General features: G+C 39.2%; 3 protein-coding genes across 8 annotated transcripts; 2 read left to right on the top strand and 1 right to left on the bottom strand.

Moving 5' to 3' along the window:
• The first annotated feature begins 68,273 nt into the window (after positions 1-68,273).
• On the top strand, positions 68,274-147,674 carry RAB30 (RAB30, member RAS oncogene family). 2 transcript variants are annotated; one of them, XM_019752547.3, is made up of 5 exons: positions 68,274-68,493; positions 124,145-124,245; positions 127,259-127,342; positions 132,652-132,835; positions 137,948-147,674. In XM_019752547.3, the coding sequence occupies exons 2-5, from the start codon at positions 124,153-124,155 to the stop codon at positions 138,196-138,198; spliced, it is 612 nt and encodes a 203-aa protein (XP_019608106.1). In that variant the 5' UTR covers positions 68,274-68,493; positions 124,145-124,152; the 3' UTR covers positions 138,199-147,674. The 2 variants fall into 2 exon arrangements, with proteins under 2 accessions (XP_019608106.1, XP_074191790.1); XM_074335689.2 differs by lacking the exon at positions 68,274-68,493 and adding an exon at positions 68,815-68,838.
• Positions 147,675-157,972: 10,298 nt separating this feature from the next.
• DDIAS (DNA damage induced apoptosis suppressor) lies at positions 157,973-174,885 on the bottom strand. The gene is made up of 6 exons (XM_074335690.2): positions 174,759-174,885; positions 174,479-174,646; positions 168,094-168,222; positions 163,166-163,327; positions 161,968-162,085; positions 157,973-160,861 (listed from the first exon to the last, which is right to left on the bottom strand). The coding sequence occupies exons 3-6, from the start codon at positions 168,204-168,206 to the stop codon at positions 158,273-158,275; spliced, it is 2,982 nt and encodes a 993-aa protein (XP_074191791.2). The 5' UTR covers positions 168,207-168,222; positions 174,479-174,646; positions 174,759-174,885; the 3' UTR covers positions 157,973-158,272.
• A 27-nt stretch (positions 174,886-174,912) lies between these two features.
• On the top strand, positions 174,913-236,090 carry PRCP (prolylcarboxypeptidase). Of its 5 annotated transcripts, none has more exons than XM_019752556.3 (10): positions 174,913-174,997; positions 176,097-176,278; positions 207,853-207,993; positions 211,802-211,903; positions 214,679-214,860; positions 215,096-215,253; positions 215,971-216,143; positions 225,785-225,949; positions 226,673-226,860; positions 235,347-236,090. In XM_019752556.3, exons 2-10 carry the CDS (start codon positions 176,117-176,119, stop codon positions 235,561-235,563), a joined length of 1,488 nt encoding a protein of 495 aa, XP_019608115.2. In that variant the 5' UTR covers positions 174,913-174,997; positions 176,097-176,116; the 3' UTR covers positions 235,564-236,090. The 5 variants fall into 5 exon arrangements, with proteins under 5 accessions (XP_019608115.2, XP_019608114.2, XP_074191792.1 ...); XM_019752555.3 differs by having other exon boundaries at positions 174,919-175,048; XM_074335691.2 differs by having other exon boundaries at positions 174,961-175,048; positions 176,102-176,278.
• The last annotated feature ends 52,268 nt before the right edge of the window (positions 236,091-288,358 follow it).

The following is a 288,358-nucleotide window of genomic DNA, read 5'->3' on the forward strand; positions in this document are numbered from 1 at the left end:
GGGCTCTCAACCACAAGTTTGCGGGTTCAAGTCCAGTCCAGGTGGGCTCCGCCCCCTGCAACTAAGATTGAACAGGGCACCTTGAGCTGAGCTGCCTCTGGGATGGTTCAGTGGGGGCGTGGGCTCTCAACCACAAAGTTGCCAGTTCAACCATCCAAGTAATGGTGGGCTGCACCCCCTGCAACTAACAATGGCAACTGGACCTGGAGCTGAGCTGCACCCTCCACAACTACAATTGAAAGAAAAACAACTTGACTTGGAAAAAAATCTTGGAAGTACACACTGTTCCCCAAAAAAGTCCTATTTCCCCCCTTCCCCAATAAAATAAAATAAACTTCTCCCAGGATAGTTTCAGAGCCAGTTCTTTCGTCAGAATATGCAACTAATGCATTCTGTACCAACATCAAGCCCCAGTTATCCATCCGTCCATCTCTATATCATTTGCAGTGTGAACCTGGTAGGCCCTTGGCCTGGCCTTCATGAAATTTAAAGCCCAATTATAATCTCATGGAGTAATATGAAAGTGTACTACATCTGACTAGGAAACAAGGGGTATTCCAGAGCTATTTTCAGAACTGAAACCGATTAGATACTGTTTCTGAAGAACATGAAACCTTTCCAAATTTTTTGAGGAAATAACTACACTCCTCCCTTGGTTCACAGTGTTTACAAGAGCAGTTAATTCCTCCTGAAAAAAAAAACCTTTGTTCTAGGCAATCAATTACCCTTCTGATATAAATTTTTAATATGATCAGAAAGACTGAAATGTGTATTCTAAACATAGAAAGGAAAAAGGAAATAAGGGAACAAGAATTAAAGAGCAATCCCTTTGAAAACAGATAGTTAACTAGCACTGCCTGCAGGTAGAATTTTCCATTAACATGGGAATACAGTGTGTGTAAATAACATACAGGAATAATATTTACACCATATATATACTATATGTATATATAATATTTACATCATATATAGTACATGTATATATAAGATTGATACATTGTATATAATATATTATGTATGATACATAATATAATATATATTCTTGCTAAAAACATTAACACTATTATCTAAACATTCTTTATTGTTTACACATTTTATAATTAGAAAAGTGGTTATACATCATGCTATTTTGACATATGGGTTTTGTTATAAAGTTCACTCTGAGAATTATGTGAATTAGCTTCACTGCATGCATCACGTTCTAAAATTCATTTCCCAGATTATTTGATGCTTGAAATTCTTGTGAGTCAAAATAAAAGCTCTTTTCTTCCTATCACTTCAGTCATTTTCTAGTATTGACTTTTGCTTTGGGAGTCCCAGTTCATCTAATACCAGAACTACTCTGTGCCAAGAAATAACTTAGGCCAAGGCAAAAATAGAGCCTGTTATCAGATAAGTGAATTAAACTGAAGAAATGTGTATATATACAGCTTGGAAAAACAATAACTCAGAATAGTGATTCAAAGCGGGAGTCTGATAAAATGATTTTACTCCTGTCTCTGTAGCAGCTTCTTAGCCCGGTGACCCCAAGAAACTTATCTAACTTATTTAAGCTTCCGGGTTCTCATATGTAAAAAGGAATTTATGACAATTCTTACCTCATAAGGTTATTATAAGAATGGAGTGAGATGATATGTACTATTGTGGGACTTTAGCATGATGTATTTGACACAGCAATTTCACTTCTAAGAATACAAGACAGATTTACTCACACAAATGTGAAATGAAGTGTGTAGATTATTCATTTCAGCATGGCTTATAGTAGCAACAAATTGAAAAGAATTGAAATGTCTGTCAGTAGGAAGCAGGTCAAATTATGGTACATCTGTGCAATAGAACAGAAGATGTCATGCGGGAGACCCTGCTCGCTGTGCCATGTGTCGCCGGAGCAGCCTGTGGGGTCTTTGTTCCCACTCCCCACATAACAACGCAGGATGTGGCTAGGCCAAAAAGGGACACCCACAGAGCCATAGGTAGGGGAGTCAGACCACTATAGTCTCGCTGGAGGCTGGATTCACACGACGTGCAACCTGCTGTCCGCTTTTCTGCCAACTGACCAACTCCCCTCAACTCACCAACCAGCCCAGCCATGGCAGTTATATCAGTGGCCAATTGGCTAACCAGCTACAGCTGACGGCCAACTAGCCACAGCCGACAGCCATCTACTACCCAAGCCAGCACCTTTCCACATGAGGCCGAGAGCCTGGAAACTGCTCCCCAGAGCTCTGTCCCCACAGAAGTTCTCAAACTTTTTAGTCTCAGGACCATGTCACACTCTTAAAAATTATTGAGGACCCCCAAATAGCTTTAGTTTATATGTATTACATTTGGCAATGTTTATCATTTTAGAAATTAAAACTTAGAAATTATTAAAATATTTATTCATTTAAAAATAACAGTAAACCCTTTACATGTTCATATAAATAACATTTGTTTAAAAAAATAACTGTCTTCCAAAACCAAAAAAAAAAAAAAAATCAGTAAGAAAGGTGGCATGGTTTATATTTTTGCAAAACTCTTTAATGTCTGGCTCAATAGAAGACAGCTGAATGTTTAGGTCTCCTCCTGCATTCATTCTGTTGCAATAACACGGGACATGTTGACTCTGGAAAACTATTATACTCTAGTAAAAGAAAGTGAAAAAGGAAAATAACATATTAGTGTTATTATGAAAATAATTTTACTTTAAAACCCCATGTCACTTTGAGAACCACCGCATTAGAATGCTATGTGGCTTTTTAAAAAAAAATGAGAAAGCTCTTTATGTGTTGTTATAGAACAATCTCTAAGATACACTGTTAAGTGAAAATAACTAAATAAAAGCAAAATACAGACCCTGTAATAGTATACTAATACTGCATTCATTTAAAAAAAAATTAGGGAAACAATAGATACATGTAAATATGTATACATTTGTATGTGTGGGTAATATCACTGAAAAATATACAAAAAAACTGGTAATATTACTTGCCTCTGGACAGGGCATCCTGGGAAACTGAGTAGGAGAAATCTTTTCACTTCATTCCTTATTTTGCATTTTGAACTTTCTGCCTTATGAAAATATTAACTAATCAAAAAACTTAAATTAGTTTTTAAAGAAAGAGATGACCTACAGTGCCTTATAGATGTCAGTAAATTATATATAATGCCTTTTTATTCGGAGATAAAACCATTCTTTTAAAAGCTTTTTTAACAATAGGCAAAATATAAAACAATTGAAAATCTTTTATTCTGAATGCACCTACTCCTATCAAAATGCCTCAGAATTAAATTCACAAAGTCTAAATATGCTGATAATTGCAGTTATTTTAAATCTGTTATTATAATGATTATAACAGTTGTAGAGATAGGCAAACAGGAATCTGAAAATAATGTCCAATTCAATCAGCAAATAGATGAGCTACCTGATCAATCAAATGAAGAAACCTAAGACAAATTAGAAAATTGTATAGAGCCAAATTAGCATGAACTTTGAAAGAAATGTTTAATACTAACTATTGGTTTGAAACGGTTTTTGCTGCATGTCAATCAACTTTAAACTTTCAGGGACTTTTAGCAACAAATATTTATTTCCTCTCTCACAGCTCTGTAGGTTGGAGGTGGCTCTGCTAGGTTTGATTGGGATCAGTTAGGCTTGACTCCAGGCGGCTGGTTAGGTTCGAGCCTACTCCATATATTTCCTCATTGTCCTTGGACCAAAGCCCCCTACCTATCTGGGATGCGTTCTGTTCATGGAGGGTCCCTGGAAACCAAGAGAGTAAGCAGAAATGTAAGATGCCTCTTGGGGTTTTCTTGGCCTGAAACTGGCACACTTGTCACCTTGGCCCATATCTCATTGACCAAAACAAGTTATAAAGCCAAGCAAGTCATTACTTGAGATGAGAGATGTTCTCTGCCTCCTCTAATGGGAGAAATGAAAAAGTCATATGATAAGGACATGTATTTAGAATTCCAATACAGGAAATTCATGAAGCATTGGGGACAATGATCCAATCTATCATACCGTTTTAAAAGAGCTCAATGTGCTCCTAAGAATCAAGAATAATGATTGAGTATCTGCAGCCCAAGATACAAAATCTCTGGTTCATGTATAACCACATCCTGCTGAAGTGGTAACCCCAGTGTCCTTGGGTTGGTAAACAAAGAGACAATGAAATAAATCAAACCCTTATTGGAATAATCTGCATACTTGGCATTTATTTGGGGGAGAGGGCAGCAAAATAGTGGCAGCAGTAGGGGTCTGCAGGCAGTATGAGCTGTCACCTTGCTCTAGTGCCAGGTTGGATCTTCAGCTTCCAACCATGATGAATATAGAAGTTCAAGGTGACTTTGCCATCACACATTGGCTCATCATGAAAGAGGAAAAACTACAGAAGCAGCATTTTTGCTGAGTGTGTGGCAGAGTTTGAAATTGAAGGCTGGGCTAGATGGCAAACACAGGGTGGTACTTACATCACAACGTGCTACTAAAAGAGAGTTTTCTAATACACACTGATCTATCTTCCCCTCAAGACATTTGAAACCAGAGATGAAATGAAACTAATTCAAAATGTAACCCACCCCTGACCACCTTCACCATTGATTGAATCAAAGGGATAGGCTCTTCTTCCTAAACGCCTAACAGAGGAAAAGGAGCATCCATTGGGGGAGGGGAGATAATATGTAATACAGTCTTTATGTTTTTTTAAAACAATGTCTGATTGACATCAATTAAAAATTAAAAGACTTGCGAAGAAACAAGACAATGTGACCCAAAATCAAAAGAAAAAAGTCAATAGAATCAGATCCACAGATGATGCATGTGTTGAATTAAAATAGACTTTAATATAACTATTATAAATATGTTAAAGAAATTTGAGGAAAACATGAAAAAATGAATGAAAATATAAAGAATTTCAACATAAAAAAAGAACCAAATGGAAATTACGGAACTAGAGGAAAAAATAGGAAGTTAAAAATGTAGCTCAGTAAATAAACATCTGGCTATTATTTCCGAGTCACTTTGATTTAATAAGTGAGATATTTTGGTACAGTAGCTCCCCCCCTTATTCTGTGGGGGATACATTCCAAGACCCCAGTAGATGCCTAAAACTGTGGATAGTACCAAACCCTATATATACTATGTTTTCTCCTATACAGACACACCTATGATAAAGTTTAACCTATGAATTAGGCACAGTGAGAGGTTAACAATAATAACTAATAATAAAATAATTACAAAAATATACTGTAATCAAAGTTATGTGAATGTGGTCTCTCTCTTTCTCTCTCTTTCTCCCTCTCTCCCTGTCTCTCTCTCTCTCTCTAATAATTTTTATATTTTTCAGCCTAAACCTATTCCTAAATCTGTGTAACCATCTCTTACTGGCAGTAAATGACTTGGTGTCCCTTGTTTCAGGGGAATCCCTTGCTAAAATCTTCAAACAGGTTCAATGCTTTCTGGTGCAACACACTGCTGTGAGTTGCAACACATTTTCTGTTCATGTCTTTTACCCACAAATTTAATGCCTTCTCCATCTTAAGTAAGCACTTATCATGCACTGTGGCTATAACTTTTGCAGTCTGAGGTGTAACGGCAAAACTAGCAGGAATTTATTTTTCCTTCTTCGTAATTTCATTGATAGAAGGTTCATTCTTATCATAGAGCTTAGCAACCTCAGAATACAATTTCTTTTCTTTCCTTAACAATTCCAGAACTTTCACGTTTTCACTTAAAAGAAGCACTTTACAACTTCTCTTTGGTATATCTGATTGCCAGCACAACTACTCTTATGCTTTGGGGCCATTATTATATAAAAAGGGGTTAATTGAATACAGCCACTGCGATATCACAACAAACTGATAACAGACAGCTGCTAAGTGACTAATTGGTGGGTAGCATATGCGAGTGGACACACTGGACAAAGGTATGATTCACATCCCGCGCAGAATGGCACTAGATTTCATCAAGCTACTCAGAACAGTGTGGAATATAAAACTTATGAATTATTTATTTCTGGAATTTTCCATTTAATATTTTTCAGACCGTAGTTGACTATGGGTAACAAACTGTGGAAAGTGAAACTTAGGATAAGGGGGGACTACTGTCTGTAGTAGATAGATAGAGACTTGAGAAACACCTTACTCTTATGACCAACATATTAACATTCTACCTCTTAAGTAAATCATTTCCTCAGAGGAATTGTTTCATTTTCTTTATGTCAATGAATATTTTACCTTTTGCCAGAAGTCTGCAAATGCACGCTATTTTTGACTCATGACCTTCTGTATAACTTCACCATCTAGAACATTTCAGAGTATTCTATTACAAACAAATAACTGAATTTATTTTTAAAATTGTTTTGATGTTCACAGATCATTCCAGAAAAAATCAGCTGCCCTGTAATTTCAGAGAAGCCAGGATTTTCATATACTTTTGTTTATTCACTTCGTTTTATAATAAATCAAAGAAAAAGACTGGTTGTAAGACCTTTTACATGGTGTTATTTTGACTGTCCTTGAAATGTTTTTACTCCCCTGCTACAAATCAAAGGCCTCAACAACAAAAGCCTTCTCTAAAAACATCTGCCTCGGAAGCAGAATTGTAACACTATACCTCAGATAATCTACTTTAAACATTTTTGAGATGCTCAAAGAACTCTCATTGTTTTGAGATGAGCCGTATTTAAATAAACTGAGTATTACATCAATTTAAGTAAGTCACTTTTTAAAAGTCCTATTTGTAATTTTAGAGAATCTGACACACAACCTTATAATTTCCAAACAAAAATTTGTAATTGAGTAATTGATGTTAGACTTATATTATCATATCTAAAAGAACTCAAGAACTTGAAAAGATTTTGCTTATGAGGTCAAGCATTTAAAGTACTTAAAAGAAAACACAATGTATTAAATTTATAAATTCAGTTTAAAGGTTTAAAGAAATGCAATTAACTAAGTTGCAAATAGGGTTACTTGTTTGATGAAGATTGTTTATTCAAGTGGAGTTGATTGAATATTAATCAGGCAATTTTTAACATTTTCTAGATGTATAAATAAAATAATTGAATTTATTATTGTAACTCAAAGATATAATGAAAACTAAGTTTCTTCAATTGTCATTTTAATATATTGAATATTAATTTTTAAAAAGTCCAATACTGATTAAAAGTCTTTTCTTTGTACAAAGCCAGTCTTGGACAGTTTAAAATTCATGTTAACAAAGTCGTTTGATGAATTGGGTTAGGTAATACTGTGTATCCTCAAAAATAAGACTAGCTGGACCATCAGCTCTAATGCATCGTTTGGAGAAAAAAATTAATATAAGACCCGTCTTATATTATATTATATTACATTATATTATATTATACCCAGTCTTATATTAAAATAAAACCGGGTCTTATATTAATTTTTGCTCCAAAAGACACATCAGCGGTGATGGTATGGCTAGGTCTTATTTTCGGGGAAACATGGTAACAATTTAAAGTATCTCGGATAATTTGAAATGAACATACAATTCTTTTGTTGAAATACAACAATAATCATCAGCCTGTTAGAAACCTTGGAATACCTTCTTGACAACCTGACATTCATTTCACCAAAGGACTTAGAGGCCATGCAGGGTAGCGTAGGTTCCTATTCTCTCTATTCTGCAGCTAGAGCCGTCATTCTAAACATGTGCTGCAAAAACTTAAACGCTTCCATGGCTTCCCATTGCCCCTAGGATCAAACCTTAATTTTTCAAGGTCCACTTAGGCTGGGCCTTGCCTTCTCCTAAGCCTCAGGAAGCCAGTTTGGTTCTCTATATTCCAGCCTCATCAGCAAAGCTCCCAGACTCTTCCTTCCTCAGGGCTTTGGCAATGCCATCCCTTCTGCTTGGATTGTTCCCCTCAGTGTTCCCACCCAACATATACATGTCTACTGTCACTTTCCTAAAGATGACTTCTCTGACCCTCCAGACTAGGTTAAGGACTCCTGGCTTTAGTTTTTGAAAAAGCTTAAGAGAAATCATATCTTTTTGTCATAAGGACATTCAGGCAACCTTAGCTAATCCTCTCTAAAGTATATTTAGGTTGTGTATTATATTTAGTTATTATACACAATGACTCAACTAACACCTTTGTATATTATTAATATACTACAACATATGCTGTCGGTGTCCCACAGGTATTCCCCTGACCTTCACTGTTTCCTTACTCTTGGGATCTCTTTCTACTTCAAGCACCTGTGACTTGGTCTCAGGCTTTCTCAGTGGGAGGAGAGGGCTTGGTCCAACCAACGGCAAGGTGTTAGCAAGTCATCAGCCCACCATCCAATGACAGATGGGAATTTGAGAATAACAACCTCAACTTTTTTGAGCAAGACACATCTGAGGCAAATTCTGTATAATTCCCCTGAGAAGAATTGAGCCCGAGTTGCCCATAGTTGTAACCTGTTAATTAATCTTGCATGCTTTATTGGCTTCCTTCCCTTACCTCTCCCATTTCCCCACTCCCTTACCAGTGATTCTGGGGGCACTGTTCCAATAAGCCACTTATTCTAAAATCCTTGTCTCCGGGACTATTTCAGGAACAACCCAACTGTCGGGTAGATGTTGAGGAAAATTTGCCTTCATTGGTTGATGTGAGCTTTTGTCTATTAGCTTTTGTCTGTTCCTGCATGTGAGGTGATTTCTGTGCTGTGATGAGGTTGCTTTTCTGTCCCCCTTTGGTCTCATCCTCCCGAGTAGGGAAGATATGAGATGATGTTGCTTTCTGTCTGTTCCGCCCACATCAGCAGATGAAGTGAAGAAGTAGCTAAGTTATACCAAGATGACGTGACAGGCACATGCCAGGCCTTGTTGCTTATCTGGATGAATTGGCCCTTCAGCCAAATGGGCAGCATTCATATCAGTAACTACCGGACCCACCCGGAACTGGCCATTCTCGGAGGGGGAGGCAGGAACAAGAAACTTGGCTCTAGGTTACCTCTGCGAGAACATTTAAGACAGACCTCAGTTGGCAGTGTAATTATTATTTCGTCATTTGATCATTTGTCGTTGGTGATTTTTCATCATTCCAACATTTTGAAGAGTTCCAGCAACATGCAGGTTACAACACCGGGGGATGTCCTGTCCTGACTTCCAGCCGCGAACCTTGTGAGGTCTGGCTGGTTCCCGGCCTCTCCAGGGTTGTTCCCCGCGGTTAGCCTTCTTGGGAACTTGTTAACATCTAGAAAACTTGTGTGCAGCTTGCACCTTACAGCATCAGAAGTCGTCTTGACTTCTAGCAACAACAACAGCCAACAGCAACGGCAACAGCAACAACATTCTTGGGAATTAGCAAGCAGCAATGTGGGAGATGCCTGAGTTTCTCTCAGCTACAGACCTGGCAAGGTTTTGATTTATGAGTTTTCCAATGCCATTCCCCACCCCAGTTTGGTGAGCTTTTGGCATCTACTGTAATAGTTACTATCCTATAAAGCTTATCACTGCTTTTGGATACTCCTTACTGATGTTATTTGTGTATTTAGCCCAGTAATATTGGATCAATAGTAAACATGTGCTGGGATCTCTTAAACTTATATGTATGTGTACTCCTTTGACATGACATTGTTATCAATGTATATAGTTTAGTCTTAACCACTTATACTTTCTGACATTAGCATATTCTATTAATTGCCTTTGTCTTGTGCTATTGCATATTGCTAAATACATTGATTAGATATTAAATAAATAATTAGCCCCATTCTAACATGTGTCCCTCCCCTTTCTTTTCCCCACTCGTCATTACACCAACCCAAAACATTACCATATATTTGCTTACTTAGATTCATTTGATAATTACTAAAGTAGAATTCCTGGCTTAAGGGTTAAGCATTTTAAATTTTGATCTACAATGCCAAATAGCTCTCCAAAAAAGCTGGTGTAAGGAATGACTATTTAGCAAAGACCATTTAAATGTAAAAAATTGTAAACATATAATCTATTTAATTTCATATAGGATTTGAGACATATTTCTAGCAGTGAGCAATGGTTCACCAAATTATTTACTAGGATCTTTTGGTAGCTTCTTAAAAGACTAGGGGCTTTGGAATCAGGTAAACCCAGGTTAGAGTCCCACATCTTACTGATTAACTTATTTGTTCCTCTTACTTGTTAACTATGTTATCTTAATAAGTTATTAACAACTCTAAACATTATTTTCTTTATGTGTAAAACAAGCAATAATAATAATACCAATTTCACAGATTATTTGAGGATTAAATGAGATGACAAATTAAAAAAACAGTATAGTACTTGTCAAGTAGTTAAGACCCAATAAATGGTCATTGTTATTATTATTATAAAGAAAGAACAATGGCATTCATATTTATGTCCCATGGTACTAAGCACAGTACCAGGGATCTAGAAAATGCTCAAATGTTTATTGAATTACTGAATCTATACAGTTGTTGGAGAAATCAAATGACAGAATGTGTATAAAAGTGTTTCGAAAACTAGAAAATACTCTAGAAATGTGGTGCTACCTATCTACCACCAAACCCTGATGGGTCAAAAGCCTCCCTTTTTTTCGGAGAATAGTTGGCTAGATTGGTGTCACTCTTCCTGTTCTTCTCAAAATCAATATTTTGAGGCATTTTTTAGACCTTACTCTGACCTTACTTCCATTTCTGTGCCTATTCTGCTTGTAGGTGCCCCACTGAGCTGTCAGGAGCAACTGCTTCAGCATGGAATCCTACCGCCAACCATCCTGAATCAAACTCCATTAGGCCTGGGGGTTTGTGCCACAGGCAGGCAGATTAGGGTCAGAAGTATAGAGTTTTGATCTCACTTTTTTGAGACAGTCCAAATTTCAAATATCCAGAAAATCTAAACTGATTTTTGGGAATTGTATTTCTTTTTATATCAACTTATCAATTTATTTATTCCTTTAGATTTTTCTTGAATATCTGTTATGAAATAAGCAAGTTACAATATTGAACATGACAGCCATGGCCCTTGTCCTCGTGGAGCTTACAATCTTGTAACTTCTTGAATCACTAGATGTGGTTTAATTTGTATGCTTTTGCAAGGCTTTTTTTTTTTTTTTTTTCTGTTTATAGACAACAAACATTTATTTCTTACAGTTCTGGAGGCTGAGAAGTCCAAGATCAAGGTGCAGACAGATTCAGTGTCTGGTGAGAGCTCACTTCCTGGCTCATAGAAAGCCGTCTCCTGGCTGCAACCTCACATGGGAAGTTGCAAGGCTTTTTATACGAATAAATTCACCAGTTCGAAGAAAAAGCTTTCAAAGCTTGTGTCTGTATTTTTCATTTTTAAAAATATGATCACTTTAGCTGTGAAGTTGTGAAGTGGTACTAAGGATCATATCTTTCCCATATCCCTCTCAGAAAGAGGAGGAGGAAGAAGAAAGAAAATTTTACTTTAAAACCAGGCACTTCACTTGTTCCCTAATTAAATCATAGCAACTTCAGAGGAAGATGTTCTCATCTCCATTTTAAGAAGAACTGAGACTAGGGGAGACTAGAGTTCTTGCTAGTCTACCACTAACACATGCCGTTGTTAAAATTAGAACCTAGTGCTGCCTGATTCATCAACCTAAGCTCTTTCTCAACCTCATTCCACCTCAAATCAAGCAGCCAACTATTAAGCCAAATAAGTAATACTAAGTATTATTGAATGTTATGTTCAATAATATGTGATGTGCCATGGGTGGGATACAAAAGAATATGGTTCTTAAACTCAAGGGTCTTAAATCTGGTTGTGACACAAAAAATAACATGGACTAAACTAGGTGACTCCAAGTATAATAAGAGTTCCCTGAAAATTTACTTCAATGTGGGCTTCAGTGGTTCAAAACAGTTTCATAGAAAATACATAAGTTGCCCTAAACTCTTCCAGGCAAATGTATTTCCTATGCCACTAAGTCATATCCTGAGAACATGAGCTTTCTCACCTTCCTTCCCTCCGAGAATGTGAGCTCCATGAGGTCAGAAGCCACGTTCTCATGAAACGTTGTGTCCCCACAATCTAACACAATGCCTACTACATAATACTTACTTGGAGTGTGAAAAAAGTTGAATTAAATTGGGATGGCTCTTGAGAACTGGATATGGAAGGATGATTTAAGATGAATAGGGTAGGGGTGATAGTGGGAGCAAAAGTAAGGAAGTAAGATTGAATTTGGCAAGTGTGGTAGAAATAGTCTGAATGGAGCAGAAGTCTGAAAAACTGAATGCCATAGCTGTTCCTAGTGTTCATCGGGGCACTTATGACCTGGAAAGGAAGACTTTTCAATCCAAAGAGCTAACCTGAGATTGTGGACACTATAAGGGAAAATGGCAAAAGGTAGTTGTAACCATCATGAAAACAGAAGCAGTAGGAGCGCTGGAGAAACTTACGAAATACTCATCCTGTACCTTCTGTGAGCAGTCAATCCAGAGGAATCAGACTATAGCAATCACCTCTTCAGTGTTGTTAGACGGCATTCCAGGGCTGAGTTAATGATCCCATCTTTTCATTCTAGGTGAGGCCCATGAAAACATCCCTGAGCATTAAGGGTAGCCAATAAAAGGCACTTGTGTTATTGTAACCTTCCCCTGCCCCTTCTTCCCTCCTTCCCACTAGATCATAATGACTCCTTCTCATTAGCTGAGTTGCTAAGTTCTTTCGCCTGCTAGAGCAAATCAAGGTGAGACTCAAAAGACAAGGGGAAAAAAATGAGTGTTATCCTGTCTTTTACTGAGAAGGCCCAATTTTGAGAGGCTGAGGGGAGGGGTCTTCCACGTGCTGGAGCCATTTAGCTCAGGTTTCAAGCACAAGGAGGCCTGAAATTCTGGCTGCTCTTTAGTGTTGGATCTGCAGGGGCCAGGGAAAGGCCTTGTCATAAATATTAATCCTAAATGAAACATATGCATCCCTAGGACTAACTACATCAGAAGGAGAAGACCGATTCAAGACGAGTGGCCTCAAAATGTGAAAGCTGCCCCAGCTCATGGAGGCTCTTCTAGGTCTAAGAATAAAGAGAAGAGACATAAACTACAATATAGATATGTCTTCGTGCCTAGAGGACTGGGAGGAGAATATTCTAGGGATTACTGTTGTCTTTAAAAGGATAAACTCCATACTTAGGTAATTTGAGTTTGTTGTTGTCTGAAGCTTACCGGTTTGTTTACAAAGACCTTTCACACACAATCATTGACTTAATCTCACAACAACCCTGTGGGGTCTTTATGTCCCAGTTTATAGATGAGGGTTTAGATGTTCAAAGAGGTTAAAAATATTTAAAGTCACCTGTAAGAAGTTCCAGGATTGGGACCAGAATCCAGGTTGTCCTTCACCTGGTCCAGTACAGTACTTTTTTTTTTCAACTAAACAAGTAATCCCAAAGTATCATTATGGTTTTTATTCCCACTAGAATAATTAAATCACAGCCTCAGCTCTGTTATCTTGCTAATAACTCAGAAAACATATGCTGAGTCTGACTGTGAGACAGGCTTAGGCTAGATGCTGGGAATATAGAGATAAATGAGTTACAGACTTTACCCTCAGGGCCCCCGGGTGGGAAGTGCTATAATTCAACTAAGAATTGGAAATAGAGAGAAATAAAGAAAGATTAAGAACATTTCAGATCTTGCTCCCCAGCACATGTCATTAGTTGGGCTCAAATAAACACTTATAAGCCAAAAAAAAAAAAAAAAGAAAAAAGAAAAAAAGAAAGAAAAGAGAAAGAAAAGAAAGATCAACTCTACTTGCAGTGACTGGAGGATGGTCCCAGAAAAAGTGATGATTAAGTTGAAACTTGACATATAAGTAGGAGAGTATCTTGTGGACAAGGGGAAAAAGCATTCCTGGCCAAATGAACAGCTGGTCTAAAGGCATGGAGATGTGAAACAGCAAGACTTCAGTGTAATCATTATATGCTAATGAGTACAAGAGTTACACTTCCTAGAGTAGCTCCTTCCATCAGTAGCGCCCACCTCAGCAGTTTGCACCAGATTCCATTCATTCATTTCTCTTCATTCATTTAGCAAATATTTGTTGAGTCCCTACTATACAGTCAACTCTGTTCTAGGGGCTGGAGATATAACAAAATAAGCAAAATCCCTGCCCCTAATGAGCCTACATTCTAGTGAGAAGAAACAGGCAATAAAAAAAATAATGTGTTAGGAGGTGATAAGTGTTATGTAAACTGGTAGCTACCATAGCATAAAATCTCAGTTTCAAAAATACATTATTTAGGACTTGTTTGGTTACACATAACAGAAAAAAACAACAACAGCAATATAACAGAGACTTGCACAATATAAAGTTTATTTCTCATGTAAAAGAGATAGGTGGTCTAGGGCTATTATAGCAAGTTATCAAGTTGTCAGAGACCCAAGCCTCTTCTAACATTCTATTCCACTATTCCTAGGGTGTGGCTCTAATCCTCATGCTCTAGGACAGATGTTTCGCCCAAAATAAGACCTACCCTGAAAATAAACCCTAGTTAAGATCGTCAGCCAGATGGACGCATTTAGTATGTTACAACAATGTTCTAGAAGAAGACGACATGACTGTATTTGAATAAATGTAAATTGTTGTACATGAAAAAATAAGACATCCCCTGAAAATATGACCAAATGCGTCGTTTGGAGCAAAAAGTCATATAAGACCTGGTCTTATTTTTGGGGAAACACGGTAGACAGCAGGAGGAATAGAGAAGGGTGGGCCCTCTTCCTTCTAGAGAGATATATCAAGTACCATACATCACGTCTACTGCTGTGGCCCTGCCTAGCTATAAGAGGAACTTGCAAAATAGTTTTTTAGCTATGTAGTATTCAGGCAAAAATGAGCACTCTGCTTCCAAAAGGGGGAAAGTAAATATTAGGAAGTATAATAGTCAAGATCCCAATGGGAAACAAACAGTTGGTACTTTCAAAACTAAGGAAGGCTTATTTACAAAGGGACTATTATAAAAGTAAAGATCAGGGTCCCAAAAGGCACAGTGCAGTAACCTGGGGGTTAGCAGTGCTATGTTGTTACCAACCCAAGGTCCAAACGGACAAGGGGAGTGATAGGTTTCAGAACCCAGAATGAAAGAGGAATGTGTAGATTTGGTGCCCTCAAGAGGAACTGTGACTTTGGTTGAGGGACTCAGCCAGCCAGAAATGGCCCTGCAAGGAGGAAGCCAAGAGAATACACACCCTGTCCTCCCTCCACCCTCAGGCCAGGGCTTTCCTTTATCCTAAGCTAACCGAAAGCTGGAAGGCACTGAAGCCCTACGCATGGAGTGGGGAAGGAAAGTGAAAGTGGATCTAAGAGGCAAACAGGAAATATTAAGCACAAGAGGTGGTGGCACTCTTAGTCACAGGGACAAATCTGGAAACACCAGACTCCCTTTCCACCTTGAGTTTTGTGTCCAGTCCTAATTCTCCCAGGTCTTTTTTTTCTCTATTCTCTCTCTCATGATCCTTAGGCCTCCTCCCTGCCTGCACCTAATCATGCTATTTTGACTTTTTCTGATTATGGTTCTACCATTCCAACCTTTGATTAGGTCACTTCCAACTTCTTGATCCAGAACTTGTGAAAATTAATAAAGGAAACCTCAACTAACACTGGAGTCAGGAAGGCCTGTAGAGGGAACTGTCAGGTTCTACCACTCCCAGTGTCAATTACCCCAAACAGGAAGACCACGTCAATTACAGCCTCAGTTAATTCAGTTTCGGACTCCAAAAGTAAGAGACTACCTTGCACTCCCAAACAGGAAGTGCAGATACTTACTGGTACAGGAGGGAAGAAGATTTTTCTGTAGCCCAGCAACAAGCCCAGCCAATGGAAACGCTGTAGCTTAGCCAATAAGACGTCATTGTCACCTGAACTCTTACTTTGCTCCAATGAACTTTTATTTTTCTCTTACTGATGACTTCCTTGTCCCACCCTCTTTTCTATAAAAGCGTTCCATCTTGTATAACCCCCTCAGAGTATTTCTTCTACTTGCTAGATGAGATGCTTCCTGGTTCATGAATCATTTAATAAATCCAATTATTATAGATCTTCAAGTTTACTCAGTTAAATTTTGTTTATTGACACACTAAATACTCTCTTTTCAGGTATTATTCTCATAGGGTGTGCTCCCACTTCAATCAATGCCTATCCCAAGAATAAGAATAGTCCAAGCTTCTTAAGATTTTCCAAAATCTGAAATACAGAGAGTTCATGAACAATGATGCAAATTCATTTTATGGATCAGCACTCCAAAAACATGAATAATTCAGAATTTTAGTCATCCATTTTGCACCTGCCATTTTATTCCTAATCTATCAACTGGAATGTTCAGCTGGTCTCTTTCTTTGTGCTAGTTTAATTCCGGGGTCTGCTAATAATAGAAAACATAAATACCTCCTCAAACTTAACGATTACTATCTTGATGTTCTCTGTGGAAGATACTGATAATATATTTAATAAATAAACCCTGGGAACAGGGCAGTCAACCAAGGCATAATATCTTATTATCAGATGAATGTTCAGGCAAATTGGGTAACCACAAATCCTGGGAGGAAAAACTTGGAGGTTAAGCAAGGATTGAACATTTCTGAGAGTTTCCTTTTTCATGGTGTTTTGTTTTGTTTTGTTTTGTTTTGTGTGTGTGTGTTTTTTTGGTGTGTTTTTTGTGGGCAGTCTATGCATTAGTAACTACAGCCTCCACCACCAAAGTTGTTTCTTTTTCCTAAAAACAACAAACTGAGTTTTAAAATGTTTCAGCAAACTCTGAGATCATAACTATTCTGTTCCTATAAGGAAACCACTATTAAAACTTCTGTATTAATTTACTCACAACAGAATTAGTAGAATTGGTTTCAATACAGTCCCAACCACTTTGTGTGTGACTTCAGTTCCTAAGCCTCAGAGTCATCATCCGTAAATGAGAGATAAAAGCACCCACCTTCCTGAAGGTTGTAAGGATTAAGTGAGATAAAGTTTTTAAACCTTGAATCACAATGCTTAGCATTTAGTAGGCACTCAAAAAAAATCTGTTTTTTCCCTGTGTCTTTCATTAAATTATCATTTGATGTAAATTCTGTAATTACAACGCATCCCCTTCCAAACGGGTCTGGACAGATAGACTTTGAAGTCCTGGAACAAACTATTGGCAAACAATAATATGAAATTTAAATGTTCCATTATTATGTGTCAATTATACCTCAATAAAAAAAGATTCTCCCGGACATTCTTTCTCTTTATTAGCATAGTGCCTAGCAATAATAGGTGCTCAAAAAATGTCTGTTGAATGAAAGAATGCATGATTAATCAAATTCTCTCTCTCCTTTTTATTTTGGGGCCGGGGTGTAAGGTTGAGTGTTACCTTCCATTTTTATTTATTTATTTTTGATAGTCAATATTATTTTATATTAATTTCAGGTGTACAGCATAGTGGTTAGACGTTTATATAATTTAAGATCCCCCTGACCAGTCTAGTACTCACCTGGCACTATACATAGTTATTACCATATTATTGACTATATTCCCTGTGCTGTACTTTACCTGGCCTTGACTATTTTGTAACTACCAATTTGCACTTCTCAATCCCTTCACCTTTTTCATCCTGCCCCCAAACCCCTCCCATCTATCACCTGATACATCTAGTACCCATCTGACACCATACATAGTTATCACAATATTACTGACTAAATTTCTTATGCTATACCCTACACGCCCATGACTACTTTGTTAAACAAATTTGTACTTCTTAATCCCTTCCCCTTTTTTGCCCACGCCCGCAACCCCTCTCTCGTCTGGCAATCATCAAAATGTTCTCTGTATCTATAAATTTGTTTCTGTTTTGTTTTTTGTTTGTTTTGGTCTTTAGATTCCACGTAGAAGCAAAATCACATTGCATCTGTCTTTCTCTGTCTGATGTACTCCACTCAGCAAAATACCCTTCAGGTCCATCCATGCTGCTGCAGATGGCAAGAACGCATTCCCTTCCATGCTTGAGCAATATTCCATTGTATATATGTACTACCTACTGTATCCATGCATCCATCAACAAACACCCAGGCTGCCTCCACATCTTGGCCATTGTAATCAATGCTGCAATGAACAGAGATGCACAGGTACCCTCTAGGTAGCATTTTCAGTTTCTTCAAATAAGTACCCAGAAGTGGGATTACTGGGTCCTTCTTCTCTCTTGTTATAGCCTTTGTTTTAAAGTCTATTTTGTCTGGTATAAGAACTGCTACCACAGCTTTTTGTTGTTGCTGTTTCTATTTCCATGAAACATCTTTTTCCATCCCTGTACTTTCACTCAGTATGTGTCTTTCAATTTGAAGGGAGTCCCCTGTAGACAGCATATATAAGGGTCTTGTTTTCTTATCCATTCAGCCACCCTATCTTTTGATAGGAGCATTTAATCCATTTACATTTAAAGTAATTGCTGATAGATATGTAGTTATTGCCACTTTATTATTCATATTTTTGGTCTTTTTTCTTCTTCTCCTCCTCCTCTTCCTCCTCTTTCTCCTCCTTCTCTTTCTACTTCTTCTTTGAGAAGTCCCTCTAAGATTCCTTGTAATACTGGTTTGGTGGTGATGAACTCCTTTTAGTTTTTTCTTGTCTGGGAAGCTCTTTATCTGTCCTTCAATTCTAAATGACAGCCTTGCTGGGCAGAGTAATCTTGGTTGTAAGTCTTTGCCTTTCATCACTTTGAATACTTCCTGCCAAACGTTTCTGGCCTTCAAAGTTTCTATTGAGAAACCACCTGACAGTCTTATGGGGGTTCCCTTGTAGGTAACTAACTACTTTTCTCTTGCTGCTTTAAAGATTCTCTCTTTGTCTTTAATCTTTGCCATTTTAATTTTGATGTGTCTTCCTGTGGGCCTCTTTGGGTCCATCTTGTTCTGGACTCTCTGTGCTTTCCAGGCTTGTATGTCTATTTCCTTCACCAGGTTAGGGAAGTTTTCAGTCATTGTTTCTTCAAATAGTTTCTCAATTCCTTGTTCTCTCTCTTCTCCTTCTGATACCCATATGATGTGAATGTTGGTATGTTTGATGTTAGCTCCTTATATTCTCATTTTTTTGGATCCTTTTTTCTTTCTGCTGTTCTGATTGGGTGTTTTCTGCTACCTTGTCTTCTAAATCACTGATTCAATCCTCTGCTTCATCTAATCTGTTGATTCCCTGTAATGTATTCTTCATGTCAGTTATTATGTACTTTATCGCTGACTGGTTCTTTTTTATGTTTTCTGTCTCCATTTTTTATGTTTCCTATCTCTTTGTTGAAGTTCTTGAGATCATAGAGCACCCTTATGACCAGTGTTTGGAACTCTGCATCTGGTAGATTACTTGTCTCCATTTTGTTTAGTTCTTTTTCTGGAGCTTTGTTCTGTTCTTTTATTTGGGATAGGTTTCTTTGTCTCCACAGTTTGGCTGCCTCCCTGTGTTTGTTGCTATGTTTCGGCAGGGCTGCTATGCCTCCTGGTCTTAGTAGAGAGGCCTTATGTAGTAGATGTCTTGTGGGGTCAGTGCCCAGTAGTTCAGTCTCCCTGGTCACCTCAACCAGGTGCTCTAGGTGTCCCTTTTGTGGGTTGTGTGTGCTCTCTTATTGTAGTTGAGCCTTGGTTGCTGTTTGCACATCAATGGGAGGGACTTACCCTCAGGTTAACTGGTTGTGAGGACTGGCGGTGACTATACTGGAGGAGCGGCTGTGCAGGTGCTCTGGTGCCTGCCCAGTCTGCCGTTTGGGTGTGTCATCCTTGGAGGCAGCCAGGTGATGCTCCCGCTTGGTCCAAAGCTGGCCACCAGGTGTGCCAGCACTGGGGCCTCCTGGGAAAGGCCCCATGGCAGGCCTACTTCAGCTGCAGCTTGTGTTCTGCCCAGGGTCACCTGGTATGAGCCACATAGCAATCTGCAGATGGTTGCCACCCACACTGGGCTTGGAGGTGCCTCAAGAGGCCAAGGGGCCAACTGAGGCTGGCTGCCAGGGTTGAGGCTGCTCAGTCAGAGGTATGGGACATGCTGAAGCCAGATACTGCTTGTTTGGGTTTTGTGAACCGTTGAGATATTTTAGGCATGAGCCAAGACAGGCTTGTTGAATAGAAAAGCCACTGGAAGCAACTTGGGTGGGCCACAAGTTGGGTAGGGTGGGGCCTCAGGGAATCACCTCAGTGGGGCAAAAAAGGGAGTTAGATTGATGGAAACACAGCTAAGGTGGCCACCTGCATCTGCACACCAGGAAGGGGGGGGGGAGCTCTACAAAGGAACAATGGCATCTGCCAGCTCCTCATCCAGCAGAAAGCTGCCCCTCCAGCCTTCATCCCAAAGACAATGCAGTTCCCCACCATATGTCCCTGCAGCCTCTCCAGCTGCTGCCCCAGCACTGGAGCTCAGAGCAATTGAGTCTGTCAGAAAGTATGTCCATGCACAGGTCCTTTAAGAGAAGTGCTTGGGAGTGCAGCTGCCCCCCAATATCACTCAGCCCCAATCTCTGCTGGTTTTCACAGCCAGAAATTATGGGGACTTTTCTCCCCAGCACTGAAACCTTGGACTAGGATTCCTGGTGTGGGGCTGGGACCCTTCACTTCTCCAGGAGGACCTCCACAGCCGAGATATTCCTCCCGATTTTTAATAGCCACATACAGGTGTGGGAATAGTCCGTTCGTCATCTCTGCCCCTCCTACCAGTCTCAGGGTGGCTTCTTCGGCATGTCCTTAGTTGTAGGGCTTTGGTTCAGCTAGACTTCAGGTGATTCTCAATGATGGTTGTTTTGTAGTTTAGTTGTAATTTTGATGTGGTCATGAGAGGAGGGAAGCACAGCATTTTCCTGCTAGGCCATCTTGACCAGAAAATTTCCAGAATTATCTCTTCTTTGAAGCTCTACATAATGTTATTTGTGTTGCTTTCTCATTTTTAAAAATAGACTTCATTTTTCAGAGCAATTTTATGTTCACAAAAAAATTGAGAGGAGGGTGCCGAGATTTCCCACATAGTCATGGCCCCCACACATGCACAGCCTCCCCAGTATCAATATTCTCCACCAGAGGGGTACATTTGTTACAGTGGTGAACCTACATTGATACAAAATTATCACCCAAAGTCCATAGTTTACATTAGGGTTCACTCTTGGTGTTGTACATACTATCGGTTTGGACAAATACATAATGACATATATCCACCATTACAGTATCATACGAAGTAATTTCATTGTCTTAAAAGTCCTCTGTGTTCTTCCTACTCATCCTCATTTCTCCTTAACCCCTAGAAACAACTTTTTTTCATGTATCCATTGTTTTGCCTTTTCCAGAATCATATAGTTGAAATCATACAGTATGTAACCTTTCCAAAATGGTTTCTTTCACTTAGTAATATGCATTTAGGACTCCTCCATGTCTTGATAGCTCTTTCTTTTTAGTGATGAATAATATTTCATTGTCTAGATGTACTACAGTTTATTTATCCATTCACCTACTGAGGGACATCTTGGTTGTTTCCAAGCTTTAGCAATTATAAATAAAATTGCTATTAACATAGGTGTGCAGGTTTTTGTGAGGACACATTTTTTGAAGTCCTTTGAGTAAATACCAAGAAGCATGATTGCTGGATTGTATGGTAAAATTATGTTAAGAAACTGCTAAAGTGTTTTCCAATGTGGCTGTACCATTTTGCATTCCCACCAGCAATAGAGCCGCTGTTACTCCACATCCGCACCAGCATTTAGTATTGTCAGTGTTCTGGGTTTTGGCCATTCTAGTAGGTGGGTAGTGGAATCTCATTGTTGTTATAATTTGCATTTTCCTGATGACATACGATGTGGAGTATCTTTTCATATACTTTGTGTTTCTCTTTTGACACATTGTTTTACATTTTATTTTAATGATATTTATGTATTTCCTTTATCCTTGCTATTAACTTCACCCCCTGTGACCTATCCCCTGAAGTTAAGGATACTTCAACTTAATATATAGTGTTAGAAATTATTTGTACAAAATCTGCCAAGATTATTTCAGTTTTATTCTTTTTCATAAAAGTAACATGTTATTTTTCTACTACTATAATACTTTTTACATACATTCCCAAGTCTAAAGAATAGTAATAATAATAGTAACAGTATCCTGTATCAGATGTATTTCAATTTTTTATGCAGATGACTTCCATAGTTATACTGAACCAAAATATGTTTATTTTTTTAAAGCTAATAAATCCAAATGACAAAAAACAATAAAGGAGTGTAAAGCCAAATTACCTTAGCAAGATAACTCAGCAAGAACCACAGTGTATGTTTTACAATCAATTTATCTTTAATTAAACACTACACCCATGCTTTGCCCATGTTAACTAGAGTCTTCACTGGGACAGTGGTTCATCTGGCATGCTGGTTAAAGATACACATTTCTAGGTTTAATCCGAGATAGTGTCATTCAGTTGGTTGAGGATAAAACCCTGAAATCTATTTTTTTAAAAAGTATCCCAAACAGGAATAAAACTCTTCTGGGGTGCCTTTTAAAAATGATTTTGCTTTATAGCTTTGTTTTGTTTTCTAATTTTTCTACATTGATTGTGTATTGCTTTTTTAAAAAGGAAAATAAAATAATACTTTACTTTTATTAAAAATAAATCTTCCGGGCTATGTCCTGGGAGAATAGCTTTGGGTTATGTCCCAACATAGAGTTTGGAGGTTTAACTGACTCATTCCCTTGAATGCTGAGGCAGACTTAGAGTTAATTCTTGAAAAGAATCTGTAGTCCTGTCTTGGGGTATACTTGTGGCCTACTCCCTTTTTAGATTACTCACAATAAATTTACAGGTTTCACATTATTTTATGAAATTTGCAAGCCAATATCAAGACTCAGGCCCTAATAGGCAATTCCACAATTAACCTAAAAGCATTAATTGAAGGAGGTAGGTCTGAACTAGATGAAATAGGGAAAAGGCAGTGGTGTTAAGGACCTTGACTAAATGAAACAGGAAGAATAATATAGAAATGTGTATAGATTGGTATTTTCTAAAATACTTGTTTAGAAATCATGATCTAACTTTTTAATTTTAAAGATTTTATGTAGTTACAATGATAAATTAATGCATACTCATTAAATACAATTTTGAAAATACATAAAAGGATAAAATGATTAATTGCCCATAGATTACAAATGAAAAACAGACACTGTTTTATTTCAGTTATTTCTATCCAGGTTCTTTTTTTGTAGTACACATGAACTATACTGTATTTTAAATATCCCTCTGTGGTTTTACTGATTTTATTAATTTATACACTAGGACAGTAATGCTAAAACTTTTTATCATCAAGGATTTTTTTGTTGTTGTTGTTTGTACACAGACTCCACCTCCCTGCCATCATGAATTCCACATTTTGAAAAATGTTGTTAACCACACTGTGTTGGTTTATGTTGGTTTCCCCATCATAAAATTGCAGTTATAATTGTACTGTCATGAGGGTTAAATGAAGTAATGTTTGCAAAGCGCTTATAGTCAATTAACTCATAATAAAGTAACTCATAATAATTATTTGTTTCATTATTTTTAAATAGTCAAAATCATCTGTGACTGCCCATCAGAGCTGATCTGTCACACTGAGTTGATCATTACGACCCAATATTTAACATGTGAGTTAGTCTAACAGGTCTCACTTGAGGCTGAAAGCTGTTCTGGAACCTCTATTACCACTTTCATAGACTCTTTAAGTATCCAGAAACCCCACATTATGAGTTAGCCTTATGAAGAAAGTGTTTGTTAAGCTAAGGTAAATTTACCCTAATGCCAGTCAAAATATTATCACCAAGTCTAAATAGGTGGTATCTAGATTAATGGGAGTTCAGAATCCATTTGTTTTATGTTAAGACCTTGGAACTAGAATAATTTTCTCATTAAAAACTTTCCTTGAGATGGAGATTCATTTTGGATTTTTTTAAAATAGAGAGTAGGTTCTGCTTAAAAATATAAACCTATGGAACTTCTAGTAGTTAGAGTTATATTGTTTACTTCAAGAAAAGTCAGTGTCCATAATGAATTCAATAAGAAATATTACATCAGAGGTGTCAACCATATTCTTAGCCACATCCTTGAATGTCTTATTCAGCTACTCATAGCAAAACCTACCAAGCAAGATGAAATGATAACGTTACTGAGTCAGAGTTAAACGCAATTGAAGTCCAGGGCTTTTACAATGACTCTTTCTGTATAGTGAGTCTTCACCTTCAGAGTATTTTGGTACCATTAGTTTAATGGATAGAACCAGAGAATGTCTAGGACAAAATGCTGTCTGCCCCTTATCATGGCTTTAAATCAGAGCTACCAACTTGGTGTTCTGAAGACTTATTCTAAATGTTCTGTTTTAAGAGGAAATGTTATTGCCAAAGATACCCCTTTATTGTTGACAGAGAACACAGAGTGCTTTCAAATGTTCCTAAAGGTAGATTCATACTCCTTCACAGTACACCTGGGTTCACACAAGTTGTCAGAACTCAGTGTACAGCTGAGGTGTGTAGGCCCAGTGGTGACAAGGGAAAGATTTCCAGCCCAGCCTTATACATCTCACCATCTCTAAGAGTAGGATAATGGAAACGTCAGTGACTTTGGATAGTCCAAAGTTCACAGTCCTATGTCACTTCCTGGGTAGGACGACCTTGGGGAACTGAACATTGAGGAGCCCCAGTTTCTCAGTATAAATTAGGTCTATAAATGATACTTCATAAAGTAGTTGCAAGAATTAAACAAATGTAAAAGAAAACAAATATAAAAGGGGTTTGCCAAGTGATGTCTCTAGGAAAGAGACTATCGAGTCCAAAGGGACCTTTAAAAAATGTCATCCTCTTCACACACAGGGGTGTTTGTTATTACAGAGTCACTAGTCCTGAGGGAACCAGACCCTTGGCAGTAAAAGATGCCTCAGTTTTCCCCTGGCTCCTTTGCATCATATTAGGTTGAAATTTTAGCCTATGTGCAAAACAGCCAACTGTTTTGATCAAAGAATAGGTAAGGGATGCTTTTCTGGGGAAGTGTGGTGGTTTTTTTCTGCTTTGATAAAAGGGGTTAGAAAGAGAGACTTGAAGATATTTCTTCAGTTCCTGCTGTGTGCCAGGTATGGGTGAGGACAGTATGATGCAGCAGATATGAGCATGGACACTGGTACCAGATTACCTGGGCTCTACCTTTTACTGTGAGACCTGTAAGGATGTTGGTTTCCTCCTCATAACATTGCAGTTATAATAATACTGTCATGAGGGTTAAATGAAGTAGTGTTTGCAAAGCGCTTATAGTCAGTGCTACGTGTTTGATAAGTTCATTTTGATTGTGTTTAGTGTTCATTTCATCTATGTAGGTCTTGTTTTTTTCCACTTGATTATAAATCCCCATAGAGTAAATGAATCTTGAAGAGGGAAGGGGAAATTCACATTTCCCCTTGTGTTAGGAAGTGTCCCTATACCCACTCTGAGTTAGATTGTGTTTTATATGCTTTACACACATTTCATTCTTGCCTTTTGAGATAGATGTTATTATCTTTTTACAGTCAAAGGTGTACAGTTCAGCAAATACAATATTGGAGACAGAATTCAAATCTGGTCTAATGGCAAACTCCATACTCATATACTTTAATAGCTATGAGGATATACAGGGGAGAATCCAGTGCTTATTGCATGATCACATTCTGCTATTACTACATCTCTTTTTCTTAATTTAAAAAAAAAATTTTATTGGGGAACAATATGTGTTTTTCCAGCTCCAAGTCAAGTCGTTATTTTCACTCTAGTTGTGGAGGGTGCAGCTCACTGGTCCATGTGAGAATTGATCTGACGACCTGGGTGTTATGGACACTGCACTCTAACCAACTGAGCCAACCAGTTGCCCCTATTACTATCTCTTATCAGTCACCCTAAAATGTTTAGTGTATGTTTCTGAAGTAATATGAGGACATATACTCAATACTGTACCTATGGATCATAGGCATAGAAGCATTCATTCTACTTCTCAAAGTAAATACATATTTATGTCAGAGAAAAAGAAAAGAATAATTAACAATTATATTCCCAGGTGGAGGGTAAAGGAATGGAAGAGATGAAAAGGAGGAAGAAGAGGAAGCAAAGGGAAGATATTGTGCTGACTAGTAAATGTTATAAATTTAATTTACAAGACTGATTAACACAAACACGAAAATGCTATAAACTAATTTACAAGACTGATGAACACAAATATACAAGAAGCAGCCTAAGAAACATAGAATTAACTTTTGCCTGGAGGAAAGAAATGGCCAGCCGACAAACATGTCATGGGTCATCAGGAAGCACCCATGTGGACAGACTCAGGTGCACCCCTAGGACAGAAGAGTTTCAAGCCATGTATTAATAAAATGAGTGAGGAGAAGACGGGGACCCATTGTTATTGCTTCTGAGCTTCGGGTAAGGTTGACAAAGCAGTGGCTTTTGGAGTTGATTTTTGAAAAATGCTGTTCAGAATACTTGTGAAAGATTGTTCCATAAGACAATAAGTAATGAGAAGGAGAAATGGGATGGATAGGACAGATGTTGAATAAGCAGGAGAAAATGAAAAGGGGAAGCGACAATAGGTCAGTAGAGAAGAATATTAAAGGCACAGGTTTTAAAAAATCACACCATCAGTCAGATATTTTAATTTAGCACCTACTATATGCAGAACACTGAAACAATATGCTGAGAATACAACAGAATAATAATAGATACTATCATTTTTTTGAGTGTTTAGAAAGTGTCAGGTAGTATGATAACAGGTTACATACTTTTTTTCTGTTTTAATCTTAACAATAGCTCTCAGAAGTGCGGATTCTAGCCTTCGAAGTTTAATCACAACTAGTTAGTGGCAATCAGGGATTTCTAAACCAGGTCAATCTAAATTAAGATAATGTACTTTCCATCTATGAGATACAACAAAAGCAGTCATAAGAGGAAAATTCATAGCAATGTAGACCTACCTTAAGAAACAAACAAACATCTCAAATAAACAATCTAATTTTACACTTAAAGGAACTAGAAAGAGAAGAGCAAACAAAGCCCAAAGTGGGTAGAAGGAAACAAAGAATAAAAATCAGAGTGGAAATAAACAAAATAGAGTCTAAAAAACAATACAAAACATCAATGAAACCAAGAGATGGCTTTTTGAAAAGATAAACAAAATTGATAAACCTTTAACCTGATTCACTAAGAAAAGACAGAGAGCACCCAAACAATAAAATCAGAAATGAAAGAGGAGAAGTGACAACTGACATCACAGAAATACAAAGAATTATAAGAAAATACTAGGAACAATTATATGCTGACAAATTCAACCATGTGGAAAAAATGGATAAATTCCTAGAAACATACAATCTCCCAAGACTGAATCCACAAGAAACAGGAAATCTGAACAGACCAATTACTAGTAATGAAATCAAATCAATAATCAAAAAACTCCCCACAAACTAAAGTCCTGGACCAGATGACTTCATAGGTGAATTTTACCGAACAGTCAAAGAAGAATTAACACCTATCCCTCTCAAGCTATTCCAAAAAATTCAAGAGGATGGAAGGCTCCCAGCCTCATTTTACGAGGTCACCATTACCCTGATTCCAAAGCCAGACAAAGACATTACAAAAGAAAATAAAATTATAGGCGGATATCACTGATTAACATAGACGCAAAAGTCCTCAACAAAATATTTGCAAACCAAATTCAACAACACATTAAAAATATACACCATGATCAAATGGGATTTATTTCTGGGATGCAAGTTTGGTTCAAAATCCATAAATCAATCAATGTGATACATCACACAAACAAAATGAAGGATAAAAATCATATGATCACAGCAATAAATGCAGAAAAAGCATCGGACAAAATCCAGCATTCATTTATGACAAAAACTCTCAGCGAAGTGGGAATAGAGGGAACATACCACGACATAATAAAGATCATATATGACAAACCCACAGTTAACATCATATTCAATGGTGACAAGCTAGAATTGTTTTCCTTAAGATCAAGAAGAAGACAAGGATGTCCACTTTCACCTTTTTTATTCAACATAGTATTGGTGTTCCTAGCCACAGCAATCAGACAAGAAAAAGAAATAAAAGGCATCCAAATTGGAAAGGAAGAAATAAAACTGTCATTATTTGCTGATGACATGATACTATACATAGAGAACCCCAAAGTTTCCACCAAAAAAGTATTAGAACTGATAAATGAATTTAGTAAAGTAGCAGGATACAAAATTAATATTCAGAAATTGGTTGCATTTTTATTCACCAATAACAAACTACCAGAAAGAGAAATTAAGAAAACAAACCCATTTAAAATTGCACCAAAAATAAATTTATAAAATACCTAGGAAGAAATTTAACCAAGGAAGTAAAAGAACTGTACTCAGAAAATTATAAGACATTGAAGAAAGAAATGGAAGATGATACAAATAAATGGAAGCATATACCATGTTCATGGATAGGAAGAATTAACATCATTAAAATGTCCATAATACTCAAAGCCCTCTATAGATTCAATGCCACCCCTATCAAAATACCAATAGCATTTTTCACAGAACTAGAACAAATAATCCTAAAATTTATATAGAACCATAAAAGACCCCAAATAGCCACAGCTGGAGTTGGCGATATCACAATACTTGATATCAAACTATATTACAAGGCTACAGTAATCAAAATAGCATGGTACTGGCATAGAAACAGACACATAGATCAATGGAACAGAATAGAGAGCCCAGAAATAAACCCATGCCTTTATGGTTAATTAATCTATGACAAATGAGGCAATGGGGTAAAGACAGTCTAGTCAATAAATGGCATTGGGAAAAGTGGACAGATACATGCAAAAAAAAATGAAACCTGGACCTCATATACAAGAATAAACTCATAATGGATTAAAGACTTAAATGTAAGACCCGAAACCATAAAACTCCTGGAAGAAAACATAGGCAGTAAACTCTTTAACATTGCTCATAGTAATATTTTTTTCTGATATGTCACCTCAGGCAAGGGAAACAATAGAAAAAAATAAACAAATTGGGCAACATGGAACTAAAAAGTTTTTTCACAGCAAAGGAAACCATCAATAAAATGGAAAGACAATCTACTGAATGGGGGAAGATACTCACCAATGTACATCTAATAAGGGGTTAATATTCAAAATTTATAAAGAATTCATGCAACTTAACATCAAAAAAACTAAAAATCCCCAGCATGGATACTCCTCACGTTGGCAGTCTCAGAGCTGAAGCCAGCAACTGGAAACACCATCAACTACAGACAAAAATAAGCCTCAACAAACAAACACCAGCCAGTCTGCTGTCCTGCCCTGTGCAATGTGAGCTCAAGACTGAAACATCAACTCATGCCTGAACTTCTAGTCTGCCGCGGCCTGCCCTGCAAATGTTGGGCTTGTGAGCCACTACAATGTCACTGAAGTAAATTGCTCTGTCTTTATGCAACAAAACAAAACAAAAATCTAACAATCCAATTGAAAAATGGGCACAGGACCTGAATAGACATTTCTCCAAAGAGGACATACCAATAGACAAGATGGCCAATAGACATATGAAAAGATACTCAACATCACTAATAATCCAAGAAATGCAAATTAAAATCACAATGAGATATTGTCTCACACCTGTCAGGATGGATATCATCAATAAATCATAAAACAACAAGTGTTGGTGAGCATGTTGAGAAAAGGGAACCCTCGTGTACTGTTGATGGGATTGCAAATTGGTGCAACCACTATGGAAAATGATTTTGGAGGTTCTTCAAAAAATTAAGAATAGAACTACTTTATGACCCAGCGAGTCCACTTTTGAGTATTTATTCAAAGAAATCCAAAACACTAATTCGAAAAGATATATGCACCCCTATGTTTAATGCAGTGCTATTTACAATAGCCAGGATATGGAAGCAACCTACGTGTCCATCAATAGATGAATCGTATAAAGAAGAGGTGGTACATACAGAGAGTACCAAAAAAAAGTATACACATTTTAAGGAAGGAAAAAGCTGTATTAAAATTGTAATACTCAATATATACTGATAACAAAAGATGAATACAATTCATATGTATACCTGTTTTTGGCACCCCTGTATATACAATGAAATATTACTCGACCATAAAACAGAATGAAATTTTACCATCTGCAATAACATGGATGGTCCTGGAGGTATGACAGTAAGTGAAATAAGTCAGACAGAGAAAGACAAATACCATATGATCTCACTTACATATAGAATCTTAACAAAATAAATGAACAAACAAAACAGAAACAGACTCATAGATGCAGGGAATAAGTTGATGGTTGCCAGATGGGAAGCAGGGTGAAGTGAAAGAGGCGAAGAGATTAAGAAGTACAAATTGGTAGTTACCAAATAGTCATGGGCACATAAAGTAAAGCATAGGGAATATAGTCAATTATATGGTCATAACTATGTATAGTGCCAGGTGGGATCTAGACTAGTCAGGGGGATCACTTCTTAAATTATATAAATATCTAACCATATGGTATATACCTGAAACTAATATAAAACAATATTGAATGTCAACTGTAATTGAAAAATTTAAAAAGGGGGTGGGGAAGGGTGAAGGGGAATAAAAGGTTAAAATTTCTAGGTATAAAACAAATAAGTCATGGGGATGTAATGTACAGCATGGGGAATATAGTCAATAATATTGTGATCGTGTGGTACAGTGTCAGACGGTTGCTGGACTTACCATGGTGTTCACTTCTTTAGGTATATAAATGTTGAATAACTATGGTGCATACCTGAAACTAATATAGTATTGTATGTTAGCTATATACTAATAAAAATCTTAAAAAAATAATAATGTATTTTCCTTCTCATCCCTCCTCATCTTCCCTTTAATTTTTAAAGGATTTTAAACAATACATTTACGCCTATTGTTAGTTATAAAAAGATTACATATTTATTGTAGAAAAATTGGAAAACCCTGTTAATAAGGTAAAAAAGTAATAAGATTTTCCAAATCTATACTATTTTAAAGAAGTACAAGAAAGAACATCCTGAAACTGATACAGAACATGTTTGAACGATCCTGTTCTTGCTCTCACGTCAACATTGTCATCCTTTTAAAAAAATGCCAATTTGATAAAGGGAAAGGGAAGCTTTGTTATTTTAATTTGCATTTCTCTAACACTATTGAGGTTTCGTGGTCTTTCATGTTTTTGGCCTCTTCTACTTTGTGTGTCAGACACTAATATCTTTTCTTCAGTTTCTTTGGAATGTCTGTTTCTTACTGATTTGTCAGATTATATTTAGAATATTAACTTTGTCTACTATATATAGTAAACATTTTTTCTAGTTCCTCTTTTGTTTATAGTACGTTTTGACATAAAGAAGCTTTTCATTCTTATGCAGTCAAATCCTTTATGTTAAGCAATTCCTTTATGTTTTCCTCTTTTGCTTTCTTCCCTTTGGAAAGACCTTCTCCACCCGAAGACTGGCTTTATCTTCCGATGGGCTGGGTTTTGAAGGAGGCAAGGGGTGTGGATTGACTCAGAGGAGGAGGAATGATTTAGGGACTCAAGGTGAACGCAGGGATGAGGCTGCTGCAGCCGCAAGTACAGATGAGGCCCAGGGATTTGCATGAAATTGGATTGCATGAGTCCCTAGAAGGCAGACACAGACAGGACACATATAGGCTTGAGGCCCTGAAGCCTGGACTGTAGAGCCTGGTATTGATTTGTTGATTTGTTAAACAGGAAATAGAGACTCATGCTTACTTTTCCCAGGGGGAATCCCAGGTGGGAAAAGGACATTGGGTCAGGAACAATTTGGTAGAAATTGCACAGATACAGGGAGCCAGAGGGCTGGGATGCTATTGCTGTAATCCAGGCCCCAGGTGATGACATACTAAATTGACAGGACTGGCTGGCTGCAGAAGGAGAATGGAAGAAGCAGGTCCAAGAAATGTTTTTTTGTGACTTGGCACACTAGGAGACATACAAAAAATAGAGGTTAAAATGTCTCTGGTGTTTGGAGAAGGAGGTGAAGTTTCTGTTTCAATGACAGCAGCAGGGAGATTTGTAAGGATAAACTGGTCTCAGGTACAATGCAGGTGAAACCTAATCATAGTGTTTGGCTGTTCTAATTTCTGGGCGCTGGTGGAATATCCGCCATCACCTATGCCATGGCAAAGTTGAGAGAGCAGATCACAGGTAGACTGAAGAAAGCTTAAGATAAGGCAGGAAACTGGGGGGCTTGGTTCTCTTCCCCAACACATGACTCTGAGCAAGGCCTGTGCTTGAAGGAAGATAAAGCAGCTTGCTGTCTCCTTAGGGATGTTTGGAAACTGACTAATTAATGAGCCAGAGCCTAAAGGGTATAATTTTAAGAAATGACAACTTCCATGTTGGTGTCCGTGCTTGGGGTGAGACCCTCTAAGTAGGGTTGCCAGATAAAACACAGATCTCAGTTACACTGGATTTCAGATAAACAGTGAAAAATAATTTAGTATAAGTACGAACCAATTGTGGTATGGGAGATATTTATAGTAAAAAATTATTCATTGTTTACCTGAAATTCAAATTTACGGTGTCCTGTATTTTTATTTCCTAAATCCAGAAGCCCTGCCTATAAGGGGAGATACCAGAAGTCTCCAAGAATATGGCAGTTTGAACTAGCAATTTGTGACCATTGGAAAATGGAAAACATGGCAGGAAATTTCAACTTCCCAAATAAGAGAAGATGTAAATCAAGCAGCAGGAAGAGGTGACCAATGCATAATAGATGAATTAATCAATATGTGTTTCTTGAGCACCTGCTTTGTACTTTGCTGGGTACTTTGGGGGCTTCATCAGGAGTTTTAAATTAATTCCTTTAGTCATTCATTTAACAAGTATGTATTGAGAAACTACTATGTGCTGGTCCAGGCGTTGACACTAAATGCCCAAATGAAGACGATAATGTTGGAGCTCACAACAGTAGGGAAGACAAGAGTAACTCGGTCTAGTCTCCAAAAAACATTTGGAGACCAATTCAAGATGGAATCGAATTGGGAATTAAAACTGGTTTGTAAAAGCAACAGGGTGAACTATCTTTATGGTTTAGTTAGCTTCAAGAAGCGGCCGTAGTGCAAAGGAAGTAGTGATCAGCCGAAGGTCACACATTAATTAAAGGATAGGTGCTTTGAGCCAAGCCTTGAGTCACTCTAGAGCTCTTTCTATAATACCACACTGCTGCTATAAGGAAGAGCTCATAAAATATGCCAATTGTTTTCATTGATATGAAGACGAAAAAGTCTGTACTCACTGAATGAATATTTTCTGAAAAGAAAGTGCTGAGTGGGAGCTTTCTTCCTGCAGCCTCCCCCTTTCCTCCAAGTTCCTGAACCCTTTGGAAGAGGGATTTCTTCTGTGAGAAAGTTGAAAGTGCAGGTGAGTTTTCCTGATGAGTATAAAATATGGTGAAGTGTTTCTTGCTTGACGGGTCTGGGAAAGCTGACCTAGAACTTCCATTGTCAGGGCTCTCCCTTACGTCTCCTTCTACCCTGCAGGGTTGGTGGCTCAGCATCTGATATAAGATTGGCTGTGAGGTCATGAGATCTCTGCAGCCCAACTGATGGGAAACCTAGCACCTCACTAACAGCATTGTATGTCTTTTCTTAGGGCACAGGTAGTACAAGGCCAGAGACAAAGGGACTCACTAGTATTTTTAAGAGTACTTCACAATTTATAAAGAGCTATAATCCACCTATTTCTCTTGTTGTTCAGAAAAATCCTGGGAATTATTTTTCGATGGAGAACCCAAATCTCAGAGATGATAGGTGATTAGTCCAAGGTCACATTGCCTAAAAATGTTAGGGTCAGGAACTGGGGCCACGGTTCTTCTCATCTCATATCTCACACTCTGTTCATATCATTCATAGTCATTGTCTTCTAGGAAATTCCTTGGAAACATATGAATAAAACCCTGCTTCTGGGGACCATCTTCTGAGGACTTGAGCACTTGGATAAGAGAACTTAATTATAAAGGGATTTGGCCTCTAACTCTAGCCCTTCTTATTCTCATAATAAAAACTACCATTTACTGAGCACATCCTGTGTACCATACATCATTGTGCCAAGCAGTTGACAGTCCCATCTATTTCATCTTCTCTACAGTCATATGTATGTGTGTATATATATATGTGTGTGTGTATATATATATGGCTTATTCAGCCCCATGTGCTAGTAATCGATTGGGCCAGAACTCTAGCATTCGAGCCTAGGAGATAAGCTGCTATTATCTACTTTAATGTTCCCCTTTCTAGACTGTTGTTCCTATCTTTGAAATGCACAAAGTGACATGCTTTCATTTTTAAAATTTCAAAGTTCTTTCCTACATGTTTGTTGTGTCACAGACATAAGAAGAAGAAAACAAACTATGATCCCCAAAAGGAGTCTCAAATTTGGAATTAATTTTACTAGTTGACCAAGAACAATCATTTGTGGATCATGTTTATGTTTCTGTTGTACGTTAAACTAAGCTCTCCAAAGCTTTAATTATTGACTTATTTAGGCTTTAAACATCTTCCTTTTCAAAACAACAGGAGTCCTGTTCATCCCGAACAATGTTACAGCCTTTCTATTGCCTCCCTTTAATAAAGACTCTACCATACGTCAATGAGGTGTGAATAGCCCCGTTTTTGATCTTTGGATGAAATGTGCAGGGTTGACATCTCAAGAAAGGCTCAGTTATTTTGCTTAAGGCATACATCCTCTGACCTTTCAGGGAGAAGTGCCCGGGGTTGATTTTCCTGAAGCTTTGAGATGAGAAAAGAAGTCACAGTGAAAATGGGGACCTGGGGCAGGAATGTGAGCTGGCATAGCTCCTGCTAGGGAAGATCCAGTACAGAGTCCATATTTATTAAGCACCTACAATGCCTACGTGCTAGCTGCATGGGACTTGGGCACATGGGAGAAGACAGGCAAGTGAATAGGTTATTCAGTTTCCTCTTTCTATACAAAATGCCTGCAGAGTATAAAGGGTCAGTGCCCAGCGTGAAGTTCTAATCTCAGGTTCTAATCTGCAGGTTGGGGATCATTGATTTTGTTTTTCTTTTTTTAAGCTCACATCTTTTGAGTGAACCTTTTTTTTAAGTTCTGCTTTTTTAAGTTCACATACCATTTGCCTGCTGATATGCTAAATATTTTTTATATTCATCATCCAAGGCTCTGATTCCTTGTCTCTGAAATAGAGGCAATAATGGTAGCTACCTGGTGGGGTGATGAGGATAAAATGGCTACAATTTGTGAAGAGTGAACCCTGTGCCAAGGGCCATAACAAGCATAGTAATTATTTCATTGAACACTTACAAAAACCATGAGGTGGGTTCTCTTATTAGCCACCTTTCACAAATAAGCACATTGAGGCGCTGACTAGTTAATCGCCAAACTCACAAAGAAAAATTAGTAACAGAGTTTGGACTCTAATCTAGGTTGGTCAAAGGTTAAAGCTATGTGCTCAACTACTGATCTATGGTGTCTTCATAATCGAAGTAGAAGAAGATTCTGATGCACCGTTTGGCAATGGTTGCCCTCTGTTGGTTGTTTCTAATCCATCTTGCAACACTGTAGATAAACAGTTCTAAAAATTAAAAATTTTCTCTGCTAAACCACACTGGACAGATTTATTTTTGACCAAATAAATAGAAACACAAGGTCATCCCTTGGGGGCTTAGAAGCTAAAATGAATACATTTCTACTGTATGCTCTCTTTTTGCCTTAATTATTATTTTTCTTTCTTGTTAAAAACAGGCTTTGGTGACATTTGGGAGCAATCTTGAAGGGCAAAATTTACCAAAGGGAACACATAGCCTGAACTAAAAGTGAGAGGGTGGAGAGTGGAAAGGAAATTAATATTTATTAAATTCCTCTATATGCCAGTCATCTTAAGTGTGATTCACTTATTTTGCTCAAAGAAATTTTTGAGCACCTACTGTGTGCCTGAAAATATGCTGATGATGATCTATCAAGTTCCTACCATACAATTGCAAAATGGGGACACAAAGCCTCAAAGAAATTAAGTGATTTGACCAGGGTCACACATCCGGTTGTTGACAAAACCTAGTTTTAAACTGTGGTCAGCCTGCATTCATTATATTCTATTGAATGTAATTCAATAGAATTATATTCATTACATTCTATTGAATATGTGCTATTTTCATTATACTTTTCTGCTTTTTCCAGGTGAAACTGGAAAAGGAATGATCTGGGATTCTAAGCTGACAGGTCCAAGGTTTAAGTCTCAGTTGATAGACTCAAACTCTACTCTGTTCTCCATTGTTTGACTCACATTCCAGAGAAGCTGTGAAAGTAGCAGAGACCCATCAAATATTTCTACAGGAAATCTTTCTTATAGATTCAGGAAACTAAGCATTGCTTTAAGCACTATTTTGGAAAATCCCTGGTAACGTTGAGTTTGATTTCGAAGAAATGCCTTTTCGGGCTGCCTGTTGCTCTAGAAATTCTCTAAATATTACAGTATTTGCACATCTCAGAGGCAGGTCACTAGCGTTGGTGGGGACACATGCTTCTTTACTGATGTGTGATAAAAGTCCAAAGGGAGCTAGAAACAAGAGGCATCTAGTAAAATGTTTCATAGGCTAAACCACAGGGTCAGTCTCACGTTGGCCCCTGTCAGCTGTGTGGAGAGGCACATGTTTGAGAACGTCGTGAACTATGAACTATTCTCCTGTGCATTGGAAAACCAAACATCAAAGAAAACAGCTCGCTCTTGAATTCTGTGGCTGCCATGTTTACCATCACTATCCTGCTTTTCCTTCTTAAATTGTTGGTATGATGAAGACACAAATCAAAGTAATTTACATTTTAGAAAAAAAAAAAAAAACCCGGCAGGTTCTATCTAGCATTTACATTTCATAAATACCTGATTGCTTAAAGAAAATCATCTAATTCTTTACGTCAATAAATTTTCATTGATGACTTATCATGTGCCAGTCATTGTGATAATAGTTAATTGATAAAGTGATGAATGGCTCCTGTTTTCAAGAAGCTCCCAGGCTAGTGGGGAGACAACACAGATATGCAGAATCACACTCAGAATACAATGGGGTATTTTTCACAATTTAGGTACTTTCACGGCAGGCTTTGGGGAGTCGGTGCAGGTATATCCAGGCTCATATCCCTTCTGCTTCTTAACGACACAGGGACCTTAGCCAGATAGTCAGTCTCATCAGTCATCAGTTTATTAATAGCTATTTGTTAGAAATAGACATTGCAACTCATAGCACTGTTTTGAGATGTAGCCCAGGGCCAGTCTCAAACATCATCAAGGTGATTGGCCATAACTTGCTTACCCATTGTTCTGTTAGTTTTGAAAAATAATACATGTGCCTGGTGGGAAAAAAAAGTTCAAATAATACTGAAGAGTATCAAGGACACTCTACCAAATGTCCCTTGTCCTTAGTTAGTCTCCTCAGAGGGGACCACCTCCTTCAATCCTTTGTTTACCACTCCAGAGATAAACTATGCTGAATACATATGCATATATATCTTTTAAATTTTTATGCAAATGATAGCATCCTACATGTACTGCTCTGCACTTTGCTTTTATTTTAGAGATCTCTCTGTATCAGTATACATAGATTGCAGCATTCTTTTTAATGGCTCTGTAGAATGACATTTTATTTATACACTGCAATTTACATAACAATCATCCTGTTGATAGACATTTTGGTTATTCTTCACATTTGCTGTTACAATGCTGCAATGAATAGTCTTCACATATAACTGTAGGGTAAATGGGGTGCTTGGTCAAAGTTATGGCCACTTTTGATAGATATTGTCAAATTGTTCTCCAAAGAGATTGTACCAATTTGTATTCCCATCAACAATGTATGAGAATGTTTCCCCGCATCCCAGCCAAAAAATGTAATGTCAACTTTTTTGATCTTTGCCAAACTGATGAAAATATCTTACTTAGTTTTGTTTTTCAGATCTTATTTTAAATCAAGTTGAACATCTTGATCATATGTTTAAAAGCCACTTATAGATTTTTTTGTTCAGAAAGTTTGCCATAACCTAATCCAATCACAGAAAATTAAAGAAGCTAATAGAAGAGGGTGGATAACATAGAATACCCTATGTGACATTGAGACAAAAGATGAAGACAAGATCTGTGCAATAAAGATTGGTCATTAGGGGCAGCCAGATGGCTCAGTGGTTACAGCATGGCGCTCATAACACCAAGGTCGCCAGTTGGATTCCCACATGCACCAGTGAGAGGCAAAGGATTGAGCTTGGAGCTCGGCGGCTGGTTTTATCAGTGGTTGGAGTATGATGCTCATAACACCAAGGTCACCAGTTCGAGTCCTACATGGGCCAGTGACCTGCACCCTCCACAACCAGAGTGAAAAACAACGACTTGACTTGGAGCTGAGCTGCACTTCCCACAAACAACAACCTGACATCCTGGAAAAACACACTATTCCCCAATTGAAAAAAAAGAAAACAGAGATAAAAGGAATATTCCCCCAAGAAGTAAGAAAATTAAACTTTATTAAAAAAAAAAAAAAAAAAAAGATTGGTCATTAAAAATATTTAGGCAGGAGAAGTTGAGTCATAATCAGAACTGTGTTTTGAGAAGTGTTTAGACAGCGTGGCACATGGCTTGGAAATGGCAAGACTGGAGGGAGGGAAATAAATCTGTTAAAAAGTTGTTGCAATAATCTAGTCAAGAGACAAAGTATTCTGAACTAAGCCATTGCCAGAAACAATGGTGATGATGAATACAATTTGGAAAGTATTTTAGAAACAGAATCAACATAACTTGATGACCCAAGAAATGTCTGATAGGAAAGAAAGAAGTACTTTAGGCAAATGAATGGATTGAAAAGAAAGGGAACACATGGTAGGGAATTGACCTCTAACATTACTATACATCTGCTAAAAGTAAGGGTTTTTGTTACATATATATATAACCTATATATATATTAGGTTGGTGCAAAAGTAATTGCAGTTTAAAAGGTTAAAAAAAGGTGAAAATTGAATAAATGAAAATAACACATATACACAGGTTGCATTCATTCAATTTCATAGTAACCTTAATAGGGGAATATTATAATCTATTTAAATATTAATGAATCAAATTAGAAAAGTTAAGTAACATGTACAAAATTGAAAAAGCTATTGAATTGTCCCGATTCATATCAGAATTCAAAGTTAGACATATCTGACTGCAAAACCAATGCTCTTTATACTATTCCAAGTTACCCAGGATTAAAGAGAAGGTTTAGGGAGAAAAAAAAATTATCTTACATCATGCAGGAAAGCAAACTGCCCACAACACTTGCAAAGCACCAGGAATTATTCCCTGAGCTACCGTATCATCAGTGTAGTTGAAATATGACAATTCTCAGAGGAACCCATTATAATTCACAGCTGTCTCCATTCTGAATTGACCAGGGTCACCCTCTTTACAGCATAAAACCTCTTCCTTTCCCCTCTGTCATTTCTCTGCAATTCATTTGGGAAAACATGTCAAATTGTATTAAGACTTTTAACACTGCAAATATAGTCATATTCAAATGTTACACAAAAATGCCTCACCAAGAAGATAACATCTTCATTAACCATATTGACTGTTAAATTGGATTGGGATTGCGAACACATAATTAACATAACTACTTTGGAAGAGTAATGGGCTGCTGTGAAAAAAATAAAAAGTCTGCTTATTTAAAACTGGATGTTATGTAGTATTTGCCGAAGGAGACTGTATCATTGCTTATCTTGGAGAAATCATGTATTTATATTTCACTCAACACTAATCAACTTGCTAGCTTCTTTCCACATGCATTATTATTTTATTTTCAGTCTTTTCATTGAATAAATGCTTTTATTACTGTAACCAGGTAGTGTTTGCTAAGCCTAGCAAGGTAATTGATTGCATGGCTGTTTAGTCTTTTGTTCCCAGAGCTAATTATACACTTCCTGTACTAAGTCCTTAATGAAGTGAGTAAAAAAGTAAGAACTAAGCCAAAATCAAAAATATGAACAATAATATCTACCTATAAATAAATGAACATTAATTCCCCAGGTATTAAATTATGGAGTAAAGGTAGAGAATTGACATAATAACTCTTCAGAAAATAACACAAAAAATACAAGTTTCAAGTTTCTCAAATTTGGACCTGGATTAAGAGGGAGCTTGGTGTCAGATCAGGCGAAAACAAAACAATACAAAACAAAGGACAAGAAGGTAGTGGAGATTAGAAACCCCAAAGGCTATGATCGCCTTGGCAAATATCTGAAGAGTGAGCAGCATAAGAAGGGAGATCAGCCTTGTTCTATATGAGAACACAGACAAGAAACTAGAGGGCGTATCTGCCAGGAACGAGACTTTCTAAGAGCTTTCCCTTTGTTTAAGCTTCCCAAGGGAGGGGAGTGAATCTTGATTATCCATGTTTCTTAGGGCCCTACCCAGTACTTGACAAAGAGCAGGGTTCGTGGATTGAATTGAAGATACGGAATGGAGGGCTAGTGGAGATAGTGAGTTCATTATCACTGGATGTGGTTAGAAAGTTGGAGTGAACCTGATAAAAGATAGCTTTAGAGTAACACTTGATCATATTTGTGGTCCTTACTAACCATGATTCTTATATTCTAAGATTTCCAAGAAGTTTGCAAATCTTTAACGTAATATGGTCAACCTGTTCTCTGCCACATATTTTACCTTCAAAATATATTTCCCGTATATCCACTTCTGTCCATGTCTTCTGCCATTCTCTTAGCCGAAGACACCATCTTTTGGAATCTGGACTATTGTACTGAACTCCTAAAAAGTTTCTTTTGTTCTACTTTTGCAGCCAATGGAATCTTTAAGATCATAATCAGATTAGATAGCCCTCCTGCTTATAACTCCTTATTGGAAAAACATAAGAGAAATAAAAAGTAGAAAGGAGAAAGGTATTAAATTTTTTAAAGTTTCAAATACTTAGAAACAAATTCACTCCAAAAAAAAAAAAAATGTGCAAGATCTCTACACAGAAAACTATAAGATTTATTGAGAGAAATTAAAGAATTAAATAAAGAGAAGTTTATACTATGTTCATAGATTGGAAGACTCAATGATTTTAAAGATGTCAATTCACCCCTATTATCTGTAGATTCAATGCAATTTCAATCCAAATCCCAAAAAGACTTGTTTTGTTTCATTTATGAAACTCCATGCTGATTCTAAACTTTATAGGGACATGGAAAGAACAAGTAAATACTAGCCAACATACTTTTGAAAAATAAGTTAAAAAATATAAAGAAAAAGAACAAGGTAGGAGTAATTGCTCTCCCAAATATCAGGACTTTTTATGAAGCCATAGTAATTAAGTCAGTACGGTAATGCTGTGAGGAAAGACAAAGGACCACTGGAATAGGACACAAAATCCAGAAACAAACTGCTACAATCACACTTGATTTATAACAAAGGTGGCACTTCGAAACAGTGGGGAAAGGACAGTTTTTCAATAAGTGATGCTGGGTCATTAGATATCCATTCGCTATTAAAAAGAAAGACAACATTCAAAACTCAACACCAGGTAGATTGTAGCTGTAAATATGAAAAGCAGAACAATACAACTTGTAGGCGATACATAGGAGAGTATGTACTTTGAGGTAGATGAATAGTTCCTAAGCAGAACCCCCAAAAAAGCACAATACAGGAAAAGACTGAACAGTTGACTACATTATAATGAAGAACTTATGTTTATCCAGAGATAGCATTTGAAAAATGAAAAGACAAAACACAGATTGAGAGAAGATATGTGCAACACATATAATTTACTAGGACTTTTATCTAGTTATTTAGGGCTAACACTTCCAAATCAGTAACAAAAAGTCAAACAATCCAATTTTATAAATGGACAAAAGTCTTCAACAGGCACTTCATACAAAAGGATATCTAAATGGCCAATAAACATCAGTATTCAGGGAAATGTTAATTAAAACCGCAACGATCTACCACAATATACCCACTGAAATTTTAAGTATTAAAAAAGAAAAAGAGGAAAATGATGTGGACAATAGCTCTCATACATTGTTGAAGAGAGTGTAAATTGGTTCAACCAATGAGGAAAACTCTTTGGTATTAGCTATAGAAGTAAGGGGCCCATACACATACCTATGACCCAGCAATTCCACTCCTAGGAATGTACCCAATAGAAACGCATGCATACCTGTGCAAACATGTTCATAGCAGCATTCATTATTATTCATAAGAGCAAAAAACTGGAAACAATATGACCATAAACAGTGCAATGAATAAATGGCATATTTTACAGAATACTGTACAATGAAGAAATAAACACATAACCTATTGAGCTAAAGAAGTCAGATATAAAAGAATGTCACTGTATCATTCCATCCTCGAAGCTCAAAAACAAGCACAAACTATAGTGTTTAGGAATTCATTACTACACAGTAAAACTATAAAAGAAAGCAGGAAGTCATACTATGAAAATTCAGGATGGTAGTTACTTTTGATGGGAGGGAGGAGGCCAAGGGGCTTTGGAGATGCCCGCAGGCTCTATTTCTTGGTATTGGTGGTGGTTACGTGAGTGTTTCCTTTGTGATCATTCACTAAATGACACATTTTGTTTCGTGGACTTTTCTGTGTGTCATGCAGGGTGGCATGTGGGGTCTCTAGTCCCACTCCCCTTCTAAGAACGCAGGACATGGTGAGGCCAAAAAGGAACACCCACGGAGCCATAGATAGGGGAGTCATACCAGAATATTCTCGCTGGTGGCTGGGATGGAGACACAGGAAGCAGGAGCCGCACTATCCGCAATCCACTGTCTGCTTCTCTGCCAACCAAGCTCATTTGCTAAGTGTAATCCGCCGTGCTAACTGCAATCCGAGCTTGCTAGCTCAGCCACCATCTTCTTGCTAGCCCCCCATTTTCTGCTAGCGTAGCCATGGCAGTTATATTAGTGTCCAATGGCTCACTGGTTACAGCTGACGGCCAACTAGCCACAGCTGATGGCCATCCAATCACAGTTGATGGCCATTTACTACCCGAGTGAGCACCTTTCCACGTGAGGGTGAGAGCCTGGAAACTGCACTCCTGGCTCTGTCCCCACACTGTGTATGCATTATATTTCACATTTTGAAGAAAAGGTTTAGAAAAAAAACCCCTCTGCTCTGGAGGGAAAAAATGTGGCAAAATGTCAATAATTGTTGCAATCAAGTGAAGGATGTGTGGGTATCATGCTATTCTTTCAACTTTTCTGTAAGTTTGAACATTTAAAACAAGTTACAGGAAAAACTGTTTTTGCTCTAACTTCCCCTGTGTCCATTGCCCCATGTCATCCCCTTACCTTATGTCAAAACTTCTTGAAAGTGGTGTCTACTTTCAGGGTCTCCAGTTCCCTTCCTCCAACTCTCTCCTGAACAAACTCCCACCAGGGTTTTGCTTCCACTACAGCAGTGAAACTATTCTTCTGAAGGTGACTAATGATCTCTATGTTACAAAGTCCAATCATCCTGCCTCGGTCCTCATCTTTACTTACCATTTGTAGCATTTCACACTTTTGGGCTCTCTTCTCCCTGACACATTTCCCAGTTTTCTCTTGCTTTTCCAGATGCTTCTTGTCATTCTCCTTTCCTGGTGCTTTTCATCTTCCCTGACCTCTAAACATTGAAGTGGCCCAGGGCTCTGTCCCTGGAGAGCACATGGACACTTCAAATCTTTACTTCAATGTAGTTTTTTTCAGGGAGGCCTTATTCAGCCACTCTTATCTAAAACAGCAACCCAACACTTCTTAACTCCTTTTTCAGTTTGTTAAAATATGCTCCTTAGCACTATCTAAAAATGCTATTTTACATATTTATTTTATCTACTGCCTGTCTCCCTGCTACAATGTAACTTTGTCCAGAGCTCAGAATAGTGCCTGGCACACATTAGGCACTCAATCAGTGTTTGTTGAATACTTAATGAATTGCACTTAAAGTAAAATCTATAGTCCAACTTTACGAAACTCTGCTTAATTTGTCTTCTGTCAGCCTCTCCTCTCATTTCATACCCCTTTAATTTCTCTAAACATACCAAGCCCTTCCCCCACTTGGAGGCCTCTGCTGAAGAAGATTTTTCCTGGCTCTTTGCATAATTGGTATCTCAGGCTCAATTTAAACATAACCTCCTCAAAAATGCCCACTCTGACCACTCATCTTGCCTTCCATCCTACCCAATTACTTTTTTATCAATAGCCAAGACATGGAAACAACCAAAATGCCCATTGGTAGACGACTGGATTGGTAGAAACAGTGGTACATTTATACAATGGCGTATTACACAGCCATAAGGAAGAATGAAATCTTACCATTTGCAACAACATGGATGGACCTAGAGAACATTATGTTAAGTGAAATAAGTCAGACGGAGAAAGACAAATACCATATGATCTCACTTATATGTGGAATCTAAAGAAAAGAATAAATGAATGAACTAACCTTGTTGTTCTTATACATCACAATTTTCTTGTTCATTTATTTGATGACATTTATTTATTTATTTATCTATTATTTATTTATTTATTTATTTATTCATTCATTTATTATTTATTCATTTATTCATTTATTTGATGACATTCATTTATTTATTATATGTGTTTATATACAGAGGGTACCAAAAAAATGTATACACATTTTACGAAAGAAAAACTATTAAAATTGTAATACTCAATATACAGTGGTACCTCGGTTTTCGAACGTAATCTATTCCGGAAGACTATTCAAATTCTGAAATGTTCGAAAACTGAGGCACAGTTTCCCATAGAAAATAATGCAAAATGGATTCATCCGTTTCAGTCCTATACAATCAACCCCTAAAGCTGCAATTTAGCATGAGTTTTACTATCTAACGATACCATAGATCCTTGTGCTCGCTTCCGCAGCACATATTCTAAAATGATACCATAGATCCATAAAATGATACACAATGAAAGCAATAAACACCACATAGTGTACTGTAAAGGCAATAGTAAATAAACAAAATGTAAAAACAGTACTGTCGATGATAAAAATGAAAATGTAATCCTGCCATTCCTCCCCTTGATTTTTTTTACACCACTGACACCTGGTTTAAACTCACTGGATCTTTTCCTCACTAAAAATTTTTCAGTTGACATTTGCTTTGTCCGATGTTTTAAAATTTGCTAAAGTGAGACACAGCATAATCATTGAAAGTGTTAGCGGCATGAATTACAGCAGCCTTGTCAGGGTGATATTTTTCAACAAAAATTTGCACTTCAACCCATTTTGCACACATTTCTTTGATCAGTGCAGTAGAAACTCTTTCTCTTCCCTCCTCCTCCGAAGACAGTTCCTCAGTTGCCGCCTGTTGCTGCTCCGTCAGAATGCGCTGAAGTTCTCCTGTGGTGAGTTCAGTCCTGTGATCCTCCACTAACTCCTCCATATCATCACTACTCACGTCTAAGCCCATGGACTTTTCCAGAGACACAATTTCCTTCTTCACCTCTATTGTTGTTCTGTTAATGATTCTCTTGGCTTTGCAGATTTTATCCATTCCTCACAGCAAGGGGTGATTGGCAGAGGGCTCTTGAGATGACATGAACACAGATTGATTGCACACAGTCACAAAAACAAATTTGCAAAAGGGATACATAGATTAGATGAACACAGATTGATGCACTGGGTTCCACACAGTCACAAAAACAAATTGGTTGCAAGAGTGCTCCTGAGATGAGCTGAGCACAGATTGATTACACACAGTCACCAAATAAGCCCAAATATCATCTCTGTGTTGCGCGGGTGCTCAGGACTCAACAGCCGACAGCTAGGCCTCAGCATCTTGCACTCAGCGGAAGCCACGTGACATGTTCAACTTTGAAAACCAAAGCATTTACTTCCAGGTTTACAGCATTCGTAAACCAAAGTGTTCGTCAACAGAGACGTTCGAAAACTGGGGTACTACTGTATAGTGATAAGAAAAGATGAATACAAATCACATTTGACTTCTGCAATTACGAGAGGTGCTCAAAGTGGTTACCATCAGCGTCCAGACACTTCTGATTACAGTGAACTGCTGCCTGAGTAATGTTGACCAAAGTGTCCACTTGTATACATTGTTTTGCACCTTGGTATGTATATTGTTGAGGGGTGGTGTCTACCTACCCTGGTGGGATGTAAGCTTCATGAGGATAGGGACCTAGTCTGTCTGTCTTTCTCACTGATATTTCCCCAAGATCTAGCACAGTCCTGAAACATAGCTGCTGGTCAAATGAATGTCTACAGAATGATGAATGAATAAACAATTAAGTAAATAAATGAAGAAGACAAATTTCTTAGTGTTTAGAGCAGGATTCAAATAGAAGCAATGCCATCACTATCCAGGAGAGGACAAAGGACATTTGTTTTGATGCATCAGGAGCCCAAGAATGACATACTCAACATTCCTTCAGAGTCAACTTCCTTATGACATCCTTTTTCCCTCGGAAGAGTCTGACCACTTACTGAGAGATAAAGAGCAAAAGTGGAAATAGTCTACCTGCACCAAATGTGCTCCTTTTGATGTGCTAAGAGATGGCCTGAAATGCTTGGTTACGGACAGTTAAGGATGACTGGCCTTTGAGATCTAGTGCCGTGGTCTGTGCTTGAAACAATGACGCTGTGTGGGAAGAGGAGGGAGAGGGTGGCTTCCTGGCTGGGGGCAAAGTACACTGTGTGTCCTACCCACTTCTCCATTTATTTTATTACCATTATATGTTTGAGAGCAGATTTTACAGCAAATTAAGGTCAGGTTTAAAGGGAAAAAGAAAACACAAGAGAGAAAAAAATGCACCTTTTCATGGAGAAGTTAGAGGGGCAGAGGGCCAGATCATTTTTCTGAGAAGGATGAGCCACTAAGGGCCAGGCATTTCACATAAACGACACCACTGAGTTTTCATAATAACTCTTCATGGTAAGTATATCATTCCCACTTAACAGGAGGTTTAGAGACATGAAGGATTTGGTCAAGCGCATGTAGAAGGTAAGCAGCATCCTGATTGAAACTTCAGTCCCTCTGATGCCAAAGCTCATACGTTTCCCACCATACCTGGTAGTCGGCCCCCTCTTCCTCCAAATGAATATCCTGGATCCCCAGAGCTGTGAGGCCTCACACGATCACCACAGAGTCCGTATGATGTACGAGGTCTGACAATTAAGTTTGCGAACTTGTTGCAATGATGTTGCTAACCTTTTTTGCTATCTGAGGGATTATTCATTATGAATTTGTACCAACTGGACAGTTAACCAAGTTTACTATTTGGAAGTGCTGAAAACACTGCGTGAAAAAGTTAAGAAATCTCAACTTTTCACCAACAATTCATGGTTCTTACAACAATGCACCAGCTCACACGGCACTGTCTGTGAGGGAGTTTTTAGCCAGTAAACAAATAACTGTATTGGAACACCCTCCCTACTCACCTGATCAGGCCCCCAGTGACTTCTTTCTTTACCGGAAGATCAAGAAAATATCGAAAAGGAGACATTTTGATGACATTTAGGATGTCAAAGGTAATACGATGTCAAAGGTAATACGATGACAGCTCTGATGGCTGTTCCAGAAAAAGAGTTCCAAAATTGCTTTGAAGGGTGGACTAGGTGCTGGTGTTGGTGCATAGCTTCCCAAGGGGAGTACTTCGAAGGTGACCATAGTGATATTCAGCAATGAGGTATGGAGCACTTTTTCTAGGATGAGTTCGCAAACTTAATTGTCAGACCTCATATTTCTCTCCATTTTTGGTGACTAGTATAGTGCCAGGCACATAGCTGGCTCTTCAGTGAAGGTGTATTGGATAAAAAAGAATGAACAAAGGAGATGTCTGAAACAACATAGCTTCCCTTGTGAATTACATGCTGAGAACCAAAAACACTTAGAGCGCTCCTGAGGGTCTTCTTCCCCACTGCAGTTCTCCAGGGAAAGGATGTCTCTTCAAGAACAACGCAAAAGACCTCACAAAAAGAGGCTACCATCAGTCTGGTGTTGTGCTTCCTCTGCCCTGATCTGGGAGATACGCTGTTTCGTTGTAAAGCCCCTAGGATTATCCTCTGCTGGTGTAGTAGTTGCCAATAACGATAGCTAGCATTTATTGAGCAAATAGATACTCTGCACTAGACACGGTGCTAAGCCCCTTTCATATTTTACTTTAGTTAATCCTCAAAAGCCTGGGAGAGAGAAATCTGTCATCTCACTTTACAGGTAAGGGAATGGAGGTTTAGGCTGGTCTACAAAAATCAACTAACAATTGTGTGGCAAATACTGTAAAGTCCCTTCTTTTCTCTCTTCTTTCTTCTGACCTTCTCTTTCCTTGGTAAGATGTAAAAATATAATGCTGACAGACACAGTTGTTAGAGGTATCAGGAAAAGATTTGCCTAGTCAAAAGACTCAAGAATCCATGACAATGCATGTGTCCTGATGAATGTGGTAAGACAGGGCTGCTCTCAAAAATATACAGTTTTTATGGAAGAGAATGTTTTAAGTTTGATGTCAAAAGCCCTGGGTTTGAGTCCCGTCTCCATGACTGTCATTAACCTTGAAGAGCCTCAGCTTTCTCACATGTTATGAGTGACTGCTTGGCTCACAGTCTGTGCTGCAGTCTCTTTCTGCAAGTCAGGGGGACTAACCCCCAAGAGACTCTCAGACCCCCAGGATCTACCTGGCACTGACTGAAGCCTCTGCGGTAGCCATCACATGGGGGGAGAAGAGAGCACGTAAGATCTTAAATGCCTTTCAATATGCTCCTTACTCAAACATCAACCATTGACACACCAAACAGTGAAGCACACATCGTAATACAATAATTGGGTAAAACAGAGTATGAACCAGTCCCAAAGTCAGACTCCTGGTGGAGCGAGGAAGGGTGGCTGGTCCGGGAGGTCGGTCCAGCAGAGAGAGGTTCAGTCCAAACGGAGCAGAGCAGAGTGGCAGCATTGTCACCTCTCAGTTGAGACCAACTTTCTGAGCTGCAAAAGTCCTCAGTTTTTATGCAGCTCTGAGTGCCTTCCTGACGTCACCTTATTGGGGCAGCCAGCAGGGGACCCTGACATCATCATATCTTCAGTAGCAGACCTTCGGGGTGTAGCAGGTTACACCCAATTACCAGGGCAACCAGGTGGCTCCCTGGGTATTGTCTGCTAAGTTCTTTGTGCATGTCCAAAATGGAATTACTCTTGCTCACACAAAACTCATTCTAAGAGCTTCCAGGGGCACTGTACAAATGTACCATGTTTCCCCAAAAATAAGACCTACCCCATAAATAAGCCCCAGTTAAGATCATCAGCCAGACGGACACATTTAGTACGTTATGACAATGTTTCGGAAGAAGATGACCTGACTGTATTTGAATAAATGTAGCTTGTTGTACATGAAAAAATAAGACATCCCCTGAAAATAAGCCCTAATGGAGCAAAAATTAATATAAGATCTGGTCTTATTTTCGGGGAAACATGGTATGAAATGGGGTAATACAAACCTTTTCTGGATGGCCTTATAGTAAGGGTCAAAAAAAGGAATGTGATTTGAATACAGTGACCTTTCTATAAATGCTTACTATTCTTCGTTTTGGAGATGAGCTGGGCTTCCCCAGAGCACGCAAAGATCAGAGTCCACCACGCAGCCCCAGCAGAGTGTTCCTTGCCATCAGAGCTGGTGACAGTGAGCTTGTGTCCCAGATTGGACACGACAGTGTTGAGACTATCTGGACTATTCCTATGCAGAGTTTCAGTTCTTCCTTTGTACACAGACATTTGTTTACAGTAACAAAGAACTGGAGGCCAGCGGGTTTCTGAGGCACCGAGATTTGGGTTCCAGAGCAGTAAGAAGCGGGGTGAAGGAGACAGTCTGAACATGGAATATTTCTCCATTTATTTATGTCTTCTTTGATATCTCTGAACAGAGTTTTAGTCTTCTTCCTGGAGATAGTCTCATCCTTTGTTACAGTTTTCCTAGGTACTTGATATTTTCAATGCTATTATAAGTTATCTATTTCAGATACCTTAAGACACTACTTATGGCTGGTATATAAAAATGCAATTGCTTTTGTACATTAGTCTTGTACTCGATAAACTTTCTAAGCTCTTATTATGTCTAAGAATTTATATGTAGTTGTTTTGGGATTTTCTTTCTTCCTTTCGAATCCTTAATACTTTTTATTTGGATATTTTTCTTGCTTTACTGAGCTGGCAAGGACCTCCAGGACAATGGTGAATAATATAAGTCTTATTCTCGATCTCAAAGAGATATTTTTCATCTTTTAACCATTTAGTATACTTTTAAGTTATCCTTTACCAACTTAAGTTTTTGTTTCCATAAGTATAAGTTTTTAAATAGGTATCCTATATCAGTTTAAGAAGTTCTCTTCTATTCCCAATTTTTCAAGAGTATTCTTTTTATGAATGGATGTTGAATTTTATAAAAATATTTCTGCATGTGTTGAAATAACTATATGTGTTTCATCAATCAGTTAAGGTATAAATTACATTTTTGATTTTTTAAAATATTAAATCAATCTTGTATTCCTGATATAAATACATGGTTATGATGTATATTTTAGATTTGGTTTCCTAGTATTTTATTTAAGATTTTTGTATCCATATTCAAAAATGAAATCGGCCTATACATCCCATTTACCTTTGTTAAGTGGGTTTTCTCATCAATCTTACAAAGTGGGTTTTACTATCTCCATGTTGCGGTACTTGTGACTCCTAACAAGTTGAACAGCTGACCAATGTCACATAGAGCTAGTTGGTGGCCATGCCAGGGCTGGAAATCAGGTCTGTCTGAACACAAAGCTTGTTTGTTTCCTCTAAGCCACATAGCTTCTGTGAACATATTTTCAAGGCTTCAAAACCAATTGCCCCATTCCTGAATGTTTCAAAAACATAAGATTGAGGGGAGGAGCATGACAAGGGTAATAGCAGCTAGTTTTGAGAGGCTGTGCTAATATCCTGATTCACCAAAGTGAACAAGAAATAATTCATCTGCATTTGAGGAGAAAATGTGAAGCCAAGAGCCTAAGTAGCTATTCATGCAATTCCACAGGGAATCAATTTTGCAAATAAGCATGAAAGAGAAAGAGAGGAAAACACGGTAATAGTTGCTAGATAAAAAACATGGCATGAGATCATTCAGAGACCAAGAGTAATCCAAATGACAGGAATTCAATTTCTCAAGATAAAAATATGGCTGCAGCCCAGTACTGTAATGTCCAGAAAATGTGTTAGAGTGAAGGGAACTCTTGATTATATAGAGACTGACTTGAGAGAGAAATCTAAAGTACACATTTCAGTTCTTAGATTTAAATAAACAACAGAAACACCTCATCAGGATGGAGGACGGATTCCCAATGCAGTATAAAAAAAATGTATTCGTACTTGTTAGGTATTTTTATAAAACTTAGAGAAATGTGTTGACCTGATTTTTGGGGGTGGTATCGCCATTCCTTGAGGTATTCCCAGGGTGTCTATGAAAAGTTTTGGAAACTGGAGTGTATATCAGTGATTCCTGACATTGTCTCAGACTTTACCCAAAAAACTTTTACAGATATTTGCTTATAAGCTGTCTCATAAAGTAATCTTTTTCTTAAGTCAATGAGGTTAGTCACCCTTTTTATTGTACATCATGTGTCAGACACTGTAAACAATTTATCTCTCCCTTCTCTAGATTCTTGTCAAACTTTGTTAGATTAGTCAGGGTACACTTACTGCTAAACAAACAACCCCTATATCTCAATGACAATAAGGGTTTATTTCTAGCTCACATCACAGTCCAATGCAGGTAGGAGGTGCAGGGAGGAAGGGAGAGGCCCTTGCACCTAATGGATCTGCTGGATCCTCTGACAGATGAGGAAAGAGAACATGGAGAATTTCAAGGGAAAGTTTCATGGGTCAGGTATGGACATGGTGTGGACCACTTCTGCGCGTATTTCATTGGCCAGAACATAGAAATGTGGCTGCAAGGGAGGCCAGGAAATGATCTTTTGTGTGCCCAAGAGGAAAAAGAAAATGTTTTGGTGAACAACTAGTTAGCCTGCACCACACTAGTATATAATGAGAATTAAATAGATTTTTGTAAAGAGTTTAGTTCAGCATCTCTGTGCACATAGTGAGGGTTCAATAGTATCACGTTAAACTCTTCTTCTCGGTGGGGTGGGTACTGGTATCAATCATACTTATTTCAGAGATGAGAAACAGACTCCAAGAGGTTTTTGCTTTCCCAAAATTGCATCTTAATAAATAGCTGACCTGGGATTAAATCTAAGTACGTCTGACAAGGTCCACTGTCTTAAAAACTAGAATGTGTTTGTTGGAGGCATTCAAAAAATGTAGGTTCTATCTTTGTACAGACAGGCCACACTCTCAAAGGTTCAGCTGCACTCAGCTCTTCTGATTTCCTTGGAAGTCAATTGTACTCTTTCCATTTGTCATTGATAAATGAATCTCGACCAATCATTGCTAAATATGGGATTGGTTATTACCATTCCATCACTACAGGTTCTGTTGCTTAAGCTACAGATCTCCAAAGTGGAGTGTGCTCACACTAGAGGTATGCAAGACATCCACTGAGGTGTGGTAAGAATTTTTGTAATTTCAATATAGAAAGAAAGAAAATTAACCTCTATTAATATGGATTAAACTTGGCATGCCCACACTGTCCTTATTTGATGATTACTTGTCATGTGAGGTATGAATAAAGGTTTTTTCACTTTCAGTATTTAGTGACATACGGCAGTTCAAAAAAGGATTTATGGATTTTTTTAAAATCTAATTTTCATTAAGCTACGTCTCACAAAAGGAGCAACTGGTTTAAAAAGATTGCTGAAAAAACAACAACCTGTGAATTGAAGGACAAAAAAAAAAAGGCAGAACTGATACTTCTACTTAGTATCAGTCACTTTATGAGATTAAATACAATTATGATCTAACCAAATCAGACAAGCTGAACAACAACAAAAATTCCAAACTATTAAGTAGCCTATTTGAAATATTAATTTATGTCCACTATTTATAACAAATACAGAATCCTAAGTATGTATTTTGCCTTGAGGTGAAATAGTTTATTTCAACTTCATTTCATTCCTTAGAATTCTTGATTTTACCTACATTTCATAATGGACATCATATATTAGTACAGTAATATCTCTCTGGCATATATATATATATATGCCAGATATATATATATATATATATATATATATATATATATATATATATATATATACACACACACACACACACATACATATACACACATATATATAGTTGTCCACAGGAGATGTAGCCCAAGACCCCAGCTGATGACTGAAACTGCAGACGGTACTGAATCCTATATATATTATGTTTCTTTCCTACACATACATAAAGTATAAAGTTTAATTTATAAATTAGGCAAAGTAAGAGATTAACAATAACCAATAATCAAATAGAATAATTATAAGAATATACTGTAATAGTTATGTGAATGTGGTCTATCTCAGAATATCTTATTGTACTGTAGTTATCCTTTTTGTGATGATGTGAGCTGATACAATCAATGCCTTGTGATGAGATGAAGTGAAGCAAATGATGTAGGCATTGTGACATAGCGTTAGGTTACTACAAGGGTTACTTGAACAGAAGCACTGCGATACTGGGACAGTAGATCTGATAACAAAGCCGGCTACTACCCAGCTAATGAGGGTGTGGTGTGTACAGCAGGGATACGCTGGACAGCAGGATGATTCACAGCCCCAGCAGGATGGAGTGGAAAGGAGCGAGATTTTATCATACGACTCAGAGTGGTGCACAGTTTAAAACTTATGAATTGTTTAGTTCTGGAATTTTCCATTTAATATTTTCAGACCACGGTTAACAGCAAGTAATTGAAACCATGGAAAGTGAAACCACGAATAAGGGGGTTACTGCTGTACTGACTTAGACAAAGCCTTTCCTCTATCTCCAGCTAAGGGTTCTGGCCTCTGAACACAGTTGTGACTAGTACTTAATGACCCTGCAATGAGTTAGTTGCTATTACTATATTAGGTTCAGTCCCAAAGCCCAAGAAGGTACAGATGATTCTGATGTAGAGAGACATTATTTATATAATAACCCCCACCATCTCACCTTAAGTAAACAACATAATCTGGTCTCTGTGGAGACAGTTTCTTTGCTACTATAACATTTGCTGCAATTATAATGCTAGATCTAAAAGACAGTCATATCGACTTGAGGAATTCCAGAAAGCCCTTCTTCTAACCCCTGTCTTTCAGTGTGACTTGAGGAAACCCAGGAAGACCTCTTTTAACTCCTCTACCAGCAAAAGCCCCTACCTCATTCCCGCCTGCAGCCCCACTATTAGCATTCATTTCTGGGAAGGGGACTACATTTACCACCTCACCCCACCCCGAGTTTACCTTCCCTGCTCTGTGCTCTCAAGCACCTAGTGTAAACCTCAATAACAGTATTTTGAATGTAGATTCGTGTTTACGTGTCTGCTTGCCTGATGAATAACATGCTCTGGTGGGGATAAAGGCTATCTTATTCACAGGCTTTGGAATTAGTGCTGACTATATGATTGTAGGCATGTAACTAAATCTCTCTCAACCTAGGGTCTCATCTATAAAGTGGGAAAATACTTCATAGGGTTTCTGTGAACAGTAAATGAAACAACATACTTTTTAAAATATTTGGCTCACCACTATTGTGCCCCGATTCCAAACCCACACTCCTTAGCTTAAGCCATTTCTCTAATAGTTCTTAGGAATGACAGAGCAAAATGCTATTCACAAAGACATCTGCCCCTGAGTTCCTGGCTATACTACATGTAAGTTTGGTGTTTGAAGAATAAAAATCAATTTCCTGAAAGAACTCAGTGGGGAAAAAAAAAAAGTATATATATATATATATATATATATATATATATATATATATATATATATATACCAAAAAATTGTATACACATTTTAACAGATGTTATCTATGCTCAAGCAGTAGTTCGCTGTAATTAGACATGTCAGGACGCTATGGTAACTACTTTGAGCACCTCTTGTAATTGCAGAAGTCAAATGTGACTTGTACTCATCTTTTGTTATAAGTATACATTATTACAAGTAATTCAGTTTTTTCCTTTCTTAAAATGTCTATACATTTTTTTGGCACCCTCTGTACATACCGGGAGTGCCAAAAATATATATATATATACAAATGGACACTTTGGTCAACGTTGCTCAAGCAGTAGTTCGCTGTAATCAGAAGTGTCTGGATGTTGATATATATACAGAGGGTGCAAAAAAATGTGCACACATTTTAAGAAAGAAAAAATTGTATTAAAATTGTAATACTCAATATACACTGGTAACAAAAGATGAATACGTCACGTTTGACTTCTGCAATTACAAGAGGTGCTCAAAGTGGTTACCATCAGCGTAATTTTAATAGTTTTTTCCTTTCCTAAAATGTGTATACATTTTTTTGGCACCCTCTGTATATATACATATATATATGGCTCATTTTAGGTATTCAATGGAAGTTATACTGTTTTCTCCCCCCCCCTCCCACCCAGCACAATAATAAATACCTTTCAGTGTATATTAACTGAAAGAATGATGAACCAATTAATTTATTTTGTTTAAGCCCTGGGATTTTCTTATAAAATATGAGTTTTCTTAGAATAATAATAACTTTTCAAGTGTTTACTATGTCTCAGGTAGTATGGTATATATGCTTTATATATGTTTAATCTTCACAATAATATGAAGTAGGTACTACCTTAATTCCCATTTCACACTTGAGAAAACTGAGGCCTAGTTATCCACAGTTGAGTGGTAGAGCCAAGATTAGAATCTGACTCTCAGGCCTATATTCTTAACCGCCATGTTTACTGCAGAGGAATACTAGAGTATAGGACTAGATTTTCAGCCATGCTTAGGACTAGAACAAAGCTGTATGTATTTGGATTTAGAGCAAACACTGCCTTGCCTAGGCCTTTCGCAAACACTTCATGGAGACCATCCTGTTCCCTCACCTGGAAGACTGCACCCTCTGAAAAGCAATGTGCATAGCAGTGCCAGGAATCAGATTCTTTGAAGTATACAACCCATGAAATCAACCTGCCTGGGCTCTGGCCCATCTGCCCACTCTGAGTCAGCTGGCAGGCAAAAGGGCCAGAGGCTCAGATGTAATCAGTTCCTGAACAGGCTCAACCACGCCACCTCCACCTTCCTCAGCTTTCTTTATCCTTCCAACCTGATTTCACAGAAAACTTGTTTGCAGGGAAAGGCACCACTTTTCTCAAAAATGGCCCAGTAACTCCCCTTAATCTCTCCCTTAGTAACTCCTCTCCAGGGACAGCCACACTTACTGTGCAGAAAACAATGATTAATGATAATTAATGCTAGAAGCTTTGGTAGCATATTGGAATGGAGTAGACTTTGGAGTCAAATCAGCCAGAGTTGGACAAATCGTCTAATCTTTTTACATTTCAATTTTCTTATTGATAAATTAGGGATGACAGTATTAACAGTATTTTATGGAGTTGTTATAAATATTGAGAAACTTCTGAATAAAACTTTGCTTCTAGGAAGAGATCAAATGTTAGCTATAACTGTGTAGCCTGGGGTAAGTGAAAAATGGAGACTCTCACTCGCCAACCAGAAAGCTTTTGTGTAAATTAAAAAGCCCCTGGCCCAGAGGAAATGCTCAAAACATTACTCCATTTGATCAACAACTCCGTTTTCCAGTTTAATAACAATAGTAAACAACTGGAGTTTCTTCCATCACAAGCCTGGTGAGATGCAGTCTTGCTGTCATGTATAAAAGGGACAACACTATTGGAAAAGAGGGAAGTTTTCAGTTGGATTATATAAGGTCCTAAGGATTTTATATCAAGGTAAAGGTAGAGTTTTCACATTTACTTTTCCTTTAACCAGTCTGACCCTCAAAACTTCATGGGGGTAGTTCTCATATCGTATTTGGAATTATTTAAAATACAGTTGAAACTTGAACAATGCGGGTCCACGTTATATGCAGATTTTTTCCAACTGACCTGCACAGTTCAAACCCGTGTTTTTCAAGGGTCAACTCCCCGGTTGGGAATCCCTCTGTGTAGAGAGCCAACTGTAGTTATACTTGGATTTTACAGCATGCAGGAAGTCGACACCCCTGCCCAGCATTGTTCAAGCGTCAACTGTATTTGTTTTACATGTCATTCTCCTCCACTCTGAGACGAGAACAATTTTTCATCATGTCTACTCAGAAAAAATTTCACTGATGAGGACACTGGCCTAACAGTGTTTTAAGCGGGTTTCTGAATGGGGAGAGGTAAAAATAGAAATAAAAATCATTCCATCTAGAAAGCTAGAGATATATTACATAAGGTAAGCTTTGGGACAAACCTTAATTTCTTCATCTGTAAAACTGCATAATTCCTCCTTCAAAAACCTTAAAAAGATAAAGTATGTGATATTGATCCTTTGGTTGTAGCATGTTAATGAACCTAAAACATGTTGAATACAATCTCTGCTCATAAAAAGAAAACTGAACATGACCATTAGTAAATACTCAGGAGGCATAGTGTGATTTTCCGTAATCTATAAAGGACCAAAAAAGCATGGTAGCATTGTAAGTTAGTGGAACAATTCTTCTAGGCTGATTAGATACTCAGAAATGTTTCCAGGGCTGAGCTCTTAACCTGGGGGCACATGAAGGGATTGCAGAGGGGCTGAAAATATTCCAAATACAGATGTGGAGATGGTTAGGGTGATGAGAGGGACTTGGCTGTTTCTTTTCTGTGTATAATGGAGGAGGTGACATCCTAGATGGGTCCATAGCTTTTCTAACATTCTAAGTGGTCCCTGGACCCAAAGAACCACTACTTTAGGGCGTGAGAAAAATCCCTATTAATTCGACAAACATCTGCCAAATACTACAGAGAGGCACTAAGTTGTCTGTGCCCTCAGTGGAGAATATTAAAAATAAATATTCTGAATTATTCCAATGATTTATGACATTGACATAATTTTTCTCCTTTTTGCTTTCAAAACCAGCAGGTTCCCTTTGTGATGTCTGTACATATCTGCTTATCTCAATGACCTGAAGAAGACAGACATATATAAAATGCCTAGCACATAGCAAGCTCTCAAACTTTAGTTCATTTTTCTTTACTTTTCAATTTAACACCACATGTATCTTCTTTCTTCCCCTCTTTAGTGATACTTTTAACATGCACTGAAATGGGATCTTGCTGTAGGAATATGTATGCTATGCAGGATGGGAGTAGGAGGCATGGTGTGATTTTCCCTTCTCTACATCCATTATGACAGCACTATAAAAGTCCTTAAATAATGTAGGTCAAGTACCCTATGTTAAAAGTTCTGGCACATAGAAGGTACTAAATGAAAAGTAGTTAATAAATAACAACAAATAAAATCAAAATCAGAACAAGTGCAGACCCAGAGGAAGTGAGAATAGACGTAACACTGGTAAGTTTTAATAGGTTTCAGTCATAAAATGTGAAAACTACAAGGAACATTAGCATATATATAGTCATTCTACAAATGAGAAGGCTGCTCATCAGAGATCTGTATCACTGGAGCCCAGTTCAGATCAGCCTTAACTTTGCAACTTCTCACATCAAATTACATGAAATTTTAAGAGCTCATAATGCTAGCTAGAGTTTGGTTATTGTTATCTACATGTATGTATGTCCAGTGAAAGCGAGAGGGCAGAAAGGACACACACACAGACACACACACAGGTTTCACCTCTAGTTGGAGAACACTGAAGTGGACTTTAGAATATACTCAATCCAAACTTATTTTTTATAAGTGATGAAATTAAGGCCCAGAAAGGGGAAGTGACTTTTCAAGACAAGTTACTGGCAGAGTCAGTACTAGAATCCCAGTTATGTAGCACCAGATAAAGACAGATCAAATTTTACATGAAGGGCATCCCTCTTCAGGGCTTATATACTTTCTTTGGTGCTCCCTATCTTTGAGAACTCAGGGCCCTTAATACTACTTAAAACACAACACACTACCCATACCTATCCTTGTATCTCCATCTGCTGACCCCATCCTCTTTCTAAACACACACACACACACACACACACACACACACACACACACACACACACACACAGAGCCTACATACACCACAGGCACACTTTACTTTTCAACAGCCCGATCTATAAACTAAGGTACAGATGACTGACGATGGTGTAATGATTTAGTCCCTCTTTGGATATCAGTATTTCTAGAGGCTTATTAGAAAAGGTACTGTCCCAAATACCTTTTTTGGATAAAGAAGTTATACATGGAACATTCAAACATGACTTTCTGAAAAATAAAATTATTTACCACACACACAAAAAAAGAGGACAGCACAAGGACATTTTTGAGGTGATGGAACTGTTCTATATCGATTGTGCTGATGATTACCTGACTCTATGCATTTGTCAAAACTCATAGAATTATGTACCAGAGAGTGAATCTTGCTGTGTGAAAACTTTAAAATTAACAACAAAAAAAATTTAAAGGGGGGAAAAAGTAATTTCATTGCCCATTAATACCCCTTAGCTTTCCTGCACAGAAGCATCCACAGCACAAGTGGTCCTATAGAGAATGACTTTCTAATGGTGAAAATTTAGTCGCTGAGGTAGACTTCATTGGGGAGATATTTTTGGAAATGATGGTTTGTAGTCTTCTTAAACCAGGAAATTTCCTATCCACTCCAATATATTATACTGAAGCTTTTCTGGCTTACAGATCTATTTTCCACCTTTCCCCCACAAGATTGTTATGGGAGAGTCTGTGTTTAGTTATCTTGGTGTCTCCAGAATCTAATCTCTGACATCTAGTGGATACTCAGTGAATATTTGCTGAAGAAATGAAAGTCCTGTTTTAAGCACAGAAGATGTGAAAATAAACGTTCTAGTTCCTGCTCTCAAAGGAACTTAACAACTAAGTGGTCATGTACTCGCAATGTAGGTAGTAGTACAGGAACATAACAGAAGTAAAAGGGGGCAGAAGGGAGGGCAAAGATTGAGTGTAGGCTGGTCATGGAAGCCTGGAAGCCTTCAACCTACCTTATTACGAACATCAGTGGTGTAGTGGCAACAGGAGACCCTTTAACGTCCCTTCATAGAACTGTGGCTGACGATGAGAAACCTTACTGGGTGACAGGAAAATAGGCGGATGGAGGTAGTCTATCTGAAAACGTGTTACCTAATCGCAGTTTTTTTGAAAAAACAAATTGAGGATGGAACAGCTTTTGATACACTTGCATCATTTTAGAATCTGTTACATAATCAAGTTCCTTCAGAAACTGGTTAAGATGTTAAATTTTATGTCACGTATATTTTACAATAAAAAAATTTAAAAAAAAGAAAAAAAAATCAGGTCCCAAAGGAAAACAGTAATTAATGTCACCAAAAACAAAGTCATTCTGGAGTCATTTGACAGGCTTCCTTTAGAAGATACACCTAAGTGTTACAGTAATGGTTTTACAGTCATGGCATTAAACACATGACATAAGAGCCCAGCTATCAATAAATATTTTATTCTCAAATATCATGGTCCTCTCTGCACTGGCAATCAAGGATTCCTATTCAGTCTCCTGTCCAGGCCTTACAGGGTTTCTTCAAGCAATGTTCTATTTTCTTCATTGTCTGGGAACAGTCCACTTCATTAGCCCAATATATCACAAAAGAATCATGTGCTGAGGGGTGGGATAAGCCTATTATTACTTAAGACTAAGCAATCCATTCAAGTTTTATAATAATTTAACATGCATGCTTACTGTGTATATGCCAGGCAGAAGAGTGTATGACCTACAGGTAATAACATTTGGCTGCCAAAGGCAGCTTACTCAATCCTGAGCCAGTTATTTTGCAGCTTTGTGCTAAAGGGAATGGAGAATTAGAAGGTAGAATCAAGTTGTTCCCCAGACATCTGAAAGCAGCTTTTGGGGAGCATTGTTTTCAAGGTGACTTTCTAAGTGTCTTCATTGTTCCACAATGTCACTGGTTCTACTTTTTCGGGTCAAGTACTAAATGATGCAGTAGACCCATAATTATTTTCAAAATATAAAATTGTCATGTGACATGCACAAGAACTGCAAATTAAAAAATACTGGAAATGAAAATTGTTCTGTCAAGTCTGGGACACACTGTCACTGTGTTTGTTTCTAAGTATCAAATTACCTAGATGACTATTGTGGAAAGAACTACAGGTTGACCATCCCTGACCTAAGCCCCTGGGGCTAGGGATGATTCAGCATTCAGTGATCCCTGGTTTACAATGGCAATAAGGTCCATATACCGTGTGTTACGGATCATCCCCAGCAGGGTCTAGGGCAGCACACTGTAAACAGGATTTCTGCAGTGAACTGAATGAATCCTCATACCTAGCAGCACGGGTAAAGTCTATAAATGGCTTCAAATCAGCACAGGTCAGGCCACGTTAACTTCCCAAGTACCCCATTTTCTCACCTGTAAAATGAAGTGCTATTTAACTTTTTTATGAATTAACCAATGTGAGTGCTTCTGAGTCAGAACTGAAATATTCTGTATATGTATCATGCACTAATTTAGACATATTGGTCTGGGGCTGCCCATGTGGATCAAAATGGGCTTGAAAATACAATTCACTGTAATTTTCTTAGTCCAATGTTTTTGACTAAACAAGCTACCGTGTTTCCTAGCTGGACAATCCGCTCTAACGCATCTTTTGGAGCAAAAATTAATGTAAGACCCGGTCTTATATTACCCGGTCTAATGTCAGATAAGACCAAGTCTTATAGTAAAATAAGATCGAGTCAATTTATATTAATTATTGCTCCAAAAGATGTATTACAACGGATTGTCCAGCTAGGTCTTATTTTCAGGGAAACATGGTATGTGAAAACATACCCACTCGTATTGCTGGGGGGTGTAGAAGGGGAACTTAAAAAATCCTTTTAGCTGTAAATTACCACTGCAAACCCCAGAAACCTTGAAATGTTTTTCTTAGAAAGATACCAAGTATGAGCACATTGTGGAGCAGAGAAAATTGCAATATAAACTTCAGCTTATTTAAAGTGTTAAAAAGTATTTTCAAGCGTTTTTTTAAAATGTGCTTTAAATAATTATGGAACTTTCATTTCACCATACTGCCTTAATTTCACATGGTTGTTTTATCTCTTTGGGAAATATGGGGCAAAGACCATATTTATAGTTGGCCAAATCAGTACTTAGGTTTGGGACATTTACTTCGTTTCCCCTAAAATAGACTAGTAGTGGTTCTTGTGTAGATTTTGAGTCAAACAAACCTGAGCTCTATTTTTAATTCTTCCACTTAATGGGTGACCCTAAGCAGACTTGTGCCTTAATTTAAAAATGGAAGTGATTCCTACCTTAAGTGCTGCTGAATGCAAATGGTAGGTAAAATGTTATTAGTGAATCTATTACAGACGATGTTCTTTCCTTCATTCAGTTATCGAGCTCTTACTGTATACCAAGTGTAGTGGATATAGACAAGCTTGGGTACTAAACACTTTCAGACAATAAATAGTAAAGCAGTCTTTCCCTACCTGCCCCTAACAAGATAATTTATTACTTCCTAAAAGTATGAGTCTCCATGAGAAATATGAGCCTTAAATCTACTTTGATAAATTTGACTTTGAATTGAGGCCACACACCACAAGTTTTTCAGTGCTTAGGTCTCTAAGGACCTTAATCAGGCCATCGATACAACAGTGAAAAAGATAAAGCTCCTATCATTAAAAACTTAACCAGGGTTCTTTATCAGTTCATAGATAGAATTCAGGGGTTCCGTGAACTTAGAATGGGGAAAATTACATCTCCATTTTCAGTAACTTGTGATATAATTTGAACGTAGACAACAGATCATAGTTAGCAGTAAATATGGCTCACAGTTGAAGTTCTCATGACTGTTGCACATGACTTGAAATATTTGTTCACCACTGTTGAAATTAGGGTCAGTGCTAGATCTTGTTAACCGAGTTAATAAAGCTATACAGTGGTACCTCGGTTTTCGAACGTAATCCATTCCGGAAGACTGGTCGAGTTCTGAAACGTTCGAAAACAGCCAACAGCTAGGCCTCAGGATCTTGCACTCAGTGAAAGCCCCGTGACATGTTTGATTTCCAAGGCGTGTTTGAAAACCGAAATGTTTGCCAACAGAGACGTTTGAAAACCGAGGTACTACTGTATATTTCTGTATCAAAAGTTTTAAATTTTAAAAGTAATTTTATTATTGGCTCCCTTTGCAATATACTGTACTTTAAGCATTAAAAGTTTCTTTTGAAAAGTGATCCGTAGGCTTCACTAGATTGACAAAGGGGTCTACGACACTAAAAAGGTTGAGTTGACTGGTGTCCATAGTTATAGTCACGGGTCCTAGTCACCATTGGTACCACCAGGGCCTTGTACTTGGAACTCAATACAAACTTACAGAATGAAATGACTTAAACTGGTTGAAACTGTGCCCCCCAAGTATTGACACCTTGGATATCCATGTCTAGAATACTGTAGTTTTTTTTAAAAATATTTTTTTAATCAAATGCTTTAGATGAAGACATGGATCATGTAACTTCCCTAAGAAAACTTTATTATACCTTACTTAAGCAATACTTGTTCATGTGGTTGAATTATATTATTCTTCACTGAATATACGTACACAGAAACACTAAAAAATTTTGGCATCAATCTTAGAACTGTATCGAGATACTGTGCACAATGGAAAGACTGGAGTAGGAACACAAAATAGAGGGGGCTTGTATTTACAGGTATAACTTTGGCAAATTATTTCACCTTGGTACTTCCAAGTAAAATTAGCTGGAGAGGAATCACCCAGTGAGCTTATTAAACGGCTATATTCACAAACATATTTATTAGATTGGTGCAAAATTAACTGCAGCTTAAAAGGTTAAAAACTGCAAAAACTGCAATTACTTTTGCACCAACCTAATATTAATATATTTGATTAAGTTCATCTTCATGTAGTTATTCTTGTAAAGAAATATTTTCTAGTGAGACTTTATCCAAACCTATAAAAATTGAAAAATAAAAATCAAAGGATAAAGAGGGCAGACTTTTCTAGTTAATCATTAACTATGACACCTGTATTTCAAATCTTGACCTTGGGATATTTACTGCATTCATCTTTAGTAGCATACTAAAGCCAGCAGCTAAAAGTATGCCAATTTGTTACAAACACAACAGTGGTTAAGTAAACAGGACCCAAAACATGTTTTTGTTGCCTGAATATTAACTCAAATTTTTAAAATATGAAATATTAAGTTTCCAGAATAAGTTAAAGATGTTCCTTAGGGCAACTACGACTGCTGAGCCTTGTATGGCACGCTCTTCTATGTCCAAGTACAGACATGTACATTGTAGAAAACTAAATGTTATTTAACTCAATCTAAGGTGAGGCTCGAAACATCTGTTGCTAAAATGTTTTTCTTTTTCCCTAAGTTTGCTTGTCTCAACTCTGTGATGAGGTTAGAATAATTTTTAATGTAACTGCTGGATCTATATCACCTTTGGGTTGCTGGCATTTCATTTCTGAGACAGGTAACAAAATTGATTCTATTTTTGGAAGAGATATAGAAAGGCAGACAGAGTTGTTCTCTCAAATTTCATAGCTTGGAATATAAAAGCATTACGTTAGAACTTTGTAAGGCATAAAACAATGCTAAGTTTTTTCATAATTTATATCATTTTTTTTAAAGGATTAACTAGTGACCCTGAATTAAGACAAGGCCTGATTTTCATAATCAACTGTGAGGCTTTTCCAAGCTCCACAGGTACACAAGCAAAATTATTACATTTGTATTTTTTAACTTCTACCACTCCAGGCACTATCATAATCTTAGTAACATAACAGGAATTTTATGTTCCTTAGGTGGTAAGGGCTGAAAACATCGGTTGCCGCCCTATATCAAACTATATTTTGGTAAGAACTTAGTCATACAAGTTTGACTTAACAAAGTGTTGAAAGAGAACATCTGAGGTAATCTGTGCTTGGGGTCCTAACTATTCTTGGGCTACTTTCTAAAAACTTAAATAAAAACTCCACAACAAACTTACCTCTTCCAAAGCCCTCTGCTAGGTGCTTTACATAGTTTGTTTAATCCTCTCCCACACCCCTATGAGGCTATTATCACTGAGGTTTAGAATGTTACTAATTTCTGTGATACTGCCCAAGAAACTCAAAATAGATTTCAAACTAAAACAGCAGGAATTCAGAAGCCACTGATATTCTGCAAAACACTTGATAAAGCCAGTCTTCATCAACAATCTCTAAGAGGACCTCACTCCTTTAAAATTTTCAAATGCTTCTTTTGGGTTGTCTTTATTCTTAAGCAGATATAGATGAAAGCATGTTAGAATTTTGACTAAAAACCCCCAATTTAGTAACCACATCAAATTTGGAGCTAAAAAAGATACTCTACTACATGTCATATATCCAAATATCCAATACCAAGATCTATCAATACTTTTAAAAATTCAGAATTTAGGAAAAGGAGTTATTAAACTTATTCTCAGAAAATTCTAGTATCTGGTTGCCTCTGTCTAGAGACTTTTTTTTAACTATCTGAATAGCTTTACCGTAATTTTGTCATAGCATTGAGCTCTTACTGGTAAGTCTCCTATCATCACTTTCTTAGTATTAGACTAAGACCTCACTGTAAGAACTATCCAGCTAAGTCATTGTGGTATTCCTAAGGCTAAAATGGATCTTTTTTCCCCTAACCACTCTGTATAAATTGATCTCTAGGTGATTTCCTCATCTACACATTTTCAGAACACATTTATGAGTATAATTAGTAATAAACCTAAAATCTTTGCCAAAACTTAGTACTAGTGTTACACACCACAAAAAAACACAAATACAGGATGTGAAGGACTACTCTACCCTACCCATGCAGTCACCAATAATTTTAAAAATATACAACAGCTGGTTCAATTCAGCAAGGATGTGTGGGCAATAGCTATATATATTTACAGTTCTATAGGTGATCCTGACACTTAACCCTGTTGGCATTCCTAATTCCACTTTTCAGTTTTCCTAATCCAGTGTTTTCTCTGGGATACTGAGGTTATTCTTTCAGAAGCTGACACCATCAACTCCTGAAATATTAATTTTGTAAATGAAACTTCTAAAGCACAGAATTTTTTTTCTAAAAGGGTTAAATCATAGAGTCTTTTTGTAGATATTAGCTAGATCTGTTTCATTTCTGTATTGTAAGATATCCGTTAGGTATAAGGCTGGAAAAACTTCAAACTACCCAAACAGATGACAAATTACAGAAATCACTGCATTACACAGCTCACTTCTCACAAGATTTCTGAGAAATCTGTTGGGATCTCCCTCACCCCACACACAAATCTGTCTTCCATAGTAACTCAAACAAAGGAGGTTACTGCTTATATAAAGAAATATCTTATAAAATGAACAAGATTCACTCTAATTTTGTGTAAGACACAAGAACACCCTGAATAACCAACCCCTAAAAATAAGAGTTTGAAACTAAGCCTAAATGTAAAGCTGTCTATTCTACTAAGCTTAAAACACTTCTATAGTTATATTAATAGTCAGAATGAAAATAGTAAACATTTTGTTCCTTTTCCCATACTTACCATTACTTCCAAAGGTGTTTTTGAATAACAGATTTGCATGAGCCCTTCCCATTGTTGTGTTCATGAATAAATGAGACCAATCCGATTAGCTTTGTTTAAAAATGAAACAAACCTATTCACCTTGTGATTTGTTCACAGAAACATGATATACAAGATCATTCTTCATAAAACTGTTTTTTGCAGTTATCATCTGCATACATCAGAGACTGTTTCTACCATGTTTTTATCATTTGAAATCATTGTGCCTAGCCTTTCTTTCATAGGAGAATCCATTTATCAGCTATAAGTTTATTAACTCCTAACAGGTGAAGTGCATACTTACTGACCCAAAGTAACTAGTTAATTTTGTTTTCAGAATAGGTGCAAAAGGGAGGAAGAAAAACAGCACAAAATATATCAGCATTTTTAACCCTTCAGGCACTCTCAGGAGAAAAAGAAATCCCCCATCTTTCCAGTGTAGACAGACTCTGAAAAACAACAAAGACACAGCATTGTTTTAGTTACATAATTGGGAAAAAAAATACAGTTCATTTGCAATACTAGGCCAAATAACATAAAGACCAATGATTTCAGTTTTAGTTAGTAAAAAAACATTATTTCTTAAAGTAGTCGTAAATATAGAGTACCACAAATTAAAACATTAAATATATTTTTTAAATAAGTTGGTGATCCATCCCAATGAACATCCTGTCTCTGCAGTCTTTTAGCACACACGCTAGGTGTATCCAAGAACCCCTGCTACTCCAGAACCGATCGCTAGCCATCAACAGGCCTATTATCAGTAATATCCCCCTTCAACATCTCCCTGCTTTCGCTGGCAGGTATGAAGATGTCGTTTCAAACCAGGTGTGTTACTCCTTTAGGCCTCTCCTTAACTGCGGGGCCAAAGCACCGTCCGTCCCTTTTGAGGCTTGGCTACCTTCCAACACCGATTTCTTTGGCTCCTTTTGCAAATCATTCTGCATGAAAAACGAGTGAAGGTCCAAAACCTTGGGGAGGGGTAAGGTAGGATGGAAAATAAATTCAGTTAAAAATAAATTTGGGAGAGACAGCACAACTCCGTGGGTGAAAAACATCTCCGACCAAAGGCGAGAACTCGGTCGCTGCCCGGGGTCCCTGCACCTTTACAAAGTGGCCAATCAACCCGACCGCCCTGTTAGAGGGTCTGAATGTGCTCAGAGCCCAGATGTAAATCGACTCCCTCAAAACCTTACTTAAAAAATGGAGCAAGAAGTGTAGGGGACCAAGCCAATCCCTGCAGGATCGTAAGGCCGAGGCCCACTCGGCCTCTTGCTGCCGCCTCCAGCCAGACCCGCCCTACATCTGTCCCCAAATGCCGCCTCCACCCTCCGGTTCCCAGGTTCGGGCCGTCGGCTCCCCGAAGGGCTTGTCCTCCACCTCACCGTCCCCAATGCACCACCACTCGGCTCCCGTGCACCCTAAAAACCTCAGCCGGCTCCGCGGAATCGTCCCGGCACTCCTAACATGGCGGCCGAGCTTCCCTCACTCCTTTTGCTCGTTCCAGGCGCGTCCGATCTCGGCGCATTTTGGGCATTGTAGTTCCGGCAATAGACTCAGGGTCCCGCCAGGCTCTAAGAAGACTACAATTCCCAGAATGCAGAGCTCCTGAGCATGGCTATTGGGGCCTTTTGGACAGAGGAATGATGTCATTGCAAAAACCCCACTGCATTCATTGTGCTACGGTTTATCCACCCCCCTGCTGCTGCTGGGCTTGCGATTGCCGCTCGCTCCAGCTGAGCTAAGAGTAGCAGCGGCACCAGGGCAGGGACTGATTCCAGCCCTTGGACTTAGGACATCGCAACACCTTCCGTTACGTGCGTGACTCATTCGCACATCATTTCTGTTTATGCCTGGGGTGGGGAGAAAAATCCCAAACCAGGTGAGTTGAAGTGATTTATTCAAATGATTCTACCAAGTTATTCCTCCCGCTTAATTCTCAAGGCTTTCTTTTGGGAAGATGGGGGGCGGGAGGATTGGGGGGTGCTCGCAAGCGCTGCTAAGCGAAAGCTCTGTGCAATTTGGGTCACTGCAAAGAACAACTCGAGCAACCTTCCCCCGCCAGAGGACCGATTCCTGCCAATTCTCCAGTCGCAACTCCCCTCAACCTTTCGGAGGCTGAGAGAGGGGGCTGGGCTGGGGAGGATGTTGGGAAGTGCTTTTGGAAAATCAGAAGAAGGCAGAGGTGGGGAACTGCAGTCCTGTCACGGACGGCCCGAGTGCTGAGGTTTGAGTGGGAAAGGGTGATGCGTGGGGAGAAATGGAGACAGTGATTTGATGTGGTCACACTACTTTAGAACATTTCTGTGTCTCTTGGGAGAACACTCACTATTCATTTTTCAGATGAGCGTGCTTCTGAGTAGGTTAAGTTTTGTGGAGCCCTATTTTGTGTGTGTGTGTGTGTGTGTGTGTGTCTGTGTGTGTGTCGTTTGTCTCGCCTTTTCTGCTGATTTGAGGTGACAGTGTCCTTTAATGGTGCACTCCGTGCCAGTCAGAAACATTTCACGTGTCTAGAGAAGCTTCTCTTAGGCTGCTGGAGGCAGCATTTTCGTTTAGTGTTCTCCCGACTGCAGGATTTCAGGATTGTTTGGAAGTGGAGCCGACAGATTTGTGCTTGTGTGAGTGTTTTAAATTACATTGCAATAGGCTCCTTGCCACTGGCAGTGGTACCATAATGAGCTGCTGTTTCCTGAGGCACAGTCACCAGTCACAAATAACGGTTTGGAGAAGGGATCATTAAGGAAACCTGGGTTCATTTTTCCCTGCATTAGGGAAAGTTAGAAGCACTGTTAACCTTCATTTGCCATTACTGACAGGTACCCATGGAAGAGTGATCCTGGCTGGGGAAATCAAGGAGCATCGCAGTGGTTTTTTGGTTTTTGTTTTTAAACAAAGTGACACGTTTAACCGGACAGAAAGCATTCTGACTTGTATGATGTTGGCTCTTCTTGCAAGTTATTAGGATGATAGTGCAATGAATATGTTACTTTGAGATAAACAGCTGGCTGATTCAAGAACAGATGGGGCCAGTCTTAGCTGAGATCTACAACCTTGGAAATGAATGGACCTGGGGTCAACCACACCCCCTCTTGGAACGTCAATAGAAGGAAAAATGCCGTGTACTTTACCCTTAAATTTAAAATACCAAAACATTTGATAGCCAAGTTAGACATTGGGGGAAAGTCATCACTGGTTGTCTTCTGCTGCTGAACAAATTTTGTTCATTTTTAATTCAGACAGTTAGATCTCCAAAGTTGCAGCTGGGTGATGCTTGGTTTAATGCTGCTTGTTCCTGAATGCAAAGGACCGTCCATTGTAGGGCTTTGTAGTAGAGTGATTTATTGGAAAGCGATGAGCAGCTTTTGGATTTGGGGGGAAATGGACTGCCTGGCTTTGCCTCTCCCTATATCTCTCTGTTGCTTACTGTCTGCTCTTTGGGGCACCTTACCTTTTCCTCTGTACCTTCCTTTCCCCAATCTTTATGTCTCTTGAAGTTCTTTCAGTTTATTTCCGTGTTTCTCCATTTACAATTCTCATTTTTTCCTCTGTGTTTCAAAATCTTCCTCTCATTACCAATAGCTCACATCTCTTTTTCTAAGCCTCTTCCCTATCTCTGAATGTCCTCCTCACTCCTTCTTTGCCTCACCTAGAAACTCCAGGCTGTGTGTAGACTGTGTGAATATTTATTTGTCAGAGTCCTCTTTGAAGAGGCTTTGTTTTCTTTTTCTTGCAAGGGGTTTTTGGCAGGATGGGCAGCAATGAGCCTGACCCCTTGGCCTGGTTTGTGGCTTGTGTGACAGACAAAACTTGGCCCTGGAAACATATGGACAATGAAATGTTACAGCTGAGCTCATGCCAACCATATTGTTACCTGTATTAAGAACTGCCAGTGGGATAGCAGGGTTTTTAAGTGCTTTACATGAAATGATGATTCCCAAAGAATAAGTAGACTTCCAATGGTTTCTGCCTCATTTAATACTTTATTTTTCTTATCCCTGCTCCAGTAGGCGGGAAGGCTCTTTCCCCCTCCCTTTTCTGTTGATTTGCAGAGGAACAACCCAGGTGGCCCAACTGCCCATTTGGTTTTTTTTTAGAGAGACTTGGAGTGACAACATCTTTCCCTTCTGTGGTTTCTTCTCCTTCGTGGATAAAAGAAGTTTGTTATTTTATACCCTCCTCTTAAGGAGAAGGGAGTGGTGGTAGTTATGTTTGTTTGTTTAACATCAGTGCTTCTCTAGGCATGGAAAGTCTAACTGTTGTCCATCTGGAGGCAACGAGTGTGACAGGCAGATTCAGAAGCTGTCATCCTAAAACCTCTCTCACCACCTTCTCATTCCTAATTTTCTTCTTCTAAGATGCTCCCTCTCCCACCCATGCCTGGTAGTGTTTTAGGGAGGAGAAATGATCTGAGCTGTTAGATTTGGGCCCATCACTGCTGTCTCTGTGACCTTGAATAACTATGCACATCTTACTGCCTCAGTTTACATATTTGCAAAAGGATAATGCTCCTTGCCCCTTGGTTTACTTGGCCTGCTACCATCTGGCCCCAGCCTATCATTCTGACAACAAATGTTAATTGAGCAGCTACTGTGTCCTAAGGACTGTGGCTATGTCAATGAAAAGAGAAGCTTCTCTTGCCCTCATGGAGTTTATATTCTAATAGAGGAGACAATCATTGGACAAGTCAATGCAAGTGTGATGAATGCTACTGGCAAAGGGGGATCTATTACAAGGTGGAACAGGAGTTCCTAACTGGAGCTCTCCCCTTGTCTGGGTGAATCATGCAAGGTTTCCTGTAGGAAGTGACATTTCAAGAGACTTGAAGAGTGAGTGGATGTAATTTAGGATGGCAATGGGAGGAGCTAAGAGGGGGCACAAAGGGGGCTTCTGACAGAGAGAACTGCATGTTCAAAGTACAAAGGAAAAAGTGGTGACTATGAGGATTTGAAAGGAGGTCAGTCAGTATACGGGGTGGGAGAGAGACCAGAATGAAGAAGAATGAGGCTGGAGAGGTAAGCAGAGGCTAGAGAGGGGGCAGTTTTCTGAGCCACAGGTGAATTTTGGCCTTTATCTTAAGGGCAATAGGAACCTAACAAAGGGCTTTAATTAGCTAGATCAATTACATATGCGAAAGAAATTTAAAAATCACTATGGCTGTTAAGTGGAGAAGAGTTCAAGTGGAAAAACCAGGTCTCCACTTAATTTTTAAAGACATTGAAAAAGTATCTTTACTATAGGAAAATAACTGTTGTCAACAGCTCACCCCCATTTTATCTTTTTTTCTAATTTTGCTTATCTTTCAAGTTCAAAAGTCTGAAACATTGATTTAGGGAACGCTATACAGTTAAAATTATTTTTGAGGAACTAGAATCAAGGAAGTACAGATAAAGAAACAAGATCTGATATACTTCTAAATTTCCCTACAAGTCAATTTCCCTTAAATGGAGAGGATTGGCCAAAGTGAAAGTGTGAAGACCAAACAGCAATTCATTTTTGTTGTCCAGGTGAGCGATGATGGTGGCTTGAATCTAGGGTGGTGGCAGGCAGCTTGGAGACAAGGGAAGAGACTGGAGAGACACTAAGTTTGAAGATTATAATTGATAAGGTTGTTGATTGATTAGTTGTGGGGATAGGGAGAAGAGAGAGTCGAGAAGACTTGAGTTTTCCCTTGAGCCATTGGGGATACCATTACAGAGAAAGAGAACACTGGACGGGGACTAGATTTTCGCTTGTGTGTGTGTGGTTTTTTTTGTTTTGTTGTTGTTTTGTTTTTTAAGAAGGAAGGAATTTTGGACATGTTGAGTTTGAGTTTCCTGGAAGACATCTAAGATCTTTTTCTCACCCTGTCTGCATGGATGCAGCATGGTGGAATAGAGAGATCTCTGGTGTGGCTTTCTGAGACTGGATACGACTTATTAGCCGTTTGATGTTGGACATATCACATTCTTCTTCTAACCTTCAGTTTCCTCCCCTGCAAAATATATTTATTTCATGAATTTATACTGATCACCAGCTATATGTGCACTGCACTAGGAAGATAGCATTGAATAAGATAGTGTTTGCTTTGGAATAATTTGCTTCGGAGAGGGAGGAAAACATAATCAAATGATCACATACTGAGAGGTATATAGGTCTTGCTAGGAGAGCACTGCCCCAAAGGAGGGTTTCATTCCTCTTTCCTGCGGGGGAGGGGTAGTATCTACAAAGTGGCTGGTGACTTTTGACCTGAGACATGAAGGCAAAAAAACCTCTCCAGACTGTGTTCCCAGGCACCTAGTAGAGTATCTAGCATAAATTAGGGACTCTGAATATTTGTTGATTGAGTGAACTAACCTAAGTCACTAAGGGCCCATTCAAAAGCAGGAATTATCAACACTTTGGAAGAGGGCAATTAGTAATGCAAATGTCAAGTGTAAAATCCTTTAAACACATCCATTAACATGTATTCCTGAGACCTGAAGCCTTTGAGATGTTTTCTGGGTGATTTTTAGGGAAATTCAGAAATAGATCTGGTTTCTTTTTGGTCTGGACTTCCTTTATTTAAGTTAGTTTCTCAAAAAGAATTTTAATTGTATAGAGTTCCCTAAATCAATGGGTCTCAGACTTTTGAATGTCATAGATAAGTAAAATTACAAAAATAAAATAAAATAAAACGGGGAGGAGAACTGTTGATAATGATTGTTTTCCTATAGTAAAGATATTTTTTACATGTACCCCTTCACTTTTATCTCATAAAATAAAGAACATTTACTATCAAAACTTGTAGGAAGAGCACAATTTAAAAATTAAAATATATTTAGCTTTATAAAAAATTCTCTACATTGTCTTTATTTTTCTCAGTTTGTTGCAGAATAGTTAAAAACAAAAAGGACAAACAATAAAAACACCACAATATTATAATCACTTATGGAACCATTATCCTGTTTTCTTGGTTGTGGTGAAAATGTGGCCCATTTCCAAATAAAAACATTTCCAAGTATGGAAGAATTTTATATGGACCATAGATAATTTAATTTCAGTATTTTTCTTTTGGAGTCCAACTATTGAAAACTAGATAGGCCCCTTCAAGGTTAGTCTCAGGTAGGGGTTCTATCCCTGGAGGATCCTCAGGATGACCATGAACCTGAGATTATATGATAAAGTGTGTGTGTGAGAGTTCACATGTTCGTGCACATGTTTTTATATCACTGCATGTGTGTCCTTGGACAAGTTAGTTAACCTCTTTGAAGATTGTTTCTTTGCCAGATTGTGGTGAGGTTTAAACGAAATAATACATTTGAAATATCTGGCACTATGCCTGGTATAGCTGGTGCTCATGGTAGCTGTTTTTATGTATTGTTTTAAATATTTTATTTACTGGCTGATGCTTGCTTAGTACCCATAGCTACAAAATGAATAAAAAGATAACAATGTAACTAGATAACTGATGGAATGGAAAGCGCACGACATCACCAATGTAGAATATTTGCCAGAAATGTTTAACCTCAATTCAATCAGGAGGAAGTAATCAGGCAAATCCACACTGTGGGACATACTGCAAAACAGCTGGCCTGTGATCTTTGAAAATGTCAATGTCATGAAAGACAAACAAAATGTATGGGTGATTGGTCTAGATTAAAGAAAAGTAAAGAACTGTGATAACCAAATGCAACATGTAACCCTTGATTGGATCCTGGACTTTAAAAAAAGCAATAAAGGACATCTTGGGGACAATTGGGGAAATTGTAATGGGAGCTGCGTATTAGAGCATCAGTAACAATGTTAGTTTTCTTGAATGTGATAAGTATTCCGACTGCTGAACCTGACGTATCGTGGATATTAGTGTCTAGATCAGTTGCTGTTTCTGAATGTCATCTGTAGAGATGTCACCTTTAGGAATGTCACAGCAAAGCTAGAAGACATGAAGGGCTGCTGCAGAAGGTAGTGATTTTCTTGGTCACTGCAAGTATTGAATCAGCCTGTGGGCTGGAATAGCCTTTGTTGGGGATATTGTGAGTGTTCTTTGTGTCCTTTCTAAACATGATCCTGTGTATTCCATACAGGGGCAAACTCCTACAGCTGGCACTCTAGCTTTGGTATCACTAGAGGTAGTGATGCAGGCGGAGCTGTGACCTCGCTGAAGTGAAGAGGAAAGGGCACATAAATATATACCTTAAATTTGTTTTTTGATTCTAGACTTAAGATTCATCAAGACTTATTACAGAAACATACAATGTACTATGTAGGAAAAATTCCCCTTAATTCCACCCCACAAAGATAATCAGCTGTTGAGATTTTGATGTGTATTCCTTGTCATTTCCCCCCCCCCCGCATATATACTAATGATATGATTATGCTACACATCGTTTTGCTTGCTTTCTTTAACTTAATATATTTTGGGCATTTGTCCCATGTATTTGCATGTTGCTCTAACTTACCCAATTTAATGGCTATTGGGCAGTGCTGCAGTGAGCATTTGAAAGGATGATAGATTTGTGGGAATATTTCTGTAGGATACATTATAGGGGTAGAAATGCTGGCTCAAATGGCACGAACAGTTTTCCTTTAATTGCCCCCAGATTTAAATTCTTATCAACAGTCATTTCTACACACCTTTGCCAAGTCCATTAGCCACTTGAGCTAAACTCACTAAGGGAAGGAAGTTGTGATGGGTGGATAGAAAGTGGACAAAAATGGAATTGCAGAGTTCCCGCTGGTTTTTGTGATTGCTGAAATAAAGGTTGTTATGTACATAACATGGAGACCTCTGGAAGAGAGATATAAAATGCATTATCCATGCCTGCAACACAGCATGATGTTTAAAAAGCTAACTGAAACGATAAAGCAGCCAAGAGTTTTCCCCAGAAAATTCTGCAGAAAAATTTTATTTTTGAGTTATGGTTAACTTCACTAAAATGCGGACACCATCAACCTGGAGATGAAAATAACCTCTTCTGTTCACTTCCTCTCCATCTCAGTCACACAACCACAGTAGAAAGGGTAATTTAAATTCCACTTTTTAGATATGTGAAGCAGGTAGTTAAAAGGCCTGATTGTTCGTCTTTCTGAATATCACTAGAAGCAATCCCAGGGCAGAGTTTTGGCATTTTTCTACAGAAAAAGTGTGAGTTTAGGAGTGGTCATTAGTGACTCATTCTGCCCCAGCAGAGACTCCCCCAGGAAGAAATTGTAAAGGATCATGAGCTGTGAATTATTTCCATTCTTTTAGCCAATTATTTCCATTCTTTTCTGACCGGGTGGAGCAAACACAGATTTGAATTGTGCTAAGTGGGTAATTTATCTTTTCAAGCTGCCGTTTCATCATCTATGAAATGGGGATTATTATGAGTCTCAATTGAGATTTTATATATATATGTGTGTGTGTGTGTATATATATATGCATATATATATATATATATATATATGCATATATATATGCAAATTTCGCTGCGCATGAGTATGTGCTGTTGTGAAGGTGCTGCTGCTTCTGACAGAGCCAACTCACATTAATCTTTCCTTTAATTCCAATGGCATTTGTAGCCCAAAAGACATTCTGTCTCGTCATGCCTTATTGTTACTTCTTCAGCCCAATATTTGTGAGCATAAACTAAATGCAAGATCCTGTGCTGGGTGTTCCGATAGGGAAACAAAGGTGGAACCTTCCAGGAGTTTTCCTTCTTCCCCGCTTTTGTTCTAGGAGACAAATATCTTTTAAAGAGCCTCTTCAATACAAGATGCCTCACAAAGGTGTTTTATGTGTGCTGCCTTATTCTCTCAGTCTACCTAGGTGGTAGATTTTAGCTCAGTTTTTCCGTATAAATAAGGAAACAGTTCTTCCTGAGGTTAAGTAACTTGTTTTGTTTCTAATAGTTACCTAGCTTACATTTTTTTTTTTTGCAGATGGAGGCCCTAGGTAGATTTTGTGGAACCAAACCACACTGCTTCTCCAGCTGCTTCCTGTTTTTGCCTTGTCTTCTGATCAAAAGTATAAGCTTCATGAGGGCAGGACTGGCTGGTAGCCTTTACTTCCATGTGGTACATTTTACCCACAGGCATAGGGGAAGAGCTTTCTGTAGATGTACTGAGTTAGCTGAAGCTCTGATGTGAAATGTCATGCACCTATGGGCGCCAGGTGGTTTACATATTTTATTTGATCTTTTTCCCCCAACTTATTTTTAAAAATTTCAAACATGTAGAAAAATTGTAGAAATGTTGCAGTGAACATGCCATATACCTTCCATCTAGATTCATTTGCTTTTTCTACACAGAAACACACACACACACACACACACACACACACACACACACACACACTTTTCCTCCCTAAACTACTTGAAACTCAGTTGCAGACATTGCAACATTTTATCTCTAAGCACTAGAGCATGTATCTCTTAATAACAAGGACATGCTCCAGTGTAACCACAATACCATTACATTAAAACAATAATATTTTCAGATTTTTCCAGATTGTTCCAATGTTGTTTATAACTCTGTTTTTTAGGACCCAAGATCTAATCAAGGACTACACAAGGTTAGTTGTGTCTCTTTAGTTTCCTTTAATGTAGCACAGTGCCTTTCTTGTTTTTCTTTTTATGACATTGGAATTTTGAAGATTCCAAGTTTGTTGCCTCGTAGACTGTAAAATGGATTTGTCTGATTGTGATCTCATTATTAGACTCAGGTTAAATATTTGTATTAAGAATTCTCCATAGGCAATGTTATTTCCCTCCCCTTGTATCATATTATGATACCTAATGTCAATTTCTTATATCACTGGTGATGTGAGGTTTGATCTTTTGGATGAGGTGGTATTGCCAGATCTCTGCATTGTAAAGGTACTCTTTTCTCTTTGTAATTAATGAAATCTGTGGGGTGATCTTCTGAGATTGTTTGGATATCCTGTTCCTCAACAATTTATATCCAATTGTTTTAATATCTATTGATAATCCTAGTCTAGGTCAATTGATATCTATAAAAGGATGATTTTCTATTTCTTTCCTTCCTTTTGTATTTATTACCTGGCGTTTTTTTTTCTTTGTTTTTTGTTTTTAATTTTTATTGGGGAATATTGTGGAACAGTGTGTTTTTCCAGGACCCATCAGCTCCAAGTCAAATCGTCATTCTCAATCCAGTTGTGGAGGGCGCAGCTCACTGGCCCATGTGGGAATCGAACCGGCGACCCTGGTGCTATGAGCACCCTGCTCCAACCAACTGAGCCAACTGGCCGCCCCTACCTGGCGTTTTTCTGATAGATTAGCTTTTAGTACCCCTTCTTGGTTTTGTGGTTGTGTGTGTGTGTGTGTGTGTGTGTGTGTGTGTGTGTGTGTTGGTATCACTTGGACTCCTGAGTTCTTCTTTTCCACCCAGTGTGTTATAATCCATTAGCAAACTTCTGCCTTTTTTTTCAACCTTATGCTTTATGATATATAAATTGTCCCAAATTTGGCCACAGGGTTTCTGTCTTATGTTCCTTAACTCTTGCAGCATCCTGATAAAGTAGCTGGGATTTTACCCACTTTATAATTGAGGAAATTAAGTCCCAGAAAATACAAGTAACTTTCCCAGAGTCACATAGCTAGTTAGCAGATGAGGTCAGAGACAAACCCAGTTCTGACTAAGTCTAAAGTTGTTCCTGGTCCTCGTGCTGCTTCCTGGCAGTCCAGGAGCAGAATGTCATCGGATGAAACCAAGTTAAAAACATTGCATCATTCTTGGTAATGATAGCAAATGATTGGAAACAACCCTAAGTATGCAACAGTGGGTTAAATAAATGGGCATATTTACAAAAGGGAAAACTATTAAACTACAAACAAGAATTATGGTGTTCTTCAAGTAATGGTATGGAAAAATTTCCAAGGATATGTTAAGTGAAAGAAGGAAGGTGGCAGAATAGTGCATATTTATGAAAGAAGTGGGGCTAAACATATTTCAGTTTGCACAAAGAATCCCTGGAAGGATATAAAATAACAAAGTGGTTACTGGTACAGGGTAGTAGGAGTGAGCGGGGTGTGTGTGTGTGTGTGTGTGTGTGTGTGTGTGATTTCTTAAGATTTACTATTTTATGTAAGGCTGACTTTTAAAATACCTTTATTGAGATATAATTCACATGTCACATAACTCACCCATTAAAATGTGCAATCCAGTGGTTTTCAGTATGTACACAGAATTGTGCAACCCTCCCCGGAATGAATTTAGAACATTTTCGTCATCCCCAAAAAAAACCCTGTACTCATTAACAGTCATTGGCTGTCTCCCTTACCCCAGCACCATGCCTCAGGCAACTAACTACTAATCTATTTTCTGTCTATATATTTGCCTATTACAACATTTAATATATTAATAAATGGTCCTTTGTGATTGGTTTCTTTCATTCATATAATCGTTTCAAGATGCATCCATGTTGTAGTATGTATCAGTACTCCATTCCTGTTTTATTACCAAATAATATTTCATTGTATGGATAAAGCATATTTTATTTATTCATTCATCAATTGATGAACATTTGGGTTTTTCTACTTTGTGGCCATTATGAACAATGCTGCTATACACATTTGCATACAAGTTTTCAGTGGACATTTGTTTTTATTTAATTTGCATCTATAGCTAGAAGTTCAATTGCTGGGTCACTTGGTCAATCACTGTTTGAAGTTTTGAAGAACTGCCAAATTGTTTTCCAAAGCAACTACACCATTTTACACCCAGTCCGACAATTTCTCCACATCCTTACCAACACTTGTTATTATCTATCTTTTTTAATGTAACCTTTCTAATGGGTATATCACATTGAATTTTGAACCCCATGAGTGTATTACCAAAGTATTATCTATTCCCAAAATAAAATTAAATTAAAACAAACATTAGAAAGAAATGACAGCTCAGAAAGAAGTTTCAGATTGTCAGCTGAAAGGTCAGGGTGTGGCAAGATGGCCTTGGGTTTGGGTTGACAAGGTTTTCCTTGTTCAGCCTGGTGTCCTGATGCATATACGAGTACATTTCCATCTTCTGCTTTTTTGAACCATCTAACTTTTCCTCCTCCAGTGCTCTCCCAGGTTCATTGCAGAGTGAGTATGTGGGAGAGGCTTGAGTATAAAGTGCTGGCTTGAGGATTTCCTGTACATTTTTTTTAATGAAAGTGTATTGGGGTGACAATTGTTAATAAAGTTGCAAGGTTTCAGGTGTACTTAGGAGCGGCTCTAGAGAGAGTGGCTAGGACCACGTTACTTCTTAAGACCAGGGAGGTACCATGATTCTATGGGCCCTGATAGCCTCACGTTGGTTTGCCTAATACACTTGGTGAGGGCATTAGCAAGGCTGCGTTAGCCATTGGTGACTGGTCTAGAAGGCATCAGATGCTTTAGAAAAATCCTAAGAATGGGAGCCTACAAACTGGAGTTTGAATTTGTGTTGTCATTTTTAAGCTGTGTGATCTTGGGCAAGCCACCACTTCTCTGAGCCTCAGATTCCTCATCTGTAATGGAGGAGCCTAGTCTAAAGAATCTCCTCAAAAGATACATATTAATTACAAAAGAGGAGAGAGTAACTTTACAGTGGACAAAGGTAGCAGACACCATTTTTACTGAATGATCAAAGTTAATTCCAGTGATGAAACAAATTAACATCTGAGAAGGACACATCACTTGTGTGACATTCCTGCCAAAAATGCATAACCTGAATCTAATCATGAGGAAATATCAGATAAACCCAAATTGAGAAACATTCTACGAAATAAATGGGCTGTACAGATATTTCTCAAAACGTCAAGGTCATGAAAGAAAAAGACTGAGGAATTAGTTCTAGATTAAAGGAGACTAAAGACACAGAAACTAAATACATCACGTGATCCTGAATTGGATTGGACCAGAGAAAATTTTTTTCTTTTGCCATAAAGAACATTACCGTGTTTCCCCGAAAATAAGATCTAGCTGGACAATCAGCTCTAATGCGTCTTTTGGAGCAAAAATTTATATAAGACCCAGTCTTATTTTACTATAATATAATATAATAAATATAATAAATATAATAAATATAATATAATATAATATAATATAATATAATATAATATAATATAATATAATACTGTGTCTATAATATTAAGACCAGGTCTCATGTTAATTTTTGCTCCAAAAGACACATTAGAGCTGTTTGTCTGGCTAGGTCTTATTTTCAGGGAAACAAGGTATTTGGTCGACTGGCAAAATTTAAATAAGGGTTGAGAGAAGGATATAGTGTAATACCAATATTAATTTTCTGATTTTGATCCTCATGCTGTGAAAATATAAGAGGATGTCCTTATTTTAAAGGAACTACTAAGTATTTAGTATTATTTATTTACAGAGAGAGACTACTTACAGAGAGAGAGAGAGAGAGGAGAGAGGAGAGAGAGAGAGAGACTGATAAAGCTAATGTGGTAAAATATTAACATTTAGGAATCTGGGTGAAGGGTATATGTAAATTCCTAGTAATTTTCTTACATTCTTTTTGGTAAGTCTGAAGTTAATTCAAAACAAAAAGGTGAGAAAGGAGGGTGGGGAGAGGACAATTCCTGGGACGCAGTGTTGTTGTGAGGATGAAACAGGCCCCGTGTGTCCAGTCTCAGCATGGCGTCTGCACCTGGCGAGCTCCGGGGTGCACGGGAGCATCCTGGTGGGCCGGGCAGCGGGCGCTCTTAGCCGTTATTTGGGAGCCAATTACAGCGGATGCATGGTGTATGGTAACAGTGTTATTCTGAATCCGAAATTGGGAATCATGGTCTGACAAAGAATTTATTCCTTTATTTGTAAATTCATTTAATTCTAAAGTCTTACAAATACACACACACACACACACACACACACACACACACCTCAAATCACATTTAGATATCCATGTAACAAATCATCTTAGTAGAGCATTAAATTTACACGAAGTCATGATTGTCCTGGGAAAATTAGGGGTTATGGTCACTTAGGGCCATATTTGGGTCAGTATTAGCATTCAGGCAACTTCTTTTTACCTTTTTTTCCTTCCCTTCCCTCGCCTCTACCACACAACCAAGTGTCTGATTTTTGTTTCAGCGTACCATTTTAATTAGCCATGTCAAATGTTAGTTGTTCTGGCAGACAACAGACACTTGAATAAGCTTTTTCTTCTGATACTTAAGAATTCTACTTCTTAAGAGTTAACTTTGGGAGGAATGTTTCTGGTCTGGAAAATTTGGATAGCAACCTCAAAAGGAATTCATGTCCTAGAGGGGAACTGAGAATGGGGTGGGGAGCTCAATTTCCTTTGAGACAGATTGAAATAAATATTTCTGTCTGAAATAGTAATAAGGATCTATTTATTTCTTTCATCTTTCTGCTAAGAGCTTTAAAACATGAATGATCAAATTCAAAATAAATTTAGCCCAGGCATTAAAAAAACTTCAAGTAATCCTGATTAAAAAACATTTATGGGATCTTGAACAGGCTGCTTTGCTGAGTGAGATGATCCTTAGTATAACATTGAGGTCTGTCCTTTTGAAGTGACATTGCCAGTTACTGGAGCTGCAACTCTATAGCTCAAGATTCCACGTTCGGTTGATACCAAGGTGGAGTCATTATTCCTGCTCTGGTAGTATCTGTTTTGACGTTACTTGTCCTAAATTGTTTGGTCCCAGAACACTGCATGCTCTTGGCTTTTGAAGGTATCATGGCCAGGAAGCTAAATGGCCTGTTTACATGTGCAATTAGTTACTTTTGTTAACATAACTTCATAATACTAATATTGGCAGACAGGTTTTGAGTTTATGATGTGCCAAGAGCTGTGCTAACTGCTTTACGTAAGTTATACCACTTACCTGTGGCAAAAAAAAAAAAAAAAAACAAACCATGAGAAAACTGAAACTCTGAGAGCTTAAATACCATGTGTGAGATCCTATGATTAGTAAGAGGCGGATCTAGGGCTGGAAATCAAGATGGTCTTACTGCAAAACCTGTGCTTTTCTGCCATTTTTCAATTTGTGTGGAAGATGATTACTTTTTCACCTCATGTCTTATTTACTTGATAGGTATTTATTGGGTGTCCATCACCTGTCAGGCACCTTGAGAACTACAGAGATGATTGAGACCTAGTCTCTGTCATGAAGAAATTCACAGTCAAGTAGAGGAGATAAAACAGATATACCCCTGTATACCCATGTTCACAGCAGCATTAGTCACAATAGCTAAAAGGTGGAAGCAACCCAAGTGTCCATCAACAGATAAATGGGTAAGCAAAATGTGGTATGTATATGAAGTGGAATGTTATTCCGTCTTGAAAAGGAAGGAAATTCTGATACACACTACAGCATGGATGAACCTTGAAGACATTATGGTAGTAAATCAGATACAAATGGACAGATATTGTATAATTCCTCTTACTGAAGTACCTAGGGTAGTCAAACTCATAGAAACAGGAAGTGAAATGGTGGTTGCCAGGGGCTGGGGGGAAGGAGCAATTGAGGAGTTGTTAATGGGTAGAGAGTTTCAGTTTCACTAAATGTAAAAGTTCTGGAGATTGGTTACATAACAATGTGAATATATTTAATGTTATTGAACTGTGCACCTAAAAATAGTTATGTGTATTTTACCACAATTAAAAAACAAAACAAAACCCAAACAGATACGCCCCTCTACTATGTGATGGAAAGTAATTAGTGAGACAGGAAGAATGGATGAAGTCATAGGGATTAGAGATGGCTTCCTAGACTGGGTAGATCTGGCTGGGCAATACGGTAGAAGATGGGTAAGATTTGTGTGGCAATAAGAAGGTGGGAAGGGCAACCCAGGTGAAGGGAACAGTGAGCAAAGTGTAGAGGCTACTTGGTGCTGCTTTAAGATCCATTTCTGGCAAGGAACATATCTCCAAGTACATGGTTCTATAATTAATGGGTGTCCCAGCCACCTTCCACGTGGGCAGACTTAAATGCAAAGTCTGAGCCAAGTTCTTGAGGTCGCGGTATGCTGGACAGGGACTCATTCATGATTCATTCAGTAAATATTTATTTAGCACATAGTGCTAGCGCTATGCCAGGCACTTTATGTATGTTGGCAGATGTAATACCCACAACTCTGAAGTTGTTAATAGTCCCAATTAGCAGATGTATAAACTGTGACTCAGAGAAGTAACTTGCCCAAAGTCTCATGACTGATATAGGTCGCAGGAGCAAGACTTCGCTGTGGAGCCACAGTGTGTCCTCCATGCTACACTGCCTCCCCTTGGAGGTGAGTGAGAAGTGATGTCTGCCTTTGAACTCATAGTCAAAATGGCATGTAACTGCCACCACTTGTTGTCTTCTTGCTGCTTTTGAGGCTACCTTGGTTGAGTTATCTGACAGCTCTGAGGCTTCTCCCTTATCTGTGAAATGAAGACCTTGTATTAGAGCAGATTATAATGTTTCCCCCAGATCTAAAAACCCTGTTCATCTATCCACCCTTCCATCCATCCACCCAACACTAATTTAGTGTCTATTATATACCAAGTACTGTGTTGGTGGGTACTGCTAACTGAGATTTTGCAGAACACAGTTCTTGCCTGGAAGGAGATGGTAGGCTAGAGAAGGAGACATAACATAGGTATTATTGTACAATATGGTTCTGGTGCTGGTAGCGGTATGTACAGAAGACTAGAGCATCGAGGACGGACACCTGACCCTGTCTTGGATAAGAGGATGTCAAGAGGAAATGATCCCAAAGCCCAGGAAGAAGAGAAGGTCACAAAAGCCTCATCCTTCCTGTTGTCCCTGTGGTGATAAGCACACTACATATTTATTAGATTTAGTAAAGCTTTGGTGAACTCAAAACTTTTTTATTTTAAGTCTTATGGAAAGTTTGCTTGAATTTGACCATTGTCAAGCACAGCTATTTGCAAAATACCTATTAGGTTTGGATTCTCTTTTAGATGGAGAAAGCTTGTAAGGTCAAAGAGAGACCTGAGAATTTCTTCCTTCCCTCCCTCCCTTCCTCCCTGCCTCCCTCCTTCGCCTTCTTTCTATCTCTTTCTCCCTTTCTTTCTCTCTTTCTTTCTCCCTTCCTTCCTTCCTTCCTTCCTTCCTTCCTTCCTTCCTTCCTCCCTTCCTCCCTTCCTCCCTTCCTCCCTTCCTCTCTCTCTCTCTCTCTCTCAGAGAGAATTTAAGAATCATGAAGTAGACTATTAAGAGGCCCAAGAGCCAAGAGTTATCTGAGATATTCACAACAAAAGTCACAAATGCTTATATTTCTAACAGGCAAGTGAAATGGTCAAGATATTGGATAATATATGTGATTTTCCCGAGATTACTAAGGACCGGTGAATTACTAAGAATTAGAATGTATAAGTGTTAGAATTCCAATACTAAGGAATTAAAATGAGGGTTGAGGGGGAAAAGTTAGGAGCTAACATTTATTGAGAAGCTACTATGTATCAGGAACCTTTACATTCATAATTTTGTTTTATCCTTTGCACAGTCCTATAAAATAGGTGTTATCCTTTACATAGAAACTGAAGCCCAAGGAGGTCATAACTTGCTTAAGGTCACAGCTAACCAGAGACTGAGCAGTGGTTCAAGCACAGGTCTTTGAAATCAAGGTCTTTGTCTCTTACACTACCCCGGGCTTCCTCAGGATCCTGGATTTTCTATTTCTGGAGGAACTGCACTGGGATACAGGGCCTCCCTCTCATCCTTGGAACCCAGGAAGTAGTCGGAGAGGCTAGCTCTTCATGTTTTCCACTATGTTAAAGGGCAGCTCCCGCAATTTCCTGTGTCTTCCTTCTGATTTGGTGGATCACCAGCTACCAGGGTTAAATGGCTCTTACCAAAATGTTCTCCCCCGCCCCCTTTTTGCCTTTCGCAGGTAGTGTACAAGTGTTTGATTTTGGCAATTTGTCTCCTAGAAATGGCTCATGAAAATCATCTGAGAATGCTCATTGAGACCAGCTAAGTTTATGTAGTTGATCCCCTCTCCCTCCCCAACAAAGGGTAACTTCAGCTCATTTGTCCTAGCGTCTATCTCTGGGTCCTGAGAGACCTTATTTTCTGGCTCTTAGAAGCCTCCAACTATAAGATTCTGACAAAATCATGTGGAGTCTCAGCATTTTTAACCGGTGCCTCAGGCTCCCTCCTCTTTCAAGGCCTTACTGTGGGCATAAGCTATGGTGTCTTGTCAGGAAGTATTCTCCCAGCTGGTTTTGGAGGCAGGCCAGGCATCTATCCCAGGCCCTTTAACCCCCAGGAGAGTTCCCACATATGGCTGCATGAAACAGAAAAAACTAACCTCCAACATGGGTTGAGGAATTATGGTACTGGGAAAAAGTCTCCTCCAGTCAGGCCCCTTCTCTGCTCTGGTATTGCATAGTTCAGGCTACAGCAACATGAACAGAGGAGCTGGAGTTAGGAGATTGGAGCTCAAGCCTTGGCACAAGTCACATATCCTGGGGCCGTGAGCACTTGACCTGTCTGAGCCTGTTCTTCTCTGTAAATAAAGGACCAGTGACAATCCCAGCTTCATACTGTTGTTCTGAGGGTCAAATAATAACTCTGTGTTATTACTTACTCAATGTATAGTATAACAGTGTTTTATACGAAGCCTGTAGAATGTATTACAGATGTCAGTGCTTGTTATAAAACCATTTTGGCTCAATGAGAGACATTTCCGGAAACTGAGCAGGATGTGTGTTCTGTCATCACCGGCCTCCAGTTCCTGGCCGGGTTTTTCATTGCTCAAGTAGGCACTGATGGCATCATTCTCCTGTTTATTTTTGTAATCTTTTTATTTATCGTCTTATAAATACTCCCAGGAGCATTGGTGATTCTTTAATATTTATCTTCAAAAACTCTGGTCAGGATTGTACACTTAATACCCAGAGCTATTTACCCCAGAGTAATTATTTGAATTCTTGGAGCTGTTTGTCGATCCATTTCCCAATAAATCCTGAGACAGCAGAGCTGGGGACGTATGAAATTTATCTTGCTTGGTAGGATTCTGTATGTTTGAGAACTCCTGAGGGTACCTGATAGTAGGTAAACCCTAAGGCAAGGCTACTGCAACTTAGTACATGCTTCTGGTAATGAAATGAGAATGAGAAGAGCTGTGAGTGGTTTATGAGTTTAGAGCCAGTAGCCCTTGGAAACTGAAAAGAGTCTTTTGTGTGTTGTCATTTGTTTGTTGAAATTATTACTCTGTTCTGAGAAATTTTCTAGGTGTTCCCTTGGGGATTGTTGCTTACTTCTGTCTCTTGCCACTTCATATGCTTGCAGTTCATTCTTCTTAATTGTGTTCCTCAGAACTCTTTAAGTTGTAAATGAAAGAACCTCAATTCAAACTAAGTTGGGCAAAGAGGGAATTTATGGGAAGAATACTAGGGTATCTCATGGAACCATAGGAAGGATGGGTGCAGCTGGAACCAGGAGATATTAGAACAGGTAATTGCCCTAACAACCCCCAAATTTCAATGCTTACCACAAAGTTTATTTCTTGTTTGTACAGCAATTCAACATGGTGTTTCCTGCTTAGGCCCCCTTCTATGTTTCAGGGAGTCAGGCTCCTTCTGTCTTGTGGATTCCTTCTCCTCTGGGTTTCTGAAAGTTCTCTCTTTCCAATTTGCAAATGGAGAAGGAGATTGAAGGGTCTCATGTGGGAGGTTCTCATGGGCCAGGTCTGGAAGCGGCTTATATCACTTCTATGCTCATTCCATCAATTACTACTCAGTACATGACTCCACATAACAGTAAAGGAGGCTGAGATAATATGACCTGTTTGCCCAGGAAGAAGAAGAAATAGGTTTGGTAAGCAGGTAGATAATTCAAGCCACACAGAGACTCAAATTATGTCAAGATTCTGTCTTTTGCCTTTGCTGCTCTCCTACATGGCAGGGAGAATGGCCACAGATGGTCTCTGAGCTCTAACCATCACTGTTAGCAGAGAGGAATTGATGTACACTCTCACTGGTTGCAGGTAAAAATTCTCAAAGAGTAATGATTGGCTCAGTTTGAGTCATGTGACCACTCTTGAACCAATCAGTGGTGGGCAGAAGGGCAGGGTCATTTAGCATAGACTTGGCCACTGAAAGTTCCACTTGGGCTGCTCTTAGAGGAGGCGGAATCATTGTGAGACAAATAGCCATTCCATTTACCAACCACTAAAAAGGCCTGACCTCTCTTTGTGTTTCTACTCCTGTGGCAAATTCAGTGCAATTGTACCATCATCTTTCCAACCCTTCTTACCACAGCTACATCAAACAATTGTATTTCACTGAATTGATGATATCATCATTTCTAACGTGTATAGCTATTCCATACAACACTGAGGAAGAAAGAGAAAATAAGGTTCCAAATAAACTATGACACAATGCCAAGATGCCATCCATTTTAAATGCATCCTAATTTCCAAGCTGTCAAAATATAAGAGAAAATGTTTTTAGAATTGATAAAAGATGATATTTATTAGTCCACAATCAAGCTCTGTACTTGCATGCCTTAGTACCACTGCTCTTTTGTTTCTTTAATCCACCCGTCAATTCAGAAAATGTTTATAGGCCAGGTAACAATGAATAAGACGGATGCAGGTTCTATCCTCTTGATGCTTACTGCCTCTCCCCCTTTGCCATTCTGGTGTTATGACGTACCTGCTGTGTGCCAGGAAGTCTATTGGGCGCTGAGGACTCAAGAAGGAATATGATGGTTCCTGTCCTCAAGGGACTTATAGCCTCGGGTAGTAGAAGCAGTGGGGTGTGGGGAGATAATCATCTAAACAAATGAGTAAATAGTGCATCTCAGGTTCTGTTATTAAAGTCCTTATATGGCCCCCAAACTAGAGGAAATGGTCCGTTCTGCTTTAAGGAGTGAGAAAGTTTGTGCTGTGTTTACTAAGATGATTGTACACTTAAAAAAATAAACAGTAGTCTGTATTGAGTATTAATATACAATTTTCCTACACTCGATAGTAATAAGTAGGTCAGCACGTTCTCCAACGCCTATTTGAATCACCTCAAACTTCCTATTAAACTTCACGTTCAAAAGGCATATGTGGGGCTCTTCTTTGTGCAAATATTAATGAACAGTCTGTGAAGCCTTTTATAGAGACAAAGTCACTGGATGGCAGTTTTATCTTATGGTGGAGGCAGTCAGCATTTCTGTCATTAGTCACCTAGACTCCTTCTAGAAATTCTTTTTCGCCGTTTGATGACGTTTTGGGCCCCAGTAGGTGCTCTGGTCACATGCTCCGGCAGGAGAGGAGCAGGAGCAGCCAAGAAGGGCTGCTGCAGGCATTCAGGGCCATGCTGGGTCCCCGAAGCAGGTGGGATTTGGAGAAAATGTGGGTGAGGCTGTTTGGACCAGGGATCAGAGAAGAGCCAGCAGAGAATCCCGTAATCCAACTATGTATCTCGAAGTGCTAGATCCTTATCTTGCAAGCAAGGATGCTAGCTAAGATTAAACCCATTTGTATTCATTGAAAAACACACGAAAACAAGACTCTGGGAAATAAAGGGGTTTTTTGTTGTTGTTGTTGTTTTGAGGCTCATACAGAGGTCAGCAAAGGGCCTGTCTCTTCTGGCTATTAGAAAAAGCTTACCTAATGAATCAGGAAGGCAATCCAAACTTTATTCTTCTCTGCTTTATGAAAAGCCTGGAAGTGAGCGTGGAGATAGACACTATTTTTTTTTTTAACTTTCCAGGTCAGTGTGTCTGGAGCATGGTGATTGGGGTGGGGGTGGGGAGTGAGATGTGTGAATCCACCTCATCATTGGGTATGGGGGGCCTTCGGACCTCTCTGGTCAGCTGAGAGGAAAGAGAGCTCCACGTAGCTTCTTTCAAGGAGAGTGGAGAGGGCAGAATCTCTAGATCGACTTTGCAATTTGCAAGGACAGTCTGATGGGGTATGAGGTTGGGGTGTGCTGTAGTTGTACTGGAGATATTCAATTGAGGGACGGCAGAAAAGCAACCGCAACCCCCTTGAGGAGAACTCTTTGTAGGCATACAGAAAGAGGTAGAGCACAGGGAAGAAAAAAAAGGAAAGAAACCCATCCCTCGAAATCAGCCAAAGGTATATCCCCAGGAATGATTTATGGGTGTACAGAGAAGGAGCATTACAAGAATAATTGCAGGCTGTTTATTTTGGGAAAGTATGTGTAGTGAGAGTGGAGGCAGGGAGCTTTATGCTCTCTTTTACCTTGTTCCAACTTCCATTAGCGTTAATAGGATCATATATTCTAGGCTTTCGTTGGCTTGCTGCCCTGACATAAATGTTTGAATTCCTTGTTTTGGTATTATATATTCTTAACAACAGAGGGAAAGAGAAACAGAATGTTGCATGCTAAATTATTCTATATGCCTTGTTGTGGATGGGATTTATTCCCTTGGGTCTATGGCTATTAAGATGATCTGTTCAGATGATCTGTGTTTCTGATAGCTCCTTCTAGATAGCTTTATAATTTGCCCTAGGGATTTGTTCAGGGGATGGCCAAATGCATTTTTTATTTTGTGGAACAAGGTAAGTCTTAATCCTGGTTATCTGAGCTCTGGGCTGGTACAGGGGCCCCTGTCATCCACAGGAGCCAATAGAGCTGTGTGTTCCTCTTGTTGTGGCAAGTTGATCCTGGGGGCATTTATTAGGCGGTCATTTGATACGCGGTGACCCAATTTACCCTCTTCATGGGGGATTTAATTCTTAGGGTTACTGCTGCAGAATCCATTTATTCAATTAAACAAATAACAATTGAGCTTCTACTGTGTCTTGAGTATTGTTTCAGACTTAGGAATATTCTGTGCGAAGAGCCAGAATCAGACCGTTCATGGAAACCCAGCAGAATTAGAATGCTAAAATTTCCGAGTTTGAAGGGAATTTAGAGATAATCTCACCCAGGGCCAGCAAGCTTGTTCTGTAAAGGGCCAGAGAATAAATATATTCATTTTAGGGGAACACAAACAATTTCTGATGCATATTATTCTTTGTTTACTTTTACAACCATTTAAAAATGTGAAAATTATTCTAAGCTGGAAAAAATTATTCTAGGCTGGATTTTGGCCCATGAGCCATAGTTTGCCAACCCCTGATCTAAGCCATTCCCTTCCTTTTTTTCTTTAACTTAAGGGGAAACTGAGAGCCAGAGGGTGAAATGATCCCTCCCCCACAAGGTCACACAGCTTATTCTTGACACTGCTGGATTGGTGACTTAGTAAAGGATCCCCAAATGGCCTAGTCACTTTGCAAATGTATGGTTATGGTCCTAGTTTTGGGGGAAGTATGCATTTTAATTAATTATTAAATTATTGTGTGCCTGCCACATTCCAGGCACTGTACGTGGAGTTGAGGATGCAAAGTTAACCTGGCAAAGTCCCAGCCCTCAATCAGCTTAGTTGCTGGTGCAGGCAGATAAGATGGCACTGTGGAAAGTGGCACATGGAGACAAGTAGGGGTTGCTATGGAGCACAGGAAAGCATTCCGCCCTCAGTATGTGCGTTGCTTCTGTGGGTGAATGAATGAATCCATTCATTCATTGCGTCTCCCCCACTTGTGTTTTGGAATCCACTACCGAACCTAAAGGAAGGGGACAGTGGCCTGGCTTCCTCCACACTTGTTCGTTTTTCTCTCTAGGGACTCATACCTCATTATACATCCTACATATGCATGGGTAGATTATGAGATTAAAGGAACTAAAGTGAAAAAATATTCAGACAGCCACCTGAGAAAGATGGTTTATTTGGCAGTTGCTTTGTTGTATCACTTTAAGCAGTGCAATTGAGACACATATGAAATTATAGAAGATCAATCATAGAGCCTTTTAATATTCCAGAGTTGGAAGGGATTTTAGAGATCACTTAGCTGTACCCTTTTGTTTAGCAGATAAAGAGCATGAGGCCCAGAGATGTTAAATTTCTTATTCTGGGTCACACAACTAATTAATAAAATCTCAGGGTTAAAAGGATTTTAAAAGATAATCTAGTAGAACCACCCAGATAATAATAAAGAATAATAATCATAGCCAACATTTATTGAAAGCTTATTGACATGTATAGTAATTATGTATTTCCTCATTTAATTCTGACAGTAACCCAATGTAATAGGCACAATTGCCATCCCCAGCTAAGGAAACTAAGCTTGAACAAATTAGGTAAAATTTGCCTAAAGTCACGGAGCCAGTAAGTGGTAGAGCCAGGAGTCAAGTCCACGCTCAAGTGCTTAACTTGTTCAGAACTCTTTACTCCAACTTGCCTATGTGTTTGGACTCTGCTTCTCTATTAGTTTATGGGCTCCTTGTGGGCAGGGGCCATATCGTCTTCATGTGTGTTTCCCCATTCTGGGGAATTTGCTCAACGGATGTTTGCACAATGAATGAACTGATGAGTCAATCAATCCACCCGTGCTTTAATCAGTTGACACTTTTAGTGATAAATGATTGGGAACTCAGTGGCTGTGCTAGATCCATGCCCAGGTCTGCTGGTGTCTTGTCCTATCGCCAGCTTCATGTAGTAATGCTATGCAGATGTGGGCCAGGAAAGCCTATTGCTCTGCAGCTGTCTTTATGGTGTCACTGAACAGTTTTGAGAATTAATGTGCATAGTAGAATTCTCTTTGAACATCAAAGTTTCCTCGAAGACGTGACAGCCTGATTGGTTTCTCTGAATCTGATGAAGTTTGTGGAGGCAACTGGAAGATTCTCTCTGCATGTGGTACCTTCTTTTTTTTTTTTCCCTCAACCATTTTAATTTAAAATTGTAGTTTCAAACTATAGTCTGAGGCATCCTGAAGTTTGTGAACTAGAGAATTGAGATATTCTGTAAAGAAGAGAGGGCACGGATTTGGCTTTGAGCAAAATAATGCCTAAAACAAGTATCTTTGCTGCATTATTTTTTGGTTCTGACAGATGAGAACAACTGATGCATGAGATGTACAGTACCTTGTGAAGTTTCCTTTCTTATACAAGTTGAATGTTTTTCTTACCTGATAATATTAACACATGGGCTCATTTGATGGCAGTTTTTTGACATCAAATAGATTTTGACAGATTTGTAGGAATTGTTCTTTAAAAAAATCCCCTCTCTACCTAGATTGCTGTGTTTTTTTGTTTTGTTTTTTTCCTTTTTAATATAAAGAACAGCACAGGCATTGTTTGCCCTTCACTGTAAGCAGAGTTTCTCTGTGTGGCATAGAAAAGCTGAGGGTCTTGGATTTTAGCTCAGAAAGCTACCTCCTTTGAATCTAGGCCCCTGGGTTGGTTCATATAAGTCAATACACAGCATTAATAATTGCTGCATATCACTTGGAGAAAAATCCAAATTAAATAACGGAGGCTTTCATTCGATTGTGAAAAAAACAGATTTAGGCTCTATTGGTAAGAATCTTGAGAGATTTTGAAGGGGAAGAGATGTAATACAAGATATTCTTCTCATTTGTAGGCGTTTGAGAAATCCCTTAAAATAGAAAACACATGAAGATTTGTTTTCTAACACAAAATAATTCAAAGATCTGCCCTTGTTTCTTGCCAAAGCTTTTCCTTTTCAACTTTCAATCAACCCACCCCTAATTTTTTTCTTTCTGATTTTATCAGGGAGAAAAACTCAGTGAATACTTACTATTAATACCAACTTTTAAACATTTCTTATCTATTAATGAATCTTTCTTTTAACTCATGTCTACCCCGGGTTTGCTGCGGTTTATATCTGCTTCACCTCCCCCTTCAGCAATAGTAGTTGTTTCTGGTAAAAATGGGTAGGAAGTGGAGGATGGCAAAAAAGGGTAAGAAAGATCTGTTCATCACACGTGGCTGCTGTGTTACCAGATAAGTAGTCGGTGTCACTGTGTTCTGGAGATAGGTATGCACTTATTCTTTTTGTTTTGAAAACTTTCAAACGAATAGATTAGTGCAAAGGACACTCAAAAGCTCTTAGATTTCCTAATTCTTAATATTTTGCCACATTTGCTTTATCTTTATGCAGATTTATATTTTGTGTGGGGGGGGGGCAGACATCATGATATTTTATCTCAAAATATGTCGGTATTTATCTCCTCAGTATAAGGACGTTCTTCTACGTAACTACAATAGCATTATCATGCCCTGGAAGTTTAACATTGATTTCATAATATACAGTGTATGTTTACTTCTTGTCTTCAATCACTTACCTTTTGCTGCATAACAAATCATGCCAAAACTTTGTGGTTTAAAAAACAAAACAAAAAACAACCATGATTTTGTGGGTTAACTGGATGGTTCTTCTAATGTGCATGAGCCTCAGCTGAGCTTGACTGGGCCCCCTCAACATCAGCAGTCAGCTGCTGGCTCCACCAGGGGCTGGCTGTTCTAAGTTGCCCTTAGTTTGGATGGCTTATCTCTGCTCCAGTGGGTCTCTCATCCTCCAGCAGAATAGGCCAGGCTTGTTCCCATGGCATATAGGCAGATGCAAAGAGAGAATGAAAGTGTGCAAAGCCTTTGAGGCCTAGGCTTGGAGCTCACACAGCATAACTTCTGTTGCAGTCTAGTGGTCAAAGCCCTTCACAAGCTCCTATGATGAGAGAAGCTGTAAAGTTATATTGCTCAGGAGCATGGAGACAGTGGCCTGAACAATTGCAACATTTTTGCAAACAATCTATCATACCTCTATTGTTCAAAGAATATTATAATAATGTTACTTTTATAATGTTAATAATGTAATTGTTGGTTTGTTTTTAATTCAAGATCCAATCAAGGATTAAACATTAAATTTAGTTGTTATGTATCTTTAGTCTCTTTTTTAGTCTCTTGTAATCCATGTTTCCCACTTTTATTTTTGTATTTTATGATATTCATATTTTTAGGAGTCCAGGTTGGTTTTCTTAATAATGTCTCACAACCTGAATCTGTCTAGTTATTTCTCCACGATGATGTGTGGGTGAGACATTTTGGGCAAGAATTTTAAACAGCGGATGTTGTATACTTCCCATTGTTTCACAAGGAGAGGCACATCATATTAGTTTATTCCATTACTGGTGATGCTCAGTGCAATCACTTGGCTCAGGTGGGGTCTGACAGATTTCACAGTCATAAGGTGCCAGTTCCTGGAGATAGTTTTGTATTAAGTCTGGACATTTGGTGCTAAAGTTCTTCAAATCACATCAATATATATTTATTGGATATCTACTGTGTATCTAGTCTTGAATTTAGTACTATTGGAGGCTCTACAAGAATGGTAAGGAATGTTGCCGGTCTGAAGGAATATATAGTTTTCTTGAGGTTGAGTTACTCTTTTGAAAACTGAACAAAGAGTATAGGAATGGTGATTCTAAGTTAATGATTGGTTTATAAACATTTTTTATTGAAGGGTAATATACATAAGAGAAGTGTACATATAAGCATATAGCTTGCTGAAGTTTTCAAACTGAACACACCAATGGAAACCTGCACCCAGATTAAGAGACAGAACATAAGCACATCCCAATAAGCCTGATTGTTAACTGGATAGAATTTATATCCAAATGATGGTTGTCCTTTTCAATACAAGTTTATGAGTGGCCCAAGAAAATCAATATTCTTTTAAGCTCAAATGGTGTTATCCAACAATCCCTCTCTGTATTCATCAAGCTTGAGTCAGGATACCATTCGCTGTGCCCGTACATCACAGTCTCCTGCTGTCACAGTGCAGAAGGTGACTTCTCTTTTCCCAAGGGTAGCCTTTCCCTATGTATTCCGTCCTGCCCCTCTGGACTTACTTCCGTGGGTCTGGTTCTCCTAGTTCTTTCTTGTACCTCCTCTGTCTATCTTCTGTCGTTAACTTCTTCTCTTCATTTGGCCACTGCTCCTCACCTTCTGCACTTAGTAGCAATCCTTCTGCTCCTCATCAGGCTGCTGTTCTCCCCCTCGCCTTTGTATCGCGAAATGTCTTAAAACAGTGAGTCCTCTTCGCCTTTACCCCATTCACTCAAATGCCCTTAGAGACTTGGTGTCCTTTCCCGCAATTCTAGTGAATTTCATCAGCAAGCTCCTAGCTATTACATCGGCCGTTGCCCTCTTAGGTTCTGCTCCCTTTGGAAGTCTTCTCATCTTTTCTTTGAGACTGTCTTGTCCCTAGGCTTCCATTTGTGGTGCGCTCTGAGTCTTCTGTCAACTGCTCCGTGCACCGCTCTCACAGTTTGACGTCCCACAGGAAGAACAACAGTAATTCTGACTTCTTTTTCTCTGTCTGCATGAGAAGGACATTTCTTAGGACCTTTTTGCATGGACAGTGGGTCATTATGTTGGCACTTTATCTGCAGTTTGAAGATTGTGGTTTTAATGGCTAAATCTCAATTAAATTGAAGTAAATCCTCTGCAACCTTAGTTTTTTTATGCTGTACCTGGTAGGCACTCAATAAATGTTTGTTGGAATCATTTATTCATTTGATTATTCATTTATATGTTCAATAAATATTACTAAATGTCTAGTCAGTGAATTGAATTGTTTATTCAATTTAACAGTAGGTTGCATCTTTTTTCAAATTATGTAAATCTGATTTTCCTTGTCTTTTTCTTTCAACCTTTGTTGAAGTTTGTTTATTTGCTTGTGTTTTTCTAATTTGAACAATGACTGGCTATATGACTCTTGGATAAGTTATACTTAACCTCCAGGAATGTTTCCTAATTTTCACCGTAGAGATAGTGATAGTGCCTCCTTTCTGGGTTTTTGTAAGGATTAGATAAAGAAATACACATAGATCACGTAGCCCAGGCTAGTACATAGTAATGGCTCAATACATGTTACTTATTATTATTCTTATTATAAGGTGTCATACACTGGAGTCTGGTCCTCAAAGCAATCATCCTGAGCTAGGCGTTATTTTTCTCATTTTTCAAAGAAAGAAACCTAGACCCAAAGGATTTACATACGTAACTTGCCAGATATCACAGAACTAATAAATTGCAGGTCTGGGATATCTGATTCCATAGCTTGTGCCTTTTACCTACTCCAAAAGCCTCACAGCGTCTTGCATGACACTTAGAAGGCGACTAGGAGTCACTTGATAGTGACTAAAATAAGCGAATTTTCTCATTTGCCTTTTAAAAGGTAGGATTTACCAAGGAAGTTGTGCCCTGTTGTGGAAACTCCAGTCCTGAAAGTTAGAGTAATAAAGATTTTATCTTAAAACCAGAGTTCTAGGGTTCAGAAGGATTTTAGGTTTGGAAGGATTTGCTCACCCTACTACTGAATTCTCTAACCATTTAGCCAAGGGGTCGTCTGGTTTAGTCTTTAACTCTTCCAACGACAAGGAAGTCATTAGCACCGGGGGCAGCTCATTCCACTTTCCACAGCTCTGACCAGGAGGCAGGGCTTCCTTACATCAGCTGAAGTCTGCTGTGTCTGCCCTGATGCCTAACTCTTGTGCCCTCCCCACATGCACCCCCTCTGCCACACGGTAACCAGAATTATCTCTTTAAAGTGCGAATCAGATTATGTCACTCCCCTAATTAAAACTCTTCTTTGGTTTCCCATTGCCCTTATGACAAAATCGGAAGTCTTCTATGGTCAACAAGGCCCTGCCTCATCCCAAACGTTCCTTCGTCCTCGTTGCTCACTTATTCTTGGTCCTTGGTGGCCTTTCTGCTCTTCAGATGTTCCAAGCCTTTTCCTGCAGACAGCCCTTGCGCTTCTTGTTCCTTCTGCCTGTGCTCTCCTTTTCCCAGCTTTGCAAATGGCGGGCTCCTTCTCATCGTTCAGGTGTCAGTTCAAATGCCACTTCCTCTGAGAGGCCTTCCCTGATCGCTCATCTAAGGTCCTGATCTCATCACCCTGGACCCATCTCTCAGATCCCCTTGTCTTCTCTCTGGACGTAGGCTACCATGTTAGCTGTAGTCTCCTCTGCAAGTGGCACAGTAGCTGCCCATAGAAGGTGCTCAGTAACTGTCTGAGGAGTAATGAATGGCCTCATGATTGACTGAATGTAAGGGTGTTGGAGTCATTAAAAATGGATTTGAGTCTGAGTTTTGCCACTTCCTGTGTGACTTTGGGCAGATTACGTTACCTCTCCGGGCTTCAGTTGCATCATCTGTACAATAGCAATCTTATCTAGCCCACAGAATGTTGTGAAGGTTAATTAATAATTGGATATATATGTACCTGCTGTAGTACCTGGCACATATGATGTGTTCGGTCCATCTCAAAGTCTGGTGCTTAATTCCGAACATGTATAGAAGAGTTCTGATTAATGGAACTGTTTATGTAGAGTGCCTGTGTGTGCAGGACCCGTAGCCTGGGGGTAAGACACCTGTGACTCCCCTCAGGTAACGCTTGCCTGGCTGGGAAGACAGTGCCAACCCTGGATATCCGTCGTTGCACCGAGTGGTGCTCAGTGTGATAACCCAGCGGGGCTGAGCCTTTACGGGGCCGCTGAACATTCACTCCAAAAAAAATACATGATCAGACGTGACTTTGTGTGGCCCATCTCTTGTCAAGATGGATTGGGATGCTCTGTCTAGACAGTTGTCTCCCTTGGGAAATCACAGTTGCTCTAAGAGGAGGCACGTGGTCTCCTGTTAAGAATACCAAACGGACCTGTGAGCTGTTTTGTGGAGGGGGGTGCGCTGTGAGGTGTGTGGGCCTGTGGAGCGGAGCCTGCAGGAAGGAGCTGTCAGCTTCTGTACACACACGCATCTCGGGATCATGGTGGGAGACTCCTCCTTCACACAGGCAGTGTCAACGCAGCTCACGGTCCATGGGAAGGAGGACATGTTGCTGTCAGCCTTCCCAGAGCCAGTGATTCTGTGCCTGCCGCTGAGGAGGGCTCAGAGGGATTGAAAGGTAATACTGAAACACGAATTACCCACTGGGAAGGGAGGCAGAAGTCTCTATTCCGCTTGCTTGCTTGGCATGATGGCCTGGGGGCGTTCCCCCATGGGCTGTTAGGGTGAGTGTTTTAACATAGGGGCTGTAGGATGAGATAGACTTGGGTTCAAATCCTTGCTATGTCATATCCTTGGCCAAGTTATTTAACATCTAGTCTTAGTTTCCTCATTGAAAATGGGGATAATAATGATCCTTCTCTTATCTGGTGGCTGTGAGGATTAGATGATATAGTGCATGCAAAAATCTTAGCTTTGTTCCAGGCCCATAGCTGATGTTCAGTAAGTGATGCTTCATTTTATTAGGCCGGACAGGTCAGGATTCTGATGCGCCTCACCCATACTGAACTTTGAGTCTTGGTTCCCCTCTTGCCAGTTGTTTGCCTTGGATAAGTTATCTAACCTCTCTGAGTCAGGGTTCTTATCTGTTACATGCAGTTGATAATTGCTACCTCCTAGTGAATGTAGAATGAGATCAGAGCGCCTGACTCGTAGTAAGTGCTCAAAGTATTCATTTCCTCCACCTTTGGTTGTGGAGTATCAGAAACACGGCCTCTTTAAGCTTGTTAAGATTCCTCACTAGCCTTGTATACAGCTGTGTTCAGACAGCTTTGGCAGAAGGAAAGAGGCTTTTTTATTTCCTTTTTTTTAAATGACTGTTTCATAATCTGCTGGCTCAGATCTGCTGCTACCACACCCTGTGTGCCTCTCAGGGTCCCTGGGTCCTATTGCAATTAGCATGTGCCTTGCCTCTCACCTAAATGACCCTGGAAAGTGGCTGCTGTGGAAGGCTACTGCATGCAAAATGGATTCTCCTCCCTCCTCTTTGGGGTGAAGCTGGCTCAGGGATTCTTAGCTGCAGGAGGAGGGGCTGGCAGGCCTGAAATGCAGTTGGACTTAGCAGCCAGGAGTTTTCTGGTTTTCATTAAAATTCTCTGGCTGTCTTTCGGGATTGCTCCATTGGCTATGACTCCGCTGGAGCTGGTTGTGCTGTTCTCTCAGCTACACACACCCATCAAATCACAGTGGCCCTGAAGATGAGAGAAAATTGAAAATGGGAAACAGTCTGGCTAAGGGATCTCACTCAGTAGTCTTTGTGTAAGGGACCTCCATCCACAGCCACCTAGATTGAATTCTGTGAAGTCTTAAATACGGATGGGGAGGCAGACAGAGCTGAGCTGGGAATGGGGAGCAGAGAGAATCCTCTTACAGCTTGCTCTTGATGACAGACTTGTTCTTGAGGTCAGACAGGTTTCCTGGCAGCTGTCAGGGGGTCCCCGAATGTCACATTCATGAGTGAAATCAGTCTGATCTAATCCTTTTCTGAGGTGCTGATCCCCTTATATGCCCAAGGGCATCGGGGTTAGGTGGCAGTTCTCTGAAGGTGACGGACCGAATTCAAGTAATGAGGATTCAGTTTTTAAATGTTAGTTTCTGGTACCTGAAGAAATCTTACTTGAGATTAAAACTTGAATCTGAAGATCTAGGTTCAAATTATGCCTCTGCTATTGACATGCTTTGTGACCTTGAGCAAGTTACCTCCCTAGGTCCCAGCTTCCCAGCCACATTGTGACGATTAATGAGTCTAAATGATGTAAAGCTTTTGGCGTATCATCTGTTCTCAGTAAATGGAGGGATTGATAGAAATTGGGCTAGATTTGACCTATTACTCCAGCTCACCAAAATATATCCCAATTCTGTCATCCAGAACATTTGTTCTGCCTCCCTCCTAGCTTTGAGTCATTTAAGAATTTGAGGCAGATGTGTTCTGTAGGGCAAGGTGAATCTCCTCTCTTTGGAAAAATACACCAAAACCATATTATTACGTTTCCTATAAAAGGCTTACAATGTCAGATATTCCATCTCTGCGTAACTTAGCAGGCAACAAAAAGGATTTTTGATATCATTCTTGATGGATAGATTGTGAGAAAGCCATTTTAGTTGATCTTGGGTATAAATATCTCCTGATGATACTCCCCAGAGAGCATTACTGAGGCTTCCATTTGCTTTGAGTAAACTCTATTTTCAGTCTTTTCTCTTTTCACTCTACTCTTCAGACCCCATGTTCTAGCCACAATGGACTACTCATGTAAAAATAAATTAATATGAAACACATCGTGCATACCAAAAAGTATTTGAAATATATATTTACAGCTTAAAGAAGAATAATAAAATCAAAATTGTGCATTGACCATCCAATTTATGAGATTGAATATTATTGGTACCTTAGAAGCTGCTTCTGTATTCTCTTCCTCCAAATCACGTCTCCTTACTTCCTCACCAGAGGCAATGATATCCTGATTTGGGTTCATCATTCCCTCATTTTTCTTTACAGTTTAGTTACCCATGTTTATATTACTACACTATATATTGTTTAGTTTTTTAGAAACAAAGATGCAAGCATAAATCTAGCAAGCTATGTGAGAAAAGGGTAACATGGCCACTCTCAGATCTGAAAATAAGCTAAACTGACTTGGGATCATAGTCTGGCTTTAGCATCCCTGGAAGTTACAAAAGGTCCTAATGGGAAGTCAGTGTGCAAGGTGTGAGAGAATCCTAGGACATATAGGGCTCACCACTACTGGGGCATCTGACAGGGCTATAGGATGGGCCAGGCACGGGACATCTGGTAGGATATGGTCACAGAGAGTGGACTGCTCTGCCTTTTCTGCTCCTAGTCTCTCTATGGCCTATCTCCAGCTCTCAGGGAGTAGGTCAAAGCAAGAATCATCTATAGGATGAAGTTAATGCCATCAGCTAACCCAGACAGACAGCGGGGACAAGCAGATCCTTCATCAGCACGTGGTCAAGGCAAACAGAATCAGAAGAGTCTGGACTAAGATTACCTGTCATTGTCAGGTTAAAAAGAGAGTATGTAGTACCACCTATGGAATATTCTTACCCAAAAGTCAACCCCTAAATCCTCTAGAGCTAACTTTGATTTATTTGATTTATTGGGAATATGGGGGAAAGTTAAATTATACTCTAAGGAAGCAAACAAATTCATTGTTGGGCAACGGATTTGGTTTCTGCAAGAAGTCAATGGCATGACAAAAATAATAATGTGGCTTAAGAATGATAACCCAATGTAATGTATGAACCTTGTTTTGATTTGAGTAATCTATGTATTAGTTTGCTGCAGCTGCCATAATAAAATATCACAGACTGGGTGGCTTAAACAACAGAAATTTATTTTCTTATAGTTCTGGAGGCAGAAGTCTAAGATCAAGGTTGCTGGCAACGTTGATTTCCTCTGAGGCCTCTCTCCTTGGATTTCAAATGGCTATAATCTTCCTACCTCTGTGCACGGTGGTCATATGGTGGTATACATGCAACCCTAGTGTCTCTCTCTGTGTGTCCTAATCTCCTCTTCTTATAAGGACACCGGTAGGGTTGGATTACAGCCCACACTAATGGCCTCATTTTAAGTTAATTACATCTTTAAAGGCCCTGTCTTCAATTGCGGTCACATTCTGAGGTATTGCAGGTTAGGGTTTTTTTGTGCTTTAGCTTATAACAGTCTAATTGTAAAAAAGCATTTTTTCGAGATGATGGGAGAATTTTATTATGGACTGATATCAAGGGATTATTGTTATTTTCTAGGTGTGATAGTAATACTGTGATGTTAGAAAATGGGTGATGTATAGAGATGGGTTCTGAAGCGCATGGGGGTGAAACGATATGATGTGGAATTTGTTTTAAAATATTTAAACAAAGAAAAAAATAGAAAAGAAAAGGATAGATCAAGTAGTTAACAGGCCAAAATGTTTATAGTTGTTGAATCTGGGTGATGGGTATTGGGGTTCTAATTTTGAGTATATTAGAAAATTTTATAATCACATGTTTAAAATATCTAGAATAACATCACCAAAGAGGGTTTTGGCAGTGGGGTTGTTGGTGATGAGCATCTTCAACATGTCTGTTCCTGGAGTTATGCTTCTCTGGTCTGGTTGGCTTCTTCATGTGGAAGTCATCATGGGGTCCTCCATTGCCTGTCTCTACTCCATCGTCTGATTCCTGGATATCACTTGGTGAAAGACATCCTCCAGGAGCTTCTTAAGAAAATGTTCATGGAATGTGAATATCTGAGATCCTATATAGCTGAAAATATCTTTGTTCCATTCTCATACTCGGTTGATAGTTTGACTGGGTATTACATTCTAAGTTGGAAATCATTTTCCTTCAGAATTTTAAAGGAGTTGCTCCATTATCTTGTTTTCCTTGATGCTGTTGAGAAATGGGAAGCATTCTGATTTCTTTGTATATAGCCTGGTTGTTTGATTTCCCCCTCTCTGACAGCTTGTAGAATCATCTCTTTGCAGTTTCTGAAATTCCGCAGTAATTTCATACTGTGCTTGGTGTGCTGAGCCCTTCAACCTGGCAACCTGCACCCCTCAGTTCTTCAAAGGTTTATCAAATTATATTGTTATGATTTTTCTTTTTCTGTTATCCCTTTCTTGGGAATATCTCTTATTCAGGTATTGGATCCCTTGTACTGCTCCTCTGAAATATTAACTTCTTTCTCCTGTTTTCCATATTTTTGTCTTTTGATTTTACACTCTAGATTTCCTCAACCTTGTGTTTTAATCCTTTTATTGCATTTTTATTGTTTTTTCTATTATGTTGTCAGGTCCTAAGAGCTATTTTTTGTTCTCTGAGTATTTCGTTTACAGTATCCTATTTTCGCTGCATGGATACAGTTTTATTTCATTTTTGGTGAGAATATTAATGGTACTACTCCCCTACTCAGTGTGGTATCTGTTTCCTTCAAGTCGCTTTTTTTGTCTTTACTGTGGTCTGTATCTTTATTAGAGGCTTTCCCAACATGTCACTCTGAATGTGATCCTTGGCTGTGTTGTTCCCGATTAAGGGGGTGGGTAAAAAAAGCTGTCAAGACCTTGATATTATGGTAAGTGAAAGAAGCCACTCACACAAGACCACATAGTGTATGATTTCATTTATGTGAAATGTCCAAATACTCATAGACAAATCTATAGGGACAGAAAATAGATTAGTAGTTGCCTGAGGCTGGAGAGTGAGGGAAATACAGCGGGACTGCTAATGGGTATAGGGTTTTCTTTGACGGGTGATGAGAATGTTCTAAAATTGATTTTGGTGATGGTTGTACAACTCTGAATATACTGAACACCACTGAATTGTACACTTTACAAGAGAGAATTGAGTATGTGAATTATGTCTTAATAAAGTTTAATATTATATCTTTATAAACCATCCCAGTGGTGATAGTTATATAACTCTGTGCACATACTAAACACCATTGGATTGTACACTTTAAAAAGGTGAATTGATTATGTGAGTTATAGCTTAATAAAGTTGTCAAAAACCCAAAAGGAAACTGAATATGGGGTGGAGATCATTAACTCTGAGCCTCATTGTTGCGTGATGGCGGTGGGCTGTTTGGGGGAGCCCCCCAGGCAGCATCTTCAGGCTCTGTCTAGATTGCATTCACCTGAGAAGAGTCTTACACTCCTCTTTGCAAAGTGCAGTCTACCTGACAGCGTTCTGGTCGTCAGGAGGAGAGCGGGTATGGGGATGTGTGCCACTCCACCTCAGGAGACACAGTGCCCTGTCTCTGTTATGTTCCCCTTTAAATGTGCTGGGTCCTTCTGGGCCAGAGACACACTTACTTTTTATTATAAAAAAATACAGAGATTTACAAAAGTAGAAAGGACAGTACAGTGAACCCCCTTGTTCCCATCACCCAGGTTCACCAGTGATCACTTCATGGACCTTTTTATTTCATCTGTATCCTCCAACTCCTACCCCAGATTATTTTAAAAGTAATACTAGACATTTCTGTTTTATGCTCTCCAGACAATAAGCCTCTAGAATTCTGCCAGTGGGGAGGGGATCTAGGGATCCCCCAAATTCTTTTTGAGCAGCTTTCGCTTGTGTCTTCTTCACTGTAGCATCCTGTACCCCGCCCTGTTCTAGGGACACAGTTCTGCCAGTCCTGGGCCCGGTAAGGATTCTGTGGTTTAAATTGGCTGAATTCTCAGCTTTCCCTGCATCTGGCTTAGGATTCAAATTCCTTGAGTTGACTAAGTCAGTCTCCTCTTCCCCTGCATTTGTATGGTTTTGTTATTAAGAAAAAAAGGCCTCTGTGGACTTCCTGTGGGGTTTCAGGAGTAAGTGAAAGTAGATGTAGCTGTTCAATGTGCCACCGTCCCAGGAAGATCCATTGCTCTCTCTCTCTTTTTTTTTTTTCAGTCTTGCTTTATCCTCCCCTGTTCTACTCAACCCTAAAACCCTTTTTTATTTCTTTATATATGTTATTTGCCTTCAGAACGCTTTTCCAGTCCTCTGAGAACTAAGGGGAATCTCCTATTTTAGTATGCCTTTCTTCCGCCCTTGGGCCTGGCAGAGTTTTAAAGAGTCCGTGTTTGTGCCTTGCTGGCATTTTGTACCCACCTCTTATTATAGAATTGTTTGCTTGCACTTCACATGCTGCACTGCAGTTTGTTTACCTGTCTAGTTTCCCTGTGAGGCAGGACTTGTGAGTAGGACTATGTCTTATTTTTCTCTGAATCGTGAGCACGATGCCTCCCTCCCAGTACACATTTGTTAACTCACAGACTGAAACATCTAGCACTGTGCTTCCAGAGTGGGGACAGACAAGCATACAATGCCCCTTTCCTTCTCGCCTTTTACTGGCACCACTGTTTAGTAAATGCTAAGGAGCAAAACATGCCTTGTCCGCTGGCTGGTTGTTATGCAACGTTGTTCCCTTTGCTTTCAAGTCTGGTGTTTTTTACCCAGTCAGCAGGTTGGAGAGGGAGGGAGGGTGGCTATTGGAGTGTAAACATCCTACCAAAGAAGGAATGGACTCAGTCAAAGATGCGTTGTTTCCCTCCTTTGACAGAAAGGCTTGTGGTCTACACTCTGCTTCACAGTAGAGAAGGAGAGAATTTGTTGTTTCAACAGCTACTGTGTTTCCCCAAAAATAAGACCTAGCAGGACCATCAGCTCTAATGCGTCTTTTGGAGCAAAAATTAATATCAGATCCGGTCTTATTTTACTATTATATTATATTATATTATATTATATTAATTATATTATTATTATATTATATTGTATTATACTATATAAGACCTGGTCTTATTTTGCGTCTTTTGGAGCAAAAATTAATATCAGACCCGGTCTTATTTCACTTACTTTATTATAGTAAAATAAGACCGGATCTGATTTCACTTATTTTATTATAGTAAAATAAGACCGGGTTTGATATTAATTTTTGCTCCAAAAGACGCATTCGAGATGATGGTCCAGCTAGGTCTTATTTTTGGTGCTTAGTTCTGCATGATCTTTCATTGCTTTTTCCCTTTGGACAAAATGCCAGGAGAATTTTTTAAATCGCTGATTACATTATTTAAAAATCTGTTGTTGAGGTATTATCTTTGAGGGGTCCTGTTGCAAATATATATCTTTGCAAGGGTAACATTTAACCTGTTGTTTCTTAAAGTATGTTCCTCAAGGTGCTATAATCCTCCAGGGGTAAAGAAATAGAGAACTAGCAGTCAAGCAAATTTGAGGTACTGGATTAAACAAAGTTAAACAGGATTCCTTACTTCAAGACTTCTCAGAGCCTTGCTACTGGGATTATGGATCTCCTAGAGGGGTATGTAGTAGGCAGCATTTCCTAAATTTAGTTTTCCTCCGAGGCACAGGAGATTTTAGTGTTGTGTTTTGTGGAAAACACACAACTCTGGAAACAGCCCCTCAGCTTAAAGTCATCATTTGAGTTCCAGTTCAAATGCCACTTCCTCCAAGGCTTTCCCGCCTTCTCCCAGAGATATATAACCGTTTTCTTCTTCTTTGAATTGCACTGCCTTCATTTGTCAAATTGTCTCCTACCTCTTCCCTACCCCCTAGCAAGGCCTTGTACGAGTTGTATCACTTCCACTGTTTCTGGGGCAGTGTCTTGCACAAAAGTGCTCAAGAAATGTTTGCAGTACTGCATTGATACCTTAGTTGAGTCATCCTCACAGTCCAGAGGGAGCCAGCAGGGGTGGGAGCCCAAGACACATCTGGAGCTTGGGAGGGTCACTGCTCAGGGATATGCATGGGGGAGAGGGCTTACCGCAGGACACAGGGCCAGTGTAAGAGCCTGGTCCTGAAGGACACAATAAGAAAGCAAAATCAAGAGATGCTGAGAATATAATGTAAATGTACTGAAGGCTGGTTGTGCCAGACACCCTGTAGTCAGCTTTGACTACTTAACCTGAATCCCAACCTTTCCAGTAGGTAATATTCTTCCCATTTCATACATGAGGACATGGAGCATCAGAAAGGTGAAGTAGAAGTAGATACCTATATGTACCAGGCACTGTGCTGGAAATACAAAGATGAATAAAATCCAGTCCTTTCCCCTAAGGAACCCTAGTTTTATGGAGGAGATAGTCCTGTAAATAAATCATTATAAACAGTGGGGCAACTGCAATGAATAACCTGTGGTCAGGGTATCATGAGAGAACCTAACCTGTGTATGTGGTGAAGGTGACAAACCGGGAAAGCTTCCAGGAGGAGAGTGATGCCTGAGCGAGGTGGAATAAGAGTGCAGGGTTTGAAGGGACCAAAATATTGTTACTGGAGTATGAAATGTGAGTTAGGTGAGAAGTGAGGCTGGAGAAGTTGAGGGGATGTTGCAAATAGGTTGAAGAGTTTTGATTTTGATTTTAAAAACCATGAGAAGCCATTGTAGGGTTTTCAGCAGAACGAGCTGTCCAGCACATTTTGGCTACATACCCAGGTGGTGGGTGATAAGTCATATTATTCCCATTTTCTAGATGGGGGAACTAAGGGTCAGAAAGTGACTTCCCTAAGATTACTCAGCTTGTCAGAGGTGGAACAGAGCCACAATTTCAACTCAAATCCGTTTGAATCTTTCCAGTACTAAGCAACTTCTCAAAGTAACAATGGCCAACGATTGTATTGAATTTCTTACTGAAAAGTACTCTTACTCTCATTTGATATTTGAATGACAGAATAGTTTTAAGACTTAATATGATGAAGAGCTAATACTTAGTGATATAAAGGTTCAAAGAAGAAAAAATCAGGAAGTACTTCCTGGAAGGGATGGCATCTATGTTGTCCTGAAGGAAGAAGGAAACTAGAACAGATACTGGGAAACCAGGTGAGAGAAAAATGGGGCTGGAGGGGTGAGGTTGTGCCCCCATGGGGTAGAGCAGGAGTGGGCTTGGGAAAGATGACAAGGGGCCACTTCCTAGCACAACCCTGGTCACTTGCTTCCTAAGGTAGCCACGTAAAGAGGAAGGAAACAAAATGACCATGTTCCTTAATTTCCATCTTCACTTTTGCTGAATATAAATCCACAACTGGCATTTAAAAGTCTCTTTACTGCCCTGTTGTAGTCATTGAAAAGTTTACTCTTACAGGGTTCTCCCTTACACTGCACCGGTTAGTGCCCCGTGCTCTCCTCAAACCCACTCTGAATGTAAAAGGGCAACAGTGGAGGGTCCTACAGCGAGTAGGACCACAGCCAGATGTGCACTAAGTGATATTTGAGTGAAGAAAAGGCAATAATAAAAGTCTGTATGAGGAACAGGACTTGCTTACATGGAAGAAGGGAGTGTGTGTTTGTGTTGTCTCTCACAAGTTCTCTAACTATTCAGCTATCTCTCTTATTAGTCACTGCAGAGACTGGAGTTGGGTTTTTTTTTTTTGCATATACATACTACTGTATTACCGTGTTTCCCTGAAAATAAGACCTAGCTGGACAATCAACTCTAATGTGTCTTTTGGAGCAAAAATTAATATAAGACCTGGTCCTATATTATATTGTATTATATTATATAAGACCCGGTCTTATATTATAGTAAAATAAGACCGGGTCTTATATTAATTTTTGCTCCAAAAGATGCATTAGAGCTGGTTGTCCGGTTAGGCCTTATTTTCAGGGAAACACGGTATATATATTATAGTCAGTGGTATGGTGGAAAGAGATGCACCTTTGAGTCAAAACAGACCTGGATTAGTATCCCAGTTTCTCCGCCTACCAATTCTTTTACCTAGAGCATATTATTAACTTCATTAAGACTAGTCTTATAGATCTTTGTCCTTATAATTATGTCCCTTCTCTTTGCCGTTATTAAATTTACCCTCATACCGGAAAATTCTCTGTAGCAAATAAGCATACTCCAATATTTTTTATCTGAAAACAAACAGATCCCAAAACATTTTCTAATTTTATCTATTAAATATTGCAAAATAAATTTATTATTTAACTTTAAACTCGACATTATATCCTCCTCTAGCTGTCTTCTAGTTTCTTTGTTCCTTTTCTCAGTAAAACTTCAAAGTTGTCCTAGTTTTGGTTTTGACTTCTTCCCCTCTAACTCTCCCTATCATTCCACCAGGACTGTTCTCGTGTCTGTGTCAACTAATGACCTTCATGTAGCTAAATCTAAGGCCAGCGCTTTGTTTTAATCTTACTTATTGCCTCAGCAGCATTTGACAAGGCCGATCACTGCTTTCATGGAAACTACTTTTCTGGGTCTCTTCCTGTCTGTCTGTGCTCTTCTCCTCACGTCTCCTTCTCTCCTCTGATCTCTAAGTGGTGATGTGCCCCATGTTCTGAAGTGGCCCCCTTCTCTTTTTTATTTACTCACTTCCGTAGATATCCTTGTCTAATCCATTGGCTTCGATAATATCCATTTGCCCTTAACTTTGCATCTTTATCCTCAAACTTCCTCTGGAACTCCACGTCCAGTTAGGTGTCTAACAGGCATTGCAAATTTCACAGGGCTGAGAGAGAACTCTTGATTTTGTCTCCACTCCAAACTTTCTCTTCCCTCAATCTTCCCCACCTCAGTAAGTGGGGCTACTATCCCCCCAAGTGCTCAAGCCAACGTATCGAGGCATTACTTTTGTTTTTGTTCTTGCTTCCCCATCATCGCCCAATCCTTCAGCAAGTCCTATCTTTATCTTCAAAACCATTCCCAAATGTACCTGCTTTCCCCCATCTTTACTACCAGCACCCTAATCCAATCCGCATCATCTCTCACCTACACTACGTGCAGTAGCCTCCTCACCTGGCTCCTTTATCCACCACAATACCCTCTATTATAAGGACCAGAGAAATCTTTAAACAAAGTTAATCAGTTTGCATCACATTTCTTAACTGCGCCCCTCTGCCCCCCAGGTGGCCTCCCATTGCGCTGAGAATCAAACCCAGACTCTGCCCTGGCTGATCAAGCTCTGTGTGACCTGCTCTACGTCAGTCTCTCAGCCTCTTCTCATTGACCATGCACCTAGCCTCACGGCTCTATTTTTGGTTCCTTGAACATGCCAAGTTCATTCTCACTTGAGGGGCTTCGCACTAGCTATTCCTTTAGTCTGAAATGCTCTTTTTTCAATCTTCATGTGCTTGGTCTCGTTCTTATTCAAATCTCATCTTAAATATAGCCACCTCAGAGAGTCCTTCTCTGATAACCCAGCCTAAAATAGCTGTCTAGTCAACCTCTTTCCCTTCCTCTTGTTTTAGTTCTCTACTAGCCATTGTCACTGTCTGATATTTTTCTTGTTCATTTGTGTATATGCTCATTTCTCCATCCACTCATCCATTCCTTGCTTTACTTTCTGCCCGCCTGGAATGTACGTTCTATGAAAGGGGCACTTGGCTTGTTCATCACTGTAGCCCCTGCTCCTGGCCCAGTGACTTACAAATGTATGGAGTGAGTGAATATGTGTTTCTCATCTGTAAAGTGGAGGGGTTTATGTACTTATGTCTCAGAGTTGTTGAGGACTTGCGCTTTCTAATTTGATAATGCATGTAAAGTGAATAGTTCTCTGTCTAGGACACTGTGCTTAATAAATAGAAACTGTATTTTTTAAAAGTATCTAGATCATCATAGACATTCAACAAAGATTACTTCTCTTTCTTGCAGTCTGGGTCCCCTGAAATATTTTATATTTCAATAACCTGCATTCTAGACAAAATGAAAAGTACTCTTCAGTTAGCTGTGTCTCTCTATTTGTTTCTGAAGACAAGGTTTAAAAACCTATTCAATGAATACTCAACTTCAGCTAGTTTTAGAACCATTATTAATGTCATTTCTGTCTCCCTCCCCCTAATATACACAGAGACACTTCATTATAACAAGGTTTGGCTTTCTCTTGGGAGATTATAATTGTCTTCTTCTCTTTGGTTATATGATCTTTGCCAATTAATTCTCCATAGGCTCAAAGTATTTTGGGGTTTGATTTCCTCATCCAGGTGTTTAGGTTCTCTGAGAAGTAGTCCCCAATTCTGATCATTTTGCTTTTGCATTTATTTAATAAATATTTACATAGGGTGCACTACGTGCCAGGCCATGGGGATACAGATAGGAATGACAGGGGCCTCTGTCCTGAAGGTCTAGTGGGGGAAGCAGGATACATAAACCAGTGAGGACAATCAAGTGTCCATGCTGGGTTGTCTCCATAGAACATAGTAGAGGCACAAAGGAAGGAGTGGCTAATACACGTGGAGCTGGAGGGAAAGTTTCCGAGATATGTGGTTGCTCAGCAGCCAATGAGGAGAGTAAAGGTGAGGAGGGAACGAACCTGCCTCGGGGTCCGCACTCTGGGAGCTGGTGTGGCTGCGTGATCACAGGGTGATGGTAACTCAAAGGTCACAAGAAACAAAGCCAGAGACATGAGTGGGGGCTGGGTCACGGATGGCTCTGTGTGCTCTGCTAGGGAATGTGAACTTTGTCCAACAAAACAACCACCCCAGGAGCAGCACCTAACATTTACTGAGGGTTTCCTATAGGCGGGTTCTCTTCTTCATGCTTTAGTGTGTTAATTCCTTTAATCCCCACAACAACCCTAGGAGACAGCTACTGTTATCACCCTTGTTTACAAATAACGAAACACAGTCACCCAAAGGAGAGACCACTTGCCCAAAGCCACATGACTCAGAAAGGCAGAGGCAGGACTAAGACTCAGGCCCTTTGGCTCCAAAGTTCACCCTCTTCACCAGAGCACCTTACTTCCTCTCAGGTGGCTTTGTGTAGGCAGCTGGGAGCCCCTGAGGAGACTGAAGTGCGGGAGAGACATGGTCAGATTAGTTCTGTGAGAAGGTTGCCGTGGAGTCCCACTGCATCTTGTACAGGGGTTCGTGTCTAAAAGCTTCTAAGGCAAAGAGTGCACAATTCCATTTGCCCTTGAAGTGAGGAGTATCTGAGTGAAGTTTGCTGCATCAGCTGTGGCGTCTCGTGTCTCAGTCAGCCCGATGCAGCCACTCTTCCCCGAGCCTTGAAACACAGGGCTCTCTTTGGTGGACACGCATGTAAGAGGTGACTAGTCGGTTGTTTGAGGCCCTGTTGTTTGGAAAGCACAAAAGTGTCATCCTCCTATGGAAACTGAGCACCTCAGTGGTGACAATAAACTCAGTGACCCCTCTTACTTTCTCTAGACTTACTTAATACGCGGCGGAGCCCCCAAATCACCAAGATGGTGATTTCCCGGTTCCTCTTGCTGTCCTGGGAGGAGTGGCTTGGATGTAAGTTAGGCCTGTGGGTGATGACAGCAGAGTGGAAGCAGGACTACATGTGAGTGGGGACGTGGGAAGAAGGCTGAGAGAGCAGGCAGAACAGGGCCGCTGCTGCCCAGGTGTGGGAGGTTGGCCCTAAGGAAGAGGGGGGCCGGGAGACTGGAGAGTAAGCATGTGAGAGATGTCAAGTTTAGATATTCTGGACCCAGTGACCGACTGGGTTTGTTCCCTTGAAGCTTCTTTTGATCTGAAAACTTAGTTCAGCATCGTGTCTGTGTTTTCAGAGTCTGATAAAATCCCTTCTAATTTCCAACCATGTCCGCTTTAGTATTTAGTAACACAGTACTCTCTGCGTTGCTGGCTGATGGCTGCTGAAATAGGCTTAAGAGTCTTCTGCAGGTGTTAGGAACTTTGATGAATCCATCTGGCTGTCACAGTGGTGCAATATTTCTGTGTGTTGTTATAAACAGATGTTAAATTAGGTCAGTTCTCTTGATAGCACTTGAAAACACCCACCACTATGTTCTCTTACAGGTCTTATGTTAAGTTCAGTAATTTTTTTAAAAATTGAAATGATTTTTTAACTACTTTAAAGAAAACAGTATCATTACAGCGATAAAAATAAAAAGAAAACAAAACCACCCAGTGACTAGGAAAAAGAGACAGGGAAAAGCACATCAAAATGTCAACAGTGCTTATGTTCCTTCTGGTAATTTATTTTCCCCTCTTCTATGTTTTCTAAGTTTTTAAAAAATGTGTCTATGGCACATGCAAAATGTTAAAAAAACTTATATAAAGAAAAGGACAAAACTTAAAAAAATAAAAGTAAATAATAATAAAATACTAAGGATTATAATAATGCCATAATCCTAACACAGCGTATGTTCTTACTTTTGAAATGCCCTTGTTCACACACATGCTTATTTTTCATAGCTGCAGTCCTGACAAGTGCAGCGTTGTGTATCCTTTTTATTTTACAGCCTATTGTCAACATTATTTCATATTTCGACATAGTTTTCATAGTTGGCATTTCTAATGGCTGCCCTGCATTCCATGGTGTTGATGTTCCATACTGAACTATCCCTTGTTGGACATTTGGATTGTTTCCACTTCTCTTAGATAAGACGCAGTGAGCATTTTTGTTCACTTAGCATTTCGAGTTTGTTCAGTTCTTTCCTTAAAGTGAATTCCCAGCAGTGAGCTCACTGCATGAAAGGTTTGAACTCTGTAATGGTTTTGTTTTGTACCAAGTAAGACCATGATTTTAAAAGAGATGGTTGCTAGCTGTGTGTGTGTAGCAGTCTCCTGTTTCCCTCGCCAGTATTGAGTCCCTATGACAGCCTAACAAAGTGTGTTGTTTCTAAACGTCATGTTTGTTGAAGAAAATTAGAAGAGATATAAATATATAAAGAAGGAAATAAGCTATGCGTAACCCCCCCACCCAGAGGTAAGCATTTAAGAAATGTATTTCCTTCCGAGTATATATTTCATAACGTTACTTCGTGTGGCTCTACGAAAGTATAACCTCTTCTCAATTGTTGGATGGAGGTTTCACTCCTCTCTCCATTTTGGAGGTCTAGTCTAAGTAATATGGCAATGAACTTGTGAACAAATCTTTGTGCACATCTTGGAAACATACCTTAGGAAAATTCCCAGAGGCAGAATTGCTAGGTCAAGGATTATGGCCATTGTTAAGTCTTTTGATGAGTATTAAAAACTTGCCGTTGAGGAGAGTGGCACCACTTTATACTTCCCCCGGTTAGACGTCTATAGGAGACTGGCTGGGTGCAAGGTGATGAGAACCTGACCCAGGCAGGCGCAGTAGAGACACAGGTGGAGCAGAGGGGGAAGTAAAGCTGCAGGCCTTGGTGACAGATGGCCTGTGGCATGTTCTCTCTCTCTCTCTCTCTCTCTCTCTCTCTCTCTCTCTCTCTCTCTCTCTCTCTCTCTCTCTCTCTCTGTGTGTGTGTGTGTAGAATTTCTACCTTATCTTCCACATCAGAATTTACCAGGAGATAGACAAGATAATTTACAGGGAAGCACTTAGCAAACGTGAGGTGCTGTATAGATGTAAAAGCTTACTGATAGTAACAGTAACTAAGAAATCCCACCCAACAGGGCTGTTTCCAGGATGAAATGGGCTGTTGTGTGTAAAGCACCTAGGCCCTAGACAAACAGTCATTCTCTTGAATGACACAGAACCTGGCACACACTTGAAAGACAATCTTGGGTGAATTCCTGTGTGTGATCCTCATCTGTTGGAGGGCCAGAGCATGTGGACACGCTTCCCTTTTCCTTTTCTCCGGCTCTGCTTAAACAGCTGATAAGGGTTCAGCCTAGAGTGACAGCATTCTGGCAGGGAAGGAGACACCTCTGTCCTTGGGCCGTGGGTCCCTCAGGCAGGAGGAAGCCTTGAGCCCACTCTTGGGCCGCAGCCCTGATCTCTGGCTGCCTGGCCGGGATGCATTGTGCGCTCAGCCTGGGGGAGGAGACCGAAGGTGCTGATAAGGAGGCCCTTCCTGTCGAGCCAGACAAGCGCAGGAAGGCTTCTGCAGAGGAAAGATTAGACACAGTCCTTGATTTCGAGAACACAACAGGGGAGGGCAGTGGGACAAACACCCCCTCCCCCCAGCTCTTTGTGGGTGGTATTGTTTATTGTTGGAGGGGGACAACAGAGGGAGCTTGGCCCGCTTGTGCAGAAGATGGAAACAGCAAGTCGGGTCTGGAAAGGCCTTTTTCAGATCAGTTCAACAAACATGTTTTGCAGACAGAAGCTGTCCGTCTTGGAAGAGGATTAATGAGTGGGAAGGGTGCCTTTCTTTTCCTCAGAAAGAAGGTGCCAGTATTTCCAGGAGCATCCAAGACTCTGCGCCCTGTCAAGCACCTGCGCCCTGGTGCTGTGGTAAAAAACAATGAGCTCTGCCTGGGGAAATTAGCTCGAACTGAATGGGGCCCAAGTGGGCCCAGTGCAGTGGCCCTCCCTTCTCCTCTCACCTCTCTGTAGGAAACCAAATCTGTGCTCAGCACAGACGCCTTGTCACTGTGGAAGGTGACAGAGCACTTCAACAGGATGATTCAGACATTTGCTTTGGTTAATGCTGGTGAAATGTTGTTTTGAGCCTTAATTTTCATTGTCCTTATATGTCTGGCATCCCAAATCTATTGTGTATTTCTAGGAAATAGGAAAATATAAAAGACAACATATACAAAGAATAAAATAATAAGATATCTTATTGTCTTGCTTTTTGAAAATAATACTGTGGGGATCTCAGGCCTACTTTTTATTTTTTTTATTTTTTATTTTTTTACATATCCATAAAAATATTCCCAAGGGCTGCTTTTGACTTCTTTTCCATTGATGGGTCCATGCCAGCCTCCCTGGCATTTCTGCCCATGGCCTTGCTCAGTCGGGATTTCTCCTCGCAGAGCTTCTGTGTCCTAGCAGCAGCTCTGATTTAGAGTCAAGGGACCCATGTATGCTCTTCTGACTCTGTTGCTCGCATGCTGCGTATCCTGAGGCAAGTTGCTTTCTTGACGTCAAATCCCTTTTCTGTAAAAAAGGGGGAAAAACACAAGATCTTCCTGCTTCTTCAGGAAGATGCTGCGTCAGAGTGCCGTGAGAGTAATTTCCGAGCGGTAATACATGACACAAATGTGTGAGAGTTTTATTTTTATTAGTGACACAAATATTGTTCTCTCCATTGGTTTTGGCCGTCTTCCGGTACTTGGTTTTGAGAGGTGTGAAAGCATGAATCCACCGTGTAGGGACTTGCTGTACTGAGATATAGTTTAACAGAGAAGCAGTGTCACACACACCACTAACTGGAAAAAGCAACCCTAGCGTCTGGGTGGGACAGTCCTTCCTTGTCACGTGAAAGGGTGCAGCACAGCAGACAAAGAAAAAGACAGAAAGAAACAGAGCACCCCAAACAGATGATATAAAAAGGGCCTGTCTCACACTATTAGGAAATGGCTTGCCTTTTGAGCACTACTGTAGACTGAAAGGGACGGCAGAGGATGATTTGTTGACAGTTATCTTCTTTCCTAGAAAGACCTGGATACTACAGCCTCCCCAGAGGCAGCCTGTTGCTAGTTTTCTTTTGTATCCTTCGGGAGATACTTCATAGACATAAAGATAAATAAATAATTATATGCCCCCCTTTTCATACTCTACACACCATTTTCCTTCTTGCTTGTTTGAGTTAATGCATCTTGCAGGTGCCCATATACGTTCACGTGGTACATTGATGTAGAGTTCCTAAAATCTGTGTGTACAACCATTTTCCTGCCGATGGTTTCGGTTGTTTCATATTTGCTATTGCAAACATTGTTGTAATGAACACCTTACTCCATGTGTCTTTGTACACATGTATCAGTATAAGTGTAGGATAGATTCCTAGAAGAGGAATTGCTGGGTCAGAGGGTTTGTAATAGCCTTTTTCAATTTAAATCAGTTTTGCCCTCTGTAGAGGTTACGTTGATTTGCCTCTCACCACGTGTACACCAGTGCCCCGTTTCTCCATACTCTCTCCACTATGGAGTGAACCTTGCCAATCTGAGATGAAAAATGGTTTCTGATTATACATTCATTGTAATTTTCATTATAAATTGTAATTTATAATTCTATTTTTGAATTATAGTTTATCATTATGAATAATAAATTCATTAGAGTTTGATTGACTCTTATGAATGAGGCTGATCGTTTAAAAAAATATATGTGCCGTTTTTATTTCCTGTCTTGTAAACTATCTGCTCATATCTTTTGCCCATTTTTTCTATTGGGTTATTCAATTTTTCTTATTGATTTGTAGGAACTCTTTATGCATTTAAGGAAGTTAGTCCTCAGTTATATGTATTTCTGATATTTCAGTCCGTTCATTTTTTGTTGTTTTGCCATGCAGAATTTTTTAAAATTTTAATTAGTCAAATTAGTCAATCTCTTTATTTTATGGCCATGATCTTGAGTAATTCTTAGAAGGTCATCTTAAAAACTTCAAGATTTTATATCTATCATGGTTTCTTCTTGTACTTTCATACTTTTATCTTTCAAAATCCAAATCTTTAATATGTCTGGAAATTATTTTATTTATTTATTTATTTTTAAAGATTTTATTGGGGAAGGGGAACAGGACTTTATTGGGGAACAGTGTGTACTTCCAGGACTTTTTGCCAAGTTGTTGTCCTTTCAGTCTTAGTTGTGGAGGGCGCAGCTCAGCTCCAGTTCCAGTTGCCATTGCTTGTTGCAGGGGGCACAGCCCACCATCCCTTGTGGGAGTTGAACTGGCAACTTTGTGGTTGAGAGGATGCACTCCAACCAACTGAGCCATCCGGGAGCTCAGCGGCAGCTCAGCTCAAGGTGCCGTGTTCAATTTTAGTTGCAGGGGGCACTGCCCACCATCCCTTGCGGGACTCAAGGAATTGAACTGGCAACCTTGTGGTTGAGAGCCCACTGGCCCATGTGGGAATTGAACCGGCAGCCTTCGGAGTTAGGGGCATGGAGCTCCAACCGCCTGAGCCACTGGGCCAGCCCTGGAAATTATTTTAGTATAAGGAGTGAGATAGAGTTTCAATTTAGCTTATTTCCGGAAAGACGTGGTTTTCGAATCCTGCACTTTTACTCATTAGCTGTGTATTTTTGAACAAATTAACCTCTCTGAATCTCAATTTCCTTATCTGTGTATATAATGGGAATAATAATAACACCTACCTAATGGGGCTGTTGAAACAGTTAACTAAGATTATATACAGAAAACGTTAGGACAGTTCCTGGCACATAGTAAGTGTTCAAATTATGGTCCAAATACCCAGGAACCTGGGAAAACATAGCGTGTTCCAACAGAGGGGAGAGAAGTTCTAGGTGGCTAGGATCCAGAGTTCACCTTGCAACTCACTGGTGTGTGTCTAATGGTGAGTCATTTTATCACCTAAACTCCCAGTTTCTTCACCTGCATAATGAATGATAAGAAGTAGCTCTTGATACTGTTGGCAGGTCCAGATTAGATCACATCTGTGAAAGCATTGTGTAACCTTTAAGGGGCCATATAAAATGCTGCAGATTTTGGCCTGGTGAATGAGGAGCAGCCACGGCACAGGTGGGTGTTAGACATCCCTGGCCAAGGAAAATAATTACCTTGCAATAACATGAAATTAGCTACTGATGTAAAGCAAGTGAGCTTGGAACAGTTGATTATAGTCATGTTTAGTAATTGCCTTCTAGTAATTAAGCAATAAGGAGCTTCCTGAGACAGAACCTTGTTAGAGTGAAAGACGGATCAAATGCTTTCAATTCAGTGTATACACCTTGAGCACAGCAGTGGGATATGCAGACCTGAGTGTCTTGTTGAAGCGAGCTTCCTACCATAGGGGCAATAGACGAGCAGAGTATGGCCCTGCCGCTGGGCAGATGCACGTGCAGAGATGTACTTGGAGGAGGGTCCTCAGTGCTCTGACATTGTCCAGGAGGGAGACACTTCACCTGCAGAGCCCCACAGCCAGTCTGAACCCAGTCCCTGAAGTCTGGCCCAGATTCTAAAGAACCCCAGCTCAGTAATCTCTTCTTCGGGGTCACTTGTTGCCCTGTTGTTTACCTGTTTGGTTGTTTTGGATTTCTCAGTCATATGTTGTTCCTCAGGCCCTGCCCATGTCCCTCTGCAGATTCCGGATGCTAATGGTCTCTGTAGACCACGAGTTCTGATTTGGGGTTTGGGGAAAATACCACTCTACAGAAAACAACAACCAAAATCTTTGTATGTTATGATTTTGATTTTTTGTTTTAAAAATCCATAAATAGACACATACAATAGTTTAGTGGTTACCAGAGGGTAAGGGGGGAGAGGGGTGGGAGATGAGGATAAAGGGGATCAAATATATGGTGATGGAAGGAGAATTGACTCTGGGTGGTGAACACACAATGGGATTTATAGATGATGTGTTACAGAATTGTACACCTGAAATCTATGTAATTTTACTAACAATTGTCACCCCAATAAATTTTTAAAAATCCATAAATTTACAAAATATGCACATAGATATGAGTATATATAAATTGAAGGAAAAAAAACAACTAGAAGGATGTATACCAACATGTTGACTGTAATTATCCCCAGGAGGGGGTATCGGTAGGGAAAGAGCTTATGGGTGATTTTCTTTCCTTTTTGTTTGGCTGTATATTTTTGCCATCTGTATATATGACTCTTGTTAGAAGGGTTAAACAAACAACAACATTTGATTATTCTATTTCTAAAAGGGTTGTTAATCCATATATTATCTTATTTGCCTCTCAAGCAAGTCAGTGATATAGGTTCTAATATTATTCCAGTTTTATGGATGAGGAAACTTGACATAGTTAACTGTAGCAGAGCCAAGTCTCTTGATTTCATTATCATGCGGCATCTTTGGTATGAGAACGGGAGGACACGCTGACCCGGGAAGGGGCTGTGGCGCCTATCCACCCCACCCTCTCAGTTTACAGACCAAGGTTGAGACCCTGAAAGGAAAAAGGATCTGAGTGAGACACATGGTTTTTGAGCAAGGACAAGTTCCCAAAATATCATTTTCTTGAGCGAGGTTGGGGTCAGAATGCAGGGCAGGGATCTGGCCCTCTGTTTACCAGAAGCCTTGACTTTATCTATTATACTGAGCCCAAAGGACAGGGGGGAAAGTGTTCTGAAGTACAACAGTGAATACATTTTTTTCTTACTTTGATAAATGGTTTATGTTGCCAAAATCAAATTGCTTAAAATGGTTTTTTTCTTTTTAACTTTTTCCTAGTACATATTGTTTCCTGTATCATTTTTTACTCGTTTTTTTCTTCATCTATTTTTTCTTTCTGAATCTTATGCACATATCCATTTATTTAGAGCTATTGCAATTATGATAGTTGGGGTTTTGCTTGTTTATCTGAGTAGTGTTCCTGTTTATATCGCCTGTGCCTGGTACTTAGTTACATGGATGAATGATGACAGAATTGGGGGTGTTGTATGCAGGGAAAAGTCTGGGTCCAGCTCCTAAAAGAGACCTGGTCTCAGAGGGCACAGTGAGGAGCTGTGCTTGTCTGATCTGGAAGCAATGTGGGTGTCTGCTTCCGGAGCACAGAGATTCTAGAATGCTGCAGTTCAAGGGGTTCTAGGGTTCCATTCAACTGAGCCTTCGGCCCTGTAGCAACACTGTCATCCACGAGGCAGAGGGCAGCAGCGTCCTATTTCCGAAGGAGGTGGGCTTTGGAGTTTGATGGATGTGGGTCTGAATCCTGGTCCTAAGACTGACTGGCTGTGTGACTTTAGGATAATCTCTGTGCCTCAGTTTCATCTTCCCTAAGCTGGGGATGATCATAATAGTACCTACCTCGGAGGGTTGTTGTGAGGATTACATGAGCGAATACATGTAGAAGAGAACCTGGCACATAGTAAACAGTGACTAAGTGTCAGCTATTATTATTATTATTAACAATAACAGAATATGAAATTCCTAAAATAGTGCTTGGCCAGTAGCATATTTGGGACATGTTTGCTCCCCAGACATGGTGTGACTTTGCTGCCAATTTAGGGCTGATTGTAGCTAACTGGCAAGCTGTCTCATCACATGTGATCGGTGATGCCTGAGCTGTTGTTACCTTACGTACCAAACAGAACAGCTTCCTTGCAGTGCAGTTTCCAGAGAATCTCGTGAGCTTTTCATGCAGCCGTGTGTTTTCTATTAGAAATAAAACAGTAACTACAGCAGGTAACCTGGAATTTACCATCCAGCCTTAGCCCCAGACAGCCAGCAGTTTTAAAGAGACTGAACACGTTTTCCCCCAGAGGTTTATTTAAAAAATTCAACAGAGCATTAACGTAATTTCTTCTAGAAAGGAGAAGGGCCTTAACTTGTTTTCTGTGCCTCACTCCATGTGGTAGCCACATGAGACTTGACTGTGAGCTTGACTCACCAACGAACTCTTTGCCTTCCTTCCCTACAGACACATCACTTGGGCACTGTGAACCTTCTCTTAGGAGCCCTGTTTCTCAGGTCTTTATTTTTGGGTGTCCTCCTCTGGATTCTCTGCTTGTTTCTTTGACCTCTGCCAAAGATGGAGAAGTAAATGTGTGGCACACAATTAAAGCACTGAAAAAGATTGCGGTCCCGTTCTGTGTTCCCTGTTCCTTGGCTTATGAAAGCAGTGAGCTGTGGCCCATGGGTGGTCCACGGGGCCTTATGATTTTCTGCTGTCTTTGTGCCTATCTCTGAGGTTTGTTTATTTTTCACTGTGTTAACAGACATTTTGAGTGTTAATGAACATACCATGTCCCCGAGTTTAAATGCAGAGTTTGACCTTGATTCTTACGTAAACTACTACAGTGTAGTAGAATGAGTTTTGGGTTTGAAGCTACAGGAGAAGAGAGAAGGAAAATCACGTTTCTTAAGTGCTCACCCATTATCATTCAATTCATCGTATGTCTCTTAAGCTCCTACTGTGAGCCAGGTATTGGGAAAGGCAGTGCAAGGCAGTGGTGCAGGGACATGGGTCTGGGACCCGGGCTGTCTGGGTTTGAACCCCAGTTCCACAGGTTAAGTGGGACCCACCATTAAGTGGGATCTTAACAACTTGTTATGTAACTTCTCTTGTGCTTCCATATGTCCATCTGTCAAGTTACCATGCTAATAGTATCCGCCTGGAAGGATTGTCTTGAGGATGAAGGGAATTACTAGTGTAGAGCGAGATGAGAATGATGACAGTGGTAGCAATGCGATGGGTTGGGGTCCGGACCCAGCCAGACACGGCATTATTCTCATGCTGCTCATGGTCGCACGTGCGTGTGTGTGCATGCGTGCACACGTGTGTGTGTGTGTGTGTGTGTGTGTAGGGCAGAGGAGCTGAGGGATGGTGGTGGAGTGTGAGACAGGTGTATATGATTAAGCACAGAAAAGCATGGTGAGTATTACTAACAGAGGGGAAGGGTATTGTGGGAGCATACAGCAGGGGGGTCCAGCCCCCGTCCCAGGTCAGAGAAGCACACTAGAAAGAGCGGTGTGTAAGCTGAGATCTAAAGGAGGAATAAAAGTTAGCCGGGCTGCAGGCGGTGAGGGGAGGTTGTGCTCTGTGTTCTGGGTAGGGGGGAACAGTATGTGAAGGTCTGAAGGGAAAATCCCGTGGTGTTTAAGAAACTGAATAAAATCAGTGAGCTTAGAGCACGGGGTGTGAAGAGAGTGCTCAGAGACTGGGCTGGCAATAATAAAGGCAGAAACCAGGTGGTGGAAAATGTGTGTCATATGACGGAGTTTGGGTGACTAAGAGCCAGGTACTGTTCTTGGGGATTTTCATGAATTCCTTCAAGTATCCCATCTCTGTGATACAGGTTGTATTAGCCCCATTTTGTTGATGGGGAAGTCAAGGCTCTAAAAAGTTGCCCCCTGCCCAAAGGCATAGACTTAGAAGGTAGTAGAGTCAGGATTTGAACCTAGGCTTTTCTGGTTCCAAAGCCGAGTTCTTTTGCTGACACCATATCCTTCTGAACTTGAGACCCGACTGTTAGTTTCCTGACTTCGGGCCACCTTCTTAACTTCTTTCAACTTTAGTTTACTCACCTGTAAAATAGGTACCGTATTCATAAATACCAACCTCAGAGACTTGCGAAAACAATGGGAATTTACTCAAAGTGTCAATCAAGCACAGTGTCTGGAATTTAGCAAGTTCAACAACAGCCTTTGGATGCAGGTTCTTGACAGAGAAAAGTTTTTCCTTCACGGTCCCAGGAACTGAGACAGAACCTCATGAGCTGACCCCTGCATGTGGCTTAGTTGTCAGTCATCTTTCCAAGGATCAGTTGAAATCCACATAGAAATCTCTGCACACAGGAAATCGACTCCTGCGGGTACTTAACAGGTCCCAGTGCAGTGGGCAGTCCTGCTGCCCTGCCACCCTGCAATTATTTGCACTTCATCTGGCTGGTGGGAGTGACCCCGAGGCTTCTCTAGCTCTCCCAAGCATCCGTCCCCCAGGGGCTCGCTGACCATCCTTTTCAAACTCCTCTAGGATCCACCGGGCTTGTTCTGCCTACACCTTGTTAAATGAGCTCTGTTGCTGATTTGAAATGAATTGAACATTGTTGTTGTTGTTTAACTTTTCTCATGTTGGTCTCGAGGGCAGAGAGTGTCTCATCTCTGTATTTCCTATGGTGATGAGCGTAGTAATATTGTAGGTACTCAGTAGATTACAATTGTTTTCACCAGGATAGGGCTTTATGGATATCAAGGCTCTTTTGTATAGGTTTTTTTTTTTTTTTTTAATCTTCACAACAGTCCTTTGGAGTAGACAGAGCATGCAGTATTCTTTTTAGCACAATTGGAGAAACTAAGGTCTACACTTAAGCAATATGACCATTCATTGATTCTTTAATTCTAGAGTAGACGTTTAGGTGTAGCTGTCCCATGGGCTAGAAAAATAGAGCTGAAAGGCGTAATCCCTTCCCTCAAGGATGAGGCAAACATTTGAACAAATAATTATATAGAGCAAGTGAAGTTTTAGGATAGAGGAATGATGAAAGTGTTTAACTTTATTTGGGGAAGATCAGTGAAAAATACAGAGAGAAAGAGATGGTTGCACGGGGCCTTAAAGGATTCACTACGATGCAGAAAGGGGGGGAGGGAGGGCGTCCCAGACAAAGGAAACGACATACACCAAAGCCCAGAGGAATGAAAAGACAGGTACTTTGGGAGGCCTTGCAGCATCAGTGTGGCTGGCAGGAGGTGGGTAGCAGTGGGGTGGAGATAGCAGAGCGAGGTGGAGATAACTGCCGCTGGTAAGGCCCTGACTCCCAGGACTGACAAGAAACTGAAAGCTTCCTTTCTTCATTCAGTCTCCCAGCCCCTGGCCTTCCCAGAGGAATACACAGCCTAGACATAAACCACTTTGAAGCTTCGGATGGACTTTCCTTTGCCCTGCTCCCATGCACCCCCAGCTTGTTTGCACATTGATTTGTAATCTCCTTACCATGCGAAAAGAAAACACATCACATGAGCGACCTGCAACCTGACTAGTTGGAAGAATAAGGGTCACCAGGTGGAAGGGCATCTGTGTCATTAACTCTGTGGCGTGAGGTACCTGGGAAAGAATAAAGTCCATCTGTGACCAAACAGCTGTGTTCTCTCTCGTGGGCAGGGTCACCAGAGGGGAGCAATAAATTGCTGTTCAAATGAGTCGAGACTGTCGTTCCCCTAGGAGAAGGGCAGGCCCAGCTTGAGCTCCGTGGACACGTCTGACCAGGCCCCATCTCACTCTTGTCTGTATTTGTTTGCCTTGCAGCTGTGTAAATGAGTATGGAAGATTATGATTTCCTGTTTAAAATTGTTTTAATTGGCAATGCTGGTGTGGGGAAGACGTGCCTAGTCCGACGATTCACTCAGGTAAGAACTCGGAAGTTCAGGGTTGGCTTTCTTGGTCTGACCTGCAGGGTTACGGGAACCTAATAGAATGGGTGATTGGCCCAATGCCAGCCTCTTGGCTGCCAATTCTTAAGGCACCCTTTGAAAGCATCAGCTTTGTAGCCTAATTGAGAGTTTTTAAACCATCTCAAAGGAGCATGGCTCAGTATGTCACCACCACCCTCCCACGCTTCTTGTTGCTTCCTTTAATGAAAGGGGCAAGTAGTTTTGCTTTCAGTGTGCAGTAGCAAAAATAGATTATTCGATTAAAAGATAGAGTATTAGTAATAATCCAAAGGTAGAAACAAATGTATCTGGACATCAAATTAAACCTAACTATTAATTTTTTAAAAACTCAAATACAAACTAAACTAATCAACTCCCTGCCTATGCCCTCATATGTCCTCCCAGAATACTAAGTGAATCGTTTTGGTTCAGAACTAAATATGCTGATTTTTCTAGATCTATTAAATGGAAATGAAATGAGAACAGTGCAGGCTCTATTTGAACGAAATTAAATGTTCCCTCTGGGTCCTAATCGTATAATCTGAGTACAAGTTTCCTTTGGGGCCGCCCTTTTGAGAATTACTGCAGAGATTATATACCTGTTTTTATACAGGAATGGGTAGGAAATCATTCTGAAGTTGACCTTCTTTTGTGTTTTCCCGGAAAAATATGTATGGCGTCCTTTTCAGGATTATCATGCTTTCATCTTGCATTTTCAGAAAGTGCTAGTTGGGAAAGTTGGGACTAGCTCTTCTATCTAAGACGTAGGGCAACCTGGTGTCGTGGAAAGAACATTGGCTTAGGAGTCAAGACACAGGTTCCAGGGTAAGCCACCCACCCTTGCGGGGCTTCCCTGCCTCCCTGCTGCACCCGAGGGGCCTGGTAATCTCCAAGGCCCCTTGCAGCCCTGTGCTTGTGTAGAAAATTAGAGAGGCAGATTGGATAACACAAACAGCTTTAGGGCAGAGAGTCACCTTTGGAAAGGCCAGGGGTTTTCCCATGGTAATGAACGCAGACGAGAACTCATGCTTTTTACTAAGCCTTAGCCTGGTGACATCGAAAGTAACAAGCTCACGCATTTGGGCTCAGTCAGCCATCATGACGTCACATGAGGAACTCCAAGTGGTTTTACTTCCACTTAGCATTAGTAATCTTTTCTGCTTTTGACAGGACAAGACTGCGAGATGTAGAGAAGGTTTCACTCCCTGTTTCAAAAATTCCCTTGACCTTGTCTTAGTTACTGAAAGATCCCTTAGAGATTATTCAGCCCACTGCTCTCATTTTATGGATGCAAAGCCCGGGTCTCGAGGGATGAAATGACTTCTTTGCAGCTCATGTCATGTGAGTGGCAAGGCTAGGATTAAAACCCAGATCATTTTTATCTTCTGCATGCCCTAACCTCTGAGACCATAGGGTCTTACTTTTCTCTTTAAAAGCATAAACCTTGTCATTAGAGGTAAAAATGCTTCAATTTTTCAACACTGGTTTTTACCAATAAGCACACCACTCCTTATTTTTCATTTCTGTCCACTTTTTACCCCTCCGAGTCCCTCTACTACCCCAAAAGTTCAGATTTCATAGGCAGAATTATGTTTGTTTTTGTTATTTAGTAGACAGTTAACATGAATTAGATTCAGCTGTTTTTGAGGCATGAGGGTTTGGGGAACAAAATGATGGGGGAAGGCATTGGGAAGGATTTGTTTTATGTTTTGGCATTTGTTAGACTGCAAAACAGCTGGAGCTATAAACTTGAAGTTTGGCAGCCTTGTGTTTGAGCCAAACCAAAATAGAAGAAAATTGATTCAATATTTGCAAGTAAAGTTATGAATGTTTATGTTTACATCTTTTGCAGACATGCAGTGGAACATTTTTTGTTGATTTGATGCTCAGTCTTTTAAGTTTAAACTTTAATTAAGGAATTCTTTTCTTAGAGAGTGGACTTAATTAAAGATGCCCCAATCTTAGCTGCCAGAGCTAATAAAGTCCCTTTTACTTTAATTTCTGGGAATTGTGGACTATAAGTGAAGAGAGAAGAGAATCTCGGTGACCTGTTCTTTCTTGACAGAATTCCTTCCTACCTCTAAGTCCCTCCCTAAGTTTACAGGAAATATTATGTAACGGCAAATTACATTTCACATGTAATTTTGCTAAAATCTTGTTCAGCTTCCAGTTTGAGGAAAAGCTTTTTTTGTTTTGTTTTGAAATGCTAACATCAGCCTAAAACTCACTGAATTTGAGGCCCAGAGAGGGGGCCTGGCTTGCCTGAGGTCACACAGCGATCCTAAGGCTGCTGCCTCCTGGGTTAGTGCTACTTCTGCTATACTTCCTCCCTGAGTGACTTTGTTTTCTTCAATTGTCTTCCCAGGATCCTTGGTCCTGATCTCATGTCATTACGCATATGTACGTGTATGGTACAACTGAGAGAAATAGTTACCACCGTAAGGGCAGAGGGATATGCAAAAGCTTCCCTGTTTCCTTCATGTTTATGATATGGAGCTCTTGTTGGTTCTGTCGCATTGGTTGCCCACCCCCATGGCTGTCCATGCCCTAGCTGATAGCCAGTTTTAACCTTCCTTGATTTTACCTCTTTTAGAGCACGTATCCCTTTTGCCCTCACCGTGACAATCCCGACCTCACCCTGTGGCTCCATGCTCCTAGGCTCATGCTTGTGTCTGATTTTTGTTTCTTTCTTTGAAATCGGATCCCCCTGAACTTTCCCGATATTCTCCCTTCACTCTCTGCCTTCCTCTCCCTTTCTTTGTCCCCTTTCTTTTTCTTTCAGAATTTCTCTCTCCCCTTTTCTCCTTCCCCCAAAACATATACATGTGAAGTGAAATAGGGCTCCCATGACACTAACCACAGTTCTCTTTACTACCAGTGAACTCGGCCAAAGGAAGGGGCTGGTGATGGGTGGTGATGGGGGAGGGGGGAGAATTTCATTTAGTTGAAAGATTCGCTTAATTGTTATTTTCCATTATTTTTTCTTTAGGGTCTTTTCCCCCCAGGTCAAGGAGCCACAATTGGAGTTGATTTTATGATTAAGACAGTGGAGATTAATGGTGAAAAAGTAAAGGTAAGATGCTAAGTGTTCAATAATGCTTTTGTGCTATGTGAGAGGAAGCAGTGTTTTCATAACATTTATTATATCTCCTAATTGAAACCCACATTGAAAATAATATACTCAGCCATGGCAGCTTATTTCTAAACAGAGTTCTTCTATTCCCTCTGTGGGGGCAGGAAGGGGTTCTAGATGGTGTGTTTATAGATGGGAAGACACAGAAAGAAGGGTGAAGGCAGATTTGTCCTGTTTTCTCTCATGCCAGAGGAGATGTAAAAAGAAGGAAGAAAATTTTTTTTGCATCTCCTGAGTTGGGCCCATAAGCAGTGCTACGTTTTCTGAACAGCAGCTGCATGAAAGATCGTACTGATTCCTGCATTTATTATGGATCATATGAATCATTTACTAGAGTTATTCTATCTCCCATCATACCCTTATTCCTAGCAAGGGAGAAATACTAAATGAATGAGGGGTTCAGAAGGCATCCATGAGATCTCCCTTCCCATTTGTGGCCTCTGAATGGTTTGGTACCTGTAAGAACTGTGGTATGTGCAATAACCAGAAAAGGGGAGATCGTGCTCATCACATACCTGATATGTGTCAGTCCCTCTGCAAGGTGATTTTACATGTGTTGTCCTATTTAACTTAATCTGTACTGTAAGGTAAATTATCCTCATTTTATAGGTTGCAGAGAGGTTGAGTGACTTATTTTTCTGTGGCTTCACAGTTAGGAAGGGAAATAAGCAGGATGTGAACCAGTTTTGTGAGCTAGTGCACCCCACTGCTTCCCGGTCCCCCCTGCCATGAAAGAAGAGGTGAATGAAGGCACACTAAGCTCATCATGTTGGGCAGGGAAAAAAGGAAGATGATGGAGAGAAGTGTGAAGTGAGACTAAGTTACAGGGAAGGAGGGTAGAGAGACCTGCCCATTCAGAGTTAGTAAAGTCTTATGTCAGATATTTCAGAGCTGCGGTGCATGGAAAGAAGCCAAAACCCTGGCATCGGCTGCACAGTGGAAACTGTGGCATCAGAGTCCCAGCTCCATCCCAAGCTAAGCATCCCAAGTTTGAGTCCCTGTCATTTGCATCCTTCTCCCCTATGTACATGAGCTCCGGCCTCCACATGCGGAGAAGGGAAGGGCAGAGAAGCTCCAGGGTGCTCTCCAGCATTCCGTAGACACAGACACAAGTGTTGAGGACGAGGCTCCTGAGTCGGGGAAAGAAGCTCTCCCAGTGTCTCTTCCAGCTCCGACTCCTCAGAGTGGTTCCTTAGTGTAGACATTTGCATCAAATACAGTAGAGATGGAGAGCTGGGGGCTCTGGAAAACAAGAGCAGGGAGTGAAATGAGTGTAAATGCCAACCGGAAAGCTCAGAAACACAGTGCATTGGGGTGGGAGGAAGGAGCTAGGGCGTGGGGTAGGAAGGAGATGGGGGTGTGTGCTCAGGAGGCGCTGGCAGGAAGAGCCCCTCGCTGCTCTATTGTTCCAGCAGAGCGGAAGTGCTTGCCAGCCCCAGGAGTGGAGTCAAGACAGAGGTTGGCATTTCCCAGTAATGTGCACATAGGTGTGCGAGTTAATTCCTCTGACCAGACATGTTCATGCCTGCCCTGTGCCAGGCACTGGGAGTGAGTGCGAGCGAGTAAGAAATAGGCCCCTCTGTGAACGGACAGGCTTAGTTTTCTTTCCTGCATGGCCAGGTTTAGGTATTGCATGTATTCCACTTTCGGCAAACCGTAGCCTCATTTTTAAGTGCTTACTACACGCAGGTAAAAAATCTATCTTTTTACGACCTCTGACTCCATCACAAGACCACAGTCTCCCCGAGAGCAAGGCTTGTGTCTTACTCGATTTTGGACTCACAGCACAGTTCTGTCGCCGTCACCTATTTAGGCCTCTGGACCTTCATCCAGAAAAAGTGCGAGTTGGCTAATCTCCCAACTGAAGTCCTCACCAAGTTGCCTGTGACTCTAGCCGTATCTCTAGAATCAAGGCACAAAAGGACCCTTTCAACCACATTAATCCAGGGCCTCATTAACACGTGGACACACAAGGAGCAAGTTCCTTAGTCTTTCAGCGGAAGAGGGCAGACCTGCCCAGGCTTCACTAAGGAAACAGTTGTTGTCCCATTGTTGTTCTTGTTCTTGAACATTTATGGAACACCTCTTTTTGGTGATGTTTGTGTCTTTTTGCTAGTGATTTGCAGGCTTGCTCCGAACCCCATAGAGACACTGGCAAAAAGATTGCCTGCCTGGCAAGTGGCAGGGCAGGACCAGGACCCAGGTCTCACAGCATTTCCCCTACGCCTTGGCCTTCCCTATAAATCTCATTCTTTCTAGAATGGCTCCCAGGATTGAAGGCGGGAAATGAAAGGTATTAGAAACATTCTGGTAGTTCTTAAGGCTTAGTGCCATACCCAGTAAAGGCTTAAAGCTAAGGAACAGGCCCTGGTCTCTGTATGCGTGCTCTGTATTATGAAGGTGACCTTGGGTAGAAAATAGACTTAAAACTTATATAGACTTTCCCCCTATCCATTGATAGTTTTTAGTCTATCATAAATAAAGGAGTAATAAGTAGAACTCTGAGCTAGTCTATAACATTTTAACTTTAGGAGATTAATCATAATAGATACAGAAGGTTGTTTCTGGATTTCTCTATAATCAGGAATATTATGCCTAGATAGCAAAGTCTTCAAAGTATGCACGTATATTTGCTTGTTCGACCATCCATCCACCCATTTATTCACCCATCCTATATCACGGCAGATGCTTTGTGCCAAGCACTGTGTTAGGTAAAGCATCTTGGCTCCCCTTTTAAATACCCTACTAATCATTACATGGAATTCGTCAGTCCTTGCTTTGTGATTCCACAAGCCTTTGTTCATTCAGTTAGCCATCACTCAGATGTGTTCGCCATGTACCACGTTCTGTATTAGGAAGGTGCTGGGATCATAAAGTTAAATAAGACACAGCCCTTGCATTCAAAGATCTTAGGCTGCAAGGAGACACAGTAGTAAACCAGTGATTGCCATATATTATTGTGACGGTGAGGCGACAGAGGGGTAAGTAGTGGGGTGCAAAGCATAGCCCCACACTGGAGGTGAGAGTGGTTAGAAAGCCCCTGGCTGTGGCACTCAGCACATATTGACTGGCATGAGACTAGCACCAGGAGACACTTGCTCCTCCTGGCGTCTCTGTAATAGGACATCTCCCATTTTACTATGGTTAGTTAACATTGTGTTTGTCTTTCCTATGGGCTGTGAGCTCTTTGAGGTCAGGGATTGGGTTTTATTCATCTTTGTGTGCTCCCTGTGCTTAGCACAGTGCTCTGCATCTATTAATGGCCTATACATGAGGAAAAGGAGCAAATGGGTTGCAGAGAGAATGGAAACCGACTTGAATGATAGAGGCAATGGAATATGGATATCCTCAAGAATGAACCATAGGCTAGAAATAGGCAGCCCTCTATGAGAAAGCAGCATACTTCTTGGCAAGGCCATCCAGTCACTAGTCTAGAAAATATTTCAACGGCTTTAATTCTCAAAGCTGTTCTCAAGACGTGCCAGTCACGAGAACATACTGATTTCTAATGATTGACAGTATTAAATCCAATCACAAGTGTTTTTAGCGGCTCCATGTGGCATAGTCTGTTGTTCTAAGACACACCCTGGCAGAGAGGTCCCATGTCCCTAGATTTGGGGCAGAGCAGAGATGTAGCTTTTGTCCTGGCCAAAGCCAGAGCATCTTTATGGTTGCCTTCTGCATACAGACTTTCATGTATATTATCAAAGACAGCTGCAACTCCAAGCCAAAGGAGAGCCTGTCTGCTGCTGATGGGTGGCTGCGAGTGGCATGGAATGAGTCCTCAGCTGGGAATGAGAAAGCCTGGAGTCGAGTCCCAGCTTTGAGAGAAACCAGTTAGGAGATGGAGTTTCCTGTTAATGAAGGGGAGGCATAAACTTGCCTAATCCATTGGGCTGTTGTAAGGATTCGGTAAGACTGTCAATAAATATTTGAACGTCTTACTATTTGCCAGACACTCTATTTGGTGCAGGGAAAACTGTGAGTAAAATGGACCCTAACCTCCCCCTCGTGAAGCTTTCGGCTTAGTGAGGAAGACAGCTATGAAACAAATTATTACACATAAATAAATCATTCAAGTATGTTAGGTACCATGAGGGAGACTTACAAAGTGGGCTGCAGGAGAAAATATGTGTAGTGGGGGTGGGGGAGAATGGGGTACCTGGCCCAGTCAGAAGGTTCCAGAAGGCCTTCTCTGAGGAAATGATGTTCTGTTAGTGGGGATACATGCATGTTGTGACAAGTGAAATGTATACGATTAGAAGATAAGCTAATGATTGTTGTTGTTTCTCAAGGGTGTCCGATTTGTTCTGCGCTCAGCAGTCGCTCTGGAGAACAATTCTCTTGCAGTAGTCTTCTGCTCTGTGCAGGGAGATTCAGGGAGGAGTGAGAAGTGTTTTGCCTTTTTCTTTGTTATTGGAACCAGTTATTAGGTCATAGAACTGGTAGATGACTTCAGAAAATGTGAACTTTCAGCAGGTTCACATGTTATTAACCTCTTTTCATAAAGAAACCACTGAAGCCCAAAGAGACTTAAGTGACTTGCTCAAGGTCACAGAGCTTAAAAGTGGGGGAGGGAAATTATTATTTTCCATAGCATTGTTCCTGTTTTCATTAACAAAGATAAAACCTTAATGTAATCATTTGAATTTTGAACTGGAGAAGGTGATGAGGTTGGACTTTCTCCCTCTGCAGTTGCTGAGTGAAATGCAGACAATCGCAGAATGACAGCACACCCTGTATCCAACTTTCATAATACAGCATTGTGGTTAAGAGCATGGACTCTGGGACCAGAATGCCTGGTTTAATTGGCTCTGGGACATACTGGCTGAGAGATGTTGAGCAAGTTTATTAATCTCTCTGTACCTCATGTGAGAAATGGATATAGTAACAGTACCTACCTCCTAGAGTTATTGCCGGGATTGAGTGAGTTATTACTGGTAAAGTGCTTAGACTAGAGCATATAATAAGGGGCACATAATAAATGCCCAATAGGTTGGGGTTTTTTAAGAGTAAAAGGGAAATTAAGTGATCTAACAAAGAAATAAAACAAAACAAAAAAGCAAACCTGTGTCCCTAACCAGACACACACAACACATTGAAAAAAAAGATAGGTGCTTTTTTTCTTAGGGCCGAAAATAACCATGAAATTATTTGGGTGAAGGTGTTTCCACTCCTGAACTAAAGTAAAACAATGCTTCCTTTCCTTTCTGCTTCTCCAACCTGATCCTTCGCTTATGCTTTTACAGCTTCAGATCTGGGACACAGCAGGTCAAGAGAGATTTCGGTCCATTACCCAGAGTTATTACCGAAGCGCCAATGCCTTGATCCTCACCTATGACATCACCTGTGAGGAATCCTTCCGCTGCCTTCCGGAGTGGCTGCGGGAAATAGAACAATATGCCAGCAACAAGGTCATCACTGTGCTAGTGGGTAAGTGAGGACTAATGAGGAGGGAAATTGATTTGTGGGCATCAGAGAATTTATAATCACGTAAAGCTTGTGCCTCGGTGCCTTCCAAGAGTATAGTCTACGGCTCTATCATTCCAGCGGTCAACATCCGGTTCTTCTGCAATTGAAGAGAAAGTGAAATAGGTCCTACCCCATGGTGATGGTTTTGAAAGTAAAGTAGAAAATATTGCTGATGGATTTTTTTAATTTTTTTTATCAATGCAGGGTCTAGGGAAGAAGGCAGACTGCCATGAAAGTTATGTGACCTGCTAAACATTTTTTTTAAATCTAATTATAAGATCGCAGAAACCGCTGGTGTAGAAGTAAAATATATCTCCTAAGTTGATAAGGAATTCACTATTGAAGCCCTTGTGTGTTTTTTTGCCTGAAAAATGACTTTGGCTAATTTTTTCCCTTCTTACATTTATGCTGACTTGAGAAATTCTAATTTTCAGAAAGAATCCAGTAAGGGAAATTCTGCAGTTTGTTTCACTTTGTAGGAGCATAGAACCTATGTTTAGTATGGGGGGAAAAGCAGAAAAGAACCCATGATTTTCTATGGTGACAAATATACCCATTAAGAATGGAATTGCAGTGAAATGGACCAGATCATTAAAAATTCCTCTAGTGGTGATGGAAAGATGTTAATAATATATGGCTGTTAAAATGTTTTCTTCCTAGAAGGAATATTGCTGTATATTCTAGCAAGACCTGAATTGGAAATCTGGGTAGAAAACCTTAGAAACATGAAGTTACAAATTATGGCTAATAGTGAGTTAACACTTTATAGTAAGTATTATAGCTAGCTTGTATGTTCCAGGAATCCTTTTAGGAACTTTATGTGTCGTGATCCCTAATTTACAGATGAGGAAACCACGGCTCAGAGAGGTGAAGGTTTTTGCCCAAGGTCACACAGCATGTAGGATCTAGTACAAACCCTGCATTTTCCAACGTTAATGTGCTTCCTTGTAACAAATTGCTGGATTTTTCTTTCAGGGAGCTGAGTTAACTATCTGCCTCTCTGTGAGCTAATTAATGCTCCACGCCCAGTCCTGAAAACCCTCTTGCATCCTGGAGAGCCTTTGCCATGAAGCACCTGAAAGCCTCTCAGCTTTGGACTTGGGCTTTCTTTCTGTTCCACAGAAATCCCCTGAGAACTTAAGTCAAAGCATTACTATTTGGGAATCTATCTAAGGAACTTACAGCACATTTGAGGGGAGATAATTAGTCAGTTCCGTGTGAAAGAGGCACTGGCTTTTTTATTATAATTATTTAACTTTTTACTATGAAAAATTTCAAACATAAGCAAATATAGAGAAAACAGTATAATGAACCCCTATATACACATCTCTCGTCTTTGACAATCATGAGCTCATGGCCAATCTTATGTCATCTGTTCCCCATCTATTTTGTCTGCCCTCCCCTTCAGATCCCAGATGCTGTATTAGTTCCTCTTTTCAATTTCAGTGTATATCTCTAAAAGTTAAGTTTCTTTTAAAAAAGAGAACTTAACCACAATGCCATTTCACACCTGAAAATATTAACAATTCTTTAATAGCATCAAAAATTTAGACAGTGTTCAAATTTCCTTGATTGACTCAAGCATGTTTTAGTTTATTCAAATCAAGATCGAAATGAGGTCCATATGTTATAATTGATTTTTTATGTTTTTTAATTCTCCTTTTATCGGTAGGTTATCTCTCCATTTTTTTTTTTTTCTCCCCTGGAACTTATTTGTTAAAGCACTTGTTTGTCCTTGTAGAGTTTTCAAGTCTGAATTTTATTTCACCCCTGTGGGTGTCACTTGATATACTCCTCCATCACGTGAATTTCTTAGATTTGTAGGTAAATCTAGAGGTCTGGTCAGATTCAGATTATTTTGGTCATTTTCTTTTTAGCAAAAACACCTCATAGTTGGTATTCTGAGGTATAGTTCTCACAGGAAAGTCAAGAAAAACGCTTGATTTTTTTCTTTTTTTATTTGCCACTTTTCAAGGTAATGAGTTGGTGCCTTAGTATCTTCCAAAAGTAACTATTGAAGTTTGTTTATATTTTGAATATCATTATAGATTTAAATATATTTGATGTATTCTAGTCCCTTGCAATTTTTATTATCAATGCTGCAACTGTTCCAACTTTGAGAGTTGGAGCTTCTTCAAATGGGCTCCTGAGTCCTTTTGACATGACCCCAGAAATCTGATAATTTTCTTGTTTTCTGGTATGAAAAGTGTTCCAGACACATCGTGTGCAGTTCCTGCCCCAGATCTGGACTTAACCTTTTCCTCAAGAAGCACTGTTTCTTTTTTTAAAATCAAACCAACAAATATTTATTACTTATACTATGCAAAGCAGTGTTTCCTCTAAGTTCTCTTTGTAAACATTCTTAATTTGGTGTGCTTTCGGTATTCTGATTTTTTTTTTTTTACTTTAAGAAATATATATATTTTTAATTTTTCAATTGTAGTTGATATTCAATATTATATTATTTTCAGGTGTACAGCATAGTGGTTAGACATTTATATCTGGCACCATACCTAGTTATTACAGTATTATTGACTGTATTTCCTATGCCGTACTTTATATCCTCATGACTATTTTTATAACTGGCAATTGGTACTTCTTAATCCCTTTACCTTTCTCACTCAGTGCCCCCTCCATCCTCCCATCTGGCAACCATCAGTTTGTTCTCTGTATCTATGAGTCTCTATTTTGTTTGTTCGTTTGTTTTTTAGATTCCATATATAAGATAAATAATATGTTATTTGTGTTTCTCTGTCTGACTTATTTCACTTAGCATAATATCCTCTAGGTCCATCCATACTGTTGCAAGTACTAAGATTTCATTCTTTTTTATGGCTGAGTAGTATATATATGCCACCTCTTCCATTGTATATATATACCACCTCTTCTTTATCTAATCGTTTCTCAAAGGATACTTAGGTTGCTTCCATATCTTGGCTGTTGTAAATAATGCTGCAATGAACATAGGGGTGCATATATCTTTTTGAATTAGTGTTTTGGATTTCTTCAGATAAATACCCAGAAGTGAGATTGCTGGGTCATATGGTAGTTCTATTTTTAATTTTTTTGAGAAACCTCCATACTGTTTTTTATAGTGGCTGCACCAATTCTCAATCCTCCCAAGCACTATTTCTTTTTATTGGGAAGTTGTATTTAGAGGCCACAACCAAGGTGATAATAATCCTCCTTGCTTTTAGGCTTGTCCGTGGACAGAGCTAATGTGTGTGTGTGTGTGTGTGTGTGTGGTGAATTCTGTAGCGTCCACAGGGGTTGTACTGTTAGACTCTACTAAACATTTGACTCCCCAGACAACCATAGGCTGCACTTAGCATCACATTCACTTAGGACAGGATAGGAAACACGGCTTAACAGCAGGTCAGCATCAGGCATTCCTCATAGCAGTCCCCATAGCTGTCCTGGACCTCCTGGGACACTTCATGTCTGAGGAACAAGGCTCACTTTCAAGCAAGTGCAGTATCTGCCCCTGCCTAGAAGCCTCAGTGCCCCATCGGAGTCAATCTCTTTTATAACAACTCCATGGGCTTAACTTTCAGGTCTCTTCAAATGAAGAATCACCACACTCAGGGAAGCCAAAGATACGGCTTTCCATTAGGTATTTGTAATTCCTACATAGAATTCCCAGGCCAGATGGCATTTATCAATCAGGGGTCACTTTTACCATAGAAAACGTCACCAAGTAACACAGTTGACATAGCACCTTGGTCGAGTTTCCAGGAGAATAGAGATAGAAAATGTTTTAAAGATAAAATACACCATGAATTATTCACATTGATACTTCCATTTGTAATTCAGGACTTCAGAAATTATACTTCATTAATCTTGTATCTGTATTTCTTTTTTCCCATGCCAAAAATCCCTGTCCAGTGACACTTCCCTAATGACTCATTTGTTTTATCCCCTAAAACATGCACAGCATCCTCAGAATACTGTGTTTCCCCCAAAATAAGACCTTGCCGGACAATCAGCTCTAAGCATCTTTTGGAGCAAAAATTACTTTAAGACCCGGTCTTATTTTACTATGATATAAGACTGGGTATAATATAATATAATATAATACGATATGATATGATATAATATAGTATAATATAATATGATATAATATCGGGTCTTATATTAATTTTTGCTCCAAAAGATACATTAAAGCTGATTGTCTGGCTAGGTCTTATTTTCAGGGAAACACGGTAGCAACGATAGCACTACCACTGATGAGATGATTACTGAAACAGTTCAAAGTTTTTTCCTTCAGACCTTTTTGTTCTTAGCGAATATACCAGTGGGAAGGCTCAGTTAAATTTCTGTATCTTAAATGCACCTGAAAAAGTTTCTCTCTCTGTGGTTATGCCACTTCATGACAAACAGGGTCATTTGTGTCATTTTGCTTTCAATTTTAGGAATTGCTTTTTAAATTTAATTTCATATTGATTGTATAATTTTGTAAGATGCGTAAGTCACATCTATAAAACAAGGTATATTTAGAGAGGTCTAGTTTCCCTCTCTGTCCCCCAGTCTCGTTCCTTTCATAGCTAATCGTTATCTTTAAAATTAAGATTTTGTTGTGCTCGCTTTGTCAGCACAGGTACTAAAATTAAGATTTTGGTTTATTCTCCCATTAAAAAAAATAAGCCAATAATTGTGTGTATATATTTTTTTCATCCTTTTTCTTAGATAAACAGTTGTATATTACATACACTTTCTTCTACTTTGCATTATTTGCTTAACAATATATCCTAGTGTCTCATTCCCTCGCAGCATATAGAGGTAATCCTTATTGCTTTTTATAGTGCCAAATAACCCGAATAACTATGAGTGTACCATAGTGCATTCAGCCAGAGCCCAACTGATGAACATTTCGGCTGTTTCTAGTTCTTTGCCATTAAAAATGGCACTGGTATTTAAAAATAAACATTCTAGTACTCACGGTCACATTTGCTGTGCTTTACTTGCCCACCTATCTGGTTTAACATCGCATATGGAATTGAATTTTGATGTTTCTGAGACTGCAAAAAAGATGAAATGATGATTCCTTCTGTGATTTTTTTACCACTGTTTTAGGCAACAAGATAGATCTGGCTGAAAGGAGAGAGGTCTCCCAGCAGAGAGCAGAAGAATTCTCCGAAGCTCAGGACATGTATTATCTGGAGACCTCAGCCAAGGAATCGGATAACGTGGAGAAACTCTTCCTTGACTTAGCTTGCCGCCTCATCAGTGAAGCCAGGCAGAACACACTTGTGAACAATGTATCGTCACCCTTACCAGGAGAAGGGAAAAGCATCAGCTATTTGACTTGTTGTAATTTCAACTAAAGGCCGAGGCAAGCAGAAACAAAAGAAATCAGCAGCTGCCCCGATGGGCCACGAGTTGCTGGGGAGATCTGGCGATGATGGTGGCCCCTGCTCCCGGACCTTCTGACTCCTGTGGCTCCTGAGTTTACAAAGCATGGCAGGCCAAGGGCCTTGCCCCCAGGCCGGCATTCGCAGAACATATAACAGTTTGACCCTTTTGCAGTCTGGAGTCAGAGCAAGGAGAAAATTGCACTACGCGCTCCATGATCTGCAGAGCATGTTGCTTTTGTTTTTTTTAAAACAAGTAAAAGCGCATTCCTGAACACAGTCCAGGGGAATCCCTCCTGCACATCAGTGGGTGCATGTGGGGGGCTGTTCTTTAGGGCGTCTGGAGGCCCTGATTTTCTTGTCCACCTGATAAACCCAAACTGGGAAGGCCAAGAACTGTCTCTGTGGTACGTGCTGATGACCCCACGGAGATGTTGAAAAGTGTTATTTCTCTTGTCCACAGGCACTTTCAAGAACTTTGGGATGTAAAAATGAAATGAAACCCTTACCCATGACCAACAGTTAACAATTATTGTTTTAATAATATATACAAGCTCCATGACTCCTTTTGGTGCTAACGATTCTACTATTTCACAGACCAAACATTTTAGTACCTTGATGTCGTTAAATGTATTTCATAGAAATAAAAAATAATAATAAGGGAAGCCCATGAATCAGCACTCTTTCTAAAAGTCTTCTCGCTACCTTTTCTAGGGTAGATTGGTTAGAAAAGAGAATACGTTCCTTTCTTGTTCCCCGTTTTCTTCTATTCTCCCATCTTTCCGGCCCTTTAAGCAAATGAAAAACTTCGAAAAAAAATGGTTGATAATATTCTAATATAAAAGATTAGCTCTAAGACATGATGAGTAGTATGATAAAACAGACCAGATCTGACCAAAATACTGTGGATTAAAGGACTGAGAGTTGCAAGCAGAGCACAGTCCTTCATAGCAGGTCACGTCTTTTACTTTCTGGTTCTATCCATCTTGGACAGACCAAGGCTTAGGATTTTTGTAGACGTTTTTAGTCTGCTAAGTGAGACTAGCAACACATGAAAACTCTCACGAACCATTTTTGTATCTTCAATGATAACCTTAAAAATTTTCTGCTTGTGGAAGCAGGTTGAATTGTCATTTGTCACCTCCTTCTTGTAGTAATGTCCCTCTCAGACCATACATTCTTTCCTGTTTCTTTTCTCTTTTCCTCTCTTTCTGTCCTGGTCTCCCCCTTCTTCTTCCCTCCCTCCCCTGCTCTTTCCCTCACTCTTCCCCATCCCCTCCTTTCCTTATATGCATGTGTTACTGCAAATCTCCAATTCAAATGGAGGTGTATATGCCTTTATTTAGCCAATTTAAAAACAGGACTCAAAATGGAAGCTGTGCTGCTGAATATGTTACTATTTCTTCAGTGCCATACTTTGATACCTTCCAATTTGTTCACTGATATAAATGCAAATTGCGAAAAATAATTAAACATGTATGATGTTGATGCTGTCAGATGTTTATATAGCTTGCTGTTTAGCATAACTGAGAGATGAGTAATGGATTAAGGATAATATATGTAATTCCACTGCTTTTGTAGATGGTGGCAATCTCAGTCCTGATACTTTGATGTTTGAAAGCCATTTAATTTTAAGGAAATGAGTCATGTAGAGACACGATTTTGATAAAGAATTTCTAGCATTTCTCTAGCAGGTTTCAGAGTGACCGACCATCTCTTGCTCATAGGGACTATACATATTGTTTAAGGGACTGATACTTTTGGTTCGACTCACTGTGTTTGTCCCGATCCTGTGGATAAAAGGACCCCAGGAGTTTGAATTGCTTTTATCTCACAGTCTGCAGGAAAGAAAAATCATTTTAATAAACAGCAACCACAGCAATTTATACGGTATCTGTTGCCTTTTCCTCCTCATCTTCCCCACTAAGGCAGCAAGTAAATGTACTCAGAAAACAAGTTGATCAAGGTGGGCAGAAGAACTCTTTTTACATTGCAAGGAAATGTCCCTAAGTTCAGATTTATTATCTTTCAGTTAGGGCAAAAATCCAGTTTCCCCAGTACACCAAGACCCAACATTCTCTCACAGCAGCAAGTGTGTTGAAAATAAAGTTGCTTTGTTACTTTAGAGGATAGGAATTTGTTAGACTGGACACATTTAGTTGTAAAATAAAAGCTTCTAGAGCCGCTCTTGCATTTTGAAATTCTTATTCCCTAGGGCTCAGCCGCCTCTATCTACCCTTGGCTGTACTCAGAAGGGGATTAGAAAGCTCTGCTCTTGGCCCCTTGCTACCCTTTAACTCCTCCCAGCCTCTCTGTAATTTCCAGACACCCGTCCATGGCCCATCAGCAGGGACACATGAGAATGTAGGGCTTCGTTTCTTTCTTTCTTTTCCCCTTAGTTGTGTGAATTCCAGATTAGGCCTTATGGACACTTGTTCACTGATGTATCTCAAGTTTGAGAATAATGCCTGGCAATATTGTAGGTACTCAATAAGTATTAGTTGAATAAATTACTTAGTGCCAAAAGGAACGTTTTTTGGTTAAATAGAAATTTTTCAAATAGAACTTGAGAAAGGACATTAATTAAATGTGCTCTTCTTAACCCAGGCCAGGAACTAAACTTAGTGGTTTGCCCTCTAGTTCTAACCGTCGTGTCGTTCTTTGCTATGATGAGTCTTCTTCAATAAAAATGAATTCTCATTCAAGGGTGGATGCAAAAGAGAGTTGCTTTCTCATAATTCAGTTTGGCTTGATCTGACTTACAAGACTACCAGAGTCCATGTCTGCTTCCATTTTTGGTGTGATCTTTTTCTTCTTTTAATAAAATTGCTAAATATGTGGCAGAAGTTTTTTATTTCCAATGAAAATGCATCATAGTCACGTCATGGAGTCAGATTTGGGAGAATGTGTGAAATCATATAGCTTGCTGACATTAATGATATTTTATTATGGCTTTGTGCAGACTGTATCCTCAAATGATTTTGTGCTTCCTCCTATACCTATGCAAGGCTTTTTATTCCTTTATATGCTTTTATTAGGTCTATTAAATTATGTTAACATTTAATTTTGGTTATACAGGACCAGTGATCCTTTCTGTGGATTACTTAGATTAGTTCATTAGCTTTGCCTGGCCTTTATTTTTCCCTTTTAGTCATTTCATGTTTGCATCTCTTCCTGAGTAAAGTGGCAAGAAAATAACTAAAAATGAAAGTCAAATGGATTGATTTGACAATGTGTCAATTTCTGATTTGGAGTTTGGTGAGAAAGGTAAAAACTACAGGCCAAAATAAGATATTTGGATTAGAATTATTTAAGCAGTTTGGACTTGTTGGAGGGAGGAGACAGAATTTAACAGAAGACTAGATTTTTCTTTCTTCTGTGCTGCTTTCTATATGCTTTTGGAGGACTCTGGTGACTTCCATGGTTAGATCAGTGATTTGCCTTTTAGCTATCCCATAATTCTTCCAGATTCAGCATCCAGTTTTAGTTAATGTGTCATTCTGAGTAAGTAGCAGTTGTAAGTGATTTTGAATTGGTCTTCTGACTAAAATGAAAAGATCTTGTTTTATAAACCAAGCCACGTGAATAAGATATCATATTATATTCAGAAAAAAAAAAACTTTTTCACTTTTCCCCCTCATATATCAAACCAATGGCTTTAAAGATAAGACATTTTCTGTTTCCTAATCCTGCAGAACTCTGTATATTTCATGTTCATTAGTACTTTAGGGACCAATACCCTGTTAGCCTCTGGAAGAGCTCCTCTAGGGTTTGCCCTTATTTCTAGAATTTTTTAACTGCAACTGGTTACTTATTTTCCTCAACCACCGTCCTGACAGATGTGTTTCAATGCAACTATACTAATACTTTTAAGACTTAATTAGAAAATCAAAAGCAGTGAAAAACAACCTTCCGCCATAAGCAGTATAGTTGAACACTAATTCTGGGATTAGGGGGTGTGTTTTCTTTCTTCCTTTTGGATTTCATTTCTGTCACATAATCCTATGTGTGTCTGGCAGGAAATCTGCCTTCCCTGACGTTCTTCTCACTGGGTACAAAGCCTACTGAATTAAGAACTTATCATCCCTTCAAGCAACTAATTAATATAGTAATGTTAGACCAAGGGAGATGACACTTCATCTTTCCTAAGTCCATGATGTTGAAATATTACAATCATTCTTGGATGCCATACTTTGGAATGAAAAACAAAATGGAGGCATAACAAAGATGGTGAACGAATTTAAAATTTAAGACATTTGAGGAATACGTGAACGATTTGGGGAGATTTAGCCCAGGAATGAGAAAGAAATACAATTAGTACATTAGAGAAAGATTCTGTGGTTCAAAGGGGGTGAAAAGAGGTCCACTAAATAGAGGCCATAGGACCACAGATTTGTTAGGGAGAACATTCTTAAAAAGATGGTTCACCACGAAAGGGGCTACTTTGGGTAAGAGTTTCTGTCAAGCAGAGGCTAAAAAAAAAACTCAGCAAAGATGATGTGGAGAGGATCCCAGCATTGGCTGGGGGTTGGACCAGATGACCTATTAACATTCTATTTTGTAGTACTTTACTCCTCCTAACATTATAACATGTTTAATTAAATATTTGTTGCCCCAGAGCTGATGATTTTTTATTTTTTAAGGCTTTGCTTTTCTACCAAAAGTGCATCCTACCTTCCAGGGAGGAGGTTAGTTCCATGTTGTTAGGCTAAAAGACTACTTGCAATTATGCTCTAAGCTGAGACATCCATTTATTGATGTCCTGTTGAAATCACAAAATGGTTCTTCAGTTAAAATTTTTTTTAATGTATTGTTTTAGTAGAAGTTACAGGAAATCGTGAAAGTTGTATATTTGTCACGTGCCAAACATAGGCCAGGCTCAGTTTAGTGAATGATTAGTGTCTTTTCAGGATAGGCCTTTTAAACAGGACAGACTTTTCAGTGAAAGATCCCATAAATACACCAACATGAAATTTTGCAGCTCCCATCAGAGACAGGCAGGTGGACCATTGGCATAAGCAGTTCCCAAGATCTATTTTGGAAAAATCTCAAATGCCCTTTGGTCAGTGGGTTTCTCTTGAAGAAACATGATCTGAAAATGATTTTAACAGAACTGAGGCCAAATGGCTTCATATAGAAAGTAATGAAACACAGGTCTTCGAAAACCGGAGATAACTATAAGCGGTATTTGCAAATAAATCTCATGATCCAAATGATTCCACCTGCAAAATAACGTGCATCCTTGCTAGGCTGATAAGAGTCATTGGCCTTGCATCACTATGGTGAGAAACACTCGGGTTTGGGTGAGACTTCCTTGGACTCCTTTGGCTAAAAGGTCAGGGCATAAAAGCGAGCTACCTCTTCTTTAATTGACGACCTGAGGTGCATGAGTCAACAACATTCTCCTTTCCCACTGAGTGAAAGCATGATTTTTGGAGATGTTGTGTTCTAGTTCCTGATGGATTCCTTGGCTGGTTGTGATTCTGACACGTAAGGGAGAGATGTAGGGGGATGTATAGAAGGGAGACCGTAGGCTAGGTGTGAGGGGGCCTAGTACTGCCATGAATTAATCAGCTGTAACTTTATGCAAAGCACAATCTCTTCAGCATCAGTTTCCTCATTGATGAGACAGACTTATAATACCTATCAGGATTATTATGAAAATTAGATAAGATACATTGAAAGTACAGTGCTTAGTAAACAATAAGCACTCAGATATTTGTTCTTTTCTCCTTGATTAAAAGCAGACTTTGGATGGTCTGATGCAAATATAGATCCTTAGGACTAAACAAAGAACCCTTCTTGACTTCTAAGAGCTCCATTTCTGAAAGGGCCTTAAAAGGAAATCACTTATTTGATTCATCAGTCTGCCTTTGGACGTTACTGTTACCCAAGAGACTCTTCATTTCTTTACATACTACAGGAAAGACATATTCTCTGTCTTTCTCTCTCCCTCCACCCCCTCCATAGGCAATTCCAGGGTTGGAAACTCCTCATTATCAACAAACTTAACCTTATTATTGAAATACCTCACAGTGCAATTTGAACCTCTTTCTTCTAGATCCTATTGTCCATGGGAAGAAAAATGGGTTGATTCTATTTTCTTTGTAAGTGGCTGTGTTTGCCATTTATATTGCCCTTTTGCCTCACTGTTTTTCTTTAATGGCAGTCAGAAAAGCTCATTAAGGTGATGATAATTATTCCCTTGGGGAATGTCAGGCTAGGTATTTATAAATTCAGCTTATTGGTATGAGATTTAGATCATCATGTTGCTGTTGGTTAACTCTTCAATTATTCATGTATTTCTCTTCTTTATGTAACATAATTGATAACAAAGTGTGCTTCTGAAGAATTATTCTGGTAGTGTGACTCTTGTTTCTTTTTCTTGGTAAAAACGGAGTCAATTCTAATTTTGTAATCTGCTTTTAGAATTTACTTTCATAGATAGTATTGTTTAATAGACATAATTACCAACCTTGAAATTTAGCAGGGTTTCTTTCCCTTTCTACGTATGCACTAAAGTCTGAAATAAAATCTGGAATATCATAGGCTTAATAAAGCAAAAATTCATGTACAGAATGATAAAAGATAAGAACCTGGTCTATTAGAATAATTTGTCACTAGTTGGTTGAATGGTGCATAGCTTTTGTTTAAGGTTACATAGTTATGCTTCGATTAAATAACAATAACAAGACTTGATAACCCTTTGAAAAACAGCTGCTAAACATATTGCTTTCTGGAATGTAATCATTAGGAATAAATATTCTCTTATCCTATACAATTGCAGAATGCTAGTGGAACTTTCTTGTAGGCTATTTGACAATGAATGTCGATTGATTTAAATAAAAACAATTTTTTTTTAATCCTCTTATCCCTTTAAGGTGTGTTGGGACTTTCATGTCCCTGTTGTAGAAAATTTCAAATGACTGGAATGTTGGATCTAATTTCTACTCACTGAAGTGTTCTCTAGACATACCAGATGGTTGGAGCTCCTTTGATGATATGTAAGAGAGCTATATAAATGTATGTATGTCAATACATTTACATAAACGTCTGTGAGTAAAATTGTTTTCAGCAAAAAAACTCTGCTCAAATTTCACTTAATACAGGATTAAGAAGAGATTTTTGGTAATCTAAAGGGAAAAAAAGTGACCCCATATACTGTATTTTGCCGTGTATAATGCACATCCACGTTTTTGGCCCAAACTTTCATGGAAAAAAGTCTTTCATTTTAATTTTTTAGTACTACCCAGGTATAATGTGCATCGTTAATTTTCCCTCACAAATTTGGGCAAAAAAGTGTGCATTACGTATGGCAAAATATGGTGTATTGTTGCATACACTTTAGTGCATGACTTTTAGTATGGGGATGAAATCAAATGCAAAGTCTCATTCTGGAGGTCTTTTCAGCAGCGAGTGAAAATATTTAGAGAAGCTGTTTTATGAAGACTTTGAGAATCCCTGATGTCCCCGTTTCCTATCTCTTTCCATTAAAACATGGATCTTTAACATACACATCGTTTTAAAAAACATGTTTATCATCAGATCTTATGAACTCAATTCTTAACATTTGGCTGTTGGTTTTAAGAATAGGCTATCAGTAATACCTGAATCCACCAGTATATAAAATCTAACCAGCAGCTTCAATACAAACATAATACTTGATTTTAAATGTTAATATGCAGATATTAACAGTACACTGTACCATGTCTTATGTTATCATGTTTTTTTCCCTTAATAATAAGCCTGATAGAAATATAAGCCCATAATAACCTGAGTGCAATTAGCTGAAAACAGTCTGTAGAAAGGAAATTGTATGATAACTTCAATCCTTATTGAAAAAGAGGGATAGGGAACTGTAATCTAAACAAAATATTTTAAATGAAGTTGCCTCTCTTTTTTAAACACTCAGATATAATTCACACATCATACAATTCTGTGTCCGGTAGTTTCGCTGTACCATCTTCTGGTAGACATCTTAGCCACAAGCATTTTTTGCTGCAAACATTGTTGCTGCATAACTAATTGTCCATAAGGCAATTTTGCTGTAAAAAAAAGATAAAATAACTGGTTGACAGGGTTTTTTTGTTTGTTTGTTTTGTTTCATTTCTCCATTGACGAATCAATCAACCATTGTAAAAAAGAAAGATAAAGTAACGGGTGACTGTTTGTTTGGTTGGTTTCATTTCTTCATTGATCAACTTCCTTTTAAGCTAGTCGTCAGTTTGGTTCCACTTCCCCATTGACAAAGTTCTCTCACTCCCATTTTTGCAATATATATAAATCTTAGCTAGCCCTTGTATGGTCTATACAGTGACAAGTAAAGATGTCTACAGTGAAAATACCTAGAACCATACAATTCACCCCCTTTAAAGTGTACAGTTCAGTGTTTTTTAGTATTTTCACAAAATTGTGCAACGATTACCACTATCTAATTCCAGAACCATCATTCCAAAAAGAAACTCTGTACTCATTAGCTGTCACTCTCCCTGTCTCCTCTCCCAGCATCTGGCAAGCACTAATTTACTTTCTGTCTCTACAGATTTGCCTGACCTGAGCATTTCATATAAACAGAATTATACAATATGTGGTCTTCTGTGTCTGACTTCTTTCACTTAGCATAATGTTTTCCAGTTTCATGTTGAAGTATGAATCAATACATTCTTTTTATGGCTAAATAATATTCCATTGGATGTATATACCACATTTTATTTGCCCATTTATCATTGATGGACATTTGGGTTGTTTCCATGTTTTGGCTGTTATAAATAATGCTGCCATGAACATTTGTGTACAAAGTTTCTGTGTGGGCATCTGTTTTCATTATCTCTCTTAAAAGCAATTAGTCTAGCAAATCAAGTCATTGTGTTCATTTAAGCAGCACTTCTTGAACTCCTACTTAGAGAATGCAACTGATCTTAGATCAACTGGTCAATTAGAAGACCTCTGAATAATGGCTAATTCTCCAATAAGTCCATAAGAATTTCTCTATGAGCCTATTATTTAGTTATGATAATCAATTTTATGAAGACAGTTTCAGTATTATAGAAATTGAGTTATCATACATAGAATTTATAAAGTCCTCTATTGTTTTAAAGGACAGCTGCAAATCATGCTGGACAGGAGTACTCATTCAATCTTCTAAGATTCAATGAAGGAGCATTTTTAATATACAATTTCCTTTATATACTGACTGGCTTTTAAAGTTTGGGTTTTCCGTCTTGAAAAAAGATTGTCAAATAGCGAAACCACCTGACTGTCCATTGTAGCTTAAGTGTTTATTATTAAGAAACAATTCATACTGAGAGTCAAAGTAAAAAGAATGTATTTTGTGTGCAATGGATGAATGTATCAATGACTTTTTATCTGTAACATAATTTTTTAAAAACATGAATGGAAATTGCTTTCCCATGTACTTGTACATAAATAAACATTTCCTGTTGCCCCCATTTGGTAGGTCATGTGCTATCAAAGTATGTAAAAAGCCAATAAGCTTTAAGTATACTAATGTCTTTCAGCATGACGTGTAATGTGCTCTGGATTTGGACATCTGGAGACCTGACTGTTGATTCTCTAAGTGTTTAACCTGGACAAGTCACTTAATCTGCACCATGGATTTGTCCTCTGTAAAATAAGGGACTAGATTGAATAATCTTTAAGGCCTCCTCCAATCACAACACTAAATAAGAGTAGTCGGGATGTGAAAATTATGTGCTAAATATTTCTAATGGTGAGAAAGATGCTTTTTCTGATGATATGTTGGAAGGAATATTACACTGGGAACCAGGAGTCATAAATTCTAGTCCCAGTTCTTACACTGAGGAATGATGTGACACTAGATATCTTTTAGGTCCCTTCTAGCTAAAACACATGATATGGTTCTATATTCTTTAGCGATATTATCTTTCATAAATAAGAATGAGATTACTTACTCATCACTAGTAAGGCATTCATGAATTTATTCACCATTTATTTAGCATGTACTGTATGCCAGGTGTAGGAATCTGCTTTTAGATGTCCCCTACCTCCACTGAAGGAGTCATGGATTTTCACCTGTTTTTGAAATTCATCCCCACCCCAATCCTTTCCTCTGTCTTGGGACAGGCATTTAAGAGAAGAATGTCTTGGATTAAGAGTGAGTACAGTGGGTCATGGGGCACAGTGAGTAAACAGGATGACAGAGGAATTAAACCTATGACTTTGGGCTCCCTGGCATGGTGTTTTTTAGTTAACTAAGCATAACCTTAAGTGATGTTATCGTTCAGCATGTATAAAAGTCATGGGCTTTGCAAAATCACTTACTATACTATAATTTTATGTTACTATCCAATGACAGCTTCTCTGTAGTTGGTATGAGACTTTTGCTATTTTAATAACACTCAACAAAAGGATGTGTTTGCAGAGATTTCTGAATTTACACATGCTGTGGTTTGAAGTGTTCAATTATTAATATTAATTTGAACCACAAGAAACTGTTGTTTTTGTAGGTCAAAATCTATCAGATACTGGCGATTTCATGTGATTCTGACACAGTAAGTCCTAAGCAGCAAAGACTGGGAGGAAAATACCACTATTGGAGGAGGTACTTTGACTCTTACATGTTTTCACTTTATTTTGTTTAGTGTTTTGCCACTAAGGAAATTCGGACAAGTTATTTAATCTTGCACAGTGGTTTTTTTCATTAGTTAAAATGGGAGAAATTGCAAACTTGAAATAGAGTTTTTAAATGCTTCTTCATGTACAAATCACTACAGATCATTGGAAATAAAGTATAAATGTGGTTTATTCCCCAAAATAGCTAAAGGTTTAGATCACTGTGCTTCTCATTTGGGAAATATAATGCTTCAGGATGCATAAGTCCTTGGCAAATTGGAAATTGGTGTTTTGAAAAGCTTTCAGGATCATTACCATTAGTTGACTCAATTATTCCACATCTGCTAACCACAGACTATACCTGATATGTGCTATCTATATACCCCCAAATACCTCTGCAGCTGAAAAATGAAAACCAGAGCTATATTTAAACCACAATCATGTGCCCGTGCTTTCGGCCAGGTGCTCGCCTCTGAATATTTCAAGAACTGAAGTACCTCATTTCGATTACTTGCAGGAATCTACATGTTAGTCACAGAAGACATCCTGTCTACATTTTCATACGTGGAATTTATTCAGGCTTCCCATAGGATAGTTATATTTTCATATCTAGGTAAAAATAAGCTTGAAGAAATAGGCTGGTCTTTTTGACTTGGATCTTAGAGATGAAACCATAAGAACTAACAACTCTATGTGGCCTAATATTGTACAAAGTTTATTGATGCTTAGAAGGGGTGAGGGAGTTCTCTGTGACCTCTTTTATAAGGGCATTAATCCCATGTATGAGGGCTTTGCCCTCATGACCTAATCACCTCCAAAAGGCCCTACTTCCAAATACTATCATATTGGGGATTAAGTTTCAACATATCAATTTGGGGTCAACACAAACATTCAGTCAACAGCAGATGGTATCTAGTTAATAGGGCTGATTGGCTACTCAAGAGTTACAGATTTAATACCAGAGGACCCATATCTACTTCCCTTTTGTTATATAAGGAAGCAATACCTCAAGATCAAGAAGTTATAACACATTGTCAATTTAATGACTCCAGTTAACTTAATCACATCCGTTCAGCTTGCTCAAATTAATATTTGTTCAAATGCTTTCAATCAGGCCCATCATCTGGTACCAGCCAAACTGCAAGCCTCAAGACAAGTAATCTGGCTGAATTACAGCTATTTTACCAAGCACATGTACCTTAAGTTTTGATCTTCAAAGACTGGAAAAACGCTTCTCCAGCCACTGCCAATTTTTGGGTCTCTGTTTTAGTGATCTTGGATAATATCTATTTTCATAATGCTTTTGGTTGGTTGATTTTGTAATTACAGATGCTCCTCAATTTAGGATGGGATTACATCCCAATAAACCCATCGTAAGTTGAAAATGCATTTACTACACCTATCTATTGAACATCATAGCTTAACCTAGCCTACTTTAAACATGCTCAGAACACTTACATTAGCCTACAATTGGGTAAAATCATCTAACAAAGCCTATTTTATAATAGAGTATTAAATATCTCATGTAATTTATTAAATAAAGTATCCAGGAAATGCTGGCAACACAGTACACTGTGTACCCTTGTGATTGTGAGGCTGACTGGGAGCTGTAGTTCACTGCTGCCGCCCAGCATCACGAGAGAGTATCTTACCGCCTATCACCAGTCCGGGAAAAGATCAAAATTCAAAATTTGAAGTATAGTTTCTACTGGGTGTGTATTGCTTTCACCCCATCATAGTCCAAAAAAATCATAGGTTGAAATATCATGTCAGGGATCATAGGCACTTTGATAAACTAAGCTTGTGTGTTGTAATTCCTAGGGTAACAACAAAAAGAAACAGCATTCAACTTCCAAACCCAGGAGAAAGAAAAACAGGAATAATAGAAAATAATCAAGAAGACAACATTGAATAGGGAGGAGAAATAGGAAGTATGAAATGATAAACCCAAATATATTTTAATTATCACATTAATTGTTAATAGAACAAATGTTCCAGTTAGAGCACAAAGGTTGTCCAATTGGACAACAAAACAAAACCCAACTATGTGAGGCTTACAAGAAGCACATCTAAGACATAAACATTGAAAAAGAAATGAAGAACAAAACTTCTTGCAAATACTAACCAAAACAAAGCTAAAGTAGCATAGCAATAACAAAAAGATTTTAAGACAAAAAGCATTAATAGTGATGAAACAGGACTTTCATGATGGACCTTTCAGTTTGTTAGGAAGATACAAGATTGAATTTGTACCTAATAACATAGCCTCAAAATAAGATAAAAAATGTTACCAGAGAGTAAGAGGCGAGCGGGGTGGTAGACGAGGGTAAAAGGAATCAAATATATGGTGATGGAAGGAGAACTGATTCTGGGTGGTGAACACACAATGTGATATATAGATGATGTATCAGAGAATTGTACACTTGAAACCTATGTAACTTTACTAACCATTGTCACCACAATACATTTTAATTTAAAAAAAAATGACAGAACTAAAAGGAGAAACATACACATTCATAATCATAGAGGGAGATTTTCAAATCCCTCTTTTAGTCATTGACAGAACAGGGGAAAATCAATACAGATAATTTGAGCAACATGATGAACATACCTAATACACACATAAAATTCTGTGCCCATTAACTGCGGAATATGTGTTCTTTTTGAGCACACCTGGAATATTTACAAAAACTAAGTATAGATTGGGCATTAAACAAGTCAACAAAGATCAAAAAATTGAAATAATATAGAATTAAGTTTTATAACCACAGTGTAATTTAGGTAGAAATCATCACTGATCTTCATGGACAAACCACTTTACTTTACATGGGCCCATGAATTTCATAATACATTTTTAAATCAAATTGTTTACATAGACAAGGGCCCATCAAAAATTATTTGCTCTGTAGGCAGCCCTGATCAAAGCAAAGAAGAAACTAAGAAACCATGAGAATGGTATCTTGAACATAGAGGAAGTGCAAAGAGAGGAAATAATATGGAGAATGACAAATCTGTTGGATTTGAGGGTTAGAAAATCACTGACACGATGGCCACTAAGAGTGGGGGAGAGAGAACAGATTGCTAGAGGTTGAATGGTCAATGGTATTCAAGTTAACAGTGACTATTTTTTTTAAAGGAGCCCAGCTATGAACAAGAGTAGCTAGCAGGGAGGTAGCAAGTAGTACACAGAGTATTAGAACGAGTAATTGTAATTGACAGTCAAACAGTTAAGAAAATTCTTGAGTACATAATGATAGAGAGAAGGAAAAAGAAACTCATTCAACACTAGTGGTAGTGTGGGGACAGAGTCCCAGAGAGTGGTTTCCAGGATCTCGGCTTCACGTGGAAAGGTGCTGGCTTGGTTATTAGATGGCCATCAGCTGTTACCAGTTAGCCATTAGCCACTAATACAACTGCCATGGCTACACTAAGGGGTTGGTTGGCAGAGAAGTGGACGGCAGATTGCGACTCCTGTTTCCTGCGTCTCCAACCCAGCTGCCAGAGAATATGACTCCCCTATCTATGGCTCCATTGGTGTTCCTTTTTGGCCTCATCATATCCTGTCTTCTTATGAGGGGAGTGAGAGCTGAGACCCCGCATGACAAGTAGGAAACTAAAATACTGACTCTTTACTCTTAAAAAGTAAAAACAATGGTCTAATTTTTTCATAAAGTCAACGGGGTAGAGAATAAGAGGAGAAGTTTTAGAAAAAGAGACAAGAGACATAACCAAACACCACGGATAAACCTTAATGAAATCCTGATTAAACATCAATAATTATAAGACAATTTAGGGACAAGGAGAAAATTTTGAATATGAGGTGAATATTAGATGATATTGGAGAATTACTGTTATTTTCCTTTGGTGTGATGATATTGTAGTTATGTAGACGTCTTCAAAGAAATTTATGTTGAAGTATTTAGGCATGAAATGTCTTATCTGTAGCTTACATTCAAATAACTCAACAAAAAATATATATATATGGCTTTATATATACATATATGTATAAAAATTGAAAGCAAATACACACATATGTAAAAGACAAAATGTTAAAAACAATTGAATCTAAGCGGTATGTATAGATGCTATATCATTATACTATTCTATTCTTCCGACTCTTCTGTTTGTAAATTTCCAAAATACAAAGTTGGGAGAAGGAAAGAGCCTACAGAGTGAGGTGGTTAAGATGGGTGTAATTGATTAACAGCCAAATACTAGAAAGATTATGTGGTGACAGAGTCCCTGAGAGCAGCTTCCAGGCTCTCGGTCTCACGTGGAAAGGTGCTGGCTAGTTGGCCATCAGCTGTAACCAGTTAGCCATTAGCCACTAATATAACTGCTGTGGCTATGCTAGGGGGTTGGTTGGTTGGCAGAGAAGCAGAGGGCAGGTTGCGGCTCATGTGGCTCCTGCTCCCTGTGTCTCCAACCCAGAAGACAGCGAGAATATAGTGGTATGACTCCCCTATCTATGGCTCAGTTTGTGTTCCTTTTTGGCCTCACCATGTCCTGCGTTCTTGTGAGAGGAGCGAGATCAGAGACCCCGCATGACACATGGCACAGCTAGCAGGGTATGGTGCCGACCAGAATTTTCAAAGGGATAATGTACCAGTTTATATGTATGAAAGCTCAGTTTCGCGAGCAGGGTATGGTGCCGGCCAGAACTGTCCGAGGGATGGTGGAGAAGATTGTGCGTGTGAAAACACTCAGTCTCAGGAAGCCCATGAGGAGTGGTGCCCGGAGCAGGAAATGCAATTTGCCTGGGAGAAACATGATCCCTCAGTCAATTGGTGGTCCTCTCAAGCCCCGGATTGCACGCCAACCTATTGGCCAAAGCAAGCATCATCTTCCTTTTGGTGGTCTGCTGCTGTGGGCTCCTAGAGATGTGGACATCTTATACTGAGGCCACCACCCACTCAGACACCTGGCACTGCAAGCAGGATTCCGACCAGGTAGGAATAGTGTCTGACTCTGGGCAGGAGGATGTGTGGCCCCCACACAATGTGTGGTACCCAGTTTCCACTGTTCTCAGGAGTTGGACCCCCGAGAAGGGGTGGGAGGACATGGATGGTTCTCCGGCCAGCATGGAGAGGGCCCTGCAGGTTCTAGCTGAGCGGTTGCCGGAGGAGGGAGGCGAAGTGTACAGCGGGCTGTGTGGGCTGGATGTTCCTCGCCGCATTGTGTTGTAGCACAGAAGACGCGCTGAATGAAATAGTCCAGGTGCAGGACCAGCAGTCCTGGTGGGAGGTGCTGGAAGCTTGGGTCCTTCTGTTAAAGGAGGAGCTCCACAGTGGAGACTCTGAGGCAGAGGTGGACGTCGCAAGTAGAGACAGTGTAGCTCCCCACCCCATGCCCGGCCCATCGGCCCATCGTGAAGCAAAAGATAAAACACGAGCAACATTTTGGCCCCGGGGGCATTGCTGACAGCAACCCAATTGTGACTTGAGTTCACAACCTACACCCCTTACACTCTCACTGAGTTGCAAGAGCTGGGGAGGCGGTGCAGACAGCGCCATGGAGAGTAGATCTGGACTTGGCTACTGCATTTATGGGATGAGGAGGCAGACAGCTTTCTCTGCTCCCCAGGCGAAATGGAAAAGTTAGACTCCGTGACAGTGCATTCGTCCCTGCGATAAAGGTTACAGAATTGCCATAGGTTGGCCCAAGACCAGGGAAACCACATTCTAATGGAGCACTATGCACAGTATGGGGAGAAGCTAGCGAGCTGCCAGACACTGTGAATAAATGGCAACTGTGTACTGAATTTACTCAAATCATCCATGAAATGTGTATGAGACATGCTATGTTCAACCCTAATATGCGGGGGCTGGATGGTGAGCGTTTTACAACCAGCATGAGAGATCTGGTTTTGGATACTACACCTGCGAGTGCTTTTGGATCCTTGGTTGCCATTCTTACACTCTATGTGGGGTGGCGGATCCATGAAATTACCACTGCCATGGCCACCCTGGGGGATGTTGAAAGACAGTGGCAAGGGAAGTTAAGGCCTGGAAGCCCAAGTCAGAAGTAAGGAGGCTAGGTCGCGGGCCTCAGTGAGTAACATGCACACAGATGTGGTGTGATGTCGTGGGAGCAGGGGTTGATCAGGAAAAAATAGACCAACAACCCAATGCACTCTTGTTGGAACTTTGGAAACAGCTGCATCTGGAACAGTAATTCCGGCAAAGCCTAAAGGAGAAGTCCAGAAAAGTGCGACCTGTGTCCCTCCAGGACTTCATGCTGCCGCTTGAGGCCGACTCCTTTCAGCTTGATTAGGGGTGGGGCCAAGGTACCCAGTCAGAGGGGGTGCGCAGGGACCGGAGGCCCCACATGGAACTGTACATACATTGATCCCCTTCTAATGTGCAGAGGGTTTTGGCTCTAGTTGACACTGGCGCAGACTGCAGTCTCATTTATGGGAACCCAGAACTGTTCCTTGGACAAGCAATCTGCATTGATGGCTACGGGGGAAAGACTGTGACTGTGAAAGCCATTTCCTTACCACTGGGTGTAGGAAGGCTTCCCCCTCGCACCTACAAGGTTTATGTCTCCCCCGTTCCAGAATGTATTCTAGGGGTGGACGTGCTACATGGCCTCAGCTTACAGATGTTGGTAGGAGAGTTCCGTCTCCGGATCCGGGTGGTGAAAGTGGTGAAACGTGGGAATACTCACCACCCTCCCCAAGTGTTGCCACAGCCCTGGCATGTGGTTACAGTGATTGGTCATATAATATTGGAATTGGAGAAGGCACATATTGAGGCAGTGTCACAGAGCAGTTTGCTTTTACTTGGGACGGGCGGCAGTGGACTTTTCAAGTCCTTCCGCAAGGATACTTGCAGAGCCCCACTATCTGCCACGGGCTCGTAGCCCAGGACTTGACACAGTGGGATCACCCGTCCTCTGTCGCCTTGTTTCACTATGTTGACGATACTCTACTAACATCTGATTCTCTTTCAGATTTAGAGCAAGCAGCTCCCTCTCTTCTCTGCCACCTTAAGTCACATGGCTGGGTGGTGAACGAGAAAAAGGTCCAAGGCCCTGGCTTATCTGTCAAGTTTCTGGGTGTTGTGTGGTTGGGTAAGACAAAGGTTATACCTGAGGTGGTTATTGACAAGATAGAAACCTTTCCCTGGCCGACCAAGGTCTCCCAACTGCAGACGTATTTGGGTCTGTTGGGGTATTGGCGGGTGTTTGTACCCCATTTAGCACAAATGGGACGGCCCTTGTATAACATGATAAAAAAGGGGGCCTCATGGGATTGGACAGAGGCTATAGAGCAAGACTTTGTTGCCACAAAATGGGCAGTGCAGCAGGCACAGGCTCTACAAGTAGTAGACCCTGGTTGCCCGTTTGACCTTGATGTTCACGTAACCCAAGAGGGGTACAGTTGGGGCCTCTGGCAACGGCAGGACCACCTCCGGTCACCAGTGGGATTTTGGTCCCAATTGTGGAAAGGAGCAGAAGTTCGCTACTTTCTAATAAACAGCTGGCTGCTGTGTACGCAGCCCTAGTGGCCACATAAGCCATCACAGGAATGGCACGGGTGTTGGTTCGAACAACCTATCCCATCCAGGGGTGGGTCCATCTGGGGACCCAGGGACCCAAAACGGGGGTGGCACAGACCACCACCCTCGCCAAGTGGGGTGCCTACTTGGAGCAACATAGCACCCTTAGTTCAAGCCCTTTGAGCACAGAGATACAACAGGTCCTGGGGCCTGTGGAGCTTGTAGCCCAGGCTGAGCCAAGCACTCTGCCTGGGGGGAGGACTTGGAGCCCTCGTCCTATAGAGGACAGCCTCCAGTACCTGGAGATGCCTGGTATACTGATGGCTCTAGCTGGGGAGACCACAAACCAGGAAAGGTGCCAGTGGCAGCGACCCTCCTTTACCAGAACCAAAAGCTAGCATGTATCCTCCCAGACGGAAGGGATTTACCATTGCTGGTTTCTATGACTACTGTTTCTTTCCGCCCATAGGTGCCTATAGGCTAATATGGCATAGGGCCCCTCGCAGAAGACGCTTGTCACGTAGATTGTGAGGCGAGACCTTGGGGAGTATAGTGTAGTGACAGAGTCCCAGAGGGCAGTTTCCAGGCTCTTGGCCTCATGTGGAAAGGTGCTGGCTTGGGTGTTAACAGCTGATGGCCATCAGCTGTTACCAGTTAGTCATTAGCCACTAATATAACTGCCGTGGCTACGCTACGGGGTTGGTTGGTTAGCAGAGAAGCGGACGGCAGGTTACAGATCGTGTGGCTCCTGCTTCCTGTGTCTCCAACCCAGCCGCCAGCAAGAATATAGTGGTATGACTCCCTTATCTCTGGCTCCGTTGGTGTTCCTTTTTGGCCTCACCCTGTCCTGCGTTCTTGTGAGAGGAGTGGGATCAGAGACCCTGCACGACAGATTAGCACTAAATAGGTGTGCATCATTTTCTGAGATTAGAAGAAAAAAGCTATGGGTGAGTAGATACAGGTAAGTGGGTAGGTACGGGTGTGGGAAGCTGAGGGAATACCAGCTGATCTCAATCTTCTCCATGGAGGAGCCAAGAATAGTAGGTTGGTGGCATGGAGATGTGGAATACTTGCTGTGGGGAATGGCAAAGGGATACATAAGATTTCACAGGGTGGGGCTGAGGCACCGCTAAGCACCTGCGTGTCCAGAAACTGCTCATTTTTTTTCCTATTAGCACTTCAAGCTTATCGCCTATCAGAGAACTTACCAGATAAAAATTGTTTACCAGATCACGAGTTTCTTGAGGGAAGGGGCTCAGCTTTCAAGTTCCCAGCGCCTAATACAGTACCTGGCATGTAGTAAGCATATAATGAATCCTTATTAAATAAAAGCGAGTTTCACATTTAACTCTAAACAGTAAATTTGTATTGACCTCTCTTCTTATCCCCAGATGCTCCTGGGTTAAATGCTTCTCTATCACGATTCCGTAGCAACGTAAATGTTTGTAATACCCATTTGAAACCTCTTTCATTGCATTTGCTGCATTGGAGTGAAATTGGCGCTTACCTGTCTATCTTCCGAGTAGACTAGAATCGTTTCACATTAGTGTTCCCATAGCTTGGTATCACAAACTTAGCACAGTAGTTGGCCTAATACACAGCAGGCATCTTCTGAGCTAAGCTGAACAATTAAAAAAGACTTTAAGTTTTGGTTTGCAAAAGCTTTATTTCTGAATGTACGTGTTCTTAAACATTTTCAACAAGGAAAATTAACAATATTACTAAAGTACAATCAACAATATAGAATAAAGTGTCAAATGATCTGCATCAGAGTATTCTGGATAAAACACTGAGAAAAATAATGGCTTTACAAACATTTAAAAAGGCACAAATTGCACATCTTTTCTATTTGTGTCTCTTCAAGTGTTCAAAATGTGTTCCATGCCAGTGGAGGAAAAAGTTTCCGCACAGACTTAACTGTAAAAGTTCAGCAATTGGGTTCCGGTGACTTTTTATGAAAACAATTCAGGAGACCAAGCGCTTTTAGTTTCAGGCACTGAAGGTGGCCAATTTTCTGAAAATGGAAGGCAACATTTGACTTCTGAACAAGAATCAAGTCCCAAAACAGACTTGTTGGAAATCCAGCCTGAACTTGTACTACTATAGTTAGGATTTTCCTGTTTTGAATTTGCTGAAAGCATATTATTTAAATTTAACTCCTGAACTAAATGTTTATCAGTTCTTTGTTGGACATATTTCGGTTTCTTTCTTGGTAACTCTTTTTGATCAGGAGTACAGGCAGCAGGGCATTTCCTTAGACCCACGGTTTGCAATCTGAACATATCTGAAAGAAATACTTTTTTTGTGGTAGGAGGGACCCATTCATCAATGTCAGATTCAAGGCTCTCAGCAACAGGACAGTTGTTGAAAACCTCTGGTTGTGCAATATCAGATATAATAGGGCTTCCGGATTTCTGGCTGGATGTTTTTTTACTTTTTGGACAGCTGGAGGTGGCTTGCTGTGCCTCATTTTCAGATGAAATCTTTGTTTCTTTATAGTTAACATCAAGATCTAAATAGAAGGCAGGTAGTTTCTTGAAAGCTCCTTTCATCCCATGAATTCTTGTTTGGTGGAATCCTGCAACTGGAGTTGACTGTGAACATGGAACAAAATCTTGGCTATCTTCAAAATCATTTTCTAAATCTGACTGAAAATGAGGTGAAGAGTATGTCTTTGGGTACATAGTGGCAGACATGTTTTGCAAGGATAATTTTTGTGAAGATTGTCTGGAGCTTTCAGAAAGTGATCTCGGTGAAAAATCAGATTTTGTATGATTTTTTGCCAAAGACTTTCCCCATTGTAACAAAATATCCTGTGATTTTTTGGTAATTTCTGTTGCAACATCCATTTCTTTACCACTATCATCAAAGAGATCAGCAGAAGCATTGTAGCTCCCTTCATGACCAGGAAAACAGTTCTGTGTTAAATTATTGTTATTGGTATGTCCATAAGGCATTTCTTTTAATGCATCTGTACTTCTATTTGGACTACTGCAAAGAGCTTCTAAGGGATATGTAAGTTTCCTGCAAATTGTAAGACTGTCATCTTGGTTCTTTGGCCACCTACTATATTGCTTATTTTCTAAGTTGCAAAGGTCAGAAACATCATTATACCTCCAAGAACACAGAGTTGTCAACTTACTACTCATTTCTGAAAGTGATTTTACTCCACATCCATCAAAATATTTGCTATCGAGACAAGAATGGTCACTCTCTGGTTTATTGTGCTTACGTAAAACTTCAGCCCTATGTGGTGGAATTCTGGTAGACTTCCTAAGAGTAGCTCTTGTTCCTGAGCCTTTTGAAGATGGAAAGAGAGCTGATAGATACGCGTTTGGCAGGAAACAGTCAGAAATATCTCTTTCATGACTACTTATAGAGATCGCCTCTGTTGTGTTACCTGGTTGGGACTTCTTCTGAACACCAGGAGTTGGATTTGCTTCACAGGTGGAAAGGCAGTCATCTTTGCCAGAGTTTGCTTTAGCTGTTTCTTGTGCTGATCTTAAAGCTATCGGTGGTGTATGCAAGGCTCCAGTAGTTCTCGAAGGAATCACAGATATGCCACTGTGGTCTGCATGTAATTTATCGATGTCATTATCCAGATGACATTTCCTACTGCTGGCCTCTGTCTGGGTTATAGCAATCTCACTTTCAATAGCAGCCAGAAACTTGTTCAAGCTTTCAGAGAATGGCAGATCATCCCACATCTCGGGGTCACAATCCCGGGAATCACCAGCTACCTCTTCAAGTCTGAGTGATGAAGGTGGACAATATATAGGTCTCTCCTCAAGGCTCGGGGGAGTACTGACATCGTGATGCTGGTGATGTGTTTGCTCATACTGGGAATACCTATTTTTATTGTCTACTGCACTGTGGAAGGATTTTGTATTACTTGGCTCAAGCACCTCTTGCATTTTCAAAGGGAATAAATTAGAGCCAGTAACTCCAATTTCATGGTGAACTACATTTGGCTGATTAGCTTGTAAGCCAAGCTCTTGATCCAACTTTGGTGCTGTGCTCTTTGCATCCATATATGAAATGAGGCTCCACGGACGCTGAATGACTTCATGGCAGCTACTGGAACCAGTGGCCTCTGCAAAGGAGATGCTCTTTCTGTTCTGGTGAAGAGTATCAGTGGCCTGGCTTTGTTCTGAAGCTGAAAAATTATCATCATCTGTTAGTTTTGAAACAATGGAAGTGAGTTCAAGTGATGGCTGCCAGAATCTAACAAAATTATCTCTGCTGTGGGACTCAAAAAAACAAGAACTGTTGTCAGGGCAACATATGCTGCTGAGATCACTACTTGAGTGTTCTAAAGCAGGTAAGTGGCTATTAGGTGTCTGGGAGCCATCGTGAAGTTTCCTGAAATCAGAAAGCTGCAAGAGCTGATGGAAATACTCAATGACTGTGCGGCCTGCAACACCCGGGTCTGGTAGAACAATCTGGCAAGCTACTAGCGCTTTAACTTCTCTCTTGAGGCCAGGGCACTTCTGTAAGAAGTTATTGGAATTTGAACCGTGCCCAGCTTGGTTTTCAAAATTCTGTGAAAGAAGAAAATGAATTTAAATGAGAATACAATTTTCTTTCTTTCACTCGAATGTGAAACAGAGATTTAAAAGATTAAAACAGATACAACTATAACCCCACCCCCATTATTTCAATTCCTCTATAGTGTTATAGGCCGAGGAGTATGAGAAGTAAGTCTTGGAGTAAAGAGACTTGTCTTCAAATATTGGTTCTAACATTTATTAGTGTTGTGACTTTGGACAAGTTAAGATTAAGTAAGTCTTGGTTTTCTCATTTATAAAATAAAGATAAAAATGCAGTATTATGGTATTTGCAATAACACCTGGAAAACTGTGGTGCTTAGCCAATAGCAGCTGCTCAATAAATGGTAGCTGCTATTATATTTCTCATTAGCTTCCATAAACTTTGAGTGTTTAATGGAATGGTCTCATCTGTTCAAAAAAAAAAGGCAGACAAAGAAAAAGAACCATCTAAGATTTTAACAAAGGAAAGCTCCATAGCTCCTGGCTTCTCCTTCCCTTTGGGTTTTTCCCACTGTACAGTCGTGAGTGCTCTATTCATGTTTTTAAAACCCTGATTTCAATGTGGACAAAATTTCCATTTGTTCCCTTTGCATGGATGAGACAGAAAACGATTACTCTTTCAGAATCAGTACGTAATCAGTAAGCTTCTTCTGCAGTCACTTTTAGTTATTTAGGACCATCCTTCCTAACCTACTCTTAGTTATCACATGCAGATACTTTGCCTTCAGTGGTAGTTTCCTCCTTCTCCTTTTACAGCTGATAGAATTCAAAAGGCAAGGATTTGAAGAAAGTTTTACTATGGAAGCTGAACAAAGTTTGGAGAGTAAAATAAACACCAAATAGCAAAACAAATATCTAACATTTCTGAATTTATAACATTTAAAGCTCTGAAAGCATTTGAACTAGGCTCTTCTAACTTTTGAAAGAGGAAGTTGTCACACCGTATTTAACAGATCAGCTAAAGCCTATTTTCGTACAGTGGAAAAGTGCTTCTACAGGCTCTCATATTTATGACTCCCAAAAACTAGAGGATTCAAATCATTTCATTACAATGGAAATATTAACAGAATACAAAAAAGAAAGCTAGGCTCAATTACCGTCACTCCAAAAATGAAGCTCTGTCCAACAAAGCAAGTTTCAACTGCTTTAGTTAGTAGGTTCTGAGTTGCGTCACTGCCTGGTGTTTCTGGAATTTCATTACGATCCTGAATGTACCTTGATTGAAAAGAAAATAGAAAATATGAAGAGATAAGCTTTGAAATTTTAACTTGCATAAACTCAGAAGCTATAAACCATTAGTTTGAATATGCAGCATTAACCTTTTTGAGTTACATCTTCTTAAAAAAAGTGACTTTAAGAGCTAGGCATTTTGTTCCCCACATCCTAAAAGACAAAAACAATAGCTCCTAAGTGAATAAGGTAGAAGCCTGCCTAGTAATCAGACCCAGCAATTATTGTAACAGTAGCAGTGGGAGTAGTGGTGGGATCTCCAGCACCTTCTTCTCAAAGCTGAGGGAAAGCCTTTCCTCTTCCCTCACAATCATGGCTGTCCCTCTGCTGTCCCTTTCTTCAAATGAGTTTGCTCTCAACTTTGAGGAGATTGACAGAGATTTCTTCTGTCAAGTGATTAGGGGAGAAGAGTAGAAGACTGGGGGAGAGAAAAGAGCTTCAATTGCTTACACTGTGGGTACCAAAAAAAATGTATTCACATGACTATTCATCTTTTGTTATTGGTATATATTGAGCATTACAATTTTAATAGTTTTTTCCTTTCTTAAAATGTCTATACATTTTTTTTTGGCACCCTCTGTATATATCCTTGCATTCTAAGGACAACGTCACAGGTCCAACTATGCAGGTCAAGTTGCAATGCAAGTGAGAAAAATGACAAAATTTCCACTTCTGATATGCAAATATTCCCACAGATGGCTTCTTCTGCCTCAAGGGACCTTAGTCACTTGAGTGCTAAACCTCAATTTGGATAATCCTTCCCTTTGAAACAATTTTACTTTGTAATTCTGTATTTCTCTAACTTGGATTCGAGTTTTATAATTTAGTATTTTAATTACAGCATAGCTGTCCTGAATAAAAGGAGCCTGGTTTAACATCATCACAATATGTATTCAGGAAATAAACATCTTTGTTTTTCTGATTATCTTTTAAAGGAAATGATGATCTGAGGTTGAGTGATCATTTTTTTTACTAAATGCGTATTACCTTAAAAACACATAACTTCAAATTCTATTAATATCCTAAAGGAGGAGCCAGGAAAAAGAATGCTTTAAATATTCTTACCTGTGCAAATCGGTGGCTGTAAGTCCAAAGAATGCATCTAAGCAGCTTCCAAATATAGTAATGCCAAATAATTTGTTTGATTCTGCAACTTTTATGGAAAGTTTATATCTGTAACTGGCATTTTCAACTTTACCAGTAGAGCCACATTTTGGACAATTAGACCTGGAAAAGTCAGGGGTGGGGAACAGAAATGTTCACTAACTAATTTTTTTTCTTACGATGAAAAACAAATCTAAAAAGTAAAAATTAAAAATATTTTGTGTTCAAGTGTTCCTATACAACTTACATTCTTCTTAAACATTTCAGATCAACCTCTTTGAATATCTCTATTCATAACAGATGCCTTCACTGATTTAAATTAAGTAGCACCAAATTGACAGGAAAGTGAAGGAAAACTGGGGGGGGGGAGGTGAAGAGGGAGAGATATTCTTGTGTTCTTATTGGGTAGCTAAATCACCATTAACAAATTGAAGCATATTATATATAGTCTGGGGTTGGTGGGGGGGTGCAGACCAAATATAATGAAATGAGCACCATATCAACAGAAGACCTGAAAATTAATGTCTATCTTCTATTAAAAGAATAATGAATAATCTTGAAACATTTAATAAATATTTATACGCAGAGTACCCAGTTACATTCTCACCATTATAAGAATAACTTTCTTTAATTCACTGGAATATGCTGAGAATTTATCACATTACAAAAAATTAGGAACAAGACATCTTATTTAACTTGTTTTTAAGGTAATGTATAATTATGGTCAATGGCTTTCTTGTCAAAAACTATGTAACAAGTATAACTTTACTGTCATTTACTAACTATCTGGTCTTGGAGCAATTACCAAATCCCTTAAACCTTATTTCCTCATCTGTAAAATCCAGGGTTGAAGAAGGATAAAAGGAGACTAAGTAAATGAAAAGATAAACCAAGAATCTATTGCAGATATTGCCAAATTAATAGTGTTAGTCTGAGTCTCTCTCATTATATTAAATACTATGATTAATCGTCACTTCTACCATTTCCCTCCTTTCTAGTTATTTGCAATAGTATCCTATAACTCTGATATCCATCTCACATTCTTAATTTAGCAAACTGATCACTTAAAACATCTTATGATAATGGTTAATCTTAGGACTTTTTTTTTCTGTTACTAATAACCTAGCTTTAAAGAGTGGCAAAATGCAAATAGAAAATAATGTTAGTTTTATAAATTTGATTGCTGACAGATAGCCACTAGGGGGAGCCTAAACTCCATAGATTCTAAGGTGATTATTTTGAACAAAGGTTAATCCTTCAAAAAAGCAGTTACTGATTCAGAATTAGATCTGTGCTAATTATTATTATTATTTTTTGCTACACTGAGGATGGATCTGTGTCAATCCATTCATATAATCTTACCCAAATCTGCTAGTTTGTGCTGTAGTTTGGCAATAAAATAAAGTGAAGGTAATAATAACTGACTTCCTAGGGGATAAAATCTCATTAGTACCAAGCTTTAGTGAAATCAATGATTTAAAATACATGTTAAATTATTAAATACATATTCTTTAAAAGTTATATATTCATAATGCATTCAGGCCGAATGTAAAATTCTTAGCAAATCTTAGAGTAATTAACATGCACCAGTATTTTGCAGTTTATTATTTGCAACATATATTCTTTCATTCTGGTAGGTAAACAAGGCCATTTATTCCCATTTACATCTGGGGCAATTGGAGTGAACTTTTGTTCAAAGTGACAAAGTTAGTGAATGTTATGACCCAAATCGAAGGCTTTGGATTCCTAGCTACTAGTTGTTTTCCTGTATTATGTCTTATAAAACTATAAGAACAATATAGTTAATAATGAACTACCTTGTAAATAGTGTCAATAATAGCCTAACAAAAGGTAAATCTAATATTAATGCATAATACACACTAAATTACATATACTTTTATATAATATATATAATGAAGATATTTATGTATATAGTTTCCTCTAATCCTTTGGGAATAAGACAGGGTTGAAAGAAACAAATATTAGTATGGAGAAACATAGATCACAGCTTGAATTTTAATATGCATACAAGTCATTGGGCATCTTGTTAAATGAAGATTCTGATTCATTAAGTCTGGGTCAAGGCCTAAGATTCTGCATATCTTTCCCCCCCTCCCCTTCTTCACCCCCCCCTCACACCCCCATTCAAGCTGCTGTTACTCAGTCTAGTTGTGTAGGACACAGCTCCCTGGCCCATGCTGGTATTATGAGCCTTGCGCTCCTCATGGCTGAGGCAGTTGGTTGCTGGTTGGCTGCTCACAACGTCTCTCACTGGCTGCACCACTCTGGCTGGCCCCCAGCCGCTGGTGGCAGCACACAGCAGCCAGCAGCCCGGGGCAGCTCAGCTCCAGGGAGAGCTGTTCACAATCTTAGCTGTAGAGGGCCAGCGAGAGCTGTTGTTCACAATCTTAGCTGTAGAGGGCGCAGCTCACTGGCCCATGTGGCAATCCAACCAGCGACCTTGGCGTGAGGAGTACCGCGCTACAACCACCTGAGCCACCGGGCCGGCCCAGATTCTGCATTTCTAGTAAGCAAACAGGTGATGCAGAGGTAGCTGTTCCTCAGACCACACTTTGGGAAACAAGGGTAGAAAAAACACACAAATCACAGTCCCTATTTAACATCTAGAAGCACCGCAATTTCCAAAATGTCATTTGTTATGGAATAGCAGTTTTCAAACTTTTGATCTCAGGACCCTTTATATTCTCAAAACTTATTGAGAATTCCAAAGAGCTTTTGTATATGTGTGTAATATGGGTCTATATTTTAAATTGAAAGAAATGAAAGTGAGAAATTAAAATTGAGAAATCTAAAAAGTATTAATTCATTAAAAATAATGGACCCATTGCAAAGTTAACAAAAAGAACATTAACTTTATGAAAAATAACCATGTGTTCCAAAATAAAATTAGTGAGAAGAGAATGGCATTGTTTCACATTTTGCAAATCTCTTTAATATCTGGTTTAATAAAAATAGCTGGATTCTCATATCTCCTTTTCTGTTCAATGTGTTGTTATATCGCATACCATGTTTCCCCGAAAATAAGACCTAGCTGGACAATCAGTTCTAATGTGTCTTTTGGAGCAAAAATTAATATAAGACCAGGTATTATTTTACCATAATATAAGAGTGGGTCTTATATACTATAATACCAGGTCTTATATTAATTTTTGCTCCAAAAGACACATTAGAGCTGATTGTCTGGCTAGGTCTTATTTTCGGAGAAACAGGGTATGTAGTCTCTTAAAAAACTCTGCTATGCATTCAGAGAATTCGAGTGAAGGGAAGAAAATGCCTTGGAATTATTATGAAAATTGTTTTGATCCCAAAAAGCCTCTGAATGGATCTGCTTGAAATAATACCTGCAATTTGCTACCTTTTTTGTTTGATACGTTAAAACAGTAAGTTTCATTCATGTATTTTTCTAGATTAGTGTACTTATAGATATCTCAGAAGTAGAATTGATGAGATTAGTGATCCTTAGTGTTTCCTTGGTCTTGAAACTCTGAAAATCTGATGAAAGGAATACACTCACTCCCTCTCCCTGAAAAATGCATACATAACCAGATAACACAGTAATTTATGTATTTTAAGAACTGGAGCATTCATATGCACTATAGTCTATCCACAGACCCCAGGTTAAAAATACATAGACTAGAGGATTACATAATGTCCCTTCCAAATTTATAGTCCCAGATTAAACTGAATGTATATAATGTAATGAAAAATATTTTTAAAAATGTATCTTTAAGGCTTTACATAAAACTTCTCTCAAAGGAGAAAACTATGATTTATGTGTGGAAATTCAATTTGACTTGTTTAAGTAAATGACAACCTCTTTGGGTGGGTGTGAGGGGTGAGCAGGGGAGAGGATAGGTAGATAGTCTCTGAGCTATGAGTCACATCTTAAGACAGGAAAAGAAAGTTCTTAGTGCCAGAGACAGACTTGTAGACTAAAGGGACTATGGGTCCCATTAAGTACCTAGAAGAGCAATTTACATCTGTTTGGGCTGGGTAGATAGCTTATCTGGATAAATAAAATCCCCTCCCTTACTCATAATTTTTGGGCTAGTACACACACACACACACACACACACAAACGCCAGGGGTACCAAAAAATGTATACACATGACTTGTATTCATCTTTTGTTACTGGTATATATTGAATATTACAATTTTAATAGTTTTTTCCTTTCTTAAAATGTGTATACATTTTTTTGGCACCCTCTGTACATACATGTGTGTACATATCTAATTTCATCCTTCATATGAAAAATTATATTCACATATACAAGCATGTACATATGTAGCTATACATACACTTATGTATGTGAATACAATAATCTTCCCATATGAAAGACCAAACTAACTTTCTATACTTGTATTTTTTATATTTCTATGTCTACATCTTTATCATGGAACCTGTTCAAATGAAATCTTGGAACCCTAATACAAAGATGAGAATGGAGCTCTTGTTGAAACTAAAACTTGGGGCCCCGGAGCCCATCCTACTTGTCAGCACCATCCACTATTCTTTCTCTAATCCGAATCTCCCTCTAGAAACAAGGGGCCCTAAGGCTCTGCAGTATGTAATTTGAAAACTACCATTGCTCTAAATCTTGGAGGTTAAAAAAAGGAAAAAAGTTAACCCCATGAAAAACGAAACACCTATTATGGTTGTTATCGCTAAGGATTTGGGGTTCAAAGAAAAACTTTAGGTAGCAGTCTTTTGCTCTTTAGTGTCTCTAAACTCTTTTGCAAAGGCTGGAGTGTGGAATTCCTGTCATAAACTTGCTGTGCTGTAGCAGTGAGGAAATGAAAGTGAGCAGTCCTCCATTGGCTAACAACTGATTTATATTTCCTCTCATGCTTACAGGCTTTACTTTTACCTTTTGGAGACTAGGATTATCCGAGAGTAGCACTTTTGACATGCAGGATATATAAAACTTGAACTCTGGAGAGCAAGAACTGAGGCAAGAAGAAATTTTCTTCTTTTATTCATGTGTTCACACCGCGGCCTGCAAAACAAAATAGTCACTGGGGTGAATGGTGAATCTTTAATTGTAGGAGCATAATTCATTACTTAGGAAAACCTCTTAAACCTACATTGCAAAGCCAATAGATGTCTTTTGTATATAAGTGTCAATGGATTGGAAAACTAATTTTCTTTTCCTGCTTAATTGAAAGCATTAATAGAAAGAAAATAAGATTTAAAACATAGGAGTTAAAACTTTCTGCTTCTGAATAAATACGCCATCTCAGTAATTCAGGGAAGCTGTTATTTAGCTTCTTTTATATCTTTATAAGAAAAGCTATATAGAAATTTTTTCTACCATTAACAGGAACTTAAATGACTTTTTTAAGAACCTAATTTGGGCGGCCAGTTTGCTCAGTGGTTAGAGCGCGGTGCTCATGATTCCAAGGTTACCAGTTCGATTCCCACATGGGCCGGTGGGCTGCACCCTCCACAACTAGATTGAAAACGACTTGACTTGGAGCTGAGCTGCACCCCCCACAACTAGATTGAAAACACGACTTGTCATGGAGCTGATTGGTCCTGGAAAAATATAGTCCCCCAACTGAAAAAAAAAAGAAACTAAATTGGTGGGAAATGGTACTTTTTAGCTGAAAAAATAACTTTATTAGATCTCAGTGTGCATATTTTTACACAGCTTGAAGAGAAAAAAAAGGCAATTCCTATTTTGCAAGTGGAAAAAGCAAAATGTTATATGGGGAAGGAGAGTTCAAAGTGCTTTAAGATGCTTGTATAAAACATATCAGAGAAGTAGAACAATAAAATAGCAATGTTCTACTCTTACACTTTTTTAAAAATGTCAAGTGTTGGTTTACCTACCAAAATTTAAAAAAATGATTTAGCTTATTTATAGCATAAAATAAATGTCTCTGTACATGGTCAAGATAAAGTTATATCAATAATTTTTCATTTATAAATACATGGCAAAACCTTTCAATTTCTGAAAATGAGTGGAACTGTTTCTGAGCCTGGCATCTGCAAATTTCTACAAATTGGGAGTCATCAGTTTAAAAATCATAATATAATCTTTTAGGTATAGCTCTTCATAGGATAATCAGAAATTTAGAAATGTCATGCCAATGGAAGGGAGATTTTAAAGTGCTACTAATCCTGTCCATCAATCAAAATGACATTTCTGTGAAAATAAAATCTTGTCCCCTAAGGCATTAAGATGGAAACTTGCAAAGATAAAAGATAAACAGATTTATATAAATCACTGATCTACATTATTAAAGGGAGCATAGAAAAAAAATTAATTCTGCCTAATTCTTTGTTGTTATCCTTATTTTGCGATCCTGAAACCTACACGACTAGTTACGGTTCTACCAAAAGCAGTTATGTATTCCTAGATTTAGTTTTTATCTTAGGCCATATGACAATCTCTAACGACAAAGTAGAGTAGGAGATATAAGATACAAGTGGAAGGCAGAAAGAAGAGTCACAGAACACTGTCATTATTAATGAATAAGGGCAATAGGGCGAAGCTCCCTCCTTACAATGTCGTCTCTTACCTGCTTAAAATCCTGCTATTTTGAATGAAGCCTCAATTCCTCACAATGGCCTATGAGGCCCTCGGCCATCTAGCTCCATCTCCTTGACCTCACCTTGTACCATTCCCCCTTAATCACTGCAAGCCATGCTAACCTTCTGTCTGCTCCTCAAACACACCAAACAACTTCTCTTTTCAAGATTCTGTGCTTACCTTTCTTTTTGCCGAGAACATCCTTCCCTTAGCTCATCAAATAGAAGGCTCATTCTTATCCTTCAATCTTTAACGTTACCCCTCAGAGAGCCCCACTTTATCTCAAGTAGACCTTAGTTACCATGACATCACCCATTTTATTCCTTCAGGGCACTTATCATGCTTGTGATATAAGCAATCATGAAAATGCATATATCCTATATATACATTTGCTTACTTATTTTTGTTTCTTCTACCCCCACTAGTCTGAAAGTTTCATGAGATCTGGTCTATCTTGTACTCTACTATATCCCCAGTACTTAGCACATAGTAAATTGTCAATAAGTATTCAATGAATAAATGAAAAACTATAAGCAGAATCTTGCAATTTAAGGAACCTTTGTAATGGAGTAGGTATGTTATATAATAGGACTTTCCTCCCTTTTCATTTAAAACCCCCTTCAAAAAGCCTTTCTCTATTAACATAAAGGATGGCTTTTTTTTTCTACCCCTTATACTACTGTACTTCTACAGCCTTACCATTTGTTTTGTCTGCTCTATTCTATTTTCTACTTGGTTTTACTCTCCCTAAATGCCTTTTTTTTTAATTCTCTCATCCTTGTTCTTTATGTGCTAGTAATTTATGCTCGAGAACACAAAAAAGCAATCTGAGTTGTGTTCCTTTTTCCCTTCCTCACCCCTAAACACTCCCCTGCCACAATATGTTTCACATTTCTTTGCTTTTTTTTCACTCTTTCCTCTGTCTAAAATGTTCTCTCTCCTGGCTAAAGCCTATTCTTCTTTAAGATCCTCGCAGGGGTGTTCTTCTCCAGGAAGCTTTCCAAGGTTAAGTTAAGTGATCCACTTTCTAATTTATCACTTACCATATTATGTTACACTTATCTATTTAATATGTATTTTTCTGGAACCAGAGTAAGATCGTGAATCATCTTTTTATATCTCCAGTGCCAAGCTAAAAAATTGTCAATCTGAACATCAGCTATTAATTTTCTTCTTGATTGTCAGCTTTCCTTTTTTTAAGCCAGTTCTGCCACATACTATTAATATAAAACACAATTTTACCAAATCAAAAAAATAACTTTCAATGTGTATATACATTAGAGTACACAGAGAAGTTTCATATATAGTACCTTATTTAAAACTTAATCTTTATTTATATTTTATCCTCATTTCCAAATTTTTTCTTAATTGTGGTCCTATGAGCAGAGGTTATCTTATTTAGGGCTCTAAAATAAAAATTTATATTGTACCACAACTATGTCAGCATTCATCAAATCATATTCTTTACAAAATTTGTATCAAATTTAAACTTTAGTAAATGGACTAAACATGTAAGACGACTAAAACACCGCAAAGTGTTGTGGGAAAATTTGAAAAGTAAGACACATCCTGTTCTGAAATGTTTACTGTCTAATTGGGCAGACAACTTACCAATGAATGAAAAACAGATAAGCAGAAATATTTGGGGGTTAATTTCGAAATTAATTGTGCAAGCACGAATTGCTGTTTTTAAAGGAAAGTTGGTTAAATTGTCTTTATTTAAGGGTTTATTGCCCTCTAGTGGATCAAATAAATATGTCTAGAAAATTACAACAATGGCAAATTTGTGAATTGAAATGAAAAAGGTCACTAAACTATTTTTACTATTTGTATTTCACCTGGTAAACCCCAGCAAATTGCAAAAAGACTTCCCATTCATTGTCTGGTGGACAAAAACGCAATGATATCCTTTCAGGCAGTTACTGTTAGTTATTCTCTTTGCTTTTTTCATTGTATTTTCTTTATGATACTTGTCACATAGTTTGTTTTGTTTCTCTACTGCTTGAACTTGCAGTATAGTGGATCCATGTTTGATGGCTAACTGAATGAAGCATCAGGAATGAGTAAATACTAAAGTTAGGAAAACATGATGGACATAATAAACAAGGTCCCTACCTGGTCACCATACTGTAAGTCCAATGCAAGAGACATATTAAACCAATAATTATACAAAAAGTTTAACTGAAATTGTGGTAAATTCTATAAAGGAAATGAACATAATACCATGAGAAAATATAAGGGGACTGATCTATGGAAGAGGATAGTTAGGAAAATATATAAACTTTTCTTGAAAAGGATTTTCTGTCAGAGTTGTCAGATTAAAGGCAATTTTTATTTCATTATATATTATACTTAAAATATTTTCTAAAAGAAGTACTTTTATAATTAGAAAAATAAAGAAAATAATAGTAAAAATACTAGGTGGGGAACTTAGCAATAACATATAAAGAAAACCTTGGGTCCTCTCAATCTCTCACATATAAAAATAGAAACAAGGGATTTGAGATGGAGACAGGGAGAAAAGTATGTTAGCGTAGGTTGATGGGAACTAATTAGGGCCTCAGCTTTTGTTTTGAAGGCCCAAAGATGGCTCAAGTCAATGTTCAAGAATGAAGACTCTGATACTTACACTTCTGTGGGGTGTAGGTAGACACATTACAGTATATTTTTAATTTAACACGGAATAGTATGGAATACTTGCTTTCTCTCTTTCCAATCCAGCCATATGGAGAGCTAAACTAAAAGCAATGATGCTTTAGTAATTTGCCATGGAAAATTACCATCAGAGGGAAGTGATGCATTTTAAGGCCATATTTTCTTTTGGGTATATCTACATGTTAAGCCAAATTATAAAGAAAGTTGCTTGGAAAGGGTTGTCAGGTGAATCAAAAATTTAATGATAATATAGCTGATGCATCCTTTCACACTAGAGATAGTTTTTTGTCAGTGGACCCATATACATAAGCTCATTGAATACCATTGAAATGATTTACTAACCTTAATATGAAAATTCTAGAAAAGGAAGAGAGGCAGGGAGGAGATAGATAATTAAATAAACGGAAAACAGAGACAAAACCTCTTTTGTTTGGAGAACTATTGGTGAAAAATATTTTTAAAACATTACCCAGGAAAACCTTTTTTGAGTACAACATGCAGTTTGTCCACTACATTTATAATGGGTAAAGCACTATTCTAAGCATAGGGAAGGGGACAGGGTTATAAATAGAAAACACAGGCTCTTGTGTTCAAGGAATTTATAATCTATTGGCTAAGACAATATATAATTGCCAATGAAGAGACACAAAGTTACACATATACTCTTATTTGCAAGCTCCAAACTTCCATATCTTTACTTACCTGAGAGCCAAATGTATTTAGATGACTCACAGACATCGCAAGGTTTAATAGGTAAAAAATCTGAATTTTTGGTTCCCTCTCCAACCTCCTTACTCGCAATTTTCTCCATTTCAGTAAACAGCACTACTTTCCAACCAGTAACTCAGGCGAGATAGCCAGGAGTCATCCTTCATTCCTGTTTCTCTCAAGTCCCACATAATACCCATCAGTAAATGCTTGAGTCCATTTGTATATCTAAAAACCATCACTCACACCCTCCACCTCCCCTCCCCCATCACATTCTGCCACCACCTTAACCACAACCACCATAATCTCCTGCTGATGTTGCTGCATTAGCCTCCTAACTTTCTTTCTAAGTGATGTGGTCCCTGCCTGTCTCTCCAAAGACATCTCATACAACTGTTCTTTCTGAGTATATTCCAGCAACATTGGATGCCAAGCTCGCTCTTTCCTGCCTCAGGGACTTTGCACAACTCATTCACTCTGGAATGTTCTTCCTTTCCTCTGTTGCATGGCTGGATCACTCTCATCTCGTAGGCCTCAATTCAACTGTCAACTTCTCAGAGAGGCCTTTCCAGACCAACCTAACTCAAGTTATTCTTCTTAAGTCCATCCATAAAAGGTTTAAATTCCAACAGGACAGGACTCTATCATGTTAACGATTGTAATCCCAGTACCTGGCAGCTCTTGGTACAGAGGAAGGAAACGCTTAAAAATTAACTGCAGAATGAATAACTAACTAGATGCCTTGTGATCCAATCTTGCAGGGTCAGAAAATGCTGCCTGAGTTAAAAAAATTCATAAAACGAGTAAAAATTAGCCAGTTTGGAGACGGGGTCAGAAGACATCTAGAGGTGAGGGAGAATGGTGCATTTGAGGAACTCAAAAAGACATTCGGTATGGCTGGAGCCTAGGGCTAGAATGATGAAAAACAAAGCTGGAGAGGTAGGCAAAGGCCAGATAAGAAAGGCCCTGTAAATCATGTCAAGGAGATTGGGTGTTAATCTGAAGAAAAATGGGAGCTACTGAAAGGTTTTAAATAGGGAGTGTCACGACCAGATTTGAGCTTTATCAGCCTGGCAATGTGGAGACTGGCTTGGGAGGTAGCAAGATTGAGAACAAGCTGGGAGGCTACTATCATAGTTATGTAGCACTCATGATGCTGAACCAAAGTCATGACATCAAAAGTATGGTATGACTGGCTACATGTGAGAGAAAAGGAAGGAATATAGAACACATTCAAGTTTCTCGTTTGAGCACACCGCTCAGTTAATCACTCTTCCCTCTGGGCCAAAGCAGTTTGCAAAAGTACCTTTTGAGCACGCATTACTTTCGGCAGAGCAGCCAGCTGATTACGTACCTCAAAAGCTGGATTTCCAGTTCCAGACGCTCATCCGTGTCCGGCTCGGTGGCACAGTAAATGCTCAATAAACGCTCTTTGAACGATTGCAACGGCACTAAAATTAAAAATGACTGACCCTGCCACTCTCTACCCTCATGATCGCCCTTTTATAGAAGAGACTGACTCCTGAAAAAAATAACAAAGAATGCTCTGAGTCTCATTCATAATGACGTTGAAGGCTTCGTTAGGAGTCTCCGGCCCTTTCCCTCCCCGAGAACCTCTCCCCACAGCTCCTCACCTGAAGCAGAGGACCGGGAACCTGCCCGGACAACGCTCAGAAACGCAAGCCGGCGGACCTCAGCAGCAAAACAAGCGCCCTCCAATCGAATCTCCCGCGTCCCCTTCCGCCGGAAGTGACGCATGGCCGTGGTTCCTCAGAGCCAATCAGAAGAAGGCGCCGCCGAGGGTGGAGAGTAACCTCGGCATCTTGTGAGCTTTAGGGAACGACCATATTCGTCAAACTGGGTGTAGAGACAGGTTTGGCAAAAGTTCTTCCCCGACTGGTCGAGCAGTAGTACTGTCTGTAAAGTAGGTTTGGAGGCCAAGCTGAGCTCGCTGAGCGTAGGGATCCCGGGAATGGGTGGGAGCTGGGGGAACGCCCCTCCGACTGGGGTTCAGCCGGGAGGCTGGAAGGAGGAGTGGGAGCTGGTGAAGGGCGTTGGCGGAGCCGTGAAAACGCAAGGGGATTCTGCCGGAGGGGGATAGCACCGCACGGGGACGCGGGCAGAAGGAGGCGGCGGCGGGGGAAAGGAGGGAGGGAGTTCACCTCACCCAGAGCGGGCTGCATGGTGCTGGGAAAAGAGGGGGCGTTACCTGGAAGAAAGGACCTGAACCAAGCCGGAATCCGAGGCTTCGTGGTCCCCTGGTGACCTTCGTTAATGGATGGGTTGCGTGGGCAACACGTTGGAGGTGGTTAGGCTTACATAGTGGAGGTGGGGTGCAAGGAGCCAGATAGAGCAGTCCGTGAAGCCTTTTCTGGGTGACCCAGTGCAGTCCCCGCACCTGTCCTAGCCTGTTTTCTCCTCTGTAAATGGGAATAACAATCATACACGACGCACAAGATTGCTGTTAAATGAGATGTGTGTGCCACTATGCCTAGTGATATAGTGACATGTAATGAACGATCAATAAATTGTGGTGGTTGCTATTATTACCATTATTTGGGATTTGCGGAGGGCATGGGGGTGTGGCGATGGAAGTAAGGGGAACGGGTTAGGTTTTGGCGGTGATGATAAAGGCGGGAATACTGGGTGACCAGGCGGAAAGATGGATTTGGTGGGTGATACATATAATTGAAGATGGGATTCAGCGGTCAGGTAGGCTGGGGCCCTGCGATTATAAGGGTAGATTTGGAGCGTGACCGAAATGAAGGTGGACTCTAAAGTGGGGATGGCAAGAGAGGGAGATGAAATGCGGCGGCGTCCTCTGGGACAGGGGAGGTGTGGCTTGGGTGACCTGGGTTTGGGCGGTGCTGTTGAAGGGCGGGATGACTTTGGGCTTCCCCTGGGAGGAGCCTGTTTGAGGCGGGGTCCCGCTGTGACTGCCTGCTTCAGCGGGTCTGCCTCCCCACCCGCAGTGCAGCCGCGAGCCCGAGCCATGGGGCGCCTCTCCCTCCTGTTCCTGGCTTTCCTGACGCCCGGGGCTGCCATCCCGGTACCGCCGGCTCTAAGGGCCTTTAGCAAGCTTCACTTGTCAACTAGCTTCACATCCCACTCCGCTATAGCCATGAAGTTCACGACTCACTACATCGAACAAAAGGTAAGGCCGGGGGCGGGGGATTGAGGGGAGCACTGGGGTTTCACGGCCCCCCACCCAACCAGCGGGACCCCAGACACCGGAGTCCACCAGGAATTTCACACCCCTATTGCCTAAGACTTGTCCGATCTTTGGATTACCCTTTCCAGAGGATGGCCCCAAGTCTCAGTTCTGTTTAAAATCTCTCCTCCTATTATCAATGATTTAATGTCAGTCGTGGTTCCACAGTCTTCTGTAATTTGCCACAATAGTCACTTCAAGAAGTTTTTCTGCTCCCAGAGGATGCCCTAATCCAAATTATCTTGCCCTCTCCCCAAATTCAAATTATTTAATGCCAACTCTGTCCCCTACTCCACTTTGACAGTCATCCTTTGTCCCAAAGCTGCCCCCAAATACAAATTTTAAATTTTACCCAATATTCAGCCTAAAGTGCCACCTTTCATCTCATGCTCAGCTCAAAGTTGATTTGGTACCTCTTTTATTAAGACTTTTTAACCTTCATTATTTTTTGTAAGACTGAACATAAATGTAGTCCTTGCCTGTAAAGGAAGTTGTAGGAGTACGTCCCAAGCTTTGGGAGTGGGGGCAGGGTTTAGAATCTCTGTTCTTTGAAGCTTGCATTTAGAAATTTAAGGTAGGCTTGATAGCTTTGTACTTGACAGAGGCATGAGCTATTTCCTGGTAAGCCTGGAAATGTACATATTGTGTGAATGACAATGATCCCTTACAGTTTTGTATTTCTGAGAGCCTATGTAAAGATAGGCAAAGATTTGGGAAGGGTTGAGGTTAGGAAGAGTGCAGGAATCTGAGGTTTGGTGTAGGAGTCAGATATACCAGGATTCCACTCTGCTAACTCTGTGACTTGGGGAAGGTTACAGAACTTCTCTGAACCCAGTTTCTAGCTCTCCTGGGGATTTGGTAATGGTTAAATGAGAGCAGATGACATGTCGCTAGTAGAGTACCTGTCCTCCAGTAGGCACTTATTAAATTCGTGGTTACTGACCTATGTGAATTTTGAATAGGAGTTTGGGATAGAGGGGTGGCGTTAACTTGTAGAATAATTTATAAGAAATGGTTTTAACCCAGAAATTTACATCAGGGTTTATGAGGAAGAGAAACCATTTTAATTTCAGCAGAGGTGCCAGGAAGGAGGGGTCTTTTTCTCAGGCCACTCATTTAAATGAATTCTCTAGCCTACAGTTTCCTCATTTATAAATTTAGCGGCTTGGATATGGACCAGAATGCTTCACACTGCACTGAGGAAAATTAAGGGCTCTTTGGGGAGACATCTCAGAGGGACGGTGGGTGAAGGCCAAGTGGAGGCCAAGATAGGGTGTCCCAGTATCCCCTCTTTCAGCCTGAGCTTTATACTTTCTTTTTTTATATACTGATTTTGTTTACAATTATTTGCAGGGTTCTATTGCTAAAGTAAAATTAAAGGGGAGCTATTGGAATGAGGAACTCTAAAATCCCTTTAGGAATGATGAAAAAGAAAACTATCAGCAGAAAAATGGAGAATGAAAGGGTAGAAGAGACCGAATGATTTGTTAGCTCTTAATTAATGTTCCTTTATAGTAGATTCCTTTCTTGATCACTTCACTCTTTAGAAATGTAATTTAAGGCAAGTTCTTTTTCCATTTTGGTGATTTGCAAAATCTGTTTGGCTTTACTAAGCCATCTCTTGCTCTCCGGCCTAAATATAAAATTTAGTTCATATTCTAGGACACAGATTTCACTTATATCTTTATTACCATAATAATCATTTTCCTTACATCAACTCCAATTGAGTTTTATTTCATTTTTTTGAGAAAAATTTCCACATGTATTTATTGCATTAATAATGGTTATAGTAGTTGCCAGTTTATGGACCATAGATTTTTAGTTGCAACTGACTGTGTGTAAACTCAACTTTAATATTTTAATTAGCACATGAAATACTCATGCCTTTTAATAATAAACATTACTATTATTATTTTAACTGTACGGCTCAGTTTTTATTCAAGGTTTAATTTTAATCAAACTTTATAATGATTTTCTTTATCTGTGGTTATGTCTGTCTAGCTGACCAAGCTATTCCCAGCTGTCCTTATATGTACATAAGCTCTATGAATGGTCTCAGTAAAAAGGCTTGGCCCATGGCCCTGTCCCTCCCCATTTTAGAAATCCTTAACTCTGATTGTTTGCAAGACAAAGGTCAAACTCTTTGCCATTATTCCTCACTACATAACCCCAGCTGGCCTTTCCAGTTTCATATCCTGCCATAGCCTCTCTACCCCCCAACACATACATACACTTTTAGCAACATGGAACATAGACTCAATTGAATTTTACTGTGTTTGAAATTCTGTCTGGAATACCATCCCACTTCTCCACTACTTAAACTCACATTGTTTCAGCTGAAATGTCACCTCTTCTGCGAAACTTCTTGACTTGAGGGCAACTTTGTTTGTCTTTTTTCACTCTGCACACTAAATAGCACCCTCCAGTATACAGAAGAGCCCATAAAAAATATAAAGTACAAAATAAATATTTATTGAGAGAGTGAATGACTAACCAAAGAAAGCCTAAACAAAGCAGAGTGACACAAATAATCTTTTATTTTCCTTTCTATCTGTTCTGTCCATTATTAGTGTGTTATGTGCCGTTGAGTCTGCTCTGACTTCCAGCAACTCTGCATGAGTGATGTCCAGTGTCCTGTCCTCAATAGCCCTGCTCAGCTCCTGTAGACGCGTACCTAAGGCGTCTTTTATGGAGTCACTCCATCTCATATTTGCGCTTCCTCTTTTCCTGCTGTCTTGTTTTTCCCAGCATTGTTGTCTTTTCCTAAGAACCATGCCTTCTCATGATGTGCCTGAAGTAGGACAGCTTCAGTTTTGTCATTTTTGCCTCCAGTGATGTTTCAGGCTTAATTTGCTCTAGGATCCACTTGTCTTTTTGGTGGTGCAGGATATTCCTAGAACTCTCCTCCAGCACCATATTTCAAATGAATCAAGTTTTTTTTGTATCAGCCTGTTTTCTTCACTATCCAACTTTCGCATCTGTACATGTAACTGGGAATATGAGGAAGTGGATTATCTTAACCTTGGTCTCTAACAGCCCATCTTTGTTCTTGGTACTCTTGCCTAATTCTTCCATTGCTGCCGCCCTTTTGAGTCTCAGCCTTCTCTTGATTTCTTGGCTGCAGTCTCCATTTGAATAGATGACTGAACCGAGGTAAGCAAAATCTTTACTAATTATTTTTTCTTCTTTCAAAGTCTTCAAATGTTGATTTAGTAGGAATATTTTATTTCTTTATCCAAAATAACTGAATCAGGAGACCAAAGGTTAGTACATCACTTGGGCACCTCAAGGCTCTGGGTACATATGTGACACTAGGGTTTGTAAAGGACTCCTTGGGATGTGTGGCTTGTAGTTACAGGGTTTCCATGTTTCTCACTACCCTCCACCTCCCATACTAGCCCCTCAAAATAAAATGTGAGTCCTGAGGGCTTTTTACTCTGTGATATAGTGGGAAAAGAGAAAGGGTCCTTTTAGGCTTTTATTTTCCTGAGTGGTAAGAGCAATATCTACTGTATTAGTCAGGGTTCTCTAGAGAAACAGAACCAATAGGGTGTGTGGGTGTGTGTCTCCACAGAGATATATTGATTTATTTTAAGGAATTGGTTCATATGATTGTGGAGGCTTGGTAAGTCCAAAATTTGCAGGGTAGCCCACAGACAGGAGACCTAGGGAGTTTGAGTCCAAAGGCAATTCTGCTTGCAGAATTCCTTTTTGTTTGGGACAGGTCAGTCCTTTGTGCTACTTAGGCCTTCACCTGATTGGATGAGGCCCAACTGCATTCCTGCTTTAGTCATAGTCCACTGATTTAAATGTTAATCCCATCCAAAAAACACCATCACAGAAACATGCAGAATAACGTTTGACCAAATATCTGATTCACTGTGGCCCAGGCAAGTTGACATGTAAAATTAGCCATCGCATCTACCAAGGTTGTTATGAGGGTAAAGTATGGTAACATGTGAAAGCACGTACACAGTGCCTGGAACACGGTAGGGACTTAAAGAACTAAGTAGAGTAAGTGCTAGTTCCTTTCCCATTCTGTCCTAAAAGCACATTCTCCATAGTGTTATGCATTTCAGATTGATCCAGATGCATGACAGCTGTGGAAATGCCTCTTCTAGAAACCTAGTGGTCATTCATCTATATTCAACTATTCTTATTTAACTACTGACCAGTGTTTATGTTAGAACTCTGCATCTTGGCTCAGCATTGAGCTCATGGCCACTGATTCCTGCAGAGCCTTTCCACAGCTCCTTCCTGGTCTGCTCTGAGGCAATCATATCAGCAGGCTAAGCTATTTCTATTTATGTACATCCCTAGAGTTGTACTTTCAATTCCTATTCTACGTTCCCCTTTCTTACAGTGGCCCTAGTGTCTAGTAAAATGTATGTGTGTCGGCCCCCTTGGAAGGGCCCATTGCTCTTCCTCCTCTTCCTACTCTTCTTTTTTTCTCTCTTCTACTCTTATTGTTGGTTCTTCTACTGATGGCCTTCCCCTTGTATCTGGAATCTACTGTCACAGATACTATGTGAATTCTGAACTGATTTCTGTTTTTGCTCACAGAATCATTGTTAGAAGAAGTCTTAGAGATCATGTAGTCCACCCCTTAGATAAGATGAATTGACCGTGATCTAAAAAAAATTATGGAAGGTCAAGAATTTGATAGAGCTTGAATACCATATAAATTGAGAATCAGTTCTATTTCTACCACTACCTGAGTAACTACCGACAAATTACTCTGAGTTTCCATTTTTATTATTAGCAAATAATGATAATTATAGTACCTATCTTACAAATGTGTTATGAAATGAGCTGATATGTGTAAAGTGCTTATTTAGCACAGTTTATATCACTGGGTAAACACTCAGTAAATGGTAAATATTATAATTTATCTTGCAGTTTCTTAATAAAATATTTAAACCATCTCTTACCATATATAAAATAGTTATTTAGAAAAATGAAAATCCATGTGAACTCTTCTGTTACAAAAATATATGTGTCTTTTTATCAGTGGGATATAACTTAATACAGTTGTAAATAAGGCAGAGAAATTGACTTTTCCTCGCTTAATACATTTTTTCATGAGACTGATGCATGAAAAAATACATGAAGCTATTTCTGGTGGTTTTTTTTTTCTATGCTATTTTGAGTTTGGGGAAATTGTGGAGGGGAAAATATAATGAACGTATCCTTTTAGGTTTTTGCAAGTACCTTCTCTTCTCAACAATAATACTAAATCTAACACTGTCCTTCTGATAGCAGAATTTTGAATGTTTTACCAGTTAATGCTAAAACGTAGTTTAAGTAAAAATTAATTTTAGGTTTTGCACTGTCACGTTTATAGCCTTAAGTATATTGCAGGGATTTTGTGCTTTAGGCAGTTAACAAAACATTTTCAAAGTTTGGGTTCTAGTATCAGGCCTGCCACTAACTCTTGTTATGACCCTGGGTATGATGCTTAACTCTAGATTTCAGCGTATTAATGCAAGATAGGATTGGAGTAAGAGATGGGAGCGTAAACTAAAATATGCAGTGTATAAGCATCTAATGCATTAATAATAATAATCTGGTACCATTTATTGAAAGCTTTATATGCCCTAAGTACTCTGCTAAGTACTGAATAGACATTCACTTATTTAATCCCTATAGCTGTCCTATGAGGTAGATATTATTGTCCAACTTTATAGATGAAAGAACTATCTTACAGACAGGTTAAGTTACATGTTCAAGATAAACTGCTTATTTCTACCATTTTGTTTTTCTGAAAATAAACTTAACAAATTTCTAGTTCTAAAATAAATGTCATTACTTTACTTACTGTACTAGTCAGGATAGGCTAGGTTATGCTGCTATAACAAAACTCCACAATTTTAGTGACTTGACCCAATAAAAATTTATGACTCATGCTGTATTTACATTGGGTTGAGCAGAGGGTTCTGCAAATTACATTCACTTAGAGACTGATGGAAATTTCCTTTCAACATATGCTTTCATGATCACTGTAGCTGAGAAAAAAGAACATGGAAGGACTTGTGTCAGCATATAAATGTTCTAGCCTGGAAATGACATTTGTCACTTACTTTCATAATTCATTGGCCAGAACAGGTTAGATCACTGCATCTAACCACAGGTGGGGAGACAAAAAGTATTGGCTTTGGAGAGACAGCACCACTGACTACCATACTCAATTAGTCTCTTACCCCCTACCCATCTACCTACTCAGGGCTTATCCAATTCCTTTTATGTCAGGCCCTGGGCTAGGTCCTAGGGAGGCAGAGATGATTACATCCTAGAGGACCTTACAGTGTATTTGTTGACCATTTTAGTTGTACATACTGAAATTTGTATCTGAAAAATATGGAAAGGCACTGATATAATAAATTTGTAATGTATTAGCTTTTATATGGCTACAGCTCACAGATTGCTTCAAAAGATATCCCTGAAGTGAGGCCGATGTACTTTATGTTTTCTTGCTGTTATCATAATTCACTGACCTGATGTGTGTGTGTGTATATTATATAACATATATAATATATGGTATATATATAATATGTACTATATAGTATATATGTTATATACTATATAGTATATATTATATATACTACATATTATAGTATATACAGTAATATACTGTATATACTATAATATTATATATGTATAATATATATTATGTATTATATATATTAGAATATGGTAAAGGAATTTATGCTGTCATTAAAAAATATTTGTTTTGCCTGTCTTTTTATAATAAAAGACATAAAATTGATATAGAGATTAATATAAAAAATCTAAAGTATACTTTGTAGGTATTGATTAATTGTTCATCACAGTGGCAAATTCTGCACTGGTAATCTGTATATTATTGGGGAATTTATAAAAATCTTGTTCACAATTTAAGAAAAGTCCTAGTTATTATTTATGAGCAGTAAATAAATGAACAATTATTGATTTTCTAATCTGGGCCAGATAGTATGCTGAGCTTTTTTATATATCTGTTGTTAATTACTACAATCACTTTTAGAAATATATGGTTTAATTGAGGTTCGGTTGAAGTTCATAGAAGTTAAGTGTCTTGATCAAGCTATTAAGGGACAATATTGTGAGTTACATTTGAATCTGTTGCTTTTAAGATCTATGATCTTTCATTCAGTTGAGATTATGATGCCTCTGTGTTCTAAGCAATATTAATAAAACTGATGTCTCTGTATCTATTTATAGTCGACATTCAGTCTCTACAACAATCCTTTGAGTTAGATATTACCCTTATTTTTAAATGTGCAAATACTGAGTGAGGCTCAGAACGATCAAAGGAGGAAACATCCAAAATTTCCCAGTTGTAAATGTCTTGGTTTTTCATTTCCAAATTATAAATGATGGTCATATATCCATAAAATGGAATACTATTAGCCCTGTAAAAATGGCCTTGAAGTATATCTGACAAGGTGGGGAAATGTTCATGAATTGATGATAAATGAAAAAAGCAAAACAGAAAACAGAACATACAATCTATTTCCAAATTCATTTACTCAGTTTGTATTGAGTGCCTACTGTGTGCAAGGCATTATGGGTACTGGGGAAGAACATTGAAGTCATGGGGAAGAGCAAGTACAAAAACCTGGTAGGTGTGTACCAGGCAGGAACAACTGCAAGGAGGCTAGTAAGGCTGGAGGGACATGTCCGAGGGAGGAGGACAGCGAAAGTAAATACTCCTCTAGTAGAGAAGGAAAGTAAATGGGTGAGTAAAACAGAATTTGATTTTAGAGCAGTTTTGAAATCTCATACAGGTTAGTAAAGCCACTTGACATGCCTGTATGTTTTTCTAGTTACATTCAGTTTCTTGGCTGTGGCTGTGGAGTTAGTGGAGAATTCTTTTGAACCAGGATTGCCCTTTTACCAAATGAGTAAAAGAGACAAAGAGAGACTTGGGGACTGAGGGGTGTATACGAGAGAGTGATTATCCTCATGGACCATGGAATTTAAGCCAAGTAAAGAGGGGAGTGAGAACAGGGTGAGGGACAGTGAAAAGGTGGACTATATGATGAGGGATTTAGAGAATCATAGTAGTAGAGGAAGTAAGGTCGAAAGATATGAGGGAGTGGAATGAAATTGAAGGTATGTTGGGATTAAAGTTCCTGGGAGTGACAAGATCTAGTGGTGACAAGATCTAAGGTTTGACAATGAGTTAGTGACTGAGGTAGGTGGGGGACAGGTTAAACAGGAGCTAAGAGCCTAGGATATTGAAATCACCAAGAATTTTCAAAGGAATTATGTTGGTGTGCCAGTGAACAAGGAGCTAAAATCTTCAATGAATGAGGGAAAGTGAACCAGAGGTCAGCTGACGATTGTAGCAAGAGGAGTGGTATAATTTGATGCCATAATAGTTAAAGCTAGTAAGTTGGAGAAGAGGGAGGGAGAATTAGAAACAAGGAAAATAATCTATCCCTCTTCCAGGCCCAGTGGTAGGAGAGGTTAGAAAGAATAATCAACTACCACTTGAAACGGTCAAATATGTTTAAAAGTATGTTTATAGCTGTACAGAGAAAGGATAGAAGAAAATAATACAAAATATTAACTGGTGGAAAGGTGTGGGTGATATTTTATTTATACTTTTCAAGTTATGTATAATGAACCTACATCATTTTATAATCCATTTTTAAGAAGCGTTATTAAAAAAGGAAGCAGTTGTCCTGGCTCACATAGACAGTATGTGGCAGCATTTAGAACCGGGCCTTCGGACCTCAGACTGTATCACATCACGCCATGCCTCTCGGTTAACACTCGGATTACTCTTGTTCCTCCTTCGCTGCCTAGCCATGGCTGCTCTGCCATCCTTTCCTTAAGTGTTCTGCGTCCTTGTCTTCCATACACAGCTGTGGGCAAGGAGGAAGAACTCATTTGAGTGGAGATGGAGGGGATAAAAAAAGAACAATCCCTTTCTCTATTCCATTTCAACCCTTAGGTTTTACTGGATGAAAGAGAAGGGGGAGAGGAAGTAAATGAAAGGTTTCCAGAGGAGCTGGTACCCATGTCAAGAAGGGGAGGCATTAAGCATTTAGGCCACCTAAGTAGGACCACAGCATGTGTTTTCCCTAAGCCTCCAACCCTCCTATCTGTCTGCTTTTCACAGATAGGAGCTCATGGTTCCTCTCAGGAATGCTTTTCAGATCATTCCCAAATCCATGGTTGTAGATTTCTCTCTCTCTGTCTCTATCTCTCTTGCATGCTTTGACCCATTTCTCTAAAAGTAATCAGAATAGTGATAATAAATATTTATTGAGCTCTTACTATGTACTAGACATTGTTCTAAACACTTTACACATATTAGTTTCTTAATTCTCACAGTGACCTTATGAGCTCTTGGTACTGCTATCCCAAATTTATTGATGGAGAAACTGAGGCACCGAGTGTTAGGCTTTTTAATCACTACCTCAGTCTGCCTCTTGATGTTTCTACTTGGAGGTTTTGTAGGTCTGACCCAGAACCAGACTCATCTGGTTAGATGATGACTCGGTCCAACTTTCTCCTGGTGGTGTTATTATCATTGAAAAAAGTATTTGTTGAGGGTCTACATATATGCCAGGCCTGGTTCTGGAGACAACAGATGGACTGATCAAGTGAAACTTATTTTCTGGTTAGAAAATAAGTAGATAATAAGCAAATAAACATTAGATAAAATAATTATAGATTATAATGATTGCCTTGAAGGAAATAAGCAAAGTGATATGTGTGTGTAAATATGGGGTATGGCGAATGGGAAAGGCTTTATTTCACGAAGGTTTCTCTAAGAAAGGGACAGTGGATCAGAGGGAGCAGAAAGTACAAAGCCCCTAAAGCCTGAAATGCCAGTTATTTTTGGCTCTTCTTTCTCCCATACTCCTTGTAATTACCAAGTTGGGTTGATTCCATCCTCAGAGTATATGTTACGTTCATTTGTATGGCCCTCACCCTTTGTTGTGACCCCTATTACTGCCTTCCTGAACTGGAAGAGTCTTTCAACTGGGCCTCCTTGCTACCTGCAATTTCCCCTCCACTGCAGTCCCCATGGGTCACATTAATCACTTCTCCTGCATTCAAGCCATTCTTCTGCTCAGAACCTGCAATAATTCCTTATTGTTTGCTTTATTAAGAACAAAATCCTGTAGCGTTCAAGACCTTTCACCCTATGGCCTCAACTCACCTTTCCAGTTTGCTAATCTATTCTCTACACATGCCCACTACCTTTTTGTTTTTATCTTTAGCCCACATTTTTCCTTTGCCTGGAATGCCTCTCCCATGCTCTTCCCTCCTTTATCATCAGTCCCATTCATCTTTTAAGCCCCATTTAAGACACTGCCTCCTTTTGGAGCCATTTCTTAACCTCCTGAAAGTGTGTGATTGGTCAGATCTCTCTTTGTACTTCTCTTATGGCAGGTATTTTATTTTAGCCTTGTGTACCTTTGTTTTAATCCCCTTTTAAAGAAGGAACCCTGTCTTGTAACTACATATCCATACTCCTCCATAGCATATTGCAAATTGTTTTACTTGTGAATGTTTATTGAATTTATATCTTCATTCATGTTGAATTTATATTTTTCTCCCTCTCCCTTTTCCTGCTTATCTACACATTGATGTAAGGAAGTTGTGTGTGTGTGTGTGTGTGTGTGTGTGTGTGTGTGTGTGTTGGGGGGGAACAATGTGGAAACTTGATTCACAGCTGTCTAAAGTCCTTTTGGGGAACAAGGTAGAATGTCCTGCAAATAAAAACAGACCTACTTGTTCTCATTCTCTTATTCTTATGATCTGGAAGCTGTGGCTACTTGTCTGCTGGCCTTTCTTTCAACGTTATCTAGAGAGAAAGAGTCATGGGAGGGAATGTAGCAGTTCCTGTTTTTTTCTTTGTTTTGTGTATGAGTGAGGGCTAAGGGAAGGGTGAAGAAGGAACACATTGGGAAAATGTCTCCTTAAAGAATAGTCATGTGGTAATTGTGTACTGCCCATATTGATTTGAGAGCTGAAGTAAAGGCAATTCTTCCTATGATTTTGGTTTTACATTTGCAAACAGAGGCCAATTAACTATGTATATTTGTAAATCCTTACTTTTTATTATGTATGTGTCAGTTCCAAGTTGCCCTTCGGTCGGTCCTATGACTGGAGAGGAACAGCTGCTGTGTCTCTTTCAAACTCATGATGTTCTCTTTCTTCCTTTCTTTCTTTTTTTTTTAAGTTTTGGATATTCACTAGTCACTTTATTTTATTTATTTATTTTTACTATTAGTTTCAGGTGTACAAAACAATGTAATAGTTAGACATTTATACCTCTCTTTCTTGCTGCTAATATTGTGAGGAGTACCCACATGGGTTAGGAAAAGGCAGATTTATTACAATCAGATTTCTTTAGGAGCTTTCTCTGAGCAGTTCTGCAATTTGGTTATGTGGTACAATGCACTATAACCCTCTTATAACATTTATATAGTAAAGCAGCACAGTTATATATTAATTTAACAGGTATTTATCAAACTCTGTGTGCCATACACTGTGTTAATAGCTGGGGTTAAGTGGAAAGCAAAGACAGACCTCATGAAGTTTACAGTTAGTGAGAAAGGGGATAGTGACAAGTAGTTACAAGTGTGACATGTGCTGTAAGGAAGTAGTTTGTTGTAGGATCTCCAATGGAGCCCTGAGCATTAGGGAATTGTCTAGGCAGCAGTGGTGTTAAAACAGAGACCAGAAAACTAAGCAGGAGGTAGCCAGGAGAAGGAGATGATCGAAAGTTCTGTCAGGTCAAGGATGTGTCAGGCACAAGATCCTAAGTTAGGAAAGAGCAGGTCATGTTGGAGCATCTGAAAGGAGGTCAGTAAGACGGCGCTAGAGATGGTGAGGCAGGAGGTGAGTCTTCAGCACAGAGGGCAGTTTTGTCACTCTTTCCACTTACACACTCGTGGTGTGGGTATTCCTTCTTTCCTTCTCTGAAGCTTTCATTGACTTTACTGGTGTGGGGCAGAGCATGCTCTGTTGGCTAGAGTAGCATTCAGCTCGTGACAGCTTCTGCATAAGAGTTCTTCACATATCCGTCTTTCACTGCGGGGAGGTACTACCACACCTTTTTTACAGAGGAATAAAAGGGCCCAGCGGTGAAGTCATATGCGGTCTGACAATTAAGTTCATGAACTTGTTGCAACGATGTTGCTAACCGTTTTTGATATCAGAAGGATTATTCATTATGAATTTGTACCAACTGGACAAACAGTTAACCAAGTTTACTATTTGGAAGTGCTGAAAAGGCTGCATGAAAAAGGTAGACGACCTGAACTTTTCGCCAACAATTCATGGCTCTTGCATCACGACAATGCACCAGCTCACACAGCACTGTCTGTGAGGGTGTTTTTAGCCAGTAAGCAAATAACTGTATTGGAACACCCTCCCTACTCACCTGATCAGGCCCCCAGTGACTTCTTTCTTTACCAGAAGATAAAGGAAATATTGAAAGGAAGACATTTTGGTGACATTCAGGACATCAAGGGTAATATGACGACAGCTCTGATGGCCATTCCAGAAAAAGAGTTCCAAAATTGCTTTGAAGGGTGAACTAGACACAGTGCATAGCTTCCCAAGGGGAGTACTTGGAAGGTGACCGTAGTGATATTCAGCAATGAGGTATGAGGTATGTAGCACTTTTTCTAGGATGAGTTCACAAACTTAAGTGTCCGACCTCGTGTTGCAGTGTCACAGCACTGGTGACTGGAAACTGGACAGAAAGTCAAAAGCAAAAGCAAAGCACGTACCAGGCCGCATCACATTGTGTGTGAAAGGCCCTCACTATCACCAAGTCAGTGCCCTGTTGCTGACATCAGTTCCAAGATAGCTGCAATTTTTTTTTTAATTTGACTTTGTCATTTTGTGTTTTTTTTAACTGAACACAGGACCAATTGTTAAAGTTTTATGTCATAATTTCTTCCTTGTAAGTGGCAGTATTAAACACATAACACATATATTAATATTATTTTATGTTCGTATGTGTGTTTGGCAGTGTTTTCAGACTTGGGAGGCGCATGCTAATAATAAGCTACAAAAATAGTAATGCAAGAAGCTTTTACTTCCCAGAGGCCCTTGCTGGGCACTTGCACACATGTATTATCTGACTGAATCATCACAAGACTGCTCTGGGGTAGATATTATGTTTTACATTGTACATATAAGAAAACAAGTCCAAAGACATGAAGCAACTTGTTCAAGTTTAAATAGCTCTAATAGATGGCAAAATTGTCACTCAAACTCAGATCTGTCTTCAAATTCCCTTCTCTTTATAACACAGAACACTTGTGTTTTTCGGGAGGGAAAAAAAGTTTTTGAAAGATCTCTTGGTAACTGATTAGAGTTTATTAGTACAGAATGTGTGTGTGTGTGTGTGTGTGTGTGTGTGTGTGTGTGTGTGTGTTTTCAAGCTTTGACAGTGCTGGCATATGACTAACATGTTTGGTCAGCATCATTGTGATTTAATAACCTAATTTAAAAAAGGAACTACAACCCAAACAATGGCTCTGATTCAACCGATAGGAAAGTGAGGAAGTACTTGTTATTATTTGTCAGTGAATTTTTATTTTTATGCAGTTTGAACCACAGGTCACACTGCAGACACTGTCTGTTAAAACTGTCGGAAACCTCTGTCACTTCCTGAGCACTGATGGCCTCTTCCTTTGAGGGAGCAGCTCATGCAACAGTTTCGGAAAGCAGTGGTGGTAACTCGCTTCTCCTTGGCCTCTGATGCTTCCTTTCTCTCGAACAATTGGCTTTAAATGACAATGACCAGTGCAGCTAGTACAAACCAAAAAGGGGATTATTGTTTGCCTTTCTATGTTGTCTAATTTCTAGATGACCACACTTTAAATGAGAGGGGAATTCATATTTGCCAAGCACCTCTCTGTCATCTCCTCAAGGACAGAACCTTGGGTCTCACTCATGTATGGGTCTGGGAGCCCACAGCACCAATCTGTGTACATGTGGAGCTGAGCTGATAGAATGACACTGCACGTTAATATCCCATATTATTGCAAACGTTAAGTGCAAAGGGCCTATTGCTGTTACTTATATACCCCCAGTGCTTTGGTCCAACTCGGAAGAATGTGAGTGTAACATGGTAAAATGGATATTGGCTGAGAAGCCAGGGGAGTTATTTGCCACAAAATATGGATCATGGTTTTTAAAGATTTTCAGAAGGACTTTTTGCAGTTCAAATTCTATAACATTGCCAAACCCTTTTATTAATTTGAATTTTTAGTTATTTATCTGTAGTCTTTGTTCCCAGCTGAACTTCTTTCTCCACTTCACACCCCAGCCAAATATATACATGTATTTATTCTTTCCTTTTGTTTTTCCGGCAAAAATTTATTTTTTAAATACTTCTTTGATTTTCAAGGTGTCTGGCCTGTTTAGTGCTGGCTTGTTCCCTTCTATTCAGAAATGCCCCACTCTTTATTAATTGAAAAAGTAGCAAGGTTCTGTTGTTCCTTTGTTCCTACTTTACACTCCATTCACTGTCCTTCCTTTATCTTTGCTTACGTGCATCTAACAAGTGCAGGCGACTAGTTGATTTGCAGGTTCCACGTGCTTCATTTTTAAAATCCAAACTGACTGACCCCATGCCTCCCAGTGTGCCTTTGCCTGCCCCATCCCTTGCTTAGCTAGGGTAGGTTTAGACAAGGCAAATGAATCAACCTTTAAAAACTTAATCAGAGAAGTATATCTGCAAGAAAAAAATCTCTAATATTTATTATATATTATTATAATATATACAGGCATTACACACTGGTCATCTATCTCACTGTTTTGTACACACTATGCTGGGATATGGCCCATATAGTGCTGGTCTCGCTCTGCTTGGAATAGTTTGTCTTCTTCCTTTCTCTGCCTGGCAAACTCCTGTTCATCCTTCACTGCTCAGGTCTTGTATCACCTTCTCCAGGAAACTATGGGACTGGTTTGCTTCTCTCCCACAGGCTGGGTAATTGACTTCTATCTCCTTTGTGCCTCCCATTGCACTTTATAGAAACTTCTTCTGGATTTCAGTGATTTGTTGGTATTCATATATTGGTATGCCCATAGACTGTGGGCAGCCTGAGTGCTGGGATCACACCCGTGAGTGCATACTCAGTGTATGCCATCCACAGCTGCTTGAATGAATAACTGGCCCAAGCTGAAGTGATTACTCCCTCTTCTGAATGCTGTTAGCTTTGCTTTTATTATATTTTGCCTAGTACTGCCAATATGGCATTGATACTGCCCAGTCAGAACAGAACTGGTCATAGAGCTGTGCCGTAGGTTAGTTCTTTAGGTCTGGAGAAGGGATTGGGACGGTGACACACGTGGGCATAGAGAAGGGGTGGGCATCACTCAGTGTGCTAAGGCAATTATTTGCCAACTGGTATGGAAGTATTTCAGTATTTTAAGAACTGGCAGAGAATCAGCCTTAGTCCTTCCAGGTAGTAAGTGCCTTAAGAATAGGATGCTGTTTTCACTGCTTAAGATTCCTCAGATAGCTACCTAAGTGCAACTCAGAGGTACAGTGTTCAAAGCAAGTGCAACTTACAACAAACATTAAGGTTTTTATATAACACTCCCTTCTAAAACTCCTGAGTTTTGTCACATTGCTGTTGATGCCACTGCTCTTCTCCTTGTCACCCAGGATAGAGTAATTTGGAATCATCTGATTCCCTCCTCTTCACCTCCACACCAAAATCCAGTCAGTCACCGAGACCTTTCCATGATTCCTTTCTAGTTTCTGTCCCTTCCTTTACATTCCCAAGGTTACCACCTTGTATAGGCCCGTGTAATTCCAAGCTAACAATAGCCTCTTCAATGCCTTTGTTCTTTCAGCCTCAGCCCGTCCAGCTGGCACCATGGTTTTTCCTCCTCTCCTCTTTTCCAATCCAGGCTTTAGTGGGGCCGGCTTAAACCCCGCCTCCTCAGGGAAACCTTTCCCCACTGACAGAACCTAGTGTGAGCTGGTCTTCCCTAGTATTTATTGTCTGTAACGTTCATTCAGCGGCTGTTAACTGTGCTCTGCTTTGTGAAGTGGTTCTTGTTTCCTGAGCTGTAATTATACGTATCTTGGTATATGATGTAACACGTATTTATCCTTTAAGTAGAAAGCATATATGCCCTAGAATTAATAGACCCACAGGGTCATATGGTTTAGGAGTTTTAAATTTTTAAAATTTCCCGATAAACATCATTTTAAATTCTGTAGGTAGGTTGCTGAATAATATGCAACTTTGTTAAAGAGAAATGCTGACTATGACCCACTAAATTTAGTTTATAACCCACTAATGGGTCACAATCTCCATTTTATATAACACTAACCTAGACTATATGGGCCTTACAAAAGTGAGTGTTTCTCCTGTAATGGAGAGGTAAGGCCTGGAATCAAAAGTCTTTACCATAGGGAGACAGTGAAGTATTGCAAGAGAAGTATATAGCATGTGATTTCAGAGGAGGGAGAATTGCATGTGAAAACTACTTCCTATATTAGGAAGATGATTCTGTTTGGGGGAGAAGGGATTTGGGTATTAGCAGTCATAGATTTTTCCTTGATAGTTAAATCATTCCTTTCAAGGTGTTTTTTTGTTTGTTTATTTTGTTTTTTGGGGTTTTTTTAGCAATGGAAGATGGGAATAATATACATCTACTTCCTCTTTATTTATTCACTGTCTTGTTTTCCTTCTCAGTGTTTTTATGCTTGCACAATAGCAGGATTCGTAACTGAGGTTTCCAGACTTTGATTGTATTTCTAACACCAACGAGCAAAGCAGGTTACCCTAAGGACGAAGATTTATTTCTTAATACTCATCCATTTTGGGGACAGACAAAAAAGTATATTTTAAAAATGGGGAGTTCTAAGAGGTAGTAGGCTTTGGGATAAAAACATCATCACTTCTGAATAGCTGTAATTACTTCTCATTGCAGGCAGCCTGGATTATAGTTTTAAAGGGAGGCAATATCCTATAGTAAATAGTGTTGGCAGACTATTATTATTTTTTAACTATTTTTTTATTTTTCAGTTACCGTTGACATACAGTATTATATTAGGGCAGATTATTATTATTATTCCCAAGTAATTTTCCTCCGAATGTGCTGTTTTCTCTCTCTCCCTCTCCCTGTCTCTCTCTCTCTCCCTCTCTCTCTTTCTCAATGAATGAGCCTTTGAGGTGAAGCTTTTCTTGGTTAGATTCTTTGTGGCAGCTTGTTTCTCTCTAGAAGATCCTTTATGTAAAGGCTACCTTACATTATTTTTATTGCATTAATGAGGACAAAATTGTACCCGGGGAAAATATCATCAAACTGTTTCTTAGGTTCACTAGGGTCATATGCCAAATGTTATGAAAATATTCATACAGTGGTAATGTACTTCTGTGTGTGTTTTTTAATACCACGAGATAAAATTATGGATCAATCATCAGGGGGCATTTGCTGTAATTCAAATTTGAGCCTTTACGACGGTCGGGGATTTGTACACATACCGTACTACCTTGAATCCTTGCAACCTTGTAAGGAAGATGTTTGTAGCTCCTTTTACAGATGAATCATTTGAGGTTCAAAGATGTGAAAAAGTTTGCTGGCATTCCCCCAATTGGAAAGGGGCACAATCAGCGTTTTAACCCAGGACTGTCAGGCTACAAAGTGGGTTCTTTCCACTGGAGAAGGAGCACTCCCCTCTGGACCTGGGGTTGTCCTGGAAAGCTTTATGGAGGGGACAGTGCTTGAGCGGACACTTAGATGGACGGAGGAGAGGTAGGAGTTTTCTGTAATGATATGAGGGAGGAGAATAGTCTATGCAGGGGGAAAATCTGGACACCGGCCTGGAGACTTGGGAAAGCACACTATGTCCAGGCGATTTCTGCGTTGTGAAGTAGGAGCAGGGCAGGTGGTAGAAGATGACTTGGAAAAGAGGTGGGCAGGGTCCTGGTGCGGGCACTGTCAGCTCCTCCGAGTTTGCCTTCACTGCAGCCTCCTGTGCAAGCACTTGGCGGGGCTGCATCTCCTCCGTGCTGCCATAGCAAACATCCCGTGCTTACCCGTGTTCATAATGTGCGTCTTCTGCGTGGAAATCGTGTCTTTGCTCGCTTGTCTCCACTAGACTGGCCTCTTTGAGACTGAAGACTGAGCCTTTTATCCTCGCGTCCAGTGTAGTCAGGCACATGCAGCAGGCGCCTGGGTAGTGGGGGAGAGGAAAGGGCCTTGCGCTCACTAAGGAGAATCAGTATTAATCACTCACTTCTGTGTTTATCACTCTTCTCCCCTTTCAACTTGCAGTTGGATTTTAACTTGATAACTGAGGATCTGTTCATGTTTCCTGAGGTTAACACACCTGATGGAAAGAGAAGAGTCTTACTGGTGTCATGTTACCCTTCTCACTTCTGCGCAGTTCAGCTCAGCAGTCTGATGGAAGAAGTCTTGTGCCCGTTGTGTGCTTTGTCCTGTGGGGGCTCAGGCAGGAACAAGAAAGGAGGGGCAGTGTGGTGTGGTGGGGAAAGGCAGCCTCGCCACGTCATGGGGTTCCTGTGAGGAACAAATGGGAGGCTGTACATTTAGCCCTTACGTTGTTCACAAGGGCAATGGGAATAGTACACCTGGTTTGATCAATAGATTCTAACGTCTCATATGGGGTACTTAGTGTTGGGGTGTATAATAGAATACCAGGTATGCAGTATGTATGTATAAATAACTGTAGTGCAAAGCTACATTTGAAAAGCACTATACTGGAACTAAAATTACTATGGAAGCACAAAGAAGGCAGAAAGGCCAAGGTATGCTTCATGTAGGAAGTGGCATTGAATAAAATCCCCACGGCCTTTTTGCACTGTTGACATATCTAACTAGAAGGCTGTGGGTGAACAGCTTAATTAACTACTGCCTGCTCTGAGACCCCCGCTATGACTCCCCTATTCAGGTTAGGTCTACCTGTGTTTTCTCTGTCAGAATCAAACCTGCACAATCACAGTTCCTAAGTGTTTCTTTATTTGTGTATTGTTTGTTGTCTGTTTCTTTTATTAGACCATAGCACTGTATGAGCAGTGACCATATTCAGCTTGTTCGCTGTTATATCTCTAGCATTTATCCCATAGTAGGCTCTCAAGAAGTACTTGTTGAATGAATGAACGAATGAATGAATGACTACCAGCACTGACTGTGATTTCTTTGTACATCGTGTTAGCTCTGGGCATTTGCTCTGCAGGATGGTGACGTAGTGGCAGAAGCACCTGAAAGTAATCAAAGAAGCAACTTGGTCTTGTTTGAACTTGGTGTCATTGTTCTGAGCTTTTTGGTTTCAGCTGAGGATATCCTTTTCCCCTCCTTTATCTTTTCTATGGTGCCCTTCTCATTCAGACCGGATGAATGCTGAAAACAATGAGTAGTCTATAGAGTGTATTTTTAAGTTGATGATAAAAAGTCTCTAGAGGCCATTGTGTAGTGAAACCATGACTGAGAATTTGATGTTGGAGTTCCCCAGGAGGAAAAAGCTTAGGCAGCTACTTTCTTCAGTTGCTTCCTTTTGTGGAGACTCTTCATGTGGAGATTCTGTAAAGTTTAATTTTTCAGAATGCTGAAAGCCTTTAAAATCATGTATTAATTAGTCAGTCTAATAATAATAATTCATTTTAAGGCAACCTCTGAAAAGAGAATGCTGTAGATTTTGTTGCAGTGGTTCTCGCAGTGTGTGATTCACAGAAGATCCTCCATGCGAAAGGAGGAGATGCATTTTAGCATTATGTTTCAGTTTCTTGTTTGCATGTCAGACTTTTTTTTAGAAAAGTAGTTTATTAATGTAACAGAGGTAACCAGGTCAAAATTGTGATCCCTCATTTCTTCTGTCTCACCAGAGGGAAACAGGGACGATAAAGTTTAGGGACTATAAAGTTTGAGAACTATTAGATTCTCACTTTGTACAATTTCTTTAAATAGAATTTGGAGGAAAAAAGTGGAAATAGAATCTACTTTGTTAACTTCCGTTCAATGCTGGGAGGAACCTGATGGCCCTGGAAGTCTGTCACCAGTTTCGTAGGGCTCTTACCCTTCAAATGCCCACAGTCAGGGTCAGCACCGAATCCGTTACTAAAGGGCGGTAGTGTTGGTTACAGCTTTTCAAAAGACTTGTTTTTGTTGTTTGCTGTTATCTGAATGCTGCTGTTGTCAGACATTGGGTCCTTTTATATTCTGATCTTTCCTGGGTGTATCATGATTTTGGAACGTGAACATTGTTATATGTATTATATACATACACCAATTGAAGAGAGACTTGGGGTTGAAACCTGGCTTATTTATTAGTCTTACCATGATCTCTCGCCTGGATCTGTCAGTAGCCTTCTGTTTATTCTTTCTCCCTTTCTTTACCATCTCTCTCCAAGTCATCATCCAGAGTGACCAGAGTGACCTCTTTAAAATACAGATCAGAACAAGTCTTAAAACTCTTTTAAGACTTCCCCTTGCTCTTAATATTAAATTGCAACTCCTTACCATGACCGACCTAGCCACAAGCCTCATCCTATACCATTGCTGCCGTGTTTACCATGCTCCAGGCTCTGGGATCCTTTCTGTTTCTACAACATTCCAAGCTCTTTCTGGCCTCTCAGACTTTGTATTTTTTTGTGCCTTCTTTCTGGGTTTTTCCCCTTGCTGGTTCCATCAGGCTTTACCTCCAATTACCTCCATGGAGAGGCTTTCTGTGTTAGTTTCTTAAGGCTGTTATAAACAAAGGACTGCAAACCGGGAGGCTTAAAAGAACAGACATTTATTTTCCCACAGTTCTGGAGGCCAGAAGTTCAAAATCAAGGTGTTGGCAAGATTGGTTCAGGTCCTTTTGGGGAGCTCCGAGGGAGAATATGTTCAGGGGCCCACTCCTAGCTTCTGGTGGTTGCGGGCGTTCCTTGGCTTGCGGCTACATAATTCCAATGTCTTCTTCTGTCCTCACAGGACCATCTTTCTTTTGTGCATCCGTACTTGACATGGCATTCTCCTTCTTCTCTGTATCTGTCTTTGTGTCTCTTCTCTTCTTGTAAGGACACCAGTTACAATGAATTAAGGACCCAGCCTACTCCAGCATGACCACATCTTGACTAATCACATCTGCATTGACCGTATTTCCAAATGAAATCACATTCTGAGGTTCCAGGAAGGATATGAATTTGGGGGCACACTATTTAACCCAGTGCACCTTCCCTGACTCTCAGTTTAAAGTAGGCTCAATTGTAGGCTATAAACATACAAGTTATTTATTTCTGGCCAGTGGTGAGCAAAGCACTTAGTTGCAGCACATTTCATGCATTGTACTCAATTCTGGGAACACCATCCATGAGAGAGAATGTAATTGACCTAGGATATGAACAGGGTTATGGAGATTTTAGAAGTAGTGTTATATGGTTAAAAACCAGGGTTGCTTAGTTAGAGGATAGATTTGGGGAGTCATTGGAGCCCTTTGCAGGAGGGACTGTCTCTTCAGAGGAGGGATAGTGTGGATAATTGGATTATAAGTTACATACATCACAGCATTTATGCAGGAAGAGGATGTACAGCATTACATAACTTTTATAAGATTGCCATTGAAATGCTTACATATTGTATATATGAGTTCTGGCAACATTTTTCATTCCTTAAAATGGGGTAACTGCAACATAGTTTAAATTCCCTGGCAAGTCAACAAGCACTTTTGGCAACATCTGTCTGTGGTGGGCGAGGCCCTCATTGCTCTGTGTATTCATGGTTACATGGAGATAGGGATGACCAACTCGCTTGCCCCCGTCCTTTTGTCACACCTCTTTATGAAATTCCCATCCTGGTTTTATCCAGCCATTAAACTTCTCTACTCTGGATTTCTGGTGAAGTAAATCCACAGCTAGGCAGGTGGTTGTGCCTGCAAATTCCGCCTCCCACCTCAGGGACCCTCTGGAGACTTAAACATCAGTTTTTTCTTCCATGCTACACTTTTGCCTCTATGTCCAGTCATTGCCACAGTGTGCTGTTTTATTCTCTTTTAATAGATAGCCTTGCCCCCTACTTCACTGATTAAAAAACTAAGATGTTGTGTGAGAGGCATTTTAGTTAGAACCCCTTCAGTTTTCTTCCCTTTCCACCTTGAAATGTAACTCCTTCTGCACCCATCTCTTTCCCAGTGGAGGATGGGTTCCTCTCCTGTCCAAGTCAGAACCCTCCAGTTGTGCTGTGGACTCCATTCCCTCCTGCCTCCTGGGAACCTCCCTGCATCACAGAATCCCCCGTCACCTGGAGTCTCAACTAATCCCTCTAATCGTCTTTTTGCCCTTGGACATAACACCTTTCCCATGTTTCTTCCTTCGTCATTAAACTCTGTTGTTGGAAAAATTTATTTTATACATAGATCAAATCAACATTTTGTATTACATTTAAGTTTACTGAACTCTAGTATGCTCCTCGATGAGCCATTCTGATGTACATTTTACAGGAAGCTGTCATTTGTGTTAAATACTGTGCACTGACTGAAAGCCACAGCTGTAAGTCCTTTCCAGCCCTGAAACTGTGACTATAACCCTGTCATAAGGTCAGGTATATTTTAGGTTATACATGTCAGTAAAATGCTGATTAGTCGTCCTTCCCTGCCCCTCTACCAAGATGCTGGCATTATTTGTAGGTACCTTCCTGTTTCTACCTCCAGCAGAGGGCATGCAGTTCCTGCTTTCTCAGCAGCCTGGATAAGGCTAACCTGTTAGGAATCAGTTTTAGATTTTATGCTTGGGTTCTCCCTTAGGCATGTGATCTGCCAGTGGGCAAAAGGCACATCCAACTACAGCCTGTAACAGACCCATGCACTAAGGAAACCTGCACAGACTTCATCTAGGGAACTTTGATCTCTATTCTCATTGCTTTGAGTCAGGCTGTTCTCTGAAGCTCTGTTGGGTCTGTTTTTGTACCAATTGCAGAGCTAGGATGCATGCATGCATTCATTCCTTCTCTACATAGTCACTGATTTTATACTATGTGCCATGTATTTTTCTAGGCCCTGAGGATTTAGCAGTGGGCAAAACAGACAAAAGTCTCTGCCTCGTTAAGGCTCTACTTCTAGTGGACCTATTTCATTTATTGTTGGTTGAGAGAGGCAATCTCAGGTCAGTGTGGTATCTCTTCATAGGAAGATTTTCATACCTACAGCTGGTGGTAGCCTGATGAATCTAATCTTCTGTCTCTTACCCTGAAAAACTGTTTACCTCCTGCCATAAAGCAACAACACTTCTTGAATATGTTTATTATGCATAGTCCATCATGCTCCCTTTGCTTGAAGTTCTCTTCTGTACCTGCAAAAATTCTTGTTATTCTTCAGGGTTCAGCTCAGATGTCACCTTCTTGGTGTAGCCTTCCATGATTTCCTTAGGCTGGGTAGTAACTTCCTCTGCTGAGCTCTCACAGCACTTTGTATATATCATCATGTGATTGTTTATTAATATGTTCATCACTTTTGTTAGATTCAAAATTTGAAAGGCGGAATTGTATCTTACGCAGTTCTCTTTCCTTAATGTCTGTCATTTAATAAGTTAGTACTCAATACTCATTTTTAAATGAAGGAAAAATTAGATGTGATTTAGTGCAATATAATTTACATGTAACTAGTGAACTAGAAATAATACATTATAAAGTAAATCATAAAATATAAACTATATCTCAAAGCACGGCGCTCCAACCACCTGAGCCACCGGGCCAGCCCCAAGGGCATCTTAAATGCTTACAAATCTATTTGTTAATTATTTTATTATCCATATAGAAAAATACACTGTCCTCATTCTGTTTTAGAGTCACTTTTCTCCTACAAGGGTAACCACTATCCTGACTTCTAACAGCACAAATTTTGAACCCTGGCTTTAAAAAGAAGGGTGATGAATTCCCTATTTAAATTATGTGGATATACCTGTATTTTAAAAAGAAAGATGTAAAATAACTGGCATCTCTGTATCTCAGTTTTTTCATTTAAGAGTTCGGACTTATCTAAATTCTGTTCCTGTCCTAAAATTTTATGAATCTAGTATTTAAAACTTGTCTCTCCCACTTTACTTTTTATACAATAGCGCCATCTGATGGTGTAACATTTCTTGAAGTTTATTTATTTCATAATCACAGCAGCCCTTTCTCTCTAATTTGAGAGCTTAAGCTGTGGCCACGTAACTCCAGTGGCACAAACCTCCTGAAGCCGGCAGGGGGTATTGCTTGTGTGGTGCTTTCACAGTTGTTTAACCAACAGGTGATGCTTGAATCGTTGATGAAACACTTAACTGTTGTTTGACAAACATGTTATTTCTTGATTTACTGGAGTGTTTTCAGTGTTCTTGAAGACAGGATATCTCCATCTCTGTTTTAGCAGTAGAGCAAAGAGTATTTTAATTTCACGGACTTTTGGTAATTTAGAATGTGAGTCCCTCTTTGGGGTCCACAGTACTTGGTCAGTGAAAAGGGGGTTACTGATGTGGACGGAAAAGGGGCCACATATTAAACCTGACAAGCTCAGGAGACTGAAAATAATTACATGAGATGGCATGAGCATAAAAAATTCCATAACTAAGTGGGCCATGGCGGGAAGTCATATCTTTACCTTCCTTCATAAAGTTAATCTGTGCCTGTAAGTGGGCCTGTCTATTGTCTTTTTGTACCTAAAATGACATCCTTGGAATGTCAGTAATCCCTTTTTTCTGGACCACAGCAGGAAAGTACAGAGTCCCTCATTATGATTCTTGTCCCTTGATTAACATCTCCATGTGAACTATTAACTGTCCTGTACCACCTATGCGAAAGAAGTACCTGTCTCTCCAATTTACTTTTATCCAATCCCAGAGATTTCCCCGCTTTGCTTTCTCCCACCCACTTAATCTGTCACCAGTGGATTTCACGTAATCCTCCTCCTTTGATTCTACATATAAAATAAACTGCAAACTGCCATTTCGCTGGAGCATTTTCTCAAGCAGTTGAGATTTTGCTTCCCGGCAATTGTCAGTTTGGCTCAAATACACTCTTATAAGCTTTAATGAATGAATGAATAAATAAATGGAACCACTGATTTAGAAGATTTGAATTACATTTATTTAATAATTATAAAGTATCTGTCTTGTACAGGAGCACTGTGGTAGCTGTTCTGTCCTTACCGTTCTAATTAGCCATTTATAAGTATAAGAGGCTAGATCGCCACACTTATTCCATGGTGGACTGTCCTGTATCACTCCTTTTCTTCCTTTTCCATTTTGTTATTTCTCTTTGAATAAATAATTTATTTCTAAGAATCTCCTTTTGAAGATTGGGGGCAGGTTACTAAAAAAGTATAGAAGGAGTGAATATAATTGTCTCCTCGTTAATATGGATACGTGAGTGTGTGCCATATATGAAGGAGCAGTGCCTTATTACATATAACGATCATTTCATTTGAAGGGTATATCTGAGGAAACTTTCACCTCCCTTGTCAAAATGGAAACTAGATCTGCTAAGATTGGCAATGAAGAGAGCATCCCTGTGGGGAGGGAAGGCCAATCCTGTTTCGTATACTCAGCTTCCTTTTCAAGGGACTTGAGATCGTTTCCCCTGTCACCAGCACACTGTCCTCAAGGAATACTGTTTTAATTCTTTAAGTCAAATTTAGCCTTCAGTTCTTCGTGATATCTTCATAGTGCAGATGAACAAAGGTAGAACATTTAAGCAGGACTTTTTAATATCTGTGACATAAAGAAGTAGAAATAAATGGTAGTCACACGTGGCCTGACTCATAAGATATGGGTTGCTCTTCCATCTTGTCCTAGCTCTGGGGCTACCACTGTGTGGGGGACAACTTAACTTAATTGGACTCCACTTGTAGACATCTACCTGTCTCCAGCGGGAGACCTACGGTCTACCTAAATCTCTCTTCCCTTCCAAGTTTTGGTTCCTTCTCTGGCAACTTGTATCTTTCCAATGTGAAGATGTTCACCATTTCAGGAGAGATCAAGCTTACCTAGAAATGATGTCAGAATTCATTTAGGAACCCTAAAAATGTAATGCCACAATTCTAAAATTAATAGAGGACACACACATCAAATGGAAGAAAAGGGGTCTTATTTCATTTTAGCACCTCTGGGTTAGAATTGGAAACCAGAGCTCCCTTCTTCAAGGTACTTTAATTTATTGGAGATGTGAGTCCATTTTTTTTTTTTTTTTTTCTTGTCCTGTATATCTGTGAGTCCACTTTTCATATCTTTAGTAAAATTTCAATTAGCTATTATATGTCTGGGTGCATAAATAAAACCAACTGTATACTGAGTTTTTTAAAAACTCTTACTGAGTAAGAGTTAATGCAATTTTGTTTATCAGTGACCTAATGAAATGAGTTAAAAATAGTAGTATTGTAGCAATTACTGAGTCAGGTAAGTGAAAACACCGCCATTCCACATATTCTTCAGTATAAATATTAGTAAATGGCTGGGAGATATGTTCTTCATTTTGCACATTTAGGGGAAAGATAGTCTAGTGTTTCTGCTGAAGTTTGAGTTCATAGTCAGCCCTAGCTGTAATAGTATGTTATACTGACAAAGCAGACTGGCTTTTGTCAGAGGTAGGATTGGGTAGAGGATAAAAGCACATGAAAAAGAATTGTATTTGACTTTTAGTTATTAGTTATGTCACCTTGGGCAAGTTATGTGACCTCTTTGAACTTCAGCATCCTTATTGTAAGACTGGTGAGTGTTATTGGGAGGGGGAAGAAGCGATCTGTGCAAAGCACAGTGTCAGGCACATAGTAGGTGCTCTGTTACCACCCCCACACCCCACTGCCCCTACATTGCCACCAAAACTGTCTACCAGGTGTAATGTTCTTCAGGCTTTTCTGGATGTGAACTTCATTTTCAAATTTTAAAGTCCAAATAATTATTGCTCAAATAAACTGTATGTAAAGGATGTTCTTTTTGTGCCTTCTTGCCTATCCATTTTCATGGATCTCTTTCTCTTCTGCAAGGTGAATGAGGGAAGCATCACTTAAAGTTTCTTGGACCACATTCTAGAAATAACTACTGTATGTGAGTAGAGGTTTCCTTTTTGAGGTCGGTCATGCCTATGTCACTTTTACAGAACGATTATTAATTTTAGTTATTTCGATAAACCAAATTGCAAAACAAGTCCAGCCCTGCCTCTGACTTGTGACCAAGTCACTTGACCTTTGAGCCCAGTTTCTTCAGTTGAACAACACAGATCAAATGGTTTCTAAGACCCTCGTCTCCTTTTGTGTTATGATTTATAAAATCTCTATTCAGGAGCGCAGAGCTGGAAATGGTGTGTAGGTCCCCGTTCAACAGCAGAGGGCACGATGCCCCAGTGTGCTGGGCCATTAGGTATTGGAAACTATACATCTACTATGTAGCTGGACATTGATAAATATGGTGATAGGAAGGAGCCAAGAAAATTCTGTAATGTTTTACAAAGGAGATTTCACTGCCTGTTTCTAGCTGTTTAATGTTTAGGTGAAGCGAGAGAGAGAGAGAGAGAGAGAGAGAGAGAGAGAGAGAGAGAGAGAGAGATCTTGACCTTCTAAGGGTATTTCCTGTAATTCTGTGAAGAGCTTCCTTATCTCTTCACCTCACTTACCCCATCGAAGTACTCTATGCTTAGAATTGGTGTGCAGATTGAATGGAGAAAACTAATATTTATTGAGCACTATATATTGAACTATATCTGGTACTTCAGGTGCATTTTCTCTAATCCTCGCAACATCCTTTGAATTACGTGTTACCCTATTTTATATAGGAAGACACTAGGGCTCAGAGAGGTTAAGTGACTTGCTTGAATAGAGATTCAAGTTCAGGTCCGTTAACTCTCAGACTGCTTTCTTTCTATCATACCAGGGTTCCTACCCCTTTCCTCCAAGCTAAACAATTAGGGATGATGGCTAGGAGCAGGAGTGCCCAGAGAGTGGCCACAGAGCAAGTGTGACTTTCTCTGGTTTTGAAGTTCTTGTGGCCCTTGTTTTTCTAGAGGAAGCTTTCCCTCTGGCAAGAATTTTTAGCCATTTACATTTAACATGATATAGACAAACCCATACCATGTTTTCAAATGTGAAAACTTTAGACTGGATTATTGAAATGTTTTTCTTTATGGGATGCTTTCAAGGGTATAGCCATGTCTCATTTGATAAGGTTAAGTTCTAAAGTTAGTAGGTAAGGTGAAAAATCACTATGGCAGAATTAGCTTTGAAAATCCCACAGGAAGGCATCTTGTTAGAGAGCCATGTACTTCTTTCTTTAAGTTCAGCACAGCCAAGCTTTCCTCCCCTATTGAAATAGATCATGATTTTTCCTGTTCAGTTTCAGATGATACAGTTGGCTTGTATTTGGGGGCAATGTTGGGTGATAATTTACATCTTTAAACATCATAGCCTCATTCAATGTGGTGAGATGCTTACAGTATAAGAGATGTTCTAAAACCTAGATCAAAACAAGGAATAGTGGATTCATGTCTTATTTGGGGCTTCTGCTAACTCAGTGGTTCTTAAAACTTCAGCCATGCATCAGAATCACTGGAGGGCTTGTTAAAATATAGATCCCTGGGTTCTACTCCCACAGTTTCTGAGTCAGTAGATCTGGGATTCAGCCAGAGGATTTGCATTTCTAACAGCTTCTGAGGTGATGCTGTTCCTCCAGGGACCTCACATGGAGAACAACTGTACTTGTTGAGCGGAAGCAGGGGGAATCACTTGTCTATCTTCCCTTCGCTGTCTGTCTGTCCCTCTTGCTCTTTTATTTTTACACTGAGTGGTACCATGTTTCTCCGAAAATATGACCTGGCCGGACAATCAGCTCTAATGAATCTTTTGGAGCAAAAATTAATGTAAGACTGGGTCTTATAATAATATGATATGATATGATACAATATGAGACCGGGTCTTATATTAATTTTTGCTCCAAAAGACACATTAGAGCTGATTGTTTGTCTAGGTCTTATTTTCGGGGAAACAGGGTATTAGTTTAAGTTAAATGCAGGGATTTAGTTAAGTTAAATGCAGGCTCAGCCAACTCTATCCTTTTGCACATTGCTTGGCCCAGAACAAGTACTTGGCCCATTCAATAATTGCTTATTGAATGAATGATTGAGTGAGTATACATATATAATGGGAGGGGTTTTTAACACATGGACATCACTATTATATAGCTGCTCCATACAAACTGTTTATTTTCCTGAATGTAGGCAGTCGTTAGTTTAGGATAGCTTATATTTTAGGACTATATGTGGCAATGATCATAGAAATCAAGAAGCATGTAATTAGGTGCAGTTTTGTGAAACTCGCATTTGGGGACCTTTGATATGAATGTGAAGAGTGTGTATGTGTAGCTGTAGCTCAGTACGGGGAGTCCCATTTGTTTTAGAATGACTTAGGGAAGTCTTAGGTCAGAACCAGCACCTGCCCCAGGGAGGCTTGAGCAGCACTGGATCAGCCTATGTCTGCCCCAGACCAGATGCTGCATTCTCACTCCTGTCCCCCGAAAGCACTGGGACATTCAGCCCCCATGATCCTAAAGGGTCAGTGGGGCTCTGTACTGTGGGGTAACTATCAATTCAGATAGTTGTCTATGAATCTTACTGTGTTATAGGACCTGATAATTATTTTTTAAATGGTGAGTTTATTCGGTGAGGGAGGAAAATCTCAAAAAAAAATGTGTTCAAAGTTCAATTTAAACATAACATCATTTTTGACATGTTTAATGTTATCTGTCTTGCAGAGTCTCAGTATTCTGTGTGTTTCGTTTCTTTCAGTATAGATTAAATTTTCTTCCTTTAAATTCATTTTACTTTTTTATGCTGAAGTATTTTCAAGTAAATTACAGACAGGTTGACATTCTAATTCTAAATTCTTCTATGTGCAGTTGTAAAAAATAAAGAAATCATTTTCTATGTAGCCAAAATAATATAATCACTCCTAACAAAATTAACAATGCCTTATTATTATCTAGTATCTAGTCCATATTCAGATTAACCTAGTTGTCCCCAAATTGTAATTTATATCTTGTATGTTCAAACCAGGATACACTCTGGAGTCATGCATTGCGTCTGTTTATTATGTTCCTTAAAATTTATTTAATCTAAAACGGTCCTCTTTTAATGACATTGCCTTGCCATTGTCTTGTAAAATATCCCGCTTTTGGATTTGTCTCATTGCCTCTTCAGAGTGTCTTCAGCTTGTTTTACCCTGTGTATTTCCTGGAAACTGGAAATTAGACCTAAAGTCTGGATTAAGATACAATTGAACATGTTTAGCCAGAATTTATTGTAGGTGATAATATGTGCTTTGTGTTGTCCCACCTGAGGAGATCCATAATCCCTACCTACCTTACCATTAGTTATACTAACGTTGATCACTAGATTAAGGTGATGACAGCCTGATCCTTCCGTGTGAAGGACATAGTCCCCTTGTTATGAGACGGAGTATTCTCTGTGATATTACTTGGGCACTAATATGAAGAATTCATTTCTCTATCATCCTTTCTCCTAATTTAACACCTTTTGGTAATTTATGCTGAATCATAACTTCGTTAGGGTTTACAGAACTATTATTTTTCTAATTTTGTCACTACTACTGCCAATAGCTGACATTTGATTAAACAGAGCTCTTTTTCATCAACTGGGACTATTTGGTACCCTGAAATACAATTCTGTTGGCAAGGCTGGTTAAATGATAAGTTCTTTACTTTTTTATTCCTAATTTCTAACTAAGGAATTGGTTTAATAGACACATTAAATGGTGAGAAATGAATGTTTTTCTTGATTTTTCTTTTTTATCAAAGACTGGACTAATGGATTTTCATGAGTTGAATATTTTAATCAACTACAATTATTCTTTTTATGTTCAATTTATTTTATATTCAATTTATTAAAACTTTAGCCAGTGATAGAGTCTTTTGTAGTTGGCTCCTGTGTCTGTTAGACATAACTCCATTCATATTTGAGTACTTCCTTGAACAGCAAGATGCATAGGCCGATCTAATTGCTTCCTTGTCCCAAATGTCAGTCAGCCATGTCACTAACAAGCCCTAGTTCCTTTTAGTGGGGAAAGGTATTAGACACCAATATACTGGCCCAGTTTTTACTGGGCTGACAGTGTTTATAGAACTTTTCAGTGGTCTTTTTGGTTTTTTAATTTTGAAATTGAAAGTTTGGATAATGAAAATTCAGATAGTAATGATATCTATATTTTAGAAATTAATGGGTTCACATCACTATTTCCAACTCAATTTAAACATTACTGTGTTTTAAAGTAACTACTTGATTTTATAATTGTATCTTTTCTCTTACACTGGAAATCTTGATCACCAATAACATTGCTTTATCTTACAATATAAAGAAAAAATTTCAAAATAACAGTATCAGTATTACCACTACTAATAAAATCAAATGAAGTTTAAACTTGTTTGTGATTTTTGTAGCATAAGTTGATTTTAACGAAAGAGCAAATGTAATGACTTTTGAACTCATTTAATTACTTTCCTTTGAAATGTGTGTTGTCTGTTTTTGTTTTTTTGCTATAGGTTGATCATTTTGGATTTAATACTGATAAAACTTTTAAACAGCGGTACCTAATAGCTGATGAACACTGGAGGAAAGACGGTGGATCAATACTTTTCTACACTGGTAATGAAGGGGACATTATCTGGTTTTGCAATAATACGGTACGTGCAGATTTGTGAAGTTCCTATGCTCTATTTACCTTTTGTTATGATAAACTGGAAGAAAAATATTTTGCAGTATCTATGACCAAGTTTTACTGTACTTTAAGTTCTTTAAAAAAAACAAAACAAAAAAGGTAAACTCACTAATAATACAAAAACAGCAAAAGAACATGAATAGGCAGTTCATAAAAGAATAAATAGAGATAACCAATAAACCTGCATGTTCAGCCTTAAAGAATTACACATAAAAGGAATGACATACTATTATTAGACAATTGAATTTGAAAAGATATTTTTAAATTCCCAGTTTATTTCTAGAATGAACAAGGATATGAAATAAATAGGAATAGGAATGTTATGGCATATAGTTTTTTATCTTATTTTTATTATGGTCTTTAGAATGTAAATACAAGGGCAGGAATTTTTTTTTTAATTGGGGAATATTGGGGAACAGTGTGTTTCTCCAGGGCCCATCAGCTCCAAGTCATTGTCCTTCTATCTAGTTGTGGAGGGCGCAGCTCAGCTCCAAGTCCAGTCGCCGTTTTCAGTCTAGTTGCAGGGGTTGCAGCCCACCATCCCATGCAGGAATCGAATTGGCAACCTAGTTGTTGAGAGCTCAGGCTCTAACTAACTGAGCCATCTGGCCGCCACAAGGGCAGGAATTTTTGTAGGTTTGTTCAGTAGTGTATTCTCACAGTCCAGGACTACTAGGTATATGGTAGGTTCTTAATAAATATTTAATGAATGAATGAATGAATGAATGAATGAATGAATGAATGAATGAAACCTAATCAAAGCCAATGCGAATGAGAAAAAAATACAAGTTTAATTGTCAAATAGGAATGGACAAAGGTATAGTTGAAGCAATGTTTGAAGCAATGTTTTAATTTGCCTTTACTACTGTTCTACCATTTTTCTTATATTTATGAGGGTAACAAGTAGTATAGCTGTTAGCTTACTTCCCTGACTATATTTTCTCTTTTATAATCCATTAACAAAACTTAATTTAGAAGGACATATGAAAGGAGGAAATTTTCCTCTTTAATGTGCCAGAGCTATGACTAGAAAATACCAACTTTCAGAGCGGATGGGTGACTCAGTTGGTTAGAGCGTGAGCTCTGGGCAACAGGGTTGCTGGTTCGATTTCCACATGGACCTGCGAGCTGCGCCCTCCGCAACTAGAATGAAGACAATGAGCTGCCACTGAGCTCCTGGGCAGCCGGGTGGCTCAGTTGGAGCGTGTGCTGTCAACCACAAGGTTGCCGGTTCAACTCCCGCAAGGGATAGTGGGCTGCGTCCCCGCAACTAAGATTGAACAATGGCAACTGGACTTGGAGCTGAGCTGTGCCCTCCACAACTAAGACTGAAAGAACAACAACTTGATTTGGAGCTGATGGGTCCTGGGAAAAACACACTTTTCCCCAATAAAGTCCTGGAAATACACACTGTGCCCCAATAAAGTCATGTTCCCCTTCCCCAATAAAATCTTTAAAAAAAAGAAAGTCAACTTTCTACTAAAAACCTGGTCTGTGAATTACCTTAAAGTGGGAACTGAATCATATTTTCTCTATTGCTAATTAATGTCTAGCTTGATGCCTGGTATTCAGGAGGTCTCAGTAAATGTTGAACTGAACTAAATTGAACGCAAGGATATGAACCCAGTTATACTGTGTTATTATTGCTTGCCATATTTCTGAGTATTTCCTTAGGAATGTTAAAATTCTAAATATGCTAGTTGAAAATAAAGTAATTCCCTGAGAAATGAGATGCTAGGATGTCTATTTCTCTTAGATCAGTGACCAATCAGAATTTATTTTCCATCAGATTCCCGCTGTGGTATTCTGTGAAACAACCGAGTCTGCCATGTCGCCCTTTCTCTTTCTTGTGTGACTTCCCTTTTGTGCCAAGGTGATAGGGCAGCTTCTCTTGTCCAGTTATTTTCCCCGCTCCTCTTCTTCTTTATTATAGGCAGGCAGCTGTTCCTGCCTCTACCAGACCCCCCCTGCTCTGACTGGCAGCATAACTGAAGGCTTGCCAGGGAATCTCTGACCTAGAAGTGGTAAAAAGGAAGAGATACTCAGCGTAGGAACAATTGCAGAGAACTGACTAGAGGCAGATCTAGAAGGACAGATCCTGGTCCTTTCCCAGTCCTACACAGCTTGCTTTACATGCTAAAATGTTCCAGTCACATATTCTGGACATTCCTGTATTAAGGGGCAGTATATCATAATGGTCAAGAATGAAGACTTCAACCAGACTCATCAGGTTTGAATTCTGGTTCGGCCACTATGCTGTGTCACTTTGGACGAATTTCTTATTTTGTGCCTCAGTTTTCTCATCTGTTAAATGGGTATAGTAATGTCTCGTTTATAGAGTTGTTGAGGGCTAAATAAGAATCAGGAACTTAGAACAATACTGGCACATAATGTTATTAAATGTTAATGTATTGCATGAACCTCTTTTGAAAAATAAAAATATCCCTGAAGTAGAGGCAAAATAATCGCTTATTATAGTGTGAATCAGTTCAATTAAATTGCTTTCTCTCAAAGTCTGGGGTCAGCTCCACAGAGGTTTGGTTGTTTTGATGGATGGTCCTTACCCTTAAGAAGCTCATAGTCTGGTAGGATAAGACACACATGTCTTACTAATATTGCATAGTGGTAGAGATCTATACCTTGCACAGTGGTATTGAGAGGAGGGAGAGATCGGGGTGTGACAGGAAGGGGATGGCATGCTTGAATTGGGTGTTACAGGATCTATAGATAAATTGCAGGGGGTAAGCAGGATGTTAAGAGAAAAGGTGGGGTTTTTGAAATTATCAGAGATATCAGGTTCTCCATTCTCACATGCACACACCTCTTAATTGTTCGTTTATTGACTAAAAACAAACAAAACATTTCAGACTTTCTTAGTTTTTGTTAGGGAACAGCAGCTCATTAAAAAGCGAAAATCTGCACTGGGAATGACAAATAGTTTTAATGTATGCTAAATCTAAATCTGATTGATGTTGGCTGCCTAGAATGCGTTGTTGAAAAAGATTCTGAGGGCACAACTGAGATAAGTGACAAAATGCAGTGCTTGATTAATGACCAGCATTGCATGTGGAAGTAAGGTTGTCTCACAGATTATGCTCTGGAGCCAGACAGCCTGTGTTTGAATTTTGGCACTGCCACGTTCTAGCTGTGTGACTTTGGCAGGAAACTCTTGTGCCTCAGTGTCCTCGAATATAAAATGGGGACAATCGAAATGCATCTCTCTTAGATTGTTGTGAAAATTAAGTGAATTAATACATATGAAGTGTTTAGAACAGTGCCTGACACATTGTAAGCACTCAATTAATATTAGCTATTGCTAGTTACTATTTATTTTCAGGTTAATAAGACTAATATAAAAGTGAGTCTAGTATGTTTATTTGTACTGTTTTCTCTTTTATGTTGTAAATGTATATGAGTAAGCATCAAACTTAGATATCTAGCACTTAGAGTATTTGGCTCACAGTACAATTTGAAGACTATTTTTGATATAATGTTGATTCTATGGCTAGAGTTAGAATAAGGAGAGTTGGAATGACTCGTGGTTGAGCAATTTGGGCTTACTTTTAATTGTTTCACTCTAATACAGTGTGAGATTAATATGCAACAGTGAAACAGCACTTACATAATTTCTCTGTTAAACAAATATAAATTATGTGGCTTCTCAGCGAGCTCTTTTTGGTCTGATTTAACATCTGTTTCATATGAGTTAAAAAAAGGTTCAGTGACTTTTTTTCATATCCTGATTTTATCCTCTGAATCTAAATTTTTCCTAGGGTTTCATGTGGGATGTGGCTGAGGAACTGAAAGCTATGTTGGTATTTGCTGAACATCGGTACTATGGAAAGTCTCTGCCCTTTGGCGTCAACTCATTTAAGGTTAAGTATACTTTTTACTTCTAAGTTTAGAAGTTTTGTTTTTTGTTTCTTTAAAAATTTTAGAATATTTTCTAATTATAGGTCCCACTGTAAGAAAGAAATGATAGCTTTAACTTGAATTGCCTGAAATTTCAGTAATTTGTATTTAATCTTTCATTTTTATATACAATTTGAACAGATTGAGACTTTTTAAAACCATATGATTTTCATTTATAATGTTGATCAGTTTTTATTTAACTCAGTGTAATGAGGCTAGTTTTCACAGGTGAATCTTAATTTATGGCTGCAGAGACTGTGGAGGGAACTTTTCATTGTTTCAGATCTGTCAGTAAACAATTCTGCTTTATAAATTATATACTTAAATTATTGGGTCTACCACTGGAAAAAATGTAATGAGCACTGAAGTGTTTGTTTAATCAAGTGTTTTTAAGTAAAATAAGGACAAACAATCTCTACGATTCAATGAGGCCAACTGGCCACTTGGATTTCCTCCTGGCCTTTCTTATTCTCACAAGGAGCTTTGGCCTTGGCCACAGGCTCTACACCTAATAAATCAGGACACTTTCTTCAACTGAGTCATTCATGTACTATACTTGTGATTCTGGCTACATGATTTTGCCATCTATGCTATTAGTATTTTTCTTTAACCAACTCTCTCTTCAAATTTAGTATTACCTTAACAAAAAACTTAACTAGGTTTTATATACTAGTTATTTTTTCTAAATTACATTAAAATAAAAAAGTACTAAGTTAAAAATGTTCGTGTAATACCTAATATCATCGTACATACTGCCAGTATACACATACCATGCTTTTGGGGAACTCTGAGTTAGAAGAATTTAAGTCAATCATTTTCTAGGCTGCCTGTTTTGAGAGAAGTTTTTTTTATCAGAGGTTTTACTCTCTCATATTATATATAAATTAAATAAATGAGAGTCTTATGTTACAAATGAAAAGCAGAACAATTTATTGGTATTTACCGGGCTGCATGGGAAACTCTATTCTTTAGCTTATTATTTTTCATTATTATGTGATTAGTTAAGTTGACAGATCCTGAAACCAGAGAAGTATTCATTCACCTTGCTGCAGATAGAAATGTAACCTCCTCCCTATGGTTCATACTTTGTTAGCAAAATGGAGCTAAATGCACTCTTTGATATGTTTTTTTCCCTTTGTGTATTCACAGAATTTATTAGTATTATGGGGCATATTACAAATATTATTTAAAGACTTGGGGGGGAAAATTGCACTCAAGTATAGATAGTGTCATGAAAACCAAGTAAAGAATAGTGACAGAAAATGAGAGGTGGGGAGGTAATAAGTCAGAAAGCATGCATCTTGGATAAGGGGGAAGGCTGAGGAGTAGGTGACATACCTAGGAAATATGGCAACTCTGTGATTCCAAATGTGCCAAATGAGGGAAGGAGTCAAACATGTTTGAGTGGTGAGGCTAAAGCATGAAGACCAAACAGGATAATATAATACAGGTATGTAGCTATATTAGTTATCTTGCTATGCAGCAGTTTACCTCAAACCTTAATGGCTTAAAACAACAATGTTTATTATCTCACAGTTCCTGTGGTTAAGGAATTAAGAGTGGGTCAGCTAGGTCGTTCTGTTTCATGGGATCTCATGAGATTAAGATGTCAGCTGGTGCTGCTTTCATCTGAAAGACTGACTGGGGCTGGATGTTCCTCTCCACTCATATGGAGGATCCACATGAGTGCCAGACTGGTACTGGGTATCAGCGAGAGGCTTCAGTTTGTCTCCTCTTGGGTTTCTCCAAAGGCCTGATTGAGTGGCCTCATGACATAGCGGCTAGCTTCCCTCAAATTTGACAATCCAAGAGAGCAAGGTGAAACTGCACTGCTTTTTATGATGTAATTGGGAGTCATGTATCACTTGTTTTATTCTGTTTGTTAGCATGAAGTCACTAAGTCCATCCCGAGTTCAAAGGGAGAGGAGTTAGGCTTCACCTTTTAAAGAGAGACACCTCTTTAGCTTTTCCAGCTTAGCAGGACTCTGAGCTTCACCTCCCTACACATTTTTGCATACATATTTAAATACAACGTACAGAAAATTACACAAATCAAAATACACTGCAGTGAGGAAATTGTCCTTAGTCAGAGAGCTAGATGGTCATAGAATTTACTTTATGAGTATCCTTCTCTCAGGGATCAATGTCTCATGTTGCTGTTTTCTAATCCCCAAATATAGCTGCTCCATAGGTTTTTTTTAACTCCAATTTTATAGTTGTTTACAACAGGCAGGCTAATTTGTTCCAGTTGCTGATATATCAGACATAATAATAAATTCTCTGATGAAGAAGGATGAGTTTTTTACTAATGAGTCTTACGTCAATATTCCACAGGATTTAGTTTACTTTTGCCTCTATCATAGCCATTTTAAATGTTTGAAGATTTGAAATAAAAGTTATAATATAGTAGTTGTCTATTAAACTTAGTATTGTGGTCCATCACATTTGCTGCTAAATGTTCCTTACTGTGTTTCTATTTCTACAACCTCAACAAGGTCTTTGGTAAATTGCATTTAATAGAAATTATATTTAATGCGAAATACATTATGTTCTTTCCACAAACTTAAAATCACTTTAAATCAGCATTGCTATTGCTTTGACTAGGCATTTTAACTCAATTGCCTAGAAATTCTATTTGGAGAAAAGCTTATCTGAGTAGCTTTTTTCTGGGTCTATGCTATGCCTGAGTTGCTATTATGCGCACATTTATACCCATTTTCTTTGTTATTTTTCTTTAGGATTCAAGACACTTGAATTTTCTGACATCAGAACAAGCTCTGGCTGATTTTGCAGCGTTAATCCAATACTTGAAAACAACAATCCCAGGAGCTGAAAATCAACCCGTCATTGCCATAGGGGGCTCTTATGGTGGCATGCTTGCAGCCTGGTTCAGGATGAAATTTCCTCATATGGTGGTTGGGTAAATGCATTTATGTTGAACATGTGCACTTCTTAATGATTGTCAAGCCAAATTTTGAGATTTCTTTTGGATAAAACATGCTCCATTCTATTGTACTGAAATTTCTAGTTTCTAGTTCATTAACAGCTGTTACTTTTCTCACCATTTTTGTTCAATATCAGTTTCAATTTTAAAACAAATTAGACGAGTTACTTTTTTTTTTCTTTTCTCCTTCCTCATTTTTCTTACCATTTAGAGCTCTTGCGGCCTCTGCCCCCATCTGGCAGTTTGAGGATCTGGTACCCTGTGGTGTATTTATGGAAATCGTAACTACAGATTTTAGGAAAAGTGGCCCAAATTGTTCAGAGTGCATCCGCAGGTCCTGGGATGCTATTAATCGACTCTCAAGAACGGGTAAGCTTTCAGGAAGAGAAAGGAATCCTGGGTTTTTTTACCTTTCACTTGTTAAATTCAACATTTCCCACTTTTTCAATCTACTTTTTATTTAAGTACAACATACATATTTAAATATAACATACAGAAAATTACACAAATCAAATTACACAGCTTGGTGACTCCGCAAAGCGAATACATAGTGTCATCACACCTAGATAAGAAATTCCCTCAGAAATCCTCTTGTGCCCTTTATAGTCACTGCCTCTGCATTTCCCAGGCTAATAGCTATCCTACCTTCTAGTCATAGAATCATAGATTAATTGTGCTTGCTCTTGAATTTTTCAGTAATTGGATTTGCATAGTATGTATTTTTTGTGTCTGCTATCTTTCGCTCAATGCTATGTTTGTCAGATACATCCATTTGTTTTATTTCGTTGTAGTTAATGCATTCACACTGCTCTATAGTGTTCCATTTTGCTTATTTATTTATTTCAATAGTATCCTTAAAATGGAATAATTCAGAATACTAATTCTGGTTACTCTCCATGAGGATAGGCAACTTGCCTATCATGGAGTTGTCCAGTTGCTCTAAAAATATCTTAGTGAATGTTGACAAAGTATTGTTGGAGAAATTATGTAGTAGATTTCTAGAATACCAAGTGAGGAGAAAATGATCTGTAAAGTCTTATGTTTTGCAGTACTTTTTAGATTTCAACATTGTGATTCTATTCTCAGGTCCTGGCTTGCACTGGCTTTCTGAAGCCCTTCACTTATGCACCCCATTAACAAATTCTCAGGATGTTCAGCGTTTGAAAGACTGGATCGCTGAAACCTGGATAAATCTGGCAATGGTGGACTACCCTTATGAGTCTAACTTTTTACAGCCTTTGCCTGCTTGGCCAATCAAGGTAATAGGAAAATGTCCCTTCATCACTTTTAATAACATGCTTTTCATTTGTGTGTGTGTGTGTTTGTATACGCACACTCTCTGACTTTTGACATCAAAAGAAATCCCAGTGACAAAGGGGCTTTGGAGTTAGTCACACCTGGGCAGGAATCCTGGCTTCTGTCACTTTCTGGTTACAGAGCATTGGACATGTTCCCTAACTTTTCTGAACCTCAGTTTCCTCATTTGAATACTGGAGATAAAATGCATAGATTACAGAGTTACATGAAGTAGAAATAAGACCAATAGTTGCTGTTCATGGAATAATCACTATGTGCCAAGTTCTGTGCTATGGACTTTGCATATATAATTTATGTAATTTTTACAATGTATGTGAGACACATAGAGCTATTAATATGTGGTCAGTGTTTAATAAGTAGCAGCTGCTATCACAGTGCTATGATTTAGTCAACTGCTTACATATTCTAAGTGTTGCATACATCCTAAAGGGGCCATCCAGTGCAGCAAGGTGGAGTGGAAAGAGCACAGACTCTGGATCCTTAATCCAGAACTACCGTTCAGCAGCTGTGTGATTTTAGGCAAGACTCTCTTCTTCCCAAGCCTCCATGCCTTCCTCTGTGGTATGAGATAATGACACTTACATTCTCGACAGGGTTACACTGAGGATCAGATAAAATACTGGATGTGAAAACACTCTGGAATGGGTAAAGACACATTACACCATAAATTTTTCTTTAAACTTTGAAATACCTTTATTCACATTCATGTAAACTTTATGTTGTTTGTACCAAGTTGTTCAGACTTGTTTCCTGATTTTTTACCCATAGGACTGGTGAAAAATGTCCAGTTGGGGTTAGAGGTACTGCTTGTTAGCACAGAACACTTTTAATGAGGAAGGCAGGAAAATCAGCATTGGCTGCAAGTTAGATGTCCTCTGGGCTACTAGTAGTATTGAAAACTTACAGCAAATCTTTTGATTTTTGATACAGGATGCTTCTACACATTTGATCTGAATCTCTGAAATTTTCTTTTTTATAAACTCTTAATTTTGGAATACTTTTAGACCTACAGAGAAGTTGTAAAGGTCATCCAAGAGAGTTCTCATGTCCCCTTACCCAATTTCAGTTTACCCCTAATGTTCTAATCTTCCATTACTATGGTATGCTTGTCAAATCTAAGCAGCCTGCATTGGTATGTTACCATTAACTTGTTTGTCTTCTAACGTCCTTTTTCTGTTCCAAGATCCAATCCAGAATGCCACATCGCATTTAGTTGTTATTTCTCCTTGTTCTCTTGTGGTCTATGATGGTTTCTCAGTCTTCCCTTTGTTTTTCATGACCTTGACAGTTTTGAGGTAGATGGAGGTATGTTGTAGAACATCCCTTAGTTTGGATTTGTGTCGTGTTTTTCTCATGATTAGGGTAACAGGTTCTTGGAAAGAAGACCGCAGAGGTGGTCTCCTCATCACATCTTGGAGGTTAATGATCCCCACATGAAATCACTGGTGATGATAGCTTTCGTCATTGTTTAAGTGCTGTCTGCTAGGTTTCTCCACTGGAAAGTTACTGTTTTCTCCCTTTCATATGCTAGATTTTCAAAGTAAGTCCAGCCCTTACTCAAAGAGAGTGGGGATTTAGCTCCATCTCCTGGAGGGGAGGATACATATATGAATATATATATAGATATAGATATCTATATGTCTATATATCTATACATATATAGATATTTGGAATTCTTCTCTAAGGAAGATGTGTTTCTTCTCCCTGTTTATTCAATCATTTTTTTATATCTGTATGGACCCATAATCTAATACTATGTTATTCTGTTATTCAAATTATTCCAGCTTTGGCCATTGGGTGCTCTTTCAGATTGGCTCCTATATGCTTTTATTATGCCCCATCCTTTTTTTTTAAATTAAACTTATTGGGGTGATAATGGTTAGTAAAATTACATAGGTTTCAAGTATACAATTCTATAATACATTTTCTATATATCACATTTACACCATAAATTTTAAGGTTCTTTTTGTACCAGAACTCTTTATTGTGTGTGCTGTTTTTAAGGCATTCCTTTGTAAAGAACATTCCTTTTAGTTTTAAAAGACAAAGGCTGGCCAACTTGATGGTTATTAAGTTTAGAGAATATAACTGATTCAATAGTTTGAATGAGTGCTGGAAATGGAAATAAAATTGGTGATATGAGAACAGGTTTCAAAAGCACTTTTAATTTAACTGTCCCTTTGAACTATTAAATGCACACCTTGCTTAAAACTTTGTAACCCAGGTGGAACAACGTCATTTGCTATTAGAAATATTTTCTTCATCTAAAAATTAGAATAACCAGTGGGTATCTTCCAGATAGCAGGCCAAAGGTAAATGTGTATTGAATTAAATTGAATTCTAACAAAACAAAGTTATTTAAAAGAGCAGATCTCTCTCTTGATAAGAAAGCCTGTATAAAAATGATGAGAAAAAACTAAATCTGAACCAGGGTTTAGTCTCCATAAATGTCTATGTGCCTCTGATCTACCATATTGCACTGGATTAGGAGAAGACTTGACTAAAGGTTTGGGTGGATTGCTGGCTACAATGTGACAACTATCAGATTTAACTCTGTATTCTGTAAACAAAGTGAGCATTATATTTGCATCTTTATGCCCACTGGAAGAACAAATGCATTGTCAGATGATAAAAACATATGAGGAATTCACTTGTTATTTATAACAGGGATTGGCAAACTTTATCTATCAAGGACTAGATAGTAAATATTTTAGGTTTTGTGAGCCGTAGGGTTTCTGTGACAGTTACTGCAGGTGTAGCAAGAAAGCAATCATAGACAATATATAAATGAATGAGGGTGACTGTGTTCCAATAATACTTTATTTATAAAACGGAGTAGAATGGATTTATCCTGGGGGCTGTAGTGTGCTAACCCTGATTTAGAAAAAAAGTCAGAGGAACATAGCTTTTTAGTGTTAATTTTTTTATGAAATGAAACAGTGAACAGCCTGACTTTGGTTTTCACCTCACTTCTTTAATTTTCCTTTTGGGATATTTTGCTGTTGAATCTTAAATGTAAGTAAATAGTTCATCCTGTCTCTCTCCTAAATACTCACTCAAAATGAGTGAGTATATCGCAAATGTTTTGCCATCTGTTTTTGATTTAGCACAATCTTTCATCTTTTCTGTATATACATTATAAAAGTTTATTTTTAAGGCAAGATAACTTTGTGTGTTTGCCACACAATCACCTTTTATTAATATTTTTTTTATCCAGGATGAGTTCTTGTCATTTTTTTCCGTTATTTGTTACCCACTTTATCCTTCCTTTTGACATATTAAGGCATTCTCGATTGCTTATATTTATGATACTGTGTCCTGCCTGTACGCCACCAAAAGTAATTTTCTCTTTGCCTCTTGCTTGAGAAACTTCCATTGCCTACATCTGTCTTCAGTTTCAGCCTATCTGATTTCAGAATTTTTCCACTACGTGTCTCCCTCCCAAACTCTTAGCTTCAGATCACTTTCTTTCACTGTTCATTCTATTTCTCCTTTCTTGACCCCCCTTTCTGTTCTCCCAACCCACTAATCCCTGGAACACTACCCAGTTGGGGACCGCTCTTTCACTTGGATAGTTCCATTTAACCAGGACTCCTCCTCCCTCTGATACACTTCCTCCTTTTTAAAGGGCTGACAAACAGCCGTCCTTTTCTGAGTCTGTAACTTAGGCTTAGGATGGTGAGATAATATGTAACAGTTGCATTATGGAAAAAAGCAGGTAATTTCCAATTCTGTCTGGACCTTGTGTGGTTCTGAAGGATCCATAGGCAGCGACATTTTCTGTGTCAACTTAGTATCTAGTATCATTCTTTTAAATTTGTCTTGGGGGCTTTGCACACTCAGACTCCATTTGCTTTTGTTTACTGTTAACAGAAGCTGCAACATTCATGCAGAAATAATCATGGACTTGGCTGATAGAACACAAGGAAGAAGAGAAAAGGGAAATAGAAAACCCTCTGTCATTTGACTGCTCTGTCAGCATAAAACTACTAGGTCTCTCTCAGCTAAAAGAGCAGTTTTAAAGGATGCTGTAGAGTTGTTTATTTTGGAATCATTTTTCAGCTGATAATTCACCAAATCTTTTAGCTTAGCCTTCTGAGTATGCAGATAGATATTGTGAAATAATAAGACATAAAATGGAAAATCTCTTCCGTTTGTCTTGGTGTTTGATAATGTATGCGACCTCTCTGGGTGGTTTAAGCGGTTTAGGTGCATTCTATGAAAGGGGAGCTTTTAATGACAAAACTAATGTGATTATCTGAGTGAGTGTGAGAGAGGTATTGAAGCCTTAGAGAATGAAAATCTGTTAGAAAAGCTGAATGTATCTGCTTAATCCTTTCTCTAATGTGGATGGACCATACTCTCTGAGAGGAGAGATTGGTCTTTTTTCTTTCTATTTTTAACCTATCTTCTTTCCTTCTTCTTTTAAAACATTTTCCTTTGCCCCCTTTTTCTTTCTCTTATTCAAATGCTTATCCTCATAGGTGGAGGGACATTGAAAGCTTTTAAGCAAATCGTTATCTTTACTGCTTGTGGACTCAAAGGGAAGAACCTAAATATTTGGGTGCAGAGCTGATTAGTTTGGTACTAGGGTTGGAATGTTCTACTATCTCTGTGATTTCTATACTCTTTAAAATCAGAATTATTAAAATGGACTTGTAATTCTCTTTTTAAGCTTTTCCTGAATGCTTTACCTTTGTTCTAGGAATTAGAAAGTGAATTAATCCAAACAATTGTCACCCCTATAAACTTTAATTTAAAAAAAAAGTGAATTAAATCTGTCCATTTCATATGATTCTTGAGATTTACATTACTATTTTACAGTTTTGACTATTACATAATAAAAAAGTTTTATGATTTTGTATTATCACAGAATCCCTTCTAAGTTTTTACCTGAAACAAATAAACTTAGAAAAATATAAATACAATCTAAAACCAAAAGAAATTGTTGAAAAAATTGAGCATGAGATTACAGATATATTTAGGCACTATTCGTGTTGTTATTTGTCTCTTACACTGTAATGTCAGAGTTGAGTATGTGTAGTGTAGTGGGTACAAATGGAAGCTTCAGAGTGAGTCTGTATTTGAATCCCACCTCTGCCACTTCCTGGCTGTGTGGCTTTGGGCAAATTTCTTAACCACTCTGTTTCATACGCAACATAGGGATGATAGTAATTGTAATTTTGATTAGGGTCATTATGGTGATTTGATAGGACCTGGTATATAGTAAGCACTAAATTGATGCTAGTTATATAAAAATGACAATAACTGTAAGTGTTATTGTATAATATCAGGGAGACAGATTGTTATACCAGGACTTTGTGGTCAAAGTGTGAGTTGAGAACCTATATTCACAGTTTTAAATTGTGTACCTGTAGCCAGACCTCTCTGAGCTTTTCCTCCTCTGTGAAATGGGAAAGGTCATTTCTGTGTTTCTCCCTGGGTCATTGTAGACAAAGTCACTGACCTCAAGGAACATTCACTAGTGGTACTAGCAGTCTCAGCCCCAGCTGCCCCTGTATCAGTAAATTTACAGCATAAGTAGGAGTGTAGTGCCTTATGTAGAAATTGTTTAGAAGACACTGTTTGTTAGTATCCACAAAATAAATAGAAAGTATAGTACAAGAGCTACCTCCATGTTGAGTATTTGAATGGAAGTGGTTAGCAGGGACTCTTTCCTTGTTGTCTGATTAGATCATAGCCATAGATCATTTGCTACATAACAAATTACCTATGTAAACAGTCATCAGATTGCCCTCATCAAGTGAGTAATACCTGTGAATTATGAGAGTAATAGCTGTAAATTAAAAGCTGAAGTATTATATAAGGTTGAACCAAGCATGCCAATATTTGACTGTGTTTGACTTATACACAAGGCAATTTCATAGGGTTCAAATTAACATTTACGTAAGTGTTGTGTGCATCCTACAGACCTTTAACAAAAGTATATGAATATCTCTTTTTAAATTACTGTAGTCTTTGAATATGTATGGGAAGTATGGGAATAGTCCTGAAGTTTTGCCACTATGACTTCAGTACTTTTTGGAAAACTTCATTCACTCTTTGCTACCAAAATTGTTAAGGAAGTGCATAGAAATATTAATATGTGTTATGTTTTTATGCTAGAGGATGATGTTTGGACTCATAAAATCTTTGAGTTACAAAGGAACTTTAGAACCACCTAAAATTTAAACTTTTCGTTAGTAAATTTGCAAAAAAATTTTAGGCGGTATTTTTCTGGCCTTCTAGCTAGCATATTGTTAGAATTATAAATTGGTTCTTTCTATAAGACAGTTTAACAGGATGTAGCAAAGGCCTCAAAAATGTTTATTTCCTTTGAACCAGTAAAACAATTAAGGGTATATGTAAAGATTTAGCCCCATGGGTATTTATTTTAGCCTTATTTGTAATAATGAAGGATTGTGCGTGATACAAATGACCAATAGTAGGGTTTCTCCAGTTATTCCTCAGCTCTGCATCCTGATTGCTGCCCTCAGGATTTTTTCATGTTGGCTCAGTGTCCTTAAAGTGTGGTGCTGAGCACTGGGTACCAGGGAGATCTGACATCACAGAGGACGGCAGGCCCAGGGTAGCCATTAATCTGGACATAGAATTTCTGTCATTAGAGGCCAAGTTTCTGACCATGATCTTCCATTTGTGTAACTGGGGCTGCAGAAACCCAGGTATTGTCAGCTGGTGCTGGTCCCCAGCCATGCTTGTGTCTTTTCAGGAGTGACAGTAACTTCTGTTTGCAGAGATGGCTATTCATGGGGACTTTTTTTCTTTGCCTGACAGAAGCCCAGTGTTCTAGCTCTGAGAGGAGATCTGATGCCAGCATGTGAGTCACACTCACTTGCTACTGTTCTTTTCCAGAGTTTTTAGGCCCCTTGTCGCTGCACTTCAGCAGCCCCCTTTCCCCACGCCCAGCTTGCATGGTCGCCCTGCCTCATCTACCATGTCTACCATGCTGCAGTTGAACATAATGCTCTTCTCTGCATTCCCTGTGTCTACTCTGTAGTACTGTGCTGCATTTGGAAGGAGCCAAGTCCACTATTTGTGTCCACATTCAGGAAAGAATGCTGATTGGCTGTTGGCAATAGGTAGTTTAATAAATTCTGTGATTGGTTTTGATGTCCATATTTTCTTGGGTATTTCTGATTGATGTATTTCTTTGGAGCATTTTCTGAAAAAAGTGCTATACTTTAGGTATTTTTTGACTTACCATGAATAATTGAGAGTTGTCAGAATAGTAAAACACTGTTTTGCCTTTTTCGTTCAACTTGTATTTCCTTATTACTTTAGGTTTCGGAAGCTCTCAGTTTAGCTCAATTCTGTTTCTTTATGTACACCCTAAACTCTGGTATGTGAGCTCACAGTTACTTTTTTAAGGTACAGTATATTCTGTTATTTGGACATCTTAATTTCTGACTTTTTTCAAACTCAACATTTTCAAAAACTTATTGGGAATAATGCATACTCCATCCATCTCCCTTTTGGGAAGTCACATTGTAATTGAGTGTGTTAAAGCCTCTGAGAAATCTTACAGTTAAGAAAACTGTTCACATTTTCTAAGGCATTTCTTAAAATTGACATGAAACCTTTTTTTTTTTTTCCACAAAGTATCATTTAACCTTCCTTAGAAATATTGTGCTGAATACATTTGGGGAGAGGCATTCAATTTTTTCTTTAATTCATTTCGTTTGTCTTTTCAAGTTTCCCTTTTGTTCAGGAAAGTGTTGCTGGAAGCTGGTCCTAGGCAGAACTGTGATGAGAGACTGGGTTTGCTTGTGGCCACTTACCTCCTTTCTCAGTGTCCTGCTTTCCTGACCGGGAGTATATCCCTAGCCCAGGCCCCAGGCCTTGTAGCTCCTGATGCCCAAAACTCTCTCTGAAGTGGGGTTACTGGGCCCTTTCTTTCCTGGCTCCTCCTCTGGATTTATCTCTCTTTTTTTTGTCAGAACTTGCCTGTTGTGTATATTTTCCCATATGAAATGAGTAGGGACTGGATCACTGAATTCATATGAAGGTGTTAATAGAGGATGGAAAGTTAATGTGGTTTCCTTGCCATTGTGGCTATTTGCAGTTTTACAAGGGGACACTGCCTAAACTTTTTAGCGTAATTGGTAAGATGTACATTTCACGACCAGCAAGACCTGGGGTTGAATTTAGGCCCTACATTTACTAGCTAGATGACCTTGAATAAGCTGATTTAACCTAAGAATCGGTTTCTTCATGTAAAATAGTCGATGATTCTATATCTATCTGATAGGATTGTTTGAGGATTAAAAGGTATAATGGTTGTAAACCCAGGGCTCGGTAATTAGTATGGTTGTTATTATTCAGCTATGATTCCATTGCGTGTGATTTTCCCCCGATAGTTTATTGTGAAAATTTTCAAATACAGAAAAGTTGAAATTGGACAGTGAGCACCCATAAACCTACCACCTAAATGCTATAAATAATATTTTGCTATATTTGATTTATCACACATACATTCACCTATCCATCTTTCTATCTATCCTTCATTCCATCTTATTGTTAAATGCACTTCGAAATAAGTTGCAGACATCAATACACTTCCTAGATGCTTCAGCTTTAACATCATTAACTAGAGTTCAATATTTATGGTTTTTTGAGGTTCAATTTACATACAGTAAAATATACAAATTGTAAGTGTAATGTTTGTTGTGTAACGCAGACACCTGTGAAGATATGGATTATGGTATTTCCATACCCCCGAAAGTTCTCCATGCCATTCTCTATTCAAGTCCCTTCCTTCAACCCCAATTTTGAGTATCACCTGATTTTTAGTACTAAAATTTCAAGCACTGATATAGCCTAGTGATGGGGAGTATTTCGGAGCTGGGGGACTGTCTGACCTGCTTATCACACCATAGGCATTGGAGCTTGGTGTAGTTTTTCCATAAGAAATTTTATGAATTTTGTATTTTTATAAAAATGTAGTCATTCATTCAGAAAACATTTAGTTGCTAGGTAACCTTGCTAAGTGGTGAAGGAGACATTCTGGAATCAAATGAGTGCTGTACAGCATTACAGGGGCTCTGATAGAAACAGGCACAGGGCATAGTGGAGGCATAAAGAAGGGAGTGATTTAGTTTTCCTGACTTGAGGGCATAGGCACTGATGACTCATAGGGGAGGTGACACTACTTGAGCTGAGTATTGTAGAAGAGGAGTTGGTGTTTGCCAGGCATTAGTAGAGTGAGAGGGTGGGAAAAGGGCATTTCTGGGTGAGCCAAGGCAAAGAGGAAGGAAAGAAGGAGCTTGGTATCTGGAAATGGTTTTGCTAGGCGGGAGCAAAGGCTGCAGGAAGCGGTGGTAGGTGGGGAAGACTTTGCATGCCATGCAAATGACTTTGGTTTATTTCTGTAGCTTGGGAAGTAATTTTAGAGGTTTATTCATTAGTGAAGGGATTATACTCACAAGGTAATCAATGCGGTTAAGCAATGAGGTTAAATGCTTATGAGTTTTGCGATCAAATCAAAGTCATGTCTTCTTTGTTTTATTGCACTGTAATTTTATATTCATGTTCTGACTCTTCTTTTATCTCTGTAAAATGACAGGTAGTGTGCCAGTATTTCAAAAATCCCGATGTATCTGATGCACAATTGCTGCAGAATATTTTCCAAGCTCTGAATGTATATTACAATTATTCAGGCCAGGCGAGATGTCTGAATATTTCAGAGACATCAACTAGAAGTCTGGGATCCCTGGGGTGGAGCTATCAGGTAAGTATATATAATTTTCCCAAGTGGAACTTAACTTTTCACTGATATGGTTGTGCTGTCACAGAGTTCACAAGATGTTGTCACCTAAGTTGGATCTCGATCTGGGCTCTGTAACCTTACACTCTGAGACCGTGGATACATTTTTTCATTCATTCATTCATTCATTCATTTATTCAATCATCATTGTGAGTACTTACCATGTGTCAGGCACCCGTCTAGATTCCAAAGATAGAAAGATAAATAAGACATGATCTTACCATGAAATGTAGCTTGTTGAAAAAGAAGAGTAAACTAATATTACAGTAGGTCTTGATAAGTCCTATAAAGGAAGCATTTTATGAATAAATAAAAGAACTTGACTCTCTCTGAGCCTCTATTTATTAATCTATACAATGAGAATAATAATAGTAAATAATAATAAATAATAATAATAGTACTTTCCCTCCAGAGTTGTTTTGAGGATTAAATATGAAAATAGATGTGAAAGAAAGCAGTTTACAAAGAAGGAATATGTAGCCCTAACTTCTGTGACTTCTCAACTGTGCCTTTCCAGGAATAATGAGAGGTGATTGGCGTAGAGGTGTAAAGAGCATGGGCTCTGAAGCCAGACTGCCTGAGTTCAAGCCCTGGCTTGGCTGCTTACTGGCTGTATGACCTTGGACAACTTATTTAACCTCTTTGTGCCTCCTTTTTTCACTGGATTCTTCTGGTGTGCTTTTCCAGGCCTGCACAGAAATGGTCATGCCCTTCTGTACGAATGGTGTTGATGACATGTTCGAACCTAGCTCGTGGGACTTGCAGGAATTTTCTGATGCTTGTTTTAGACAGTGGGGTGTGAGACCAAGGCCTTCCTGGATCACCGCTATGTATGGAGGCAAAAACATCAGTTCCCACACAAACATCATATTCAGGTAAGTTTTTGCCGGTTCAAAGAAACATTTGGGTTAATGGAGACATTTGTAGAGTAGCTGAGGACATAGAACCAGGAAAGTGTTGGACAGTAAAATAACATAGAATACAATAGTGGTATCCATCATGTTGTCCTACTCCTTGAAAGACACAAGATGCTGAGAAGAGGTAAGATTTTATACTCATTACCAGTGTGCTTTTTAAAGGCTTCAAAACAACATGGCAACAAAATTAAAATATTAAAAAACATTCCCCAGCACAATATCAAGCATCATCTGTTTTTCTCAATTGGTCTTACTATTGTTACTGTTGTTAGTAATCGTAATAAAAAATTTCCAGTGTTTAATCAACAAACACTTTTAAAGTGCCCCATGTGTTCTGTTCCAGGTACTCATTATATGAGACACTTTAAGTAAATTACCTAAAATTGAATCCTCACAACTCTGAAGTAATGGTTATAATCCCTCTTCACTGAGGGGGAAAGTGAAGGTCACTGTGTTCATTCACTTGCAAAGTTCATCCAGGTTTGTTTTAGTTACTAAGTGATAAAGCCAGATTTCAGCCTTGGCCTGTTTGACTACATTACACTGCTCCTGTAGTGACATATTTGGTATTGGTTCATATCAGACTTAATCGAGTAGACTCTATGTGGGTCTGATTGTGACTTTAAAACTTCCTTATTTGGGCTTGTATATTAGGTTGTCAGCTATTAAGAACAGCAACCAGTTAATCAAAAAATTTCCCCAAATCTCTATGGAAATAGTAGAGAGATACCCATACATACCTCTTAACCTGGAGCTATTGTTTAAATTGTAAATGTCATTCTTTTGCAAGCTGTTCTACACAAGAGTCAGATTTGGTCTTCGTGATGCTCCCCAGCTTTTAGGAGAGAGAAGTTCTGTTTTGAGTGAAGGGTCACTCTCTGCGTTCAGGCAGGTAGCACTGCCCACTTTACAATCTATTTTATTGCTTTCTTGCCACTTTCTCACCCAACAGGGTACCAACCCAAAATAAAAGGTGAAACACTTTAATGGAAAACTTAAAGATTCTTTTTGTTTGATTTCCTTAAATTGTGTTCCTTGTTCTCAATAAGATTCTTCAACAGTATACTTTTCAGCTCAGGCTTATAAATGTGACAGTTTAACAAATAAATCTATTTAGGGTCTTTCAGGAAACTGTGCCAAACTAGGGGGTTTGAAAGCAGGGAAACATGAAAGGACTGAGAGGACTGAAAAAGATAAATACAAGCCTTGGGTCTCTGGGCTCATCTTTGTTCCTCAGAGGAGGAAGTACTTTGTTAATTTCTTGTTTTCCTTTAGGAGCTTATCTCCATGTGGTATTTATATAGATTCTCTAGCAGGCTGACACTTTAAGCTCGTACTGCCTTGCTTTGACCTTATAGAGCTGCAGTTCAGTACAGTCTTTAAATCCTAATATGAAGGTTTCAACATGAGTTTTGGTCAAATACATTGTCCTTTTTTATTATTATTATTATTATTGGATTCAACCGTTACAGATAAGTATTTTAGGTATTTGTCCTCATATTATTTTCCTCAGTCCTTTAAAATAACAATCATCATCATTATCATCATCACTGGGAGGGGTACAGATTTTGTGAGAAAAGTTTGGATAATAGAACTGAAGGCCATAGGTGGAAATTATAGCTGAGTGTTAAAAACTTTTAGTTCAGTGTTAAGACAGGACTTTCTAATAGAGCTGTGCAAAGGTAGAATGAGCTGTCTTAAATAAAATTACTCAAGCTCTTTGATGCTCAGTTTTCTCTTCTGTAAAATGAGGATAATAATACCACTCACCTCCTCAAGTTGTGATGCCTAAAAGAGTTAACCCAGTGAAGTACTTGGCCCTGAACTGGCAACTATATATGCTCAAAAACTATTTGTTGAATGAATAAATGGAAATACACTCTCTACCTTGCACTTGGCATTGAAGCCACAGGGAACTGTTTATTTGTCCATGAATGTCCTTTCCCTCCCCCCTTTCTCTCCTTTTCTTATAACTCAGGCATCCTCCAAGATACCTTCTCTGACTCCTCCCACGGGGTTAGGTTTCCCCCACCCCCTAGTGCCTGTGACTGTCACTAGCATTCTTTGTGCAGATTGTCTGTGTTTCAGTCTGCCCCGTGAGATTGTTGACTTCTTAATGACAGAGACTGTCGTAATCATCTCTGTGCCTCAAGCACCTGCTGCAGGGACTGGCACATAATGGATTCCTGATAAGGGAGTGTATTGATAAGGATATGAGGAGTGAAACACAGAGCTCAGGAAGGCTTCAGGGGCTTTGTGCAAGTTTAAAGGCAGGACTGTATGAAGACGCTGGCTTATCTTTCTGCAGTGGCAAGTCGACTTTTAAAAAGAAATCATTTCCCATATGCTGCTAGGTGTGAAAAAGCCAATGTAAAAAATTTTAAAGTTATTTTAAAAATTCAAAATTCTTTTGCTTTTCTGAAGAAAGCACATTCCCAAAATAAAGGAGACGCCTCAGGTGTCTCTGTTCTGTGTACTTAGTGACTCCCAGGTAGGAAACATTTCTGGTTGATGAGGAAGAAAATGTCCAAGAAACCAGGTAAAAATGTCTTTATATTCATGCTTCTCTCCTTAGGTTGCCTCACACAAATCCAAGCGTGACTGCTTCTCTGAGTGGAAAGTTCAATCTGTAATGGTTGAATTGGAGATTTGCCAGTTAAGAGCTTGGGCTTTGAAGTCAGAGAGACCTGGGTGCTGTCCTGTTTCTTCACCGAGTTAGCTGCGTGGCCTCAGGCAGATGGCCGATTTGTATGAGTTAGAAATAATGATTACTGAGCGGGGTTATTTCAGGGAGTAGAGAGACTATTATGGAAGTGAACACTATGGGGACAGAGATTTTGTCTGTTCACTGCAGAAATCACTGTGCCCAATCAGTGCCTAGCACATGGTAGGCACTTAGTAAACATTTGTTGAATGAATGAGAACTTAATAAATAGTAGCTATTAATAGTTCCATTTCAACAGTGATTTTGTTGGAAGGATTTTTACCCCCAAACCCAACTAGTAAGAAATTATCTTACCAATGGTCATTCTCAGTTATTTAAATATAAATTCAAAAGGGAATTCCTGAGAAGCTGGTTAATTTAGCATCATTTCTCAGGCAAATTAATTGTTGCTAGCAATTAAGTGATGCTCACTGTTGGGATTTTATCCAGGCATCTGCATTCTCCTGTGAAAGCCATTATTATGTTTGTTTTGTTTTGTTTTCATAAATTTCCTAGTGACTGGTTTAGCTTTCACTTGTCTAGGACCAAGAAATTCAAGTCCCTGTGCATCTTAGGTTTCTCAGCAACTCCAAACACTGTTGCTAAGTCACTAAGTTGATTCAGATGACCTTTTAAATCAAATGCAGTTTGCTTATTATGTGGCTGTTAGGATAGCTTTTTTGTTTTGCAAATAATGGAGTTTCCTATCTGGGTTGGTCCTGTCAAATTGGAATAATGATGAAGACAATTTGTTCACTTAAGAGAATCTAACCGCTTGTGTAGTTTACTTTAAAAATTTATCTGGTAGTTAAAAAGTAAAGATCCTATTTGTGAGTTTTCCCTTTTGTTTTTAATAAAACCAAAAAAGTACATTTTTAGAGTAACTATTTTTTCAATAATGATGTTATTAAGTTGCAATCGAATTACTTTTTTTTAAAAAGAAAAGTATGGTGAGAATTTGTGTTGGGAATTTAAACTTGCATTTCAAACACGCATATATTTAATGTACATGAATGCATATTTTCTCTTAATTTGTACATTAGAAAAGATTACATTAGCTTTTCTGAGTGAATTTCTAGCAGAAATGCTTTCACATCCCTTTTCATGATTCCTTTAGCTCTCAGAAATAACACTTCTCATGCTTACAGAATATAATAATAACTATAATAATACTGCACATTCATGTAGTATTTTATAGTTTATACCTTAATTCCATATGTATTATTTAACTTGTACCTTATATCTGTGAGGGAGGTGTATTATCTTTAAGAAATTTTGGTGGGGAGGTAATAATTGTGTGCTTTGAGGGTCAGAGAGGTAAGGTGACTTACCCAATGCCACGTGGCTAGTAAGGGTATGAAACTTAGATCTGCTGACTTAGTTCATTGTTCTTGCCACTTCTGTACACAGCTGAAGGTCAGTCTCTACATCTTTATATTAGTCGCTTATATCAACTCTTTTTTCTCATGTAAAGAGTACTGAAGTCATTTACATGTTCTGGAACTTGCATGTATGTATGTTTTTATAGATCTCTCTTAGGTAGGGCATGTGGTATAAGGCCAAAGATAAACTAGACATTTACATTCCCTTTTTACTCAGTAAATATTTTCATGACTCTTACCCTGTGCTATAGTAATAGACAAAACAGACAAAAGTCCCTGCCCTTGGGGAGTTCTTGTTTGAGAAATAGATAATAAACAGATAGCACCTAAAAATATATTAGGAGATAAGTGCTAAGGAGGAAAAAATAAACCTGGGCTATCTATGAAATGTCGGGTGATGACGGGAGGTGTGAAATTTTCAATAAGAGTGGTTAAGAAGACCGCACCAAGGGGTGACTTTTGGAAAATGATCTCTAGCTATGAGTTTGGTGGGGTCAGAACACTCCAAACAGAGGAGTAAGCAAGAACAAAGGCCTTGAGAGGTAAATGTCCCCCCCACATGTTCTCCTCCGGGTACAGTAAGGAGGTGAGTGTGGCGGGAGTAGAGTTAATGAGGGAGAGAGTAGCAGGAGTTGAAATCAGAGAGGCAGCAGAGAGCTCAGATCATGTAGATAGAAACTTGTAGAACCTAATAAGGACTTTAGTTTTTACTCTGAATAAGGTGGGAAAACTTGGAGAGTTCTGAGCAGAGGAGTGACATAATTTGATTCAGGTTTTAATAGAATCAAAGTGCCTTGTATGGAGAGCAGGGAGACAAGAGTAGGAGCAGGAAGGTCAGTAAAAGTCTACGCAGGCTAGAGATAGTGGTGACTTGGACCAGAGAGGTGTCAGTGGATATGATGAGAGGTGTTCAAATTCTGGTTATATTTGAATATATAACTGACAGAATTTGTTGACAAACTGAATGAGACAGAAAGAGGAGATTAAAGAGTGACACGAAACTTTCTGGCCTGAGCAACTAGAACAATAGCGTTGCTATTAACAGAGATTGGGAAGATAGAGGGAGGGGCAGGTTGGGAGTTGAGGAGAAGCAAGAGCTCTCTTTTAGACCTGGTAAGTTTGAGAAGTTTTGTAAAAAAATGTAAAGTAGACAGTTGACTTTGGTTCTGAAGTTTAGGGGAAAGGTCCTGGCTAGAGACATTATTTGATAGTCATCTGTATAGATTATACTTGTATGTTAAGTTTTTTAATGATTATGCAAATTATGGGAATAATCTCATATATCTGATACTGTGACCTTGAAGATTTGTTATTTCAGGCTTTGTGACAATATCAACAAAATAGAATGTGCATTAACAAATGTCAGAATATACATAAAAGTGTTCTATAAATGATTTCAAGTGATATGTAGATGAAGATATGCCATGCCAGGGTAAAGTGATCTAATACTCGCCATGGGTCAAGCACTTAAATTTCAGTCCCTGTTTTATCCTGAGGAATCCAAGTTTCCGTGAGATTAGGAAGCTGAGAAGGAGACCTGGGACTAGAACCCAGGTATGTCTGACCCCAAAGCTCTTCCTACTCTGCACCATACAATTCAGGAGGGTATGTGCTGTTGGTTTCCAGCAACAATCACTTGTCCGTGAAATACAATGTAGTATAAAATCGAGCATTGGGCTAGCGTTATAAGACCTGAGTTTGTATCACAGATTTGCTATTTCTAGCTGAATGATTGGGGCAAGCCTTTTAACTTCTCTGGACATTAGTTTTTTTTCCATCTTTTTTATAAATAAAATTCTTTTAGAATTGTAATTAAACCTACCTCACAGGATTATTATAATATAATGATCAACTGTAAAAGGCTTTGTAAACTCTAAACCAATCTATGCATGTGTGGAGTTAATAGTACCAGGGAACAATTCAATTGGCAATAGCATCAAGAATAAAGGACTCAGGAATAAGCTTCACAGAAGAAGTTACAAAACATTGTTGGGAAAAATTAAAGATCTAAACAAATGGAAAAACGTCTTATGTACTTCTGGAAGAGGTAGCATTGTTAACATGTCAATACTCCACAAATTGATCTACAGGTTCAGTGCAATCCCAATGAAAACCCAGCTGGCTTTTTTACAGAAATTGACAAGCTCATCTTAAAATTTATGTAGCCAAAATAGTCCTGAAAAAGAAGAACAAATTTGAAGAACTCATACTTCCTGGTTTCAAATTCATACTTCGTAGTTTCAAACTTATAATGCTTCCGTAATCAATACAGTGCAATACTGGCATACAGATAGATATATACATCAGTGGAAGAGAATTGACAGTCCAGCTCAACCTTTACATGTATGGTCCATTGATTTTCAGACAAGAGTGCCAAGATACTTCACTGGAGAAATAATAGTTTTTTTAAAGAAATGATGCTGGGAAACGATATTCACTTGAAAAAGAATGAAGTTGGATCCCTATTTCATACCATACAAAAAAAAACTAACTCAAAATGGATCAAATGATTTAATTGATAATTTTAAAATGGGAAAGGATCTGAATAGACATTTTTTTCAAAGACACTGTGAAATATCCAATCAGCACATGAAAAAATGCTCAATACCATCAGTCATTTGGGAAATGCAAATCAGAACCACAGTAAGGTTCATTTGACATCCACATGGAATGGTTAAAATCAGGAGATGGGGAATATGGTGAAAAAAGTGAAGGGGAATATAGTCAATAATATTGTGATAAATTTTGATGGTGACAGATGTTTACTAGAAAGAGTGGAGTATCACATTGTAAGGTATAAAAATGTTGAATGACTATGTTAATCACCTGAAAGTAATATAACTAATGTAACATTGTATACCAATTATGCTTAATTTTTTTTTTTTTAAGTGAAAAAAAAAAAAGAGGTAAGTGTTGGCGAGGATATAGAGAAATTGGAACCCTCATATGTTGCTAGTGGGAAATGTAAAATGGTGCAGCCACTTTGGGAAACAGTTTGGCCGTTCATCAAAAGGTTACATCACCATATATACCAGAAATTTCATTTTTAGGTATATACCCAAGAGAAATGAAAACATGCATCCATGCAAAAACTTGTATACAAATGTTCATAGGAGCAATATTCATAATAGCCAAAAATGGAAACAACACAAATGTACATCTGCTGAATGGATAAATATAATGTGGCACATTCATACAATAGAATTTTATTTGGCAATAAAATGAATAATATACTGATATGTGTTACAATATGGATGAAACCTGAAAACATTATGCCAATGTGAAAGAAGCCAATAAAAAAAGACTACCTATTGTATGATTGCATTTATGTGAAATGTCCAGAATAGGCAAACCTGTAGAGACAGAAAGTAGATTAATGGTTGCCTGTGGCTGAGAGTGAGGAAATCTGGGATAAGGGAATGGGGATTATTAACTGCCAATGAGTATGGATTTCTTTCTTGGGTGATGAAAATGTTTAAAATTGTGGTGATGGTTGCAAAACTGTAAATACACTAAAAGTTATTGGATTGTACATTTCAAATAGGTGAATTTTGTGGTAGGTAAATTATATCTCAACAAAGCTGTTAAGTATTAGGGATGCTGTCTGTGGTTCTAATGGATTCTTATTCAGCTAAATAGCCTATATCGGTGAGTGATCCTGTTTACATCATTCTGAAGGGTGTTGTATGAACCAGCCAAGACTGGTAACCTAATAGCGTTTCCTTAGCTTTAAAACCTGATGTAAAGTGGGGATCTTTGAGTAATGACCAAATTTCCTGGTTCAGTTTCAGAGGAATTTTTTCAATTTCAGAGGAATTTTTTCAGTTGTACCACCCTATTTCCCAAAGTACTGTATTACAAGGGAAGTATTATTTAAAAAAAGGTTTTTTCTTTGTTTGTTTGTTTTTAAAGAGCTAAGAGATAATTAGCATTTCGAAAATGGAAGGTTTTCTCTATCACTTTGGTAGTTAAGTCCTGGGAAAGAAAGCAGCATTAATTGAGGGGCTCCTAAGCGCCTGACGCCTGTGCTTACCAAACACATCCACATATGCCGTCTGGTTTGACCCTTACAACAGCCTCATGGGGTAGGCCTGTGTTCTCTGTTTCCTAAATTCCAAGTCCTGATACCATCTGGAGTGATACATGGGGCACCACTTTTACTCTTCTCTCTGGTCCTATTTCTTGCACTTGGTTATGAAGCACCTTTCTATATGACAGATTAGATCCTCAGATCAAATCCCCCAGGTTATAAATTTGTAATTTTAGATGTTATATTTATAAAAGAGGTTTCTCCTATCTGACCTGCGTGTAGATATGAAAAACTGACAATGTTATTTTTTCTTCTCTCCCTCACTTAGCAATGGTGACCTAGACCCCTGGTCCGGAGGTGGAGTAACCAAGGACATTACGGACACCTTGGTTGCCATCACTATCCCCGACGGGGCCCATCATCTGGATCTCCGAGCCAACAATGCCTTTGATCCCAAGACTGTGCTATTCGCCCGCTCCTTGGAAGTTAAATACATGAAGCAGTGGATCATAGATTTCTATGCCAGCCTGAGAGGGAAGCACTGAGCAATTTTGGACCATTTTCAGTTTCTTCTTTTGTGTTCAGTCCACCCACATTCCCATTCACCTTGCTTTTCTACATATAATTACTTTCCCTTGTGTATCATTAGGTTTGGTGGGGCAAAGGTTGAGCTAGATAGAAGAGGGTGATGATGACAGCAGCCATCCCACACCCAGGCCCTCACCATCTTTGTGCCACTCTCAGGAAGTGTCTCTTCATGACAGCTTTCCCGCACTATCAGTGGCCTCCTAATGAGCAGAGTTCCTGACTGCCTTTCACAAGAGGGAGAGTCAATTCCTTTGTTTCTCTGCAAGCAGGGATTTCTCTTGGTTTTGAGACTGAAGTCTTTTTGGCCCATTTCTCATTCCTCACCCTTGCCCTCCCAAAAGGAAAAGCAGAAGACAGATAAAAATTATGTAATTGGGGCTGGTAAAAAGGATGTACGATGCCAATCCAGGAAATAGCCATTTCTTTTGTACTTGGTTTAATGTCTTTGAACTGTGCCGTAAATAAAGAATAAGGCTGGACCTTATACCTGTGTGTTGCTTCTGAAGCTCACTCCAGCTGATGTGTGCACGGGGGTTGGCTGTTTTTGGAAAGTCCTTTAATTTTCTCTCCTCCACTTGGTAGCTTCTCTTAGTTCTGGGATACTTGCCACTGTGATACTGCCAGTAAGAAATCTGGCCTTTTTCTGCTCCGTTTCTCTTTGTTTCTAAGGTCAGTTTTCTGGTAATTTGGGTACATTTTGCCAGTTTAGGAAAATGACTGTGTTTTGCTTTTCCTTTTATATCAGAGCAAGCTTTTATATGCTATGGTCACTGATGATACTTTAGTAAGAAGCCTTTAAAAACTGTTGAATCAACTATTCAGACGGTGGAATGTAGTTATGTTTAGCATTTTGTGTTTTTTAATTTTGTTTTCTGGTGGTGGTTGCTGCTGTCATTAAAACCAGAAGTGTCAGGACACCAAGAGGCAGGTGCATGAGAACTTTTCTGTATGGCTTCCAAAAGACAAGCTGACTAATTCATGCGGGCAGCATATTTGACATTAATAAATGGCCGAGCCGGTCCTATTTCCAAAGGGTTGCCTTTCAAGCAGTTCTTACACTGAAACCTTTCTTCAGAAGAGCTTTTCTAGGATAACAAATAGGGTTGGATCAAAACCTTTCAGGGGCACAGAGAGAGACTAACAGTTTCTACTCTGTTAAAAGATTTCTTCCCCCTTATTTCTTTTCATTTTCTCTCAAAAAATTTTTTTATTCGCCCTGCGTTGGGAACATTTTCTGCTTTTTAAAAACTGTACCTTGATCTCGATCATTCTAAAGCACTCATTTTTTTCTTTTTAAGTACAGATATAAAGTTAATTCTTGGATGAGAGAGTGAAATATTTCCCTTATTTCCTATGGCATCTGGGAGATACAGAAAAATCTTTGTCTGGTTTCAGAAGGCTTCAGCTCTCATTGTAATGAGTTGTCCATCAAAGCATTTGGGCACTATTTTCATTTCAGCATCAGAGAAAAGTCTGCTAGGGTGGGAATTTAAGGGTCAAAACAATACTAGTTTTTATTCTTTGTCAACTAAGAAGTTATATAATGCAGGGTGTATGGGTTTAATAGAGGATATTAATATTTGTTTTAAGATACTATTGATTTTTAAATATTTTCCTTGAAACCTTTTTACTTGTTTAAAATCTTTAAGATACTTTAGAACTTCATTTGGTGTTAGTTCTTGGATGAGTTGCAATTTTGTGAAGAGAAAAATTGCCAAAAAATGACTTTTTTGTAAGTATAATTTTATCCTATGTACATGTTTTTTAATGTGCATTTCATGACAGACAACAATCTTAACTAAAGTTAGCCTGATTATAATATGCTGACATTTAATTTTAAATTGCAAAAGAATTGGAACATCAAATAAACATTGTTTAAAGCATCCCTCTATTAAATGATGCTTTTGAAAGACTGTGATAGAGAGACAGAGAATTGGGGTGGGTTTTATTTTCTGTTTTTGTTACTTTACATGGAGTCAATGGATAGAACTAAAGAAAATTAGGGAGCTTAAGAGTTCTTGAGTCGAGATTATCCAGAGGAGTCAATACCTAGCCTAGCATATTAGACAGGGAAGGCTCCTCAGGTATCTAGCCCAGCCCATCATTTGTAGGTGGTAGCATCGCCGCACAGAGAGAAAGGACTTGCATAAAGCCTCACAGCTCATTTTTGGAAGAACCAGACCTTGAATCCTGGTTTATTTGTTGTTTTCATTTTATTGGTGTAGCTTAATCTTTGGATTCAAGAAACAAAACCTCACGAAACCCATTTAAGCAAAAGAGGGAATTTATTGAAGCTATAGGAATAGCTCCAAGACTCGGGTAACTAGGAATCGTTGAGAGAATGGAACTGGGGTCTGGAAAGTCATTAAAAGTCAAGACTGCTATTTCTCTTTTTCACAAATTGACCAGCAATTACCAGTTGTCAGCCTGTAGGTCAGATTTGTTCCTCGGATGTTTATAGTTTGGCTAGCAGGCTAGAGTGTGCTTGTGCATAAGATTACCTGAAGGGCTGGTGAAAACATTGTTTGCTGAGCCCCACCCAAGCATTTGTAATACGTCTTAGGGTGGATCCTGGTAAATTGCATTTGTAACAAGTTCCCGGGTGATGCTGGGGATCGCACTTTGAGAACCATTAGTAGAAAGACTTCTGAATTTCAGTGTCTTTACACCGGGTAGGTCCCTTCAGTTCATGTCACTCTTGTTGTCTTGCCTGATCCCATTTGAGTTTGGGAGCCCCGCTTAACATTTCTCTTCCCTCCCAGAGAGGCTGTGTCCCAGAGAGAGGCTTCCTTCCCAGAGAGGCTGTGTCCTCTCTGTAGACCAGCTTCCTCTTCTTTGCTTTTACAGGGCCCATGATGATTTCTAGAGTGCTGTCCTCAGACCCCTGAGACTGCATTACTTCACAAACCCACGACAACCCTCAGGTGGTTACGGAGGAACACAAGGTCATGAAAACATGGCTTCAGAGATACTCTGTTTTAGATGGGGGGTGGGGGCAGTTCACACAACTCAGTATATATCACACAATGTTTCTTAAAACAGCTGTCCAACAAAATGCCAACCACTTACGTAGTAGAAATCCACAGTTAAGCAAGGTTGGAAAATAATGGTTTAAACAAAGTTAAATATATTTTTAAAAATCTATAAATATACATTGTAACTCTTCAAAATGGTAATTGAGAATTCAACTTTGCCTTCTCTGACTTACAGAGCTACAGGCATAAAGCGTTGTTCAGGAACCCGGATAATACGGCCGTGAAAAAGAAGACAGTATCTGTTCTAATAAGGTTTACATTCTTGTGAGGGAAAGATGAAATGTCATATTATACAGAGAGTTGGTACAAATATAAGTGCTATGAAGAGTGGGGGCTCTAGCGGGGAATCTGAGATAGTGTGTGGGAATACAAATGCTTTTTTGAAATGTGACATATTAGCTGTCACCTAAATGATAAATGGAAGCTATATAGGAAGAGGAGTGGAGAAAAAGCCCTGAGTGTAGCATATTCAAGGAACTGAAAGAAGGCCATCATAATTGGGCAGCAATGACTACAGAGGAAGTGACATAAGATGAATTTGGAGACATGGGCAGGGAAAAAGCTTATTCCAGTCGACCGTGACAAGGAATCATAAAGAATGAGAATACATCAATGTTCCTTAATCAGGGCAGTGACATGAACAGATTTTCATTTAAAAAGATCCATCTGGAAAAATATCTCTTCAGATCCTCAGCCCATTTTTAAAGTGTTTCATTTATTTATTAAATTTATTGGGGTGACATTGGTTAGTAAAATTACATGGGTTTCAGGTGTACATTTTAATAATACATCACCTGTATATCACATTGTGCATTCACCACCCAGAGTCAGTTCTCCTATCACTATATATTTGACCCCCTTTTCCCTCTTCTACTAACCCACTCCCCTCTTACCCTCTGGTAACCACTAAACTGTTGTCTGTGTCTGTGAGTTTTTGTTTCTTTACTTTTGTCTTATTCGTTTGTTGCTTTCAGTTTTATATACCACATATGAGTGAAATCATATGGTTCTTAACTTTTTCTGTCAGACTTATCAACAAAACAAAGGCAACCAACTGAATGGAGGAGATGTTTGCAAACAACACCTCCAATAAGAGGCTAATATCCAAACTATATAAAGAACTCTTACAACTCAACAACAATAAAAAACAAACAATCCAATTAAAAAATGGGCAGAGAACTTGGACACTTCTCCCAAAAAGACATACAAATTGCCAACACATATATAAAAAACTGCTCAACTTCACTAGCTATTAGGGAAATGCAAACTATTTTTTAATTGGGTTGTTTGCTTTTTTGTTAGTTTTGTGAGTTATTTATATAGTTTGGATATTAACCCCTTATTGGATATATAATTTGCAAATATCTTCTCCCATTTAGTGGGTTGCCTTTTTGTTTTGTTGATGGTTTCCTTTGCTGTGCAAAAATGTTTTAGTTTGATGTAATCCTACTTGTTTATTTTTGCTTTTGTTGCCCTTGCCTGGGGACACATATCCAAAAAAATATTTCTAAGACCTTTGTTAAAGAGTTTACTGCCTATGTTTTTTTCTTGTAGGAGTTTTATGATTTCTGGTCTTATGGGGGTGAGAATAAGAATGAAAAGGTGAAGGGGAATAAGAGGTACAAATTTCGTTATGAAGTGAATAAGTCATGGGAATGTAATGTACAACATATGGAATATAGTCAATAATATCATAGTAACCTTAAAAAAAAAAAGATTACTCTGGCTGTAGAGAGGAGTGTTCATTGTAGGGTGCAAGCATATGATGTAGGAGGCCACTGCTGCTCTTGCTTAGGTAAGAGAATAGATAACTTTGATTAAGGTTGTAGAGGTGGAAATGAGAAGTGGATGATTTGAGAGATTTAGTAAGGAATATTAATGGGATTTGGTGATGGGTTCTATATGAGTTGGGCAGATGTCAGGGATAATAATTTCTGGCTTGTGCACTTTGATGGATGGTTGTGTCATACACTGGAAAAGGAGCACCAGAGGGTAACCAGGTTTGGTAGGAAGATTATGAGTTCAGTTTAGTTTTGTTATGTGAGTTTTATGCACTTTATTTATGTAGTTTCAGGTATACAAAGCAACATAATAGTTAGACATTTAAACCCCTCATAAAGTGATAACCCACCCTTCAAGCTACTACCCCTCTGACATCTTATATAGTTGTTACAATACCATGGACTATTGTCCCTATGTTGTACTCCACATCCTGTAACTATATATATCTATATAGTTAGTTATAGTTGACACTCAATATTATTCTACTTCAGCTCTTCAGATACATTAGTCAGGCATCTACACCGTCTGTGACATGATCCCCCTGGTAAGTCCAGTGCCCATCTGGCACCTTACATGATCTTTACAACATTGTTGATCATATTTCCCACACTGTATTAACTATCAATTTATACTTCTTAATGCCTTCACCTTTTTCACCCTGCCCCCAACTCCATTCCCATCTATCACCCTGATAGATCTAGTATCTATCTGGCGCCATACCTGGTTATTGCAATATTATTGACTATATTCCTTATGCTATATGCTACATCCCCATGACTACTGTATAACACCCCAATTTGTACTTTTTAATCCCTTCCCCTTTCACCCATCCTTAACCCCGCCTCCCATCTTAAAGAAGTCACTCTAAGAGTCCTTGTAATACTGGTTTGGTGGTGATAACTCATTCAGCTTTTTTTGTCTGAGAAGCTCCTTATCTGTCCTTCAATTCTAAATGACAGCCTTGTTGGGTAGAGCAAACTTGGTTGTATGTCATTGCTTTTCATCACTTGGAATATTTCCAGCCACTCCCTTCTTGCCTGCAAAGTTTCAGTTGAGAAATCAGCTGTTAGTCTTATGGGGGCTCTCTTGTAGGTAACTAACTGCTTTTCTCTTGCTGCTTTTAAGATTCTCTCTTTGTCTTTAACTTTTGCCATTTTAATGTCTTGGTGTGGGCCTCTTGATTTATCTTGTTTGGGACTCTCTGTGCTTTCTGGGCTTGTATGTCCATTTTCTTCACCAGGTTAGGCAAGTTTTCTGTCATTATTTCTTCAAATAGGTTTTCAATTCCTTGCTCTCTCTCTTTTCCTTCTGGTACCCTTATAATGTAAATGTTGGTATGCTTGATATTCACCCGGAGGCCCATTAGAGTTTCTTCAATTATTTGGATTCTTTTTTTTTTTTTTTTTTTTGCTGTTCTGGTTGGGTGTTTTCTGCTACCTTATCTTCTACATTGCTGGTTGGATCCTCTGCTTCATCTAATCTACTGTTGATTCCCTGTAATATATTCTTCATTTCCATTATTGTGTCCTTTATTTCTGACTTCTGTTTTTATGGTTTCCATTTCTACTTTTATGAGATCATTGAGCATTCTTATAACCAATGTTTAGAACTGTGCATCTGATGGATTGCTTATCTCCATTTCACTTAGTCTTTTTCTGGAGCTTTGTCCTGTTCTTTCATTTAGGACATATTTCTTTGTCTCCTCATTGTGGCTGCCTCCCTGTGTTTGTTTCTGTGTATTAGGTAGGGCTGCTATGTCTCAGTCTTAGTAGAGTGGCCTTATGTAGTAGGTGTGCTGTGGGGTTCAGTGGCGCTGTCTTTCTGGTCACCTGAGCCACGTGCTCCAGATGCGTCCCTTGTGTGGGTTGTGTGTGCCCTCCTTTTGTATGTTGAGCTTCAGTTGATAATTGTACATCATTGTGAGGGGCTGACCCTTGGGCTCACAGGTTGTGAGGACTGGCCTTGACTACAGTGGAACGGTTGTTGTGCAGGGACTGATCCTACAGAGCAGGATCTGCCTCAGCAGGATTCTGATGCCTGCCCAGTCTGCCCCTTGGGAGTGCTGTACTTGGAGATGGCTGGGTGATGCTCCAGCTCATTTTGAAGCTGGCCACTGGGGGCTCCAGCCCCAGGACACCTTGGAGGGGATCCATTGTAGGTCTATTTCAGCCACAGCTTGTCCCTCACCCAGGGACACCTAGCAGGAGCCAGAAAGAAATCCGCAGATGTCTGCCGCCCATTTGTGCTGTGCTTGGAATGCCTTGAGAGGCTAAGCCGTGAGGCTAAGTCTGTTGCCACTAGTGCTGGCTTAAGGCTGCTCAGCCAGAAGTACAGGACATGCTCAAGCCAGATGCTGCTTGTCTAGGTTCCGTGAACCTTTGAGAGACCCTAGGAAAGTACAGCTTGAGCCAAGGCAAGTTTTCTGCATGAAAAAGCCGCTGAAAGCAGCCTGGCTGGGCCCAAAAGTTGGGCGGGGCCAGGTCTCAAATTACCAGGCAGAGTGAATGAACTGTCGAAATTCAGAAATGGTGGCCACCTGCGTTTACCTACCAGGAAGGGGAAGGGCTCAACAAAGAAACAATGGCCTCCACCAGCTCCCCTCTCCAAGAGAAAGCCGCCTCTCCAGCCCTCATCCCAAGCCGGACAACTCAGTCCCCACCATTAGTCCCTGCCGCCTTTCCAGCTGCTGCCCCAGCCCTGGAGCTCAGAGCGAGTGATTCCACTGGTGGGTAAGTCTGCGTGCAGTCCCTTTAGGAGGAGCACCTGTGAGTGCAGCCGCACTGTCTCACTCAGTCACAATCTCCTCTGATTTTCACATCCAAAAATTATGGGGACTTCTCTCCCTGGCACTGGAACCCTGGGCTGGAATGGGCTGGTATCTCTCACTCCTTTAGGGGACGGGAAGACCCCCACAGCCAAAATAGCCCTCCTGATCTTTAATGGTCATATGTGGGTGTGGGACCAGCTCGTGCTGCGTCTGACCTTCCTATCATTCTGGAAGTGGCTTCTTCTGCAAGTGCTTAGTTGAAAGGCTTCAGTTCAGCTTGATTTTAGGTGATTCTCAATAATGGTTGTTTTGTAGATTAGTTGTAATTTTGATGTGGTTGTGAGAGAAGGTAAACAGCGTTTACCTACTGTGCCATCTTGGTTGTGCGGTTTTATGCACTTTTGAAATAAACACATGGGCCAGCCCGGTGGCTCAGGTGGTTGGAGCGCCATGCTCCTGATGCCGAGGTCACAGGGGCTAGTGAGCTGCACCCTCTACGCTAAGATTGTGAACAGCGGCTCTCCCTAGAGCTGGGCTGCCATGAGCAGCCGGAGGTCGGCTTGAGCTGCTGTGGGCTGCTGTGGGCTACTGTGTGCTGCCATGAGTGGCCAGTAGCCAACGTGAGTGGTCGGCAGCTGTTGTGAGCTGCTGTGAGCGGCCTACTGACACTGAGGAGCTCAAGGCTCATAACACCAGCATGGGCCAGGGAGCTGTGTCCTACACAACTAGACCAAGAAACAATGGCTTGAACCGGAGTGTGTGTGTGTGTGTGTGTGTGTGTGTGTGTGTGTGTGTGTGTGGAGAGGCAGAAAGAGGGGGGAAATAAATAAGTAAATAAATAAATAAACTAAATAAATTATTAAATCAGAAGAAATTTTTATTTAAGAAAGAAACACGTGGAGCTAGCTGTCGAGTAGGGCTGTTGGTTGTAAAGATCTGGAACCCAGTTTGGGCTGGAGAGCCGTAGTGAATAGATGGTAATCAAAGCATGGAAGTGAGCTGAAGGAACTTGTGTTCAGGAAACATACTGTGGGGACAAAGCCAGGAGTGCAGTTGCCAGGCTCTCGGCCTCACGTGGAAAAGTGCTCACTCGGGTAGTAAATGGCCATCAACTGTGATTGGATGGCCATCAGCTGTGGCTAGTTGGCTGTCAGCTGTAACTAGTGAGCCATTGGCCACTAATCTAACTGCCGTGGCTACACTAGCAGAAAAAATGGGGGGTTAGCAAGAAGATGGTGGCTGGCAAGCACAGATTGCAATTAGGACGGCAGGTTGCAGACAGGGTGGCTCCTGCTTCCTGTGTCTCCAACCCAGCCTCCAGCAAGAATACAGTGGTATGACTCACCTACTTATGGCTCTGTGGGTGTTCCTTTTGGTCTCACCATGTCCTGGCTTCTTTTGTGGGGAGCGGGACTAGAGACCCCACAGGCCGCCCTGCATGACACATACTTCAGGAGCTTTTACCATACTGTACCCACCATGATACATTCCTAGCAATCCCCAAACATCCTAATTGTCCTGGAGCTGTAGTACGTATGACTCCACTGAGCCCCCCACCACTTGATCGCTGGTAAAGCCTTTGCTTAAATTGGGATCTCCTTTTCTGCACTCATTTCCCATTCTTACTGCTACCTTTCACTTTCCTAACGCCTTGCAATTCAGCCACACCAAACTTGCTGCCGTTCTAAAATAAACCCTTTCTCTGTCTAAAATTCCCTTCTCAGCACTGTCCTCCAACATGCTTTCACTGGCAAACTGCTGTGCATCTTTCAAAGCCCACATCAACTCAATTACTTCCTTTGTGAAGTGTTTCTCAGCTTTCCTAAAGGGAGGGGTTTCTTATCTATGCTCTCACAGAACAAGGGTCACACCTAGTGTGTCAGCTAGAATATAAACTCCATCAAGGTAGGGATTGTCTATTTTGTTCATCTCTGCATCTCCAGTACCTTAAATGGTGCCTGATCACCTCTAATTTAGCACACATGCCCTAAATTGTAGTTTTTGCTAAAGGTTCTTACCCTTTGTTCAGGAAGACCAAGCTCTCTGAGAGCGGGGACTCTTGTCTTATTCCTTCTAGTAATCAGCATCTAGCATGGGGCCCAGCAGCCAGGTCTCCATAGGCCTTTGTAAATTTATATGAATGGATATGTTTCAGGGTGGGAAGGCCAACCTTTCTATCCATCTCTCTCTGTGCTCATATGACCTCTTCCCCTGGATTTTGGAAAGGGGATCTACTAGTATGTGGACTTAACTGATTTCCCTTCACTTCAACTGCATGTGCCTCTGTCTCCTTCTCCCACTCCATCAGCCTGGAATTCTTTGTCAAAGGGGCTGAATGTAACTCTGCCTTATGTTAGGTGGGAATGGAACACTGACTAGAAATAGTTATTCAAGTGGATGCATTTCTCTGGAGACACTTTTTAAGGCAAGGGGTCAGAAAAGAGGCTGCTTCCAAGATTTTATTGCCTTATGAGATAGGAAGATAGAAGCTTTCAATAGCAGAGGTGGAAAGCAATCTTGGGATCATTTAGTTTTACACATGTGTTTAACATGGCTGCCATCTTTAATAAGAAACAGGCCTGGAGTGTGAAAGTTACTTGGCCAAGTAACTGGGTTCATACAGCTAACATGTTTATTAATTTTTAACTTTTTGTCACTCCTGGTTCTGAAAGGATTTCAGGTGATCCATGGATATACATTAAACACAGCATAAGTGGGACAGAAGAGATTTAAAAGAAATAGAGATGTAAAATGTATCTAGGAATGCAAACCATAAAGGGACATTTATCAAATAGGTTCCGTAGAATTCTGGTAAGGCCAGATGTTAGTGGGTGTCACATAAAAAAGCGGGTACAGATCAAAATGTTTGAACATGGTCAAAATAAATTTAAACAGGTTATCTTTATTTCAGAATCTCTCGAAACCTTGACATGCATGTGCATTGTGAATCAATAAGAACGTGACATTTTCCAAACTTACTTGATCTAGAACTGGTTTTTTAACAACATTTGAGGAACTACTGCTCTGCTAAACCCCCACTGGGAAATGTTGCCATGGAATTCTATATACTTTCTGAAGATGGGGACCAAGACAATTTGGCTCTGAGCTTTCTAGCAGCCATCTGCAAAGGGGAAAGAAAAGTTGGTTAAACAGTTCACATTGTGTATAAGATAAAACCAGACCAATCAACCTGGAGAAGCCTAGGCAGGAACTTCCTGAAAGAGCCTCAGAAGGGGGAAAAGTGTAATATAATAAATGGGATCTTCACCTTCTCTACACATGCTGCTAAATTGTGCTGTATTCATCCCATATGACCCTTCAGTCATAATATCAAAGCATAACAATTATCCTATAATGAACTAATGAAACACACCACTGGTGTATATACTATATATGCTGATTTGGCTTAATCTAGAAATAGATTTCACAGTGTTTGGAGGAAGACTCTCAGCCAAAATTTTTCCAGGTAGATAGTTCACATGCTATAGTACATAGTAGAACAGGAGGAAGGAAGGATATAACATAAATGAAATAGTTTGAAAAAAATAAGCTCAGACACCTGAATTTCGTATCATCCTACTTGGCTCATGGGTGAACTACCGGACCAGTGGTAGCTCACTAGCCATGTGGAGGCAGAGCGGAGACAGTCAGGTGCTTCTTCCATGAAGGTGTTTGCGTCTGTTACCAAACATCTGTGGCTTTGGGAGAGTGCCTTTAACTGGTTTTGTTTTGTAACTCCTGAAATGTGAGGTAAATAACAAAAGAAAGGTTTACAGAAAACCAGCAATCACTAACTCCAAGATATTAAACTCTAAATGAAACTTTTTGCTCAGGTTGGATGTAGAGTACGATGACACGGAGGGTGTACAGGAAGTACCCGTGAATAAGTGCAAGTAGCCAGCTGATTTGATAAATGGCTTCCTTCTCTTATCAACAAAAGCCATTGAATTATTCCTGTTTCAGAAATCTCCATTACAGTTGACAGAGGACATTTCATATGTTCCCATGATGTCAGTTCATTTGGTCAATCTACCTACCTTTAGAATGGATGTTACAATATAAACCAGTAAAATATTGATCTGCTTTATAATCAAGGAACTCATGGTCAGAGTTCCACCATCTCTTTTGTCTCCTTTTCTGAGGTCACAAAACATTCACCTGCAGGAGTTTACTCTTTAAGTCTAAGCCAGTGGTTTTCATCTGGCAGCACTTTTGTTCTCCAGAAGATAGTTGGCAATATCAGATGTTATTGTTTGTCACAACTCGATCGGGGAAGTTGCTGCTGGCATCTAATGAGTAGACACCAAGGATTCTGCTAAACAATCTACAGTGCAAAGGACAGCTTCCCACAACAAAGAATTATGTGGCCCAAAATAGCGATACTGTTGATGTCTAACCTAAATCTCTATCATAACTTAAGGCCCTTTCCTCAAGGTTTACCTTGCAAAGGAGATGAAAATTTGATTTGTTAATTCAGTTCATCTTGATAGTCTTACACTCTAAACAACACAAGAGTACAATGTTTAGAATGTACAGTCTAAACATTGTAGTACAGATACCCTGTTATCTAAAATTTAATAATTTTTATTTTGGAGACTGGTACTTAAGTTATTCCTTGAATTTTTCTTCCTTGGGCCAAGTAACCCCAATTCTTTGGATGGTTTGTTCATTTATCTTTTGTTCATTCAGATATTTATTGAATGGCAACTCTATACAGGTACAATGTGCTGCTGACCTCTTCTAATTTGAGCCCCTCGATAACCCTGGGTGGGAGGCAAGAAAGGTAATACCTCCATTTTACTTTTTTTATTCTGTTTTTTATTTGTTAAATTAGTTTCAAGTGTACAAAACAATGTAAGAATAAAAAGGCAAAATCCAGTTTTCCAAAACTCGGTGTTAATGAGAGGTGATCACAATGTCAGATTAAATACATTGGGCTAAGATTTTGTGTTGCATTCAGGATGCTGTGGGAGCATGAAAGCAGAAGTGATAAATTCATCCTGAAGGTCTGAGGAAAGCTTTAAAGGAGAAGTAACATTTGAACTGAGACTTGAAGGATGAGAGTTTGCAGGGTGGATGGGGCTTAATGAGAAAGACAATAAAAACACTATTTATAAAAAAAAAAATAAAAAATTAAGCGCCCATTATGAACCAAGCGTAAGGCACCACTCATGTTACTGTGAATGAAACAGACACAGCTCCTATCATTATGAGGGTCATAAAAAGGGCTAAAGGAAACCTCCCCTCTAATGCTTATATCATGCTTTATAGATCTCAGAACTCTGCTGCTGACTTGTTCTAATTTGAGCCCCTCAATAACCCTGGGTGGGAGGCAAGGCAGATAATACCTCCATTTTACTTTTTTTATTCTATTTTTTATTTATTTATTTTTTTAATTAGTTTCAGGTGTACAAAACAATGTAGTAGTTAGACATTTATCATTTATATCCCTCACACAGTGACAACCCCCCTCCCCCATCCACTACCCCTCTGACATCGCACACAGCCATTACATTTCCACTATCTCTATTCCTAATGCTGTACTCTGCTTCTTGTAGCTATATATGTGTGTGTGTGTGTTTGTGTGTGTGTATATATACATATATATGTTTATATATACACATATATATGTATATATATATACATACATACATATATATATATGTATATAATTGTAGTTGACTTTCATTATTGTTCCATTTTATAACGTAGGACCATGAGGCCAAGGGAAATGAAGTAACTCTCTTCCACCCCCAGCCATGGACACAAATCTAGTAAGTGGCAGTTGTCTGATCCCAAATCCTATGCTTTTCTACTCTTCCTTGGTTCCAAACGCAATTTCCTGTAGCAGGGAGGCAAGCTCACTTTTTTTACCCTCTCCTTGCACTGCTGTCTTCATCTCGGTCTTCACTTTTGTTTTCGGCTGGCCCCACGGCTGAAGGAGTTTTTCAGTCTTCCCAGTTCCGATTACTGAGGGATGCTGAGGGAAGGAGGAGTGAGAATTGATGTCCTGAGACTGTCCATTTGCAAACTCATTTCTTCCTTGATTTCCCCACAGTTTTGAGGAGGAACTAAAACTGAGATGTGGAACAGAAAATTCCTTTTGTTTGTCTTGGTGTTTGATAATGTATGCAACCTCTCTGGGTGGTTTAAGCGGTTTAGGTACTTTCTATAAAAGGGATCTTTTAATGACAAAACTAATGTGATTATCTGAGTGAGTGTGAGAGGCGTATTCAAGGCTTAAAGAAAATCTGTTAGAATAGCTGAATGTAACTGCTTAATCCTTTCTCTAATGTGGCTGAACAATGCTCTGGAAAACCATTGGTTCGTTCTTTCTTCTAGTAAATGCCTGTCTCCAGAGGTAGGGACTGTTTGCAGCTTTTGATACCCTTACGCTTCATCTTCTCAGCTGCACAAAAGCACAGGAAAAGCCTGGAGGAGCCCAAAGCACTCACAGAAACTACTGTCTCCTCTGAATGCTGAGGACAAAACGTACAGCACACGCATGCTTTCTCCACAGCACTAGCACAGACCAGGGCAGTGGCCACCAGCAGCAATGGCACCTTGGAGAAGGCTCCCCAACCCCGTTCCCAGTGCTTGATTTCATTGGGTGCTGGGTGAGGGATCATTGTGGAAAGCTTAAAATCTAACACCTGAGTTTTACAAGTGGCCTAGCTACTACTATTTTTTTTTTCTTTTTGTAGGTTGGTGAGTGGTGGTCCAGGGAAACATAAAAAGGGAGAAAAGTAATACAGATTTAGGTTCTGCAACTTGCTCTGTGACTTTGGGCCAAAATGAAATCCGTCTGAGTATGTTCTCTCATTTGTGAACTCAGGATAATAATGTCTGTCACACAAATTCACTGAGAGAACAAAAGCAAACGTGAACGTGGATGTGAAAGTGTCACAGCCAATCTAGGATATTATCAGAGAACATGTTGTACACTTTTATTTATATTTGATGTTACTTTATTTAAAGTATTATTTTTAATTTTTGTTCTTTTAAAAATGCTCTTGTTTTCTACATGTATAATTCACTTTCATTCAACAAAAACATTTGTCGATTATTTACTATACACAGAGCTCTATGTACAGCTCTGAATTAAGTCTCTGACCTTTAAGGAGGTCACAGCCTTGTAGGGGAGACAGGCATGTAAAACCTAGCTTGTTAAATGTATCTTAGAAGTGATTAATTCTAATCTGGGGTCATTGATAATAATGGCTTCACCTTATACAGTGCTTATTATTTGCCAGGAGCCGAGCCAAATGCTTTACTTGTATTGCCTCATTCAATCCTTACAGCCCTAAGACGTATCATGCCCGTTTCACCGGTGAGGAGGCTGAGGCTCAGCCAGATCAATTAAGTTTCCCACAAAATCGCAGCTGGTAAGTGGTGGGCACATTAGAATCTCAGGTCTGTTGGATGTTCCAGTCTAAACTCTTAGTCATCGTGTGTGCTGCATCTCAAGTCAAGGAAGACTTCCCGGAGGAGTTGGCTATAGCTGGGTTTCAAGACAGAACTAGTGTACAGAGGAGAAAAAGCATTCCAGACAGATGGAATTGCATACGTAAGTCAAAGCACTGCTGGAAAATGTGTAGAGAGGAACTAATTTGTGATTAGTGATGGAGTAGGGCAGGTTGGAGGCATAAGTAGGGGTCAGATTATGATCTCACACTGTACCCTTGTGAAAAAAGTAGGTTAATTATTTAATTAATTACTTGGTTTATATCCTATTTGTCCAAAAGGTTTTTGTAGCAAAGTGGGAACTGTGTCATCCTTGTCATGCAGAATCAGAAAATATAGTTCAAATTTTAGAATCAGAAAACTGTCAGGATGGAAAGCATAGAAAATGAACTCATTCTATGCAACGCTGAATATATATATAATCAAGATTATAAAGCAGTTTAATCAGCCAAGCCAGGAGTGTTTGTTTGTTTGTTTGTTTGTTTTTAGATAAATTATGGAGTCAAAGTGAACATTAAATGAGAGTTACAGGATTATCTTCAGGTGCACTTATAAAATTGGAGAATTGAAAAGAGGGAGATATGGAGTGAATACTTCTAGGGAATTGGAATAAAGTCCTTGGCTGAAGCTGTAGGTGACCACTGGGAACTTTTGTGACAGCTCTGTTTGGAGAATGGTGTTGGATATGTACATGAGTGTCTTGGCTGAGCTGAAGCTGGGAATCAGGTTCTCCTGGAGGTAGAGGACAGGGTTATCTTCCTATGTCTGTTGATTTTCATTGGTTGCTTTAAATGAGGACCTGGGACACATGTGGGCTGGTCTTCCTCTCACTGAGTTCACAATCTGAAAGACAGAACTAGCAAGAAAACAGGTAATTGCAACAAACTGAAATTAGTCACGTAATAAGGAATAAGAAAGCTATGGTAGCTCAGAAGGGACATAAGTAAGCTCTGTTCTGGACGATTGAGGAAAGGCTTCCTGGGAAGAGAGTGGCATCTAAGATAGGCCTGAAAGATGACTAAGTATGATGAATAGGAGGGCAAAGAGTGCTCTAGATATGAGGTGTGATCAAACAATACAGTGAATGTTTCAATTAAAAAATTTCATTACAATAAAAGACACAGGGCCATTAATCCCCCTCAAAATACTCCCACTCACTTCGAGCACACTTATCCCATCATTCTTGCCACTTTCTGAAGCAGTTCTCGAAGTCTCTTTTGTGAGTGTCTTCAGTTTTGCTGTCATGGCTGCCTCAATGTCCTGAATCATTTTGACTTTGGGGAAGAGCCAAAAGTCACACGGTGCCAGATCTGATGAATAAGGTGGATGAGGGCACACCTGTAATGTTTTTATTTGACAGAAATTGCCATATATAAGAAGCGATGTATAACACGGAGCATTGTCATGATGGAGGATGATTTATGGCGCACTTCAAAAACATCTCTCCACCATAGCTCACACCCAACTGACTGCACAGAACAAGCTGAAACTTATCAAACACTGTTACTAAGGTTTGACCCACTGCTTCCTGTATTGAAGATCCCTGCCTTTCCATTGGATGGCACTCGGCAGCAGCATTCACCATACTTTGTGGTCACAACAGAAAGGCTCCGTGTCACACATCACTTCTGGTACGGCAATTTCTGTCAAATAAAAACATTACAATGTGTGCTCGTCCATCTTATTCACTGGATCTGGCACCAAGTGACTTCAAAGTCAAAATGACCATGAAAGATAAACGTTTTGAATGGATTCAGGACATCAAGGCAGCCACAACAGCACAACTAAAGACACTCACGAAAGAGGACTTCCAGAACTGCTTCAGAAAGCGGTAAGAATGATGGGATAACTGTGTTTGAAACAAGGAGAAGTATTTTGAGGGGGATTAATGGCAATGTGTCTTTTATTGCAAAATTTTTTTAAAAATTTAAACATTCACTGTATTGTTTGAGCACACCTTATAAGGAGAATAATTTATGCAAATGTCCCAAGGACAGAGATGGCTGCATTTGGGAAAATTAACTTGAATGTGCTAGTCCCACTGGCTATGGCTGAAGTGTAGTGTGTGCACAGGTGGGAGTGACATGAGACTTTTTTTCTCCTTTCACCTCCCTTCCCTCCACATGCAAGGTTACATACTTCGGCAGTTTACTAGAGAGTTACAACTCAGAAAGAAAAGATTGAAATATGTTTGGGAGTGCCACAGAGAGCAGGCGCTGATGAGCTGGGGCCACACTAAATGATTGCACAAAACAGAATCTCCAATTTTCCCCTCCTCATGTCACTCCAGCTATCCCACTGACCTGAGAACCAGTCTCCCCAAAGGCGCTACTTCTTACCTCTAAGATGAAAAACAAAAAGCCATGAAATCAATGCTCTGAATGTAAACTAGACACATCAATGTCAGTGCAGCAGGAGGGGAGAGCAATAAAGTAAGCAGGCCTGAATGATGGTGGTAACCTGCTGAATTCCCAGGTCACAGAGTAATTTACTGACTGGTCCTGGGCCACTAGATAATTATCCAGACAGCCCCCATTCTGGTGCAAAGCCTCCTGCTGCTCATGTTATTAATACTGGCAGCAACCAGTGGGCGTTGGTGGGAGCAAAGAGGAGCAAACCAAGTCCCCAGGCTGCTAGTGAATGTGGAGACACCTGCCAGGGCCCTCTGAGCTGGACCTCACCAGGAAAAGCGACTGGCTCCAGCGTTCAGCTTTTAGCCCAGCTGTTGCATAGTTCCCAGGGAGAGGCTCCTCGAGAATCGCTGAGGGCTTGGACAAAGAAAGAAGACACCCAAGTCCTGGGGTTTATGTCACAGTCACTTATGTCACAGAATCTCTGCCCTGTTCCCCATTGGAGCTGCCTGGAAAGTGATGTTGAAGCCTCCCTAGAATAACTTAATATCCGTGAAGCAGTGTCAAACACTCCTCTTTGACATGGTGTGGGAATTAGACTTCACTGCACTCAAATGGGGCCAGGGAAGGTGATGGTGTCTGTTCTAGGGTTTAATCATTTGGGAGCTTGACCTCAGGTAATGTGATTTGTGTGGAAGTGGGGCTCTCTTATCCCATATCCCTCTTTAAAATGCAACATATGTAAAGTCCCAGCACACAGTAGACATTTTCAATCAAGGTGAGTGTACTTCCTTTTTCTTCCTTCTATAACATGATCTAGTGAATGGCCTCACTGAGCTTTCATTTCCTTTTCCCTCCAGAACAGGGCCAATTTTGCTTCCCAGAGAACATTGCCAATGTCTGGAGAGACATCTTTGGATGTGATATTTGGGGAAGGGAGTGCTCCTGGAACTTAGTGGATACAGGCCAAGGATGTGGCTACACATCATACAAGGCACAGGACAGCCCCCACAGTAAAGAATTAACCAGTCCAAACACCAAGAGTGTTGAGGTTGAGAAAAACCTACTGTAAGAGATTTTGCACACTGCAGCCAGAGTAATCCTTTCAAACATAAATCTTAAGTCACTTTCTTGTTTGAAATAGTCCCAAATGCTGTAGTCATCGTCATCATAAATGCAGTTCTAATTATCACTCAGTATGTATGGAGCACCTGTTCTGTACCAGGCAGTGTGTGATATTGCAGAGATACAACCAGCATAAACGTGCCCTTGAGCTGATGATTAAAAACACTGACTTTCTGTCATCTCCAGGGTAAAGTCCAATCAACTGAGGGTAGACAGGGAATGTACAGGAATGAAAAAGGAGAACTTGGTTTTGGGACACGAGGAGCAAATCTGCTGTTGAACATCCAAGCAGATTGAGCAGAAAGGACAAGACATAGCAGTCTAGATGCTGCAGAACTTCCTATCCCCAGAGGTGGGTGGGTGCGGTGTTGTGTTTCTTGTTTCAGTGAATAGAACTCCTGGCCTCTCCAGCTGGAGGCCTGAAACTCATGTTTTCTTCTTGACCCTTCCCTCTTCCTCAGGCTCTATTCGAGTCCTTCTCGTGTGTTTCAGGATGCTGTTATGTCCCAATGCTTAAAGTATCTTTTTGTGTAATGAATTCGCTTTTCTCCAGTGCACCTAGAAATGATCCTAGTTATGCACCATTCCTAAGAATTTTTTTTTTTTTTAAAAGTCATTCAAAATAGTTTTCTGTAGGACTTAACTTTATTAGGGACTCTCATTGAGAAAGGTTGTCAAGCATTGCTTTGTTTTGATTGAACTCTTAATACAACCTTTAAATATTTTATCCTTTATAGAAATGTTTGCAGTTTTTTTTTTAACTGGGTTATTTGTTTTTTGCTATTGAGTTGTAGGAGTTTCTTATATATTTTCAATATTAATTATTTATTAGTTCTATGAGTTGCATACATTTTCTCTAGTTCCACAGGTTATCTTTTCGCTTTGTTGATTGTTTCCTTTTAGCTTGATGTAGTCCCACTTGTTTATGTTTGCTTTTTTGTTGCTTTTGCTTTTGGTGTCATATCCAAGAAATCATTGTCAAGGCCAATGTCAAGTAATATTTTCCCCCTATGTTTTCTTCTAGGAGTTTTACAGTTTCAGGTCTTACTTTTAAGTCTCTAATCTATTTTGAGATGATTTTAGTGCATGGTGTAAAATAGGGGTCCAATTTTATTCTTTTGCATGTGGATATCCAGTTTTCCTAGCACCATTTATTGAAAAGACGATCCTTTCCCCATTGTGTATTCTTGGCACCCTTATCAAAAATCTATTTACCAAAAATGTGTGGGTTTATTTCTGGGCTCTTTATTCTGCTCCACTGGTCAGTATATTTGTTTTTATGTCAGTACCATACTATTTTGATTACTATAAATTTGTAATATATTTTGAAATCAGGACGTGTGATGCCTTCACATCGTTCTTTTTCAAGATTGCTTTGGTTATTTGAAGTCTTTTGTGGTTCCTTATACAATTTAGGATTGTTTATTCTATCTCTGTGACAAATGCCATTCAAGTTTTCATAGGGATTACACTGAATCTGTAGATTTCTTTGAATAGTATGGACATTCTAACAATTTAATTCTTCTAGTCCATGAGCATGTGATATCTTTCCATTTATTTTTGTCATCTTCTGTTTCTTTAATCAATCTCTTATAGTTTTCAGTGTATAGATCTTTGACTTACATGATTAAATTTATTCTTAAATATTTTATTGTGTTTGATGCTATAATAAATGGGTTTTCTTAATGTCTCTTTCTGATAGTTCATTGTTAGTGTATAGAAGCAAACTGATTTTTGTATGTTGAGTTTGTATCCTTCAAATTTACTGAATTTGATGATTAGTTCTAATAGTCTTTTGGTGTTTTTAGGGTTTTCTATATATAATATCATGTCATCTGCAAACAGAGGCAGTTTTACTTTTTCCTTTCCAATTTGGATGCCTTTTATTTTGTCTTGTCTAATTGCTCTGGCTAGGAATTCCAAAACTATGTTGAATAAAAGTTGCGAGAGTGAGTATTCTTGTGTTGTTTCTGACCTTAGAGCAAAAGCTATCAGCTTTTCACCATTGAGTAGGATGTTAGCTGTGGTCTTATCATATATGGCCTGCAGTATGTTGAGGCATGTTCCCTCCATACCCATTTTGTTGATATAAATTTGTATCATGAATGAATGTTGAATTTTGTCAAATGCTTTTTATGCATCTTTTGAGATAATTATATGATTTTATTCTTCATATTAAAAATGTGGTATATCACATTGATTTATTTGCATATGTTGAACCATCCTTATATCACAAGGATAAATCCCACTTGATCATGGGTAATGATCCTTTTAATGTATTGTTGAATTTGACTTGCTGATGTTTGCTGAGGAATTTTGTGTCTAAGTTCATCAGCAATATTGGACTGTAATTTCCTTTTCTTGTAGTATCCTTGTTTGTTTGTGGTATCAGGGTAATGCTGGCCTCATAAAATTAATTTGGAAGTGTTTATTCCTCTTCCATTTTTGGAAGAGTTTGAATAGGATTGGTATTAAAAGTCTTCTCTCTCTTTCTCTCTCTCTCTCTCTCTCTCTCTCTCTCTCTCGTAGTTCAAACTAAAGGGTTTCAACTTTGTTTACCTTTTCAAAAAAACACTTTCATTGATCTTTTCTATTGTCTTTTTAATCTGTTTCGCTTCTTTCTGCCCTCTTGTTTGGTTATTTTCTTCTTCTACTAAGTTTGGGCTTAGTTTGTTGTATTTTTCTAATTCCTTGAGGTTAAAGTTGGATAGTTTATTTGAAATATTTTTTCTTAATGTAGACTTTTATTGCTATAAATTTTCCTCTTAGAACCGCTTTTGCTACATCCCATAAGGTTTGGAAACATATATTGTGTCTATTTTCATTTGTCTCAAGATGATTTCTTGTTTCTTTTTTGACCCATTGGTTGTTCAGTAACATGTTGTTTAATCTCCACATATTTGTGAATTTTCCAGTTTCCTTCTTGTAATTGATTTCTAATTTCATATCATTGTAGTAGGAAAAGATGCTTGATATGAATTCAATTGATATAAATTTATTAAGACTTGTTTTGTGACCTAACATATGATCTCTCCTGGAGAATGTTTCCATGTGCATGTGAGAAGAATGTATATTCTGTTGCTGTTGACTGGAATGTTCTATAAGAGACTGTTAGGTCCATCTGGTATAACATATGGTATAAGCCCAATATTTTGTTGATTTTCTCTCTGGCTCATCGCTCTGTTATTGAAAGTGGAATACTGGAAGTCTCCTACTACTTTCGTTTTGCTGTCTATTTCTTCCTACAGATCTGTTAATGTTTGCTTTATATATTTAGTTGTTCTGATGTTGAGTTACATTATACATTTACAATCATTATATCCTCTTGATGAATTGACTACTTTATCATTATATAGAAGGTGCCAAAAAATATATACACATTTTAAGAAAGGAAAAAAAACTGTATTAAAATTAAGCTGATGGCAACCACTTTGAGAACCTCTTATAATTGCAGAAGTCAAACATGACTTGTACTCATCTTTTGTTATCGATATATATTAAGTATTACAATTTTAATATAGTTTTTTCCTTTCTTAAAGTGTATATACATTTTAGTGGCACCCTCTGTATATAACCTTTGACTCTTGTTACTGTCCTTGCCTTAAAGTCTGTTTGATGATATAAGTAAAGCTACCCTTGATTTCTTTTGATTTTCATTTGTCTGGAATAATTTTTACATACCTTTACTTATACTCTATGTATTTCCTTAAAAACAAAATGAGTCTTTTGTAGGCAGCATATAGTTGAGTCTTGTTTTATTTCTTTAATTTTACTTTTTATCCAGTCAGCCACTGTGTGTCTTTTGATTGGAGAATTTAGTCCCTTTACATTTAAAATAATTATTGATAGGTGTGGACTTACTATTGTTAATTATTTTTTGGCTGTTTATAATTCCTTTGTTCCTTTTTCCTTCTTTGTTGTCTTCTTTTATGGTTTGATGATTTACTATGATTGCATGCTTTGACTTTTTTTCCTTTATCATTTGTGTATCTATTATAGGTTTCACTTTGTGGTTTCCATGAGGCTTATGTAAAACATCAGAGATCTATAATAGTCTAGTTTAAGCTGATATTAACTTCAAATGTATATAAAATCTCTACACTTTTATACTCTCCTCCCACATTTTATGTTTTTGATGTCACAATTTACGTCTTTTACATTTTTATCCATTAACAAACCATTGTAGTTAAAGTTATTTTTAATACTTTTGTGTTTTAATCTTCTCACTAGAGTTGTAAGTGATTTACTCAACACCATACAACACGAGTATTCTGAATTTAACTATATATTTACTTTTATTAATGAGTTTTATGCTTTTATATGTTTTCCTTGTAACAATTCTTTTATTCAGCCTGAAGAATTTCCTTTAGCATTTCTTATAGGTCTGGTCTACATTTATCTACTCCTGTAGCTTTTGCTTTTCTGGAAAACTTTTTTTCTCTGTCGGTTCTAAAGGACCATTTTGCTGGGTAGAGTATCTTAGTTGGCAGGTTTTTTCTTTTTTCTTTTTTTTTTTAAATCAGTACATTGAATATATCATGTCACTCCCTCCTGGCCTGTAGTTTCTGCTGAAAAGTTTGTTGATAATCTTGGTGGGGGAGGGCATTCCCAGTGTGTAAGAAGTTGCTTTTCTCTTGCTGCTTTTAAGATTCTCTTCTTGTTTTTAACTTTTGACTATTTATAATGTGTCTCAGTATGGATCACTTGATTTATTTTATTTGGTACTCTCTGGGCTTCCTGGATCTGGATGTCTGTTTCTTTTCCCATTATTTGTTTGAATATACTTTCTGCCCCTTTCTGTCTCTCTTCTTCTGGGATCTCTAACATATGTGTAATGGTCTGTTTAATGGTACCCTGTAAGTCTCTTGAGCTCTTCACCCTTTTCATTCTTTTTTCCTTTTTGTTCCTCTGATAGGATGAATTTTACTGTTCTGTCTTTAAGTTTGTTGATCCTTTCTTCTGCTTAATCTAGTGTGCTGTTGAACACTTCCATTGAATTTTTCAGTTCAGTGGTTGTATTTTTCAGTTCTGCGATTTCTGTTTGGTACTTTCTTATATTTTTTTTATTTATTTTTTGGAATTCTCATGTTTTTTTGTCCATGTTCTCCTAACCTTGCTGATCATTTTTATGACTATTATTTTGAACTCTGTATCAGTTCAGTCACTTCTCTCCAGTTCATTAAGTTCTATTTCTAGAGTTTTATTTTAGTCTTTTGTTTGGAACGTAATCTTATGTTTCTTCCTTTTTTCCTTGACTCTTTGTGTTGGTTTTGTCCATTAGATAAAACAGTCACCTCTCTCAGTCTTAATGAAATGGTCTCCTGGAGGAGGTGAACCTCATTGTTCAGCCTGGCCTCTAGCTCCAGGTTGTCTCTCAAACCTATGTGATTGTCCAAACTACCTTCTTTGTTCTTACTGGCTACTTAGTAATAGGTGTTCCAAGACCTGTCAGTGTCCTAAAGGGGACGATTGCATTCAGTACTTAGATATAGGCTGATTTAAAGTCAGAACCTTAGGCAGCAGCTGAGAAAGTATGCATTTAAGCCCTTTCTAGGAAGAAACTCGTAGATGGGAATTTTTGTCTGCTTCTTCTTGGCCTGGATATGTAGCTGTAGGGGTGTGCTCCTGCACCTTCCTTGTTTGTTATAGTCCCATGAGACTTGTGAATGCAAGTCACATTGGCTATCAGAGTGAGGCAGTCTGGCAGTCCGTCCCTTGGTCAGCTGTTGCAAAAGCTGAAGCACCAGATATGTGTATAAGCTTCTTCTAGGGATATACTGGCAACTTTAAGATGGCTAGAAAGAGAAGGTGGAAGAGGTGTTTGTTGGATTTCTTGGACCCTGGGGAGTTTCACAGCCAGCCCCTAGTTGTGTGTGCTAAATTAGAAGCCTTACATTCAGGTAGCATATTTTATTAATTTTTTTATTTGTAAATTAAAAAAAATTCAATTACAGTTGACATTTTATATTATATTAGTTTCAGATGTACAGCATAATGGTTAGACATTTATATAACTTATGAAGTGATTCTCCTGATAAGTCTAGTACCCCCCCCTTGACGTCATACATAGGTATTACAATGTCTTTGACTATATTCCCTATGCTGTACTTTATATCCCCATGACTATTTTGTAACTGCCAATTTGTACTTAATCCCTCCACGTTTTTCACCCAGACCTTCAACCCCCTTCCCACCTGGTAAACATCAGTTTGTTTTTTGTATCTATGAGCTTGTTTCTGCTCTTTGTTTATTTTGTTTTTTATTCCACATAACACAATAGTATTCGTCTTTCTCTATCTGACTTATTTCACTTAGCGTAATATCCTCTAGGTCCATCCATGTTGTTGCAAATGGTAAAATTTCATTCTTTTTCATGGCAAGTAATATTCCATTGTATATGTGCCACATCTTTTTTATCCTATCATCTATCGATGGGCACTTGGGTCTTGGTTTCTTATCCATTCAGCCACCATATGTCTTTTGTTTGGAATATGAAATCTATTTACATTTAAAGTAATTCTTGATATGTATGTAATTATTGCCATTGTATTATTTATTTCTTCTTCTTCTTCTTCTTCTTCTTCTTCTTCTTCTTCTTCTTCTTCTTCTTCTTCTTCTTCTTCTTCTCCTCCTCCTCCTCCTCCTCTTCCTCCTCTTCCTCCTCTTCCTCCTCTTCCTCCGACTCCTCCTCCCCCTTCCCTTCCCCGTCCCTCGTCCTCCTCTTCTTCCTTCTCCTTCTCCTTCCTAAAGAAGTCCTTTTAACATTTCTTGTAATATTGGTTCAGTGGTGATAAACTCCTTTAGTTTTCTTTTGTCTGGGATAGACAGCATCTTTTAAAGTACATAGATAGACCCCTTTCAGGTAAAGACTAGGAGATGATCATTTTGCTTGCTCCCTCTGCTTAGCCCTGGTGGGGAAAGTTGGTTGAAACCTCTTTCTTTGTTTGCTACAGGCCTGTGGGACTCATGAAGGGAAATCTCCCTGGCTGTCAGAGCCAGGCAATCTAGGGACCTTTCTCTTGAGTGGTGGCTGCAAATGTTGAGGTGCAGACACGTGTGCAAACACCTTCCAGGGAGGTACTGGTGACTTGGAGCAGGCTAGAAAGAGATGACTAGGGAAGTGTCCACTGGCTTCTTTGGTCTCTGGGGAAGATTGCAGTCAGCCCCTTGGCATGTGTTACATTAGAAGCCTGACCCTCAGGCAACAGCTTTCAAAGTGCACAGATGGACTCATTTCAGGGAAAAATTGGGAGACGGGCTTATTTTTTTCTGCTCCCTCTGCACTGAGACCTGGGAGGTGTTAGTTGCATCAAGTGCTTGCATACCCATTAAGAATTGCTTCATTTGCTATTATTCTGTGGGACTTCTGAACAGCTGGATGTTTTGGTGCTCATTCCTCAGGTGGGAGTCTTGAAAGTTAGAGCTCTAAATGTGAGGTCCAAACCCTTTGCACCTCAGAGAGAAGCTGGAAGTTGGGAGTTCCCTCCCGAATGCATGGCACTGTGCTGGGGTTGAGGTCTATGGTGAGAGTGTGTTCTACCATTTTCTATCCGTTTTGATGCGGGTGTTTTCTCATTTGCTCAGTGCATCAGAGTTCCTCAGCTACATCTTGGATTTCTGTCGGAGGAAATTGCTTCATGTGTAGCTGTATATTCAGTGTGTCCATGGTGGGAGGGGAGGTCAGGAGTGCCCTGTCTCCATCTTGATTGATGTCCTGAATGTCCTGAGTGTTTTTTAGATTAAAAAAGAGAGAGAGAATGTAATCAATAATGTTGTAAAGATTTTGTAGGGTATCCGATGGACACTTGTCTCATTAGGAAGACCACCTCAGGGATGATGTAGATGCCTGACCACTGCACTGTACACCTGAAGCTGAAGCTGAATAATAATGAATGTCAACTATAATTTTATATATATGTGTATATATATATTTACAAGAAGCAGAGTACAGCATCAGGAATAGAGACAGTGGAATTGTAATGGCTGTGTGCAATGTCAGAGGGATAGTGAATGGGGTGGGTTGTCACTATGTGAGAGATATAAATGATAAATGTCTAACTATTACATTGTTTTGTACACCTTAAACTAATAAATAAATGGAAAAAAAAGAGAGAAAGAGAGAGAGGGTAAGGGGTCTGGGGAAAAGATATGTGCGTATTTTGTCTGGAGGGTGAAGTGTGTGTGTGTGTGTGTACATGTGCATGTTTGTGTTAGGGAAAGGGGAAGGTGGTGGGTAGGTATAAAAACCTTCCGTTTTTACTCAGAGAGTTGTTGTGATAATACAAATGGCTATACAGTACTTTGGAAATGTTTAGGTGCCATACTAATGTAGTTGCAGTTACTGTTAGTTAGTACCTAGAGCGATATAATACAGGCTCTTATAGATGCACCACATTGGGTCAGTCACCAGGATTTTTCCCTCTCACCCCTTCAAGCTTAGCTTCCTCTGGGCTGTCTTTCCAGGGTTTGTCCTTGGCCTAGAACCAGATGGGGAGGACAGAACTTATACCATCTGTCCATGCCAAGACAGATTAGAAAGGGTGGCAGGGGAGCTTACCTAAGCACAACAGCTGGATGATACCTGCCTCTTCACTCTCCTCCTCGTAGCAGAGAGTGAGGTTAGGGCCCTGGAAAGGCTCCTGGTAGTTTTGTGTTTGGCTCAAACTGAGATGGTCATGTTGACTCCATCCACACAGATGCTGCCTCCTTAACATGCACGGTATCCAGGCAGTGAATGGCAAGATAAGATCCTGCTTCTTCAGATATAAGTGATGGGGCTTTATTGTCTCCAGAGGGATCTTAGAAGTGAGGGGGTCAGGAGACCTAAAATCAAGTCCAAGCTTTGCCATTCACCAACTGTGTGACAAGCTCTTTCATCTTTCTGGACCTCAGTTTTCTTTACTGTGAAATTAGGGACTAGGGTTTAGATTTTAAGGTTAAATACACATTAAAAATAAGAGGTTCTCCAGAATTAAACCCATGTATATATGGTTGATTCATTTATGACAAAGGAGTCAAGAGTATACAATGGGGAAAGGACTGTTTGTTCAGCAAATTATTTTGGGAAAATTGAGCAGCCATCTACAAAAGAATGAAACTGAACCCCTGTTTTACACCATACACAAAAATTGACCTGAAACCATAAAACTCCTGAAAGAAAAAATAAGTAGTAAGCTCTTTGATATAGGTCTTGGCTTTAATTTTTGTGACTCTGACACCAAAAGTCAAAAGCAACAAAAGCAAAAATAAACAAGTGGGTCTACATCAAACTAAAAAGCTCTGCAAAGCAAAGGAACCCATCAAACAAACAAGTGAAAAAAAAAAAAAAATGAAATGGCAACCTACTGAATGGGAGAAAATATTTGCTAATCATGTATCTGATAAGGGGATAATATCCAAAATATATAAAGAACTCATACAACTCAATAGCAAAAAATAAAAAATAAAAAAAAGAGAGAAACAATTCAATTAAAAAATGGGCAGAGGCCATGAATAGATATTTTTCCAAAGAAGACATACATGTACAGATGGTCAACAAGTACATGAAAAGATGCTTTACATCATTAATCATCAGGGAAATGCTAATTAAAACCACAGTGAGATATCATCTCACATCTGTTAGAATGGCTATTATTAAAAAGACTATAAATAGCAAGTGTTGTCAAAGTTGTGAAAAAAGTGGAACCCTCATGCACTGTTGGTGGGAATGTAAATTTGTGGTGCCACTATGGAAAACGATATGGAGGTTGATGGAAGGAAAACTGGGTGGTGAGCACACAGTGTGATATACAGATGATGTAATACAGAATTGTACACTTGAAACCTATGTAATTTTACTAACCATTTCACCCCAGTATATTTAACTTAAAAAAATTAAGAATAGAACTACTATATTACCCAGCAATTACACTTCTGGGTATTTATCTGAAGAAAACGAAAAATAGGATCTCAGAGAGGTATCTGCATTTCCATGTTCATTGCAGCATTATTTACAAGAGCCAAGATATGGAAACAACCTAAGGATAAAGAAATTGTGCTATATATATATATATATATATATATATATATATATATATATATATATATGATTATTATTCAGTCATGAAAAAGGAATCTTGCTATTTGCAACAACATGGATGGACCTCAAGGGCATTATGTTATGCAAAGTGAAATAAGTCAGATAGAGAAAGACAAATACTGTATGACCTCTCTTATATAGTCTAAAAATAAAATAAAACTAAGCTCATAGATACGGAGAACAGATTGGTGGTTGCTAGAGTCGGGGGGCATAAGAGGTGGGAGAAATGGATGAACTGTTTTTGTTTTTAGTTTAAATATATTGACTATAAAAAAATAAAATAAGAGGCTTAATTCTCCCTATTGAGAGTAAGAGATGAGACTTCTCCCCTTCCTTTTTCTTATTTTCTTTAGAAAACAAATTCTTTTCCTACCCCTTTGAGATGTATGTAAATGTTTTAAAAAACATCTTACCAGTTTTTCAACCCAGGAATATCTTTCTCAAAAACATGGGAATAATCTCTCTCGTCTTCTTTTCTTGTGATATATATATATATATATATATATATATATATATATATATATATATATATATATATATATATAATGTTTACCATTTTAACCACTTTAAAATGTGTGGTTCAGTGGCATCAAGTACATTCACGTTGTTGTACACCACCACCACCACCATCCATCCTGCGAGCCATCTCTTTGAAATGTAGTCATCATGGGAGTAGCACCCCTATCTGTGGGAGGGTGGGAACCTAACTTCAGTGACTGCCTCACTCAAAGTTGTAAAACTACCTCCTTTCATGTAGATTTCAGAAGTTCATTTTTCCTTTAGATAAAGCCAATTAACAAACACAGATGGCCCCTCAATTACCAGGTGAATCTAGGATGAACTACTTGTAATAAATGGTGTCTTCAAGTCCTCTTCCCTGAACGTGAGTTGTTGTTTATTTTGAGAACATGTATGAAATAGATTATATTTGCTTAGCTATTGGTTTGCTAAGGTTTCTAAAACAAAAGAACAGATTTGGTGGCTTAAGCAACAAAAATTTATTTTTTCATTGTTCTGGAGGCTAGAAATCCAAGACCAATATGTCAGCAGGTTTGGTTTCTTCTGAGGCCTCTCTGTGGCTTGCAGATGACCTTCTCTCTGGTTTTTCCTCTGTGTACAGCATCTTTAGTAGTAGCTTTTTGTGTGTTCAAATTTCTCTTCTTAGAAAGCGACAAGGTAGATTAGATTACGGCCCTCACTAAAAGCCTTATTTAAATTTAATTACCTTTTTAAAGGCTCTGTTTCCAAATAGTCACATTCTGAGATGTGGGGGGTATGACATCAGCATATGAATTTTGAAGGGAAAAATTCAGCTCATAATGGTTACATAAAAGGGTGAGATTTCTCTCTGCCTGTCTTTGTAATCTCTTAGGGATGGACTATTATGTGCTTTATATTTTGGTTTAATGCTGATTCGATAATAAAATTGTTTTCTTTCTCTTCAACCTTTGTGGAGAAGTTTTCTAAATTGGGAAGAGATTTTGTTTTAATTCTATTTCCCCAACAGTGTAAGAAGTATGGAGATTGGCACCAGAGTCAGAGGTTTGAGGTCTGGCCCCTGTGAAAAGGAGCTTTGTGAGTCACTTCTTGTTTGGGGTCTTGATTTCCCAATCTCGACTGGCAAGTAGAAGGTTGTTCATGATTGGGCTTCAAGTTATTGCTTTAATACTGCTTCCTATGGCAATAAAACCTCTGAATCTTTCTTTCTTTCTTTCTTTCTTTCTTTCTTTCTTTCTTTCTTTCTTTCTTTCTTTCTTTTTTTCGTTCTTTCTTTTAGCGATATGCTGCATTAGAGAGAGTGGGTTGGGGAGAATGGGGGAGGGGGAAAGACTGGAGTGAGAGCAGCTTATAGGAGCATACATATTCTCCAAAAGATAGAGGCTCCAGTCAACTCCAGACCTCTGTTGAAATACCTGGATAAATGAAGCTCTTCTTATAGGACACAGGCAAATTACCCTGGGCCTAAGGACTCACTGGCTGTGAGATGGCAAGAGCTTGATGATTTTCTCTAAACCAATTTACCAACTTCTCGCCTTCCTTTTTGCCAGAGCACAAAGTGAAGTACCTTTTTTGTTCTACGTAGTCCTATTCCTCCCCTTTTGGTCTCCCTACTGGGTTAAATGTCAGTTTGTGTCTCTTTCATCTAGTGCCACGTAGTTTGTGGAAGACATGGGGTAAGTATAAGAGTATCGCATAATGGGTAGCTAACACTCGGGTCCAGAGCCAGACTGCCTGCATTCAAATACAAACTCTGCCACTTGGTGGTTGTGTGACATTGTGAAAATGACTAAATCTCTCTGAGCTTACGTTTCCTCATTAAAGAAAATGGGGATGCTTACCTTATTGGGGATGTTATTATGAGGACCCAGAGAGTTAATTTATGTAGCATACTTAGAACTGTGCCTGCACATAATAAGTATATGAAAATTACCTACAATTCACTAAGATCAACAATCAGGATATACAATTTATAGGTAAGGAGTTAGAAGTTGTTATTTGGTATGAGAAAATGATCAACCTCACTCATAAGAAGACATCATTTTTACTTACGAGATTAACAAAAATGGGGTTGTTTGATAACACATTGCATTGGTAAGGGGGATGGAAATTAAACACTTTAATAAATTGCTAGTAGGAATGTTAACCAGAGAGCAATCTGGCAATACCATATTTCTCCGAAAATAAGACCTAGCCTGATTTTTCTGGATGCTCATAATATAAGCCCTACCCCAAAAATAAGCCCCAGTTAATATCGTCAGCCAGATGGATGCCTTTAATACGTCCGTTGCAACACATGATGGACATATTGAATTATAAAACAATATTGATATATAATTAAATATACATAAATCATATTATTGATATTAATACTTAAAATAAATGATAATATAAATTATAATTAAGTATTTGTAAATACACAAGCGGGTGCCTTTGGATGAGAGGTAAACGCCTATGTAAACAGATGAACTCGAGACTTATTGCCGGATGACCAAATGGAGTACAGACACAACACACGAATAATGTGCGCACGGACATGGTTCTGTCTAATATGAATCTTAATCAATATTGTTGTGTGTTTTAACGGACGTACTTAATGCAGTCGTGTGAAATACAGAAATGTTTTCTGAATTTTGGTGCCTGCAATTTTTTGTCACTTTTGTGTGGACCATCATTCTTAACTGTCATCATTGTTGTTGCCACTCCTGTGTTGTACGTCTTCAATTAACATTTGATTTAATGGTAGATTTAAAGGGAATAATATTTTGACTCCCAGACAAAATGAGTGCAAAAAGAAAGAGCTATTCCATCGAGTACAAGAAAGGAATTGTGGAGGACTCCCAGGGCAAGAATCTTACGTCTTTCTGCAAAGAGAAGAAGTTGGAGCTCTGAATGGTCTGAAAATGGTGAGCAGAGTATGATAACCTCAGTCAACAGGTGGAGGAGGGAAATGCTAAGAAGCACAAGTGTGGATCAGATCAGCAACCATTGTTTCCTGAGCTGGAAGACATCATCTGTGAATGGAGAGCAAAGGCTTTGGCTGTGCGCAGGGCTGAAATTCAAGCATTTGTCCTTGCAATGGCACCACAGTTAGAAATATCCCCAGAAGAATTCAAAGCATCACAACACTGGCTGGATGGCTTCCTTCAGCGATAGGAACTGTCTCTAAGATCGACAACACTGTTCAAGCTGGAAGATGCTGAAGTTATTAAACGTGCACTTGCATTCAAGTCCTTTGTTGATGGCATCGAGTTTTCTAAATACCATCTCTCCAACATGATTGCTATGGATGAAACTGCAGTGTTCATGGGCCAAGGATCTCAAATGACAATTGATCAGAGGGGTGCCTCATCAATCTACATTCCCTCCACTGTTTACAAAAGTGCACGTGTTACCTGTATTTTGGCAATTCATCTGGATGGAAAGAAAGCCCCACCTCTAAGCATCACTAAGGGCAAGAAAGATAAGATTAAATCTGTTTCAGGCATTTATGTTCTTGAAACCAAAAAGGTTTGGTACACACAAGCAGTTATAAGGAAGTGGGTCGATTTAATGCTGCCACTTGTTTTGCAAGGTGGCTGAAGAGGTCTGCTAGTCTGGGATTCAGCCAGCACTCACCGCGCTACAGACATGAAGAAGTTCCTTGCAGAGAGAAGAATAGATCAAATAATGATTCCTGTAGGAATGACTGCCTATCTCCAGACTCTTGATATTGCAATAAACAAGCCATTCAAGAACCATTTGCACATGGAACTCAATGACTACACTGAAAACAGAATGGAGAGAAATCAGCGTGGAAACTTTGTGAAGCCCAGCCTGCAAGAGGTCATGACTTGGGGGAAGAATTCCTGAGATAAAATCACTGACAGCTGTGTTGTCAATGCACTACGAGCAGGCTACATGGACAAGAAGTGCTCATTTAAGGAGCGCTCTATTGCTGGATGTCAGTCTATTTGTCAGTTTTCCAACTCTGCTGTGTGGACTAAGTGGATTATGCTTCTCTTCTGGATGTGAGAGATTGGGGCCAATGGTTCTACAGGAAATGGAGTCGCAGGAAATGCAAGCCGGAATTTGGGGTTTGGATAGTTATGACGATGTTCCAGAAGAAGATGACATGACTGTATTTGAATAAATGTAGATGTTTGTACATGAATAAATGTAGATTGCTATACAAGAAAAAATAAGACATCCCCTGAAAATAAGCCCAATATGTCTTTTGGAGAAAAAATTAATATAAGACCCGGTCTTATTTTCGGGGAAATACGGTAACTATAAAAAGCAAAAAGGCACATATCCAATTTCCATGAAATACCACTTCTTGAACTTTATTCTACAACCTATAAAGTGTTTTGTATAGCAGAATACTTGATAAAGCATTTTTTTTTTTTGTAATGGCAAAATGATGAAAAAGAGAGAACTCTATCTCTACTGATCTGGAACAATGTTGAAGATAAATTGCTAAATCAAAAACAAAGAAAAAAAAAGATGTAGAACTGTGCATACAGCATAATATAATTTATGTAAATAAAAGGAACTATACAAACAAGGTTTAATTAGTGTAGAATATATTCTTTTTAAAGAAACACGAAAAACTAGTCGTACCCTCTGGAGAGGATAAATGAGGGTGGTTGGGGGGTCAGGTAGATGTACTTTCCATGGTAACCGTTCATACCTTTAGAATTTTTTTATCATGTGCGTGTATTTCCTAGTAGAAAAACTATCTTAAAAAGTAATTTTTGTATGTGTATTAGCTTTGTATAGACTTGATTTGTCATTGGAAAATGATTTGGCTTACTAATTTCAGGTGTTTTCACAAAATTCAGCAAAGTGAATCCCTGAGTTTTAACTCAAACACAATGTCACTTTAATTAACAAACGTATACTTTTTCAGTGAAAGGCTACTCATGTTTCCTTCTTTCTCATCTTTAAACAGACAGCAAGTGTGCTCACCTGCTTGAGAGGGTTACTAGAGAAATATCTGATGAGTTTCAAATAATTCATAAAAGTGATGGAATTACAGAATTGCTATAACTTGAGGCTGGTATGCCAAAGTTCATCAAGTGTCCTCTCTCCAGCTCATCACTTCCAGAAGCACATGAGCATTGAAATGAGCTTAATTGGTTTGGATTTGTGGATCCAGTCCATCTGTTCTTCCACATTTGTCCTGAAATAGCAACTCTGCCCTGTTCCTGGTGAGATTAATTTGGAGCATCACTATCTTCCTACCACCAAGCCCACCCTCGGCCACCTTTGACTTCTTCCTCTGCCCTTCACCACATGTCCAATCCACTGCCAACTTGGGTTGATTTTGTCATCCTGATGTCTCTCTCGTCTGTTACAGAATCTACTCATACAGCCCATAGTAGCAGCTTGATGTGCTTTTGCTGGGCTCTCCCCTCCCATCATCCTCCCAGCTTCCTTTACTTGGTAAATTGTTACTCAGTATTCAGCAGATTCAATTTAGCTTCTTTGTTGAACCTGTGCTGAAACTTCCCCTTGAGCATGACTATACTTTGTACACTATGCTTTATACTTACATTTTTTTTACCCATTATTTTGTGCCCACCTCTTGCAGCCTTTGGAATATTACAACGTGCTGTGTCCCATCCTCCAATTTACATGTTGAAGTCTGCAGTCCCAATGTGATGGTATTAGGAAGTGGGGCCTTTGGCAGATAAGTAGGTCATGAGTGTGGAGCCCTCACCAATGAGGAAACAGCGAAAAGGCAGCGGTATGCAGCCCAGAAGAGGGTCTCCCCAGAATCCGCCTATGCCAGCACCCTTGATCTTGGACTTCCAGCCTCCAGAACTGTGAGAAATAAGTTTCTGTTGTTTATAAGACACCCAGTCTATGATGCTTTGTTACAGCAGCTAGAATTGACTAAGACACAATGTAATTGTTTTTCATGTTTGTGATTCTCACTAGGCTGTAAGGACCTCTAGGAAGAGTGTAACTCCCTACCCCCTTTCTAAACTGTCACTTATTGATTAACCTCTATGTGCTAAGTACTACATATGAATTTTATGTATGTTATCTCATTTTATCACTTCCTCAGCCATCCCTGGAAATAGTTATTTTGAAATGCCCTTTAGAGGAGTAGATTCTAAGAGCAGAGGGCTGAAATGACTTGCTGACCTGTGTCTGTCTTTGAAAGAACTGACTATGTCTGTCTTTGAAGTCTCCTTTATGTTGTTTAGAAAACTTTGGATTATAGGGGTGTTTTTCCCTCCATTTCTTCCTCAGTTCCTTACCCCACTCCAATTTTTTTCCCCTCTTTATATTCTGTTGCATTATCCCGCTCCATAACCAGGCACGTGGCAGACACAGAATGCTGAGTTACAAACTAAAATTACTGAATGTAAACCTCAGTTTAGATACCCTCTGTTCTAGGAATCCCTCTGTGACCTAATGCTGCTGCTTTTGCACATGAGCCCTGGTCGGACCTCTGTTATCACACTTATCGTGCTGATTTGTGATCTTTCAACACGCCTGTCAGTTTTCCAACTCTGTTGTGTGGACTAAGTGGATTATGCGTCTCTTCTGGCAAGAGTGAGCAGAGCAGGAGTGGGAGGCTGGCCTGTGAGCCAGCTCTGGAAGAAATGCTCCCAGAGCACCCAGGGCTGAGGCAGTTAATTTGCCCCAGTGGTGAGGAGGAAATTTCTTGTAAAAGCTAGCTCCCCTCAGAACAATGTGGCCTTTTATTTTTTAGCTTTGGAATGGAGCCTAGCTGTCCATGGAAACAAAGAGAGGAGAGAATCACTGAACCAGTCTCACACATAAAAAACTGACCATGTCTGTCTTTGAAGTCTCCTTTATGTTGTTTAGAAAACTTTGGATTATAGGGGTGTTTTTCCCTCCTTTTCTTCCTCAGTTCCTTACCCCACCCCAATTTTTTTTTTTTTTTTTCCAGAGAAAAGAGAGAACTGGGTGTAAGGGAACCTTTCTTTGAAACAGGGCAGAAGTCATTAATTAAGGCTCCCATTCATTCCTTCTGACACTTGCTCATCAATCAGATTTCCTCCTAGCATTCTGATGACCTCGCTGACCTGGGGTCCTCCGTACTGTCTGCCAGACAGAATTGAAACTCAGACCACACACCAGAAAAGAGGGAGTGGGCTCTGGCTCCTGGCTTCCTGGGATTGAGGAGAAAGAGTCTGGGGACAAAGCTGGCTGATGGGGAACTCTTCTGAGTTGAGGTGAAGGTGAATAAAGAAGATATTTTCTTTGCGGAAGCAAGTGTTGCTCACTTCACTGAAACAGTGATCTATAGTTGCCCTTCCCTTTCTCCCCCTAACCCAGGGCCAGCCACGGAGCTCGGAGCACAGCCAGCTAGGCCCGGGAAATGAGGCTAGCAGTTTCTCTGTGCCAAGTCGGCACTGCTGAAAGAAGTTAATGGCTCTAAGCCTTCTCTCAGAAAAGTACAGGGAGCTGTTCTGGAGATGACAGGGACATTTTTGGGGGTGAAGGGTAGTCTGCCTGAGCTCTGGGACCTTTATTTCATTACTCATTTGTTCGTTCATTCATTCATTCATTCATTCATTCACAGCCATTTACCTAGAACCCACTGTGTATGTAGTAGGCAACATGCTCGGTACTGAGGATAGAACTGTGAATGGGGCAGTTGTAATCCCTACCCTCATGGAGCTTATAGTCTAGTTGGGGGATGTGCCTGGGAAAGGAAATTTGGGTATTTAGGAGGACCCACTGTGGTCATGTAAGATTAAAACTCAATGACTATTTAATGGTCTCCTTCTATGTACTAGGAGCTCGGAACAGTGAAATGAAAAAGAAAAACATGCTCGCAACCCATATCCTCAAGGAATTAACAGAGTAGGAAATAGTAGACTGGTAAACAAGGTCATTAGTATTCAGCATGACTAGTGTGATTACAATAGTACCTATAGGATTCAGAGAAAATAGAGACGAGTTTGTTCTACATGGAACTCCTTGGCTCTTACTCTGAGTGAGCTAGCAACCACTGGAGGGTTTTGAGCAGAAGAGTGACACAATCTCACGCATTGTAAAAAGTTTGGAGAATAGATTTAGGGGGCAAAGGACAAAATATGGATACTAGTTAGTAGGTTTATTGCAATAAGCCATGTTTGGTGTCTTGGACCACAGGTAATGATGCAGGTGTGGAGAGGAGGTGGGTTTTAGATATTTGGAGAATGAAGCCAGCAGAATTTTCTGATGGATTTGATATCTGGTTTTAGAAAAAGGAGTCAGTGTTGATTCCAGAGTTTTCGACCAGAGAAGCCAGGAAGTTGGAGTTTTCATTAATTGAGATAGAAAAAATTATGGAAGCAGAGGTTTTAAGGGAAAATCCGGAGTTTGGCTTTAGACATGTTAAGTCTGAGATGCCTTTTAGGAGACTTGGTGATTGTATTTAAAATCCTGAGATTGGTTGAGATCACAAGGATGTGAGTACAGTATTCCTCCCCTGCCTTGTTCTTGGGGGACACAGTCCAAGACCCCCCCGCCCGCATCCCCAGTGGATGCTGAAACCATGAATAGTACCAAACTCTACATCTACTATGTTTTTTTCCTATATAAACATACCTATGGTAAAGTTTAATTTATAAATTAGGCACAGTAAGAGATTAACAACAACAGCAACAACTAATAATAGAATAGAACAATGATAACTATATGCTGTAATAAAAGTTATAGGAATGTGGTATTAATAAATAAAATAAAGGTTACCTGAACACAAGCACTTCAATACTGTGGCAGTCAACCTGGTAACCAAGACAGCTCCGGAGTGACTAATGGGTGGGTAGCGTATACAGCGTGGATATGCTGGACAAGGGGATGGTTCACGTCTCAGGTGGGTCAGCCGGTTGGTGCAAGATTTCATCATGCTACTCGGAACGGTGTGCAATTTAAAATTCATAAATTGTTTATTCCTGGAATTTTCCATTTAATGTTCTTGGACCATGTTTGACCATAGGTAACTGAAACTATAGACAGTGAAACCTTAGATAGGGGGAAGGGGAACTACTGTACATGAAGGAAAGGGAGCAGATCTAAGGACCAAGTCCCGGGGTGTTCCAATGTTTAGAGATTAGGAAGATGAGGAAGAAACAGAAAAGCAGACTGAGAAGTAGCAGACAGTGAGATTAAGAAGATTGTAGTTTCCTGGATCCCAAGTAAACAAGATGTTTAAAGGAAGGAGTCAACAAGAAGTATCTAATACTTCTTGTCAAAATAAAACAATGACTAATTGGTAATGTTGTGTGTTATAAAGATCTTTCTAAGAGCCCTGTCTATGACATGGTAGTAGTCAATTCTTGTTTGAGGTGGATTCCCTAGGGAACAGAAAGAGGAGAACTGAAGGAAATGAACATAGACAAATCTTTTCAAGAATTTTATTACAAAGGGAGCAGAAAAATATGTTGCTAGTTGGAAGAGGATGTGGAATCACATGGGTTCCTTTTTAGTAAATGGAAGAATTTTGGGTGTTTTTATGCAGATGGGATGACTTTATAGAAAGGTAGTAATCAGTGATATAAAAGAGAGAGAAGAGAATTTCTGGAGTGATGCCCTTGATTAAGGGAGAGGAGGAGGAATCCAGCAGAGGAGTAGACAGCTTGGCCTTAGGTAGGAGTACAGTGTGCACTCACCGGAGCTGGAGGGAAGGCAGAGAACGTGGGGCAGACTCATCCATGAAGGTAAGTGTGGTGATGTGGCTTCTAGAAGTTCTATATGACTGTTTCTACCTCCTCAGTGAAAGAGGAAGCAAGGGGATGGATGGAAGAAGGGATGGAGCTTTAAAGAGAGCAAAGTGAATGAAATACTTACTAAGAAAGAGGGAGAGTGAACAGGTCGGAGAGGTGATTCCTGAGCAGCAACAGGGTCTGCTCCAGGTCAGGAGTCATACACCTAAAACCAGAGCAGTCAGGATGGTTGCATGTTGCTCTCCAGCCAGGTTCAGCTGCTCACGTACAGGCTGGGAGAAGTGAAGAGGTGGATCTCACTGAGGCTGGAGGTTTTAAATAAGAGCACAATAAGGCAATGAAGGAAAAAGATAGTTGAAAGTGCGTATAAGGGAGAAAGTATAGTGATGGTCAGACTCTAACCTGCGTACAGAGGGGACTGAAACCACAGCAGGATGCTACACCGAAAGGGAGATAGTGAAATGGTAGCATCTGTAGATTGTAGGTCTCTTGTTGGAATTGGGACATTAAAACCAAAGATAAGAGGCGGTGGTGATCAGAGAGTGTTGTGCTTGGAACTGACATTAGATACAAGTTGCCATTACTGGTAACGATAAGGTGTGGGATATGACTGTGGGGATGAATGGCTGGGTTAGGGCGTAGGACAGTGTCCCTGGAGGAGATGAGGTCAGGGAACACAGAAATCAGGACACGAGAGGAACAGCTATATGATTAGTGACACAATGTCTCGGTGAAATTGTTGGATTATAACTAAGGGAGAGTACAAGGGAGCTGCAATCTCCAAAGATGAGGGGGAGTTAAAGGCCACTAGAGAAGAGCAACAAAGAGGGGGTGGTGGATAGTATGGTTGGGCAACACTACTGAAAGCTGGGAGTTTTAGGAAGGAGGGAGGCAGGGTGGGGAAGAGCCAGCACTATGGGTACCCCACCTGGGCTCTGGAGTATAAGGAGTTTGAAGACAAAACAGCAACCACAGGAGAGGGTTGCTGGGGAAGCAGTGTCCTCCCAGGAGGGTCAGGTTTCTGTTAGAACAAGGAGGCAAAGGGACAGTAAAAGATGGAGGATGTATGGGATTTGCTGATGACTGGCCTGGGCTTTCAAGGAGATAAAATGGAAGAGTTTCCTTAGACATCTCCTGAGGTCAATGGCATCAGAAAAGTGGATATAGAGAGTCAAGTGGGGGAATGGGAGCCCAGAAGATGAAGATGCCCTGACCAGAAAATGTCAGACTTAAACAGGTATAAGGGGGATAGGAGATTAACCCGGGGGGTCTCAGGGCAGGTAGTGCTGTGTGGCCCTAGGGTTTTTTTTTTTTTTTTTTGGGGGGGGAGGGGAGAGGGAGAGCTCAGGGTCCCATCAGGAGCACAGAATTCTGAAGGTGGTCTTGTCTTGTCTGGATCAACCCAGGTTCCAAGGCATGCTTCTCATTTATATAGCTCAAAGTGCTCTGAGGCTTTCTCCTGACTCTATTGGTGGGTTTTTCTGGTGAAACTGGGCTGCTATCACTTATTTAAAACCATCTGTGTTGACATTGTAGGATGCAGACCTGCTTTACCTCTCTTTATAAATTAACATCTTGGGAAGTGGCCTTGCTGGCCCACCCCTAAATTTGGCTCTAGGAATAATAAATAACTCAATTTGGCTGAAGATAAACACTGGATTAAAATAAACCATTTATGATAAGATATAAGTCAGCCAGGATATCTTTGATTCTGAAGTGTGTGGCAGAACACTAGGGAATAACAGGTCATTGAATCTTAGTGCATTCCTTGGGCCAGGTCTGCTAGGGGTATACATGCTTTTGTAGAAGGTATACTGGAGATCCTACTTTTTGGAGTATTCAGATGAATTTCAATATAAATCTTGTTGCCTTGTAACTCCTTACTCAATGACTCAATGTCATTTTGTTTCATTTGAATGGCAAATGCTACCTAACACGGTGACCATTATTCAGCTTTCAGTTTCAGACCAGAATTCTTTGATGAATCCTTAGGAAGACAATAGTTTTGAAAGTCAGGCATTTTTTAAAGAAGATTGATTTCTAAAGGTTTTAAGCTACTTTTGTATATCAAAAGCAAAACTTAGATTTCTTAGCATGAACATTTAATTTTATCTAGTGGTTTTCAGATTTATGGACCACAATCCATGGTAGGAAATACATTTCTTCATCATTACCCAACACACACACACGTGCACACACACACACAAGTGTGAGCATGCATATATTTGTGTAAAATGGAAATAAAAATTTCAGAAAATACTATTTCCCTTACTTCAGAGGATGCCCCCTGATATTTTATATTATGTTCAATTCTACTTTATTTCATTTACAAAAATGCTGGTCTTGACTCACAAAATTGATTTTGCAGCACGTTAATAACTTATAATATGTAATTTTTTAAAAGACTGCTATAAATCATAGTGCAGGAACAGTCAAGGTACACAGGGAAAGGCTCTGACTCGTGAGACTGAAGAAATCCCACCTCTCTTAGCATTATTATTGTTGGAAGGAGAGGAGACACCATGGAAGAGGTAGGGTAAGATGGACATGGGGGTCCGCATGTCCACCCTTTTTAGGGTATAACCTTGAGGTGTGTGTGAGGGAGTGTGTACATGTGTGCGTGAGTGCACTCATGTGCGTGCTGTGCCGTAGAAGTCTTCATATAGGTATGAGGAAACTGAAGGCGTTGGAACTAGTGGCCTGGGTCCAGGGCCTAGGGATGCTCAAGCCTCCAAAAGTTGTGTATTTGGGTTCGGAAGAGTCTAACCAGAGCCAGGAGCTGTATAGCGTCCACATAGCTGAGAAGTAGTCTAGGTAGATGATGTGAGATAGCACTGCTGGTTCTCTGAGCCTGTGAAGAGCATGCAGGGAATTCAGGAGCTTCTGCTTGGCTTGGTGACGGGGCTCAGATGTCCTGAGAAGACTGGTAGAATAACAAGAGTTGGGATTGGGATTAAAAAAAAAAAAAAAAAGCCACATATGAATAGGAATTTTGCAGCCACGAGCAAATTGCTAGTAGCATGAACATTCACAGCAATAGACACTGGTATCGTATTCCAAAAGATTTTATGGGGTCAGCAACACCTCCATGCATACCAGTCTCAGGACCAGACCTGAGACTGAAGCATAGGGAACTTCCTAAAGACATGTAAGGGCCCTCCTCCCCAACTGACCTAGACCTGCATAACCCCTTCTCACTGACCCAAATGTCTGGGGTGGATCAGAGGAAGGGAGGAAAGCCAAAAGCCTGAGCGTTTACCCAACAGACACCAACGGCCATGAAATAAACTGTTAAACCAGAAGAGATATCATCTAATTGAAACTTTTAAGTCTGCTCAGTCCTGAAAATTTTGTTTTTTAAAATTTTTTATTGGGGAATGTTGGGGAATAGTGTGTTTCTCCAGGGCCCACCAGCTCCAAGTCGTTGTCCTTCAATCTAGTTGTGGAGGGCGCAGCTCAGCTCCAAGTCCAGTCGCCGTTTTCAGTCTAGTTGCAGGGGGCACAGCCCATCATCCCATGTGGGAATGGAACTGGCAACCTTGTCGTTGAGAGCTCGCGCTCTAACCAACTGAGCCAACAGGCTGCCCCGATCCTGAAAATTTTGAGGAAGATTGGAGCAATTAAAGAAAATATGAAATGGTGGTTTATTAAACCTGCATCCCCATTAAAGGTGTAATAATTTCCAGATATTTTGTATTAGTGACCTGGACAAGCCAGATCGTACTTATCTTTACCTCACATTATGATAAGCTGGGCTCTTTAGACTGTATGTCACTTAAACTTCAGCTTGAAGGCATGTGCGATGAGCCCTATGTTACACAGAATCTTAGGACACAGAAGTTTTGAGATAAATCTTGTGTCGAAAGTCACATAGCTGGTAAGAGGCAGCACTGGAACCCTAATAACCTGTCAACCTTTAGAGCCTTGTGTTACACCTTGCAGCCTCCTGTGGGGATCTGATTAGGCTGTGGTCTCAGGCAGTGCTGAAGTCACTGATTCCTCCAGTCACCTGGGCAAATGTGGTCAGACATGGGAAGAAGCAGAAACAAGGGGATGCTAAAATGATGGACACTCAGAACCAGATAGTCTCCAGAGAGTCTGCAGATGCCCTTATAATCATATACAGTGAGTTATGGTTCATAACGCTCGTCACATTTCTTAGTTGACCTCCACAAAAACCTTGAAGCTGGTGTTCATGTTGTCCTGCTGCTGCAGATGAAGGAACCAGGTCTTAGTAGGATCGAGTAAGTTTACAGAAGGCATTCCCTGAAGAGGTAGCATGGAGACCCTCAGCCAGCTCTTTTTCTTCCTAGAGAAACACACATCGGAAGACTCTGCCTTCCTATTTAGTTCAAGGACAGGAAGATAGTGGCAAAACATTGTTACGCTCCTGTCTTCTCATGTCCTTCTTATCCTCTGACTGGTGGTTGCGTTTTCGTGTCTGGCTGAGCTGTTCAGGACAAGTGGAGTCTGAATCTTTGACAGGTAATATATGGCAATGGTTTATTTCCCTTTCTCTAATTTGAGGGGGGTTGGCAACCACTGTAGCTGGGAAGCAGCTGCCCAAAGCTGGGGTGTGGTGGGCGAGGGGGGGACTCTGGAGATGCTTGGCCACAGGCGAATGCAGCTACACAGGCTGTTGCTTCCAAAGCCTTTGAAAGAAGATTCTGCTTGAACTCAGACTTTTCTGACCAGCTGGTTTGGCACCTTTTCCTCTCTGGTTGTGAGGAGTCAGAGAGGATGAGGGATAAGGGACAAATGCCCCCCTGCTGACTAGAGACGTAGTTTGGAAGTCTGAATAAATTGGCTTTCACATTAAAAGAGAGAAAGAGAGAGAAGAAAAGCTCTAAATGAATCGTGAACAGAAGAACTGATGTGTCTCTTATCGGTCTGGTGCCTGTCGACTTTGGCTGGGAGATAATCACCATGGTGAATGAGGGTCCTGGCAGCCAGTTATTATTCATTTCTGATCATTCTTCTTCACCATTGTTTTGACATATAAAACCCTGCAAGAATATCAAATCCCAGTGCTCTGCCGCTTCGTGGTTTCTCTTTATGAACCACAGCCTCCTCGTCCTCCCCAGCTCTCTCCCTGCCTGCCTCTTGCCCCCACTGCTACCAACGGCAAGAGACAAGGAGGGGGCAGAGCAGGTAGGCTTCCAGACCTCGTCTTCTCACTCCTGCCATGGGCGTTCTCCCACCATCTGCTTTATGAAAAGACCTACTGGGCTCCATTCACTCCTCAGGGTTCCTCTGTGAAACACTTGAAATCCGCATGCTCTCACATATTCAGGATCTCCAGCCACGGGCTCTGACAGGGGTGAGGCGGTTGCATCCAAACGCCCTGTTTTCCAGCCATTGTATAAGTAAGTGCAAATTATTGTTTGTCCTTATTGTCTGTTCTTCCTCAACTGTGACACCAGAAAACAAAGGTGAAGAACCCCTGGCACATCCTGTTTGTACAGGTGTCCAACAGCCGACCAAATTAATTTTCTTAGTTAAGCTAAGTCCACCCAGAGCTAATATTCCTGTCAAGGAAAAGGTGACCCCTCTCGGGTTTACTCAGTCTTGGTCCAAATTTTGTTTGGTCCCTGGGGCAGGTGGGAGGCTCCACAGGTTAACAGTGTCCACATACTTCTGTTCCTTTAACTAATCTAGACCCACTTACTCAAGTACATGGTGGGAGGAAGTGAAAGGAACAACAGGACTGGCTTCCGCTCTCCACAGTTACTTTGGGCATCACCATGGGCTCGCTCCAATCCCCCTTTCCTTGCTGCCTCGTGCCCGCTTTGGCTCTCCTCGATCACTTGGCTCTCTTAGGTTGACCTACCATTTTGGACTCATGTTTCTGTGACACATCAACACTTTTTTCATAAATATAAACTTGCTCTCTGGATCCATAAATTGCACTGAACATCAAAGTGTTTACCTGCCTAAACCTCCACCCACCAGATCTTGAGGGATAAATTCTAGGGCAGCCTCCTGCCTGAATTTTTGTCAGGGTGAGAAACAGGAATGTACAAACTTAAGGAAATTCCAGAGGAGACAGCAAAATCTCCATCAGGAATGGGAAATTGGGCTGGTACATAAAGTCACTAATCCTTACCTGGTCCCAAGGCTTCTACCTTCACGGTGCCCACAAGTCCAGTGGAGGAGGCAGCTACCAAAGCAAATAGTTCCAATAGTTCCAACAATGAGGGCAAAGATCCCATCTATCTTGTTCATAGTGCCTGGGACATAATAGTATTTAATATATTTTTATTTAATTGACTGGATTTATTTATACCAAGTATGTTCAATGGTTTGATTGATTCCTTCAATTATTTAATCATTCATGTAGTCCTTTATTCATTCTTTAAATAGTGTTAGCTATTTTTAGGTAGTAAGGCAATTTATTCCCATTTAATTTAAATGTGAAATTATCCTGAAATAACATTGGGAGGAATTTTGATTAAATATAAACAAGAGTTATGACCTCAGACACACCTATCTTTATTGAACAATCATGGTATGCTTGATTCCTCTCAAGGTACATAGTATCATTCTCCATTGGCAGATAAGAAAATGCAAGTTTATAGAGCTGAAATAACTTGCCCAGTTCGTATAATGCGATTCAAACCCAGGTCTGTCTGCCCGACCCTCAAGCCTATGATCATTTCCTACCTTATGCTGCCTCTGGTAGAAGGTATAGCCCCTTAATGTCAGGGCCTGGAGAAGTGGATGGAGCTGGACTGTCAGGGTGGGGCTGGGGAAAGTAACCTGTCTGTCAGTCTGATCCCTGACGGACATGGCCAAGAGCCTAAGGGGTTGTGATGAACTTGATTTGACCCTAGCGGTTATGAGGAGGCAAAGACTCTTATCTGGAAAACAGGGAAGGTAGGGCATGACATGGTCCCAGTCCATGACGATACCGGGGTAAGGCAGCATGAGGATTGGAAATAGGACTGGGGCTTGCAGGGGAGTGAGGGGTTAAGGGGGAAGGGTAGTGTTGAGAGAGACAGGATGGAGCATCCACTGGGAGAGGAAACTTGAATGTTTGGGCATTGGAACCCAGGTCAAGCAGTCTGGACTCAGGAAACTAAATTGTTTATTGAACTCATTGGATGTTGCTTTTTAGGGCACATCTCTCCTTCATCCTTTTGCTGATATATTAATACCTGTAGTGTGGTGGTATCAACATCTTAGACTTATGACTCCTTTCCTCCTACTTGCTACTTTGAATGTTTTGTCAAGTGGCCTCATCTCTCTGGATTTCATTTTCCTCATTTTAAACATGGGAGTTTTAACATTTGCCTCAGTGTGTGGTTCCCAGATCATATGAGAGTTTATGAAGTACCACGGTGTTTGGATGCTGAGGCTCTGCACCCACTGAAGTGTTATTCTTATGTGTTACGTCTATTTGTAATAACCCAGCAATCCTACTTCTGGGGATACATCTAAGGATAATCTGCTCCCCCATGTTCATTGCATAATTGTTCTTAATAGCCAGACAGGAATGCAACCTAAATGTCCCTGTCAGTGGGTGGAGGGCTAAAAAAATATGTGGTCTATACATACAATGGCATATAATTTAGCCATGAGAAAGAAGAAAGTCCTGCCATTTACAATAACTTGTATGAACCTTGAGGGCATTATACTGAGTGAAACAAATCAGACAGAGAAAGAGAAATACTGTATGAGATCACTTATATGTGGAATTTAAAAAAAGTTGAGCTCATAGAATCAGAGAGGAGAGTGGTAGTTACCAGGGACTGGGGGGTTGGGGAAATAGGGAGATATTGGTCAAAAGGTATAAACTTCTAGTTATAAGATTAACAAGTTCTGGGAATCTAATGTACGGTATGGTGATTATAATTGAAAGTTAATTGAAAGAGTAGATCTTAAATGTTCTCACGACAAAAAAGAAATGGTAATTGTGTGATAGGATAGAGGTTTTGGCTAATGCTGTGGTGATAATCATTTTGCAATATGTAAGTATATCAAATGAACATGTTATACACCTTAAACTTACACAGTGTTGTGTGTCAATTGTATCTCAATAAAGCTGGAAAAAAGGGTCTGCAACTTTCTCTGGGGAGATGATGGGGCCTAACTGAAAGTGACAAGAAATGCTCATTAAACAACTCTTTATGCAGACAGAAGTCAGTTTTTGCCTTGTTGCTAAGGTCCCAATTGTTTCCTGGCTGTATTTTGTGTGTCTGTGTCAGGCTATTCTATGGGCTCCTTTCAGGAACTCGGTGATATTGGCCTGCAGATAATTAGATGAGTGTCATCACTTTCACTGCCCCCCGTTTTATTCTGCTGGGACCATTTGCATGAAAATAGAAGTGGATGATATTCCTTTCCCTTTACAAGGCTTAGCTTCTTACTGGGATATAACTTGGGGAGCCTTACACGTATAAGGGCTTTGGAAAAAGTTTTAAGTCACGATGTGAGTGAACTTGCCTTAATTGAGCCTTGTATAAGACCCAGACAGTCAGTCAAGCGACCCACTTCCCAAACTGGCCTTTTGAAAACTTATTATGATCACATAGAAGATCCTCATTTGGGCTTCATTGGGATGCAGTTATTCAAGAGAAACTTTTAGGAGGCCTGCATCCTGTAGTGAAATTGATTCTGATGTTAATGAATTTATATATGTTTTTGCAGGTCTTTCTTCTGGTTAGCGCTTATCAAAGAGCTAGCCCTAATAAAAGGCTAGCCCCTAAAGAATTTGCAAAAATGAAGTTTGGGAGGAAGATGTACATATTTGTCATTGATTTGCTATAAAACAATGGAGTTTTAATAGAGAGCATAGGCTTAGGTGTCTGTCAGAATGAGATTTAAATATTAATTCCACCACTTACTAGTGGTTTGAGCTAGATATATTTACTCATCCTTTCTGACCCAAAAAAGAAGTAAAGAAAATAATCCCATTTACAAAATTGCATCAAAAAGAATAAAATACTTAGGAATAAATTTAACCAAGGAGATGAAATATCTGTACACTAAAAACTATAAAACATTGATGTAAGAAATTAAAGAAGACAGAAATAAATGGAAAGCTATCTCTGAGTTCATGGATTGAAAGGATTAATATTGTTAAAATGTTCACACTACCTAAACTGATCTATAGAGTCAATGCAGTCTCTATGAAGAATCTAATGGCATTTGTTTTTCAGAAATAGAAAAAACAATCCTTAAAATTCGTATGAATTCATAAAAGATCCCAAATAGCCAAAGTAATCTTGAGAAAGAAAAACAAAACTGGAATCATTACACTTCCTGATTTTTAGACTATGTTACAAAGTTATGGTAATAAAAATAGTATGGTACTGGCATAAAATCAGACAAATAGACCAACGCCAAAGAATAGAGAGAGCAGAATGCATATATGATCAGCTAACCTTTGACAAAGGTGTTAAGAGTACAAAATGGGAAAAAATAGTCTCTCCAATAAATGATGCTGGGAAAAGGAATGAAATTGGACTCCTATCTTACTCTACACACAAAAATCAACTTAAAGTGGATTAAAGACTTAAATGTAAGACCTGAAATTATAAAACTGCTAGAAGAAAATATGGGGAAAAGCTCCTTGGCAATGATTTTTTTTTTTTAATATGACAACAAAAGCACAGACAACTAAAGCAAAAATAGACAAGTGGGATTGTATTAAACAAACAAAAAGCTTCTGCACCGCAAAGGAAACAATCAACAAAATGAAAAGACAACCTACCGAATGGGAGAAACCTATCCGTAGAGTATATATCTGATAAGGGGTTAATATTAAAAATATATAAGAAACTCAAAAACTCAATAGCAAAAAGCCAAATAACTCAATTTAAAAATGGGCAAAGACCTGAATATTTATTTCACCAGGCATACAAATGGCCAGCAGGTAAATGAAATGTGTACAATATCACCAATCATCAAAGAAATGCAGATCAAAATGACACTGAGATATCTCCTTATATCTGTTAGGATGGCAGTTATAAAAAGGACAACAGATAACAAGTGTTGGCAAGGGTATGGAGAAAAGGAACCCTGATACACTGTTGGTGGGAACATATATTAGCATAGTCATTATGGAAAATGGTTTGGAGGTGCCTCAAAAAATTAAACATAGCACTATCATATGCTTCATCAATCCCACTTCTGGGTATTTATTCAAAGGAACTGAAATAGGTACCTCAAAGAGATCTGCGCGCCCGTGTTCATTGTACCATTATTCCCAACAGCCAGGATATGGAAGCAACCTAAATGTCTATTGACAGATGAATGGATAAAGAAAATGTTTATATATGTACAGCAGAATATGACTCAGCCTTAAAGACAGAAGTCAACTTTACCATTTGTGACAACATGGATGAACCTGGAGGACATTATGTTTAGTGAAACAAGACACAGAAAGACAAATACTATATGATCTCATATATGGAATCTAAAATAGTCAAACTCAGAAACAGAGAATAGAATGATAGTTTTCAGGGGCTGGTGGGAGGGGTAAAAGAGGAGGTGATGGTCAAAGGCTGCAGAGTTTCTGCAAGATAAATAAGTTCTGGATGTCTACTATAAAGCATAGTGCCTATAATTGTGCACTTAAATGTTTGTTAATAGGGTAGATCTCAGGAAACATGTAGGTGAGGGACATGTTTCTTACTCAGATTGTGGCGATGGCATTATGGGTAGATGCATGTGTCCAAACTGATCACATTGTATACATTAAATATTTTCAGTTTTTTGTGTACCTCAATAAAGCTTTAAAAATAGATAAAACTTATGGGTAAAGAGTTTTTTTACTGAAACAAAGATATTAGGATTATTTATGAAGAATATGGAGGCAAAAGTAGATTCCAAACTCATAATAACTTCAGTTAGTGTTGTTAAACTTCTGACCATTATACTATATACCAAAATATATTATAGAATGATTAAAGGAATAGACTTAAATAAAATCATACTATGGTTGATAACACTGTATTGTATAGTTAAAATTTGGTTAGAAAGTAGAACTTAAATGTCCTCACCCTCCCCCACAAAAGATAAATATGTGAGTGGATGTTGGTATTGTGTTAATTAACTCAATGGGGGTAATCTTTTCACACTGTGTACGTACATTATATTATCCCATTGTACATTTTAAATACCTTAATATTTTATTTGTCAATCATACCTCACTAAAGCTGGAAAAAAGAAATAAAATCATAAGAAAATTACAGTTAATATTAATTAATAAGTAATTAATTTTGGAGTGGGGAAAGGTTTTTGTAAACTTAAAAGGATAGGATTAATTTTAAGGCCAAAGATCAACTGATTTGACTACATACAAATAAAAACTTGTATATGTTTAATAAAAAGGTTGGTCTTCTAGAAGAAAACCAGGAGAATACATTTCCAATCTTGTGATAGGCAAACTTTTTAAGACAGCATCCATAAAGCATTAAGAATTTTCAAAAAAAGCTAAATTGTACTTCAACAAAATTAAAAACATGTTCATCAAAAGATATTTGTAGGAAAATCAATAGATAAACCCCAGACTGCTCATACTCAGAACACAAAGAACAACAACAGCAATAGCAAAACAATTTTAAAAATGGGTAAGAGACGTGAAGCATTTACAAAGGAAGACACATGAATGGCCAATAAGCACATGGAAAAGTTCTCAACATCACAGTCATCGGGGAAACGAAATTTAAAAAACGTAAGATACAACTGTATGTCCATTAAAGTGACTGAAATAAAAAAGACTGACAGTACCAAATGCTGGTGAGGGTGTGGAGCAACAGGAATACTAAACAGTGCTGAGGGGAAGGCAATATGGGAGAGTCATTTTGGAAGTTGGTCTGGCAGTTTCTTATAAAGTTAAATATACACCCTATGACCCAGCAATTCCACTTCTAGGCATTTATCCAGGGGAAATGAAAACATACATTTACAGAGACTTGTATAAGAATGATCATAGCACTTTACTCATAACAACCATAAGTCAGGAATTAACCCATTGTCCATCAACATGGACAAACACATGGTATATTTATGCAATGGATTACTACACAGCATCAAAGAAGAACGAATTACTGATACGACTATATGGATGACTTCCAAACACAGCATGTTGAGGGCAAGAAGCAAGATGTAAAAGAATATATACTGTATGGTTTCATTTGCATGAAATTTTAGGATAGACTGTACTAATCTATGGTGAAAGAACCCAGAACAGTGGTTTCCTGGAAGTAGGGATTATAGCTACCATCAAGGGCATGAAAGATGCAGGGGTGATGATTCCTCTCACGTCCCCATTGAACTTGCCTTTTGGCTTGTGCAGTAGGAGACAGATGGATTTTGGAGAGGGACAGTGAATTAACATGGGTTTGATTAGATTACGACTACAGTGTAACTGCTGTTTCAGATGTGGTCTCTCTTTTTTGGAGCAAATTAACACAGTTCCTGCCACTTAATATACAGCTATTAATCTGGCAAATGATATACACGTGATCCAATAAGCAGATACCACCAGAAGTAGTTGGCATTCACTGGGCATGGTCAGCACTTTTATAATTTAGACTATAGGGTCTTTGATAATCTCACCCTTTCATGAGGATGTCAAGCTTGTTCACTCCCTTGATGACATAATCATATATATGCCTTGGTAAGAAGCATGCATAGTAGGGGACAAAACAACCCAGAAGATGAGTAATAAACAAAAACTTCAGTATACTTTAGTCTGAGACAAGTTGGGATATAACCTCCAAAGTGAAAGATAAGTTGTTGTACCTTATGTGCCTTACCAAGAAACAGAAACGACTTGGTGTGGCCTGTGGATTTTAAAAGCAACATACACCATATCTGAGTGTGCTGCTTAGACCTATTTATTAAGAGACATTTCCAAACGAGGCTTTCCATTTTCAGTGGAGCCCAGAGAAAGAAGTTTCTGTAGCAAAATTAGTCTGTGGACCAGCAACTACATCACTTGGGTCTTACAGTCCATTTGAGACAATGACGTTTACAGTGAATGTAGCATATTTCCATGACATAGAGGCTGTGGGAAGCCCCCTAAAGGACTCACAGCTCAGGCCCTTAAGGTTTTGGAGCAAAGCCATATGTTCCTTGGAAAATTTCTCTTCTGGATTGCAATCAGACTTACTTCCTGACCATGGGAGTCTGAAAGGACATGTTGCTGGGGCTGCCCATCATGAACTGGGTGCCATTAAATTAGCTGAGTTCAACAACTAAGATGATCTACTGTCCTGGTTTGTCTGGGACTGAGGAGGTTCCCAGGACTTTCAGTGCTAAAACTGGGAATGTCCTAGGCAAACTATGAGAAGCATTCCACCATCGATTAAAAGTGACTTATATGTGATTAAGCTCGAGCAGGACGTGAAAGTACTGGCAAGTTTTATGACTGAGATTCCCATGGAAACTATGGTTGCGTTGTCATTACCTATGGCTACATGGGGAATCTCTAAGCCCATACCCATCCATAGCTTCACGGGGAATTCTCTGTGACCATTTGACAAAGAAAAAATAGTTTTAATCTGGCTTACACATAGCTCCATGTTTTACTGGCTCTAGGCAGAAGTGTACTTTAGGAGCATAAGAATCCAATTTTGTAGATGTCAGTCTGTCTTTATATCCAGACCCACTGAGGGGATGACTTTTCTTGCTAGAATAGACAGGTATGCTGTATATGGATTAGCTTTTCCTTTCCAAATGCTTCGGCCAGCTCCAATATTTCTGGATTTATAGAATGCTTTATTCACCATCATAGCATCTCCTACTTGATTGTTTTTGTCCAGGGAAATGATTATTTACAGTAAAAGAAGTAAAGATATGGGCTCTAGCTCATGGGATTTACTGTTCTTATGCAATCATGTATCCCATTACCCAGAAGCAACTGGGTCTGCAAGACAACAGTCTGGCCAGTTACAACATCAACTGAGAAGCATCACTTTTGGAGATCGGATGCTGTACTGTGAGGGCTTATTACACAAGGAAA

The sequence above is a fragment of the Rhinolophus sinicus genome, chromosome 14 (assembly GCF_057876585.1).
Source record: "Rhinolophus sinicus isolate RSI-liver-muscle chromosome 14, RSI-T2T, whole genome shotgun sequence".
Classification (NCBI taxonomy): Eukaryota; Metazoa; Chordata; class Mammalia; order Chiroptera; family Rhinolophidae; genus Rhinolophus; species Rhinolophus sinicus.

Coding starts and splice junctions, on each gene's coding strand:
- RAB30 (XM_019752547.3), top strand. CDS start 124,153: ATGAGTATGGAAGATTATGATTTCCTGTTTAAAATTGTTTTAATTGGC. Junction 124,246..127,258: donor TAGTCCGACGATTCACTCAG/GTAAGAACTCGG, acceptor TTTTTTCTTTAG/GGTCTTTTCCCCCCAGGTCA. Junction 132,836..137,947: donor GGTCATCACTGTGCTAGTGG/GTAAGTGAGGAC, acceptor CCACTGTTTTAG/GCAACAAGATAGATCTGGCT.
- DDIAS (XM_074335690.2), bottom strand. CDS start 168,206: ATGAATAAAAGAAGAAAATTTCTTCTTGCCTCAGTTCTTGCTCTCCAG. Junction 163,328..168,093: donor ATAATCCTAGTCTCCAAAAG/GTAAAAGTAAAG, acceptor TGACTTTTCCAG/GTCTAATTGTCCAAAATGTG. Junction 162,086..163,165: donor ACAGCCACCGATTTGCACAG/GTAAGAATATTT, acceptor TTTTCAATCAAG/GTACATTCAGGATCGTAATG.
- PRCP (XM_019752555.3), top strand. Junction 176,279..207,852: donor CTCACTACATCGAACAAAAG/GTAAGGCCGGGG, acceptor TTTTTGCTATAG/GTTGATCATTTTGGATTTAA. Junction 225,950..226,672: donor CCCTGGGGTGGAGCTATCAG/GTAAGTATATAT, acceptor GTGCTTTTCCAG/GCCTGCACAGAAATGGTCAT.